A 251,671-nucleotide genomic window follows, 5' to 3' on the forward strand; every position below is an offset into this window, starting at 1 on the left:
TTTAGCTGTGTAGGTATTTGCATTAACGTCACTACACACCAACATTAGACCAGACTAGCTCTTTTTAGGTTAAATAACTAAGAGGTGCTTTGCTTGTTCCTCAGACCAGCCAGGACCTGTGTCATGACAAAAAGAGTGTGAGAAGAAACTCATGTCAGTTTGGAAGCAGAAGAGGTAACTAGAGCTCCAAATGAATGCAGCAACACTGATACACTGCAACATTTTACAGATGCAGATAGGAATACTGTTGCAAAAACCCAGCTTTTACAGCAAGGATCACTGCTCCCCTCTCCCCATTACAGTGGTACCTTGGTTCTCAAACTTAATCCATTCCAGGAGTCTGTTCGACTCCTGAAACTGTTCAAAAACCAAGGCGGAGCTTCCGATTGGCTGCAGGAGCTTCCTGCACTCAAGTGGAAGCCGCATTGGACGTTCGGCTTCTGGAAAACGTTTGCAAACCGGAACACTTACTTCTGGGTTTGTGGCATTTGGGAGCCGATTTGTTCAACAACTAAGCCGTTCAGGAACCAAGGTACCACTGTATATTACACCAGCTTTCACCAACCTGGGGCTCTCTCCAGATGTTTTCAACTGCATGGAAACTGTGGTCCAAAACATCTGGCAGGTGCCAGGTTAGCAAAGTTGCATTACACATTCCAGAACACTCTGCTTTGTCCACAGCAGATTCTTCTGCACAGATTGAAATGCAAATAAGGACCTGTTTCTCTGAGTTAAAGATACACTAGAAAAGCATGGTTGTCCTGCACTCTATTATCAACCCTGCTATGAAATGTCAGCTCTGCACTACACGCAGCCTTGCTCTTTATGTGCATGCATCGAGATTTGTGTGCATTAGAGTCTTGGAGTCAGTAGCGTCTGGTGTAGGGAGGCAAAGCCACAGAGCTGTGCCCACCCAACACTGGCATTGCTGTTGCAGCAGTGAGGTGGGCCAGGGAGGCAACATTGTCAAGGCTGCATCCACACAAACTTGACTTCACCACTGCCCCACTCCTATGCATCAAGGTAAGCTGTCAGGGGAGCTCTGCCCCAGCATATGAGCCAATACCACTCTGAGTTGTATCCAATGGTTGCATGGGTTGATATTTCTTGGTTAATATTCCTGAGGATTTTTTTAAAACAAAATTTCACATAGTAATGTGGAAATGTGGGGGACAGAACTTAAGACTAGAAAAACAGAGAAAGACCAAAATTAATTGAATCATCTATCCCAACTCCTGAAGAATGATTTCTGCAGCAACCCACATTAACAACATTTGAAGAAGCCACTTCCCCAATGTAAAAACAGATCCAAAATGAAGACAGTGATTTACCCCAAGACAAGGACTGGAAAATATGGGCTATTTACCTGATCCAAGTGAGCAGCTTGCGTAAATGTACATATTTGCCAATAAAGGAAGACTGATTATTTGAATTAACAACTCTGATCATGCAGGGGCTTTGTAAAGGCACAAGAGATGAGCTTAGTGGAAGAAGAAAGCATCTGGCAGCAATGCTCAGGAAGAAGGAGGAGGAGGAGGAGGAGGAGGAGGAGGAGGAGGAGGAGGAGGAGGAGGAGGAGGAGGAGGAGAACTGGAAGTAATAGTTGCTGTTGGACTAGTAGCTAATAAAAAGCCAAGAGGCCCAAAAGCTACACAAACTCTCTTCTAGAGCTTGTAGTAAAATCCATTAGAATAAATCTCTGCACTTTTAATGCTAGTGTTCCAGGAAGGTTTTTTCTCTCCCCCCCCCCCCGCCTGCTTTTAACCGTTGGCTTGGTAACAGCAGCTGTTACTGTCAGGGGTGGCATGAGGGCAACAGCAACACTTATCACTTCAGTTCTTCAGGAGAGCCTCACAGTGTCTCTGGCTGGCTGGCAAGATTTAATAACAGCAGGACCCTCCCTAGAGCAATGCCACCGCGCTTCTCTCAGGTTACGATCTCGTATGCAATTTGGCGAGGCTTCCTTTGCCCACGTTTAACAGGCAGGCGAGAGGGCAGAGCCCTGGGATGTGCTGCCACTGCACTGGGACAGCCAACAGGGGCTGTTTTGACACAAGATGGTGGGGAAGCCAAATGTTGGCTTAGCAGAGAGCCGAGGGCAAGGGCCGCAGCTCAGCGGGAGAGTGTGTGCTTTGCATGTCAGAAAGGCCCCCAGGTCCAATCTCTGGCATTTCCAGTTAAAAGGATCAGAGTGCAGGCAATGGGGAGGCTCACTTTGCCCGAACCCCATAGGAAGCCCCTACCTATAGCTCCTGAATGTGGCCTGCGTTCCTGAATAATAACAATAAATGTGCAGTGTTTGAATACAGCTACACAGAGGGATGAAGCAAGAGAAATAATACAATAACAGCTAGCGGCTGTGAGATGTTTTCAGGAGCACTGAATGGTAAATTAAACGAAGGACCAGCCCTGCGAGCAAGCTTACAATCTGATGGGGAAAGGGAATCTAGAAGGAACACAAAGGGAAGTGAAGGATGGGGAAGAAGAAGCTAATTGATGGCGGCCAGGGCGGGGGAACAAATGTGTCTTCTTCCGCCGCTGTTTTAAAAAACCAAACCTGATGGAGATGTTCTAATCAAGAGGCAGGGCGTCCCGGAGAGAAGGAATGAGAGGAGGGGAAAGGGCGCCAACCCAAATAACAGAAGAGATGCCGGTTTTGACAAGAAGCTCTGTATGTGGAGAGCTCTGTGTGGATAGAGCAAGAGGGAGGATAAAGAAATAAGAAAGTAGAAAGATAAGAAGGACTCGGAGTATGAAGACATTTATAAGTTAACAAAAGAAGTTTAAATTGAATCCTAGAGAAATGGAATTCAATGCAGGGCAGCGAGAAGAAAAACTTGGATAAAATGAGGAATTGGGAGGGCTGAAGAGCGGGGGACGGGGGCGGGTGTGGAGGAACAAAAACAAATGAGCTGCAGAAATTAAAATAGAGGAAAACAGCTGAAAGTAAGAAAAAGGGAAGGCCAGATAGAAAGATCATTATGATAATCGTTACCAGTCTAGACACTGTAGGAGAATTAAGCAGAATCTTTCTAGTATCAATTGAAAGCAAAGAACAAAGTGGATGAGAGATATCGAAAAAGTTGAAAATTGTGAGATTTAGCTGTAGCAGAAAGGGGAAAAAGAGATAGAAGACCAAAAAAAGAAATAATAATAATTGTTGTTTTTTGTATTATTATTATTTTAGGGTGGTGGTTTTAGTTGTGATGATGATGATGATGACTAGATTTCTTACTGGCCCTTCACCATAAGGTCCCTGGGTGGATTGCAATTATATAAGAATAGAGTGTTAGACTTAGAGCAATTGTGAACTGATAAGGAAAGAAAAGTGCATTTAGATCTAAAAGAAAGAAAGGAAAAACATTGAAGGAAGAGAAGCAGAACTAGGAAGACAAATGAAAACTTTACTCATAAATAGCAATAGTCCCAAAGGAAACATTTCCCTAGAATATGAATAATGCTGAGTTGCATTACAAAATCAAGCAGCCTTTCTCCAAAACACATGGAAGAACCCGCACTCAGGTCCTGCTTGTTGGCTTCCCATAGGCATCTTGTTGGCCACTGCCTTTGGCCTGATCCAGCACAACTCTTCTTATGTTCTTAAGGCAAAACCAAGTTCCTCAGTGGTGATGTCACCAAAGTTTGTCATTATCTGGTAGTGAATACAAATCTGACCAACTCACGATGCTCTGGTGAATAATGGAGCATAATTCATCTGCCCCCCTCCCACAAGGTAAACTAAGAATTTGCAGGTGCATTTGCTAAGTAACATTCAGACTGTTTTGTAGGCTCATATGCAAAATTATGGTCCATGAGGGACAACCTTTCATTGACCAGCTAAGCAAATCACAGTAAAGTGTTGCTTTCCCTTTCAGCTTGAGTCTATTTTTTGTTCAAGTCATAGACAGTAATCACAGCTCAGACAGAGCTGTGAAAACACCCCCAGAGGGTGATTTTTAAGGCTCCAGGAATTGTGGGAAATCCCAGGGAAGCTCCAGAGCCTGTGATTAGCCTCCACAACTACAACAAAAATAGATGAAATTGTGAGGAGCAGTCAATAATAATAATAATGATAGGAGTATGTTAAAGTACAGTCATTTTTATGAGTCAGTTTAGACTCTAACCACTCCCACACACACAATGTCACTATTTCTGAGCATGCACAGTTCCTCACAGAGCTTTGTGACATGTAGTTTTCCAGGCACCTAGGGATGCAGCAAGGATTTCAGGTGCCCTGAAAAGTAAATGTCTCAGGGCGTATAGACATCACACTTCTGGTGCTGCTTAGTAAATGAAGGGCTGTAGCTTAATGGTAGGGCATCTGCTTTGCATGCAGAATGTCCCCGGTTCAATTCCCGGCATCTCCAGGAAAACATCACCCAGCTGAAACTCTGGAGAGCCACTGCCATCCAGCATAGACCAGAGGCAGCCAACATTGCGCCATCCAGATGTCATTGGATGACAACTCTCATTATTCCTGGCCATTGGCTGGGGCTGATGGGAGTTGGAGTCCAATAACCTCTGAAGGGCACAACACTGACTGACCCTGGTGTGGACAATAATAAGGCTGCTTGTTATGGTGCAGCAAAGCTGATGTGCTTGTGAGTAGAGGAAGGCTCAGGTGAGAGACTGCAAGGTCCACAGCACGGGGTCAGGAGGAGATCAAGCCCTGTTGTACATCTTCTAAATCTTATCCAGAATGCAATGAAGTCTCTGAATTTTGGAACTGGGCTTGGAAAAATGACAAGACTCTTACTGATTTCCAGACTGAGCCAAGGGCAGTTTGCCCTGTCATTTGTTTTCTTAGATAAATATGTGTGGTTTTTTCAGTAATAACAACAACAACAACAACAACAACAACAACAGATGAATATCTTTGATGAGTCAACTGTCAGACAGGCAGATATAAGAAGAAGAGTGTATCAGGAGTGGAAAGATGACAGCTGTAGATCATAAACACAGAAATGATAAAGGAACAGGCAAGGGAGCCCAAATGAAGTAAATAACTAGAAATGGACCCAGAACAAAACTCTGCAAAACATAATGAAAGGGTTAGAGGGCCTGTCAGTTAGGAAGTTAGATGAGAAAGGTACAATATTGCCTTCTTACACAAGCATAATGGGTGTAGACAATTCTGAACTCAATGAGCCAATGGTCTGGCTCACTACAAGTCCGTTCTTATATTCCAAACATCAAGAAGCAAATTACGTCTAAAGTCTAAAGCCACCTAGTGACTAAGGTATGTAATGAAACTATCCAGAGAGAGAGGAGCATTTTTCACAGAATCCTTCTTCCCCTCCAGCCACTTCTGTCCCCAGAAAGCGTGCTCAGTTAGGTTCTGGAGACCCCGGCATAGGGTAGGAGTGAGTGTTGGGAGTGGGGAAGGGAAATCACCTCTCCCCTCTATAGGATCCTCTGCTGGATCCCAGCACCTTTCCATGAATAGAAAGAGCCCTTTCTGTTCGCAGAAGGGAGACTCTATATTTGCAAAGGATTGCATGTCCCCGAAACTTTGGGAAGCACGGCTGTAGCCCTCGTTCCTCTCTCACTCACACAATCCTTCTGACGGTCCCAACATGATCTTATAGAGAAGAAAAGATAGGGACCCTGGGGGCCTCTCTGCTGCACCGCCCCCAGTGCTTTGTGAAGAAACAGAAACTGTCTCTGCACTGGCATCAGGCAATTGGCCACCACTCAAGGGAAGCACAATTTTCTGCATGCTGACACTTTAACAGGATGGTGACATGACAAGGAACCATCAGTCGCAGCATTAGCCAGAGAAGAGGACAGAGAGGTACAAGAGTAAAAGGAGAGCATTTAGCTTTTCAGAAGCTGGCCCCATAATTTAAGTGTCAGTACTCAAATGTTAGGTCAGCTGTTTTGATCAAATGTCAGGAGGAATGGTGTGCCAGGGAGTTGTGCTTCGCACTTATCTGACACCGCCGAATAATGGGAAAATATTCCAAAGTGACATATTTTTGTCCCCAACCTTTTTCAAAAGATAGAGGTGGGAGGAGGAATGAGAGAGAGAGAGAGAGAGAGAGAGAGAGAGAGAGAGAGAGAGAGAGATATGAATCAAGCATGAATAGGCAATGGCCCTACGTTGTTTCAATAAATGTGAAGCTTTTCCTTGCAGAGCACATTTCAAAAATGAAAACAGTGGTAGGCCAACCTAACCAGAAAAGAAGCATGATTTGTATATCCCCGCTGATGTTTTCTCTTGATCTTTCTTAGGCAGCCAGCTTTTCCTCTTAAGAAAGACACTGCTAATTTGCCAGCTCACGTGACTTGAACAGAGCACAATTCTGTAACCTTTTAGCATTTCACGCAGAGTACCTGTGTGTGACTTACTTTTGGCTCATCAAATTATGCAATGATGACACAAGACCCTGATGAGATGCTTTAAATAGTATATGCCAGAAATCCATTCTTATTATTTATTTATTTTTATTAAATATTTTCTGGTTTTACAGAAGTATATGTAATGTCTCTCGTATTTTTTCCATGTAACATTTTTACAAATCAGTTTCGTTTGTTGAGACATTAGGAAGAAAAGGGGTGGGGGGATATGGGGGGGTTGGGTGGCGATGTTTCTATTTTGCTTAATATATGTAGGGTTTGGTGTCAGCGTTACTCATGCCGATTCTCTGCTGTTCATTTGTGTTCCTTTGGTGGTGAGAGAGGTTGGGGGTTGGCCTAGGGTGTGGTTGTTTGTTTGTGATTGGCTGTGGTGATCATTGTTTTTGTGTGTGAGTGGGGTGGGTGGGTGTTTTGAATCATTCTTATGAGGTCCAAACTGTTATGTACTGAAGCTCTCACCCTGGGCCAGCAGGGGGATACTGTAGATAGTTATGCAAATAAGGGATCAAAAGTGACGTTCAGTGATTGGATAATTTTAGAAAATTGTTACAGTTACGTTGTATTGAAGCTCTATATAAGCATGCTGACTGAACCCTTCAGTTCTGTTCTGTTCTGGCCTGTGAATAAACAAGAGCTGTTTGAAGATTCGCTGTGTCGTCTGATATGTTCACCCACAACCTAACACAAACTAGACACAACAAGGAATTGGAATGTCTTTCTCCCAGTGGTTTGTGGTTGTCGCTTACTGGGGGTGGGATTGCCTTGGAGGCTGTAGTCAGAAGTGGAAGAGGACTGGGGAGCAGAAAAGCATTGGGCAGAGAGCTGTTTAACCCTTTCTCTTACTGCCAGATTCATGCGCAATCTACTTCCCTGTAAAGAAACACAGGAACCCTTTTGTCTAGGAGTGCCTTCTGCAATCTAGTCCCCTCCAGATGTTGTTGGACTATGGCTGACCTGGCGGTGGCTGATGGCAGTCATGGTCCAAAATATCGGGAAGGCTGGATTGGTGAGGGCTATGCTAGAGCATAAGAAATTGAACTGAGCATCTCGGATCACTGTCTATTATGCTCAAATTACGTGGTTTCTGGACTTCCATTACTTTTTCTCTGCTTTTTTTCCTAGGCATGCAGCATCAGTGGAAGAACACCCTCCTTCCATTGTTTCTTCCAGCTGTTTCTCACGTCATTTTTTAATTATTTATATTTTTTATAGATATATAAAATATGCCCTTCAATATTGCTACATCCAAGTGCAGAAAGTCACTAAAACAATTTTAAACAATACAATAAAAAGGCAGGATTGAAAACAGCCATGTCAAACACATCCGGGTAGAGAATAGCAGGAAATCATGGCAGTGAAATAAAGCACAAATTTGGAAAGCCTGAAAAAGAAAAGGGATTTCACTCAAAGCCAAAAAGACATAGGAGTAGGCATGAGGCAAATCTCTATGGAGAAGCCATTTCAAAAACAAAATGCCACTGCTAACAAGTCATCAACCACCTAACTTTTGACAACAAGGGTCCCCAGTATGGGTCTCTGAATATGATCTTTGGTGTACTGACTGATTTATGTGAAGAACATGCTTCTTGCCACCTCCAAACTGATTGTTCATCTGCTGGGAGGAAATAGAGAGAAACTGAGATAACTTAGTCACATAGATGAAAAAGCATCTTGGGGAAAGTGAGAAGCCCTCTTTATGATCTGTTTATAGTTAACACACCTGGATAGGGATGTGGCTGAGTTCTCTGGAATGACAAGCACTTTGGGCCTCTGATGCAGTTGGGTCTTTTCTTTTTCCCAACCAAGTCCCACCTTGAAATCCTAGACACATTGACTCATTGTAGGGAATCGTATAAGGAGCCCAAAGACACCTGAAAACCTTGTCAGGTCACCACTTCTGTTGTTCCTAGCATTCAGATTGGCTCTCCCTCTCTGAGCCTGTCCCCAGGTCACTCTTTAACCATGTACAAATTTGTGTATAAGACTGGACTTTGCCTCTAACCTACTGGTTTGACCCTGGACCCAACCCTGACCTATGTTCCTGCTTGGTGGTTGTATTACTTTTGTGAATGACCTTGCGATTTGACCCACTGACCATTTCAACTTGCTCTGTCCTACTTTCCTCACTGCTTCTGCCCCAGAAACTGCTCTCCATTGGAGGTGGCTGGTTAATATATTGCAGTTTTGTGCACAGTCTGGTAAGACTGCTGGGTGAAGGGGAAGTTAAAACTTAAGGTTTATTGTTGTTGTTTAGTCGTTTAGTTGTGTCTGACTCTTCGTGACCCCACAGACCAGAGCACGCCAGGCACGCCTGTCTTCCACTGCCTCCCCCAGTTTGGTCAAACTCATGTTGGTAGCTTTGAGAACACTGTCCAACCATCTCGTCCTCTGTCGTCCCCTTCTCCTTGTGCCCTCAATCTTTCCCAACATCAGGGTCTTTTCCAGGGAGTCTTCTCTTCTCATGATGTGGCCAAAGTATTGGAGCCTCAGCTTCAGGATCTGTCCTTCTAGTGAGCACTCAGGGCTGATTTCCTTCAGAATGGATAGGTTTGATCTTCTTGCAGTCCATGGGACTCTCAAGAGTCTCCTCCAGCACCATAATTCAAAAGCATCAATTCTTTGGCGATCAGCCTTCTTTATGGTCCAGCTCTCACTTCCATACATCACTACTGGGAAAACCATATGGGAAAACCATATTTGACTATACAGACCTTTGTTGGCAAGGTGATGTCGCTGCTTTTGTCATTGCTTTTCTCCCAAGAAGCAGGCGTCTTTTAATTTTTTAAATTTTAACTGCTCTCACCATCTGCAGTGATCATGGAACCCAAGAAAGTAAAATCTCTCACTGCCTCCATTTCTTCCCCTTCTATTTGCCAGGAGGTGATGGGACCAGTGGCCATGATCTTAGTTTTTTTGATGCTGAGGTTCAGACCATATTTATTACACATGGCAAACAAAGTCATTATAAGTACTGTGCAGGCTGACATGTGGCCAGGATGGAGCCAAGAAGTTAGCACCAGCACATGCTGTGTCATACTCACACTGGCTTGACCAACTAACTTGGGGAAGAAGCAGGAAGTAAAGTCTAAACGGAAGTGATCTGAATCATAGAATCATAGAGTTGGAAGAGACCACAAGGGCCATCGAGTCCAACCGCCTGCCAAGCAGGAAACACCATCAGAGCACTCCTGACATATGGTTGTCAAGCCTCTGCTTAAAGACCTCCAAAGAAGGAGACTCCACCACACTCCTTGGCAGCAAATTCCACTGTCGAACAGCTCTTACTGTCAGGAAGTTCTTCCTAATGTTTAGGTGGAATCTTTTTTCTTGTAGTTTGGAACCATTGCTCCGTGTCCGCTTCTCTGGAGCAGCAGAAAACAACCTTTCTCCCTCCTCTATGTGACATCCTTTTATATATTTGAACATGGCTATCATATCACCCCTTAACCTCCTCTTCTCCAGGCTAAACATGCCCAGCTCCCTTAGCCGTTCTTCATAAGGCATCGTTTCCAGGCCTTTGACCATTTTGGTTGCCCTCCTCTGGACACGTTCCAGTTTGTCAGTGTCCTTCTTGAACTGTGGTGCCCAGAACTGGACACAGTACTCCAGGTGAGGTCTGACCAGAGCAGAATACAGTGGCACTATTACTTCCCTTGATCTAGATGCTATACTCCTATTGATGCAGCCCAGAATTGCATTGGCTTTTTTAGCTGCCGCGTCACACTGTTGGCTCATGTCAAGTTTGTGGTCAACCAAGACTCCTAGATCCTTTTCACATGTACTGCTCTCAAGCCAGGTGTCACCCATCTTGTATTTGTGCCTCTCATTTTTTTTGCCCAAGTGCAATACTTTACATTTCTCCCTATTAAAATTCATCTTGTTTGTTTTGGCCCAGTTCTCTAATCTGTCAAGGTCGTTTTGAAGTGTGATCCTGTCCTCTGGGGTGTTAGCCACCTCTCCCAGTTTGGTGTCATCTGCAAATTTGATCAGGATGCCCTTGAGTCCATCATCCAAGTCGTTGATAAAGATGTTGAATAAGACCGGCCCAAGACAGAACCCTGTGGCACCCCACTAGTCACTCTTCTCCAGGATGAAGAGGAACCATTGATGAGCACCCTTTGGGTTCGGTCAGTCAGCCAGTTACAAATCCACTGAGTGGTAGCATAGTCAAGACCGCATTTTACCAGCTTCTTTACAAGAATACCATGGGGCACCTTGTCAAATGCCTTGCTGAAATCAAGGTAGGCTACATCCACTGCGTGCTCCACCAGCAAGTGGTTAATTAAAGAGGAATCAGTGAGGGGAGAATGGGTTGCCTTTCTATCGCCCCCAACTGGTTCAGGTAATGTATTGCAAGCATGGTTGCTTTCCTCCCAACATCCATCCCATACACACTGCCCATGGCTCTGCATGATGCAGTAAAAGGAAACAAAATGTAGAGGAAAGGATCACAGAACTCTGCATAAGACATAGATTAAGCCTTTGATTCATGTAATATGTGCAGAACATAAACGCTGTTATGTTTTTACTTCAGTTGCCTGTGGAGCATTTGTACTCACTGAGAAGCAGGATGGTCCAGGAAGCAAACAAACTGGCTTAGATCAAAGGGGTTGTCGTCTTTCTCAACTGTAGTCTCAAAGAATAATTGTGCATGAAACATAACATTGCATCATTTTCCAGCATGTAAAACAGAAATTGCAATGCTTGATCTTGCACCATGGTTATTCTGAAGACGCATGGGTAAAAGTCATAATTTTTAAATTGCCATATAAATTATCGGCTGTAATAAGTGTCTTGCAATGATGCTACAAGTGTAGTTTCCTATACAGAGAAAAAAGAAATAGTGTTAAATATTCCTACAGAAGAAGAGGAGCCAGAGAAACAAACTGATTTATTTATTCCCCGCCAAGTCTATTAACTAGATGCCTTTCCCATAAAAATGCTGGAGGCAATGAACAGCCAAATGTTTAAAGACAAAAATCACACAACATCAGTATGAAAAATCACATTAAAGTCATGTAACACCCTCCCCATCCCAACACTCAAACAACCCAAGAGCAGTGATAACAATATCCCAAAGCTGAAACACGTTATGAGGTCAGTTGAAATCTAAACTAAATAGCAAGTGATTTTTTTTTTTAAAAAAATTGCTTTTACTTCCCAGATATAACACTGAGCATAGTGATTATTTATTGTTGTTGCTTTCATTTGTTTGGGGACAGGGGTGCCAACTTGAATAAAATATTGATGGGGGGCAGGTAAGCCCTGCCCTGCATAATCGACCAGAAGATGGGGTGCACATACACCATTTGAATGGCAATGCCCATCAACTTGGGGGGCAGCCCCCCCAAATATTTTATTGTGGGGGCCAAGGAGTTGGCTCCTATGTCTGTTGGACAGACACAAAATCTGTGCCACTCCAGATGTTGTCAGACTCCAACTCCCATCAACCCCACCCATTGGTCAGGGAAGATGGGCACTGGTGTCCAATGACATCTGGAGAGCTACAAGTTCCTCATCCCAGCACCGTGGAGATCTCTCAGTGCCAGCATATTATATTAAGGATGGGTCATGTCCATAATATCTGTTTTAACCTAGTATTGCTCTGTGTCTGGAAAACCACCACAGGACCATGCCTAACGTTTGCAGTTTGGGAGCATTTATATACTTTTCTATATATGAGCGTATGCATATTTTGTATTTTTTATATTTAGTTGTATAGTTTCTGTACTTATTTTTGCATATTTCCCTTTTGTTCAAAATAAGAGGATGCAGCAAATTCTTTTTTTTCCATTTTCAGAGCAGCACAGGATAGCAACTGCATCTGGAAACAGTGTATGTGTGTTGAAAATCAGTCAATTTGTAATTATCTTACACATGCTTCCTGCTTTACGTGATCTGATCTCATGACCAACAACATCTGAACCATTCTTGTCTCCATAATATGTGCCTGGCTTCACCACAGTTATCTGTTGCTAGAGAGATCAGCAATGAAGCACAGTTGATAAAGGAAAGCTGGCATTTATGAACTAGGGAGACAGTAAATAAATGTAAAATGGTTTGTTGAATTGAGCAGTAGGGTGCCATAAGAGGCTTCACAAAGCAGACTGTGGCTTTTGCATCGTCTTTCTCCAGTTTTCCCAATCGTCATTTTTTGTGTGTTGGTTTATATGCGACAATGGCTGCAAGAATTTTAATAGCGTCAAATTGGAAAGGAGAAAAGGTACCAACAAAATTGGAGTGGCAACAAAAACTAATGGAGTATGCAGAACTGGCCAAAATATCAGGAAGAATAAGAGACCATGCAGATCAAGCATTTTTTAATAAATGGGGTTTATTTTAAAATTATATAAAATATGACAACAACATAAAATCTGTGGCAGCTTTTGAATAACTTCTGTTATACATTGAACAGGACTAAGAAAGTACAATATCTTAGCTAGGCAATTATTTAAAATAGATACAAATAGTGTGCTAGATAAATAAACATTCAAAGCTAGATGGAATTGGCAGGAAGTCAACGGAACTAGAAGAAGACTGTGATAAAGTGTAATGGATATTGACAATTTTTTAATGTTTATTTGTTATGGATAACTTTGATTGTATGTTAGTTTTTTTTTCTTTTTAAAGTTCAATAAAGCAATAAAAAAATTTGTGTGAGTGTTGAACTTACAGCAGTACTAAGAAGGCTGACTCTGGGCTTCTGGGGGAAAGCAGAGACTTCCCCCAAATGCCTTCTGGTGGCCCCAGTGCCAGAAGGCTGAGTCACTGCTGTTGGAAGGAGAGGGGGAGGCAGCAACAGGATCATCCGTGTGACCAGGAATGCTTTTTACCAGCTCTGGCCAGGATACCAGCTACAGTCATTCATAGACCACGGCAGCCTGACCACATTGGACCATGTATTGGTCTGATTACTGTCATGCACTTTATGTGGGGCTGTCCTAGTATCTGGTCCTGAAGCTTCAACTGGTCCAGAATGCAGCAGCCAGACTGCATTAATTTGCAAAGCCCTAAACAACCTGAGCCCAAGAGGGCTACCTTATTCCTTATACTCCACCTTGATCACTGAGATTCTCTGATGGAGTGCTTCCAGTGGTTCCCCACACCCCTGAAGTTTGGCCATCACTAGGGGCAGAACCTTAAGCATGGCAGCCCCTGTTCTGTGGAACTCCCTACCTGGAGAAGAAGCAAGGTGAGATACCAATGCTGTAAGCAAATTTGGGTTGAGATGCTTTGGACATCCCACAATTTGTACAAAAACAAACAGTATAACCCGAATGGATTGCCTGCCTAATCACTATTTTGATATATTACATATACCAGAACATAATTTTGATTTCCCCCCCCCCTCCATTTTGCAGATGGTAAACCAAATCTGTGCGACATTACCATGAGAGCCAGTGGTAAGAAACCAGAACTGCAAAGTCCAAATCCAGTTCTGTTCTCTTGAGCACACCAGCTTCCTATGAATCCAGGTGTAGACTGTTTCAGCTCCTCTTCGTAGCCTCATTTTATAAAAGGTGCCTTCCCAGTATCCTTTTGATGCATCTAAGTTCATCTCATCTTGCTGAAATTAACTATAGCTTTTCCCAATTTAGATTATTCAATCCTGGCATATAAACACTCTCTCTCTCTCTCTCTCTCTCTCTCTCTCTCTTTCTCTCTTACAGATATATTTGACTATTTGTTATGAATGGGGATCCAGAAGTTGCAGTACTTAATTCTTTACCATTCTGGTCACTGGTGATTAAAATTCTTTAGTTCTCTTACAGTGTTAAGTGGCTCTGATGTCGAGCAAAAATGCTTCCCATCCAACCCTGTTAGGCTTTGATGCACGGCACTGAAAGAATCTGCTGAGAATGCCTTTGAAACGCAGCCATATATACATGGGCATACATATATCATACCCAGGCGCATACAGATGCAGGGATTACTATATAAATAACATTTACAAACAAACAAACAAAACCTGTTACACGCTACACTGGCTTCATGAATTTATAGCATATGGCACCGAAGCAGTCGGAAAAACTGTAAACTATAAAGAGGGTTTACACAATTCCTTCATTTATCAAGTTGCAGTGAGTAATTTGTTCACCAGGCAGGAAGGAGGAAATATGCACAGCCAGAATGTGTATGCATCTCCAAGGTTCACACTAGAGATTGTCTTAGAAAACACACGCATGATTTGAATTCCAACTTGAAAAAACTCAGCAGCAGTCCCAGAGCTAATGTTATTACAGCAGCAACAGAAGTACTTTAAAACCTAAAATCTGGATCCGGCTCAGCAAAAGTAGTCCATGGAACCTGGAGGGGCATCCCCATGCTAGTTAAGGGATATTCAGGGGAAGACGAAGACGAAGACGAAGACGAAGACGAAGAAGAAGAAGAAGAAGAAGAAGAAGAAGAAGAAGAGTTTGTTTGTTTTTTAAAAATTATATTTATTCAAAATTTCAAAAATACATAGGTATATAAAAAAAGATGAAAAAGGAAAGAAAACCAAGAAAATACAACAGCAAAACAGAAAAAAGAATAGAAAACATAAATAACAAAGAAAAATACAAATCCAAATTACATCCTTTCAGCAAATTCTTCCCATACTTCTCAATTTTTATTTAAATAATTTATCTTAACAATCTGTCTCTTTTTTTTTGTTAACTCAACATATCCTTTCCAACTTTTACTATATTCTGTTATTCAATTTACCGTTAATTTCTTTAACCTTATCTTACCTTAAAAACCATAAAATTTCAAAGTTTAAACCATATTTATACATAACTCCTTCAAACCTTTCTACTAAAGCCAATTAATTCCTTTCCAGAATATTCCCTGATATTTCATTAGTATCACACTAATTCCAAAAATAAAAGAAGTATATATATATATATATATATATATATATATATAATTCTCTTCTAATTTTATCCAACGTCGCTTCTTCCTGGTTTCGGGTTATGTCAGTCCTTTCTAGCCATTACATCCAGTCCATCAATCTGGTGTTCTAATGTCCGAGGCTCTTAGGAATTTGGAGTTGATATCCCTCCTTTCACTCCCCTTAAGGAGTCTCAAAGCGGCTAACAATCTCCTTTCCCTTCCTCTCCCACAACAAACACTCTGTGAGGTGAGTGAGGCTGAGAGACTTCAGAGAAGTGTGACTAGCCCAAGGTCACCCAGCAGCTACATGTGGAGGAGCGGAGATGCGAACCCGGTTCACCAGATTACGAGCCCATCACTCTTAACCACTACACTATGCTGGGAGTTCTAAGCTGCATACCAGGAAACTACAAGATGTTACAGTCACATATTTGGGTAGTGAAGATTGTGCTTACTACCGGAGAAGGTGAAGCAAGTTTGGGGAAGTGAGTTGGTTTCACAAGAGCTCCACCTCAGCTTTAATTGTGCAGCCAGAATTTCCTGGCATGTGGCTGAATCCCATCCCTAAAGAGTGATTGTCTGGAAGCACCCTCTGATACAAGTTGCATCTTGTGGTTGGTGCATTCACATCAAGCTCCAGGGCTTGGAACGATACTGAGTCTTAATTTAATTCCAGAGATATGAATTTGAGTCAACTTGCCCCAGCAGGTTTAGCATTGTGAGCCCTGTTTTGAAATGGAAGAAAATGACTATTTTGGTGGTTGAAATACATCACAGAGGTTCAGAAGACGTGGAGTGTGCTTTGAGCTCTGCAACTAATTTGCTGCCTGACTTTGGGAATTTCATCTCAAGCTTCCTATCTGAGAGGGAACCTTATCAACTTCGATCTCACAAAGGTAACTTGGACTGACAGCTCTAAAGCATGTGTCTTGAGATTATTCTTTGCTGTTTCTCCTGTTTTCATCTATTCCAAAACCCAGAAAACAATAGTAGATAAAATGGGAACTTAACAGGTATGTTTAGGGGAACTCTAACCTTGCTGTAACAAAAGCAACCCTTCAGCCTTAGATCTGCAGGTTGGCGTGATCAGAGTTAATGAAGATTATTGATTCAGTCATATTATCCTGAATCAACAATTCTTGCTTACCCAGGCAAGTAATCTCAGGGATGTAAACCACACATCTTTCTTTACTATCTCAGATCATGGCTTGTTTGCTATGAATTATGAACTCTAACCATATCAGAATGCATGCTATTATTTACACAGTGGTTAGCAACTGGCAGGCCCCGGATTCAACTCTTCCAAGAAGAATTGCCAGCTGGCTCACAAAGAAACCCCTATCCCAGGTTATCTTCAGTCTCTTCAGACAAGAATAGCAGCAGTCGTTGTCACGGGAGCTTTACACCTGCCTTGGTGCTTCCAGGAAGCTTAATAATTGAGAGTTGGCAGGGGGCAAGATGAGGATTTGAAGCATCGCACAGGTAGCTGCTAGCTAATCCATTTCCTGTTTATTTCTTCCAGGTTATTACAGAATGGGGAAATGCTTGCACAGTTTCCAGGCAACCACTCATAATTCCTTTTATTTTCCTCAACCACTTTGATGATGAAGGGCTTATCTCCACATTAAAGAAAAATGTATGTTGTCCTCTGCTCCTAAGATTGCATTACTTCAGCAAGCAAGGCTGTGAGTGTATGAAAAAATGTGTGTGTACCATGTGTACAAGAAAACCAAGTTATCTCTGGCCCATAGGAGCTAACTCCTACGGGATGAGGTCCCTTCACTCCCCCAATGAAATATTTGAGGGGGCCAGTCCCCCGCAAGTTGATGGGCATTGCAGGGCAGGGCTTATCTGCTCTCTCCCCAATAAATTATTCAATTTGGCACCCCTGCTCTGGCCTCAGTTTCTACATCAGAAGCCCAATTTCATTTAGAAGATAATCTGGATGTCTTCAATTGTGAATAGCTCCTGCTGGTTTTTTGTTTTGCTTTTTGTTTGCTTGTTTTCTTGCTAGGATGTGGCCCTCCAGATACAGTGGTACCTCTGGTTACAAACTTAATTCGTTCCGGAGGTCCGTTCTTAAGTTGAAACTGTTCTTATCTTGAGGTGCCATTTAGCGAAAGCACGCCTCTGGTGTGAGACTTTTACTCACATCCCGGGGCAAAGTTCACAACTGGGACCAACTACTTCTGGGTTAGTGGAGCTTGTAACTTAAAGCATGCATAACCATAAGCATTCATAACCAGAGGTACCACTGTATTGCTGGACTATAACTCCCATCGTTCCTGATTACTGGCGGGAGCTGTAGTCCAACTTCATCTGCAGGGCCACCAGTCCCCTGTCCCTATTTAGATTTTTGCATTGGTTTTATTGCTTAATTTTAGCATGAACAGCTCTGAGAGCCGTAGCCTGCAGGATAATGTGTAAAACCAACCGAGTTCTGACTACTTTTGTTTCTCTTGTGGCTGATGATAAAAGTCTCTGGGTACCCATGGATAGAAATATGTTCCCACAGCCCCCTCTTTCAGACCACATGGGTCTGTAGGTCTGTGCATATTTGCAAGGCATTTTTAAAAGTGCATAATACATGTCACATGCTCTATCTGGGAAATGGATTTCTATTCCCAGTGGAGAGTATGAATTGTGTAATTTTCATCCTTGCCATCCTGTCCCAGTGCAAGCTGTTCAGATCTTCCTTTTGTTTCAGCCAAGGCCCCATGGAACACTTGAGCTGGGTTTGGGCTCTGGGGTCATTGCTAAGCAGTTTCCCCTTTTATCTCTTTCAGCGATGGCAGATGCATCTTGAAACAAACCTACAAGGTGCGGCTTTACAGCATCCCTTATTCGCCGGCACCTTTGAGACTCCAGTTCATTGAAAGTAATAAAACCACATCATCAAAAATAATACAAAATAATAAAAACCTTTTGAACAGGCTTTGGGCTCTGCTGCGCTACTTGGTAACGGATATTCATCTTCCTGGAAATTGTGTTGCTTGATTCAGTGCTGCAGTATGAAAGCACCAGCTGCCTCCCTAGCCTTGTTAACCCACTGAGTGCCAATGCTGCACTCTTTGAACAAATATGACATTTTCTAATTGATGCAAAGTGGAGTGTGTGTGTGTTGTTCAGGCTGCAAGCAAATCATGCATATGGTCAGAGGAATCTTCTGCTCCAGCAGGAGTGAGGTAGCACAGTATGTTTACACATATGTAGGATGTGTCACAGATGGCAAAATTAGTTTTGCCAGTGACACTGGTGGCCCTCACAGGGGCCTCCAAAAGCTGCACTTGGGTCTAAGTTTCCTTCTTGTGGTTAGGGTGGATAGTGCACTAATTGCATTTGATGTGATTCAAAGGAGCTCCTGTTTTACCTTTTAGTAGTTTTGGTAATTATGGTGGGTTTGCTCCAGCAGATAGAAAGCTTTGCTCATCTAACACAATAAAAAGTGGCTCGCCTCCAAAAATGGGCAGGACTTATTCCATATTGACAATATACTGGTACTCACCAATCAGCATGGACATGGAGAAGAAGCAAAAAAACAAAACAAAGGTGCAATGAAGTGACAAGAAAAGTATAAGCAAAGCTAATTTCATGCATCTGCAAGGGATGCAGTTTACTGTCATTGCTGTCCTGCTAATAAACTTTGAACTCTCTGTAGCCAAATGAGCAAATACTCCTCCCCTACCCTCAAAATCAGAGGGAGATATTCACTGGGACCATTGTATGAGTGAGGGATTTTAAAATACTCCCTCCCTCCCTTGCTGCAATCCTGATCATGATCCTTCAGCCCACTCCACTACAATTTGGAGATGGGGGGAAAGGGGTGGAAAGACGAAACTATTTAGAAATGGAAGGGTTAAAGTGATAGAGTCATCTACCCACACTGGAAGAGTGGCAGATGCAGCTGATGGACTATATGCAACTGGCTGAGATGACTGGCAGAATCCGTGATCTGGGAGAAGAGAAGATGGAGGAAGACTGGGAGAAATTCAAGATGTATCTACAAAAACATTGTAATTTGGTTGAATGTTAAGAAGGATGCTAGATTATAAAAAATTGGCCACCACTAAATTAGATTTAAATTTGATGATAAGTGAGACTAAAAGAAAATATAAAAAAAAATTTAGAAGAAGTGCTAGATTATATTTGAATGAGTGGACATGAGATTGTAAACAAGTTGATAATTTGTTTGGAAAAAACTTTTAACGATGTAAATGGGAGCGGGAGACGCGAGGGAGTCCAAAGAAGTGATGAAATTATGTTTGTGACAGAAGTAAGATTGTTTATTGTTTGTGCATTTATATTTAAAAACTTTAATAAATATTTATAAAAAAATAAAATAAAATAAAGTGATAGAGTCAGTCCCTAAAGAGGAAAGAGAGAATACAGGAAAAGGAAATGTGCGGAGCAATCTATACATGCCAGAACAACAGTTTGATAGGCTATCTATACCTAGGGAAATTGCACAGCTATTTAATTCAATTTTTAAAAAATCTGAGTTGGGGTAAGAAGGATGCTGAACAAGAAAAACATGAGAGGAGATCTTTGTTCATGGTGGCATGCGGATGCCCTGTAAAGAGTAACTGAATACGGTCTGGTTACTGCATAGTAACTCTCTCCATAGTAACTTATCTTTGCATTAGCAACCATTCAAGGTACAAAAGCTCTTAGTCCAGACAATGTGAATTTGGGTCACCTGTGTAACAACTCTACAGCAACTAACCATTTTTCTCTTCTGCAGCTTTGCAACTGGCACTTCAAACCTTAGAGCCATTTTGCCCATTGTCTGCCATTTTGTGTAAACATTTTGTCTGTATGTAGCTCAATATTTGCTGGTTCTTACTACTTCCCCCAGTTAAGCAAGCATGTATTGGCTTCACTAAACTAGCACTGACATGGTCCAAGAACCACTGTAACGCTGTATCCATATGAAAGATTTCCAAAGTTACAAATCTGTGGATTCGCATGTAACATTTGTGTTTATATGCACATGTAAATGGAAAACCAGCAAGTTTTAAATGATCCATTAACAGATCATTAAAAAATACAAAAAAATGGCAAATACGAACAGAATAATATAAGAAGGAAAATAGGCATATGCCTTTAAATACCACTGAAACTTAATGAATTGGAGTCTGGAATGCCACATTCTCAATGGCTGGTTATTTCATTGATGCCTCTTTAACATATGCCAAAGACAAGGCGCAACTAGATTAACCTTTGTGCTAATGGTTTTAGAAATAGGGGCAATAACAGATTCTGTGTCAAATCCTGCAAATTCATTGCAGGCTGAATGAATAATGCAAATGTTGTTTCATCTAATAAATGAATCACATTTGATGGATTAGACACCAACTCCAATCAGCATCAGCAGAAGCAGTAACTGATTATGTGAGAAAGAGAGCCCTGTGTTTACTAAGGCATCCCCAGATGGCTGTAGCAGAACAGGGAAAGGGGGAAAAGGCAGTGGAATTGGGGAAGGGGTTTGTGGGGAATTAAAAAGAGCCATGAGGTTTGGGGGAAAGTCAACCAGTCTAGTTCTGCCTCTTCACAAATGAGTGTGCCCTCTACAACTAAGTAAATGGGGCTTGATCCATTATTATGCAAGGCAGAAAAACTAGAAAAGCCATTTGTTAAAATGGCTCTCTACTGAGTTCCAGCATTTTTGCACTTCGGCAACACAAACATTGCTGAGAAAGGGCAGCATTTACCCGGGCTCAATTCATTAGAAGTTGAGATCACCAAAGACTTGCAGCATCTTTTAAAAATTTGATTAGAGTGTGTGAAAAATGGAAGGATGCTTCTCACCTGTGTGCGTGTAACAGACCACCTCTCTGTAAGTGTGGTTATATCTTTATTACAGGCATTGGTTTTGTGCCAGTTCAACTCAAAACTGCAAATTGTAATTTGTAAAAATTACATGTTAAAGATCTCTGCACCCCTTCACAGAACTACAATTCCAAGCAGAAGAAATAACTCTCTAAACCAGTTTGTATCTATAGTGTATAAACACCCTTACATCGCTTATGTGTCTGAAGATTGACAAGTCACTGGGCAAGAATTTTCTGGACCCCCTTAAGCAGGTGTGTCTGTAATTCTACATGAGTTCAATTCACGTCATTCACACATGACATTCTGTGCCCTGAATCAGGCAAGACAGTGCCCATTGTCACTGCACACTCTTCACTGGAGGAAGCAGCAGCAGCACTGCAGACCAGTACATGTTTGCTTGCATCGAGGCATTAAAGCATAAGAGTTTTCTGTAGAAACAGCTCATAAGCTACTGGAGCATTCATTGAGAAGGCAGCATCTCTTTATAAGCTCTACATCAAAAGCAGTACAAAACAACTCTAAACCTCCAGGCTACTGTGGGATTATACAGTCATGAAATACTTTATCCTGCCTTAAAAGCTGTCTTTGACTTTCCGCCTTGGGCGGTTTTTAGAAAAAGGCCCCTGCTCCCAGCTGCACAGCGGCAAAAGCTGAGCTTGCAAGATGTATTTGTGAAGGAGAAATGCAGACGCCCCAAATTTTATCCAGCCCAGAGATCCAGGGCAGATAAACTAACATTAAAATATCTCTTCCCGCTCCCACAAGTTGCCTGATAAGTCATAGGCTATTGCTGGAACACCTACTGCTTAGTGACTGGAGGAGAAAGCTAGCTCAGAGCAGGAGAACATTTACTGGGAAGCTGTGATTGTGCCAAGAGCCGCAATATGCTTTTATCACATTAGAGAACCGGTAAGCTATGCTGTGATTTGGATGCACTGCCTTGACATGGAGATGCAGGGACAGTGTTGGCTGGGACATCGCATTGCTCCCTGCAACAGGCCAAATTGATATTGTCAGAATTGGCTGGAAGAAATGGTGCTATGAAGAAAAGAGAAAAGGCTATGCAGAAAGCAATAGGCTTGCTTTTCAAACAGCTGGGGTCAACGGGGACAGGGAACAAATTTAGGTTCCACTCCAGTGGTGTCATCACAAGTACATAGGATTTCCTTTCTACCATATAAGGTAATGGTTGCCACTCACTCCTAAGGAGGAAAATTAAGTACTGCATTTGCAGAAAGGGCAAATTCTGCTCTAGCCCAATCAGAATTGCCCTCTTGTGTGGAGGAGCTCTACAGACAAACATTGGTACTCACAGAGATCTTCCTGTGATGTGCTTCAAACATGCCAAAGGCCAGGGGCATGGTCTCCAGAGGTCATTGATGACTGGGGTTTGGGTCCATGTGGCCCTGTGATCTACACTCACATATTCTTTCAGTGTGTGGTGTGAGAGGCCCTTATTTGCTTCTGAACCTAGGGCAATTCAATGCAGATGAAGAGATGGGCTGGTGCAGAATAGGAGCAAGCTGGGTTCTGATGGGCTCAGCAAAGACAAAGAACAAGTTCAGCCCCTATATCTTTAGCCAGGGGTTCAGCCCCAATATCTTTAGCCACAGGCCAAATCAGGTCTGCCAGGCCAGCCAATCCAGCCTGCATCCCCCAACTTTCTGGTTGCATCACCCCTGGTGTCACTGACTTGACACCAGGTGTGGGACATCTGCAGTTGCCAAGGAGCAAATGGCAGTGCACAGCTTAGGGTGTGATGCTAATTATTCCTTTGCAATGGGTCTTTGATTGGATATTGTTCCAATCCAGCAATGAATGCAAGCCCTGCTGCTTTCTAGCAGGCTCAGATCCACCTGATGTTATATGGTATCAGGCAATTGACAGGTAGATGGACCTGCAGAAGGATGGCTAAATTTTGATCTGGCCATGCCAAACAAAAGTGGTTCCCAGCTCCTGCTCTATGGTGTCCACAAGCATCCTATAAAGTCCGCGAGCACACTCATTTACTTTTCCCCATATAAAAATTGTGGTTGCCATTCATTCCTTTTCCCATAGAGGGGGGGAAAGAGCACTGGGGCTGTTTGTCCATCTAGTTTAGTACTGTCTACTCTGATTGGCCACAACCCTCCGAGGTCTCAGTCAGAGGTCTTTCACATCACCTGAGAGGCCTTTTTGACTCTTCTGCTGCCATTTTAACTGGATTGAACCTATGAGTACTCTGTCATTGAACTATGCTCCCACTGCAATCAGAGACACTGTAACAGAGAGAAAAACCTGCTTCTAATACAGTGGTACCTCGGGTTACATACACTTCAGGTTACATATGCTTCAGGTTACACACTCCGCTAACCCATAAATAGTGCTTCAGGTTAAGAACTTTGCTTCAGGTTAAGAACAGAAATCGGGCTCCGGCGGTGCAGCGGGTGCAGGAGGTCCCATTAGCTAAAGTGGTGCTTCAGGTTAAGAACAGTTTCAGGTTAAGAACGGACCTCCGGAACGAATTAAGTATTTAACCTGAGGTACCACTGTACTGGCTGGCCTGAGCTCCACGGGCTGCGATTCTGCAGGGCAATGCAACACACCACAGCCCTTTCTCCAAACACACCCTCCCCACTTTAACAACGAACGTTTTTGCTACTTTCCAAACCCTGGTTTGCTTTTTGCTATCCAGTTCCAGGTATGTCACTGTCAGCCCCTCATAATTGTTTCTGGTTAGCCAACCATGTTCAGAATTGGCTTTCCCAGGGGACATTATCTCTGAAACACATTTGGGGCTGACAGAAAAGGGCAGGCTGTTGCCACGTTCAGGCTAGCCAAAGTGTCAGTCACCTTTCCTGCTGTGTTGATCCAGACAGAGACATCTAAATGCAGAAACTCATCCAAATGGCGGTGTATTCATCTGCTACCAATAAGCCTTCTGTTCCAGGGAGGTAAGGAACGCCCGTAAGTAAGTAGCCAATATTCTATGAATCAACTTTAGCAGCTGTTCTTACACATAGGTTCTTTTACCTAGTCTACAATCCAGGGAGCTCAGGGAAAACTCAGACTTTCTGGGAAAGATGCAGAAACTTCAGCTCCCTCACAAGTAGCTTAGTTTGTCAAATAATCACATGCATGTCAGTTGAAATGAATCATAAACCTCTTCCTTTTCCTTGCAAACCCCACCTCCCTCCAAGTGCCTCTCAAGGGGGGGAAAGGCTTCCCAAAAGCCTCCACATGCTACAATATTCCAAAATACACATAGCAGTGATTTCCAACAGAGGGGAATAGCCTAGGGCAGGCATAGGGAACCTTTTTGACCCTATGGACCAAACCCTTTACTCCCCACCCCCATCCCTATGGGCCAACACACCTGTCAATCATCTGGTGTCCCAACCAACCACATCAGGTGACTGACACCTGTCAAAGCTCCTTGCGCAGTGCTTCCCAAACAACCAGCTTCAGAAGTGTTGCAAAAGAGTTTCATGTGCATACATGAGGTGGGGGGAATCTTTGGCCCTACCGATGTTGCCGAACTACAACTCCCAGAAGCTCTAGCAAGCATGGCCAATGGCCAGCGATTATGGAAGTTGTTGTTCTCCACACCTGATACATGATGTCAATTGTAGGTCAGGTGTTTGTAAGCTGCCTGAGGTGACTTTGTAGGCCAAATGTGAAGGCCTGGAGCAGGCTTCCTCAAACTCGGCACTCCAGATGTTTTTGGCCTACAACTCCCATGATCCCTAGCCAGCAGGTCCAGTGGTCAGGGATGATGGGAAATGTAGTTTCAAAACATCTGGAGGGCTGAATTTGAGGGTGCCTGGCCTGGAGAACCAAGGGAACCCCAGCTCTGCCCTGGGGGCTCAGGAGAAAGGCTTGCTACCATTGCCTCCTAACATCTGCTTTCTAAGGCAATCGACTCACTCTTGCTCATAGTAGGCTGGCAGGCCCCTGTGCCAATTATGTGAAATGAGGCTGTGGCTGGAGAGGGGGTGTGACCTGAAGAGTGGCCAAAGGGCCAGATAGGGAAACCTGGAGGGCTGCACTCAGTCCTTGAACCTAAGGTTTTCTGTGCATGCCTCACAGTTTATATTATACTGGGGGAGAGCGGAGGGCACCTGAACAAAAAGCTCTCCTGTTAGGATACACTGAATTACTTTCCATCCCACCTGAAAGCAGTGCCGATTATGTTCTATTTTTGCTGTGCCTTTCCAAAGGACAACAAGGTAATAGCTCCTTGCTTTTTGAAGCTACAGGGTATGTGCTTTCCCTATCTTGGCAGTAAAAAGGTCTTTTCCTCTGAACTGCTTCTAGCTGCTTATGTTCTTCTACTGTGCTGTCTTGAATTGCTTCAGTGTGGCTACCTCTGCTCATTACAAATGGAGATGAGGATTTCTGTTGAAAAAGTGCCGCAATTACCAGCCGTATTTTCAGAAGGTGGCATTGATTTGGCAAAGGTTAGGAATGTAAATAATTAAATAATAATAATAATAACAACACTTAGGATTTATAGGGTGCACTTCAAGTGTTCCAAAGTGCCTCACATATATTACCTCAGTAGTTCTTAGAAATGTTCCGCAACATTATCCATATTGCAGGAGTGGGTGTTGAGACTGAGAAGAGCTGTTTGCATGGCCAGGTGGAGACCCCCCCCCCACCCCAGGTGACCCCCTAGGAGGAATAATGACTCATGACAAGCGTTTATCCCTCCCAGTCCCCAACTGGGGATCTGGGCAACATCAGGGTTATCCAAACTGTGTGGGGATTGAGCTGGCTCTGGAAAACGTATGTTTAAGCAGAGAGCCCCCCCCCCTTCACCACAAAGGGGAGAGCACTGACAACCTAACGGCGTATGGCCAGTGACTCCCCTCAACACAACCCCTTTAAAGGGGAACCCTGGGATCGCCACCGCGGGGGGGGCGTGGATCACTACTTCATGCCCCCCCCCATTTAGGAAAGATAGACTAAAGGATTCCACCCAAGGCCTGAAACCGCCAAAGTTGTGACGTTTTGCTACGGGGAAGGCAAAAACTGCCAATGCAGGGAAATTCCTTCCCGGTCCTTGAACAGCAACCATCAGTGACTGTAGCACTGCCCGCATACCTATAAAGAAGAGGTTAACCTGCAAAAGGAAGGCATAAACTGAGGGAGGGCAGGGTGGGAGAAGCTCTGGAGCCAACTGAGGACTCCCAGGTCAACTCCCCTGGCAACACCTCCCCAGCTGGGATTGGTTAACTGTCTGAGGTAAGGCGGGAACCTCCAGGTATCCAGCTTGGGGAGGCGAAGCCAGTCGGATAAGCCAGGGATCATGTAGGGTCGGGGGGCTGCGCGCGACCATGCAAAAAGCGCCCCCCATTTGAGCGGTCATTTCCTAAGGACACTTAGTGGGTTTACGTGGCTGAGGTAAAACTGAAAATGGGCTTTGCAGTTTGATTAGTATAGATGAGGCATATGACAGGGATGGAAAATTGTTTTCGGTCTGAGGGCTGCATTTCCTTCCGAAAAAAAATCTCAGGGGTCTCATGCCAGTGATGGGCGGGGCCAGACACAAAAGTGGTCAGAACAACAAATATAAATTTTACTTTTCTACAGTAGGCTAGTTTCTGCACATACTCGCACACCCCTCTCTAGCCTCCATCCTTGAATTAGAATTCAAGTACACATTCCAGCCCAGCAAAAACACTTAAGGAAGATATGAAACAAAGCCTATGAGGGGTGTGGCCTGGGAAGAGAGGGTGTGGCTTGGGAGGGGGTGTGGCCTAGAGAGAGTCACAAGGGCCAGGTAGAAAGGCATGGAAGGCCACATTTGGCCCTTGGCCTGAGGTTCTCCGGCCCCAACATATGACATCAGGGAAAACGATATTGGACTGGTTAAGGTGGTGCTCACAGGTTCGATCCATCCTTATTTCTGAAGTTGCTATGCCAGCTTTTCAAAAGGAAAATCAGAAAATGAATGGATTCACCTTCAACCCTTTTATGTGCTTCATTTGAGATGCCACTGAGTGAAATCAGGGAAAATGTGGTGAAGTGCTATGGGGCATTGGGAGGGAATGCAAGCACTGAATCTTTCCTGCATAATGGTTGTGATAGATATAGCCGATAACTTTTTAGGTCAGGAAAAATTATTATCATTAAATTATTATTATCATTAGATTCTTGTAACTGGTCCTAGAAATCAGTGCCCCCCTCCAAAAAAAATAATAAATTATTAATCTAGTCAACCTCCTATTTAGCACAGGAAATCAAATGCTAGGGTATCCCTTCTGTCTGAAGCTGCCTCTTGAAGACTTCCAGCAAGGAAGAGCCTTCCACCCAAGTAATTGGTTATACAGTCATTATTCTTACCCTCAATAACCTTCCCCTAATGATCAGCCAAAATCTGCCCTCCTTTAATTTGAGTCCATCTCATGAGGTCCTCCTGCCTGCTGAGGGAACAGAAAACAAGGCCATGTCCACACCATACATTCACAAGCACTGTTATACCACTTTAAACAGCCATGGCTTCCCCTAAAGAATTTGGGAGCTGCAATTTGCTAAGGGTGCTAAAGTTGTTAGGAAATCCCTAATCCCCTTACAGAGTTCCCTGTGATGAGGAATTGATTGTTAAACCACTCTGAGAATTGTAGCTCTGTGAGGGAAATAGGGGTCTCCTAACTACTCTCTTAAATGACACCTCCCATAATTCTTTGGGGGAAGCCATAACTGCTTAAAATAGTATCACAGTGCTTTAAATGTATGGTGTCAATGTGGCCCAAGCCGTTGCCCTCTTCTCTGTGCAGATAGGATTAACCAAAGTTGTAGTATATTCAAAAGTAACAGACACCATTCACGTGGCTTAAGTCTGCACTTGTTCGCTGTTGAATCTTCACACCTTTGCCTACAGATTCCTTTTCATTAGATTAATAATTTTAAATTAACATAAGCAGCAGGGCTGTCAGTCATCACAAAAGTCATGAGTTTGAATATCAAACCAGGGAGAGCTAGAGAGGAAGGAAATCATTAATTACTTTTCTGTAACTGACACATGCTTTTTTCTACTTGCTTTTTTTAAATGACATTTTCTCTGCCATTAGTTTACTGTGAGCATCTTCAGCGCTCCCCCTGCTCCCCCTTGCAGCCATCTCCCTCAAGAGCAAAATTAAATTTAAACTGCTAAAGTCAGACCTTTTCTGAAGTCAAGATAATCTTTAGAATAGATTTTTTTAAAGGTCGTTTTGAACTTTGTCGGAGCATACAGGCATGGAACAGAGACCCAAACCATTCAGCTAAATAATGCCATCCAACTAGCTCTGTCACCATTACTAGGACAAATTCATCACTTACTTGAAATTGTCTTCTCCCCTCTTTTCCCTCTACATACCATTTTCTGAGAACCACTCAAACTAAACATCTCGCACAAAAGCCAGGATCTTTGCAGAGCACCTAGTTTTGGCTAGAAATAAAACCCAGAACTGAAAATTTAATTCAGGAGTCAGCAAGGTTTACCTCGCCTTGGCTGGTTCACTCCAGTGGAGATCCCTCTGTGGGCCAGATCACACGCGTGTGCACGTGCGATTTCCGGTGTCTGCGTCCACGCAGACTTGATTTCCGGCGTCTGCACAGGTGTGATTTCCAGCACTGTGGAAGAGAGTCCCCATGCCACGCTGCACTGGTTTAGCACAGTGTGCGGTGACTTGGCGGGTGGGCGGCTTGGTTCGGGGACAGCTCGTGGGCTGGTTAAACTTGTGGCCCATGGGCCTTAGGTTGCCAACCCATGATTTAATTCAACTTTTCAAGCAGCCTATTCAGTGTGTTATCTCCTCAACCTAGCACTGCCCAACAAACATGTAAGGTGGCTCACCAAGGGTTGGATAATCTTCATTACTATGCTTGTCCAAGTTTCCAAAACGACGGCTTTTCAAGTGCTTACCAGGCCTCAATTCACAGCTGGTGGAGTGCAATGAACTTGTTGAAATGAGAACTGTGCTTTAACATGTCTTCCAGTTTCTTATAATTTTTATTCCCCATTGAAAGAGGCTTCCATTTCTCTCCCTCTTTCTCGGAGTACTTTAGAGTTTGGGTGGGTGTAGGGCTGGGCTTATCATATCATTGTGAAATGGCCTTTTCTGACCATTAACTATTTCTCCAGTGCTCTGTGGCCTTCCAAGGTTGCCTGTGTTTCTGGATCTAAGAAATATGACAACTCCCCCTGAGCTTTAGTTGAAGCTGGGGAGATTGGCTACTGAGCAACTGACCTTGGATGGATAATTCAGTATGTAAGAAGGCATTGTTTTCCATTCTGACCCATGTTTGTCACATGCAGCGCCATTCCAGTTCCGCTGCAGTTCGACTTCTTACAACAACTATGCTATTTGTCTTGCTGTCTGCTGTGGTGAAATTTTACGTAAATTACATGATGATTGTGTTATTCCACACCGTTCATTTCAATGCAAAAGAAACACAATGCAAATGAAGGGCGGGGGGGGGGAGTCATCAATCACATATTGTTTGAGAACAACAACATTGAATACCAATCACTTTCACTGGATTGATTTCCATTCCAGACATGGGGCAAATAAGTAAACGTCTGGCAATTTCCACTTCTGCTTCTGGTGGAGTTCTTTGGCGTCCCTAGAGAGCACTGATATTGTTTTTAAGTGAAGTTCTTTATTTTATCTTTAAAACTGAATAAATAATCATGTCACACCTACTTCTTTAAAAGTCTTTTTAAAAGCACCATTCACTTTAACAAACAACAACAACAAACAGGTGCCAGATGCGCAATAAACAGCCTTCCTGCATTCACATGCCTGCTGATTAACATCCTATGCCTTTTGGGATGTGTTTGTGGGAACAGATGTGGGGAGTGGGATTATTGGTTTGTTTTGGTTTTCATTGTGTGTTTCGTGTTTTTATCTTGTATTTTTAATGCTGTGAACCACTCTGGGATCTATGGATGAAGGGCGGTATACAAATTTAATAAATAATATTAAAAGATAATGCTGGAAAGTCCAGGTGAGGGTGTCATGAAGTTTTCAGAAAATGTGGGCTCCCAGGTAGGCTGCAGAATGCAGAGCACCAGAGAGATGATTTACAGAGTGAAATAAAGGATACTCTCAAAGTCCACTTGGCCATTAAGTGCAACAAAACCCCAGCACATGAGAATTTCTTACAAACTTTCTCCTTTGAAAATTTTTGAATGTACAGTAGTTTCTTTTCTCATAAATTTGTTGGAGAGTGGGGGTGGGGTGAAGAAGCAGGAATTTTTTTCAGCCCAGCACTAACTGAGACACAATATGAACAGAACTAGTTTAGAATCAGTATTTTTTAAATATAGTCAGTTCATCAAACCAAGTAACAGGGTTCCAGTTTGCCAGAACCAGAAGGAACAAAATGGTCATCTAGTCCCAATTATTTCCCCAATGGCAGAAGTATGTTCCACCCACTATAGCCTTGCACTATAGTCAGCTGCTAGATTTTATTTATTTATCATATTTATATACCACCGTTCATCAAAATCTACTTCAGGGCAAGTTACAATAATCTTTTTTTTAAAGAGCAATACAATATAGTTGGAATTGTGTGATACAGTACAATGCTTTATGTTCTGCAGCCCCACCTCAGAGCCCTATAAAAAGGCAGCTCCTTACATAGCACTGTGTCATACACACTTAAAATCCCAAATCTCTATCTCCCAGTTGTTCCTTATCTGCCCAATGGGATTAAGAGTGGCCCACCTCACAAAGATTTTGTGAAAATAATGAACTGGAGGAATGTGAACACTGATGATAGCTCAGTCCTCACCATGTTACATGGCTGCTCTGTCTCATTTATTTCAGTGGGATCTATTTCCACGGAAGCATGTTCAGAATTGGACACCAAGATCTGATTTCAGGACGGCCAAAAATCTAGGGCAAGGCAGCATTTGTGGGGAAAGCAGGTGATATTTTTAAAGCATCAGAGTTCCCATAGTTGAGCCAAAGCTCCGGCGTGAAGCTGAGAGCCAGAGAAAGGCAGAAACTTCCTGTTGGGTTGTCTCTCTCTTTTACAGGCTCCTTCTGCACAAAAACTTTACTCCTGTTTCAAACAATGTAATTAACCACTGGGATTGCCCCTGCCCCTGCAGCGCTCACACTTCCTCAGTAGCAATTATGCTCCAGTTGAAATGTAGCTAATGAAGGAACGCTGAGCACCAATTATACTCGCTCCTAAATGAAAACAACATACCTTGCAGTGTAGAAGGCAGCAGGATAACCATCTTCCTTCTCCCCACCTCCAGCCCTTTTCTGCCTATGGAGAGTGCCCCCCCCCCGCGCAATTGCTTCCTTACAAGGTATAAAGCAAGATGGGAACATTCCAAGCAAAGGATTATGAGGTGGTCTAAATTAACTCTCCAGTCAGATGAGAAGCGGGGAAACATCAGAGCAAAACCCAGGAGTAGCTAGCTACATTAGTAAAATTATAAAGGAACGCTGAGGTGTGAATGGAACAGAAGTCTCTTCACTGCTGGTATGAATCAACAAAATTGTTTCTGTTGTACTTGTTTTCCTGTTGCAAAAGGTATGCATGAGGAAGCCAGTCACAGCTGAATGTGTGCAGCTATAATCGCCTAAAATGGGAATATAAACACTTCAATGTGCCTAGGTTTGAAGCCTTAACTTGACAGCCCCGCTGAATTCAGTAGGACTTATTTCTGAGTAAATGTGCGTAGGGTTGGGTTGTATGTCTGCTTAAGTGCTTTTCTACGTTGGGGTCCAAAGAAACAACTAACCAATCTTTGCTATTATATTCCATCAAGTATACATCTTCTTCCTCCAAAGAATCCTGCTAACTGTAGTTTAAGGATGCTAGGAATTGTAGCTCTGTGACAGGTAAACTACACTTCTCAGGATTCTTTGGGGGAAGTCATGTGCTTTAAATGTACGGTGTGGATGTGACCATCAAGTTTGCCATGTGGTGGGAAAAAAAATGCTATGATAACCAGGCTTGAGTCTAGCTAGACTAGGGCTGTGTAGACACTATACCTCTAAAACATATTCTAAGTGCATTCTTTCCCTCAAAGAATTATGGGCACTGCAGTCTGTTAAGAATAGCCAGGAACTGCAATTCAGTGAGAAGAGTTTGGATTTGATATCCCGCTTTATCACTACCCGAAGGAGTCTCAAAGCGGCTGACATTCTCCTTTCCCTTCCTTCCCCACAACAAACACTCTGTGAGATGAGTGGGGCTGAGAGACTTCAGAGAAGTGTGACTAGCCCAAGGTCACCCAGCAGCCGCATGTGGAGGAGCGGGAAAGCGAACGCGGTTCACCAGATTACGAGTCTACCATTCTCAACCACAACACTACACTGGCTCTCAAGGGCTAAACTGCTGAGGGCTAAACTGCTGAAAGTAGGTCTATTTCTAGCGGGGGGGGGGGGTTGGAGAGGAAGAAAGGGAAGCCTATGAGCCTGGAAGCAGTAAGAGCTTCTTTTGACACCCCCCACTTTCTTCCATCTTCCTTAAACCTATGAATACAAGAATGTTTGTAGATTCTGCCTGCAGATAGGGTGCACATGCATTTTCTACTTCTCCCTGAACAACCCAAGGATTAGCAAAGAACAAAGACATGCTGCACTGTAGGCTAATGATAATCGCAGGAGACACGTTTTTTCCAGGAACTCCCATAAAGGTTTGTCATCACTGCAATTAAGCTCAGTGATGAACCTGGGGGAAATGGAATCAATATGTACCTTCACCACTGTGCAGACTCTCCTCATTCCAACTCAGTTATCTGTGTGCTGGAAGAAAATGGCATGGTTGCTGACAATAAGCTTCAGAAGGGTGGCAAAATCATTCATACCTTTGTCTTAAAACATAATGGTGGCCATGTTGCTCCAGTCTCCCTGTTGCTGATGATATGAGGGGAGACGTAAGGGGGAAGCTGTCTACCTCTGGGAAGGGTAATCTTTTTCACCTCAACGGTAATTATTATTATTATTATTATTATTATTATTATTATTATTATACCCCGCCCATCTGGCTGGGTTTCCTCAACCACTCTGGGCAGTTCCCAACAGAATATTAAAAACACGATAAAACATCAGTCATTAAAAACTTCCCTAAACAGGGCTGCCTTCAGATGTCTTCTAAAAGTCAGATAGATGTTTATTTCCTTGACATCTGCTGGGAGGGTGTTCCACAGGGTGGGCACCACTACTGAGAAGGCCCTATGCCTGGTTCCCTGTAACTTGGCCTCTCGCAGTAAGGGAACCGCCAGAAGGCCCTCAGAGCAGGACCTCAGTGTCTGGGTAGAACGATGGGGGTAGAGACGCTCCTTTGGGTATACTGGACGGAGGTCGTTTAGGGCTTGAAATGTCAGCACCAACCCTTTGAATTGTGCTCAGAAATGTACACCTTGCAGCCATCCTTCTGGGGATTTTGTGCCATGGTGGATGTGACCAGACAAAAAAGTAGGTGCAACCACTTCTCTCTGTCTGTGTCCTATACACACGCATGCATTTATACAAACACATCTATAAATGCACACACCCTTTCTCACACATCCACCCTACCCAAAGACTTCCAGAATGCCACAATAAAGCCTGTGAGTCCTTAAGATAGCCCAAGACTCTTTGTTGTTTTGACTGCCTTTGACCGCCTTATACATCCTTAGATGTATAGACAGACACAAGAAATAAATACAGGATGCTGGCTTCTATTAGGTCAGAACACTGGCCCTTCTCATTGTCTGCACTGACTGGCAGCAGCTCTCCATGCATTCAGACCAAGGTCTCTCTCTGCCCTACCTGGAAATGCTAGGGATTGAACCATAGACCTTCTACACACAGCAGGTGCTCAACAACTGAGCTATGGCCCTTCTCCAACAAGTTAAGGGCAGATATAATAATTCAAGGGTGAGTAAGGATTTGTCTCAGCACCCTTGCCCCACTTCCACCCTGCTCTTCTCTCCCATCTATTGGCTATCCATTTCTTCCCCAGCTGCCTCCTTCCTGTCTTGCTGCAGGCAGAGCGTTGCAAGGTGCTGAGGGCAGCTGCTTTATGAAGGGCTCCGGGATCCTTCCAGTTCCAAAACCCCACATTCAGTCAGTGATAAAATGTTACATTATGATGGGTAGCCAGCCTGCATTATTGCCATCTGTAGTTCATGATTCCCCCCTTAATGAGGCTGCTGTTGAGAACCATACATAATCGGAAAAGATACTGATGCTAGCAGTTTCCTATTACTATAAAAATTAAAGCAGTCAAATCATTACCGCATAAAAAAGATTGTCTTTTTTTTTTAAGAAAACCTCAGAAACCTTCACATTTGTTGGAAGTACTTTTAATTTTCCGTTATTTAGTTCTTCAGGCACTAGAATGGCCCAGTTCCCATCCAGGCAACATAATTCTGTGGATTTTACACTGAAACCTGACAACACACTGCCCTCTACTGTATTTTTCCCCCAACTGGCATGTTAAAATATAAAACGAAGATTGCCTGTCTGCTTGACTGCACCCATCCTTTGGCATAAATGGATATCAGCAGATGGGTTGTTTGGATTTATCAAAGACTAAAACCCAAAACGTCTGTGCGAGAGTATCAGGATTACAGAATCCAAGACAGGAGAGGACGTCCATGCTGCTGGCAGCTCACAAGTTTTCTCTAAAACCCATTGTATCTGTTGAGAAACTGACAAGATATTAAAGGAGACTTTCTCTCATTTTTCCATTTCACACCCTATTCTCAAACTCCAGATTCCACACTGATCCAGCATTTTCCTAGGAGACCAAAAGTGATAACTAAGAAGGATAAAACTGAGTAGATTTCAATAACCACGACTAATGTTTGGGAAATGTAAGAGCATATCTGGGCAATCAATAAACAAATGTAGCAGCTGCAATTTAGCCATTTGGTTTTATAAAGAGACACATGAATCCCCCTCCAATTTTGTTTCATGTCCTGCTTGAATACAAAAAGATTTATGAAATGCCAGGGCATGCCTCCATACAAGAAGGGGGAGTAGTCTAGGTGAGTGTTCCTGGGCTCATTTGATATACTCAGGCAGTCAGGTCATGTGCCCACAGCAGTGACCAGAGGAGAAATGAATGCTGGGAGAAGCACAGAGAGAAGAAATGCCATGCATGCATCTGCAGCAGCACAACCAGATGACTTCACCTGCCCTAACTGCAACAAAACATGTCTGTCCTCAGCTTGACCTCACCCCCAAAGATACACTCCTCCATTCTCTCCCAAGACAGACAGCAGCCAATTTTGCTTTGATTTAGAGCTGGATATTTGACCTTTTTGGTACAGAACGTACATTCCTTTCAACATTATATGGATGGATTGAATGCATTAAATTTAACTAGACACAATATTAACAGTCCCATATCAAGTTCTTTACTGCAGAAGGAGTTACCAGATGCAAAAGGCAAGGCAATGGCTGATCTCGTAACTGGGAACAGGAAGGTATTATAAGATTTCTAAACTTTTAGTTTAATTCAAGATGGGATTGGATGTTTTAGGGTACCATCTTTCCTGCGTTTTGGAGCGTGCATTTCCCCAAGCCTTCTGGTCTGGGCAGAGGCAGCTCAAGACATTTTGGTGTCTGAGGCCAAAAAACAGGTGGCCAAGCACAGCGGGGTGGCAAACTCCACAAGGGCATCTCCTCAAGAAGCCCTCGCCAAGCGTCACCAGCCTGCTGGGTGGGTGGAGCTTCTGAAAAGGAGATTGGCAGCAAAACTGGACAGCAGAACCACTCTGCTGCCACCAAAGCCTCCTTTACTTGGGTTACTTCTGTGGTGGCACTGGAGCAGGCAGGGCACTTGCGGGGGGCGCCACCTCTTCTATTTCCACTGCCTGAGGCAGCTGTCTCAGCCCTCGTCATGGGTGGGCCAGCTCTGGGTCTGGGGGAATGTTGGGAGACACATTAAACAAAGATGAAACACTGTCTATGCTGGTGAATGCATGGTATTAACAGTATTTGAAACCAGTTTTGTCTTCATGTAAGCTCATGTAATGACACCTTGGGGGTAATTTCCCTTTTTACATTTCTGTAATGGTGAAATGACCGTTTGCATTTCATCCTTTCATTGATAAATTCACTAAATCTATTTTCAGTCTAGTGAAACTTAAGCATTTTTAGGTCTCACTGTCTCTCCAGTTGGAAAGATTTACATCCCAAAACTGTTTGTGGTAACTCAGAGGAAGTTAAGTCCCACAGAGTTCTGTATGAATAGGATGATGTTCTTAAGTATGTGCTTAACTCTCCCATTGAAATCAATGAGATTTAACCATGCATAATTTTGGTTGTATTGCCCCACTGCAGTTTGCATTTGCACATTAGTCCTCCAGTCGTGGAATTATATCTGCTTCGATTTTGCTTCACCAAAACTGCAAATGCTGATTAGGAAAACTGAGTGATTATGGTAGTTTCTGAGATCACTCGTCAAAGAACAAATGAAAGGACAAAATGTTTGCTGGGGCACTGCATACTATGGGAAGAGCACTCCGGTAGCAAAGAGAAAAACCATGTAAATAGAATTTAAGAGACCAACTGCTAATACATCTGTGACAAAAGACAATGTAAAAATCTGTGCTTTTGAATTATTATCTGACCTCCCTGCTGTGCATACTTGAGCTGCTGCAGGATAAAATAAATTGGCTGTGCGAATAGAACGGCAGGAAATGTTTGAATATTCCTTACCCAGAAATGTTAACCTTTTGTTGTAGCTGGCCTTCCTGTCAAATCTAAGCGTATGCCTATAGCAAGGAAAGAATCTGGAACTAAAACAAAAATGGACCTAAATCTGGTAGGGATGTGCCTTGGTTCTATGTGTACCCCAAAATAATGAGGCGAATCTGGGTGATCCAGGGTAGTAATTTATGTTACCAAGTTGAGTCATGCCATTGACAAGGCTTGTTGAGGAGGATCAGTAAGGTGCTTAGCTTTCTGATTAACCATGTTGCCTCAGTTTCCCCCTTTTTTTCAGGACTGTCCCCCAGAAACTAGAAGAGGAAAGTGGATTTCTATTTTGCCACACCAAAATGGTAAAGTCTGCACTTGCAAGAGAATCACTACACCTATCTTTCTGAAATTTAATAGGCTTCAACCTCTCAGAATGGAGGACCAAGGCTGAAATTTGTATCCAATTCTGGCAGAAAATAAAAAAGTTAGAGTGTGATTTTTAAAAATGAACAAATATTAAAGGTTGCCTGCACACACACACACACACACACACACACACACACACCCTTGATAGGTCTGTCTTATAGTTGGCAGGCTCAATCCACTCTAGAAGGGTTCTTCTGCCTGCAAATTCCTTCCACTTATGTGAAAAGGGAGGAAAAGTTACAGCCATTTTTACATTCTCCATTAAAGTCAATATGGGTAAAACAGAGCTCCTGACTATTGTGTTGTTTCTTACAATATGTGTGTTCGGTAACTTGCCAAATGCACATAAACCTTTAAAAACAGAATTGCTAATAAAACAGAAAGAAACTATATCATCAATCAACTCTAAGCAGAACAAAAACCAAAACAAAGAAAAGAAAAACTTAGAAGGCAAGATATTCACAAATCTCAGTACAGTGGTGCCCTGCAAGACAAATGCCTCGCAAGACAAAAAACCCGCTAGACGAAAGGGTTTTCCATTTTTCGAGGCACTTCGCAAGACGAATTTCCCTATGGGCTTGCTTCGCAAGACGAAAACGTCTTGCGAGTCTTGCGAGTCTTGCGAGTTTTTCCCTTCCCCCCCTTTTTCTAAGCCGCTAAGCCAAAAAGCCGCTAATAGCGCTAATCCACTAAGCCGCTAATAGGGATGCTTCGCAAGACGAAAAAACCGCTAGACGAAGAGACTCGCGGAACGGATTATTTTCGTCTTGCGAGGCACCACTGTACATTGGGAATACAAGGCTTCTACTTGCTAATAAATAATAATTGGTACTGTAATCAATAGGTAGAATTCAATATCGTGCTCTTCCAAGCATTCTGTCTGTGCAAGCATTGCAGCTTGCGAGATGGAATCACCCTCCTCTCCTCACCTCACACACTGTTCTTGGGGTTCTCCTGCCCTGCAAGACAATTTCAGGGTGGCAGGGTGGAAGGAGAAGGGGCAAAGGCCCATTGTGCAAACAGAAGTCTGTGTACAGGGCTTCTGCCAGCTGTTAACTGTTTAGGTGAATCCTACCCAATAAATTTTTGTCGCTTTGGCTTCTTAGCAGATCAAATTCTGACTAGAATAAAGAACTGGATTGGAATGACACAATCTGAAACAGTTCAGGTTGTTTCCATATGATACAGATACGTGGTGAATTGCTGCACATCCCTTAAATCTAGAACCAGAATCTCAGACCTGCTTAGCTGGAGCTAAGTTCCCAGTCTAGATCTTCTTCCAGATGTTGGTGCAATGTGAACAATGGGTTAAATCACACAACACTTGGTCTCTTGTCTCGAGTTAGCATATCCCCCCACATCTGGATGTTCAGAGATAAGAGAGCAGATGCACTGGGTTACCATAGCAACACCAGCAAGGTTGAGGCTATGACTTGCTGAGTCATTCACCTGCCTGTTGGTTCATGAGTGGGTATAACAGTCTCTAGGACATTGCTTTCATTTTGTCCTGTTGCATGTTTGTGTCCTGTCTGGTTTGCTGTCAGGGTCTGACTCTGAATCTCCAAGAGTAGGGGGAAGAGGCTGTGGGTTTTACACAACAGCATTAGCAAGTATGGTGATAGTGTTAGTAAATCTCTCTGTACATATGTATCTGTATTTCAAAGTCCAGAAGAACTGTATATATTAGATAGCAGTGTTTAGCTTTGGAGACAATAAACACTTTGTTACTTTGAACTGTGTGGGAGAGGAGCTTTTCTAAACCAGAGACTCTGGAAGAAGCTGTTCTGCTGGAAGCGGGAAATCTCTGAAGACACCGCTTGGGCTCTGCATATTCTGTTGATACAACACACTGTCTGAGGTGTGGTGAACTGCCAGCTGACTTCCACAAGTCACCAACACCAAATAGGTGTTCCTGGTGGGATCGCTGTTCCTAATGCATGCAAGATTCTCTTAAGAGTCCACGTGATGTCCTCTACACCAAAATGCTGGGCTGAATTCCTTCTCATTATAGTGGTACCTCGGGTTAAGTACTTAATTCATTTTGGAGGTCCGTTCTTAACCCGAAACTGTTCTTAACCTAAAGCACCACTTTAGCTAATGGGGCCTCCTGCTGCCACCGTGCCACCAGAGCACAATTTCTGTTCTCATCCTGAAGCAAAGTTCTTAACCCGAGGTACTATTTCTGGGTTAGCAGAGTCTGTAACTTGAACCGTATGTAACCTGAGGTACCACTGTAAGTGTGTGTGTGTGTGTTTCACATAATAAAAAACACTTCAGAATACTTTGCAAAGTAGTACTATTATCACCATGGGGGGGGGGGCAAAGGAATTAACACTGAGAAATAGGCTCAGAGTCAATTAACCTGATATGCTTGCAGAAGCCGGTACAAGAGCTCCTGCTAGCAACATAGGGCTTTCCCCCTTCCTCCCATGTGTCCCCCATATCTTCCCCAAATCCACTCTTGATGGTTGGGAAATCCTACAGAACACTGGGGGAAGAGGGGGCTTGTTCCATCTGCTAAGCCATGGGTAGGCAAACTAAGGCCTGGGGGCCAGATCTGGCCCAATCGCCTTCTAAATCCGGCCCACAGATGGTCCGGGAATCAGTGTGTTTTTACATGAGTAGATTGTGTTCTTTTATTTAAAATGCATCTCTGGGTTATTTGTGGGGCATAGGAATTTGTTCATATTTCTCTCCAAAATATAGTCCAGCCCCCACAAGGTCTGAGGGACAGTGGACTGGCTCCCTGCTGAAAAAGTTTGCTGACCCCTGTGCTAAGCAGAAACACTTGGCGCTGACAGAACAATCATAGTATACCGTCGAATTCTTCCCATACTGTTTACAATTCCCTCTAGCCATGTGTACATATACCTGTAACTCAGGATAGGACATCATGCATCTGATGAAGTGGGCTGTCATCCACAAAAGCTTCCACTATAATAAATTGGCTAGTTTTTCAGGTGCCACAAGACTCCTGGTTGTTTTTACTGTATTTTCCTGCTCTTCAGTGGAGAAGCTTATCTCTTTTCAATTTGTACAGCAAAGGGAGCTTCTAACCGTGCCCAAGCTGTTTGTGGGTACCCTGATCTCATACCCCTCCCAGTTTGGGTGGCAAATTTGCTGTGTGAATCACACACAGTTGCAAGTTATAATTTACTTAATGGTGCCAACATATGCGAAACTGCTTCAAATATCTCTTAGCATAATTTGCTACCGACGTTAGTCAGTAAATCCGAGATGACAGCTGTTTCCATGTCACCCAAATGACCGGATACCAATGAAGCTTGCGACAGTCTTCTCTGGAAAGACTGCCTCATTTCATCATTACGCCTGCAAAGTAGATCAAAAGTCCTAAGGATAAATATCTAGGGCTGTCTTCCAGCATATGATTGATTCATGTGGTTATCTATGTAAGGTCAACCCATTACCATCTATTTCAGCAGAGGTACCATTTCCTGGATTTCTCCAATGGATGCCTTCAGCACCTCAGATGCATTTTTGCATTTATTTCCAAAATACCTACACTGACTTTCTAATGCAATTTGCTCGGGGTATGTAAAAATGTACAAAGCTGCTTGATCCATTTTGGCACTGACTTTGCTTACACGGATTGGCGGCTCCAAGGTTTCAGGAATCTTTCCCAGCCTTACAAGAAGAGGCCAGAGATTGGACCTGGAACCTTCTGCATGCAAAACCTGTGCTATATCACTGAGCTATGGAAGTAAGTAAAGGTAAAGGGATCCCTGACCAATAGGTCCAGTCGTGACCAACTCGAGGGTTGTGGTGCTCATCTCGCTTTATTGGCCGAGGGAGCCAGCGTACAGCTTCCGGGTCATGTGGCCAGCATGACTAAGCCGCTTCTGGCGAACCAGAGCTGCACATGGAAATGCCGTTTACCTTCCCACCGGAGCAGTACCTATTTATCTACTTGCACTGGCGTGCTTTCGAACTGCTAGGTGGGCAGGAGCAGGGACCGAACAAAGGAAGCTCACCTCATTGCGGTGATTCGAACCGTCAACCTTCTGATCGGCAAGCCCTAGGCTCTGTGGTTTAACCCACAGCGCCACCCGCGTCCCTATGGAAGTACATAACAATAAAAAACATGAAACCACAAAGTATGTAAAAGCTCATAAAATAATTAGGAAAACATCACTTTAAAGAGCAACAGAAAAAACTTATTCCGGAGTGGTCTGCACCTGGCTTTCTTACTTTTGTTTGTTTCAGCATAGGAAATCTGTACTGTTTGAAGTGATCCTAACCGCTTAACCGCTAACTTTCCCCTTTCCCCTTTTTTGCATTTTCTCTTATTTGATCAAAAGATTATGGCTACAACTGGACAGAAGTTTACACATGCAATATGTCATCCATGCTATTTTTATGTGTGTATATAAACTCCCAAATACCTTCCCACAAGCATTCATCTGCATTCTACATTCTTTTTTTATATATTACCCAGAAGAGAAATTTAGCTTAAAAAAGAAAAGGCATTTCTCAACACAGTCCTCCAGGTGGCAGATTTTGCCAGGTTTTTGCAGTCCTGAGCTCCAAAAGCACAATATAAAAAGCACATGCATGTAAAAGTTTGCAGGCAGATGTTTTAAAGTATCACATATACCTAGGAGATTTCAAACCATAGTCTTGTGGTATGTTAAAGGCCAATGCATGTACTGTAACACAAGTTCCCATGGCTTAGATTCTGCTTCATCAGATATCTGTGACAGCTCCATGTGAAGCTTTAAGATAAACAAAGTTACTATTTGCAATAGCACTACATGGTGGTAACATAAGCACACCAGTTTTGCTATGTTAATTAAGACCTGCAGCAGGACAGGAAACCATTATATGGGTTCAGTCCCAAAAGGATACAATCAAACTTCTTCGTAAGTTCAGCAATTTCGTTTTTATTTTTTGCTTCGAGAATGGCAATTAGGGACTTAATCAGGTATACTCCTTCAGCTTTACAATTTGTGGGAATAAGAACAGCCTGCTGGATCAGTTCAGTTGCCCAACTTGTCCAGCATCACTGTTCTCACAGTGGCCAACCAGATGTCTGTGGGAAACCTTTAAGCAGAATTCAAGCACAAGAACAAGCTTCCCTCCTGTGGTTTCCAGCAAATGGTATTCAGGAGTATTGCTGCCTCCAGCTGTGGAGGGAAAGCATAGCCATCATAGCGAATAGCCATTGAAAGCCAGTGTGGTGTAGTGGTTAAGAGCGGTAGACTCGTAATCTGGTGAACTGGGTTCGCTTCCCTGCACCTCCACATGCAGCTGCTGGGTGACCTTGGGCCAGTCACACTTCTCTGAAGTCTCTCAGCCCCACTCACCTCACAGAGTGTTTGTTGTGGGGGGGGGGAGGGAAAGGAGAATGTTAGCCACTTTGAGACTCCTTAGGGTAGTGATAAAGCAGGATATGAAATCCAAACTCCTCTCCCCTCCTCCTCCTCCTCCTCCTCCTCCTTGAATTTGTCCAATCCTCCTTTGCAGCCATCTTGATGGGGGGCCATCACTCTTGTGGGAGCAATTTCCATAGGTTATGTGTGAAAAGGTACTTTATCTGTCCTGAATTTTCCTACATTCAGCTTTCTTGGATGTCCAACAACAGTTCTAGTACTACGAGATGGTGAGAAAAATGTCCCCCTAGCCACTTGCTTCATGCCATGCATAATTTTATTAGCTTTTGTCATGTCACCTCTCACTCACCTTTTCTGTAAGCTTAAAAGTCCCAAACGCTTCAAGCTTCCTTCTTAAGGGAGTTGCTCCACCCCCCTTGATCCCATATTTGCTTCAAACATGCAAAGCTTATTTTGAAATTGAAAATATTGTTGCGGAGGTTGCTCACCGCCCAAAATCTCTGCTGAGCAGTAGCAAGATTACAGGGGGTTCCAGGCGCTCGCCCAAGGTAGTGTTTCTGTTGGGAAAATCGAGGCACAGTGCAGGCTGGTGTCTTTAAGAAAGATGGTTTGTTTTACACATACAGTGGTACCTCGGGTTACATACGCTACAGGTTACAGATGCTTCAGGTTACAGACTCCGCTAACCCGGAAATAGTGCTTCAGGTTAAGAACTTTGCTTCAGGATGAGAACAGAAATCGTGCTCCGGCGGCGCGGCAGCAGCAGGAGGCCCCATTAGCTAAAGTGCTGTTTCAGGTTACGAACAGTTTCAGGTTAAGAACGGACCTCCGGAACGAATTAAGTATTTAACCTGAGGTACCACTGTACTGGCTGGCCTGAGCTCCACAGGCTGCGATTCTGCAGGGCAATGCAACACACCACAGCCCTTTCTCCAAACACACCCTCCCCAACGAATTAAGTACTTAACCCGAGGTACCACTGTATTTACACCTAAATACAGTGCAGAACGTTATACCCCAAGAGCGTCTCTCATTGTCCCTTTCATGGCTTCAGCAAGCTTGGGTCCAGGACCCAAGTGCAACTTCTTCCAGCCAGCACTGCATGGAGTTCTGCTTACTTCCTCCTTCTTTTGCCCAGAACACCTTTAGATTTCAAAAAGGACACATTTTTCTGTGACATCATGCCCTCTGTCTCCTTGGCAACCTCCCAAATCTCCTGTCTCCATCCGTGCTTCGGAGCAGGTGAGGAAGGATAGCTTTTTGCATTGCCAATGGCCTCAATGACACAGTACCTGGCTTCCCGTTGTTTCTCAATAGCTCTGCACTTAGCTAACCCGGCTAGGATGGTTTGCATAAGCTAACCAAGGAATTTCTTGTCTGGCAGTTCTGCAGCTTGTATTTTCCCTTCATATCTCAAATATTATCTAAATAATACCTTCTATTAGTTTCTACCGTTCACTAACAGACTCAGCTACCCAGATCTACAATATGCAGTCGTTATTTTGAAAATAGGTAATGGAAGCCCAGCCAAGCAGCCAATGTATTTTTCTCCATACAAAGCAACACTATATAGCGTAACACGAGGCAAGTGGGCATAGCAAAGGCATTTCAAGGCAAATAACACCGGCTGTATACAGATTATAGCATTGTGGTTGTTTATTCATCATTTCTTCCAGTTGATTTGTTTCCACAAAGTTCATGCAGAAGTTATGCAACATCCACTGTATGCTGAGCATTTATTCTGAGTTGCATCTAACTAAATGATTGTGTGTGTGTGTGTGTGTGTGTAACTTGTACAAAAGCAACATAACTTCCCCTCCCTCTCTGCTCCCCTGAGATTCATAGAGTTCCAAGAGCAGATTTGGGGGGCAGGTGGGGAAGGAGAGGGAGAAGTTCCATTGTGTTTATACTGCATGCTCTGAGAACAGGATGCTGGACTAGATGTGCCATTGGCCTGATCCAGCAGGCTCTCCTTATGTTCTTATGAAAGTACTTTGAATAAGCACAGCTCCTGCCTCCTTCCTCTGATCGCTAGATATGACACTATTTCCTTTCCAGGCTTTCACATAATCATCAATTCTACATGTGGTCCTATGAAAGGAACCCAGTGCAAGGTCACATGAAAAAATAGGAGGCAATATCCATTGGGCATTTGCACAGACCTTCTACAATACAGATTTGCAGCTTTCTAATATGGTGAGTCTGTAGCTAGACACATTCACATAGAATGCCTCTTTGTGATGGACAGGAAAGATGCAGATCTTTTGCAGATCTTACTGCAAAAAAAATTGTGTGCTATATTACGAAAACTATTCATCTGAAGCCATGCTGTTGCAATGGCATCTCTGATATTGGTCAGACTGGCTGCACACTTGAACTTGAAGTTTAAAGTGAACTTCTGGACTTTTATTAGGTTGTTACTCACTGTACATGAGCAGCACCTGTCCTGATTTCACTGCTATTAGCTATGTCCATGATTCATCTGACATATTTGAGTGTGTTTCTAAAGCAGTAACAAGTCAAATGATTGACAACCTGGTCCTGAGCTTACATCGTTGATAGTGTTTGTTCATAAGTAAGATCCAATGGTGTCACTGAAACTTGTGTTTAGTAATACATGACATTGCATTATGTAGAACTTCCTCTTCCATAAATATTTCTGGGTTAGAGTTGCATGTACAGTAGCTTCCTGGGCAGATCCAGAGCAGGCTATAAATCTCAAGATGATGTAAGCTATCTTTGTGTCTTAAATCTACTTGCCCAAGAAATGTGTTATGCATGCTCCCAGGTTAATTAATCACCAATTACTCTTAATACAGAAATTATATCCAAAGTCTTCACTAAATCTGCTGTTTTCTAGCAAGATCAAGCAGGCTTTGCTAACTATATTCATGGAGCAGAAAAAGTAAGAATATTACTGAATATAATTACAGCAAATAAACAAAGAATACTCATGCATTAGGAATCTTGTCGTCAGATGCTGAAAAATATTTTGTCTGTGTTAGTTTTTTGCTAACTCCCTATTTATTCACTATTGAAAAACAGCCATATCATCCTTATTTTCCCCCATGCTAACTCCTTGATGATACCTGATGGGTTCTTATTTTTATATGTTTTGTTGCAAATATTGTGTATGTGTGTTTTAAATTCTATATTCCCTCTCTGATTGTTTGCGGGGAGTTATTGGGTTGTTCCTGTTTTTACGTTATGTATTTTGTGTTTTCATATTGTGATTTTATCCTGTGAACCCCTCTGAGACCTGTGGGTATAGGTTGGTATATAAATTTAATCTAACAACTACAACAACAACAACAGTCCAGCATCTACTACAATAATCATCAATGGCTGCTGCTTAACATTATTTGCTTTGCGCAGAGATACGAAACAGCATTTGCCTTCATCTCTGTTTTAGTTAACCTTGCACTACAGTAACTTGTGCAGTTTGGTAGGATAAGAGCCTGCTGGATCTGGGCAATGGGGCAATGGCCCTTCCAGTCCAACATCCTCTTCTCACTGTGTCCAACCAGAAGCTCATGGGAAGCCTGCAAGCAGCACATGAGCACAACAACACTCTGCCCACTTGTGATTCCCATCAACTGGTATTCAGAGAAATACTGCCTCTGGCAGTGTAACTAGAGATTAAGATACAATGGAGGCAGTCTAAAATATTTTTATATGTAGATGGCAAGCCTTTCACACTTTCACATATTGAATGGTTTTGGAACTTACTAACAGCTTCAGTGAAATGTCAAGATCGCAAAATTAACCGGAGGAAAGTAGTACAGCAGGTCCCAATCTGCTGGCTAAGTAGCTATAGGATTTGGCAGAAGCAGCTGGAGACTGGCTTTGGATGCAGAAGGCCCCTGCTGCCTTTCCTGGTAGAGCTGGGAATGTCCCTCACCTAAAACCCTGGAGACCTGCCTCCTATTAATGTAGACAACACTGAACTAGATGGACTCGTGGTCTAACTCAATATGCAGCAGTTTCTTATGTTCCTAGAATACCAGACACATGGCCACCATGACAGATGTACCAGAAGAACAGCCTTGATACACCCATTGAACAACCCAGCAAAGGCGTGTCAGGGGACAGTTAACTGGGGGAGTCATTGCATGGACGCATAGCATGGACTCTGTATCCTACACTCCTTTAATGGGAGCATGGGCTTCTGCCAGCAGAGTAAGGCTTCTACAGATTCCTAAAGCTCTGCAGCTGGCAGACTGTGAATAAAGGATTGTGTACTTTGGGTCCTTAGGTTCAGTATGGCACAATCCAATTTGGAACATGGGAAGGAAAGTCTCTACTGGGGGGAGGGAAGAGACTTACAAACCTTTGAGGATGTTACCAGTAACAATGGTGCTCTGCCAAGTTTTGTAGCATGGCAAAACAGGTGCTCTTTACCATCCCACATAGATGGCATTACTTCATTTGCAGCTTATACATCTATTTGACAACAAAACCTAGTGTGAAATGCTTGTGCAATTTCAGAGACTCCATCAGCAATAGAACTATTACAAAATACACCAGAACCACCTCACCCAGTGGTGGCAGTTTATGATGCGTAATATTTCAGAAGCACGTGGAAGCTTCGAGTAAGGAGTTCAAAAAGGCCATTCAGCCTAATCAATGGAAGGCAGTGTTGCAGCCCATTACGCAAACAAGACTGATGATAAGATTATAATTAATAGAACTCCAAATTATTTGCAGTGTTTCCTGGATGCCTCAGTAACATGCAGAGTGTGATCAATTTGTGCATATGATATGATCACGTAAACTTGTTTTATCAGTTATGCAGTGAGGTGACTGGTGTTGAATGATTTTGAAGATAGTAGATTTTAAATATAACTATCATATGTACTTAGATAGTTAGTTTGTGTAGTCCCTATTCAAGCATTACTGTCGTAGAATGGTAGGAAACAGAAGAATAATGGAGGAACTAGATGGGGAACCCGCAAGGGAAGAAGACTTAGAACCTGGGGATTTGTGGTGGGGCAACGATGGGTGGTCAGAGCGAGAAGACTGGGAGGAGGAGGTGTCAGAAGCTGAAGAGATAACAGGGCTTGGTGAGCTAGGAGAATCTATGTCAGAGAGAAGTCCAGAATCAGAGTTAGAAGCTGAAGCAGGAGAATGGGATACAGGATAGCAGAAGGCAGAGATGATCCTGCTGTGATGAGCTCACCTCCCACCTTGTTTCCCAGAACCAGAAGAGGCGTGAAAAGGGCAGAGAAGAGGTTGTCTGCACACAGGAGCAGTCTCCACTCGCTTGGAAAAAGCCCTGGAGAGGTGGGGGAAGGTGGGGGACTTTCAGTCTCGGCAACTAATCCATCAGGCATGACCTACCGGGGATGAGCTGCTGTGCTTATTAGGCCTGACACTCCGCTAAATCTGTGCAGATTGTGTTCTTAATAAAGAGTTAACTCCAACTTGCATGGTGTGAGAGCCAGTGTGGTGTAGTGGTTAAGAGCAGTGGACTCGTAATCTGGTGAACCGGGTTCGGGTCTCCGCTCCTTCACATGCAGCTGCTGGGTGACCTTGGGCTAGTCACACTTCTCTGAAGTCTCTCAGCCCCACTCACCTCACAGAGTGTTTGTTGTGGGGGAGGAAGGGAAAGGAGATTGTTAGCCGCTTTGAGACTCCTTAGGGTAGTGATAAAGCGGGATATCAAATCCAAACTCTTCTTCTTCTTCTTCTTAACTCCTGACAATTACATGCCAACTTCTGGTTCAACTGGACTGACCTCTTCATGACCACAGCAGTTGTGGAAGACCAACTGTGGGAAAGCCCACAGAGGAAGGGGGAGAGAGAATATACCCATTACATGCCTGATTTCCTGGAACAGCTAAAATTTGACTCTTTTCCTGCACTCCTCCCACATGATCAGAGGAACTAAACATTTTCTATGTACGGGAGGTTTTTTTGTTTGCTCAGCTTTTCGTTCTGGAACTCACTGCTTGAAAATTCTGGCCTGTTTTTCCCTTATACACATTGCATTGCTCCTTACATACTGAAAAGGGACTGACATATCTGTCAATTTCTGTTTCTTTTCTTCTTCTTAAGTTCAGTTCTCCATATTTCCATATAAGTTTGCATTTTTAAAAAAGTCTTCATGAGAATTCACCAGCATTTTAGTGTGATTTTTGCCTAGTATCCATTTTCCTATGCAATTTTCTGCAATATACACATTTTCACAAAGCAATCTTCCCTTATGCAATTTTGTATGTTATTTTCACTAATCTGTGCATTCTTATGCACACTTTACCCAAGTGTGTTTTTTTTCCTTTTGGTAAACATTATTGGCTGGAGAGCTGCATTGCAAAATTTGGAGTAGTGCCAATTTCAAAAGCTATTTTTTGGTTTGTGTATTGATTCAGAAACTGCAAATTTGGTAGGTAAACTTTTAAGCATGGGCTGAATCAAATTTATTCCCCATTGCTAAGTATTGTATTCTAGTGTGTATGTATGTATTATATATATAAACATTTTTATGGTTTTAATTGAATGTTTTTGGGACTTGGGTGGTGCTGTGGGTTAAACCACAGAGCCTAGGACTTGCCAATCAGAAGGTCAGCGGTTCGAATCCCTGCGACGGGGTGAGCTCCTGTTGCTCAGTCCCTGCTCCTGCCAACCTAGCAGTTTGAAAGCACGTCAAAGTGCAAGTAGGCGGGAAGGTAAACGGCATTTCCGTGTGCAGCTCTGGTTTGCCAGAAGCGGCTTAGTCATGCTGGCCACATGACCCGGAAGCTGTACGCCGGCTCCCTTGGCCAATAAAGCGAGATGAGCGCCACAACCCCAGAGTCGGTCACGACTGGACCTAATGGTCAGGGGTCCCTTTACCCTTTATCTAATTGAATGTTTTAATGTTTTGAAAGCCACTTTGAGGGCTCATGTGCAAAAAAAAAGAAACTCTATTGAATAAATACAAATAAATGCTGTGGTTTGCAGCATCTGCTGATTTTTTCTCTCCAGGTTTTAGGCATGCCCAGTAATTAGCCAGTTTTGTGTGTGGGGGGGAAATGTCTAAGTTAGCAAAATGAAATTACAGGTTATTATTTCTCAATGGAGTCTCATGTGGTCCTACTACATGAATAATGAGTTGATGGCTGCAAGATATGCCTTGCAAGTTACTGGAAGAGATATTGCTCCTATTTCAGACTGTTTTGGAAAACATGGCATATTTTAAGAAATATGAGGAAATGAAAGCAAATTCTGACTTTTTTCATAAGAAAGTGGTACAGTATTTATTTATTAAAGAGTTTTGGAACAATGAATGTCAGGGTGCTGTACACAACAGTATTCTTTATATTATGAATCATTGTGTTTGATTAGTGGATAGTGAAATTTGTATATGAATGTTGTCTTCATTGCAAATATACAATAAAGAAAAAATAAAAATTAACACAGAGCACAGGGATTCATCACTGTTGGCAGCAACAGAACACCCAAGTACTGAGTTCATGAGAAAAGACAGATGTACCTGCAATTTGGAACAGGCAATGAGACAAAAGGGTTCCTTCATTTTGTAAAAAAAAATACTCTGGATTTACTTTTTGGAGTCCATCAACAGCTATTGCATACGCTCCAACATTTCTCCACTGAAAACAGGGACGTCCTATTCCATAATAATAATAATAATAATAATAATAATAATAATAATAATAATAAATTTATTATTTATACTCTACCCATCTGACTGGGTTGCCCCAGCCACTCTGGGTGGCTTCCCAACATAATAAAACATTTAAAATTAAAAAACTTCCCTATACAGGTCTGCCTTCAGATGTCTTCTGAAGGTTGTATGATTACTTATCTCTTTGGTTCAGGGGGGGTCACATAACTCCATATCCTCCAACATTTCTCTGATGAAAATAGGAACGTCCTAAGGAAAAGTGGGACATTCTGGTATCAAATCAGAAACTGGGACGCCTCTTGTAAATCTGGGACTGTCCCTGGAAAACAGGGACACTTGGGGGGGGGGGGTCTGCAATTGTTATTGACTGCTATATGCAACCTCCTGCATCAGAGGAGCCATGCTTCTCAATGTCAGTTGCTGGGATACAACAGCAAGACGATTGCTGGATCAGGCCAATGACCCATCTAGTCCAGCATCCTGTTCTCACCCAGCAGCCAACCAAAGCGGGAAGCACACAAACAGGACCTGAGCGCAACAGCACTCTGTCAGCTTGTGATTCCCAAAAACTGATATTCACAGGCAGAATGCCTCTGACAGTGGAGGCAGAGCACGGCCCTTGTGGCTAGCAGCTGCTGACATAGCCCTCCAAGTTGGTGGCTGTCACCGCCGCTTGTGGGAGGGAGTTCCACAGCTCATGCACTGTGCGAAAAAGAGATTCAAAGAATCTTAAGAGTTAGAAGGGACCCATGGGTCTTCTAGACCAGGGATGCCCAACTCCCAATAGACTGCGATCTACTCATAAAAAGATTGGCAATGATCTATCCAAAGTTGTGGAGCTTTTTTTAGTAAGCCAAAGTTGTTGGGGTTTCTTGCTTTTTTGTAAGGAGATCGCTGAGGGGCCAGAGATCAACCAGGATCTCCCAGGAACACCCCATGATCTACCAGTAGATGTACCTGTTGGACATGCCTGTTCTAGACCAATGAAGGAATCTCAACTAAAGCATCCATGACAGATGGCCATCCAACCTCTGCTTAGAAACCCACCACCTCCAGAGGGAGTCCCTTCCACTGTCGAGCAGCTGTCAGAAAGTTTTTCCTGATGTTGAGTCGGAATCTCCTTTCTTGTAACTTGAAGCCAGGGTGCTTTTTACACAACTGTATTCTTTTTATATGCATCCTGAAACTTCCAGCATTCAGCTTCGTAGAGTCTGAAAGGCGCTATGACAAAGCAAATAAAACTTTTGTCTACTTTCCCCATGCCTTTTTTCTTGACACGAAAAAGTCCTATATAATGCAACCTTTCATCACAGGGAAACTTGCCACATCCCCTTGGTCACTTGGGTTGCCCTTTTCTGAATCTTTATTATTATCATTAAGAGAGAGAGAGATTCCACAATTGGGTTGACGGAGGGAAGAGAGTGCGAGCCGGGGAAGGTCCTTTGCGGTCTCCTCGAGAGTAACCCTTCGTTTTACAGCTGCGCAACACGGGGCAGGGAGAGGCAGGGAATTCTCTGCGCCAGAATCCTGACCTCCCTTCCTCTCCGGTTTTGCTCAAGGGCCCATCCCTGGCGGGGGCTTATCCTGCCCGTCCGCCCCGAGAAAGACCGAAGGGTACCTCTCCCGCCTCCTCTCCAGTCCCCTTCTCGGGCCCGCCCGCTCCCCTGAGGGCGAAAGCGGAGAGGGGCGGAGTCGAGGGCCGCCCCCACTGCCCATGCGCAAGCAGGGCGAGTGAGTTTACCGCCTCAGCAGCGCTGCTGCATTTAGCCATAGCGGCTCCTCGCCGCAGACACCGCCGCCGTCTCTTCTGCTCCTCCTCAGGCCGGAGAAGCCAGCCAGCCATGCCGCCTCCGGGTCAGGTCCGGATGCCGGACTGGGACGCCCTGAAGCTCCGCGTGCGGAGCCTGATCAGCTCCCACCGGGTCATGATCTTCAGCAAGAGCTACTGCCCCTTCTGCAGGAAGGTGAGGCGCGGAGGGAGGAAGCGGGCGTCGCCTTGGCAACGACCCCGGCAAGGGCAGCGGGGGCGTCGGAGGCCCGAGGAGGCCGCGCTGCCCGCCGCCGGGAGAGAGGGGGAGCTGGGGCCCCCACCTCTCGAGGGGGCGCGTCTTCGCAGCGCCGCGCTGGGAGTGAGGGGCAGGGGGCGCGCAGACGGGGCCCTGCTGCCTTCGGTATCCGCGGAGACGCCCGCGCATCCTCCTCTCCGGGCAGCCCGCTCCCTTGAGGCTTGGCTGCGGTTGCGGGGTGAGTGTCCCGGAGCGGCTCCACCAGGGTCGGCTCTGTGAGCGTCGAGTGACAAGAGCCTAGCAGGAATGGCGAGGGGCCTCGACCGCCCTCTGCCTAGGTGGATTTTATTGGTTTATCTAATGGCATTCCTATTGCATTCACCTTTTACTCGCCCTTCTCGTTGTTCTTGCAAGGCTACCCAGATGCTTGGAAAGGCTGGTGCGAATTCGAGTCCGATCCAGTGTTTTAACTTATTGTATGCGTTAAGGAGACCTCGGTGTACAGGGCAGTACTGTTCAGTGGTACCTCAGGTTACATACGCTTCAGGTTACATAGGCTTCAAGTTACATACGCCTCAGGTTACAGACTCCGCTAACCCAGAAATAGTACCTCAGCTTAAGAACTTTGCTTCAGGATGAGAACAAAAATCGCGTGGCGGCAGCAGGAGGCCCCATTAGCCAAAGTGGTGCTTCAGGTTAAGAACAGACCTCCGGAACGAATTAAGTACCAGAGGTACCACTGTATATAAATTCTGTTAATAATAATAGTAATAATAATGTGTAGCAATTTCCGCCCCCCCCCCCCAGTTTTATGGTTTTAGCTTTTTGTAAACATTCTGAGGTTTGCTTGCAAGCAGGCTGTGTATGAAATAAACAAATAGGTTTAATCGCCCTTGCCAACCCTGTGAGGTAAGTTAGGCTGAAAAGCGGTGTCTGGGCCAAAGGTCACTCAGTGAGCTGCATGGCTGAGTAGGGATTCATTCATGCTCTTGCCTCTGACACACTAACCACTACGCTATACTGTCTCTCGATGTTGACCTGGTATTGCTTTATTGGGGGAAAGGACACAATTCAAGGTGGGCCTGAACTAGAAGTCTGAGTCTTCATAACCCACTGCCCTCCTGCTTCTTTTTTTAAAAAAATAATCAACTTTAATGCCAGGGTTTCCTAATTAATTACCAAATGGACTAAAATTTTAAAGATGCTGTTTTGGAACGAAACCTCATTGAAATAACAGACAACTGTGTCCAGGATCAGACTTCAGATCTGTTTGTAGGTCATATGTCTTTGATCAATTTGTGGAATCCGGTTGTGATTCCTGACTTAACTTTATGTGTTAGAGGTGTGGGGCATAAGATTGGAAATAGAAAAGGCAGTAAAAACAGTATCTGTTAAATAGGGATTAAATGTGGTGTTTTTTTTATATTTGGGACCTGTAGTTCAAAATAAGTTCACTTCAGCTGACTTGAAGATAGCTCAGCTGTGTTAGACATTTAACTGGCTAAATCTGTCATTTGGGGAAATATGTTTTGATCATCAGAAGCCTGTTAAATCTTTTCAGTAGGAAAAGGGATGAAGAGCCTGAAGTAATCATAGAGTGGTAAATAAATAATAATAATAACAATAGTAAGATTAATTAAGGTGTGTATTTTTCTCTCCCTGTGATGTGTCACTCTCAGGCGCCCACATCAGAGCTTTTGAAATAAAGGCTTCCCTGATGGAACTAGGGATGGGCAACAAGTCGAACCGCAAGAGACAGTCTCTAACTTTATCTTATGTTTGTGGCTGCAGCTAATATGTATGCTTTAAGCAGATAAGCTGATGATTAAAGCTTCTTCTATAATATGATCATGAAGAACAACAGATCAGTTAGATGACATGTTCATCTCTGATTACTTGTGCACTTTCTGACATGTCACTGGAAATGGAAGTTTTGTATTAAGAGATTTGTATGATTTAATTGGTTTACTTGTCAAAATATTGCTTATGGACCACCATAATGTTTTTAAGTGTGGTTAGTTTTTGCATGTAACATTGACATGTAAAGGAAAGGCTGGGGAAAAGAGGAAACAGAACTCTGTGTTGAGCAAGTGCTTTTTCCTGGCCCTGTACAGCTCTTACCCTCTGTATGGAAAGTCATAACTGGTCCAAATCAGGATGCAATCTAATACCAAAAATGAGTCATAGCAGAGCTAAAAAATTATATGGGTAAAAGATCATATGTTCTTCTTGAACTAGTTGTCAAGACTGAGTATGAGTATAGGCTACTGTGTGTTGAAATCCCCTTCCACTACCAGAAAACAATCAAATAACATAGTAGTAAGCAATTAGGGAGCTAAAGTGAAATGTTGATAGTGAATTAACACAAGTAAAACCAGGTAATAGTTATCTAAATAATAGTAAAGGCGCAAACCAACAATAGAGTGAGAAGGTAAATGAAGATTTCTGGGTCAAAAAGTGGACTTGTCGAGATTAGGAGACTATGTGGCTCTAGATACGTAGTACTTTTTTTAAAAGCTGGTCATTGTTTCTTCGTGTAGCATTATTTGGCTAACCATATAATAAAATCAAATATTCTGTTTTCCCCCACTGTCAGTTATTAGTTACAGTAAGCTGATTTTCAATGTATAAGGAAAAGGCACAAAAATATAAAGTATTGAACCCAACAGACAATTATTTGGTTGGTTAGTTCAAAGGAGAGAATTTCAATCCCTCCCTTGTTAGGGTTTAACAATGTAAAATGTGTCATTTATAATTAGTGTATAATACATTGTACTGCTTGGTATATTTATGAAAGGTTGTATTTAACATCACGAGAAGAAGGCATCATGAACAACAGTTCTTTCCCATCCCCTCCTATTCCTGAGCATTCATGAAAAGCTTCTCTGTGGGGTTTAGGAGAACCTACGCAACATTATGGGCTGTGTCTTATGATGCTGTAATCACAGGCATGTCCAAAGTCCGTTTGGGGGGCCTAATCTGGCCCACAGGTCTGTTTAATCCTGCCCCTGTGGCAGTTTATTTCCTGGGGTAAATTCCTAAAAAAAGCTGAACAACTTCAACCCTAAATAAAGCTGAACAACTTCAACCCTAAAAAAGGTCAACAACTTTGGACTTTGTTCGGCCCCCATGGCCCTTCATTTCATCAAATCTGGCCCTCTTTGAAAAAAGTTTGGACACCACCAGGGGGAAATAGCCTATTCCTGATATCTTTGGGTGAGTGTTGCAGTATTCCTTTGCCTAATTTGGGATGATTCCACCTCCCATTGTAACCTTGTTAAGACACAGCCCACAATGTTGGGCAATTTTTCTCCCCTAATCCTGTTGGGGATGGGGTATGGGTGGGGAGGGAAAGATTGGTTGCATAAGGTCCCTTCCACTCATGTGATGTTGAATGCAACTTGAAAGTCACAGAGCAATTATTTCAAATTTTTCTCTGATGTATCTTTTTAGTGGAGCTTACACTCAGATGAGCGTGCATTAGATCACAGTCTCAGAAGTAGAAATGCCTTAGTTCTTTACATTTGTGAATATATGTACAGTTGTACCTTAGTTTTCAAACACCTTGGAACGTTTTGGCATGCCGAGTGATCGAAAACTGGAAGTGATTGTTCCAGTTTTTGAACGTTCTTTGGAACCTGAATGTCCGACGCGGCTTCCAATTGGCTGCAAGAGCTTCCTGCAGCCAATCGGAAACCGTGCCTTGGTTCCCGAATGTTTTAGAAGTCAAACGGACTTCCAGAATGGATTCCATTTGACTTCCAAGGTACTTCTGTAATGCTAGAGATAACTGCTACATGCGGTATGCTTGGTTCTGGTGTCTCCAGGTAGCACATAGATCACCTGAAAAAAGCAAGGAGCCATTCAGAAGCCACCAAGATCCTGTTTTCCTGCTTGCATATAGACAGCAGCAGCAAGGTGCAGAAGTGCATCTTGGATTTGAATGTTGAATGTTGTATTCACAGGAATTATCATTCTCTAATGATATAGATTGTCATACACAAAAATATTCACATGTAAAACGTTTTGAGTAAAGCCTTGTCCTTAAACCACTTCACTCATCCCAAATGATAATAAATATTCTACACTCTAACCAACTGAGCTATCCAGAGGAGTTGTTTTCAATGTTCCTCAAAGCATTTTTCCATTTGGAAAAAAACTGAAGAGAAGTCTTCAGGGGACGGTTCCCAATGTTTTTCTAAGGTTTTCCCCAGGCTTCCACAGCTCTGAGGTATGCTTTTCCTTCAGCTCTTCTTATATCAATGCAGTGATACAAGTTTTCTGGAAAACATTAAATTAGAAACTTTCCCCATTACCCTAAATTGATTGGCTTATGATAAGCAAAACAAAATGCCACTTAAGCATGTTGTTGTTTTTATATGCTGTTTAAAAACTGTCAGAATTTTTAGTGGTCAAAAGTATTGCCCTTACAGTGTAATCCTATGCATCTCTGCTCAAAAGTTACTGCCATCTAAAAGTGTATAGGATTGCGGGCTAATATCATTTGGAGTTTATGCATTCATTTTGAAACATGTTTTGTTGAAATACTTATGTTTTAAAACATAATTCAATAGCATGCACTTGTTACCATTTTAGCAGGAACAAAGAGCTCTAGAGACAGATATTTCCTTGGTATAGAGGCCACAGCTTTGCATACACAGGGGCATGGGTTCAAATGTCAGCATCGCCAGCTACTGCTATCCTTGGAGACGTGCTGCCAGTTGGTGTAGACAATACTGAGCTAGATGGACTCAGTGGTCTGATTCATTATAAGGTGGTTTCCTCTAGTGTGTGGCTGGCTGCTTTGAATCCAGGGAGTTGGCCTTTCTATCCTTTTTTTTACTTTCTCAGTAGTAGTATAGCGCAGGCCTGCAGAGCTTCATGTTGTAACCATTTGGCGTATTCACTGATAGGCCAGTCATCTTGGATGATAAGTATTGGAGAATTGGATGTGGCTTAGACGTTATTGCTGGCTGCTGGTTTTACTTCTGTTCTAATTATGGATGTTTGTTAGTTTTAACATCTGCTGTTGGTAATGGCTTCCGCCACTTTGTAAGTTCTGTTATAGGTAAAGATATAAAATACCTTTGAATGTTGGGGGTGGGACATTCCCTCCGCCCCAAAACTGATGTCGTAGTGAGACAGGTAGATACATGGCTGGATTGGCTGCTTACACGGCATATTCCTGCAGAAAGCAGGTTTGAACTTCCATCAGCTGATGGGTGTGGAGTTCAAATCTGCTTAGTTTTGCTGTGCAGCAAGTTCCCCACAAGGAAGTCATTGGCACAGCTGATCTCTGCAGAAAATGATGAGCAGAGAGTTCAGTCCTGCTTTCTTTGGGTGCACAAGTGAACTTGTTCACTTGTGCAACCTATCCCTGCAGAAAGCAGGATTGAACTCCTTGCCCACCTGTCCCACCCACCCTGCAGAAAGCAGGATTGAACTCCATGCCCACCTGTCCCACCCACCTGTCAAAGTTGGGCCATGGGAGGTGGGGAGTTAAAGATCTAGCCTTCTAGGCCAGAAAGCTTCTCCACTCCTGGTGTAGACAATATTGACCTAATCAGTTAAGACAGCTTCCTCTGCTACACCTGTGAAGCCAAAAGGTCAGATAGAATTATTGTAATAAATGTATATGAATTATGACAGACTTTCTCTACAGAAAACATACACATATACTGGGTGATGCCCAGTGTGGGTCATGCTTGAAGTAGACACATTGAAATCAGTGGACTAGAGCTCGAATTTTATCTTTGGTAAGTCATAATGCACAAACCGCTTATTCTAATCACTGTAGCACATTCTTGTTTTCTGGGGTTGTGATAAACAGGCAAATACACAATCACAAACAGCCTGGAAACTTGAGATTTGTGAAAGGATTATCGCATATGCCCATCATATTCAACACCACTTTTTTAGCATGCCTGTAGGATGCCTGCCTGGCACCTTCGTTGCATATCTTTAGGCGCCAGGCAAAAATGTATCTCCATAACCAGGTCTTTGGCTGATTTAACATTCTGTGGCCTTTTAAACGTATTAGTGAGAGGGGTTTTTTTGGTTTCTTTATGTTATTTTTTGTTTTCATTTTGTATTTTTATGTTGTAAACTGCCCTGTGATATTTGGATAAAGAGTTGTATAGAAATTTAATAAATAAAAAATAAAAATAATAGTGCCTATATGAATATAAATATGTGTGCATGCATGCATATAATTAGTATCCAAATCAGCATAATTTATGTTACAAAATCCTAATTGGCTCATAAAGTAGCAGTCATGGGAGCCAGCTAATTAGCTACGCAGCAGTTTTTAATGTAGGTGAACTGGTTTAGAAAAACAAAAAGCAGATCAGATGCCAAGAATTGTTCTGGAAAGTAGAGTATCACACCAGACTCTCTTAAATAGTACTGTTCATTTAAACTACCTCAGTAGCTTAATATTGTTAAATATTACACTAGCAATATTTACATTAAATTATCATTTTATGAGAGAGGAAATAATTCAAGGGTAAAATAAGCACTTGGCAAATCTTCCTATGCAGTTTTTCCTTAATATTGGGCCTGCAGCTTGTGGCCTAGAAATTATGGATTTGTTGAAGGGAGGACTTGTTCCCATCCGCTTGGTGCCTTATTGCACCCTTGTTAACATCCTTAAAATGATTAAGAAGAAATAAGAAGCAGGGATTGCTTATTACTAAGGCTAAGCCTTGATGATATCTTCACCATCACTCCAGCATTTGCAGTTGCCTCATAATGTAGCACTAGTCATTTGGGCACCTAACCAGTTCCATTTTACATTGCACAGTTTCATCCTAGTGGGCGGATGAGAATAAAGTAGGGTGGGTTTTTTGTTTCTGAAAAAATAATAATTTAAAACCATGATTGGACAGCTTGCAGAAGACCAAAAAAACTAATGAAAAGCCTGATAGGTCATCCAATACAAGCAATGGAAATATGCAAATTCATAATTATATTTTATTTACCATTCAATACTTCCTTCACAAAAAAGTTTTGTTCTGTTTTGTACCTAACAAATGGGTTCAATTCTCCCAAGAGCTTTCTGTTTTTAGTCCATTTCACAATATTAGTTTTTACATTAGTGTGCCTCCATTACTCTGTCGAGGAAAGAGCTTGTGACAAATACCTTTGCAGTAGGCTTCAATTATAAGAAGAAGTTTCTTTCCATCATTGCATATTTGACTTTGCTAATCAATAGCAGCAAACAGCCATACATTACTGCATTCTGTTATCTTTTTAATAAATCATAACTAACTGCAAACACTTCAGCTGTTTGCATGACAGCTCATTCAAATGTAGCAATATGCTTTGCCTCTCCCTGGTACAAGTGGGAATGAGAAGCCTAGAAACCATGGCTTATTGCATTTGAACCTAGGGTCATGTGTTTGCTCAAGAACAAACCAGTATCAGCAAGCTAAAATCAAGCCACAACTTCATGGTCGTGGTTGGTTTGGGAGAAACAAACCATGTTTGTGGGTTAATGACAAGCCCGTATGGCTTGTTGCTTTCAGTTAAACCATGGCTTGTTATTAATCCACATAAACTGGGTCATTGTGAGCTATTTTTTATTATATCTCCATTAAGTTAACCAGAAAATTTCAGACATTATATTCATTTGTACTGGTGTGTAATACCAATGAAACAACTAATTAGTAAAAACAAAACAAACAAAAAACTTGAAAAGCTACATCCAGTGAGTAATGGACCCTTATACTAGGGCTGCAATACATCTGGATTTCCCCGGACATTAATGGGATTTCAATTGACACCCAGAGGGAATTTCTGAAAGGTGGCGCTTTGTCCTGGATCTTAGACAAGTCAGTCAAAAAATCATGTTTTTTGGTGTGTTTGTTAAAAAAAAAAAGTTCAATAACTTTGGGTTTTGTCTAAAAAAAGTTCAACAACTTACAGAGTGTCCTGGTTTTTACTTTTTGAAATATGGCAACCCTACCTTATACACACACTGTTCCTTTGGTTGTCAGAAATACTAGGTAGAAAGGGTATTATCTGGTTTAAGAGAGTATTTTAGACATTAACTTACTTTTCACAAGTAAGGTACAAACAATCTAGGACCTGGATGCTGAGATGTCTTACATGAGCAAAAAGGGACTTGTACTTGCACAAAACAGTCCTGCTGAACTCTGATTTCCCTGTTCTTCTGCAGCCTCTTTCTGCAGAGGAGGAGGGTGGAATGCACAGTGAGGGTGGGGGCGGAGAGCCACAAACTCTGTGTTGCATGAGTGGAGTTTTGTTCTGCTTTCTCTAGATCTAGCCCTAGAAGTTCAAATTTGATGTGGTCGAATCTGAAGTGTTGCACAATTTTGAACATGGTTTATTTGAAAATAATAAAACAGTGGGTTAAAATCCACTATGATACATCACTTGGTATAACAGATGTACAGTGGTACTTTGGGTTACAAACGCTTTGGGTTACAAACTCCGCTAACCCGGAAGTAATACCTCGGGTTGTGAACTTTGCCCCAGGATGAGAACAGAAATTGCACGCCAGCGGCACAGTGGCAGCGGGAGGCCCCATTAGCGAAAGCACGCCTCAGGTTAAGAACAGTTTCAGGTTAAGAACAGACCTCTGGAACGAATTAAGTTCATAACCCAAGGTACCACTGTATTCTTAATAAAAGATCTTATAAAGAGATAACTAGTAGATTGAAATTATCTAGCTTTCTGCCTCTGTAAATTGCTTTCACTTGATAAGTGTCATTAATGGAACAAATATCTGCTACAAAATAGTATTTTTTCTCTTGGAGAATATGTATTTTTTTAATATTAATATATTAAAAATATTCCCATAAAAGGTCTGTCTTACAACCAGCTTTGTAAGTGGTTTGTGATGTTAAGTTCCCTATCCTATAAAGGCCTACACATAAGGAAGTCCCATTCAGTTCAGTGGTGCTTTCTGTGAAGCAGGTGGGTATGGGATTGCAATGCTATCCAGCCCCACAGAGGTGATGGGAAAGGGGTTAGGATAGCACATAGTGATCCCTCTGCTAGTGGAGAGGAGCACTTCTGGGTGAGGAGGCTATGTCCTGACCAAAGGAAAACTGCTCTTGGCGCGGTTCTTCCTCTGCCATTAGCCAGTAGAAATGCTGAAATGGGACATTTCAGGATAGGATGCCAATGGCTTTGTGTGCTTCTAAATTATATAAAAGAAAACTAGCAATCTTCCATATAATGTATCATAAACAGTTATAGCCAACATTTGCTGGTTACCTACAGATGCACTGTATAATTTCATAAGAATTTTTTTTGTCCTATTCAAAGAGAAATAAAGGTTCCATTTTTATGCCTTTTCCTGGTCTCACTTAAAAACAAAATATTATTTTTGTAGGTGAAAGATCTCTTCCAATCTTTGGCGGTAGAATACAGTGTTCTGGAACTTGACAAGATTGGTAAGTAAAATTGACTTGCTATTTCATTGTTGATAACCATAGATACATTACACAAATGCACACCATTTTACTGAATAAAGGCATCCTTTCAGTCTGCATGAAATAAAACAACTCCCAAAATGTATTTTTTAGCCAGTTACTTAATTTTGGATTTTAAGTAAATGAGTTTTCTGTTGGGAAGTAAAATTTTGTCGTTTTTTGGAATTTTGAAGGACTGTGTCTGCTCTGTTCTTACGAAGCTGTTTCTGTTGCAAATGTAAATGTACACTCCTTTATTTCAAATATTGTCTGTTGTATTGGTTGCCAACTTATTAATGATTGACATATCTAAACTTCAGAAAGAAAGTTGATGAATCATTGGCAGGAATTCTAGCACCAACTATAATCTGAGTTTATTGTTGAGCCCAGGCATTCTGAGATTGATAGTGCTGATTCTGATCCACCCTGGGGAAATGTTTCAGAAGTTCTTGCTTTTTCTTAATTCTTTCATCTATTTTGTACTGCATTGGCTTAGTTTGGAGTGAATGTTTTGGCTTTTTAAAGCATGGTTGTATGCTTACTCAGTAAAATCCACCATTCATTGGGGTTTTTACCTAGATAATGTTATCTTTGTAAGATTGATTGCACAGAGCCCTCAAGCAGAATGAAAGGTAACCCACAGGTAAGATGAGAACTTGCTTAATTCTTTTTACCAATATAAGATGACCAAATTAAATGTTTCCCCCTCACCTCTTTTGTGTGTTGCATGATCTGGACCAATATAGCAACATGATGCTAATTTTGGATTCTTTTAGCTTTAATCAATGTGTCAGGTACCAAAACATTAAATGAATAATTTGGTTTGATGCACGTTCTGCCACATTTTGCTTGCCAGCAAGTTAAAAGAAAGCTATAGTAATAGTAAAATACAAAACTTTTTTTTTTAGATACAACCAATTAACAAAGTAACTGCTGCCTTCATAGGCTATATTCTTTGTTCTGTAGATCGAGGTTTGTTTTTGTTTTGAACAATCATTTGTTTTGTTGATATCCCATTTGTGAGCTTCCTTGGAGCCTCAATCTAGGTCAAAAGGCAGACTAGAACATTAAAAACAGGGGTACATTTGGAAGAAAGGGCTGGTGTTGTTTTGAATATGTATTGACTTTTAATATGCATCAAAGTTGAAAAGCCAGGCTGAGGAAACAAGTGAGTTCTTGTCTCTTACATGAAACCCTCATGCAATAATTGAACACGAGGTTTCGTAAAATCTTTTTGAACTGTATCACTATATCCTAAGGCTTACAATTCTACAGAGACATAATTTTTATGAGTTTATAATTGAGACTGATCTTGTGTTTGAATTATGACTTGAAGTGCAAAAAGGATTTTACTGACTTAGGCTTAAGCCCAGTTTGCTCTAAAATTGCATCATAGCTAAAAATAAGCCATGGGCTAACATGAATGAGCAACATGCTTATGCCCCTGCCACCAACCCAACTGAGTGCTGTTTTGCATGTGTCATTAAGCCAGTCTGCAGTATATTTCTTCCTAGCTTTGGAAAGGGAGAAGCAAGGGGGTGTCATTTCAGCAGTGTGCATCAACACACTACTCCTTTGTGATAAATCCCAGTTTATATTAAATGTGGTGTTGCGTTACATGTGAACCAGGCCTAAATGATGCAACGTTGAAGCTCTGAGGTTGTGAGGATCTAAAGGTGGTTCTAAAGGTGGTTTCACCACCCATCTAGCACACTGCTGGGCTTGTGCTGGCAGGTTGGAGGAGTGCTCTTGTGCATCTCCATCTACTTTACGGGGATTAAAAAACAACTTTCCCCTCCATTGGAAACAGTGTGGGTGGAAGAACAGGAAGAGATTTAGACCAGTTCGTGAGCTGGTCTAAATCTCTCTGCATTTGGGGGACATACTGGAGCACTTGGATAGTTTTGGATCCAAGTCACTCTGTCTTTGGTTGAGCCACAGCCACAAAAAAGTTGCTGCTGGGAAGGGGGAAATTTGACATCGGAGCTCACAATCTGATGTCAGGGAGGGAGATCTGTTGACAGATCCCCTTCACTACCACTGCAGCATCTTCCGTGGCCATGGTGCAGCCAATGTTGGGACTCTGGTTTGGCTAAGGCCAAAAGGTGGGCATCCTCCCAGGGGCCATTGTAGATTGATCAGTTTATTTATTTGTCAGCAAGGTACTTTGCATTTCATACTGTACTGGAATGTTAGATTTTGGATTTAGAGAATTTCCAGGTTCTTGTTAGATTCATGATGTTAAGTCACTTCTTTCATGTAAACTGCCCAGAATGAATGAATGAATAATTGTATCTGCAATCTGCTGCATTGCTGGAGCTGAGGCACACAGATCAATCTTAAATATAGTTAGTAAAGACCAGTCAACTGCAAAGCATAATTTATGAAGCTGCCTTCCTTCAAATAATCATAGTTAAGATTAACTACCTTTTTGGACTATAAACTAAACAGCAGTTAATCTAAAACAGATGCAGATAAATTTATAATCTGCTTGTGACCATGTTGCTGAAGAAGATGGAGCATTGAATCATAGAATCATAGAATCATAGAGTTGGAAGAGACCACAAGGGCCATCGAGTCCAACCCCCTGCCAAGCAGGAAACACCATCAGAGCACTCCTGACATATGGTTGTCAATCCTCTGCTTAAAGACCTCCAAAGAACGAGACTCCACCACACTCCTTGGCAGCAAATTCCACTGTCAAACAGCTCTTACTGTCAGGAAGTTCTTCCTAATGTTTAGGTGGAATCATTGCTGAAGCTCATTCTCCATAATGCTAAACCATGATGAGTTTCATCCAGATGTGGTCAGTCTGAATGAGATGTTTTCCTGATTCTTACCTGCCATATTTATGGAACGGCTTTATATAAATTATCTTCTGTTTTAAGTGCCACTTTTATTATAGCTGGTGGAATAGTGTCTTGCGATGCATAGATCTTAGCAGAGTTGTAGGTTTTAATTCTACCCTCCCTCTTCTCTCTTAGATGAGGGGCCCAGCATTCAGGAGGTGTTGCTAGAACTGACAGGTCAGAGGACTGTTCCTAATGTATTTGTAAATGGAACTCATGTGGGTGGATGTGATCAAACTTTCCAGGTAATCTCGCTCTTCCTCCTCTTGGCATGAAAATGAATTGTTATGAGATAATGATCATGCTTTTGTAGCTAGCGTCTCCAAACAGTGTCACTTGTGCTATCTTGTTATGCAGTACATAAAGTTTGGAATTCATAAAGTTGCAACTATCCTTTGTATCAGGCTTGGGAAATGTATGCACCAGTAAGAAGCAAACAACCACCCTGTTTTATATGGGTTATTTTTATCAGGAGGACTTCAGGTTACATTATTGATATCTACATTTCCTAGTATTGCTCTTTCATTGTTGTTGTTGTTTTTAGATGTGCAGTCAGAAACGATATATGTTTACTTTTGCCTTCTGTGTTCTTTCCCAATAAAGAGTGTATAGAATTGTGGTACTAGCTTTAAGTTTTCTTAAAGGTCAGGCAAGTGCTAGGATGCAGAAGGGCTTCCTTATCAGGACAGCTGCATCTTCAATGAGTAAAACAGACCCTGATCTTAAAACATCTGTACTCAATGAGTTTGTATCCAACAGTTCTACTACTCACAGAAGGCTCTTGAATTTAGTGGAGGATTCAGTGTATGGAATGGGGAGGGAGGTGTTTTTGGCTGAATTCTCCTTACTTCTGAGGCACCCTGTATCGTCAAAAAACTATGCTTCAGAGGGAAGGTAATCCTCTGGAGCAGAATGGAAGGTGGTGCAGGGCACTACAGGAAAAGGTCCTGCTGCTGCTGCTGCTAGATTAAAGAGCTGTCCATTTCTAGGAGGAGAGCATTGGATATAACCTAGCTTTGTAATACTAACAAAGTATTCTGCATTCTGATTTCTGTGTCTTGTGTCCTTTTTACAGGCTTACCATAGTGGCTTATTGCAGAAGCTTTTAGGGGATGGGAAAGGCGAAGAGATGGAAGCCTACGATTATGACCTAATTGTTATTGGTGGTGGTTCCGGTGGGCTTTCATGTTCTAAGGTATGAACTCTACAAACAGGTTCGAAGCATATAGTGAATTGTATGTGGTTTCATATTTTCCAACCTACTCCTTACATTTTTAAAAATCTCATTCACAGTATAGTTAACCTCAGCAGCATTCCATATCTGAGTGGAACCGCAGTTCAGACAGCTTGACTAAATCTTTTGACCCTGCAGCAAAAGGGCTAAAGAAACCTGGCCGGGTGTGTGGATGATGATGTTTCTCTGAGAGATTCAAGTTGCATTTTTCAAAACAAAACTGGGATTAAGTTTCATTGAATTAAGTGGACTTTACTTCCGAGCAAGCATGCATAGGATTGTGCTGTCAAGACTATTACGTTATCTCTGAGCAGCCAAGAAAAAGGGGGTGTTTGTATATAACAGCAATAGAAAACCTGTGACCTTCCAGATGTTCTTAGAATCCCAACTTTCATCAGCCGCCACCAGTGTAGTCAGTGGGTCAAGGATGATGGAAGTGGCAGGGCAACAGCATCTGGAGGGCCACAGGATCCACATCCCTGAAGTATGCCATCCAAGTTAGCTTTACATAATAAAAAACCCTGCAGTCTAATTACTAGGAAATAGCTCTTGAGGATCTAGTCATCTGCTTATTAAGAGAGGAGCTAATGGATTGCTAGGTTTTGCGTTGTGTTCGAGAACAGTTGTTCCCAAACATTTCTCCCTGTGAATGACTTGAAAATGGCTGATACTCTTGGCATACCACTTAATGATTTTCTGCCTTGGGGAGAGATATTGCTATTGTGATAATTTAATAAATAAAGTAAAATAAATAATGCACTGGACAAGATACTGTGTGAGTTTTAATTGTGTTTTATTGTTTTTATTTCTTACATTGTAATTTATTGTATTATAATTTGAATTCCATAGAATTCCTGCGGCAGCAGCAGGAGGCCCCATTAGCTAAAGTGGTGCTTCAGGTTTAGAACAGTTTCAGGTTAAGAACGGTAAAACGAATTAAGTACTTAACCTGAGGTACCACTGTACTAAATTTGATTGAGAATAAACCATTCATAACGCATGCCATAAATTTAAGTTTAATGCCCCTTCTTCTCTTGAAGAAGGAAAAGGATATTAAGTGACAGAAGTCTCTTTCACCTGTATATCATGATACTACAACACACCTATTGTATATATTTAGCCAGTGGCAACTTCTTATTCACATTTTGCATTATCCTCAGTTTGGACATGGGGGGAGGGAGTATTTGAATGTATGGGAAATCTTTGCATTCTACAGAGAGTGCTGGGGAGCATAGGTGAGAGTCCTAGGAATGAAACTGCTTAGAAAATAACCCTAATGTGGTAGAACAAACCAAGATTTAAATCAACTGTGAGAGGTGAAAAAAGAAATGTTTCATGTAGGGTGTGTCTATGCGTGGGAGAAGTAAGGACATATAGCTAAGAATGCTAGTGTGAATTATGTGCTAAATTGCTGTGTTGAAGAAACATGAATAACTGCATTTCAGCCAGTGGCTGTTCTCTTCCTTGCCACAAATGGTAACTTTGGGCTGTTCCTTAGGGCATAACTGTTTTCATGAATGTGAACTGTTAAACTGCACCTAAAAAGGGACAGTCTTCTACATCTGCATAGGTCTGATGTTCACTTGTTTGTTATTTACAGGAAGCTGCTTCCTTAGGAAAGAAGGTCATGGTGCTAGACTACGTTGTGCCAACACCACTGGGTACAACATGGGGTAAGTAGTGATTTGAACAGATTTCAGTGTTGCTACTTAGTCAGCCAACTAGCATGCTGGGGGTTGTTCATTCATTAGTGTCTGTTTTGCTGTGTGGTCTTGAGCATAACATATAGTCAATGTGATGGCTTTCTAATTTCAGCTTTCTTCAAATCCTCAGCAAACCTCTCTTTAGATCTGTGTCCTACAAAAAGTATTATTTGGCTAACGTTTTTGTTTGTATGGAAGGACTTGAATATTTCTCATCAAAAGAACTCTTAAACCTATGCAGCACAAAATTGGAACCATGGCCATTATGTTCCTGTTACATAAGCACATACTGATCTTGTTACTGTGGCATTGGCTTCCTCGTTTAAGGTTACGGCAGCAGAATAATGACTTTAACAGAGTCGTGTTCAGAGTGCAGTGTAGTATAGAACAAAATGTCTGGCCTATGAACCCATTTATCCAACTTTGATTCTCCTTCAGTGTATTCTAATGACATGATGTGTTTAAAAGACTGGATATGATGAACTCCATGAGTATATTGCCAGTCAGTCGGTTGGTTCCAGACATGCAAGCGGGAGGGCCTCTAATCCAGTGGAGGTTGCTGCTGGAGGGAAGCAACTTTTGCAAATCCCTCTTTCCTTACCTGCAGTCCACAGTCTTCCACACTGTTCCAAAGGATCCCCCAATCCTTCAGAGCAGGGGGGAGAAGGAATGGGGGGCTGATTTCTGCTCCATTCGTGGTTGTTCTGATCCAGCCCAACAACTAGTAGCAGAGATGTTGAAGGTTTGTTGTAGAAATGTTGACTAGTTCTTATTCTGTAAAGTTATATGAAACATGTGGTCTTCACTGTAAGCCCTGGAAGTTCACTACTGGCAGCTTTACAAATAGCTCAGAGGGCTTATGCAATCCCCTGGTGGCATGACAGGATTCCTTGCCAAAGTTGATTGTATCTGAGATATGCTTAATGTACACTCTTTGTTTCTGATATGATTGGGATAGAATTAAACCTTTCAACAGCCATTCAACCACTGGATTTTATGGACCCCTAGTGATGAGTGTGCATGTAAGGTCTCAATTCACATTTAAATTTTCCTGATGTATAATCTGCATGGTTATGTGAGTTGCACCGTCTAAGATCTTTGGATATGTATTTCTTAGCTTCTTCCTTTCCCACAGGCATGTGTTGCTCCCCACCATGTACACATACTGTATATGGAATTGGAAAATTAGTCATTTTTAGTTTGGTAATTATTATTATTATTAATAATAATAATAATAATACCCCGCCCATCTGGCTGGGTCCCCCCAGCCACTCTGGGCGGCTTCCAACAAAACACTAAAATACAATAACTTATTAAACATTAAAAGCTTCCCTAAACGGGAAAGCCATTTCTGCTAGTAAATGGTAAAGCCATTTCTGCTAGTGTGAGGCTTGTTAGTAAAAATATTGCATTGCATTTCACTTTCAGTTTGTATACTGCTTTTCTATGTTACTATACACAAGACGGTTTGCAGCAACAAAACATACAACAAAGAATTCACACTTTATAGTAATCTGATCCAATACAGAAATTCACAATAAAACATAACTTTAAAATGTAACTACTTATATCAAATAAATTAATATTCAATAATATCAAGTGCCTCTTGTTTCACTTCTGTCTGTAAAAGGATACATAGAACAGGGCAAAGGCAGGAAGCCTAAATATGTGAAGCTGTGTCAGTTGTCAAGTCTTAACCACCTTTAATACTGCAGCTGGAACTTTGGTGAGGCTGGGGAAGAGGGCTCACCAATATTGCACTTTCATTGCTGCCAGCCTCCTATGCAGGAGATAAGAGGAAGCTGGCTGTGAATAATCAAGCCTGGTGAGAAGTGTCACTCCCTCTGAACTTAATGTAAGCCAGACTGCTGAGGTTTGGAGTGCAGTCAAAGGCAGCAGCTACAGCTTTATTTATTGCGTGTTACCTTTCTTTTTTCCCTTTGTTCTTATGTATTTAAGCCTATATTATTAGTTTTGCAGTAATGAATTGAATCAATGTTTGACGGGTTGTTGATTTTGTCCTATTTGATATGTTTTGTAAACTGGAAGACATTTGTTGCAAGCAGCTTTGGGCATATGTAAAGTAGGCATATAAATAAATAAACTTGATCAATAATAAATGTTGCTCGGCACGCAGTAAGGGTTTGTGTTGTTGACCGTGTATGTAAGGTATCTAAGATACGCCAGCAGTTCTGTGCATCCTAATAGTAGGTCTTACTACAGTATTGTTAATGAGAAGTTTCTTAATTAAATGTACACTTTGCATTTCAGGACTTGGCGGCACTTGTGTAAATGTTGGCTGCATTCCTAAGAAGCTGATGCATCAGGCAGCCCTGTTGGGTCAGGCACTGCGAGATTCAAGGAAGTATGGCTGGGAGTTTGATCAGCAAGGTTTGTAAGAAAGCAAATAATGTATTTATGGGAGGAAAGACCAATTGGTGCATTTTTATCTTTGGGACCAAAGCCCTGAAACTGGTGTAAAGTTAACTAGGCTACTAGCATGTGCTAGTGAAGGAATGTAAGGGATTTGGGGTGCTGCTTTCTCTCCCTTTCAGTAGGCTATTTAATGGCACCAAGTGATTGTTCTACATAAACTTGCGCTTGTCTTCTTTATACATCAGTTTTTGGAATCTTAGAGAGTCACTTGTCACTATCTTTTCAAAAGTTGTTGGTGTAGGTTGCAAATTTTATTGCAACTACTGTCTGTGTATTTATCTGCAAATATTGAAACATGAGACCTATGAGATCATTCTGAGTACCTGCATTTGTTACAGTGGGGTAATGCAGCCCAATCCTGCTATCTGCTTGCTCGCTATATGAAAATTCACTTATCTGCATTTAAAGACTTCTGCCCAAGCCTCACTATACGCTCCACAGAGTCACATATATGAACATCCGGCTTCCTTATTTCCTTGGTTTTTTGTGATGTGCTGCTTGGTGGCAGCCATTTTCGGGCAGAAACCATGGGAAGGAGGAGCAAGATCAGACTAATCAGAGTAGGAAAAGTCAGACAAATTTGTTTGTTTATTTACTTTGTCTGTCTCCTGTTGATTGGCTGCAGCGATTTCAGGAAGAAACCAGGGAGGAAAGTGAGCAAATCTCACATTGGAAGTGTTCTCATAGGAAATAATGGAAATTGTAGACTCATTATGCAAATGTACGACTAATGATTTCATGGGAAGGCATTGTGTTCGTTAAGCAGCACATGCATGTATTGGTTTCATTGGTGGGATCTGATAAATAAATTTTTGTATGAACATTTCTTTTAGTTAAACACAACTGGGAGACCATGGTAGAAGCAATTCAAAATTATATAGGATCATTGAACTGGGGGTATCGGGTCGCCTTGCGTGATAAGTCTGTGACATACCTCAATGCCTATGGAGAATTTGTTGGACCACACAAGATTAAGGTACCTGCAGAACCTTGTCATTGTTGACATTTGATCTATTCAGAAGTATTGCTTCTATAATCATTACCGTGTATGAACAAGTTAAAGTGATAGATTAGGAAAAGCAATACTGTTTAACCTATTTTCTTTCAATTGCAACTGTATGGTCTTGTACAACATCAAACACCTGAAAAAGTATTACACAATCGACATAATGGATATATGATTAGCCACAAATGAAGTTGCTCGGCTGAATAAGTTTTTTCCTAAATACGGAATTAATTAAACTAGGGTAGATATTTTGCTGTGTGAAAAGAGGCAGTTGAGAAACAAGAACTTCAGTTTGTACTAAGTTGTAATTGCAAATTTAATTCAATACTGTAACTACATGAAGATTATTTTAATTTTTAGTGTTAACTATTCACAAGTAAAACAACATAAAAATCTGCATGATGTAATACGGTTGATAGATTATTCAGATCAGTGTGTCTTACTGCCTTGTAAGTAATTCTTGGTAAAGTAATTTGCTGGCAGTATCTTGGGGAAAATGCATTGCTGTGTGGAAGAATACCAGTTATAAAACTTTCTTTCCGTTGACTAGGCAACCAACAGAAAAGGACAAGAAACTTACTGTACAGCTCAGACATATGTTATAGCCACAGGAGAAAGACCTCGATATCTAGGTATCCCAGGAGACAGAGAGTACTGTATTACAAGGTGAGCTTGAATTAAATGACTGCTTTTTGGTAGATTAAAAGGGCTTCTCAGTATTTAAACATCAGTGATAATACTGTTTCATTTTCAGCGATGATCTCTTCTCTCTGCCCTACTGCCCTGGAAAGACTTTGGTTGTGGGAGCTTCTTACGTAGCCTTGGAATGTGCCGGATTTCTTGCTGGACTTGGTTTGGATGTCACAGTTATGGTACGCTCTATCCTTCTTCGTGGTTTTGATCAAGAAATGGCGGAGAGAGCAGGAGCCTATATGGAAACCCATGGTGTAAAATTCATCAAGAAGTTTGTTCCTGTTGAGGCAAGTATCTCCCCTGGTTACGTCAGATAGGAAAACGCTGATGTTTGAAATCTTTTTGTGCAACTTTGAGCAATATGGCATATGTGTAAACACAGTTGGGGGGCGGGTTTTGCCTGCAAAGGCTAATAAATGAACATTGTAATAAAACAGTATTATGTGGTTTGAGATAAAATTCCTAAGTTTATGGCTGTTCCATGCAGGTTGTAAAGTTGGAGGAAGGCATGCCTGGAAAACTGAAAGTGATTGCAAAATCCACTGAAGGAATACAAATGATTGAAGGAGAATACAACACTGTAAGTGCTCTGCACTTGTGATTTTTGTTTTGTTTTGTTTAAATTTATTATCGTGGTGGGCAGGTTGGTAAGTTAGTTATTCTTAACTTGGCAGTGCTGACGCACTTAGGCCAGAATCTAGCAGTAACTGCTGCTGCACAGCCTGGTGCAGCACTCTAACCCTAACACTTTTGCAACAAAGTTCATTACTGGATCGCTCCCTTTTGCTGTCTGTCTAGGTTCAATCATAGAGTTGGCCAGATGGTAGCTTGTCATGAGCATGTTGGAATCTTTTTTTAGACGTTGAATAGTTTTTGAACTCCTTTTTAAACCACATATGGGGAATCTTGGGCCTAGGAGTCAAATGTGCCCCTCAAGGCCTTATCTGTGTGGCCGTTGGGTACTGTTTTCATGCCACACCCCTCACCACCCTTGTGTCACCCCCTCCTTGTGTGTGTTTATGCCTGGTTAGAATATGTCCTTGAACTCTGATAACGGCTCATTTGCCCCAGTGAAGGATGGAGAGGAGTGTCAGTTTGTAAAGTAGCTCTGTCCAATTGCTCTGTCCACTTCTGTCTCTGGCCTCACCTTCCACTGGCATGTAGCCACCTGTACAGTGGTGCCCCGCAAGACGAACGCCTCGCAAGACGGAAAACCCGCTAGACGGAAGGGTTTTCCGTTTTGGAGGCTCTTTGCAAAACAAATTTCCCTATGGGCTTGCTTCGCAAGACGAAAATGTCTTGCGAGTTCCTGCGGGGTTTTTCCCCTTTTTCCCCCCTTTTCCTAAGCCCTAAGCCGCTTATCAGCTGATCCGTTGATAAGCCGCTTATCAGCTGATCTGCTAAAAGCCGCTAAACCGCTAATAGCGCTAATCCGCTAAGCTGTCAATGGGCTTGCTTCGCAAGACGAAAAAACCGCTATACGAAGAGCCTCACGGAACGGATTAATTTCGTCTTGCGAGGCACCACTGTAATTGCCTAGAAGGCAGTGCAACCCTTGAACTGGAAAAACAACAACCCTCCACCCCTGGTTTAAACCAAATAGCGCTGCTTGGATTACATGATAGACTTTTCAATACAGGACCACCAAAACAAGATACATGATTCCTTTTTGTGCAGGTTTTGATAGCTGTTGGCCGTGATGCTTGTACTAGAAATATTGGCTTGGACAAAATTGGTGTGGCAGTTAATGCAAAGTAAGTATTCCAACTCTTTAATTCATCTTGGTACATACTGAAATTTGTTTAGAAATCAGCTTTGGTCTTTTAACAGACTTCCTAGAACATCTACTTTCAGAAGTCTGTTCTAAATTATCACCTAGAACCCGTGAGCTCTTAAGGGTGAAACTGGGTATCTTAAGCATGCTGGCAAAATTAGTTTAAAACTTTATGCCTATAAATTCCTGCATTTCACTATTACCAGTTGTTAAAGTTGCAAATCCATCTGTAGAGCATGAGAATCTTAATCTCAGGGTCATGGGTTCAAGCCCCACATTGGGCAAAAAGATTCCTGCATTGCAGAGGATTGAACTATATGCTCCTCCTGGTCCCGTCCAACTCTACAATTCTATGAAAACCTGCGTAATTTTTCAGTTTTGAAACTTAACTACAGCAGGCTTTATTTATTTTAAATTAGTATGAAGCCAAGCAAGAGAGGCCACTTCCCATTAAATTAGTTTAATTTGTTTTATAGCTTAACACTTAGAGAAGCATCTGATATTATTATATCAAGGATTAAACCTCGTATAGCCTAATGAGTGTGGCTGTTGGAATCTGCTCATTGTAGAAATTGGTCTGACCTGACAAGTATGAAAAGTTGTGTGGTACTCATTAGACGTTAATTTTCTTCAATATAGTGCGACCAACTGGTATTCTGATGTCTGTCTTCACATATAGTAATGTCCAAGGCTACATGAGCAGATTTCCCTTTGCTCTCTTTCCCATGTCATCCTAAATCTGCTCCAGAGGGTCCCCAAGCGCTCTGGAGCGGGGGGGGGGGGGGGATTGCTGCAGGAGAGAGAAGTTGTTGTTCCCTGAGTAGATTGACTTAATTGGATGTCTCTCATTATTAAGTGTAATCGTAGCACTATGTCAGTGTTAACTTTCCCCCCCCCTTCCATGTAACAAGGAATGGGAAAATACCTACAAACGACGAAGAACAAACCAGTGTGCCTTACGTCTATGCTATTGGAGATGTTTTGGAAGGAAAGCCAGAACTTACACCAGTTGCCATACAGGCAGGCAAGCTGTTAGCTCGTAGACTTTTTGGAGGGAGTAATATAAAGGTAAACGTTCAATTTTTACGGTTATTACTGGTTGCGTGCTCAAATAGGTTTTTTGAAATGGTCTTTTGATATGGTTAAGACGCCTGGAATTGGCTCATCCATGTTAGTGTCACCACTTTAAGTAACTTCTAGTCCAGCTTATGCACCATATCAGTTGCTAATAGTATTGGACTTATGAATCTCGGTGGAAGGCACTGATCCCTGTCCAACTCCTGGTATAGCCACAGCCATTTTTTGTATTTATTTATATGCCACTTAGTCTCTAAGTTGAGTTGTGATTGCATGGTGACTATCTTATGCTCTAACAAAATTTGGAAGTACTACACAGACTTTTACATGAATTGAACTTTGGAAGAGTTTCCAAGGAACTCTTCTCATTGTGAAACTTTTGTGGGTGAGCTGAGAGCTTGTTGGACCCTGTGTGAGAATCCGGAGACTGAGATGGAGGGTGTGTCAGAAGGAAAATGAATTGATACTGATTTTTATATATTGGTAACTTTGTATTACTGTAACATTTGTATATGTAACACTGTATTTTTCTAATATTTTGTTTAAGTTGTCTGTTGGTGCTTCAGTTTTCTGTATACCGCTTAAAGATATTTTAAATATATTAAGTGGTATAGAAGTCAAATAATCAAAGCAAATAATCAAAAGGACAGGGCTAGTGTCTGCATCATATTGAAGCATCCTGAAGGTTGATGGGGTGGGGTGACCTTGGAAACATATACAGTCGTACCTTGGTTTTTGAACAGAATGCATTCTGGAAGTCTGCTCGACTTCTGAAATGTTCAGAAACCAAGGCGTGGCTTCCGATTGGCTGCAGGAGCATCCTGCAGCCAATCGGAAGACGTGGAAGCCACACTGGATGTTCAACTTCCAAGGCATAGTTCGCAAACTGGAACACCTACTGCCTGGTTTGTGACGTTCAAGTTCCGAGTTGTTCATGAACTAAGCTGTTCGAAAACCAAGGTACGACTGTACAGACCAGTATCTATGCCCTGCTTTAAGTGTTAAGCTTGGGCTGCTGCTTTTGCTGCAAGAGTATAAGCTACTGTTTGTACTGTGGCCAGTGCAAGTTTTATAGGATGGTTGTTGCATTTTCATCTCAATTGCTTTTATGTGTGAGTCATAGTGTATGCTTTCAATTTTAGTGTGACTACATCAACGTACCAACTACTGTGTTTACACCTCTGGAATATGGCTGTTGTGGATTATCGGAAGAACGAGCCATTGAACAACTGGGACAAGACAATTTAGATGTGAGACTGAAATCTTAAAACTTTGCAATTAAATATGGGTTCTCTTCAGGTTATTAATATATGTGCAATCATATTGTGCCTCATAATCTAGTTTATTTTTGTAGGAACAGTAGCTGACCTGATATATTCTTCCCGAAGAAATCTCCACAGAATTTGAGGAACTGTGTCCTCACAGCCCTGTTTCCCTAGCCCAGTGTTTTTACTGGTGGAAAGGTAGTCCCTAGCCCTCTGTTGAAGTTCACTCATACACACAGGCATTTTCCTTGACAGCATAAATGTGGGGGTGGGGACATTCTCCCACATGCTTTTGTCCTTTTCCTTTTTGCAAGGATAGGGATAGCAGCTTCCTTTTCTTTTTCATCCCAAGGGTGTAGGTTCCTGAGACGCTTGCACACACCACTTTAGAGATATTGTAAAAGTGCAAGGGATATTATTAAAAGTGCAATACAAAGTCATTAAAGGGAAAACAAACTTTAAAAGCCTAATTTTCTTTTCCAGGTGTATCACGCGCTGTTCTGGCCACTTGAATGGACAATACCCAATAGAGACAACAACACTTGCTATGGAAAAGTAATCTGCAATAAGCTTGACAATGTACGTATTCTGCTCTAAAAACATTTGTTTTCTTGCATGTTCATATTATCCAAAATATAAAGAAAGCCAGGGGACATCCACTTCAAAGTTGTGTGGATTGTTCTGCCCAGGGTGCTAAAATGTGGGAACAGAGAGTTGCCCTATAGTGAGTCAGACCTTAAATCCATCCAGTTCAGTATTATCTACACTGACTGGCAGTGGCCGTCCAGATTTTCAAGCAAGAGACTGCCCTAGCCGTACCCGAAAATGCAAGAAATTGAATTTGGGACCTGCTGTAAGCAAATGCTGTACCACACTGACCTACAGCCCTCCTCCAAGTGTACTGTAGCTTAATTTATCTGTTCTATTTTAAAACTGTACTAAAAGCAACTTGCGGCTTCTAATTCCCTGGCTTTATTTAGCTGCTGCTTATTGAAGCCACAAAGCAGCTCAGCTTCTTGGAAATGCCCAGCTGAAAATACTCTAGTGGTGCACAACTTGGGACTATAATGAAGTTGTCTCACCCTAACTGGCTTGTAACCACAACCCTGTTGTCTAGACTAGAGTAGCCAGTGTAGTGCTCTCCAGATGTTGTGGGCTACAACTCCACAACATTCCCTAAACATTCAATCCCTGAATGGATGGGGTTGATGGGACTTACAGGTAGTCCAGAGTATATGGTGGGCAGCCCACTGGCTGTCACTGGTGTAGTGACACACTTTCAATTAACATAAACTCATAGTGTATTTTAAAGGTAAGCTTACATAGTTCTATGTGTATTTAAGTTTGGGTCTGTAAAGCAAAACTGCATTCATGCATGAGGTCAAAACTCACTGTATCACACTGGAAGCAGGAATCTGGTCAAAGCTTTATGAAAGATGCTACTGCTCTTTTGAAATGGTTTTCGTAAAGTAGTGTGAGAAAATGTATTCTTGTCTTCTGTTTTTACCATGCGTAACCTTCATTAGTGGAGCTAAGTCATCAAACTAATTATAGGAAGGATGAAAACCTTTTTCCTGTTCTCAATTGGTGTAACATACTACGGTAGTGCCTGGTATGGTAAAATTGATTGCCATCTCTATTCATGTTGGAATATTGGAAACTTATTCAATATTCAGATTGCAGGGTTGTTGTTTTTTTGCAAATGATATACCAGAAGTAGGCAGAACAACTAGCAAATAAGCAGCTGCCTACAATTTAAGGGAAAATACTAACTGGGGCAACTTACCTCTCTCTTCTCCCTCCTCCCCCCTTTTAATTGAAGAACCGTGTGATAGGATTTCATGTTCTTGGACCTAACGCAGGGGAAATTACACAAGGCTTCGGAGCAGCAATGAAATGTGGTCTCACAAAGGAATTACTTAATGATACAATTGGTATACATCCAACTTGTGCAGAGGTAAGAGTTTCAGTACCACTCTCATCTTATAAGATACGTTTGTGGCATTTTGAACTGATTTTCCTCTCTACAATAACTTATCTCTTAAGGATCGCCTATCTTTAAACAAACAACCACTCCTTGTCCTGTTACATCTCTTTGTTGCAACACGTTTTCTTTTTCCTCCCCACTCCCTTGTGATTCTTCTCTAGAGACCTACAGTATTTACCTTTTTCTCTCTCTTGGGGGTCCTGAGATAAACACTCCCTAGGAGGCATGACATTACTCTTTAAAACAAGTCTTTGAAAGCATTTTTATAAATTTTTGTGGTTAAAGAATCACTGCTACCCTTTTTTTCTGACACATTGGGGGTTGACGCTCACAGTAAGAGAATTCTGTGTTGGGCTTTTAGTCCAATTACAGTGGTACCTCAGGTTACATACGCTTCAGATTACAGACTCCGCTAACCCAGAAACAGTGCTTCAGGTTAAGAACTTTGCTTCAGGATAAGAACAGAAATTGGGCTCCAGCGGCGCAGCAGGAGGCCCCATTAGCTAAAGTGGTGCTTCAGGTGAAGAACAGTTTCAGGTTAAGTACAGACCTCCGGAACAAATTAAGTACTTAACCTGAGGTACCACTGTACACAGTTGCAGCAAGAATGGTGTTGAATGGAATGTGGATTTCTGAATAGTATTAATAAAAATAATTTGTGGATTTCCCCCCTCTCTTTCAGGTGTTTACTACAATGGATATTACAAAGGCTTCGGGGCAAGATATCACTCAGAGTGGCTGCTGAGGTTAAACCCTGCTGTTTTAAACTGTTTCCTGTTGGTCCCACTTACCTATGTTGAAGATTTTAGGAAGCATTCACATATACACAAATAAATGGATATCTGAATGCTGTAATTTTCTACCACAGACATTGATTTTCTAAAACTTCAATGGCAGGTGGTGGTGTCTGCAGGAAATGGCAAAACAGCAGGGGGTAAACTTAATCCTGACTTGCTTAGAAATGGCACTTTTGTGTATTTTTGAAGCTTTGGCTCTGAACCCCATCTGGAGGCGAGTCATGGCTGATGACTTCTATGCAAAGTTGGGAAAACCTATTTGTCCAGTCAGTAGAGATTCCTTCCAGAGGAACTTCTGAATCATCCAAGTGAAGTTTAATTCTGTTAATTTCAGGGCTTTTGTACAAATGCAATGGGCAGAGTGAATGTATAGTTAATAACGTTGGCTAGCAACAGCCATTGACCTTGATGGGTCAGTAGTGCATTTTGTTAATTGTTAACCTGAATGGTGAGATATGTTTGCAATGTCTATAAATATCCCCGTTTACACGGTCGTAAGTTGGAGAGCAAGTTTACGAAGTTAATGTGTTATGTCCCCATATGCATCATAGCTCACAGGACACATAATGGGATGACTTGATTATTTTATCAATAGGTACTTGGTCACTAGAGAAAGCAGTCATCCGAAGTCACAAAATTATCGCTTACATATATATATATATATATATATATATATATATATATATATATTTGAGTTTCTCTAGTTTTTCCTTAATAACTTTACCCCCGATTTTAACTCCGTATTTGACTACTCAGAAAAAATATTCCCAAGTAGAGTCAAAATTGTTTCATGGTAATATTAATATGTTCCCTTTTTATGCAATAAGTACATTGTTTCAGCCATAAAATGGAATGCATTTGGTCTAGATTACTTGTATGCAGGCGATTAGCTTGAACTGTGTCATAGCAATAAACACTGGTTTATTGCACTTTATAAAAGTTCCAGTACAGTGAAAACCTGAAGCCCCATTGGCATTCCCTACTTACTTTGAGGAATGTATGCTTGAGTTTAGTTTATTCTGTGATTAAAAAGTATCTTCTGAAATGCATTATTTCATTATCTGTTCATTATCATATGAACAGGTTTTTTTTATCTATTTATGATGTATCATGAATTTAAAGTTCAGTAAATGAGCAATGTAATGTGTTGTGCACTGTCTCATTCCTGAGGAAAAACTTACCTCTTCTCAAAGAGAAATATCTCTTACGACTCAACATTTGGAGACCCAGAAAAGCTTATGGGATGGGCATGTTACTTCCCCATGCCCCACCAATCATAAAAAAGCATCGTCCAACAGTATGAGCAGTCTAGCCTTAATGGTAATCATCATCTTTTCTCTTACTGGGGCACTGAGTATGGTGGGTGGGGAAAATGGCACAAAACCTAATGTTTTAAAAGGGTGCTTTAATAGTGGTGTTGGAAATATTTTAAATACAGAAACTTGAAGCCCTAGGTTTTTCAAATGCACAGAAATTCTAAGTGTAAAATTTGCTATTGCTCTCCCTCTTAACTTAAGGATGCTCCAGCTGCCTGCTAATGTAAAAGGAGGAGGAAGTGCCTACTGAGTCAGTGAGCTACAGCTGTTTTACCAAGATGTAAAAAATATTTTAAAACAAAAGTCTTTTGCTCACAAAAGGAATATTAATAGCAACATCAGACATCAGAAGTTTTATATGCCTTACTGGAGGCAACTGCTAGATAGCAGATGTGATTCAAAACAGATTAGCAGGAAGAAGACGATGTCATTACACTGAAAATATTAGCAGCATGTGAATAATTCCAAATTAAAATCAAAGTATCAATGCAATTTAAATTTCTGCCTTTCTCCCTGCTTATGCACCACCCTTTTACTTATCAGTGATTTTAAACCTTTTTTTTTTTTGTCATAAGCAGGGATAAACATGGGCAAACTTTTTCTGTAAGTTGACTGAATGCTAATACGCTCTTCTGATTCCATAACCTTCCATGTTATTCATTAGGCTAGTTCTCCTTGGGGCTTCTTCACAAGTGTATACGCACAAAGGAAAAGACTGCACACTAAGGCAAAGCAAATTTTGTAGTGTGGTACACATTTTATGCATACGTGTGTGTGCACACACACACAAATTTGCCCTGTGGGAAGGATTGCAACAGAGGGATGCCGGCCAAGACCCACTCTGAGCCTGTGCCAGCTGGACTGTCCCGTGCTGCTGAGTCTTTCTAGTACCAACTGCCCTGTGACCTTCTTGTATGTTCATATTTTGTGTGTGTTTATAAAATTGTAATGTTAATTTGTATGCCACCTTGGAAGGATTTGTATCCTGAAACGTATAATATTACAAATTGTAAAAAATAAAGAAAATTGAAGGGTACAGTAGCCATGCTCTCCACATGACAGCAGTCACATATGAACTTGTAGGAAACCTGTCAGTCACTGCTTTCCAAACACAATACTCAGTTCATCAGTATAAACACTTGTGTAATATGTGACCTGACAGGTGAACGTTGCATTGGGTGTGCGTTTCCTTCATATTCCTTGTGCCAGTTCTTTGGTTGAGCAATGATCCTCTCTTCACACGGGTTAAAAAGAAACACAATGACTACTGGGGGGGGGGGGACAGAAGTCACAGCTACTTCAAAACACTAAAGAAGCCTTTATAGAGCCTGCCTCTACTTTTATGTATTCTACAGTAATTCAGATCAATAACAAGAAGCAGAGTACAGGACCGTGTTGATAATTACATTTAGCTAGGTTTTTTCCAGTTTCCATCTCTGAGAACATCTGTAAAAGAAAGGCTGAGACCTTACATGATTTTGGTTTATGTTTTAGCCAAGTTTTGTTAGCTGAAAAGTGCTCTACATTTTCAGCTGTAGTTTAAATGCTGCAGGAAAAATGCTGATTTCCTGAAGGTGTGCAGCATTACAGATCTTTGGCCAAGGCTCTTGTCTATTTTTATTGGACCAGCTCTGTCGACAGGTGTTGGCCAATTAGTTCTATCTTGGAAAGTGTTGTGAAACTCCCAAGGATTTTGTTCCTGATAACACAGTTACGGGAAGGCATGATCAAATTTTAGATTAAATACATAAGCTCACACCAATAGTAGTTGTCAAAGTATTCCAAGCTTCTCGTAACATGTAATTTCAGGACAGCTCAGTTGGTAAACTGTGAGACTTAATCTCAGGATGTGGGTTTGAACTCCATTTTAGGCAAAAGTTTCCTGCATTGCAGGGGTGTTGGTCCCTTCCAACTTTATGATTTTATGCCAGCTAAATTTAGTGTATCAACTAATCATTCACATGCAGAATAACTAAATCATTTCACTACCACAAAAGAACTTACCCTTCTACCCTATATGCCCCCCTCATCTGTTCTGGGCCCTCCCCCCCACTCTGGAGCAGAATTGGGGCAGTGTTAGGGTGGGGGAGAAAGGGAAAGTTCCATTGGACTCTTGGAAGTTCCCCTGCATGCACAATGATTTGGTTGCATAACCATAACTCTGCAAATGATGTTAGTCCCTTACCATAACAGGCCAAGTTTGGGTAAGCATATGATTCTATTGCCATGTTAACATAACATTGTAAATGAAGCTGTGTTGGCCCATGGGAAATTCAGAAGTCCGTATTAAGGCAACTGCTTTCTTCAGCCAACCAAAATGACAAAATAGTGCACACATCTTCTTGTCGCCTAAAACTCATCAGACTATCGGGCACCCCCAAACTCGGCCCTCCAGCTGTTTGAGGACTACAATTTCCATCAGCCCTGACCACAGGTCCTGTTAGCTAGGGATGATGGGAGTTGTAGTCCCAAAACAGCTGGAGGGCCAAGTTTGGGGATGCCTGAACTAGATGGTAAGCTGAGCAATGTGGGCAAGAGAATGGTCCAGTGTAGAAAACCATGTCTGCGTTGGCTCAACTTCCAGAGGAATAGGTGAAGAGGCCAACCTGATGCTCTCTAGACGTTTGGGATAACTCCCATCAGCCCAGACCAGCACAGCTGACACACAGGGTTGATGGGAGTTGTCGTCCAAAACAAGGGTACCAGGTTGCTCTCTGGGAACATGAAGCATTAGCATTAGTGAAGTGGGAAGCACTGTATCAATAGCAGATCAGGGGTTGCACTAGACTAGATGTCCCTTACAATTCTAGGCCACTGTGAAAACAGGATGGCCCATTGGGCTGATCCAGCAGGCTAGTCTCATGTTCTGGTCAAGTCTCCCCGGCGATCAGGCTTCGCCCTGGAGAGGAGATAGATTTCCTTGCTGTGCTTCCTTCCTCGCCTCTGAACAGGCCTTTCACGGGAGGACCAGGTTGCGCTACACGGTTCCCGCTGGGAACTGGCACACCTGCCCGCCCTTCGCGTGCCTGCAGCAGGAGAGGCGCGCGCGCGCGCGCCTGAGGAGAGCCTCGGCCTCCAGGCAGCTTTCAGAGAGGCGAAGCCCCGCTGCCCTTTCCCGCGGCTTCACCTCGGCCTTGGGTGGGAAGGGCAGAGCATAAGCATCCAGGCGCGGGCTGCCTTGGGCGCCGTCTTAGGCCCTGGCTGCTTCTAGGCGGCGCGCAGCAAGAAAGCCGCCGGTGGGGGAAGTGGGCGCGCGCTCCTTGGCCGCCCACGCTCCTGGAAGGTTCGGGCGGGTTCCGGAGGTGGCGGGGGCGCGCGGGCGGTTGCCATTCCCTCCTTGCCATCCCCAGGGCCGCGGTGTGAGAGGGTTTCCCTCGGGAAGGGCGGCGCCAGGCGGCTAGGGGCTCGGCACACCGAAGTGGGAGCAGGAGAGGAAGCCTTTCGGCCAGCAGGAGGCAAGGCAAGCCCGCCCCCCCCCATCCCATTCCCTCAGCATCCTCGGACCCTTCTCTTCCACCTAGCCCTCCCTTCTTCTCATTCCGCAATTCCACCACCCCTCGAAGCAGGGCAGGATTAAAACCTTGAGAGAACCCAAGCACTTGAAAGGTTTGGGTGTTTATATATGCATCTAGTTCAAAGTATAAACAGCAGTAAACCATAAAATGAAGTGAAACCTACAGTAAAATGGAAAATAATCCTTATTTTTGTGTACTTCCATTTTACTTGTATTTGGGGGGAGGGATCCTCCCCACTTTTCTAATTGCAAAGTCCTTGATAAGATCTTCAAAACTAATGTTACAGTCCATTCTATACTTAATAGAGATAAGGCATACAGCCTTATCTTGAATAAAATAGGGGGCACAAATAAGCCCTTCCCTGCATAATCAACCACATAATGCAGTGCACATTATGGCATTTAAATGGCAATACCCATCAGCTTTGGTGGGACCCAGTGCCCTCAAATATTTTATGGGGGGGGGGGGCTGAAGACCCCTTGGCCCCTAGGAATTGGCTGCTGTGCCGCCTGCCTTGCTGTGTTGTTGTTCTGTTGAGATTTTTAATGTACTTCAACTGAGAAAATGAATGCTCAGCAATTTGTGACCATTAATGTTAAAAATCTAGCAATGGAAAATTGCTGTGGTGCCCCCTTTCCTTTGATGCCCTAAACACATGCTTATTTTGCTTAATGGTTAATCCTGCTCTGCCCTGGATTCCAGGATGGAGGAATGGTGAGCGAGGCACCTGGTGCCTGGCACTGCCCCTACCCACCTTCTGCCCCAAATTTACTAATAGTAGGTAGAAGTACAGCTGCTGTACTGGGAACCGTGGCATCACCTAACATATCTTATTGTGCTGCCTTTGGTCCAGCAAGGGCCACTGGCTTCTTCTTGTTCTTTCTGTAGTGTCATCTGTGCACATGGTGCTTTGCAAAGGGTGTGTGTGAGAGGTTCTCTGTCCCACAGGGCTAAGAAGAAGGAAGGCAACAGCAGCAGAAGTAGAGAAATGGTGGAGGAAGCGGGGGGGGGGGGACGGACCCAGGCAGGGTTAAATAGAGGATTATTTCCATTGCACATACTTTGTATTTGTTACAGTAAAGGTAGCATTGGCTATAAATATAAACACACACACACACACACACACACTACTGGTCTAAAATGTAGCCAGGTTTGTTTATTTATTTTTAAATAATTTTTATTAATTTTACAACATAAATAAAATACAAACAAACATAACAAGACTTCCCCATACCTCCCCTTCACTGCATCCTTGTTTTAAAATTTTTTAGCAATCCTTCATCCATTTTTATATTTAATTCTCTTTAAAATTTTCTTAAGCTTAAATTTTTACAGCTGTAATTCTTTATATCAAATCCCTTGACATCTTAACATTCCGAAATTTTACAACAATTTTTAAGATAAATTTTAAATTTTTTCCAGTCCTCTTCCACTGTGCCAGGTTTGTTTATTTATTTCTCAATTCAGATCAGAACTGGTTTGGGGAAGAACACATCGGAACACAGTATTTCCTAAGAAATGGCAGGATAGATATTACTGTGACTAACGTTGTGGGTACACCGCTTCCCAAACCAGTGGTGAGGACACTGTGGATGCAGAGTAAATGGGAGTGTGTACATGACCACTGTTTCTGGAAGAAGTTGCCTTTTGTTCATCTGAAGAGCTGTTCTGGATCTGACCAAAGACTCCTCTAGTCCAGTATCTTGAGACCACAACAGAGCCAGCCAAGTGCATCTAGGAATTCTTCAAGCAGGGAATGAAGGCATGCACCCTTCCCGCATCAATTGAGACCCAGCAATTGTTACTCAAGTAGTGCGCTGCCTTTGAACATGGAGTTTCCATTTAGCAAAGATAGCTAATAGCAGTTGGTACCCCTATCTTTTCAGGACCTGGCTACATAAAGCCTTTTAAATATAATCAGAGACCTAGTAGCCATCAACACATATTGTAGCAGCAAAGCCTATTAGTTAACTATGTATTGTGGGAAGACGGACTACCTTTCTTTTTTGTCTTGAATGTACCTCCAGTCTGTGCTACCAAATGATCCATAGTTCTAGAATGGGGGGGGGGCCTTTCTTCTTCTCGACACAATTAATAACGTAGTACATTCCAGCTCTTCTCTATCTCCATCATTTGATGAAAAATGCAGATTCTGTGGTAAGTGGATATCAGCAACAAAAAGAAACTAGGCAGTTATTATATTAGGATAAATATGGGTTTTAGAAAGTCAGTATAAGCCAAACTGGGGGGTAAAGTGTCCCTGGAGAATAAAGCCGCATCTTCAGGTGCCATAAGTTCAGATCCTGCTGTTTGTTTGTTTTTTAATATTACTTATATTGACTACCTGCCTTCAAAAAAAAGTTTATTTTCTTGTTACGTTTTATTGCTTTGATCCTTGTGTTCCACATTAACAGTCTTTACATTAACAGTTAGCAGTTACCATATTGGAAGGAGTGAGGGCTGGGTACTACTGCAAAAATAAAAGGGCAGGGATACCAGTGGGGTGGGGGGTGGGGGGAAGGCAGCTGATAGAAGACCATGGGTGAGTAAGGAACAGGAACAGGAGATCAGAAACAAAGGGAAGAGTAATGACCACTCCCCACATTAAATGGGGGGGTGCCCTTTGCATGGTCGTGCGCAGCCCCTGGGACCCTATGCAGCACCATTAGCACAGGCTTGGCTTCGCCTTCCCCAGGTGGGATTCCTGGAGGTCTCTGCCTACCTCAGCCAGTTGCCCAATCCTGCCTGGGGAGGCATTGCCAAGGTGATCAGGCCAGGTAGGGGGAGGGCCCACCCTGCCCACACAATAGGGGGAGGATCTTACCTGGGAATCGTCAGTTGGCTCCAGAGCTTCTCCTGCCCTACCCAGCCTCAGTTAAGACTTCTTTTGCAGGTTAACCTTTTCTCCACAGGTACGAGGGCGCTGCTACGTCAAGCTTACTGTTGAAGGGCCGGAAAGGAATTCTCCTGCATTGGCAGGTTTGCCTTTCCCGTAGCAAAATTCCACAACTTTGGCGGTATCAGGCCTTGGGCGGAATCCTTTAGTCTGTCTTCCCTAAATGGGGATGGGCGTGCAGCGGTGACCCAAGCCCCCCTTCTCTTTGCAGCGGCGATACCAGGGCTCCCCGTTAAAGGGGTTGTTTTGAGGGGAAGCTTTGGCCATACGCCTAGAGGTTGTCATTGCTTTCCCCTGCGATGGCGGCATAATGGGGGCGGGCTCTCTCTGCTTGAACATATGTTCTCCAGAGCCACTCTGGATAACCCTGATGTTCCCCAGATCTCCAGCGGGGGACTGGGAGGGATAAACACCCAATGCCTGAGCCAAGGTCTACCCACATCTGAAACATAATAAAGTTGTGGCCAATTTTAATCCCATAGCACATTGTCTTGAGTCGTTAGTCCACATGGGGGCCGCCCATGGTTTGGGGGACTCCGCCTGTCCACGCAATAGGTCCAGCTGGTGAGCCAAGCAGTGAGATAGCAAAACTTGGGATGGGGATGAAGAGTTCAATGTAAGTTATCAAATGTGACACAAAGCAAGCAGCATGGGGAAGAAAGAAACAATTTAAAACTTTAAATTTCTAACAGTAAGGGCTGGAGCCGACTTCCTTGGAAGGTGGTGGACTCTCCTTCATTGGAGATATTTAAGCAGAGGTTGGATAGATGTTATGGATGCTTTAGTTGAGATTCCTGCATTGCAGGGGGTTGGACTAGATGACCCTCAGGGTTCCTTCCAACTTTCTATGATTCTATGAAAACCGGCACCTTGAACCAGACCCAGAATCAAGATGGCAACTATTAGGTAATACACTTTTAAAGTCGCATCCGTGTCATGTCCTTCATCTGCAGCAAACTTGGAACTATTCCATTTTATCTTAACAACAGCCAGTGATAATTGCTAACAATTTATGACTTCCACCAGGAACCATTCTTATAAAATGTTGATTATCTATAGACTACAGTGCAACCTCCATAAACAAGGAGGTAAGTTGTGCATTCTTCAAAACCCTGCTGTTTTTTTTTAGTATTGAACTAGGTTCATGGAAAAACTTGATGCGCACACAAAATCCAAGCTATTTTTACAAATGGGATTTTCCACTTCATTATGTTAATTCATGTTTTTGGTTTTTGAATTTCAGGTAAATGTTTTATTGGTTACTAGTATGGTGAAACTTCTGTAACAGCCAGAAATCAGCATAGGGTCTTATTTGTTCTGCACCTACTAGCCAATAGCCTTTGGTAATGGATATAGGCCAAGGGATTACCAGTGCTATAAAAAAGCAAAAACGAAGAGGTTCCAAGAAAAAAAGGTGAATATGGTACTATATTAAGATTCAACATGTTAACTTTTAAATTATCCTTTTGGGTTTATCTGCATGTAACTCTGAAAACATTTTTTGAGTTATGCACCCTTATATGCCTCATTGTCACATTTCTAAAAAGAAATAGGTTGAGTGCAAGTCTAACTTGATCATTTTCTAAGTCTTTAAGCCCTTTCTGCTATTTGTAGATTTGTGAAAGCTGATGGTGGGTATTCAGCAATAAGTTTCACTCTTCTCAGCATGTTATAAAAGGCACCCCTTTCTCATTATTTCATATGTCTATATATTGAGCCCTTAAACAATTGCAAAAATCACAATAAATATACCCCCCACTCCAGAGCTAAAAGACCAATGCTGAAAGTATCACATAATGTCTAATGTAGGCTCCTTCAAACAAAAAATACCGTATTTTTCGCTCTATAACACGCACCTGACCATAACACGCACATTGTTTTTAGAGGAGGAAAACAAGGGAAAAAACATTCTGAATGAAACAGTGGATGTATCATTTTTGGGCTTCATGCTGTGGCCACAGACATGTGATCTGATGGTGAATTTGGGGTGACCCAATGCCAAAATCCTGAGAATTCCTGTGGATCCATGCTTTGTAACCACGTTTTTGCACCATTGCAGCCCCAGGCAACAGTGGGTGCGTGATTTTTTTGGTGCAGGCTGTAGCCATGGACATGCTATGTGATCTGATGGTGAATTTGGGGTGACCCAATGCAAGGATCCTGAGAATCCCTGTGGATCCATGCTTTTTAACCACGTTTTTGCGCCATTGCAGCCCCAGGCAACAGTGGGTGCGTGATTTTTTTGGTGCAGGCTGTAGCCATGGACATGCTATGTGATCTGATGGTGAATTTGGGGTGACCCAATGCAAAAATCCTGAGGATCCATGTGGATCCATGCTTTTTAACCACGTTTTTGCACCATTGCAGCCCCAGGCAACAGTGGGTGCGTGATTTTGGGGGGGCAGCCTGTAGCCATGGACATGCTATGTGATCTGATGGTGAATTTGGGATGACCCAATGCAAAGATCCTGAGGATCCATGTGGATCTATGCTTTGTAACCACATTTTAAGTGGGGAGCGAAGGAAAAACAAAGAAGGGACATTAGAGGGGTGTGCAGAGAAGCAGCTGGCTAAGAATGCAGGAGAGGGATTTAACCAGTTGGAGGAAAGAAAGGCAAAAGTTTTCCCCCACCCAAGCCAGCCAGCCATCTCTCTCTCTCTCTCTCTCTCTCTCTCTCTCTCTCTCCCTCCCTCCCTCCCTCCCTCCCCCTCTCTCTCTCCCTCCCCCCCTCTCCCTCCCCCTCCCCCTCTCTCTCCCTTCCCCCCTCTCTCTCCCTCTCCCCCAGCAGCACCGGAGCTTGCCTGGAGGGGAGGGGCTTTCCCTGCTCTTTGTTCCGTTTCAGCAAACACAGCAACGAAACAGAGGAGGGTGGGCAGTAAGACCCTGAGGCAGAATGCAGGAAAGCAGCCGCTTCCTCTTTTCAGTTTAACCTTCTCCGTGAAGCGCCGCGATTTGATTTTTGCCTGGCGATTTGATTTTTGCCTGATTTTTCGGCTCCAGGGACCACACATTCGCTCTATAACACACACAGACATTTCCCCTTCCTTTTTAGGAGAAAAAATCTGCGTGTTATAGAGGGAAAAATACGGTAGTTAAAATGTTAAGTCCTGGTAAAATCAGATTAAGGCTTTCTTTTTGAAAAACCTCTTAATTAGGAAAATGCATTTTTTCTAGGCACTTTAGAAGTTTGTTTTGTAGAAGTTGTGGACGGGGGGCGGTACTTTCTGGCATGCTAGACTCACTGGGATTAGTGCGCCCTAATGTTTAAGGCAGGAATGTACTTCGCTTTCAGGAACTTTTAACTAGCCTGTATCCAGAAGAGACCTCAGTTACAGTTCCTGCCTTCTGCTCAAGGCAATAGCTTGGCAGTCTTTCCAGCATTCCTGCAGTCAGGCACGTGTTTCTTGTGTGTTTGGGATCCTGCAGACTGTTTGCTGTGTTTTGTTGGTATGCCTGCTTGTCTTTTGTTTCAAGTTGTGCATTTTAGTTCCCCTCAGGAGAGAACATATTTGTTCTTGCGATTGTTAGAGCTGGCTACTGGAAGCCAAAGCTACGTTGCTGATTTTGCAGTTATATTATGGTTGATGTGTTAACCTTTAACTTCTATTTTCCGATTGCTAACTGCCAGCAAAGTAAACCCAGTATTCGTTTTGAGATTCCATCTGGGGTCCCCCCCCCCATTAGTTGTATATGTGTATATACATATAAGATGTGTTGCATGCCACCTCAATCTCTGAGCAATGTGAGATTCCTGGAGTTCCAGGTGCTCATCTTGGTTCATGTTTCCTTTTAGAAATAGGGCACAGTGGAGACTTTGGTGTCTCTATGATATCTGGTTTATTTACACACATATACAACCTGAGCTTATGGTGGAGGGGTTCCCAGTGTCAACACCCAATAGGAACTTGTGTCTCCCATAGCCACAACCTTGGATTCAAACAAAAATCAAACATTGCTTTCTGACCCTCTGCTTGCTGCTTCCCACCTCCCCACCCAAACTCTGACCTAAAAAAACTCAGGCTTTTTCCCATTTAACCATCTATGGACCATTATTTTCCTCTATCCCCTTAATGGCCCATCCCCCAGGCAATAACATCATGAGGAATCTAGCCTGGTTTATATTGCTAGGATAATATGGATTAGAAGTCTGACTCCCACAAACTCATAACAGATGCAAGATAACGATGACCTAGTTTCTGAGGAACCATAATGTAGCCCATAACTCATAATAAAACATGACAATCATGTTATTTGTGATTAGCTGCATTGACCTTCAGCTGTGAAACCATTTTGAATTAAATGTATAGTTAAACTGGTACTATATTAATTTTATTTGGGATATTTTGCCCAGTGGTAGAATTGCTGCTATATCTTTCTGTTGGTCTTTACTGTGAAAAAAGAAGTAATTATCCTACCAACTTTTCTAAATTTCATGTATATTTTAGTATGTCAGACTAAATACGTGATAGAGGGGGGAAAATATTCCATGATCTAGCAAGGAGCAAAAGCTGTCAAAACCAGGCATTTGTATGGTTTGCCCTTCTAGATTAAGTGTGTGCATACAAAATAATATACAGGGGAGAAATTCCTGCATTTATTACCCAAAATATTACTTCTTTTTCAGAACATTTTAATTAAAAAATAATAATTTTAATTAAATTTTCAAATTTTACATCTCAAAATGAACATCTTGCATTACAGTCAACAACTTCCCCTCCCTCCCCTTCCAAGGTTCTTTTAATTTGCCCACCATTTCTGCATATTTTTGTATATTCATCTCATTCAGTTCTCCCATCTTACATCCCTTTTAAATATATTATACTGTTGAATTTACCTTAATACTGCCAGCGTTTTCAACTGGACACAATTATTTTCTACATACTCAGGAAAATTTTTCCATTCCTCTTTAAATACCTGTTCTTCTTGCTCTCTTATTCTACTTGTTAGACCTACTAACTCTGCATATTCCATCATCTTAAGTTGCCAATCCTCCTTGATAGGGACCTCCCTCACCATCCATTTTTGGGCTAACAAGACCCAAGCCACTGTTGTTACATACATAAATAAGTTTTTTCTGATAACTGGGTATCTCTGTCTGAACCATTCCTAACAGGAATGCCTCTTGGGGTTTTTTTTTGGGGGGGGGGTTAAAACATTTTTTCCATCTCATGATATATCATTTCCCAATATTCTTTAACTTTTTTCCATGCCCACCACATTTGAAAAAAAGTTCCTTCCATTTCGTTACATTTCCAACACAAATCCGATTTTGCTCTTAGATAGTCTACTTGGGTTAGATACCATCTATTAATCATTTTCATGTAGTTTCTCTTTCTTTTCCAGAACATTTTTAGGCATGCTTTGCCCTATAAGCAATCATGGCTGAAAGCTGTATTAAAATTTAGAGTCATGGGAAAACAAAAGTACACCCTCTTTCAATTCTGTGGTTTTACATATGAGGACATAATAAAAATCTTCTGTTCCTTAGTAAGTCTTAAAATTAGGTGAATGCAACCTCAGATGAGCAACAACACATGACATATTACACTGTGTCATGATTTATTTAACAGAAATAAAGCCAACGTGGAGATGCTATTGTTTCATCATGTTAAATGTGGTTTCTCTTCCGTTTTCATAAACTGCATTGTAGTATATTTCTTACCTAATCCAAATTTCTATTTCATTATTGCGAAGATTAACTTTTGAAGATGAGGTGCCTAGAATTGAAGAGCATCTAAAACCAAAGGATATATCACCTCAAGTGTAAGTATATACATACATACATACATACATACATACATATATTGTCTCTGGAGATCTGTCTCAAATAGAATCTAAAATTTGTGGCATATGAGCACCCGTGTCACTTTAATGAGTCTTGTATACCAAATATGTTTTAATTCTGTTTTGCTAGCATTTTTGTGCCTGAAAACAACTTTTCCACTCCCCCCCCCAAAAAAGGGGGTGCTTTGGTTATTTATTTGTTTGGGTTCACATACTATATAAAAACTTGCTTTATTTCATTTTTTGTTTTTGTTTTTCCACTTGAATTTTAGAACTTTGAGTGGCCAGTGGAGATAGGGTATGCTTCAGTTAGTACCATTTTCCCAGTGCCGTTTATGTACGTCTCTAAAAAGTTAAATTATTCTTCCTGTTGCAGATTTATAGGAAAAGGCACTGCCTTTCTTTCTTTTGGCTTCAGATTAATTAAGAGCTACACACAGCAAGGTTTAGATATCATTGGAGGTAAGAAGATGTAAATTCTACCCAGTTAAAGATAGAACACCTGTAGAAACATTAGGATCCACCTCCCCTTTCTTTTGCGTGTCTCAGTATCCTTCCAGTCATATAAATCTAGAAATGTTGTTTAAAGTCATGGCCTAAAACCATCTTCTTCACAATTCCTTTTAGCAACCTATTCTAACAGGAGCAAACGACTGGTGTTGTTAGATGGGAAAGGATTTTTCAGTATGGATTTGCTTCCTACCAATCTTTCTGGTAAGATAAATCTATAGTCCGCTTTCAATTTCATTTCACATTTGTGTGTACTTTCAGAAGGAAGAATTAAACAAAGTATCAAATAGTGTGCCCACTAAGAGCTTTATACCAGCCTCTGCCACTTCACATTCGACTAGTGCCTCTAATGATCTGTCTTTTTTTGTTTGTTTTAAACTATTTTTCTGATGTCATTCGGCAATATTCAACAAGTAATTGTGCAATGAGTCTCCCTTGTGTGTGTCGTACTGCAGGGGGTTGGGTTGAGAGAAACCCAACAACAGATTTAGGAGGGGTGGGGTGGGGTGGGGAAACCCCATTGTGCGATGAGAAATCCTTGAGTTGACAGAACGCCCGCCTTAGTGCTACATTGAATTCCACCTTTAATGGTTTTGTTTTCAAGTGTATTTTCATTTTGTGTCAGTCCTTTTGATCAAGTAGCCCAGATTTCTCTCTTTTAAAAAAAAAGAACATTAAAAAAAGAACATTAATTTCAGCATTAGCGTTATTTTTTGATCAAAGTAAGTATTAGATGTTTTGTTTATTTTCTCTTCCCGTATAGTGTGTGCGTATACATGTCAGTAGTACTTCATGTGAGGGATGTCAGTTTGCATTTCTTAGTGCAGAAAGTATTGATCTGATGTCTAGAGATCTTTCCTATTCTATTTATGGTAATTCAAGAGGGTTCTGGAAGCTTCTCTGTGTGAAAGAAGCAAGCAGAAGGTTCATGGTGTTTGGGTTATTTCTTCAGAGAAGCTGAGGACAGATGGTTTAATCTGGTTCTCTTATCTCTTCTGTCAGAGGTCATGCTGACTATATAAGTAAGGCCTGGGTTTTACTTTCTCTGTCTATCTTTTTGTTCTGGTGTGATATTCTGCTCTGTATATGGTGTTAAGGTTTAGTCTTGTTATAAGTTCTTGTTAGTTTAAGATTAATCTGCTGCAACTGACAGTGCCACTCCTGAATGTATTGGATTTGTGACCTTTATGCTCATTTGCCTTCAGTAACAATAAAGCTCTGCTGGATGAAGTACAATTGCCTCTGGTCTATTTTTGGGAACCCTGCAACATGTTTTAAGTTTTTCCTCCACACGCACAGCCCTGGAACCACCCTCCTGACACCTACGCCACTGCTCCTTATCTTTACCAAGCTGGGGTGCTGCCAAGGAAGGTCAGGGCTGCGCAGCTGAACCAATGGGAACACTGGAGTGTACAGCCACATGGCTCTGACCTTGCCCCAGCCTGGTCCAGGTAAGCAGCAGTGACAATGGTGCCAGGAATGTGGTTATCCAGCTCTTCCTCACACACCTCTCTCTCTCTCTCTCTCTCTCTCTCTCTCGTGGTTGTATTCTGTAACATGTCATTGACACAATAATAGCACATGAGTGGTGGATTTATACTAGACTGCACAGACATCATTCCATATTATTACTTGTTCTGCGATGTTTCCCTAATATCACATTACTTCCGTCTGGAAGGGCAGCACAACAAAAGTGGAGCTAAATAAATAAATAATTGGAACATTTTGCAGTACGAAAAGTTACAGGATTTCAGCAGGAAGTCACAGCCATGTGTATGTACATGCAGGTCCCACAATCTGTCCACTCACAATATGGAAATTCACCTATCCAAATATAAAGAATTGTGCCCAAACCTCACTATACACTCTGCAGATTTAGCCCCCTTCCTTCCTTCCTTCCTTCCTTCCTTCCTTCCTTGTGGTTGCTAGGCAGTGGCAGCCATTTTTGGGAAGAAACCATGCAGGGAGGGAGCAAGATCAGATACAAGTATAGAATCATAGAATTGTAGGTTTGAAGGGACCCTGAGGGTCATCTAGTCCAATGCCCTGCAATGCAGGAATCTAAGCTAAAGCAAGGGAAAGCAGGAGAGATCTGACAGATCAATTTTTCCTTTGTCTCTCTTTTGATGTTTGGCTGCAGCCAAACCAGGAACAAACCATAGAGAGAGATTGGGCAACTCCCAGTTTAGAAATGTTCCCATAGGAAACAATGGTAATTATGGACTCATTATGCTAATGCTTGTCTAATGAACGATTTCCAGGGAACACATTGTGTTCAGTAAACTGGACTAGCATTTATCTTAATCTGTTCTTTGAGGTCTTCTAGCTGAGGAGTCATTTATATTGATAAATCTGCTCTATTCAGTGCCCAAAACCCTTTTCCATTTCTGTTCTGCTAGATACAAAGCATGAAATTGTTCATAATCCTATACCAACTCAAATTAGTCATGTTAAATATAATTTTAAATATTTCTTCTATTGAATTGTAGAATATGAATTTTCTACTGGTTTTAATGACTATCTTCTGAGTGGTTCCATTGAAGATGGAGCCAATAGTATAAAACAGTTGGATTAGCTGAGCTTGTATTCAACTACTTGCCATGGAGACATAGGAAGCCATAAATTCTATGCAGATGATTGAATGGACTGGTGGAAGAAGACAGATCTCGCCACCTCTCCTCTGCAGATCTACTTGGTGGAAGGCTAGTTAGAAAAACCTGCCTGCTAAGTGGTAACACCTTTGCTGGCTGCTGAGGAGAACACTTCCCTTTCTATGTAGCCAGCATGAAAACACATGCTAGTACTGTAGTGCATTTGCAGCTTGGTTTCCCTCACCCCCTCCCTATCCCTATCTAGTAATGTTTGTGGATTGATTTACAAGGCTAGATTAGATTACCAAATTATTATTATTATTATTATTATTATTATTATTATTATTAAAAAAATGTTGTTTGTGTTCAACTTTTCAGTTAGAAGAGAGTTGGAGTTTCCAAAGTCTCAGCTCAGCTCGGCAAGAATCATCACTTACTCTGAGAAGTATAATGTCTACTTTGTTTTGCAAAAAGATTTCTCAATTAAGGTAAAATTGTGTTTTATCATTCTTGATACAAGTGGGGGGTTTTTCTCATGAGAAGAGAAACAATTTGCAGATTCTGGCAGCAAAGTAATAGGACATTTCCCTGTTAGGGAAGATTTGCGCAGCATGTGAGCATATGGAACTAGCTATATGTCACTTTCAGAGAAGTGTAACAGAGCCCAAGTGTAACTGCCCCCACCACTTAATGGATCCAAATGGTTTCCAGAGAGTGGTAGGGGATGTTTTATCCCATGTTGATGGCCTTTCAGCTGATTCCCTGGTGGCCCGCTGGAATGTGGAGTTAACCAGGACTATTGACTGTTTGGCTCCAAAGCGCCCTCTCTGATTGCATGGAGTTCAGACAGCCCCGTGGTTTTCCACGGATCTAAGGGCAATGAAACTGATAACTCATTCTGAATCTGACCGGACACGGGTTAGAGCTCAATGTTGAGCCTACCAAGTGACAATAGCGACGGCAAAGAAGACCTTCTTCACCGCCTCTGTTGCATCTGCAGAAAACAGCAGCAGGAGACTCTTTCAGGTGGTTCGCAGTTTAGCAGAACCACCTGCTCCATCAGGGCCCAGTACGGTCCACATGATCTCCTGCAATGATTTTGCAAAGTTTTTTGCAGATGAAGTCGCTCATTTGGGAAGAGGTAGACTCCACCATGGGAGCAGGGCCGGGGCAGGAGAGTGCTAGAGTCCTGTCTAGTCAAGTTAATCTGTTACCTCTGAGGATGTGGACAGGCTGCTTGGACGAGTGAAGCCAACCACCCATCTCCTTGATCGTTGCCCATCCTGGCTTATAAAAGCTAGCTGGGAAGGGTTGGGCAATGGGCTTCGTGGGGAGGTGAATGTTTATCTCTGTGAGGGAGCCTTCCCAGACCCACTGATATAGGCGGTTATCAAACTGCTTCTTAAAAAACCATCTTTAGAAGCGGCCAATATGGCCAACTATTGCCCAGTCTCAAATCTTCCATTCTTGGGAAAGATGATTGAGCAAGTGGTTGCTGAACAACTCCAGGACTGGATCCCTTCCAGTCAGGATTCAGACCTCATCATGGGACTGAAACTGCCTTGGTCTCACTGGTTGATGATCTCCGGCGGGCTAGGGACAAAGGTGAGAGCTGTTTCCTAGTTCTGCTGGATCTCTCTGTGGCTTTTGACACCATCAACCATAACATCCTTCTGGACCATCTAGAGTGACTGGGAGTGGCCGCCAAGACCATGTAACACCGGTCTTGAAAGACCTACATTGGCTCCCAGTACGTTTCCAAGCACAATTCAAAGTGTTGGTGCTGACCTTTAAAGCCCTAAACAGCCTCGGTCCAGTATACCTGAAGGAGCGTCTCCACCCCCATCATTCTACCTGGACACTGAGGTCCAGCGCAGAGGGCCCTCTGGTGGTTCCATCACTGCGAGAAGCCAAGTTACAGGGAACCAGGCAGAGGACCTTCTCGGTGGTGGCACCCACCCTGTGGAATGCCCTCCCACCAGATGTCAAAGAGAACAACAACTACCAGGTTTTAGAAGACATCTGAAAGCAGTCCTGTTTAGGGAAGCTTTTAATGTTTGAAATGCTTTTAATGTTTGATGGATTACTGTATTTTCATAATTTGTTGGAAGCGGCCCAGAGTGGCTGGGGAAGCTCAGCCAGATGAGTGGGGTATAAATAAATTGTTGTTGTTGTTGTTGTTGTTAAGTTCAAAGCAGCTTGGGGAGAAGGGAGTTCTGAGTGGAGAAACTGGGTGTGGAAAGGGTTCAGTGCTCCACTTCCATGTGTAACATCTCAGCTTTAAATTATTCACTTTCAAAGCCACATTTCACTTTTAAAAGCAGTGCTGAAGCTCAGTTGCATGCCTTTGCGTGTGACATATGAAAACTGTTGTCTGCTTGAGCTGCCCCTATTTACCTGAAACTCCAGGTTTTTAGTAGCTGTACCTGGTAATCTACTGTCTCTGCTTGTGCATCCACCCCCCCCTTTCCCCCACTTTGCCTGTTTGGGGAGATTTTGTGGGTGCCTTCTAAACATTTACAGAGCAATCCTAATTATAGGAAGCCAGTGTAATTTAGGCTAGCATAACTCACATAAACTATCCCATTCCAAACTCCATTCGGCGCCTCCGACAATGGCGGATTCCCTCTGATCCAGAGGGAGACAGCTCCACAGAAACCGGGTCTTACCGCTGCAGCGAAGCGGGGACCCTCTCAAAAATCGCAGGCGGAAGAAGCCTGCGACCGTGGGACTCGGCGGGCACCATTTGCGCCCCCCCATTTAGCAAAGGGACGCTATTAAGGGCTCCGGAGTGAGACGGGGGTTGACGTGGTGCTGAGAGTCAATCGCTACTTCTGCGGAGCGAAGCTGCATAGCCGATGTCGGAGAGCGCTGTCCTTTTTCCTGTGACAATTCGGACTTTAAACAACAACCCGTGAGTAGGATAATTGAAACTTTTGGACTTAAAAAACATCTTTGAATTTGAACCGAGACGGGAAGGCGTAAACAGGAAGTCCGCCTCCCGTTCCTTGTATGAAGAATAAAGCAAAGATCTTATAAGCTAAAAGCCGGGTAAATTGACAGCTGGGAATTTCCTGCATTTTTAATCATCAAACCCCCCCCCCAGCCAGCAGGAGGAAAGGGGGAGAAATTTGACTTTTAAATCCTGCTGAGAGTGTGTTAAGAAAGTAAGCTTCCACTGTCCCTAATCTGGGGACGGAATGACAGGAAAGAAACCGTCGGTGATGCCTACAATTTGATTATAGAAAAATTGACAGATAGAACTGGAAAAGGGGAAAAAATAATTCTAACGCTCCCTTCTGCCTGTTTGTTTTACGTTGAAAGGAAACAAAATATCTGAGAATTGAAAGTAACTTTTTCCTTGTTGGTTACATTTTAAAAATGGATGCCAAAAAGTAACTACACCCCCTAGAGGAAGCCAGTGTACAAAGAGAACACTGTAACTGGGAAAAATAGACCGTGGGACTAGCTCCCTGACCTTGACAAAATGACTAGAAAGGAAGTTTTATCTACCCTGGACAAAATATATGATGTACTGCTCCAGCTGGATGAGAAAGTATCTCGGATGAATCAACAGATGGTCTATATAACAGCTGCAGTCAGCAAGGAGGTGCCAAGGGGAAATGCAGTCACAGAAACCGCACAACAACTTACTCAGGAAGCTGGGTTAACAGAGCAAGTGCAAGGGCAGAGAAAGATGGAAGAGGCTGTGAATGCACCTCAAAAGATAAAGAGATTTCAAGTCCTACATGACCAAAAGTTGCAACATTGGGAAATGGAATTTGGAGGACACTGGCTAAATTTTGGATTTAAGAAAAGTGTTATCTCTGGTGGGACTGTGAAACAGGTGGAAGATCATTTCTGGAATAACTGCTTTCTGGATTACAAACTAAATGATGGGGAGTGCATCACCGGGGAATGGGACAACTGGATGAAAGGAAATGAAGAATATTACTGCACGGAACTCCCCGGAGATTGGCTCCCCAAAGAGAAAGAGAAGAAATTGCAAAAGAACCCAACGGGGAACAAGGATGTATGCAACTACAAACAGAAACAAGAAAACCCGCAGAGGGGGCTTAGAAGTGACCTGAGGGCCTCAGACATTAGAACACCGGACTGAGGATGATATAATGATATAAGGACTGACATTCTCCGGAACCAGAAAAAGGGACAAATTTAGAATGAGAAATGCTTTTTGTAATAAACCTATATTTATGGAATTAGTGTAATACTAATGAAATACTAAGAGATGCTGGAAAGGAATAATTGGCTTTAGCAGAAAAGTCAAAATGGTGTATGTTTAATAATTTTCAAGATCAAGAGGATGAGATAAGGATTAATGAGATTAATATAAAAAATGAAGAGGTTTGAGTAATAAGGCTGAATTTGCTGAACAATTTTCTAAATGGAATACAAAGAGGGAGGTGGGAGGAAGTCAGGAGAACAAGTGAAAGAATGTCGAAAAATCTGAAAGGAGGGATTTTTTTTGTCTTGTTTTTGAGTTAAACTCTTGGTTTTTGTAATTTTTTTTTGTAATCTTTTTGTGTTTAATCTTTGTTGTTGTCTTTGTAATCTTTTCTTTTTTTCTTAAAATCTAATAAAATATCATTAAAAAACAAACAAACAAACAAACTCCATTCAGGAGCTTTTGGCAAGGGCTAATGCCAAGTGTAGGGCACCAAGCTTTGAGGTGTGGGCCCTGAGTCACATGACCAAGCTGAACAGGGTTTGGAATAGGTATAAGTCTCTCTTTGCCCCAACCTCCACCTGCTCCTCCTCTGGAATGTCCCTTTTAGTTCAGCAACGTCTGGCAGACCAAAGGTTTCCCACACCTGCCTTAGCACATTACTAGCAGGTAAGGCTTAGTCATACTAGCCACATGACCCAGAAGCTGTCTGCAGACAAATGGCAGCTCCCTCGGCTTATATAGATGAGTGCACAACCCCCAGAGTCATCCACAACTGGACCTAACGGTCAGGGGTACCTTTACCTTTTACCTTTAAGCTTTACTGAATCAGTGGGCACTACTCTTGAGTAAGCATGCTTAGGATTGCAGTGGCAGTTTTGCTCTGTAACGGAAAACACGGGCATCCCATTTGCTTTTTCATTCAGTTCAGAGACACTGTTGCAAAGGTAATGAATACAAGCATACAGCAGTCACAAAATAGCCTTTAAAGAGGATGCTTCTGTGAGGATAGGAATGAGACAGGTACACAAGAGGGTCCCTATTTCCACTTGCAAGATGCTAGAATCTTCAACACTGCTTATTACTTTGGTAATCCAAATAGCATTTTTTGTCGACTCTCCCATATCTGAGCTCATCAATTTGGTTTGCTTGTCACAGCAAGCCAAACTATAGTGGAGGAGGATGTTCAAAATTCAGAGTTTGAAAATATTGTATTTTTCCGTGTATAAGACTAGGTTTTTTCCCCCTAAAAATAATGTCCAAAATTTGGGGGCGTCTTCTACATGGATAGATCTTCCCCCATTTTCTTAAATTGGAGTCCCCAAAAATACATGAGGACGTCTTATAGACGGAAAAATACAGTATATATGTATCAGGAGACATATTGTCTCAAAACTATGCAGAACGTTGCTTTCTTTTGGGTTGCAAGAAGAAACAGGTTAAAAGTATATACGTATTATAAACTGAGGGAAAGATTTAGGATTCTTGATAATGTTTGATATTTTGGAGTATATCTGGACAGGGAGTCATAATTTTTTCATTGTACACTAGTATAGAAGAAAATTCTTTTATAGTAATAACCAGATGATACATGACAACAAAAAAGTTCCATAAAGCGTGAATCTAATACTGAAAGGGGTTCCCCCCCTCATTTATGGTGAAAGCATGAGAACGCAAATAAATTTTGGATACAAATTAAACAGGCCATGGAAATAATAATGCAGACATTGTAATAATACTAAATTATAATGCAGTAATAGTAATAATATTAAATTATAATGCAGAAATAATAATAATAATAATAATAATAATAATAATAATAATAATAATTTAGAACCCACTTTATTTTTACTGACAAGGAAAGAAAGTATGTGCACATTAAAAAGAGTTAACGTTAGATGTAATTTGAAATCTTGTAAAATACAAGATCTTTGACATCAGTATTTGTTTTTTAAGGTTTACAACAAGGATTATAATGAGACTTGTTCAGTAGAAAATCCAGGTTTTGGACGGTTAACCTTTCTATCATTCAACCCAGTGAGAGATGAACTCATCGGTGGAGGAATCATGGGAGTAAAGGTATTGCCATTGCCATTTTATTTATAAGCCACATTTCCCCACAATAAATCTGTGCTCACAGTGAGTTCACAGAAACAAATCAAAATACAACAACAATACATAGTAAGCCATATAATAACAATGCAACATAACACACACAAACAAATCGCCAGAAATTAACAGTTCATTTGACCTAAACATTTAAATTAACATACACATTACTAATAGATGAAGTAAAAAAATTCTATCATTCAACCCTTCTGTTTCAGTGTATCTTCTGTTTCAGTGTAGACTTCTGTTTCAGTGTATCTGAAGAAGTGTGCATGCACACGAAAGCTCATACCTAGAACTAACTCAGTTGGTCTTTAAGGTGCTACTGGAAGGAATTTTTTTATTTTGTTTTGACCATGGCAGACCAACACGGCTACCTATCTGTAGATGAAGTAAAAATTAAGCAACAGTTGGTCTTCTGGCAGCTGTTCCCTTCTGAAGGCTTTTAGGGCTGGATGGAGGGGCAAGACAAGTAGAGATAGCCATCCTCTGATGTCCAACACAGAGTCTTTCACCCCTCACAGTTATTCCTCTGGAAACAGCTCCCTTCTGAAGGGATGTAAAAACAATACAGAGGCCTGGGCAAAGCGAGTAGTAAAATTCAAAAATGACCAGGGCAAAAGAGGAGAGAGAGGCTAGCCTACTCCCCGCATGGCACCTGTTATAGAAATGCCGTTTTGTGGTGGGTGCCCATGGTGTTTTCAAAATTTGCCCACAGGCCCAATAAGTTTGGCAAACCCTGCTTTTTTGTTTGTTGGTTTGTTTATTATTTGAATAGTCATGTTCATGATTCCATGGCAGCTTACAACACTGGATACTTTCAGGCATAAACAAAACAATCCTTGTAACATTTTAGACAGAAGGCATCTTGGAAGCTGGTTAATCGCATCAATTCCATAAAGAGGTGTGCTGAAAGCATTGTTGCCAGTCAGTCTTCAGCAGAGTGGACATAGGTGCGTGAACACTAGAATTATGTTTTCCTGCATTAAGTTTGAAGGCATGACACCAAATTAATGTAACATGAAAGTTGCATGTTTAGGGGTGCTGATCAGGAAAATCAGGATATATGAGGTCTCTTATTTTGTGAATCACTCGCTGGAATCCAGATTTTATCAGTTATGTGTATATGCATTATTATTCCATGGACACTTCTATTATGTCACTTGGTGGATGGCAGATCATGCAAAAACTACTGAACTATTGAACAATTAATATTGATTTCTGATCCACATAAATATTTATTATTCTTTTTCTACTGAATTACTGAATTAGGTGGATTCAGTTGAAGAAGAAGAAAAATCTTTTAATGCTTGTTTGGTACAGAAACCTGTAAAACTATCATTGCAGCTCTCTGATGAATACTTTGCCTGCTAATAAAAGATTTTTGAGAATAGATTTTTGGGGGGGTTTCCCCCATTAATTATATAATACATATTGCTATTTCAAAAGAACTTCCGGTCGGCGCCAGCGCTTAATGGCGGTCCTCCCTTTGAGCTCCGGAGGAGGACTACTTCACGAGTTCGGGTCTGACCGCTACGGCGAAGCGGGGACCCCTAAAATCACAGGCGCGGAAGCCTGTGAACAAGGAGACTCGGCGGGCACCATTTGCGCCCCCCTTTACTGTAAAGGAGCCTTTTTAAAGGCTCTGGAGTGGCATCGGGGGTGCGCGCGGTGCTGAGAGTCGCTACCCAGCCCGTGGAGTGAAGCCGCGTCGCCATAGGCGGAGAGCGCCGATTCCTTCCTGAAATCTGGAACCGAAATTGAATACCCGTAAGTAGGATTGGAAAGCTTACTGGGACTTTCAAAATTTTGCTTGAAATTTGGCTGAAAACGGGAAAGGCAAAAATAAAGGAAGTCTGCCTTCTCCGGACTGCATGACAACTAAAGCAACGAAATTACAAAGCTGCAATTGGAAGAAAAGTAAATTTGAACTGCCTAACTTTGACATTGAACTTAAATTTTCCCCTAGCAAGCAGGAGCAAGGGGGAAGAGAGGTGGATTTGGTTTAACCTGCATGAAAAAAAGTAAAGGAGAAAAGTTTTCTGCCGTCTTAGACTCTGGGAACGGACTGCCTGACTAAAGCACTGAGAAGGTGAACTGTCAGATAAAATTTGTTACAAAGCCGGGACATTATTTGATACAAGTTTGGGACTTTATTGAAACTACAAATTGATAGTTTGTATATATTGGAAGATTGTTGCTAAAAACTTTCTCTCTTTGGGGATTTCTTGTTTCTTTGTCTTTTTTGCCTATTGGATACATTGAATTACTCCCTCTAGAGGGTTGAAGGGTAACAGTTGCAATACAGACTGTTAAAAAACAAGTCAGTGGATTTTTCCATTCAAAAGCTGCTCCTGTGGGAACGACCTTGGGACATGAGCGGCCCAGCAGAAGAGATAGCAACAAGATCTAAAGCTAAAGCTGCACAAAAGAAAAGGGGCTCAATATCAAGTACACTGCCAACAGGTGCAGTTGGGCAGGAAAAAGTGACAAATATACCTATGGATCCAGTGACACAAGCATTACTTAAAATAAATGAATCTTTAGAAGTTTTGACAAAGCAGAGTACAGAAAATACTAAACAGCTGACAGAACTTTCAAAAAAATTAGATTTGAACACTAAAAGTATTACATCTAATACAGAAACCATAAACAAATTGATTGAAGAAAACGCTGCAACTCGAAAAATTGCTGAGGAAGCTAAAACTACTGCAGAAACTGCACAGGAGAAGTTAGTACCAGTCTGTAAAAAGTTGGATGAACATGAGGCGGCCTTGTCTTTGTGGGAGATGCAGAGGAAGGAGAGGAATTTAAGATTAAGATTGGTTCCTGAAAGTGAAAAAGACAACTTAGTGGACTTTCTCACAAAAGAATTTTCAGAATTTTGGCAGGTAAACTCGGAGGAAGAAGAATTTAAGATAACAGCTGCCTTCAGATTGGGCAGGAGGCAAAATAGAAAGAGCCCAAGGGATTGTCTGATAACTTTAAGATCTAAAGAGGAAAGAGATAAAATATTAAACCTACATTATCAGAGATCTTTAGAGATTGAAGACGCCTTTGTGCAGATTTACAAGGACATCCTTAAATATATTCTGGAGGCAAGAACTCATTACAAGAACCTGGTTTACTTGCTGAAAAAGAACAATCTACCTTTCAGGTGGGAATTCCCACAAGGTTTGTCTTTCAGCTACAAAGGAAAGAAAGTCAAAATAAGAACAGTACAAGATAAAGAACAATTCCTGGAAAGGAACGAGGAGGACCTTATAAAAGGAGTTGTGGAACTGACTCCAAAAGCAGACATTGGGAATCTAACATTTGGACTTAAATCACCGACGGAAGAAGAACAGCTGCAGGGAGCAGCTGGAGAGTAACCAACTAAATAACAATGGCTCTGCAATTTCTAAGCTGGAACTGTAACGGATTGAACCTTCCCAGAAAAAGGCGTGAGGTCTTTCATATTCTGAAAAAAGAACAATTGGACTTGATTTCCTTACAAGAGACTCATGTGACTAGGGCACATAGAAAATTGCTTATAAACAAAAGATTAGGACAGGAATTTATTTCATCAGACAAAGTTAAGAAAAGAGGAGTGGTGATCTATGCAAAGGAAAAGTTGGCCCCAAAATTAATCTTTAAAGATGAACAAGGAAGATTTTTGGCAATTGAAATACAAGTTCAAGGAGAAAAATTTTTGACAGTTGGAATTTATGCACCAAATGAAGGGAAGGCAGAATTTTTTAAGAAGTTGCATGAGACTTTAATGGACTATTTGGATTACAATGTAATTATGTTGGGAGATATGAACGGCGTGGTTTCCACAAACATGGACAAAGCACAAAGACAGGTGGTCTCTAAGGATGGGAGATTACCAAAGACCTTCTTTAAAATGACTGATAATATGGACCTGATTGATATTTGGAGAACAAGGAACCCTCTCGAGAGAGAGGGAACCTTTTTCTCTGAAGCAAAAATGACCTGGACAAGAATTGACCAAATATGGGTTACTAGTGGGATGGCTCCAAAGATAAAAAAAAGTAGAAATCTGCCCAAAGACATGCTCCGACCATAATGCCGTAAAGATGGAGATGAAATTAACAACAGCTGGCTCCTTCAGATGGAGAATGAATGACACCCTATTTAGAGATGATGAGATTTGTAAAAAGGCCCCAAAAACCTTGAAAGATTATTTTGAGATAAATCTGAAGACAGATGTTGAGAAAAGAGTAATTTGGGACGCAAGTAAAGCCGTGATGCGAGGTTTCCTAATACAACAGAATTCTTTGAAGAGGAAGAAACAAAATGAGAAGAAAGATAAGATTTTGGAAAAAATAAAAGAAGGAGAAAAGAAATTGAGGTCTAAACCAAAGTCTCATGAGATTTTGAGAGAAATTTAGTTTTACCAGATGCAGTATATGGAACTGATGAATCAAGAGATAGAATGGAAAATTAAGCGAATGAGACAAAGGACATTTGAATCAGCAGATAAATGTGGGAAACTTCTTGCATGGCAATTGAGGAAGAGACAAAAATTGAACACAGTTACAAGCTTGGAGGTGGAAGGAAAGAACATTTATAAACCAAATGAGATTAGTAATTGTTTTCAGAGTTATTTCAGAAGACTATATGCATGAGGGCCGGAGAATGAAGGAGAAATAGATGAGTTTCTTAAGAAATATGGATTACAAAAAATTTCACAACAAAGTATGATGGTTTTGAATGAGAAAATAACAGAACAAGAAATTGAGGGTGCCATTCAAAACATGCAATTAGGGAAATCTCCAGGACCAGATGGACTAACCTCCAGATATTATAAAGCCTTGAAGGAATGGTTAGTACAACCGTTGAAGGAGGTTTGTAATGAAATTTTAGAGGGGAAAAAGGCACCCGAATCGTGGAAAGAAGCATTTATTACACTTATACCAAAAACTGAGACTGAAAAGAATCAGATTAAGAACTACCGCCCTATATATAATCCACTTAATGTGGATTACAAAATATTTGCTGACATTTTAGCAAAAAGGTTGAAGAAGGTGTTGGTGGAGGAGATTCATAAGGACCAGGCCGGCTTTCTCCCTGGGAGACACATGTCAGATAACGAAAGAAATATAATTGACATTATAGAACTGCTAGAAGTTAATATTAATACGAAGGCTGTATTAATATTTGTGGATGCGGAGAAAGCTTTTGACAATATTTCTTGGAGTTTTATGAAGAAGAATCTCCATGGGATGGGGGTAGGCCAAAGGTTTGAAAATGGTATAGGTGCAATATATTCTGAACAAAAAGCAAAGTTAATTGTAAATAATGTGGTTACTGAAGATCTTTCTATAGAAAAAGGGACACGACAGGGGTGCCCAATATCCCCATTACTTTTTATATCTGTCTTGGAGGTTTTGTTAAATATGATTAGGGGGGACCAGTTGGTTAAAGGAATCCAGGTCGGAGCCAAACAATATAAATTGAGGGCCTTTGCAGATGATTTAGTATTGACTTTACAACAGCCAGACACTAGTATGAAAAGAGTTTTAGAATTAATTCAAGTTTTTGGTCAGGTAACAGGATTTAAGTTGAATAAGCAAAAAACCAAAGTCTTGGAGAAAAACTTAACGAATGTTGAAAGAGAGAGGTTTCAAAGTGAAACTGGACTAATGGTGGCAAATAAAGTAAAATATTTGGGGATTAATATGACATCTAAAAATGTGAACTTATTTAAAGATAACTATGACAAATGTTGGACAGAGGTAAAGAAAGATTTAGAAATATGGTCAAATCTGAGGCTCTCCTTGTTAGGCCGAATTGCTGTAATTAAGATGAATGTATTGTCTAGAATGTTATTTTTGTTTCAGACATTACAGATCGTGGACAGATTGGACTGTTTCAAGAAGTGGCAGAAAGATATATCTAAATTTGTCTGGCAGGGCAAAAAGCCCAGAATAAAATTTAAGATATTAACTGATGCAAAAGACAGAGGGGGGTTTGCCCTGCCGGACTTAAGGCTGTACTATGAATCGGCAGCTTTCTGCTGGTTGAAAGATTGGCTACTTCTTGAGAATACAGACATTTTGGATTTAGAAGGGTTTGATAATACATTTGGTTGGCATGCATATATATGGTATGACAAGGTAAAAGTTCATAAAGGATTCAAAAACCATATTGTTAGGAAAGCATTATACAATGTTTGGATTCGGTATAAGGATTTGCTGGAAAATAAAACTCCTAGGTGGTTATCACCAATGGAGGCTAAGGAGGTGAAAAAGCTCAATATGGAATCTAAATGGCCAAAATATTGTGAAATTTTAGAGCAAGAGAGTGGAAAAATTAAATTACAGAGTTTTGAGAAAATAAAGACTAAGGTACGGAACTGGCTTCATTATTACCAAATAATGGAGGTGTTTAAACAAGACAGGAAATTTGGCTTCCAGGTGGAGAGATCAAAATTAGAAACAGAACTGTTAGAACCCAATACTAAGAATTTATCAAGAATGTATAACCTGCTGTTGAAGTGGAATACACTAGATGAGACAGTTAAACCAGCTATGATTAAGTGGGCACAAGACATTGGTCATGACATCATGTTTGCTGACTGGGAACAGTTATGGACCACCGGTATAAAATTTACAGCATGTAATGCCTTAAGAGAGAACATTATGAAAATGATTTATAGATGGTACATGACCCCAGTCAAGCTTGCAAAAATCTACCATTTGCCCAATAACAAATGTTGGAAATGTAACGTGACTGAAGGTACCTTCTTTCACCTTTGGTGGACTTGCCCAAGGATTAAGGCCTTTTGGGAAATGATTTATAATGAAATTAAGAAGGTACTTAAATGTACTTTTCATAAGAAACCAGAGGCATTTCTCCTGGGCATGGTCGGCCAATTGGTGTCAAGGAAGGATAGGACATTCTTTATGTATGCCACTACAGCAGCAAGGATTCTTTTAGCAAAGTATTGGAAGACACAAGAACTACCCACACTGGAAGAATGGCAGACGAAGGTGATCGACTTTATGGGATTGGCGGAGATGACTGGCAGAATCCGGGACCAAGAGAAAGAGACGGTGGAAGAAGACTGGAAGAAATTTAAAGTATATCTTAAGAACTGTAACAAAATAGATGAGTGCTAAAATGGCAAGGGAAAGGAAAATCTAGAATTACAGCTGTACCTGACTGATTAATTATGAGAAGAAATTTAAAAAGAAAATAAGTAATTATTTAACTGATGTGGAGGGTTGTTGAAAAAATTTAAAAATAGGGATGCAGAGATGGGGAGGTAAGGGGAAGTCCGAGAAATAATGTTTATGAAAAAAAAGGATTTGAAACTATACATGTTTATATGTTTTCGTTTGTTTATGTGTGTATATTGCTTTGTTTGTTTTTATTTTGTATTGGAAAATTAATTAAAAAAAATTTAAAAAAAGAAAAGAACATGAGAATTTCTTCCGTCTGGTTCTAGCAGTGTCCTTTCTAATAAAAAACAAAATAGCACACTTTCTGAAATGTAAATCCCTTGCCAAAAAGATTTCAGCACAGCTCAATCATACACATATTTACTTGGAGATAAATCTCACAGCGCTCCAAGTAAGTGTCCATAGGACTGCCGTCTGAAACTTCTAAATTTCCAACTGTTGCTATTTAAGCTTTTCAAATAAGTTTATAATATTTTCTATTTTAGATTTGGAAGTTTAAAGAAAAGAGGATCTCAGAAGAATCTAACATCTATCCAATGTGCAATTATGGCCTCTTCCCCAGGTACATGAGTTTGTTTGAATTTTGGAATGAGCATTTAGACTAAACAGCGCAGACCCAGATGCCTGTATCTGTGCACCTTATTTCTTTGATGCAACCCATCACAATTCATGTATGTGAGTTGGAATATACAAATATATGGAAGTATAACTATGAGAAAAGTATCACCCTTTCCATTTGTGATTCAAGCTTTCTGGTGCTCGTGGAGCTGCAGCCAAAATATCACTCACACACAAGCAAAGAGGTGTCAGCAGACTCAGAGTAACCTGAGGTTTGCATATATGCAAACATTGTTTAGAATATACATGAGGGAGCAACACCCCTTTCCCAATAGCCTCCTCATAACCATAATAATGTTGAGGGCAACAGCTTAAGAGACGAAATGGAACTAAGTGACTGAGGAGAGGAAGAGACACATAGATAATATATATATAATGAAATATCACACACAAACACATATATAATTATACACACACATACACACACACACACTGGTACCTCGGGTTACAGACGCTTCAGGTTACATTCACTTCAGGTTACAGACTCTGCTAACCCAGAAATAGTACCTCGGGTTAAGAACTTTGCTTCAGGATGAGAACAGAAATCGTGCTCTGATGGCACGGCCGCAGCGGGAGGCCCCATTAGCTAAAGTGGTGTCTCAGGTTCAGAACAGTTTCCCGCCCCCCCAAAAAAGGCTTACACAAATTCTATTTTAGCTCACAGCTTTGCAAATGGAATGAAAATGTTTACTTAGGCTGAAATCCTATACGCTTGCCAAGGATAAGCTCCATTGAGCAGATCTTTTGGCAGGCTTTGGGCAGAGATGTGGAGTGAAATGTTAGGTGATATTTTGCTGCCAGACTTTTATAGAATGACGAACAATTTAATGCTTTTTTATTGTTTTGTTGCAGATATTGTTTGTATTATATTTGATTTCAATTATAGAATATTGTTTTATATTTTTATTGATGTGAACCTTTCTGGGCCTATTGATAAATAAATAATAGTATGCAATATGTTTAGCAGTGTGTGGTTGCATCCATGTCTTGGGTCCAGAGTTTTCATGAGGCGATCTTGGTTCATGTGATGCTCCAGCTGGCTGGAGGAAGGGAGGAGGTGGTTTTTGCTGATTCCTTCTTACCTCTGTAGCCCCTGGTGATGCTTGAAAAACTGTGCTGAGGAAGTGACCCTGGCTCCTGCAGCTAAAAAGGAGAATTTGTGTGAATTGCTTCTTTCCTTCCACCATTGGATCTCGGTGTCCTTTCCACAGACAGAAGCAGCCCTTCCATTTGTAGAAGCCACACATTGGATCCAGCCATATATGTCTTGCTCAGTAGTGACAGTTCATATAAAACATCTGGTTCTAGCAGATTTTCTCTTTTTATCAGATTCAAATAATTCCCACAGTATTTTCACATTGCTATGTTTTATTTATGTGTATATATATTTAATGCAGTAGAGAATATCCACACATGGGGAAAAGGTGGTGCACAAATATGGATTTTGATGTCCTTATGCAAAGATACTACTGCTTTTCTGAATGCCATTTCACCTGCTACAACATCAATGGGAAAATGCTATTCGAGATACCAAATGCACATACAAGCGAAATTACCTCTTGTGTCTACTCATCTGACGTTAATGTTTTGGTTACTTCCTGCAAAGGCAATGAAAGTAAGTTGTCCCAGAGAAGCTGCAAATATTCCAATGTTATCTTCATACTTATCTCCTTATTTTATGGCACATTTTATTGCTGTTAAGAAAAAAAATACAAGGGTTTAAATCTCCAGTTACTGTTAATTTAAATGTGAAATTGTACTTATTTACAATATTTTTATCTTGCCCTTTATCATCACTGATTTCTGGAGGGGTACATGCAGTAAATTCATAAAATTAAACCTCAGCAGTGAAATACAATGCAGTACTTAAATGACAGCAACTAAAATACCATGGTTAAAAAATATTCTTTATAACAGCAGGGCAGACTTCATCCTTCCAGTCTGAAGCTATGAAACTTATAACCAGCAGAACCCTGGGCAAATCCATAAGTTTTCAGTTGGCACTAACCTTGGCAGATGGGCTGCCACCACAGAGCAGGCTGCTTACCACATCGCTGCATAATGAACTTTTTGTCAGAGGAGACCCCAAAAGGGCCTCTGACAATCACACAATGCCAGTTTTAAATAGTACAGGAGGTAGTTCTTCAACCAAATTAATACATTTCATGTATTATTTTATACATCATTTAAACCATCCACATCCTGCCTTTCCTTCAAAGTGCTCAGGATGGCTGCCAATAAATATAAAACCACAAGTTACCAATGAAAAGTTTGTTAAGTGCTAAAGCAGCAGCAAGAAATAAGGAAGAGTTTAACGAAATACAAGCTTCCACACAAGAAAGCCAGAAACTTAATGGGGACAGTGGATGATAGATCACAAGGTGCAATGTAGCCTGCACTATCTCCACATGGAAATACCAATGGTAGATCGTACAAAAATAACTAGATGCACTATTAGAAAGGTAAATAGGCCCTGAATTGGCTCTGATTCTATTGCTCATGGAGCCAGAAGACACTATGGCCACACTTGCCAGTTCAGGAAAACTGCTTTCTTGCTGCTGTGACTACTCTGCTAACAGTGAAATTTATAATACGGTGGGATAAAACATTTCTCTTTAGTCCAAGTTCTCAGTTTTGACACAGTCACAAAGAGATCAGTTATGGAAGTATAGATTCCCACCCCATCCCCCCCAAAAAAAATTAAGACAAGAATTTTGGAATTCATGAGTCACAAGCCAACTGTTAACTCTTTAGAGGAATACTTAGTACCAAATCAGTACAGTGGTGCCTCGCAAGACGAAATTAATCCGTTCCGTGAGGCTCTTCGTATAGCGGTTTTTTCGTCTTGCGAAGCAAGCCCATTGACAGCTTAGCGGATTAGCGCTATTAGCGGTTTAGCGGCTTTTAGCGGATCAGCTGATAAGCGGCTTAGGGCTTAGGAAAAGGGGGGGAAAGGGGGAAAAACCCCGCAGGAACTCACAAGACATTTTCGTCTTGCGAAGCAAGCCCATAGGGAAATTCGTTTTGCAAAGCGCCTCCAAAACGGAAAACCCTTTCGTCTAGCGGGTTTTCCATCTTGCGAGGCGTTCGTCTTGCGGGGCACCACTGTAATGGATTTATAAGCAGGCCAGATTTGTCTGTTGGATTTTAGAACTATCTACTACTTATATGAGATATAGACCTCCTGCAGCATTCACTAATTGGGACTTTAGATTTGGAGATTGTTATCAGTAGAATTTAAAACTGGATGTGTGCAGATAGAATTATTTGGGGCTATGGCTTAGATCCAAGAAAGATATTGCAACGATAAAGCCAGGCTAGATGTCACTCTGGTGTCTTTCAGCTTTTGAATTTTATGACCTTACATTGTGTTTGTTAAAACTACTGGAGAGTAATTTGCAGATATAGAGTTGGATCCAAGTCTTTGTACAATGTACAGAAGGAGTTTCTACCAAATCTCTTTCTCTGCACTTCTCAAAACCCAAGCTACTTAAATCCCCAAATCCCACTCCTAACTCCTCACACTTTCAGCCAAACCATCCACAGCCTTCTAAAAAAGTAGTTTATGGAACTGTCATAAAAAGTAAGGAAGCAAGTCAGATCCCCTCTTTCCCCTTGTAATTCAAGCACTAAACATAGGATAGATCTTGACAGAACAGCGCAAAGCTGGAGACTGGAGTGTCCTCCTTAGCCAAGCAAATAGTGACATGATAGAGCGATCCAGGTGAGTTTCCTTGCACAGAAGTGGAAAGCATATCACACCCTCTCTAACATCCTAAAACTGCAACTAAAGAAGCCATCATAAAAGGAAGGGGTTGACATACCCAATTTCAAACACTGATTTCAATAACAAAACCAGTGGATCCAACTCTGTAATCATAACTGAATTGTTACAGCTTTACTAATTTCGTGTTTTCCTGTTATTCTTTTTACCCAGTAAAATCTTGGAGTGACCAAGGCTCCTTGCTGCACACATTTCAAGGTCATTTGAAAACTGTCACAAAGCTGCTGCTGCACCCAAACTCTTCCTCTTTATTTATCTCTGGATCTCTAGATGGATCAGTCAAACTCTGGTCATTTGATACAATGGACATTTTTTACAGGTAGTTTAAACAAGGTAGTACTCCCTAATTTATAAATATATGGGTTTATATCTGGAGGTGGAAGGGTACCTTTGCATCCAGTTCATACATTTTACACACCAGGAGGTTGACTAGCATTTCATATAGCTTCTAAAATACTAATGTTGTAATCCTATGCACACTTACTTGGGAATAAGCTCCATTGAACTCACTGGAATTGATGTCTGAGTAAACATGTATAGGATTATGCTATGAATTTGTTTTAAAATTCTCCCCCCTGAATATATTGATTGTTAAAGATATTGCATCACTTACTTTGTACAATTCACTATAAATCGTTCAACAAATTATATACGGTAATTATAATGACTTTTAAATGGCTTTTGTAGGAGCTGGTGTTATATATTGCTTATAGTAGCATTTTTCTGTTATATTTGCATATGATACAAACAGTAATTACCTATTGTTACAAAGTTCCTTCTTTTTGCTGGCTGTTTGACAAATGTGCCAAACTGACTAATGATGTTGTCCTCATCGACTTAGCATCAGTATTTGCACATAATGTGGATGATGAGGACAATTTTAATGAATATGATGTGCTTCCAAGAGTGTCATGTCATGATTTTCAACCATGGACTGGCTGAGTGCAGAGAAGTGGTGGGAGGCACTAGCTGGGGAACCCCCAAGGGAAGAAGGCTCAGAGACAGGGGATTGGTGGTGGAAAGACAATGAGTGGTCAGAGGGAGCAGACAGGGAGGAAGAGATATTGGAAGCTAAAGAGGCAACAGGGTTTAGTGAGCAGGAAGAGGCTGTGTCAGAGAGCAGTCCAGAATTAGAGACAGAAGCAGAGGCAGAGTGGAGGCAGGCTGCTGAAGAAGCCAGAGAATCTCCCCCCCACCTCCTGCTGCGACCAGCTTCCCTCCCCATGGTCCCCCAGAACATGCAGAGAAATGAAGAGGGTGGAGCAAAGAGAGACAAGACAACAGAGCCTTAGGCTACTGGGGAAGGATCCTGGGGAGGATCCTTAGAGAGCAGTGGGAAGGCGGGTACCTTCAGTCCTCAAAACTGCCTCACTGGAGCAAGACCTAGTGGGAAGAGTTGCTGTGGTCACTAGGCCTGCACTGTTTTGGTTTCTTTGAATGAAAAGTTAACTTCACTGACACCAGGTGTTTTATGGCTGATCTACTCCTAACTCCAGCTCCCAGCACTTTTCTTCAGCTCACATCTGGCCTATAATACCATTCTTTTATATCCAGCATATCACCATTCAAAGAAGGAATACGTTGGATTGGCACAGTGGATGATAATTTTCTGTACTGCTGTTCTCCCCGCAATCTTCATATATATGACCTGAATTCATTTACTACATTTTGGACTCGTTTCAACAGTCCAATAACTAAACTCTACGTCTGTAGTGCACATGAGAAGTCCAGCAGGGTGGTTGCTATGGGTGCTGACAACAGGTATGTTGAAATGTTGGGATTTCTGTAAAACAGATTTCTTAAAAAGCAAATTCTTACTGTTTCCAGTGTGAACACATTGTGATCCTTCCAAAATAAATATATTACTATCTGGATGATATAACTCTGAAGCAAATGGTTCAGAGTCATTCCATACATATCTACTCAGAAGTAAGCCCCACTGAGTTCAGGAGGACTTATTTCCTGGTAAGTGTGTATTGGACTGTAGCCATAATATCCTTATGCTAGTATCTAAAACTGAAAGCAGTTTCATAAATAAAGATGACTGCATATATGGGGCCCTTTTATGGCAATGTAAAAGAGTTCTTTTTAAAGTGTATACCAGTGTTTCCCAAACTTGGGTCTCTAGCTATTTTTGGGCTACAAGTCCCATCATCCTTAGCTAGCAAGACCAGTGGTAGGGATGATAGGAATTATAGTCCCAAAACAGCTGAAGACCCAAGTTTGGGAAACACTGATGTATATAATAGTTGACCTATAGTTTTTGGTTTTTAAAAAAATTCTGTTTGCTCTCTGTTTTCTTTCCAAAGTTTAAGAATATTCTCACTTCAAGATGGGGAAACATTATGCACAGTTCTGCCACCTCCTTATCCTCCTCTGATCCAGCCAGTTCTAAGTTTTACTTACAACCGAGCCAGTGGAACTGTTTTCTTCCTCCTGACACCTTCAGAAATATGGGTCTACACAGTAAGGTAATCATGCTAACCGTTTTGCTTGCCATTCCAGTTACTGCATCAATCCAACTCTTACACAAGTGTGGTTCACATTTTGTTCAGCGGGTGAGGAAGCCCTGATGAATAGGAAGAGAAAATAACATCTTTTATCGCTTCTGCAGCAACTGCATCAGCTGCCTGTGATCATCTGCACCCAGTTCTAGGTGCTAGTGCTTACAGCCCATCATAGCATCAAATCCATATATCTTACCTGGTCACTTCTTTCCACATTAACTCCTTTCTGATTAAGATACTATTACTAAGAGCTACACTGTTTACGTTCTTTGCATTAGATGAAATCAGCAGCAGCAAGAAGCAGGACTTTACAGCCATTAAGAACACAGGAAGAGCCTGCTGGATCTGGTCAGTGGCCCATCCAGGCCAGCATCCTGTTCTTACAGAGGTCAACCAGGTGCCTGTAGGAAACCAAGAAGCAGCACCTGAGCACCAGAACACTCTCTCCTCTGGCAGTTTCTAGCTACTGGTATTCAGAAGCTAATAACTACTGATGGTCTTATCTTCCATGAATTTGTCTAATCCTCTTTTAAAGCCATCTAAGTTGGTGACTGTCACTGCCTCCGGTTTGAGTGAGTTCCATAGTTTAACAGTGTGCTGTGTGAAGAAGTGCTTCCTTTAATCTGCCCTGAATTGCCCAGCATTCAGCTTCCTTGGATATTCATAAGAACATGGGAGAAAAACTGTTCTCTGTCTACTTTCTCCATGCCATGCATCGTATTATAAGCTTCTATCCTGTAGCCTTCACTCGCCTTTTTTCTAAATGAACAAGTCCCAATTGCTGCAATCTTACCTCATTGGGCAGTTGCTATATCCCCTTGATCATCTTGGTTGCCCTTGTCTGAGCTTTTCCCAACCCTACAGCATCCTTTTTGAGGTGTGGCAGCTAGAACTGTGCACAGTGTTTCAAATGCGGTCTCACCATAGATTTGTATGGCATTATGCTATTGTCCCTAAGGCTGTCAAATTATCTCCCTTGGAAGTCAAGACCTGTGAGGCAGGCTACAATCCTAATCCCTCATTGGCTGGCGTGGGGATTGATGGGGTAACACAGCTAGCCCTGTATGCTCCTCAGCCCTACCAGTTTGACTGGCCAGGGCAGAAAGGGGTGGGTAGGTAAGGAAAATGCCCCTTCACTGTCCTAACTTCTAGGCAGGCGTTATAGAGAGGCTTAGATTGAGTCTAATTGCTGTCATGTGATAGCAGGACCCAGCAGAGCCTATAGCAGCCCAGCAGCCAAGTCCCCCTCCCCAAATGCTCCATTTCAAGACTTTTCATTGACAGAGATATCACCAGTGGTAGCTTCTGCTTTCCATTTGGGTGGCTGCATTGGTGTGTTCCTCGCTGGTGGGGGCTTCTCTTCTGATAGAGCCAGGCAGGACTGGACACCTCCTCCAGCATGGCAGATCTGGGGTGTAGATTGCTCTTCCTCTCAGTTTGCTAGCTGGAACTGTCTATCTGTCACTGGGTGAAAATTGGGGTCACGGGATAGGGGAAGCTTCCACTTGCATGTTATTATTGAGGTACAGTAGCAGAGGGCAATTCAGTCAGCACCATACAACCATGTGGTTGCAGACAGGGTATCAGTGGCATAGCTTCAGTGCCACTTCTTACTTGTTACAAGATAGGACCAGCTTTCATCTTCCTCTTTGATCGACTCACATCCGTCATGGGTAGCTTTCCACAGAGAATCATTTCACTAGTCACTGCTCTTTATGAACTTTCAAAGCAGCTGTGAATCCCTTTTTCCACGTGGTTACTTATTTATTTATTTAGCATATTTGTTATGCACCCTTCACCCAATGGTCGCAGGGTGAGCTACGTATAGCAATAAAGCAGTAACTTAACAATATCCTATGTACAATATTAACATGTACACAGAACATTCTTAACAGCCTAAAAAAAACAGCTGCTCTGTTGTTCTGCTGGCTGCTGAATTATTTTAAATTTCTTGTTTGCTTTTAAAAGTATGCTAGTCTCATTTTATTGTGGTTTTATGTTGTGTTGTGGTACTTTTACATAAACTGCTTTGAGCCAAGGAAATGCAATATTTAAATATTTTAAATAAACAAGTAGAGTAGGTAAAAGAACAGGCCATTTATAATTTGAGGCCAAGAATATGTGTATTGGGGTGTTCCTCGCTGGTGGGGGGCTTCTCTTCTGTACTTCAACTGCAGAAACAGAACCAACCTGGCAAAGCCTAATGCAAAAGGTGTAGGCTGAATTTACTGTTCCAGTTTACAAGACACCTCTAGCTTGTGCTTCTCAACCACACTCATCCAGCCATTGAAGTTGACTCTAGTTCCCTCTGTAAAACCTTTTGTTGTGCCCTTTCAGCTCTTGCCAAAATGGCATTGTCTCACACAATGTGCTCAGTGAATTGTAGCATTTTTGGCTTAAACATGAGCCCTGGTGATTGATAGTAATCATCCACCCTTAATTCCAAAGAATTAGTTTGGATTAACTCTCGAGAGAATTTCCCCCCTCTATTGGCTGATGTTAGCAAGTGACATTGGGGATTTTTGAAGCACCTGAAGATTTTACTGTTACTAGGTGCTGAAGGTTTTTAATAGAAGCCAAAAATAAATTTGCTGATGAGTAAGATAAACTTGCATTCTCACCGTAATATTGAAAACTGTTGATTGGTCAGTTGGTATGTGTTGCTGCAAGTTAAAAGGTATAGAAAAATGAAATTATATTTTTAATGTTGTTCATTCTAAGGCAAAGAGGCAGTGAAGTGAACATTACATTAAAATACTACATTACTTGTCCATATTGACCTATTTGAGGCACATTTTTAATGGTATTTGATTTGTAGACATCAAAGTCAGGACCTTTTTAAAGATGGTACACAATTTAAGGAATCTGTCCCCTGGGTGAAGTTTCCTCTGTCCCCATCTTAGTTACATGTCAATAGCTTTTAAATATTTGATTTGTACTGCTTTAACATATTGTTTTATGCTGGTTGCTGTGTAGGATGTGTGTGTATTCTTGGTTTCTATATTTTTACTTCTGGATATGAAAGCCACTCTGATTACTTGTTTAAACAATATAACAATAACCTGAAATTAATTAAATACATACCATGTTAACAAAAAAAAAAAACACACAATACAACTCCCACCTGCTGCCCACAGGACACCATAAAGAAGTACCTGGTCCTTTTCCACCACTCCTCCTTCAGGGTCTTCTGTGCTGTTCTCCATGTGCCCCTGAAACTGCTCTTTTAAATAAAGGAAGTACAATGTACAAAATAATAAATATGCACCTGTTGTTTTAATGATAGAGGTGTGCATTTTTAAAACATGGCTATCTGTATTATGGCTCTAAAATGGATTAGTAAGAATTGGAAATGAAACTTTGGAACAGTAGGTCACACACACCACAACCACTGTAATGTATTTGTGGCAAGTGAACAGTAAACAAAACAATTTCCTTAATTATTATTGCATTTGAGTCTATGTTGTTTAATTGTTGCCAAATCCTTCCTTTGCCCTAAATTCCCAACGTCTCAGTATCATTGTGCCTCCATTATACTCCTCTGTCCTTATATCAGGGCAAAAAGGTCTTAGTTTCACATATTCGCTCATAGGACCTCAACTGGTTGTGACTGACCAGGAATGAGACCTTGGGGTCGTCGTAGATAGCTCAAGAATGATGTCAACCCAGCAGCTGTGAAAAGGGCAAATTTCCATGCAAAGAAACCTTAGAAAAGGAATGAAAAATAAACCTGTGCCAATATAACAACGTTGTTATACAAATCTACATTTTGGAATACTGTGTACGGTTCTGGTCACATAACATTAAAAAGGGATTTTGTAGCGTTGGAAGAAGGTTCAGAAAAGGGCAACCAAAATGATCAAGGGAATGAAGCAACGCCCCTGTGAGGAAAGCTTTGAGACGTTTCAGTTTAGAGAAAAGACAAGTAAGAGGCAACATGTTGTTGTTTAGTCGTTTAGTTGTTTAGTCGTGTCCGACTCTTCGTGACCCCATGGACCAGAGCACGCCAGGCACTCCTATCTTCCACTGCCTCCCGCAGTTTGGTCAGACTCATGTTTGTAGCTTCGAGAACACTGTCCAATCATCTCGTCCCCTGCCGTCCCCTTCTCCTTGTGCAATCCATCTTTCCCAACATCAGGGTCTTTTCCAGGGAGTCTTCTCTTCTCATGAGGTGGCCAAAGTACTGGAGCCTCAGCTTCACGATCTGTCCTTCCAGTGAGCACTCAGGGCTGATTTCCTGAAGAATGGATACGTCCGATCTTCTTGCAGTCCATGGGACTCTCAAGAGTCTCCTCCAGCACCATAATTCAAAAGCATCAATTCTTCGGTGATCAGCCTTCTTTATGGTCCAGCTCTCACTTCCATACATCACTAATGGGAAAACCAGACTTTAACTATACACCTTTGTTGGCAAGGTGATGTCTCTGCTTTTTAAGATGCTGTCTAGGTTTGTCATCGACTTTCTCCCAAGGAGCAGGCGTCTTTTAATTTCGTGACTGCTGTCACCATCTGCAGTGATCATGGAGCCCAAGAAAGTAAAATCTCTCACTGCCTCCATTTCTTCCCCTTCTATTTGCCAGGAGGTGATGGGCCCAGTGGCCATGATCTTCGTTTTTTTGATGTTGAGCTTCAGACCATATTTTGTGCTCTCCTCTTTCACCCTCATTAAGAGATTCTTTAATTCCTCCTCACTTTCTGCCATCAAGGTTGTGTCATCTGCATATCTGAGGTAAGAGGCAACATGGTACCAGTCTATATAACATCATGCATGGAATGGAGAACATGGATAGAGAAAAGTTTTTCTCGTCGTGACACTAGAATTCACAGACATCCAGTGAAGCTGAAGATTCAGGAAAGCGGTATAGTTAAATTATGGAACTTGCTCACACAAAAGGCTACCAACTTCGATGACTTTAAAACATGATTAGACGCACTCATGGAGGACAGAGCTATCAGTGGCTTATGCTATGTTCTTCCTCCACGGTTTGAGGCATTATTCTTCTGAATACCAAATTCTGGAAACCACAGGTGAGGAGAGTCCTGTTGTCCTCAGGTCCTGCCTGTGGGTTTCCTACAGGCACCTGGCTGGCCGCTGTGAGGAGAGGATGTGGGACTGGATGGCCCACTGGCCAGATATAGAGGGCTCTCCTTATGCTCTTAGGTGCTGCTGCTTGTCCTTGCACATGTTGCTCTTTAAAGTATTGCCGAGCAGATGCACACCTGTCATATTAGTTCAAATATGTTAAAAAATGCAGTGGAAATATATCTGGACTTTGCAGAATTTGGTAAATGTATGTTTTGCCATTGAATCTTCAGTGAAAGACAATGGTAGAACACTGAAGCTGTTCAGGGAATCTCAGCTGTGGTCAAAATGGAGCTTATTACTGGAAAATGTTGGGTATCACCTCCTGCTCAGATTTTCCTGGCCAAAGGTTTGGGGACCGTTCCTGAAGTGGCTTATAGGAAAAGAATGGCTGAGCAATCCCCCAAATGGAACATGATGCGGGGAGAAAACCCCAGAATGATAAGAAAATTAAAGCCTGATATATGATGAATGCATTTCCTCTGCAGTAGCCTGTCTGGTGTTAACTTTTGAAGCAGGATTAGTTAGAATCTAACCATGGTGGTTTTCAATATTTTTATTACTGTTTTTTTACATCCATACCCCACTTTCCAGACTTTTGTGGTTTCAGTTTTTAAGAAACTTTAGAATGTTCAAACTCACAGTTCTATTCATAGAATAGTTGCATTTCACATTCAGCAATGTTTGTTGTGGGTGTGAAATGGAAACCAGTGCACCACTGTGCACACTAATATTTTTTGTATATAGGCTGCCCCAAAAGGCAAAATACGCTAAGGCAGGGCAAGAGTTATTTAACAGAGATAAAATCATGATTGATCCTGGGACACTTAGAGCATATAAATATGTTCCCTAACCAGCCATAATGGGGTGTGTTCAATTCTATTCCAAGAATGATGAACCTGCCAGCTTACCCCCTTTGAGCAGAAGACAGAGAGGCTTGTCTTTTGCATTAATCACCCCTCTTCCTTGAAGCCTTGAAAAGCGATATCTCGTTTTTGCCTTTGTTTCAGCTTCTCCGCAGCTTCATAAGTAAAGTTATCCATTAAAGTAAACTGGATAAAGCTATCAAGTACTGAGCTGAACTTGCTAGGTTAGTGGTTTTGAAACATGGAAACTCATAAGGGATTCCTCAATGAACAGACTGATAACAGCAGACAAACATGTACAAGCTTGCACGCTAGTATTCATGTTCTGTAATGAGCAGCTGGAGGAGAAAGTTGTTTGCCTTCTGTGAAACAGTTTAAATGGGTCACTGGAAATGCTCAATGGACCACGCACCTTAGAAGATGATACCCAAACCCTCCACCAATGTGCAAGGATTCCTCATGTGACTCAATGTGGAAAGGGCTGGGTGAAGCCAGGAAGTTTTATAACGCGTCTCCTTGGGAGTTGTGAACCTTTTCAGCTTGTTTTAATTAAGAGAATTAATCTTGATTACATCAGAACTATCTAGCAGATGAAAAATCTTTCAAGCAGCTATCTAGCTGCTGAGGCTTGGCAGCGTTTTTTTTTAAAAAAACATCATCCTTTCTACAAATCAGTCTCAGCAAGGCTGTATACATGAGAACATACAAACAGAAGAATAATGTTTTTCAGTGCTGCTTGGCAGGATGAAGGCCTGTGCATACTTTTTCCTTTCAGCGTATTTAGGAATAAGATCTGAATGAAGGGACATACTAAAATAGCTACACTGGTTTCATTGTCTTGATTATGGTTGATCGCATACGGTAATCACAGAGGACCCACAGAATCTAGAGAGTATCTAAATTTTCATCTTCTGTTTTTCCAGCATACCTGATTTCTTTCCTTTAAAAAATCAATTTTATTAAAGGTTTTCAACCTAATGTACCATAAAATTCAAGCTAAATAAAACAACCTAAATAAAACTAAATAAAACAACAATAAAACAAACTAAAGAAAACAACTAAAGAAAACAACCCCAATATATCAAACAGAAAAAACTAAAGAAAAAGTAAAATATATTAATATATTAATTACAATATTAATATAATAATAATACTCAAGTGATCCTCATAAAACACAAAATTATAAATATATGTAGCACTCAGTACACCTGATTTATGAATTGCTTCTCTTCTGCAACATTTTGTAAACTCCTGTGCGAATGATAACAATCAAGGACTCACAATAGTTTGGATGGGAAGGTGAATTTTGCCAATTCTGTCTTACCATGATGCCCCAGCACCACCATCCACTGACTCTGGTCCTGGGAGTTGGGGAACCCTCCAGAATATTGTGGGAGATGGTGATGGGTGCTACTGGGGAAAACAGGAGAAACCACCTTCTCATCTCCTCTGCCAGCAAGCTCCTTCTGCTGAATGAGAAGGACCTTTTCCATCCAAGGCACAAGTCAGCTCCATGGCAAAGAGTGCCTTTTACCAACACCAGCTGCATTCCTGGGCCAGGGATAGTAGTAGTAATGGTGGTGGTAGTAGTAGTAGTATTTATTTATTTATTTATTTATTTATTTATTTATTTATTTAATCATTCATTCATTCCCTGCCCATCTGGCTGGGTTTCCCCAGCCACTCTGGGCGGATCCCAACAGAATATTAAAAACATGATAAAACATCAAACATTAAAAACTTCCCTAAACAGGACTGCCTTCAGATGTCTTCTAAAAGTCAAATAGTTGTTTATTTCCTTGACATCTGATGGGAGGGTATTCCACAGGGTGGGTGCCACTACTGAGAAGGCCCTATGCCTGGTTCCCTGTAACCTCACTTACTGCAGTGAGGGAACCGCCAGAAGGCCCTCAGCACTGGACCTCAGTTTCTGGGCTGAACGATGGGGGTGGAGACGCTCCTTTGGGTATACTGAGCCAAGGCCGTTTAGGGCTTTGGAGGTCAGCACCAACACTTTGAATTGTGCTCGGAAATGTACTGAGAACCAATATGGGTCTTTCAGGACTGGTATTATATGGTCTTGGCAGCCACTCCCAGTTACCAGTCTAGCTGTCAGTCTAGCTTAGTCACAGTGGTCCATGCCCTGGTAGCTTCACAGCTGGATCTCTGCAATGTGCTTTATATAAGTCTGCCTGTGGGCTTGGATTGTGAGTTGCAGCAGGTACAGAAAGCAACAGTAAAGTTGGTGGCTACCCACAAACATAACACGAGTTCTGGAGGAACTGCACTGTCAGTTAGCTACCAAGTTCAGTGTGTTACATTGACATGTAAAGTCCTATATGACATAGGACCTACAGTAGGTGTTTGCTCGGCTTCCTAGCCCAGTATTTGAGATTGGGTGGACATTAAAAACCCTCTTAGAAATATTTTCCTCTACTCAGGCATTTGGTTAGTTGAGTGGAGATGTTTTATCACTCTCATGGTGCTGTAAAGTAAGTTTGATTTATTGCTGTTGCAGCTTGATTTATTTATTTATTGTTGTTTTATTTCATTATGTTTTTATGTTGTGCCTTGCTGTGGGAATTTAATGAGCAGTGGGTTCTAAATTACCTAAACGCAGCACAGCTCTAAATTACCTAAACACAGCAAAGTGTTTAGGTACTTTGAATTTGGTTTTAGGTACTTAGGTAAGTGTTTAGGTACTTTGAATTTGGTTTTAAAAATACTGAAAAAAACACTCAGAAGATTTTTGTATAAAAGTAGATGATATGACTTCTGTATTATGAAAGTGAGTTACTACCATTTGTTTTAAATGTAGCAAGAATGACAGACTTATTATGTCCCAGTTTGTTCCTATTGTTTGGTAATGAATCCGTGTTTCATTTTACACATTCAGTGGGATAATGCGTAATTGCAAATTAACATGTGACAAACATAATGCTTGAACTCATGATGAGCCATTCTAATAGTCACATCCCTTAACGCCTTGAGAAAATGGGGTTATTGCTTAATTAAGTTACACCCATTGTTATTGATGCGTTGAAGATTACTATCGAGGACTTTGTACGTACTAAGGAACAAATCTGCTGAAAGCATTAACACTGAATACATTTTTTTTTAAGTGGGTAATTTGGCTCAAAGGGAGAGGCTGCATGGTGAAATTAAGCAGATGAAAATTTAATTTGTATTTGATGTAGCGCTATGGCAAAGGTTCCGTTGGTGCAAGGATTTTCCTTGCAAAACAGAACCTTCTCTCTCCTCCCTCCTTAAATCTGCTGTGGGGATCCCCAAACCCTCCTGAGCAGATCTGGGAATCATGTGGGCCGAGGAGAAGAGGATGTTCTCATTGCACTATCAAGAATCTTTGTGCTGCCTTCCACTAATGCAACAATCTCATTGAATTTGGCCCTCATTGCCTTAGGCTGTGTACAAAGCACTAAGCAAAATACTGAGCTGCTTGTAGTACAGAATACCAGACACGCCAAGTGTCCATATTTTCCAGGGGCAATCCCGGATTTAAAGAAGTCATCCCAATTTCTTATTTGATCCCAGAATGGCCCACTTTTCCTTAGGATGTCCCTTTTTTCATGAGAGAAATGTTGGAGGGTATGGAGTTATGCAACCCCTGAACCACTATACAGCCTTTAGAAAACATTTGACAAGGCAGCACTGTATAGGGAAGTTTTTTTTAATGTTTTATGGTGTTTTTATGTATGTTGGAAGCAGCCTGGGACAGCCCAGTCAGATGGGTGGGTATAGATAGTAAAATTATTATGGTTTGTTGAGACAGAGGCACTCTTCCCTTTTGTAGCTAATGTTCAAATGTTTCTTCCTTAATAATTAGCAATGAGCTAAATCTAATGGCTCCTTGCTTATATAAACTACCATAAAAGTTGTCCAAACTGCCCTAAAAGTGAATTTTTAGCCTCTTATGCCACTGGGAATTTAATAATGAAATCCTGTTCTATTAACCCTATTGATTTTCAGTTACCTTATGTAACTGTGATTTGTGGTGTAATATGCAAGGATTTGAGAGGTTATATTGCTTTGAGGTTTGACTAACTAGATCCTAAACTGTTTCTAATCTAATATTGTAAATGTCTCTGTCATTTTTAATAGAGGATGTGCTGTTTATTCTGGGAGAGTGTGAAACCATAAAAAAAAATTACTTGCTGAGCCAGCAATCCTAGGACGTGCCCATTTGAACAGCAATAAATAAATTTTGGTAGTTTCCAGTGGAAGTTGAGTGGAACTTTGGCTTGGCTTCCTTCTCAGAGGTTTGGCCAACCTCTTCTGAGATGCAGTGGTCATGTGCCTGTGCTGCCGCTGCATCTAAGAAGCATTCATCTTGCTGCTTGCAAAAGTACCTCCAATAGGGAAGTTGACCGTGAGTTTTCACCCTGTAGGCATGAGGGCAGCATGGAAGTCTTGGTTCTGCCCCCCCTGCCCTCCAAAAAGGAAGAAAGTAAGCTTTCAGGCAACGAAGAGGTGCAGGAGGGGTCCAGCTCTTCTCACCCGTTCTCTGCAATGGACCTCAAGTTAAAGAAGGCCTTATCTTTGTGGATCACTTCTGTAGGGAGGGGATAGCGTTCCCCAAATGCTAGTCCCTCATGATGAGGTTTCATTTTCCAGAGAACTTTAAATTTTTGTTAGTGTGGGGGACGCCTGGAGCCCCCAAAGCTTCCCACTCCTTGCTCAGGTGCCTTTATCTCTATGATAAAACTGAGGAAGATTTCTTGAAGGTCAGAAAAACTCTTGCATGATCTCACTTTAACATTACAATAGTGATTTATGTAAGTTCAGAATGTTGTGGGAGGTTTTAACACCTGAAATGTGCTTTGATTCTAGGACTAATCCGGCATGTAGAGCAGCAGTGTGGACTATAGGAGAGTTACAACAACACTTGTATAGGAAACATCCCTTTGCTTCGTAAGTTTCCTTAATCTGTTCGGTAGTCTTTCTAATTGTTGTTGAACTGCTTTTTCATCTGGCGTAGGCTTCAGTTCATTAAATATTTTTGTCTGTTCAAACCCTCTTTGGCTGCATTGGTAGAGTGTATTAATCCAGTTAATTTCTTCAGGAATAGTTTTGAAGTAATTTCATTCCATATGTCTAGAGCACCATATGTGATCCCTAGTCAACAGGGAGCGATGAATGTGAACAGAATTATAAAAAGGGTTTACAGATAAGATGATGCTTGTATTCAAGAGATTTTACATGCTGAATATTTCTTACATGACAACAGAATCCCCCTGTCCTGACAGCCTGGGGTGTCAGAATGAATTATTCACTACATTAGTGGGCATGGACTTCAAGCAGACCTATGACTGAGTCATAAACTCTGCCTATGGAAGAAATGACATTTGCATTTTGATGAAATTTCAGATGAGCAACAGGGAAAAAATTGTTTTGAACAAGTCACCATTTTAGATTGTTGTGTTGATAAGGCTATAATGCATGTATCACACACACACCCGAAAGGAGAAAGAAAAAACACATAACAATATTATTATTGTTTTAACATGTTGATGTTTACTGTCCTGGGCTTTTTTGGGAGGAAGGGTGGGATGCAAATGTAATTAATTAATAAATATTTAAATTATTAAAAAGCGAAAATTATATGAAAAAGGGTTCTTTCTGCAGATATAGTTTTCTGTGACATTCCATTTACTGAACAGGGGACCCCAGCTTTTTGAGACCCATGGGCACACATGGGGTTTTTTAAAGGAGAGGGAAAGGGAGAGATGTGGGCAACACCACAAAATTAATGTTTCGTGAGGCTTTGCCAATAGCAAATTGTTGGCAGTAACCCCACTTGCTCACACTATGTGTTCATCTTGGGTGCTGGAAGGGATGCAGACAGGCTGGGAGGGAAAGAAAGAAAGAAAGAAAGAAAGAAAGAAAGAAAGAAAGAAAGAAAGAAAGAAAGAAAGAAAGAAACTACAAAGATCCTGCCCCAAAAGAAGATGGAGAAGGGAGCCGCCCCCCTAAAAAAGACCCCAGAGAGGGAGGAAGCAAGCGTATTGAGTGGCGAGTTCCCGCCTCCCCCAAGTGGAAATAAAGACACATGACACAGATATTTAAGGTTAATGGGCTAAATATGGCAACAAATTTATTGGTTACAGGTGATGAGCGGTATTGGCTTAGGCATTGGTCCTAACCGACTTTCCGGCTTCAGCCTGTTCGCTTGAAGTCCGGGAAGGGTTAACCAGCAGTAGGGGGAGTCCTGCTGATGCACATCAACTAGGAACTCACCCAGGGTCACCGCTCGGGGGCGTGCCTTAGGCCCTCACCTCCACAGGGCCACGCCCGCCAGAATCCTTTATCGGACTACCCTTCAATATGCGGGGGAGGTGATGGCGCTTCCTCCCCCCTTCCATCTACATAACAATAACAATACCAATGCCTAACAGCCAATACCAAGGAAGTTGTGATGATTTGCTACGAGGTAGGTGAAAAACCAAGTGACTGGTGCCAATTTGCCAAGTGGAAAAATTCCTACCAGGCCCCTTAACGGCGACCAACCGAGGTCCATAGCAAGGTCAAAGATGAAAAAAACCTTAAAGGGCGGGAGGGTGGGAAACTGGAGCAGCTGGAAGCGGCAAAGAGGGAGATCCCAGGCCACCCCTGCGTTAAATGGAGCAGGCCACGCCCCCAGGCCAGCTGATTGGCTGACCAGAAGATGACGCAATCTGGGATTCCCTCAATCACGCTGAGGCTGAGAGCGAGCTCTCGCGCGCATGTTGGGAGGGTGAAGTCCACAACCCCACCTCCTTTCTACGTCGGAAGCGGCTTTATCAGACATCCAGAGAGGAGGTGGCAGCAAACAAGCCAACAGACCTCTCAGAGACGAGGAGGAGGACCAACTTCCTCCAGCAAATTGCCAGAGTGGAAGGAAAAACAAATACTGATTCTCTCCACCTGCCCCCTCCCACAACTGGCAAAATGAGATTCAGGAAGGAATACAGAGGCTTTCAGGGTGCTGAGGGGCAGGGGCTTCACAGGTAACATTGTACCCCTGGGTGCTCTGCACCCACTGGTATTATGTTTGGTGCAGCAACTTTACTGGCCAAAATTCATGTAATACTGGTCTCTTGTGCCCATGTCACTCGTATTGCATCCAGTATGTGCTCCCACCTTTGAAGTTGCTTCAATATGTCTTCCTAGCTGTATTCAGAAGAATGAACATTTTCAACATACTCGAAAAAGAAATTTCAGGACTTCAGTGAAATGCGAATGCCTCTGCAGCCTGTCTTCACCATTGTGCTACTTGATAGATGAAGGAGTGGTGTTTGCAGATAACCAGGAATTTCTGGTTCTTGGCATGCAGGTAAAAAGCCAGATGATATATGCATAAAATTAATTTAATAAACTAGATTTGTACTTGCCAGTAAAGGTTAGTATGTATACATTTGCATGCTTCACAGGGGTTGGAAAGGCAAATGCTGAATTGACAAATATTTACAAATTTGGTGCTTAAGGTATGTCCATAGGCTAAGTCAGCTTCTTATGGACTAGTGTTAAAGAAACTAGCACCCTCCAGAATATGTTAACCAATTTAATCTGCTTTATGCAGTGTTCTGCTATGGGGGATTTTCCATCTTCTTCCTTGAGGAACTGCCTGAGGACAGAGGTGTGCGTGGGCAGGGGAAATAGGGCAGGCTTTAAGAAATGCAAAGTGGTTACAAAGACACCCAGAAAAGCTTATTAAGATAACATCCAAATGTAGTCATATGAAACTTAAAACCCTCAAATTAACAGTTTATGCATTTGATACAAAACATCCTTACATTATTGTTGGTCATTCGTCCCACTCTTTTTCCTACTCTGGCAGGCAATGTATTTCCAGTGTCAGAGCCAGAGGTCTTTTCCTGATCGGTCTGCAGAGGTCCTTTTCAGGATCCCTTACAATTTAGATGCTAGGGTCTGATGTGTGTGTTCTGCTCCCTGAACTATATAGTCCCTCCCTTCATAATAGATCGGCAAAGATGTCTGCTTGAGACTTGGCTAACTGCTGCCAATTAGAATAGATAATACAGTGGTATCTTGGCTCCCGAACGGCTTGGCTCCCGAACGAATCGGCTCCCGAACACCACAAACCTGGAAGTAAGTGTTCTAGTTTGCAAAAAAAATTTGGAAGCCAAACGTCCATTTCGGCTGTCGGCATTGTTTCCGGGGCCAATCAGCCAGTCAGAAGCTGTGCCATGCTTTGCAAATGTTTTGGAAGTCAAATGGACTTCCAGAATGGATTGCGTTCGGGAACCAATGTACCCTTGTATTGGGTTAGCTGATGAGTGTTTGACACAATCATATAATCTTAGAGTTGGAAGGGACCCAAGGGCCATCTAGTCCAACCCCCTGTAATGCAGGAATCTCAGCAAAAGCATCCATGACAGATGACCATCCAACTTCTGCTTGAAAACCTCCAAGGAAGGCGAGTTCACAACCTCCCAAGAGAGACTGTTGCACTGTTGAACAGCTTCTACTCTCAGAGTTTTTCCCACATGTTTAGTGGGAATCAGTGTACTGAAATAGCCCTTTCCAGTGTAAAGAGGTGGGCTAAGGTTTCTAAGTAAAGAAGACAAAACAAGGACACCAGGAAGCTGAACAAGGCCAGAATTTAATGTGATTGGCCCCTGCGAGGAACAGGATATTGGGCTACATAGTCCTTTGGTCTGATCCAGCAGGATAGGAAGAGAGATTAGGGGATTAGGGAACCTCAGCAGAAGTTTGCAGGGTCAAGAAGAGGAATGAGCATGAAGGATGAGCAAAAGTCTGTAAACTACATGCCCGTACATGACTTGGTGTGCTTTGAATGGGAAGTGGATGTAGTGGCAAGGGGGTGGGGGTGGGAGAGAACCAGTCACGGTGAGGGGGAATGAAGAGAGAAAAGCAGCCAATAAAGTTATCTGGGCCCTGGACATTCACTAAGCTCAGCAGAGGAGCAACAATTCCGGGAACAGGGTACCAGGTTAGCTTTTAAGAAGTCCAGGATTTGAGTCCACCCTTCACTGCTGGTTCTGACACTAGGATATAGCTAGGATATAGCTAAGGTAAGCTTTTCATTTAGTTACTCAAGTCTGTGTTTCTAACGGATGGCAATGAGATTGTATTCATTTTATTTACCGTATTTTTCACACCATAGGACGCACCGGACAATAGGACGCACCTTGTTTTAGAGGGGGGAGAACAAGAAAAAAAAATCTCCCCCTCTCTGCCCAGCGCCCCTTCAGCGAAGCGGCAGGAGGCGCTGCGCAGAGAGGGGGAGAATTTTCCCCCTCTTGTTTTCCCGCTCTAAAACAAGGTGTCGTTCAGGCGGCTACCTTGGAAGCCTGGAGAGCGAGAGGGGTCGGTGTGCACCGACCCCTCTCACTCTCCAGGCGTCAGGTTCCTTTTGACCTGCTCTTTGGGGCTGGCGGGGGAAGCCTACCACCAGCACCAAAGAGCAGGTCAGGGAGCAGCGGAAAGGCGCAGCGGAGAGGCTGCTGCCATAGTTGCGCGTCACCTCTCCAGCTGGGAGAGGGTCACAGGGCTATGGCTTCTTTAGCCCCTCACGCGCTCTCCCAGCTGGAGAGGTGGCGCGTGGCTAAAGAGGATCCTGCCATAGCCACACGTCACCTCTCCAGCTGGGAGAGGGTCACGGGGCTATGGCTTCTTTTGCCCCACGCGCGCTCTCCCGGCTGGAGAGGTGACGCGCGGCTATGGAGGCTCCTGCCATAGGCTCCTGCGTCACCTCTCCAGCCGGGAGAGGGTCGTGGGGGGCTTTTTTTCCCCCGCGCGCACTCTCCCGGCTGGAGAGGTGACGCGCGGCTATGGAGGCTCCTGCCATAGCCGCGTGTCACCTCTCCAGCCCGGAGAGGGTCGCTGGGCTATGGCGTCTTCGCTCCACAGGACGCACACACATTTCCCCTTCATTTTTGAAGGGGAAAAAGTGCGTCCTATAGAGCGAAAAATATGGTATATATATTCATTAGGGTGTATTTCACAGCTTGTGGGTCGATCCTTTCAAGACAAATAAGCATTAATAATGATATTTGTGGTTTTGGTATTCTTTTATCAGCAATAATAGTAATAATTTGGCATGGTAAATTAAGAAAACATTAAAAAAATAACCACAGCCACAGAAAACAGTCAAGAGATGTTGTGTAAAACCCAGTAAGGAACAGTCAGTTATAGTCAGAATTTTGAAAAGTAAGATTACTTGTATGCTTCTGTTATACAATATTCTCACATGAAAACCAGACTTCCACACAAAATGCATCTCTAGCTGTTTGGCTACATAACACATGTGTTCAAGAACAATTTCACAGATTGCTGACCCTGAAATCTGAAACATAAATGCTACAGCAGTTTGCAACAAAGCATTAAAAAACCTTGTATAACTTGTTTCATTATGGAGTGATTTAGCACCTGAAACTTTGTTAGTTTGTAGATCTAATAGTTAAAATGAAACAGGTTGAGTACAGAAAGTACAGTAATTGCAATTATCTTACTGGCAACCTGTCACTGTACTCTAAAAATCTGCCTGATAGTTAAGAAATTTAGAAATTTGATAGTGGACAGATTATGGGGAAAAAAACATCTTAGAGCATAATTCACACAGTGCCCTCCGCACCCCCTGCATGTGAAGCTGCACCTGGGGGAGGGGATCAGCATAGGTCTCAATGGGATTATTTTTCATCTTTCTTTTACTTTACAAGCTTAAGTGTAAATAGATTTCCATACCTCGGTCATCAATGAGAATAGGAGGCCAGTAATTCACCCATCCTCCTCCTTCCCATTGCACCACCCTGCAAAATATTCAAGTCTCATGGAAGCTGTCTAGTCTTTATTTATTAGAACAGAACAAAAAGTAATATCCTGGGATCTCCATGTCTTTGACTTTATAGGCGCACTCTAATATTATGGCATTCTGGGGGAAAGCTGTGAGTGTTGGTAGGTGTGGGTGTTGATGGATAGTGTATGTATGTATGTCAGATTTTTCATCTCATTGAGCATAATGAGCTATCATTCAGCCTGGACACTGAGATCCAGCACCGAGAGTCTTCTGGTGGTTCCCTCACCGCAAGAAGTGAAGCTACAGGGAACCAGGCACAGGGCCTTCTCGGTACTGGTGCCCATCTTGTGTAAGACCTTCCCATAAGATGTCAAGGAGATGAGTAACTATATAACCTTTTGAAGCATAGCTGTCAATGTTTTCCTTTTTTAAGGGAAATTCCCTTATTCCAAATAGGATTCCTTGTAAGAAAAGGGAAAAGTTGACAGCTATGTTTAGAAGACATCTGAAAGCAGCCCTGTATAGGAAAACTCTGTATAAGGTTTAATGTTTTGTTACGTTTTATATATGTTAGAAGCTGCCCAGAGTGGTTAGGGCAACCCAGTCAGATAGGCTGGGTACAAATAATAAATTACTATTGTTATTATTAAAGGATGGACGAATTCTATTTCTCCATACATCAGTACAGAATTTGGTTTATTATGAAATGACTGCTTATACAGATCCAGTAAGTACGTTTTTTCTAATCTTACTTTTCTCAACAATATGTAAAAATTGTTTTTTTTAGTTTAAATATAACCTTTTTTTATATATACTGCTTATTTTTGAGAACTGTCGGGATTGTGATAAGATCATCACGTTACATTAATTGGTCCAAAAAGGCTGCTACAAGAAGTGTCCTACATGTATTATCTTGAACTGCTAATTGTCCTCCGCATAGCATATATTTTAAAGGGTGAGGCACATCACATGCACTTAATTACCATAATCTAGTTGTTCCGTGTTTGCACAAAATTTCCTCTAGGCAGGGCAAAGCTGGGAGTAGAAAGGCATGCCCCTTTCCACACAAATTATCCAACTAATTCCTTAGTTATGCAAAGACCAGCCACTGAGGCCCATCAGTGCTAGCCCTTTCAGCAAAAGGGAATTCTGGCAGGCTAAGCTTGTCCAACCAGTTTGAATCATTATAGAACCACAGTCTTAGGAAGCAGGGTTCTTGAGAGATCATCCAGAGCAACATATCTCATTAAAATGTTAAAGGTTAATATGAAACATTATTGTGAAACCTAAACATACCAGCACCTTTCCAAAGAGTATATGAAAATGTGCTCTAAGTGGCCTGCTGATTTGGTTTTTTTTTTTAATTTTTAATTTTATCCATTCAGGAACTACCATTTTAAAATATAAACATCAATTGGTTTAGGTGGTCCATTTAAGACACGATGTGGCCCATCAGCAGCTAATAATTATGTGCCAGAGCCCAAGATGCAAACTGATACACTTCAGAAGCTTACCTGGTCTGGAGCTCATGTCGCAAGTGAACACAGCAAACGATACCATTGTTTTTACAAGGCTTGTGAGTAACAAGAACAATTGAGTGCTAGTGTGAGAATATGTCTGTGTGACACATTAATGGAAATGCTAGAGTTATTGTGCTGTGTCAAGCTGCAGTTGCTGCAAAAACACTGCTGCATGGTTGCTCTCTGGGGCAACCTATCAACAAATGTGAAACCTTTGTTGAATGGATTGCAGTAGCTGCCAATGTGCTACCAACCTAGATTCAATGTTTTACTACTAGTCTCTATAGCCCCATACCTCTCCTCCTACAGCCTACCCCAGTCACTTAGGTCTGTGGCTGAAAATCTGTTGCTGATGTGCGCCCCACACAAGGTAAGAACGGTTGTAACTTGAGCACTTGCTTTACGCATTGTGGCATCAGTTGCGTGAAATCCTCTTCCCTTAGAAATGAAACAAGCCCCAACTTGATTGAGTTTTTGACTTCTGTTGAAAAATTCTTTTCTCCCTTCCCTTCCCAAGGTAGCCTATTTTATCTCTCCGGTTTTTAATCCTTGTTGATTTTTATGTTTTAATACTGTTTTGTGACTTGTTTTGTTTTATTCTACTTCTGTTGTCATACTATATTCTGTATTCTTACATCTTCTTATCAGGTGGAGTTGGCTGGGAGCCTCAATGATGCCCCTCTGGAGGCTTCACCCAGGGCAAAAAACATGGCTAGCCCCCCCCCCCCCCCAGCTATGGTTCTGCTTTGTAGAGCAAGTTCCTCAAAAAACAAAGTATAAAATTTTAACTAAATAAAAACAAATAAACCCTTTTCTTATGGTCATTGCAGAAGCTGTGTAAAAGGAAGAATTGGGTTGAAGGAAGATGAATGGCTTTATAAGATAGTCATGGAGGAATGTTCTCCATAAAGGGGTGGCAATCTGAAGGCCATTCTTTTCTTGACTATAAGTTACTAGACCTATAGACAGAGAGAACAGTGAGTTTGTATATACCAAACTGAAATTATATACCTATTTCAGAGCAATTCACTCTTCATTGGTCTGACATCTGGAAGTGTGGATGTTTTAAATATAAAAGAAGACAACAAAACAACTTTGTATGGAAATGATGTGAGATATCATGGTGAGATCCTTTTGAAATAATTTAGTATGCATACAAATAGGAAGAGTGAAACCTTAGCCTTTTTATAGTAAAATTGTTAATGTCTTTTATGGAGATTTGAACACATTGATGCTGCAATCCCACACATATGTCTGAGAAGTGATGACAGGATTCCATAGTAAATCAGCATCAAAAATAAAAGTTAAAACATTGTTCCTGAGTTTTACTCAGAAAATTATGCTGGTATAAAGGGCATGACTTAGCCAAGCACTTTTAAGTGAAGAAAGAGTTCAACACACATTTAAATCTTTCCCACTGAAGACAGTGGGATTACATAGAGGCTAGTTTGGGCAAAGTAGCTAAATGTTGGTGACATTATTTCAGGTCAGGCAGCCCCTGTCCTTGTTGAATATCCAACAGGCATTTTAACTGAATTCTAATCTTATCATTTTAACTGATCTTTTTGTCCTAAGTAACTTGTATACTGCTTAGAGCAGACATCCCCAACCTGCGGCCCTCCAGATGTTTTGGCCTACAACTCCCATGATCTCTAGCTAACAGGACCAGTGGTCAGGGATGATGGGAATTGTAGTCCAAAACATCTGGAGGGCCAAAGGTTGTGGATGCCTGGCTTAGAGACTGTTGTATTTAAGCAGTATATAAATGGTCAAAATAAATAATCAGACATTTCTCCCGCCACCCCCAAAAACCCCTCAAATAGTGCAGCCTGCTTCTACTTTTGCTTGAATTAAGTTCCTTTGATTTCCATGGGATTTACAAGCCTGTGTGCATAGGATTCCAAACTAATTCTTTTGGCAGATGGAGAAATCCTTAAATTAAACTGTGTTGGCCTCATAATGTTTTGGTGGCCTGGTTTGTACACCCTGGTAAGCCATAGCCTGAAATAAGCTATGGCTTACAGAAAATAAGCAGCATGCTCAAACCATTCCCACCTTGCTCTTCCCACTGCTGCAACAAAACAAATCACAGTGTTGGCTTCATATTACATGTGAACCAGTGCCCATGGTTTGTTTCTCTCTAAGCAAACAATGAGCACCAAGCCAGGAACAACAGAGAAAACATAGTTGTATCAAAAATCTCTGACAAATCCAAGAGAATAAACAGGGTCACACTCTTCTTGTGCCAGTTATCCACCAGTGTGAGCAACGGAATTTCAGTCTCACATCCAAGCTGGAAATCAGATTGGAATAGTTGCAAATAATCACTTTCATCCAAGAAAATGTGGAGTTGGCCAACCATTACACATTCAAGAACCTTTTTGCCTGGAAAAAAAAATGACACCACATGATAGTTATTTAGATCCAGTGGGACAAGCAATGGCTCCTTGATAAGGAGTTTCACAATTGCTCCCTTAAAAGGAGTCAGGGCATCATCTTTTCTCATGGCATTTTAAATCACAATGATCCAGATCCTTTGTCCTGGTCCGGTAGATCTAAGTAGTCGTGATGGACATGACTGCAGCAAATGTGGCGGCAATCCTCACTGCCCCAAGTATCTTGAATAAACATCTTGAAGTTGCCCAAACTGGACACAGTGACTGAATATCTGCAGAAGGTGTGGGGAAGCTTCCTCTCTCAGGTCAAGTTTCCGAGAGCCAACATGACCACAGTGGGGCCAAAACACACATTATTCTCACACGGGCATCAAATTATCATGCAAACACCTGCCATTCTATCTGGTTTCTCTTGCTCACTCACTCACCCCATTTCACTTGCATTTCACCTCTGTGCGCTAAGAAAAGGCCTGCTGCACAACCATATCACTTCAGATCACACTAGGCATGGACACTGGGCAATGTGCTCCTCTCAGCAGATGGCTGAGTTTTAGCATCCTCCAGCCTGTCCTCTCACATGCAGCAGAAGGCATAGCGGGCCAGTGAAGCAGATGAGGGAACAGACAGTGGGCATGACATTTGGAAATAAACAAAGCGAAGCCAGAATATTTTAGTAATAAAGTTGTTGTTAGGTTACAGAAAGAAATGGAACCAGAATCCTCTAGCACAATATATTCTGCTCAGGTGTTGGTGTTGTGCTAACATAATTGAGTGGACATCATTCTGTGAGAACACTATAAGTAAAGGAATGTGTGTAGTTCTAATCCATTAAGTTATCTTAATAGATCTTTTCATGACATAATTGTTTCTTCAAAGGCACTGCGTCCTGTGAACAAGCCTGCACTCCTTACCTGAGAGTCAGCCACACTAAATACCTGAATAAACATGCATAAGATTGCATGGTCATCCTCATTCTATATTTGGATATGCATAATATCCAATGAGAATATTGATTATTTCAGAAAATTATTAATGCAGTTTCACATTCAGCTGTTGATACAGCCTTCTAGCCATGAATGGATGACCTGAGCAGCTATTTCATGACCAACAGTAGCACTGACTTTTCCCATGCCGAACCTTGTGTACAGAATTAGCTTGCCATTTAATTCAACCCACATATTTTAGTCCGTAGTAGAACTTTCGAGTTCTACTGAAGTTTTGTAATACATTTCAAAAATGATTCACACTTTCATTCTGTAGATGCTGACTTGCTACTAACCTATTTTTGACTAGTTGTTATTAGTAATGGCTTCTCTCAATTTCACCTGTGGGGGGGTTGTTTTTTTTGCACTCTTTTATATTGATAGAACTTATAAAAACAATGAAGCGTTTAGAAAGTTACAAAGAAGTAATATATCTTATCCATAAGCTTCTGGTTTTTTTTGAGATGAATGAAGGTTGGAACATTCTGTATTTCGGTTTCAATGGCCTGGGGGTATCTGGTTAGAACACAATTCTTTTCCTTTGGCTAAACATGGGCCTATTTTATAGTTTAGATAGGATCAAACCAATTGTGTGTTTTATATATATAAACAGGGGCAAGAGTCAAATAACTTGCTCACTTGATCAACTGATAAGTGCCCATTTAGGGCCACGATAGAGACAAACCTAACTCTGCCACAGTTGTGGAGAAAGTAAAAGTAGATTGGTAGAGTTCCAATTTTAAGAGTAAAAGAAGCACCAAATGAGGAGTGCAGAATTCCCACCCATCCCAAGCAGCTTATCCTCCAGTGTTACTTTACCCACTGGAGAGAGAAGTGGGGTAAGGGAAGACCAAAGGGGGGATGGGGGGCCCAGGGCTGATACATCGTCATTATAACCTTTTCCTGACGGTGCCCACATTGTTTGGGAGAGGGTAAGGTGAATGAATAACCCCCCACCAAGGCTGCTCACAGAGCCCAGCAGACCTACCACTGTTCTGGCACATGATATTATCATTTCCTGACAAGGGTGCATTCAGAATCGGAAATCAGATCCTCAAATTCACAGATTACTGTATTTTTCGCTCTATAAGACGCACCAGACCATAAGACGCAACTAGTTTTTGGAGGAGGAAAACAAGAGAAAAAAAATCTGAATCCCAGAAGCCAGAACAGCAAGAGGGAACACTGTGTAGCGAAATCAGCGATCCCTCTTGCTGTTCTGGTTCCTGGGACAGCTGCACAGCCTGCATTCGCTCCATAAGACACACACACATTTCCCCTTACTTTTTAGGAGGGAAAAAGTGAGCCTTATAGAGCAAAAAATACGGTATATCAGAGTATTCCTTTTCTTTAAGGGAAGAATGAAGAAGAAGAAAAAGATGCTTTTTCGGACAAGTACCACAATGGCCCTGTACTGGCAGTGGATTCCTGCAAGAATTATTCTCTCTTTTTAAGTTGCGGGTAGGTGAATAGTTTAATGTTACCTTTTGTAACATGGGAAAAGGAAGGCAGGATGGTACATGTGCTATAAAATCCATAAATCTATATTATGGCTTCATGCCCCAGACCAGCACCCAGCATAGTGGGGGAAATGTCAGCACCCACCACTGCTGACACCAGCATTATTTTAACCTTTTATTTTTAATACTGTAATTTTTTTAAGAAAATTGAATCTCCACCCTAAGAAGAGAAGTACTAGGTAGGAGGGAGATGGCTTCAGGCAAAGCTGGCATGCTTTATCATAATTTCAGTATTTTGTTGCTGCTGCGGTTTTTGTTGCTGCTTTCTTGTTGTTGTTTTTCAGGTGGGGTATCACTCTTGTTAAAGACCTTAGTATTTGGTGGGGGGGGGGGACTAAGTGGAAATAAGTATTATCCCCTGCTTCAAAAAGAGTACAAGTCTCCATTTTGCCCATTGTGAAATATGATAACTTGCAGACATCCAGTGAATTTTTATTTATTTATTAAGTGTGCACCTGGAGATAGAGAGATGCCTGTGTGCATGGAAGAAGGTTGCAGAGGGTGGGTAGGGGGAATGATTTAGGGGAGCGACAAAATAATACAGCCCAGACACATTCCATTAAGCCCTACCCACTGGTGTGGGCAGTAGCTGCAGAATAGCAATACAGTCAATATCTATTTCGGTTTTAAACTGAGTGTGTAGAATCCAATCTCCCATGCAGAAAACCAAATCTGAATGACCTGCTTGTGTTTCTTGAAGCATCTCATACTAGAGGCATGGGGAATTAGATTTAGCTGGCAGGCCAGATCTTCATTTACCCCAGCCCCTGTGGGTCAACTTTGTCAGGCGGTTGTTAATGTTCACCAGCCAATCACCTGCTGCCATAACAAGAACAGGTATTTTCCTCACCCACCCACCCCTGCCCTGCCTCTGCAGAGAAGGATATTTGGATTCAAAGCACCTCCTTCAGCAATTCAAATTGCAACCTCTAGGAAAAAAGAAAATGGAGCATTTTCTCTCTCCAGGGGGAACGGAATGGATTCAAAGCACTGGCGGAAGATCTTTGAATCTAAACCACTTCTACCTGACCCCTTGGCTATACAAGGGAGTTCCCAACACCAGTTAATTTTGGGGACTGCACTTTGAAGCACTGGCAATCAGCTGATTGACACCTGTGGAAGGCTCTTTTCAAGCACCTAGAATTAGCTGATGTCTAGCTGATCGTAGGAGCTTCAAAGTGCCTCTTCGGCAACAAGCTAAGAGGGAGGATATTATATCTAGAAATAGAGAGGATATGGTGCTAACAGGTAGAATTAGGTGTGTGTGTGGGGGGGTGCTTTTAGCCCATTGAAATCAAAGAAAACATTTTTAATAGGAATTTAAGCAGGAAATGAATAACGTGGGGAGGACAACAATTTCCCTTCAGCCTCCCATGTCCCTTCTAAATCTGTTCTCCAGAGTCTCTTATCCCCTCTGGAGAAGATTTAAGGAGACATGGGGGGCTGCAGGGTAGAGTGGGGATGACTTAAAATTACTTCCCTCCCCATTCTGCTCATGGAATTCTTACCATCAGCTGAGCAACACTGTTGGATACAAGCTGGTGTGTGAGTGTGGTGTAGTGGTTAAGAACGATAGATTCGTAATCTAGGGAACTGGGTTCACTTCCCCGCTCCTCCACATGCAGCTGCTGGGTGACCTTGGGCTAGTTACACTTCTCTGGAGTCTCTCAGCCCCACTCACCTCACAGAGTGTTTGTGGGGGAGGAAGGGAAAAGAGAATGTTAGCCGCTTTGAGACTCCTTCGGGTAGTGATAAAGCGGGATATCAAATCCAAGCTCCTCCTCCTCCTCCTCCTCCTCCTCCTCCTCCTCCTCCTCCTCTTCTTCTTTTATAATTTTGTTTCTCAAACGTAGGATTTCATTCATTTAATACAAACAAGAAAAACACATGATTTTAGAAAAACCTTCATCCTGTAATCAGGAACCTGGTATACTTAGTCATAAACTGAAGTTCCCATGAAATGTGTATGATTTAATTCCAGTTTGCTTTAGTACTGCGTGGGTCTTGAAAGTAAGCTTCTGCATAAAAGTGATTTTATTTTCTGTCTTAAGACTATTTCCCATGATGTTACCTTTATTTTCTAGTTCAGATTTCACGATAAAGCTATGGGATACACAGAAGAATCTGGTGGCAGACATCACTCTTGATAACACTTTAAGCACAGCCTGTTTCCTGAATAGTTCGGGTGATATTTTACTGGCTTTCAAAAATGATATTTACGTCTTGTCTCACAGTAAGACACTGGGCTTATTGAATGCAAATATTGATGCCTCTAGCATCTCAGCAACAGGTAACCTCTATAATTATACTAACAGAATTTCTTCATTTTTAAATAATATTACGTACTCAGGCAGTCTGATCCCATCCATTTTTACTCAGAAACAAGTCCTACTGTATTCACTGTGGCCTATTCCTGTGTAAGTGTGTATAGGATTGCAGCCTTTTCTGCTAGTTGGTGTATAGGATAATTTGGCATGATGCCATTAGCAAACTTACTGCTAACCAGCACTTAGTATTCATATGTACACCAACACTAACCAGTATTAACAGAAACCAAGGTTTCTGTCATAACCATGTTTTGAAATGGGGTTTGAACTCTTGGTCTGTGTCAATCATGGTAAGTACAGATGTAACAGTAACCTAAGGCTGACATATGTCATGGAATTTCTGAAAGGCGGCACTTTGTCCTGAATTGTCTTGGGCAAGTTAATCGAGAAATCGTGTTTTGTAACGTGGGGGTTTGCTCAACAATTTTGGGCTTGAACCTATTGTTAAAGAGAAAAAGGATCCATTCTGGAAGAGGAAGTGTACTTGGCAAATTGGGAACCAGACTCAGGAAACCATGGTTTTCAGGGAAATTGTGTTATGCCTGCCCAGGCTCAAAGTGGTATCTTATTTGGCAGTGTTTTCAGTGTTTTCCTGTTCATTTGAGTGAAGAACAGAAAATTAGTTATTGATTACCAATATGCATGTAAAAAACAACTCACATTTCTTTTTATTGTTTTCAGGGGTATAATGCTAAGTAGAAATTGTAAATAAAATAAGAGTGGTTTACCATTACGGTTTCATGTTACAATGTGAATGCTGCAATATAAATGCTGCTATCATGATCTCTTCTCCAGAATCCTATATTTTTGAAAGTCAACCTCCGGAAGAGCTAGAAAGAGGGAAAACTTACGTCTCGAAGCCAGTTGAGATGGCATCATATCTGGTATGTTGTAACTGACAGCATTTTTAGCAACATGAAGAAACGGAGGTTGCCTAAATACTACACTCTTGGAGACATGATTCACTAACTGAATTGCATCTAAAATCAGGTGCAAAGTCTGCCACCCGCTGTTAGATGCAGTTCATTGCAATAACTGCAAAACTAATATCTGTTTTAAAACTTAGATTTGGAATCTGTCATTAACAAAATAATATTTTTTTCTGTATGTTATGTTGAAAACTAGATTGCCACAGTTTATTTAAGTAAATTCAACATTATGTAATGTTTCTAGATTTAATTTATAGTAGATTTTTTTAAGGAGCTGCTTTACTTCAGTTCAGATCTATTTCTGTATGGGATTGGATTTCACAAACTTAATAATAATAATAATAATAATAATAATAATAATAATTTATTATTTATACCCCGCCCTCCCCAGCCAAGGCCGGGCTCAGAGCGGCTTACAAGCAATAATAAAAACAAGATGAATGATTACAAACTTAAAAACAAAAATAAAATACAACATTAAAATAATGGAACTTTAAAATATTAAAATGTAGCCTCATCACAGGAGGAGAAGGAAAAGAAGGGGGGAAAGGAAAGAAAAAGAAAAAGAGAGAGAGAGAGAGAAAAGAGAGAGAGGGAGGGAGGGAATCAAATTGGCTCCAAGCCAAAGGCCAGGCGGAACAACTCTGTCTTACAGGCCCTGCAGAAAGAAATCAGATCCTGCAGGGCCCTGGTCTCATGAGGCAGAGCGTTCCACCAGGCCGGAGCCAGAATTGAAAAGGCCCTGGCTCTGGTCGAAGCCAATCTAACTTCCTTAGGGCCCGGGACCACTAGGGTGTTGTTATTTATGGACCTTGAGGCTCTCCGTGGGGCATACCAGGAGAGGCGGTCCCGTAGGTACGAGGGTCCTAGGCCGTGAAGGGCTTTAAAGGTCAAAAGCAGCACCTTAAATCTGACCCTGTACTCCACCGGGAGCCAGTGCAGCTTGAAAAGCACTGGGTGAATATGCTCCCATGGCAGAGACCCTGTGAGGAGCCTCGCTGCAGCATTCTGTACCCGCTGGAGTTTCTGGGACAGCTTCAAGGGCAGCCCCGCTTTTCATAGTATCACCCTCTTAAGTCTTTAAGGCTAAAATATGATACCCACATACTTGGTAGTAAACCTAGGAAGAACCTACACACATAAAAACCACTGTGAAAATGCTTTTTAAAAAATGTTTAGAAAAATACATTGAATTTTGCATAGCTCACTGTTTCCATCTAGTATCACATTTGTATATTGCATTTTACAACACATTTAAAGCGTTTTATTTTCAGCTGTGTAGCTGAGTCCATAATTTAACTCAATGGGACCTACTTCTGAATGTATATATATAGGATTGAACTATGACTTGAACACACCGAACATCTGTAACACATATTCCTGTTCACTAATAGCAATATTATAAAAAATAGACTTTTATCATACCATGAATATCTTTACTATTTCTCTAGGTACCTTACAAGGGATATACCTTCACTGAAGACTTCACATCAGACTTGTTGGTTTTACCAAAGAAGAAAGGAAAGGTTGGGTTATAGTGTAATGAAGCATATTTTGCACAGTTATGACACAGATCCTTCAGTATCACAAAAAGACACCTATATCAAGTTTTAAGTTACCGGTATATCAACAGCTACTTAAATTTAATTGGCAAATAATGAATTAATCCATTAAAAGGCATATAATTAGGTGTAAACAGGTGAAGTAATTTTAGATGTTCAATTATAAACAATTTTATTTAAAAAAATAGTAAGCAGATTACATGCATTTGTACTTTTTTCTTCCCTATTAGCCCGTCTGGAGATTACCAGTGGCTCCCTCAGCAATCTACTGCTCTCCCTGTTCCTCAGATGTTTCTCTGAATATATTTGATTTCCTGCTCCAACCTGGAACTCCCGACTTAGAAGAACGTGATAAAGCTGAAAGTAATGGTTTAAATATAAATATAATCAAGGGGAGGTGTTCTTTTAATGATGTTTGGGTTTGCTCTCCCCTCCATCCTAGAAACCTATCCCAAAGCAGTGCAACAGTGTTTTTCCCTGGCATGGCAGAGCCTGTTCCTTATCAGCTTGCTTCAGCACACAACACTAGAAGTCCTTTGTGACTGAGAGAAGCTGGGAACTGGTTTCGCCCTTTTCTACCTTGCATCTTGATTGCTCCTGTCCATTCCGTGGCCCCATTTCCATTTTGCTTCCATTCCCCTTTTGTTCCCTTGGTTGCATCTGCAGTGCTTCTAACCATAGCTGAGTAACGGTGTGAGCTGATGAATTGATAGGCTGTCTGTTTTTTAAAAAAAGGTAAAGGACCCCTGACAGTTAAGTCCAGTCACAGACAACTCTGGGGTGGCGGTGCTCATCTTGCTTTACTGGCTGAGGGAGCCGGCGTTTGTCCACAGTTTTTCCGGGTCATGTGGCCAGCATGACTAAGCTACTTCTGGCGCAACAGAACACCAAAACCAGAGCAGCGCACGGAAACGCCGTTTACCTTCCCTCTGGAGCAGTACCTATTTATCTAATTTTTGGCATGCTTTTGAACTGCTAGGTTGGCAGGAGCTGGGGCCGAGCAACGGGAGCTCGCCCCATTGCTGGGATTCAAGCTGCCAACCTTCCAATCGGCAAGCCCTAGGCTCTGTGGTTTAGACCACAGCACCACCCTGTTAGGGCATGTTATTCTGTTCACAGTCAAAAGCACAGCTGAGCGAAACACGGGTTCTATCACACTGGTCTTCAACTGGTAGGTCTGGACCCAAAGTGGGTCACAGCCTGATTTGAGGTGGGTCATAGCAGGAGCACTGCTACCATGCAAATATGTGGTATAAGATTAAGAAATGGGTCTCCACATGCATGTTTGGATTTTAAAAGGGTCCTGGACCTGGAAAGGTTTAAAATACCTACTCTATCACATTTCTTTTGGTGCTGAACAGTGAAAAACTGCTATGCAATCTCTAGCAAATTACTCCTTTTAATAGCAAGGTGGGGGGCTCCCCTGTTGTTTGACTTGGAAGCAAAGCAGGGCCACCCACAAATTCAAAAGAGGCATCTGCAAGTTGGGGGCAACGCTGATGTTTTGCAGAAATAAATTTTTCAAAGTTAGATACCCAAAAGGAGGGAGCCCCTGTACAGCATGTCACGGTCTCATTATGCTTCATTGCAAGTCCACAGCAGGGCAGGCTACAACAAATAGCAAGTACCATTTTAAAACAGATAAAAATCACTACAGTTTTAAAACGCACAAGACCATTCCAAAATGGAACAGAGAAATAAAAATTCAGCATGGGAGGTGAGTCACAGAAAACAAAATCCCTGAACTATCAAAGGTCAAGGTAAAGAGGTGTGACTTCAGCATGTAGTGAAAATTATATAATGAAGGTGGTTGATGCAATTCTGTGGGGAGGGAGTCCGCAGCTTAAGGGCTGCCACAAAGAAAGTCCACTCCTAGCTACAATTCCCCACATTTCTGAGGGAGGCAGAACTATTGAGCAAGACTTCAAAGCATATCGTAACTCTAGAGAAGGTTGGTAGGGATGGATATAGTTTTTCAGATATTTGGGGCCTAAGTCAAGCACAAAAGGTAAAAGCACATCTCCACCAGACCAGCATACTTGGAGGTTACTCTCATTGTAATAAATTTTCAGTTAATTGCATTTAGGAACAGAGTGTCAATTCTATCACTCAATTCTATTTTCAGTGTTTTAATGACATAGATTTCCCCTTGTAAATGTGAGAGAAATGTTCTGGGCTGCACTTCATCTCCAAGAATGAGTATTGGCTAAGAAATGGGCTAGTAATTAAAAATAGGTCAAAGTGGGGAGTATGAAAGAAGGACCAAATGAATGTAAAACTGTTGGCTGAATATTTACTTTGCTTAAGGAGCGTGCTATCTCACTTTGGTCTAGTAAAGTCTATCTCCCTAGTCAAAAGTTTCATTGACTCTTTGTGTAAGATTACAAGGAGCAGAAGCAAAGGATCTGATTGAAGTTCTCACTGTTTTCTTTCCTCAGTGTCCGAAAGAATGGTTGTGACAGATGATAAGAAGTATGTGCCTGGGCCAAAATTTCCAGCACAAACTCATTTAGAAATACCTTTCTTTGGAGTTTCTCCATGTTCATCTGTAATCTGTGAAGAGCCCAAGACAGAAACACAACCTAAGGAGCAGGTTTGTATTACCTCCTTTGTGGCTAACTTAACTATACTGCTAGAGTAGCAGGCTTCATTCAGAGAGTAGAAAAACAGAAGCTATAGGTTTCTTTGTCTTACTATCCTGGGCATGCATCCCCTTTTAAAATTGGAGCCAAGTTTATTATATCATTGGCTTACTATACAATTTTGAACTGAAGCGTACAGCAATACTCCATATCTCATGTGATACATGACTCAGATAGACTAAGACCCCTTTAAGAGACACAGGGTCAAGGGACACCACAACCTCTCATCTGTGACTAAGAAAGCACTATTCCCCAGTACTCCTAGAGTTGCTAAAAGAGCAGATGTCTCTTCGAAACATCAGAAGACTGCTTTCATTATGGGCTGAGTTTACAGCCCGACTTCCTTGGCTCAAAGGACCTCAGTGGGAACTTCTGCCTGATATGACACCAGCGAAGATCAAGGGCAAGAAATTTCTGCCTTAATAATCCCGATTCCATATGTGCACCATGTAATTTATGATCCTGTGCTAGATTTTGAGTGTGGCTTTATTTTGTAAGCTGCTATGGCAACCTAGTTTGGGCTATAAAGCAGGATAGAAGAATTCTAAGTAAATAAATAAATAAACATACAAACAAACACTTCAGAACATTTGCTCTACCACTTAATTTTAATAGCGGTGACCTCGTATGTATTGATTCCCTGAATTTGTAGACAGATGGCCAAAACAGAGATGTTACGACTACTTTATACCATATGTGGACAAGCTTTTCCCATCAAGGGCAAAAAGCCACAGGGAAAATTATTTATAAGGCCAGATAGCCAAGAACACTCTTGCAGAGCACACTATGCTCACAGGAGGGGCTTAAGGATTGCCTTCTTTGGCGCATGTCTATTAAATGGCAGCTTCCTATGACTTTGACTGCAAAGTGATCAACTTCACCAGGTCCCATAAGTCCAGATTCAGCAATTAGCTATTCTGCTTCACTTGTAAGCTAATATTATTGAGAGGAAAACATCTCCTTTTGCTCTCTCACCCTTTCCTTCTTAGCTGTCTGGACTTATAAAACATGGAACATTTCCACAATTTTCCATTTAGCTGGGGTCTACATTACAGTTATAGGATTTCCAGATTTTCTGTTGCTAGACCTTTGGAGATCTCAGAAATTGTGTGTGTGTTTTAAGGGTGTTGGAACTGAATCTCCTCCTCCTCCTCCTCCTCCTCCTCCTCCTCCTTCCTCCTCCTCCTCCTCCTCCTCCTCCTCCTGAAAACTAATGCTACTTTATTGCTTGTTAAGGTTGCTTCAGCAGAGGGTGAGTTACCCATTGTGGAGCCAGTACAGGAGATTATAAGTAAAGAGCTGTATTTGATAAAAGAAGAAACAGTCCCAGAAGCTGCAAAAGATTCAGGAGCTGCAGAAGATTCAGGAGCTGCAGAAGCTCTAGAAGATTCAGGAGCTGCAGAAGCTCTAGAAGATTCAGGAGCTGCAGAAGCTCTAGAAGATTCAGGAGCTGCAGAAGCTCTAGAAGATTCAGGAGCTGCAGAAGCTCCAGAAGATTCAGGAGCTGCAGAAGCTCCAGAAGATTCAGGAGCTCCAGAATCAAAGCAAGAAACTATCCAAAATTTGAAGGAAAAAAGGACCCTAGAGTGCTTAGATTCAATTCCACACATAGGTATTCCAAGATTATCTACTTCCACTATTTGCTTTCAACAGAGTTTCCCTTCCCTGTTCTTGACCACGCCCCCCCCCCTCCCAATGCCTCAGTGTCACAATTAGGCTTGAAAGATGCCTTGCCTTGGTTAGAAAAGGAGGCTTTGTTCAAACCTAGTTTCAACAGAGGGGCAATTTCAGGCCAGTTGCAGCTGGTGGGGGGGGGGGAGATTAGCCTTATCTCTCCAGCAGAGATACATACTCCTGTACATTGAAATCCTCCCCTACCAGCCCCACTGCAATTGGACTTGAAAGAAGCCTTCTATTATAGCCATAGGGGGGAAATGCAAGCCTATTTACTGGCACAAGAGTTTAAGCACATCTTTTGTTTTAGTTTCATTCTTTTCTATGAGAAGAGGGCATTGGAGGGCATTCCTTCAACTGAGGATAATATGTCCCCTCTGATACATATACAGTGGCACCTCAGGTTACAGATGCTTCGGGTTACAGACGCTTCGGGTTACAAACTTCGCTAACCAGGAAGTAGTTGCTCCAGGTTAAGAACTTTGCCCCAGATTAAGAACGGAAATTGCGCGCCAGTGGTGCAGTGGCAGCAGGATGCCCATTAGCGAAAGCACGCCTTAGGTTCAAAACTGTTTCAGGTTAAGAACGGACCTCTGGAACAAATTAAGTTCTTAACCCGAGGTACCACTGTAGACAGCGTCCAGTTCTTCAGGTGCCTCTCCAGAGGTCGGGCTAGCCTTTTGTTCCAGATCAACCCTGCCTCGCACACAGAATGCTTGGTTCCTGCTGGAACTTTCAAGAGACTGACTGTTTTCCTTCTTCAGGCCTAAACTTTAAAAAAATCTTACAGCCTTGCAGCCTTATAGCCTTATAGCCTTACAGCCTATTTTCCCCCACCCCCACCTCCCAGTGTGGTGTAGTGGTTAAGAGCGGTAGTCTCGTAATCTGGGGAACCGGTTTCGGGTCTCCGCTCCTCCACATGCAGCTGCTGGGTGACCTTGGGTCAGTCACACTTCTCTGAAGTCTCTCAGCCCCACTCACCTCACAGAGTGTTTGTTGTGGGGGAGGAAGGGAAAGGAGAATGTTAGCTGCTTTGAGACTCCTGAAGGGGAGTGAAAGGCGGGATATCAAATCCAAACTACTCCTCCTCCTCCTCCTCTTCTTCTTCTTCTTCTTCTTCTTCTTCATCTTCTTCCCATTCTCAACCTATCTCCCAATGCATTGAGCACAGACTTGAAATAAGGGACCACAAACCAGCAAATGGGTTTAGGAACCTTCCCTCACTTCACCTGCATCAAGAAGAGCCCTTTACCAGGTAGCGCAATGGCACTGCATCCTCTTCCCCAGCACCAACAACTACCCCAGAAAGCACCCATGATAGACAGTTCTGGATCAGTGGCACCATCTGCAGCTCACCCAGAAGCATCCCAACTCCCTCCCCTTCATATAGGGCAGGTAGAGGACAGTAGCATGACCAGCCTTTTGAAGAGGCCCAGCAGAAGTTGGAGCACTGCAAGTCCAGTGAACTGGAACAAGGCCAGGTGCCGGAGGAAGCCAGGGAATAAGTACTCAATTTAGCACAAGCCCAAGCTCACTTTGAACTTCTCTGGTGAGAGACCTCCCAGAGTTCATACAATGAGCCAAAGACTTAGTGGCTCCATGAGCCCTTCCATCAGAGGCAGCCAGTTCCTTATGGATCTGCTCCATGCCTCATTCACCCCCTTAGAAACACAAGAAGAAGAGAACAAAGAAAAATTGCTGTATTGATAGACCAAGACATAAACTTGAGAAAATCCACAGTTCCCATCCAAGGATCTCAGACTGCCCTTTGTCCATGTGGCTTCCTTCCTCTGCCTCAATGAGTGTGTGTCCTCCATGCAAAAAGACCAAACATCTCCAGGGAATCAATGCAAGTAGAAGACAGTTCTCTAAACTTGTCATAGCATAAAATAGTGTCATATGTTCCCCCTCTGGCATCCTCTACCTTGACTTGGATGCGCAAAAAGGAGAAAGAAAGCATCTGAAGAATTGGACCCTGCCTATCTCTGCCAGGTGTTAATCCAAGGTTGAAGGAATGCTTCTCATTTCAGAGCTCTGCTGTGAGGTATAGAAACAGCAGTTCCACAAGAAAATGCCTTCTGTATTCAGAAGGGCACCTTTAGATCCAACCCTTTATTTTCATGTAACTGGTGTGAAGACTCATAAAACTGAGAGGCTTTTTCATCATTTTTTGTAGATTCTTTAATTTATGGAACAACCAAAGAAAGATATTTGGGCAAAGACAGACTATTCAAGCATGTAAAGGTATTAATCATCCTGTTTAATATTTTATTTCATGTTAATGATGTTTAAATTCTATTGATTTAAACAGAAGCATTGATCATAACTAACTCCAGCTGAAAACAGTAAACATAAAGATACTTAATATTGGCCAAACTATATCACTAATTTACAGGGATGATTTTGGGTGTGTGCTTTCTAAAGGCTATCTTACTAACTTACTACATTAATATCCCAGTACTGATGTGAAGGATAGGTTTCACACCAAATGTAGCATGAGTTCTCAGCTATCTTTCTCTGGAGATAGCTCTGGAAAAGTATAAAACAAGAACAAGACAAACACCTAAAACAGGCATAGGCAAACTCAGCCCTCCAGTTGTTTTGGGACTACAACTCCCATCATCCCTGACCACTGGTCCTGTTAGCTAGGTAGGGATGATGGGAGTTGTAGTCCTAAAACATCTGGAGGGCTGAGTTTGCCTATGCCTGACTTAAAACAAAAGCAGGCCTACAGCTCTCTGCTAGCTTCAGACTCTCCTTTCACGTTCTCTCCTAGACAGAACAACCAGGAGGTGATTCTTAAAAGATACAGCAACACAAATTTATTGAGATTTTGGTACTTCACAGCAGAGGTTGATTGAAAATTACATTTGTCTTAATTTTTCACTTGACCACTTTACTGTAATCTCCAAAATGTTTTTTAAAAAAATTCTTTCTTTCTCTGCTGTATCATTCTTAAGCTCGGTAACAAAACCACAGCATGGGGCAAAACTTAAATTAGAGCTTACTATGCACGGGACATGGGTGGCACTGTGGGTTAAACCACAGAGCCTAGGGCTTGCCGATCAGAAGGTCGGCGGTTCAAATCCCTGCAACAGGGTGAGCTCCTGTTGCTCAGTCCCTGCTCCTACCAACCTAGCAGTTCGAAAGCACATCAAAGTGCAAGTAGATAAATAGGTACCACTCTGGTAGGAAGGTAAATGGTGTTTCCGTGCGCTGCTCTGGTTCACCAAAAGTGGCTTAGTCATGCTGGCCACATGACCCAGAAGCTGTACGCCTGCTCCCTAGGCCAATAAAGCGAGATGAGCGCCGCAACCCCAGAGCCATCCGCGACTGGACCTAATGGTCAGGGGTCCCTTTACCTTTACCTTTATGCAATGAAATGGTAGTTTCAGTGATATGGAAGGATGGGTCACTGTGCAATGCACAATGAGAGGAGAGATTTTCCCCTCCCAACTCACTTCATTGTGCACTGAACAGTGATCTAATGAACATTGTATCCACCACATGATTGTAACATGCAATCAGTATGATTTTGGTTTTTCATGTCCGTTCTTAGTTTGACACATGGAAGTTGCCTTTGGAGACGACTGAAGTTAAGGAAACAGTAAAGGTCTCTGAGGTATATTTTGAGCTATCCAGCTCAATCCTGGGTAGAGAGAGATGTGGCCCGATTGTTCAGGCATGCCAGCTGAACATTGCATCCACTTCCAGCATTAGCATCCCTTCTATGCCTGTATCAGATGACTTCTAAAGCATTGGTCTTGGCCCTAAAGTTGGCATTGGTGCAAGACTCATGAATGCTGCCATCTACAGTGGCACACTGTGGCCATAGCCACATCTCTGTGGCAGGGCTGCATTCCTGTCCTGAGGATACAAGGTGTGTCCCATCAATGTTTACCTCAAAGTGGGACTGTGCTGCTTTCTGCTGGTGGGGCTCATTTCCCAGGTGCTGGTTGTGCCTGTGATAGTGTTGCTGTTGCCATGGAAGAGCTTCACTAGATTGGGGTAAGGTGAGATGCTTAACAGAAAGAAGCAGCACACTACATTTGCAGTGTTTGAATATAAGGCAGTGGTGACCAGACTCGGCCCTCCAGCTTTTTTGGGACTACAGTTCCCATCATCCCTGACCACTGGTCCTGTCAGCTAGGGGTGATGGGAGTTGTAGTCCAAAAACAGCTGGAGGGCCAAGTTTGGCCACCACCGATATATGGGGTTTCTAACTGGGACAACTAGTTATATCATGTCTCTTATAAGATTAGGTATTCAAATTATGTGAAGTTATGAAATATGCTGCTTAATTTTTCAAAATCTGTGTGCTTAGGAACCCAAGAAGCTCATGCCCAAGAAGCTCCTGAAAATAGAAAGGTTGAGTCTCAAAATGATGCGGACACCCAAACATGCAAAAAATAGTTTGCTTGCAAAGGTACTTTTTGTTATTCTAACAAACGAAAACATTATCTGGATATTTATAATTTTAACTCAATTGCTGGTTGTTGGGGTGGAGGTGAAAGAAAGTTTGTTGTCATTTACATAGTAACTTTGCATGAGAGACACTTTTTTCCCCCTCCCAAAGAGAACACTTCTAATAATATGGCTTGGGTATACTAAGATACCTTTTACATATTAATTTTTTTCTTGGATAGTGGCAGCCGTTCTACCTGGCTGCAGAAGACACACAGGTGAGGCAGCGTATCCACTCCATTGAGTCGATTGGGATAAGCTGCTATTTGATCTTCCTCCTCTGGAGTTGTCTCCTTGGCAACTGTTCCAACTGGTCATTGCGCAAGGAGAAAGCTTTGGAACCCAAATTGGCTTCTTTTTATTTCTCTTTCCATACCTCCCCACTTTTTTTTCATCCTGTCTTTTAAATTGTACATTTGAACACAGGCCATTATAATTATTTTTAAAAGAAATAATAAGGTCCATATTATTGGGGAATGAAGGAAGCTTCAGCAAAAATGAGAGCTAGCTAATTTTCTTCAAGAAACAAGTATACATAGAGTCCGCCCCCAAATGCAGCACTTCTGCATCAGACAGCTTGCTGCTAGAGTGTGGGGCATGGTTGGTTCAGCACTGGGTGAAGCGAGGAAGGGAAAATGCAAGCCAATAACTTAATTTCAGTGGTGTTGGTACTTCTCACTGTGCACCTGGGATAGTTATGGGCATGCTTGCGAACTGCAAATGACCCTTCACATTGCATCCAAGCCTCTGGCCACAGGAGTAACAACACCAATTCTTGATAAAGGTGGACTGTAAGTGACCATTCCCATGCTTTTGTTCAAACTACTGGAGTTACAAGTGCAGTGGAACCACAATTCTCTTTCTTAGCAAAGTGGATTTGCAAGTCCTGGTTATAAGTTAATGTGTTGTTGTTGTTGTTTAGTCATTTAGTCGTGTCCGACTCTTCGTGACCCCATGGACCAGAGCACACCAGGCACTCCTGTCTTACACTGCCTCCCGCAGTTTGGTCAAACTTATGCTGGTAGCTTCGAGAACACTATCCAACCATCTCGTCCTCTGTCGTCCCCTTCTCCTTGTGCCCTCCATCTTTCCCAACATCAGGGTCTTTTCCAGGGAGTCTTCTCTTCTCATGAGGTGGCCAGAGTATTGGAGCCTCAGCTTCACGATCTGTCCTTTCAGTGATCACTCAGGGCTGATTTCCTTAAGATTGGATAGGTTTGATCTTCTTGCAGTCCATGGGACTCTCAAGAGTCTCCTCCAGCACCATAATTCAAAAGCATCAATTCTTCGGCGACCAGTCTTCTTTATAGTCCAGCTCTCACTTCCATACATCACTACTGGGAAAACCATAGCTTTAACTATACAGACCTTTGTTGGCAAGGTGATGTCTCTGCTTTTTAAGATGCTGTCTAGGTTTGGCATTGCTTTCCTCCCAAGAAGTAAGTGTCTTTTAATTTCGTGACTGCTGTCACCATCTGCAATGATCATGGAGCCCAAGAAAGTAAAATCTCTCACTGCCTCCATTTCTTCCCCTTCTATTTGCCAGGAGGTGATGGGACCAGTGACCATGATCTTTGTTTTTTTGATGTTGAGCTGTAGTTGGTGTCGAAATGAAAGCAAACCATGGATAGATGGGAGGGAGGGAGGGAGTGCCCAAGAATAAGCTTCTTCCAGCATCTCAACCATGGTGCACCTATGATTGTCTGTATGGCTTGTCCTGCAAAATGCTTGATGCAGAAAAATGATTTTCCCTTTCTTTTGCCCTCTAGAGTGCTATGAGATCTAGAGACCACACATATGCCTCATGCGCCCAATCAGCTATTTCTGTTGGTAAGATCGTATGTAGGGAAGGCAGGAATAAAAATGAAGAAGTAATATTTCACAGTACATCTGGGGAAGATATTGTTTTAAAAACATAATTTGGAATTCACCATTATACTAATTCAATTGTTCTGTCAGCACAAGCATTTTTGCTTACACCCCTTCTCCCCACCCTGTGTGCTTTTTCTGGGCATTGTCTCAACCCCCAGAGTGAACTTGGGGGAGATATGGGGCATGCAGAAGAAGGAGAGGAGGGGAAAGCCCCATTGCACTAACTGGAGTCCTCTCCTGACTTCTGCTAGTACAAAGGGTTAGTTGAATCCATTTCAAAGTACTGCTTTTTGTTTTGTTTTGTTCCATGGTACTTTTAATCCTTAGAGATGAATGAAGACTGTATTTAATTGATATTTTTATTATTATTTATTGAATTTATATACCACCCTATACCCGGAGGTCTGTTTCTGAACTTTTTAATGCCTTTTGTTTTTTAAAAATTGCAATTATCTGTTGAGTTTATGGGAATACTCTATTCTGTTGGGAATCTTGTGTAAACTAGTTCTCATACATTTCCATTTCAGATTCAGTGGGTAGGATCCAGGCTAACTGAGCAGTCCTAACATGTCAATAGTGGGGGAGATACCACCATCTTATTAAAATTACAATTGCCTTCCTTTTGTTGGTTATTCTACCAGTTCAATTGGTTATTCTAGCAACAATTGGTGATCACCTAAGTCCCTAACAAAAAGCCTTACGCTGTACAGTTACCATAAATAACCAGAAGATGGAGCATAGGCTACACTGTTTGGGAAATGTGAAAGTTGTGGATGCAGTTACTTGTTGAACACTGTAGAGCAGTGGTTCCCAACCCATTTCCCCCATGGACCGCTTGAAAATTGTTGAGGGTCTTAGCAGACCACTTAATGACTTTTCTGATTTGTCACACCAACTGCATTGCATTGTGCTAGATACTGTATGATTTTAAACTATAGTCTTATTGCTTCTTTCATTTCTTATATTGTATTTTATTGTATTGCAATTTGCATTTCGTAAAATTCAAACTGTAATGCAATATAAGAAAGAAAAGAAGCAATAAAAATACAACTAAAAACAATATGCCTATTTAATGCAAGACACTCTGTGGTCCACCTGGATGAAGCTCACAGACCATGGATGGTCCAGGGACCACAGTTTGGTTACTCCTGCTGTAGAATGTCATGGTCATCCTCTTGCCAAAGAGAAGCATAGTGATATGCCTGGTGAATTGTGGCTAAAAGCCACACAAAGAAATACTCTGTATTTTCTTTAATAGTAAGCACCATGACCCTAAATTTACTGAAGGCCAAGTTTAGCACTTACATAGCTGTATGAATTCATGAGTAATTTTATTCATAAAACCTCAACACTATACTTAAATTCACAGTGGTATGTAATCTAATGTTTCAAAATGCTAAGAAGGAGATATATGAAGGATATATAGTATTTAAAAAAATGGCAGGTAGCCATGTTGTTCCATTAAAAAATAATAATCAAAAGTAACAATAGAACCTCCAACTACCATTAGAACCAACTAAAAAGTTAATGATGAATTGAAGTGGGTGGGCTGCAATTTCATCAGTATCTTTCATCAGTCTACACCAGGCATAGGCAAACTCAGCCCTTCAGATGTTTTGGGACTACAGCTCTCATCATCACTGACCACTGGTCCTGTTAGCTAGGGATGATGGGAGTTGTAATCCCAAAACATCTGGAGGGCCGAGTTTGCCTATGCCTGGTCTGGATATTAGAAACAGTTGGCGTGGGGTCAGAAAAGACTCTTCTTATTTTATCTGTAAGACATCAATAGAAAAGGTGGGGTATATAGATTGCTATACAGTATTTTTTGTAATATTTTTAAAAATGGAATGGAGGAGACATTCTGTTTTTCCAAACAGAGTGTGTGTGTGTGTGTGTGTGTGTGTGTGTGTGTGTGTGTGTACACCATTATTGGTACCTAGTGGTGGCATGAAAGCCTTTGTCAGCAGTTAATTTGGTTCTGTTCCAAGTAGTGCTAAAGGCAGACCCAGATAACTGCTCACATTTATATTTTCAGAGAGAGCAGTTGCATGTGCTTGTAGACATTGATGCAACCTGAACTGTTTTTGGGTTTGTTGCTCTTTGGCTCACAGAACCATTTCCCCAGAACTACGTTTTCATCAATTTTTAGAAGCTTATAGTGATACATTGACCATGATAGTAAGAATGTGGAACTTCACGGACGTGAATATCACCTCGGCTCTAATCAAGGCTGCTGGCAGTCATGCAGTGAAATCCTAAGCATGTCTAATCAGAAATAAGATATATTGAGTTCAGTAGAACTAACTCCCAGATATGTGTGTATAGCAGATTTGGGTATTTGGGACTACAGCCCCATCATCCATGACCATTAGCCATGCTGCCTGGGGCTGATGGGAGTTGGAATCCAAAATATCTGGAGGGCACCAAGTTAGGGAAGACAGCTAGTGTATAGGATTCCTGCCTTGAAAAGGATTCTGTGGAATTTTCAGCAGCACTTGCTACAGATTTACAAATCTCTGCCACTTATGACAACTTGGGTAGGAGTTTTACTCTGGAGCAGGGTAAATTAAATTAAAGAGTATATTTATTCAATTTGTGCAGAGGGCCAATACCCCAAAATGTTCAGGGGTATATAATCATGTACATATGGATTAAATACAAAAGCAGGTAAGAGATGACTATAGTTAATCCCTTTTGTAGTTAGTGCTGTCTCTTGAGTGCTGCCCCTAAGACCTTGAAGTTTTAGCCATATAAAGGCTTTCTAATTAAATAAGCAAATACCTATCAATATTTATTATTCATAGTTTCAGGCACAGCTTCTCTATATTAATCCAGTCAAAGGCAGCAGAAAGAATGAGAGAAAGAACAGGCAAGGGTAAAAATTTTCTCCTGGTTCCTCCAGGGAGAAGAACTGTGGCTCTTGACTAGGAATTCTTGGATCCACTGGACAATGCCTTTGAGTCATCATGTTTTAATTGGGTTGGATCCTCAATGAGTCTTTCTCCACCACCTCAGTGAGGGAATCAGAATGAGAAAAACAGAAAAAGCATAGACTCTAGCTTCCATGGTTATTAGTATCAGCAGGCTGGCCCAACATTCTTAAGCAGCCACTAAGCTGAAATCCAAAATATTAAAATGGTTAACTGTTTATCCTGGATGGAATAGCTCTGATACTTCCTTAAGCAGAAAAAAATGTCTCTTTTGAAAAGGGGCAGCAGGGAGGGCAGGAGTTTCTCTTTGGATCACTGACCAATCAGCACCCATCAGGGCCAAGTTCAACACTGCAAGCCTGTCTATGATTTTACCAAAATCCCCACCACTGTATGGGTACTGACTGTTGTTTCTTTTGAAATTAGAATTCACTCCATATGTTAAGAGTGGGTCCAAAATTCACCATCTTAGATTCCTTATAGGATTAAAAGTCTGGCCAGAAGAGTTTAATACTTCAAAGGCACAGGTGCACCATTAAACAGGGAGTGATTGTTTGGTGAGAACAGTTTGTTGACAAATGGCAAACACCTCCCCTGCTCTCATTGAAGATAACAAGGATAACTTTAGCAAAAAGAAAAGATTAGTCATTGGCTTGAAATTCACATCCCATGCCCTCTAAGGTTAAAAACAACTAAAACTGTTTACATGGGATGGTTGCTTCCCCTGAAAGCAATCTTGGGGTCCAGGTTACAGGTGGCTGTTGGTCCAAATTTTGTCTCTATGGACTTTTCCATCACAGTACACTCCCCTCCACCCAGTGACGCTGCTACTGCTATTGTGATGTAACGTAAAGCTCATTATAAAAAATGGGTTTCCCTCCACCAGTTTGACAACATCATACTCAGGCAAAGCAAATGAAGGGCAAAAGAAACTAAGCTAAGGTTTTTAATTCCTATACTATTTTAAAAATTATAATTGCTATCTCAAACATTTTCTGAAGGTTGAAAATTTGTGTAGAATTCTGACAGGCTAATGTTCTCACAGTTTCAAATATTCTGAAACTCTGTAATTGAAGGAAGCACCGCGGAGAATGTTTTGTTCTTTGTGCTTGATATGATATGAAAGTAGAATGGCTGTATAATAATATAATATAATATAATATAATTAATACAATACAATACAATACAATACAATACAATACAATACAATACAATACAATACAATATAATAATATGTAATAATATAAGCAATAATATTTACAATACTATACAAGATGAACTATTGATCTCATCTGTTGAATAAAGGCAATGGCTTTATTCAAACTCATTAAATGTTTTTTCTTTCCGGAATGAGCTTATACATAGTGCTGTCAGCATGTGAATCATAGGTGAACCTCTTTTACCAGTTAAGGTTGCTTCCTCTCCTTTGCCAGTAGAGTGTCTTTTGAGTTAAATTCCGCTCAGCTGATCCTCTGGCTGTTGGGGGGGAAAGTTCCAATCCATTAGACTATTAATGCAACATAAAGTATTCATGAGTGCATTCGTAATGAGGTGAACTGAAGTGATTTGGGACAGACTCACATTTCCAAACCACATCATTAACAAGGCTTGGTTCATACACAATGCTAAGCCATGGTTGTTTAAAGTATGGTTTATATAGGAATGTCTGAACCCAGCCTAGCAGACTTGTCCTTGTTTGTTTTCTGACCTTCAGCAGCAGTGAAAAGCCCTACTTTCATATGGAAAGAGGGTTTCATTTGTGTATAACAGGCAAGAAAAATTAGACTGCAGAGCAGGATATTTAGGTAATATTAATTAATGGCTAAAGATGAACCACATATGCTTGATTTGGTTCCTGATTTTCTCTCTCTCTTTGTACCAGGACAAAAACAATTCCCTGCCCTTGGGACTGAGGTATGGCATACTGTATTTGTATTCAGAATACTGGGATTGATTGTATGTTTTAAAATTTATTACCAGGATGTTATGCTTTGAAAGATTGCTGTTATGCTTTGGAATTTTGAAAACTACTTGAAACAGCAAAACTGAAAAGGTCTCTCCTCCACTTATACCATACACTTGTTCTCGTTTTGGTAGTTTCGTCATTGGTAGTCTTGCCTCCTGTCAAGAACCAAATTGTCCTCACCCAGGGAAATGTGTATACATTCTTTATACACAAAGCATCATACATCAGTTTAGTCAGAACCTCCCATCAACCCACCTGGCCCATAAGGGGATAGGTGGCAACTATCCAAGGCTTATAGCTAGCGCCCTTCACTGAGCCAAGATCCCAGGGCCCACAGATAAGCATAACATCAAAGCAAGCCAATTACCATGTATCACAGCAAGTGCATAAACACAGGGGAACTACCAATTAGTTTCAGGCTTATCCTGACTACCAAGATAGGGTTTGCAGAGCTTCTGGAACAGGCCCACCTTTGCTTCAACACATACTGCCAATGTTTGGATTCCACAAGCCTCTCAGTTGTGCATGGATGGTGCCATGTGGTTATGTAAAGATTCACAGAGCGAGTTTACTTTTAGTTATATTAGAAATAGTTGGGGATTTTTAGTGGTGGTGTGCATCTAAATGGGGCAGTGGGAGAATTTCCATAATCTTTCCTAAGGAGCGCACCAACTTAGCCTGGATCTTGAAGGGCTTCAGTAGAAGTAATGAACATCTACATTCTCTGCTTAAGTAAACAGCTGTTAGGATCGTTATTTTAAAATTTACAACCTCTGTTTTATCTCTTGTTTTTGTCTGTTTTAGGGTTTGGTACTTGCTGACAAAAGGTATTTGTGATGAAAATATGATTAAAACATGTATTTTTTTTCACATGTAAGGAACAAGATTTTGTTTCTCATTTCATTATCATTTGTATACTTCCTTTCTACATCGCTGTGCTCAAGGTGGGTTGCTCATGCCTTGTGGCAGGCAGCAACACTTTATTTCATCAGCTACAGCAATCAACCAGTAGTGTAGCTCACTAGCAACAGGTAACCCATCCTGTTTCTCCCTTTACACTTGCCACCACCCACTGGCCACGTCCACCCAAGGCAAGGGGTGAATAATTACAACTGCACTGTGATGGTCTTCTTGGGAGCAGCCGTCTCCCAAGAAATTCCAAGATTTCTGTTTGGCAACCTCAGCTAGTCTCCCCTCTAGGTCTTACTCTCTCTTTTTAAAAAAATCCTTCCAGCTCTTTGAGGCATTTTAACCACTGGTTACATACCCCATGGTCCAAGTAACATTGGTGTGAGGACCACCACCCCTAGAGTGTGCCCGTAAACCAGGCACAGAGAAACAGAGAGTGGGCATGATCAGGATGAACATTAAACACTTAATCAGAATATTTATCCTATACTAAGCACACTATCACAGCAGAAATTACTCTCAGTGGTCTCCTCTAGTGCTGGTGGCTTCTGGAGTTGGTTGCAGGATGAGGGATCAAGACTGGAATGTAGAGACCATTTTTGTGGCCTTTTGTGCCCAGGTAGCTTTGAGTTACAGGTCACTAAGCCCAGCTCAGGACGGGCATGCACTAAGGAAAGAGAGCTTAAAGTTGAGAGATAAGGCTGTCAAGGCATTAACTACCAATGGAGCTCCCCATCTCCCTCTGAAACAACAAATCTTTCCTTGGGGGGTTGGTTGATGGAGAAACATGGACTGTCCACCACCAGGTAATGGACATTGAGACAGGTGAGCCAACACATATGTGGTCCTTATTTCTTTGGGTGATGTGTAGCCAGAGTAAAATATTTATTTAGGATTTAAAATATTTATAAATGTTGGAGGGGAAAAATGTAATTAGAGCAGCTTATGTTATAGAGCATAATCTGAGCCAGATGTTAGAAATATTCCTCTCTTCTCATTATAACCAGATATACTGTATATATCATATATTATACATAGATAGATAGATAGATAGATAGAGTGTTTTACAGAGAATTGTATATGCTGAAAAAGTATTGTAAAAACAATCAGAAGCCAGTGCTGCTATTTAAATATTTGTTTGATGAATCAACAAGTGTTATGGAGGAAAGCTGGATATATTTTTCATCATTTGCTTGAAGCTGTTCTCTTCTTTTTTGATCCTTCAGTGAATTTCAAACTAGTTTGCTTGCACAATGAATGATAAGGGCCTGGGGGGTTTGCATTTCTGCTACAAACATCCAGAGAATTCTTTTAATCATGCATGCAGTGGTGCTTTCTGTGGTCATTTCTCAGCTGCCGTAGCCATTGCTTTCATCCTGTGAGCTTTTGAAACTGCTTCTAAAGTTCAGGGTAGGATGAGGATGTGAATAATGATTCTGTTTGAATCCCACCATTTACTATATAGAACCACATCCTCAGTCCTTGTGGTTCAGCTCAGGTGAACAGGGTGCTCCAAGACCCATCTAAATAGAGTTCAGTAAAGTAGAAAAATCTATCACATAATGTATCCAAAATATCCACATAATGTATCCAAAAGCCGTTTAAACTTTACTAAATATTCCAAGGTACAAAAAATAAATGTGACGGAGATGTTTTTTTGTTTTTGTTTTTAATTTGAAGCCTGTCCAGTGACAAAGCTGTGGTTAAAAGTTTATAGGGGGAAAATGGATTTGGGACTCTCAAGTGCAGGCATGCATGTGACAATATGTATCTTAGAACACAGGTTCAAAATGCAAAGTGTATTTCGCAGCTTCTCCTGATCTACATTTTCTAGATAAAATATTATAAAGAAAAGAAAGTCTTTGGGGTTTGTGGGGGTGGGATCAGAATCAATTCTTTCCATGAGGGAGAGGGAGTAACACACACACACACACACACACACACACACACACACACACACACATATTTGCAGAGTTAAAGCTATCATTCCTTTTTCGTCTACTTAAAAATGTATAATGGAGTGCTGTGAACTCTAATACACAGATTTCTAGAAGTCTACTGTATTTTTCGCCCTATAGGACGCACTCTTTCCCCTCCAAAAATGAAGGGGAAATGTGTGTGCATCCTATGGGGTGAATGCAGGCTTCAGGAAGCTATCCGCAAGCCTCCAGAGCCCACCAGGAGTTCCTGCTGGGCGCCGCAGGCTTGTGGATAGCTGCCCTAAGCCCGGGGTGCACAGCGGGCTACAGTGCCGCGCTCCCCGGGCTTCGGATAGCAGCAAGTTCCGGGAGCGATGGCGAGGTTGAGCACAACCTCACCATCACTTCCGGACCTGTTCTGGGGGCTGGAGTTGGGGGAAGCTCGGGCTTCCCCAGCCCCGCAAGCTCCAGGAGCAATGGCGAGGTTCAGCGCAACCTCACTATCACTTCCGGACCTGTTCTGGGGGCTGGGGTCAGGGGAAGCTCGGGCTTCCCCAGCCCCGCAAGCTCCGGGAGCGATGGCGAGGTTCAGCGCAACCTCGCCTTCACTCCCGGACCCCCAGCCCCGAGGCTAAAAACAAAGCCAAGACAGCGAGCGGGATCCATCCCGCTCACTGTCATGGCTTCTTTGCTCTTTGGGGCTCGGGGGGGGGGGGAAATAATATTTCTTTTCTTTATTTCCCCCCCCCCCCAAAAAAAATAATAAGTACGCCCTATGGGCCGGTGCGCCCTATAGGGTGAAAAATACGGTAATTCATTGCCAGCTGTGAATATCAGTATGATGTGGGAATTTATGCCTCTTCTATTTTTATTTTCCTATGCAACAGAGTGATCATTGCATGGGCACCAACTATTATTTATGACAGACATTTACAATCTTTGCTTTTACAATTTTTTAATTGAGATTCATAGATTCAGTTAGGATTTCATGCCTGTAAGTAGTAAACTGTGTGACTCAGAAAGAACTCATGAAGACTGACTGTAAAGAATGAATTTAGCTTGTAGCTATGAAAAGCAAAATGACTTTGTATATAGACACGTATCTATATTATAACACTTACTTTAGGTCACGGTTCAGGGCTTAAATAAAACAGATTGCATAATCTGCAAAAGTTTAAATGTTCCTCCCTTAAATGGAAAAACCTGCCATGGCTCTATGCCAAGGAGAATGGGCACTGGAATTTGTTGCTGCTAGGATTATAGCCATGGCCACAGGGTGAGAAGGTAGAGCTGTCGAGACATTGCTGCCTCTGGGGTTTCTCCATATCTCTTCCCCAAATTTTCAGCTTCCTTATTTATTTATTTCATGAAATGTATACACCACTTGATTCTAAAAAAAGAAAGAAAATTAAAGCTGTTTACAACAAGATTTTTTTTAAAAAAATCAAGAAAAAATTACAACCATAGTTTAAAACATACAAAGGCAAAATACTAAAACAGATTAAAATTACCTCAACGTTCCATGCATCTGGGTAGGCTTGTCGAAACAAGAATGTTTTAGCAGACGCACAAAATTTTTGCAGTGAAGGTGCCCTGCTGGATATCAATAGGCAGGAACTTCCAAAGTGTAGGTACTGCCACACTTAACGTTCAAGTTCTTACAAATGTGATACAGGTATTATGTAGCGCTGGTGAGTAGTGTAGATTCTGCTGATTGAAGTAGTCGAGTGGGCACCTGTAGGGTAAAGTGAGCTGGTAGATAAACTGGTCCCAAACCGGTCATTAAAGAAATCTCCAGCCATTGTATTTGTAAAAAGGAAGCTTTACAACCAGTTCTTTAGCCAGTGTAACTGACAAGCACCAAGGCACTTATTTTTAAATTTTGTAAAAAATGTTTTATTATTACTTCTGAATACAATTACACAAATCCAAACCTATTCAGTACTCTACATTTTGGTTATTGATGTTCTGCATGGATCCTGTCCCCTGCTTTCTATCCTGTTTTTCAAGACTGCAAGACTTATTTCAGGGGAAGCTTAGCAGTTAGCATCATGTTAGTGGTTATCACAGTAGGCTCAGTCATAGGCCCTTGCCACATCTGGTAGAGTCTCAGCAGAAATAGTCAGGTGGGGGTAACGACAGAACTTTCAAGTTCAGGTTAAACAGGTTAGGACCTTGGATAGCTCCCAGAGACTGGACCATGTTTGTCAGCCTAGAGCCAACTGTGAGGCAGACAACACCTCTTCTGCTGTAGGCCCCACCTTCTAGAGCAGGCTTCCTCAACCTCGGCCCTCCAGATGTTTTGAGACTACACTTCCCATCATCCCTGACTACTGGTCCTGCTAGCTAGGGATTATGGGAGTTGTAGGCCAAAAACATATGGAGGGCCGAGGTTGAAGAAGCCTGCTCTAGAGGGAAAATGCTGCCTGTACTCATTGTCTGATTTTGCATTCTTCGGCTTCTGCAAAGCTGAGAAGAGGGTGATGTGGCTCAGAGCTTTTCCTCAGAGCCTGAAGATGGTGGTTGCATCATCCGGTCAGTAGGGCACAAATTTACAACTGAGAAAATGATGCTTTAGAAAATAAAAAATTTAAAATAGGATCAAGAAGATGTGTAGTATACTTGGTATCGATGATGGCTATTGTCAGCATTTTAATTTCTCTCCTGTTGCTGGATGTGGTCTGAGGTCTTGAGATATACGCTGATGGAGGTTTTGGAAGTGATCCCACAGATGGGGAAAGCACTTCAGGAGTCTGTTATATACATAACGACTGTACGTTTGATTGTGTACGGCTGTGTTAGGTAATTCAGCAATGGTTACCATTAAAAGGGGGAGGATGTCAGCATTTTCATTCTTTCCCATTGCTGGATGTGTGATTATTACATCACATGCCTGTGTTTACATTCCATGCTTGGAAAGTGTGAGAACAAAATACTTTTGTATTTTCTCTCTCTCTCTCCTGGAGAAGATGTGAGAGGATGCCATGATTGCTTTGTCCTGTATATATTGCTTAATAAATATAACTTAGATGTCACACCTCATCGCCTCAGCTTCCAGTTTTACTCTGCTGTATGAGTGTGCACATATTTTCAGATATGTGTCGCTGCTGCACACTGGGACGGAAGAGTTATGAACGTCCCGGGCTGCGCTCCACAAGTAAGACGCCTGGAGAGGTTTGTCTCAGTTCAGGGGCTGTGCAGTGCCCACCCCCGGAGCTTCTGACAGCTATAAGGGTTTAGACAGTCTGTAAACTAGATCCAAGTTTTTCAAGGACCTTGAACCTGGCTTGGCTGTAAATGGGCAGCCAGCCAGTGCAGATGTGACACCATTGCTAAGACATGTTTCCAGCCCTGTCGGACCCCACTCTTTAGCAGCTGCATTCTGCACCGGTTGAATCTTCTGAACCAGGCCCAAGGGCAGCCCCACATAAAGCAAATTGCAGTAATCCAGCCTCAAGGTTACAAACACACAGACTACAATGGTCAGGCTACCTCTGTCCAGGCATGGCCATAGCTGGTGAACCAGATGGAACTAAGAAAAGGTACTCCTACATATTATATTCAATCAATTTTGCTTAATAAACAATTGCTTCATAAATCAATTTCCGCATGATGTTAGTTAGTTTGTTCTTACATAAAGCATCAATGCATTAAAACGTGACTTAAATTTGATTTATAAATCTTTTTATTTCATAGGCCCCATCCAAGAAAGAAGACTGTCCCGCAGGAAAATCAAAGTTATGAGACCTCTTATGAAAGAGATATTATAAGGTACAGAGTTTTAAAAATTAATTCGTATTTAAATGTTAATAATCTGCCTGTCTGTCGCTAGGGATGCTCTGTGTGACTCATGCTAAACCATAAAATACTATGGGATGTATTCAGCTGGCTTTTACTCAGAGTAAATCAATTGAAATTAAAGGGTCTACTCTTAGGAAAAGTAAATTGAATACAACACAGTATTAATAAAATACTAATTAGGGACTAACCCTAAGCCTTCAAGGAGCTATTGGGTGCTGCCAACCTCCCTCTCTGACAGCAGAGTGAACACAAAAAGGGGACATCCCAGAAATGTGTCAGGGGTGTCTTTGATCCAGTGGACTCAACATCCCTTCTTCCCAGTGGCCCTCATGAAAGGTCAAAACTCTGTGTAAGCCCTAGAGCTGGCTTAGTTATTAAACTTCCCATTAGTGCCAGTCAAAGTGAGGGAAATGGAGTAGCTTAGAAAGTTCTGGTTCCTCTGTTGTGGAATCTCATATACCAACACCACCTTAAGATCGCTCTGTTAAAACAACAACAAAATCAAATTCAATGGAAACTAATGCAGCAGCATATAAATACCCACAGCCAAATGCCTGATAAAATGGTTCAAAACTTTAATTACTTAGTTAGCACTGATTGTATATAGCATAGCTCCTTGGGAAGGAATTCAAATGTTACTGTCTTAGTTTGGTCCGCTGTGCTCTCCTTAATCGTTTCCATCACACACCATCTGCCCAACAAAAGTAATTTCAGCCATCCAGGAACAGCTTGACTGGCATGCAGGGTTCTTGCTGCCTTGCATGCAGAAATCAAGGTAACAAGTCGAGCTGAGGGTGATGGTTTTTGGCATGCCTCCAAGTCTCAGATTTTTATGTATGTTTTGCATCATTTGCATTCAATTTCCCCTTAGTCTTAGGGAGCCTTTTATGTGCATTTTACATATTTTATTTAGAATTCCCCTTAAGCATGCGTGAAGTTTAAATAAAATCCCCCCTGAGTGGAAATTGAAAGAGAGAGAGTGAGAGAGAATAGAATACCCACTGAAAGTGACGGCACATCATCAAGTCTTATGATTCCCAGTGGGACTTGCGGCATTGATTTCAGGATGTGTGGCAGCAGGAGCTCAGTGCAATAGTGAACCGCTCTTAGGCAGTTGAAATTACTTCTTTGACCAGCAGTCCTCAAATCACCTGGTATGGAAAACTGGAGAGAACTCCTGCCCTGATCTCACATTGGTGCAGGCAGATAAGATCATGTGTGTCCACTTGGGAACCATAACTCACTGGATTCCTCCCCCAGCCCTAATTCAAACAAAACTCACAGCAGCATATAACTTTGCACTTTGTTTAGGGTGGTGGCCTGGAGGAGGAAGCAAAATGAACGAATTCGCCAAGCAGAGGAGCGGCGTCTGATGCAAGAACATGCGAGAAGGTCATGTTCCCGGAACCACTGTTTCACACCTAGCAACTCCCTGCAGTGTAAGGCGGTTGATTTCATTAACGGAGGCATTAGGAATGACCTGTGTCTAAGGCTTTGCACAGTCGGTAGATCACACGGCTCTTAATCTCAGGGTTTGGGGTTTGAGCCCCATGTTGAGCAAAAATGAGTCCTTCACTTCAGGGGGTTGGACTAGATGATCCTCAGGATCATTTTCCAATGCCATGAATCTATTATTCACAGCATTGTAAGGGGTCCCACCCAACTTTACAATTCTATGGTTCTTCCGTGAAATAGGTGTCAGACTAAAGCAGAAACCATGACTAAACAGATCTGTTTTCTTAAATGCGCTCTTTACATTGGGCAGGCATTTGAGGCCATTGATTGAGGTCTTAACCATCTTTGACAGAGATCCCTTGCAATTGCACAGTCATGTAATGAGATCTGCAATTTACTATGTTTGAGATAGGATTTGGACCAGAGAAACTGAAGAGATAGAAAGGCTTAAGTATCCCGCTTTCCCTATGCTCCTTCACTTTGAGTTCCCTCTTTCCAAAGAATCTTTTGTTCTGTTTTTTTTTTTTGAAAAAAAAACCAATAACATTGTGGCTTGTTACACATATATTTGCATAGAATGTGGAATTAGCCTCTCATTGCTCTAAGGAATTTCAACATGCATGCTAAAATTTGTTCCTCAGGTTGGCTCTGCACATCTTTGCCTGAGGGAAAACTGTAGATCTGCTTTAAGTCGCCATTGGCTCAGCATACGTATACTATGACACACATTTGAGTTCATGATCTCTCTAAACTTCCTTTAAAGCTCCAATAATGTGGCGTTTAGAATAGGCATCACTGTTGCCAGAGGCGTACCCAGGGGTTGAGTAGATTGGCTGCCGCCAAGGGCACAGGCCTGAGGAGGGGCACACAAATTGTGCCGCTGCTTGGCACCCCTTGGGCAGCAATGAGTTTTCCTGGGGCAGTGGAGGGCACCAAGCTATCACTGCCTTTGTCTCCACAGCAATATATTTCTCCCCTGCCCCTGCCCCTGGTTTACCCTCTCTTTCCTCCCAAGGATCCATCAGTGCCACCTCTTAACAGAACATATTTCCTTATGCCTAACACTTGTCCTTCCATAGCGACCTCCCACTCAGAAGAAACACACTGCTTCCTGTAGAAATATGCTGAATTTTAAAAGTCACTGAGCTCCTGGAACTAAGAATCACCATACTGGTTTTCAAAACAACCCATCAGAGCAGGCTTGTGTGTGTGCATGCGTGGTTCTTTTTTGGTGGAGCCACATATTTGCACAAGCAAATTAAACAATCGTGGCTGCAATCTTGTTTTTGTTTCTTGACATGCATGTATGTACAACAACTCCACATTTGTTGAAACAAAATGAAATGTTTCTGATCTTGTTGGACATTCCAAAAGATTTTTCAAAAATCTGCTGAGAAGAGTCACTCAAAAACTGCTTGTTGTTTATTTTGTCCATATTTCCAGTACAAAGGAGGATAAACTTACTTTTGAGGGCCATCCTGCTGATACCATGCATGCACTGTGGAACATGTGTAGCCCCTCACAAGAGTCAGCAGAACTCTCAGCCCCCACCCCTGGTGAAAGCCCCCTCCACACCTCCCGGACCCTATGCTGCCATCTGCCTTGCACTGCATTCAGGCCATTCCTCCCTCCCTACATGCCCATTCTCCTCAAGGACTCCTCATCCAGCTCTACTCCTGCTTTTTCTTGGAATAGCCTGCATTCTGGGGACTCCTCCCTTGGACAGAAAGACCCGACCACAATGCTGAGGCACCCAGCAGCACCATGGGGACCTGGTGGGAGAATGGGAGTTCTGCTGGCGCCCTGTGGAACAGCTTCACATACGTCACATTTTTGCAACAACAAAGAAATTGAGCAGAGCTGCCCTATGAGTGGAGAACAAAGAAAAGGACAAGAAAAAGTTTATTTCTACTCTCTACTTCTCTTTGGTGCTTAAATCTAGACAACATAAAAAGCAAATCGGTTTTAGAAGTTATGATTCATTCATTGCCAGCATGTTTCCAGCTTTGGTTTACTTGATGATGGCTTCTGTTCTAAGTGACAAGGAAGGCTGAGCATGTGGTTTACATCTGAGGCATCCATTTGAGAGGGAACAAATCCTGCCATGTCCGAGGGCCTTCCTTCAATTCTATATAATTATGGCACCAGCAATTTTAAGTCAAGTGCACACCCTTTCCATGCCACCGCAGACAGATGACATCAACTGAACAGATCTGATAATTAAAACAAAAGCTTCCCTTTAGTATTTTTCTAGTTATACAATATTCTACCACAAAACAGATGTGTGAGCTATTTTGCTAGTGAACTATAGCAGTTTTACTTGCATCCTTGCACATATGAGCAGGCTCAGTAACGTGAACAAGGCATCACAGGTTAGCTGAGTGAAAACTTGATGTATTTTAAACACAGATTGGTGTATTTTAAAATAGGCAAAGTGGTAGATTACTCACCTTTATTACATGCCTTCATAACATATCTCAAAATTCCAGAACAATTCATAATTTTTATAAAAACACACATTTCATTCCCTTAGGCCATAATATTTATCACAGGTATGATTTTTTTACTTGAAGACAAACTCATTATTTTTTTTGCTTGAGGACATATTCATTCTTATCCAGAATCTCATATTCTGCAACAACAAAGCCATTTTAAATGTATGCAGTAAGGATTTAACCATGCAAGCATTGCATGCATGTACACTGTTAACACACCAACCTGCTTGGCTACATATTCATAGCATGCTAACATTTCACACTGGCAATAAGATCCAACTTAAATGAGATTCTAGGTACATGTAATGTTTCACAGGTAAGTTTTTCTTGTGTACCCATCATCCTGTTTAAATTAGGCCCACAAACAAGGGAAATACCGTGTTGTATTCCATACAGTGTGCCCCATGACTGGCAGCTGCTTTTGTGAAAAAATACCAGTACAGCAATGCCTCACAAACAAAAAGGGCTTCAGTGTGAAAAGAAATGCAGATAATACATGAAAGGGTATGTTTATAAGGCTTGGTATCAGCAGTTTGGTATTTTTCTCCATGGGTATACACAAATGTACATAAAATAGCAGTCTTGAACTCAGTGACTACAACCCAGAGAAAGTTTACTGAGCTTAGGTCCGGTTGAAAATCACTGGAGCAAATTTAACAAATGATATGGAGCATGTTCATCCTTTTAGAGTTTCTTCTCCTCGTCTTAATTACCTAGATCAAAATCTACAATCTCCTGAAAACTTTGCTGAAAATATATTTGCCTGGATGAAGCCTTACAGACAACACCAGGGCCGTCCATACACAGTGATGGAAGAAACAACAATCAATCTCCCTAGAGAATTCCCTTACAGGTAGAGGAAACATTAAAACATTTCTGTGTTTTTTTGTTAGCTTAATTCGTCATAAAATGTATTGCAAACGTCTTGCAGTGTTTCATACAAATCAAAGTTCTATTGCCCTGAAGTTAAAGTGATTGAGCACTGGCTGCTCTACTGAAATGTTAGTAAAGAGCATCAAATCTAGCAGAGCTAGACATCCCCCTTCAATTTGCTTTTTTCCAGATTTCTCTTCAGGGCTCTGTATTTAAATAAACATATGGGGACAACAGGATGGCTATCTTGTCCCAGTCATCCATTATATGCAGAGAGGATATTGTGCTGGTATCATGGCACTGAGACCTAAGGGAGTATTAGACAAAGGATTAAATGCAGTTGGGTGCACATTTCACTCTTATGTGAAAAAGCTCAGAGGCTGATCCTGTTGATGTTTTCCTGGAGATATGTCCCATTGTCCATTGGGGCTTGTTCCCAGGTTAAGTAAGCATAGGATTGCAGTCTCAGATCAAAACACCTAGAGTTGTTGTTGTTTTTTTAATTAACATTTATATTCACAAACTATGCTGCTGTGTCTTTTAAGAATTCTGGCTTGCATTATTTTAGAGATCAGTGTAACCTATTATATTCATAGGTTGGCCTGGGGAACTCCAGCCACTCAAGATGTAGACATAAAATTGTATCGTCCCAAGGTGAAGTTCGATAAGGAACACAAAATAAGCAGCCTGCATGTAGAGAAGAATTTGCAGCCAACTCAATCAATCCCAGCCAGAGGGTATGTTTGGAAGATAATATTTGTTCCTGTGCCAACTAGGTCTTGCCTTACTGTTCACCCCTCAGTTCCTTGTGCCCTTCTTCTCAGTCTGACTGATAACAGAAGACAGCATCACATCTTCATTTCATGGAAGAAAGAACTTTGATTTTCACCATGGTTTTTGTTTCTAATCAACAAAGGTTTGATTACTTTTTAAGCAAAAAAAAATAAAAAATGGATTGTGTGATTATGGAAGAAGCTTCACAATTCTGCTTCCTTTAGCGAAATGCTGTCACAGAAAATGCATTGGTTTATAGATGCTGGTTTACTAGATTATATTATATACAGGGATTACACTATTTTTCATTGTCACTAAAATGTGCAGATCTGGAATCTGAACTGGGCAGACAGGCAGAATTCACCAGAACATTTTATGGACACTTATTAAAAAAATCTGGTGACAGAGTTCTGAGAGATCTCTTGGACAAAATTAGTGCAAGGCCAGCATGTTCCAGTGATGTCACTAGGGCTGTGTACACATTGTACTTTTGAGGAGGCACATTCTTTCCTTTAAAGAATTCTGATCACAGTAGCTTACCCCTTGCAGAGATACCAACAACCCATTAAAAAACCTATAATGCCTAGGATTCTTTGCAAGGAAAATTTGCTTCAAATGTGCTTTAAAGGTATACTGTATACTCAGCCTAGAGCGTTCCTGAATCCAGATGGGAGTCTTTGTGAATTGCAGAGATAGTGCTGGTACAATAATAACCTTATCTCTCCAGTAGAGTTATTTAAGAGAGACAGTGGGGATCTTATCCTCACATTTGTTATACATTCATGCACTTATACCGTATTTTTCTGTCTATAAGACACCCGCATGTATAAGATGCCCCCTATTTGGGGGGACTCCAATTTAAGAAAATGGGGGAAAAATACTATCCATGTATAAGACGAGCCCAGACTTCGAACATTATTTTAGAATAAAAAACCCATAGTCTTATACACAGAAAAGTATGGTATATACATATATATACAATACATAATATATATACTGTACATCAGGGTGGGCCAAGTGGACTGCAATTGTACTTCAACACAGACCCCATGGGCCACACACTGCCTTGTCGTGAGGGGCGGGGAGCAAGGCCCAAATTCTGACGCCTCCCAACTATCCCCAAGCTCCCTTCTCAAAGCTGGCTAAGCAAGGCACTGGGCTATGGGAAGAAGACACAAGGCTCTGGCAGGGTCCTAGAGCCTTCCCACCTAATTCCCAAAGCCCAGGGCCTCGCTTACCCAGCTTTGGGAAGGTAGCATGAGGGCTGTGGGGTGGGGCATCAAATGTTGCCGAGGGCCACCCAAAAAGGCCTCAAGGGCTGCGTGTTGGACTGCCCTGCTATATAATTTAAACATTGCTATATAATTAACAGTTACAATCACCATCATCCCTGGTGCAAAAAGCCTCTGGAAACAGCTGATAATCCAGCATTCCACAGTAAATATTTAGGAGCCCTGAAAAACCACATTTCCCATAATTCCTGGTGCCTAGGTTGATGCCGTGTCAATGTTTCTGATTCCAGGGAGCGAGAGGCCTTGCAAAGAGGCCTCTCTGTTACCATGGGCATCACAAGGTAAGGGGTGGACGGAGGAAACAGCTTCAGTTCTGGGATGCGTTGGCACCAGGCAAACACATTACGAGCCAGACTTGAACTTTAGTGGAGTTTTGTCTCAGCTTGTAATGAACTGGAAGTGTTGATTCTTCCGTTTACCGTTATGAGCCCCATAATTCTGCACTTACATGTCATCGCTATTGCTAACAACGGTTCTCAGTGTTAAGAGACACAACCTTTGGATATAGTACAGTATGAAAACCATGTATTTTTCCCCTCCCTGCTTTTGATTGCTAGTTGTTTTTAAGTCCCATTGTCAGCATTCCTTAGCGTTAACTGTTTATCACTTGGTGATCTGTCTTCTTTCTTTCCTTCTCTCTCTCCAGGAGATTCATCTTAGTGAATGACCCAGTTGGAGTACCTTCTACTCCTCCTTTGAGCCCACTGGAGAGCAGGTTACTCAGTGCTCGTTTCCCTAAACAGAAAGAAAAGATTCTGAATTCTCTCTTCACAAATGTGCAGGAACCATTCTAGGCTTTGCTTTTATTTTCAGCAGCTTTGTCTTAGTAAATGAGATGCCTTCATCATCTACTCCTTCTGTGGGTGCATTGCACACAGCTTTCTTCATTCTTTTCTCCCAAACTTGTGGGCACAGTGCTGTGTTGTTTCATATTATTTGAACTGGTCTCCAATATTGGTTAGCCAAGTAATAACACCATATTCCAACCCTCAGTTAATTTTGCAGTATGAGTTATTTTTATGATGGGCTGTTTGTTGCTCTTAATTGATTCTTACTTGGATAGTTCATAAATTATTTTCCTCCGCACCAAGCACTAATTAGTAAATAAGTACTAATGGCCAAATGGAAAACATATGAATTACTACTTATATGAATTACTAATGGAGTTAAAAGTCAGAGATCTGATTTGTGCAAATGTCCATAGCCTACGGTTGTGAGAAATTTTGTTTTCCTGATAGACTGAAGTACTACGCTTTCGTTGATGTCAACCTCATTTGGGCTTTGGGTAAAACTTCCAGTCCTTCCTTACAAACTACACACAATCTTGTTCTCTTTCTTCCACTCATCTTCATGCAAGAAATAGAATTAGCTCCTTGCAAGGGGCATTACAGGAAGCACTGTAAGTCTCACCCAAAGCTCAAATGAATTGTTGTTTTTAATTTGCAAGTAGACTTTGAGCAACTATTGGCATGTCTATGACTGTCACCACCACATCTTTTTGGGCTGTCCATTTGGCAACCTGGTGGTCCATTCAAGTGGATGCTATTTCTCCTTCTTGAAGACAAATTGGTAACTACATGAAGGATTCTTGTTGCTCCTGATAAATTCTGATGTGTAACATCACTCAGAATTTATTCATCCATGTCAATACTAATGGAGATAGTTACCTTATGAAGATTCTTCTGACTTAAAAATAGTTTGGAACATCAGCTGTTACACTACTCAAGTCTACCTAATTGGGTTTCCTTCCCTCTGGAATCCTGATTTTGAGGGAGTATTAAGGACCACTGGGTACTGACTCTTAAGACACCTTAATATATGCTAATTGAAGTGGTACAAAGATGGTGTAGCTTGCAAGTTTCAGAAAGACCACAGAACTCATATAGTTAACCCAAATATTAGCTATTGAAGCTACTATATCTAAAAACTGAGGCAGGAGTAAAAGTATAGGTAGCAGTAACAGGACTTAGAAACTATGGTTTGCCCTAAGCAAGCTTCTTTACTATTTCCACTAGAGAAAGTCAGTATAATTTTGCTAAATAAAAAAAAGAGATGCATGTTTAAAAAGCTTTGATCAGTATTTGTCTTTTCTGTGTGCAAGATCATGTTGTACGCTAAGCATTTGGCCAGTCTTTGAGCTCCCTTCCAGATACAGTTCAATATGTCTGGTTGCTATATATCCTAGATACTTAAAACACACACACACAGAGAGAGAGAGAGAGAGAGAGAGAAACATTAGGGCTGGCTTTACCCTAAAGCAGCATAAAGTGATTACTTCAGGCCACAGGGTCCAGAAGGGGCACCACTTTTCTGCCCCTATGTATCCTCAATAAAATGAACTTTGTGTTGTTTTTATCTCTCACTTCAAGTGTGCACTGAAAAGCATTTTCCTTGGTTTCTCTTCAGCAACAAACACTCTTCTTATTTCTTCCTAAGCTGGAACATCTTCCAGAAGCCTGGAATCTCTAAGCAAGATTCAGCAGTATGGACCCTGTGGCCTGAAGTAATCACTTTCAATTATTTTGTGCTTATATATATATATATAATGGTTTTAATATATTTTCCCCTCCTAACATTTAGTTTTTATGGGATCATCACTTACTCTAAAGGCCAAACTAGACATGGCTGAAAATGTATCGTTGTACTTAACATGTGGCAACATAAGGTGCCCTCCCACTGCAAAAAGTAACCTCAAATGAGCACTTTTCATGATGGTCCATTGCAGTCCCTCCCTATCTGATGTGATCCCCTCCCATCTGCTGTTTGCATTTTTTGAAAGTGAATGTTAAGTGCAACTTCCCAGCTGGCCTTTGGTTTAGGGGAGCAGCATATCTTAAATTTAAATAAATTTTAAAAATTGCTACCAATTTATATTTATTGTGAATCTCCCTATCTACTTGAATGTAATAACTTGGTTAAGGGGCCAATCTTTTCCCCAGCTGCTGAACCCTATTCTCCCTTTACTATTGGCATTCTCCCTATGCACTGAGAGCTCTCCATGATCTATGGAGCACATAAAGAAGGTGCTGGATTCAGGGCTGGATTTAGGTTTGATGAGGCCCTAAGCTACTGAAGGTAACGGGGCCCTTTATATGTTCAGCTGTCCTTTGTCAACAACAAATTGTTGCTGTTTTTTGTGTTGAATATATGCTATATGGTAATTTAACGACCTAATAGGTATCTAAAGCCATTTGCACATAACAAAATATGTATTTTATCAAAGTAATTGTTGAACTGAAATACAATTAAGAAGAAGTATATTAATAGTGAAATACATTTAAACTTTTTTGGGGGGCCCAAGAGAGTGGGGCCCTAAGCTATAGTTTGTTTAGCTTATACATAAATCCAGCACTTGCTGAATTAGACCTAACATTATATTCCCCTATCCTGCAGAGCTGCGTTTTCTTCTCGGGTCATTTTTCAAAACCTTGCATCAGTTCTCAAAACATAAGCACATTCAGACTTTAAATGCTGTGCTATTTCAAGCACAACTTGAGGCACAGAGGTTATAATTTGCTTTACACACACACACACACACACACACACACACACACACAACCCTCTACTCTGTCATGACACTGGTTGCATTTAGTTAAAGCTCTGAAGAAAGCACATATGCATTCCTTGTTTTTTAAAAAGCAGCTGGGCAGTGTCCAATATTGCTAGGGAGAACTTTGGCAGTGCTGAATCCGCCTAGACAGTATTGAATCCTCTTTTTTATTTCACTCTAAATGGCAAGACCTTTGCACAGCCAAAATGTCTTCATAGGTGAAGGCAAGTGCAAAGCAACCTGGAGCAAGAGACTGCGACAGCCACCCCCAGCCTGGTACCCTCTAGATGTTCCTGAACTACAGCTCCCATCATTCGTGACCATTGGCTGTGCTGGCTTTGGCTGGTGGGAGTTGTAAGGCATTCCAGGCAGGGGGATATTTGCAGAAGAGATGCTGGAAGAAAGCTGAGTGGTTCCTCAAGTCATGTACTGAGCCATTCCTTGCCTTAAAGCAGGGACGGGACAAGCGGGGGACCCCTAAAATCACAGGCGCTGAAGCCTGTGAGCAAGGAGATTCGGTGGGCACCTTTGCGCCCCCCGGTATCGTGAAAGAGCCTTTTTAAAGGCTCCGGAGCGGCATCGGGGCGAGCGCGGTGCTGAGGATCGCTACCCAGCTTGCGGAGTGAAGCCGCGTCGCCATTGACGGAGAGCGCCGATTCCTTTCTGAAACTAACGATTGGCAACAACAATACCCGTGAGTAAGAACGGAAAATTAAGGAAACGGGACTTTAAAAATTTAGAAGATTTGGCTGAAAACGGGAAAGGCAAAATTAAGGAAGTCAGCCTCCCGGATCTGCATGAGTAACGGAGCAATGAAAAGACTGAGCTGTACTTAAAAGGAAAGTTATTTTAAACTTTACCAGACCAGACATCGAAAGGATCTCCCCCCTGTAGAGCAGGGGAAGGGGGGGGGAAACAGAATTAATCTAACCTGTAAAAGAAAGAAAGAGTTATGAACGGGGAAGCTTCCGCTGCCGACACTTCTGGCCAGACTGCCGGAGCAGCGATCGCCTAGAAAAGGAACTGTCAAATGAGCTGTCAAAAGATAGCGGCTACAAAATAAGACTTATTTGAAACATAATAACGGGACTTTGGTGGATTACAGTTTTAATACCATAAAGTGCTACAAAGTAGGGACTTTTGGTTGGACTTGTGCTTTTGGAACTTTCCGTTTCTTTGTAGCTGTTACCTCTGTTTGGATACAATTTCTCCCTCTAGAGGGCTTCAGTTGCATTACGGTGGATTCAGCGGGATTTTCCACTTGCAACTTTCCTGTGTGAACGACCTTGAGTTATGAGCAACCCGCTGGAAGAAATTTCAACAAGAAGTAAAACAAAGCAGGCTCAAAAACAAGTTCAAAAAAGAGGTTCTATATCAGGAGCAGCAGCTGCACAAGAGAAAACAACAGCAGCATCAATGGATTCTATGACACAGGCTCTGCTCAGAATAAATCAATCTTTAGAAGTACTTACTAAGCAGTCTGCAGAGCTCACTAAACAGTCTACAGAGAACTCTAAGAAACTGACGGAGCTGACAACAAGACTAGACCTGAACACAACGACAATATCATCTAATACAGACTCTATCAATCGTTTGATCCAAGAGAGTACGGAAACAAGGAAAATAGCTGAGAGTGCCAGAACCACTGCTGAAGAAACCAAGGGAAAATTTGCGCCTATTGCAAAGAAAGTACATGAACATGATGCAGCTTTAGCCCTATTGGAATTGGAGAGGAAAAGCAAGAACCTGAAACTGAGATTGGTACCAGAAGAGGAAGAGGACAAGCTTGGGGAATTCCTTACAGATAAATTTCAAGATTTCTGGAATGATGAGCTAGATGGAGAGGAAGATGAATTTGTAATAACTACAGCCTTTCGGATTGGCAGGAAGCAAGGCAAGAAACCAAGAGATTGCTTAATCACCCTGAGATCAAAGGAACAAAGAGATAAAATATTGAATTTACATTTCCAGAAGGCCTTGGTCATTAAAAACTCCCAGATACAGATCTTCAAGGATATTCCTAAACACTTTTTGGAGGTTAGAATTCAATTTAAAGATTTAGTTGACTTACTCAAACAGAACAATATTCCATTCAGGTGGGAATTCCCACAAGGGCTGTCCTTCAACTTTAAAGGGAAGAAAATTAAAATAAAAACAAATCAGGATAAAGAACTTTTTCTGGAAAGAAACTTAGAGGATCTTCAGAAAGGAACTGTTAGTGAGAGGGAAATACCGGACATTTCAAACCTATCATTTGGATTGAACCAAGCACCGACCGAGGAGGAACAACAACTTGGTGCAGTCGGTGGAAGAGGTACCCAGTAATAAAAATGTCTCTGCAACTCTTGAGTTGGAATTGTAATGGTCTAAACCATCCCCGAAAAAGGGGCCAAGTGTTTCATATATTAAAGAAAGAACACTTAGATGTAATTTGCTTACAAGAAACCCACATTACCAGGTCACACAGAAAACTTCTAACAAATAAGAGACTAGGATTAGAATTTATCTCATCAGATAGAGTCAAGAAAAGAGGAGTAGTGATTTATGTTAAGGAAAAATTCGAGCCAAAAATGATCTTTAAGGATGAGCAAGGAAGATACCTGGCAGTGGAAATTCAAATTCAAGGAGAAAAGATTTTGATTGTTGGAGTTTACGCACCAAATGAGGGGAAGGCTGAATTCTTCAAGAAGTTGCATGAGACTTTAATGGACTTTTTGGACCTTAAAATTATAATGATGGGCGATATGAATGGAGTTGTCTCCACAAACATGGACAAGGCCCAAAGACAAGTAATATCCAATGATGGAAGACTACCAAAGACTTTTTTTGAACTGACTGACACTATGGACCTGATTGACATTTGGAGAACTAGGAACCCTCTGGAAAAGGAGGGGACTTTTTTTCTCTGAAGCAAAAATGACATGGACTAGAATCGACCAAATATGGATTTCTAGTAATCTGGCATCAAGGGTTAAAAAAACAGAAATTTGCCCAAAAACCTGCTCCGACCATAATGCTGTGAAGATGGAAATGAGACTGACAACAGCTGGAACCTTTAGATGGAGAATGAATGACACTCTTTTTGGAGATGAAGAAATTTCTAAAAAGGCCCAAAAGACACTTAAAGACTACTTCGAGATAAACCTGAGATCAGATGTCGAAAAAAGAGTAATTTGGGACGCAAGCAAAGCCGTGATGCGTGGCTTCCTAATACAACAGAATTCAATAAAGAGGAAAAAACAGAATGAAAGGAAAGAGAAAATTTGGAACCTAATAAAAGAAGGAGAGAAGAAACTGAGATCTAAACCTAAGTCTCATGAGATTTTAAGAGAAATAAAGTTTTATCAAACACAATATATGGAACTGATGAATCAGGAAATAGAATCTAACGATGGGGGAAAAAGATAGTTTCCAAAGAGAAACCGGTTTGGAAATTGCAAAAAGAGTAAAATATCTGGGGGTGAATTTAACATCTAAGAATGTGAACTTATTTAAAGATAATTATGAGAAATGTTGGTTGGAAGTGAAGAAAGATTTCGATATATGGTCTAGGCTGAGACTTTCCTTGTTAGGCCGAATTGCTGTTATCAAGATGAATGTATTGCCGAGATTGTTATTTTTGTTCCAGACATTGCAAATTTTAGACAAGATGGACTGTTTCAAGAAGTGGCAGAAAGATATATCTAAATTTGTCTGGCAGTGCAAAAAACCCAGAATAAAATTTAAGATTTTGACTGATGCAAAGGATAGAGGGGGCTTTGCCCTGCCGGACTTAAAACTTTACTATGAAGCAGCAGCTTTTTGCTGGCTGAAACCATGGCTACTTCTTGAGAATACAGATATTCTGGATCTGGAAGGTTATGATAACAACTTTGGTTGGCATGCATATTTATGGTATGACAAGGTAAAGGTACATAGAAACTTTAAAAACCATATTGTCAGGAAAGCACTGTATAATGTATGGAACCGATATAAAGATTTGTTAGAGAGTAAAACCCCCAGGTGGTTGTCACCAATGGAAGCCAAGGCGGTAAAAAGACTGAACATGGATTCAGACTGGCCAAAATATTGTGAAATTATAGAATATGATGGTGAAAAGTTGAAACTACAGAGTTTTGAGAAATTGAAACCTAAAGTCCGAGACTGGTTACATTATTACCAGATTAATGAGACCTTTAAGCAGGACAGGAAACTAGGATTCCAGAAGGAGAGGTCAAAGTTAGAAACAGAATTGCTAGAACCCAATACTAAGAATTTGTCTAGAATGTATAATTTGCTGCTAAAATGGAACACACAGGATGAAACGGTTAAATCAGCCATGATTAAGTGGGCACAAGATATTGGTCATGATATTATGTTTGCTGACTGGGAGCAGTTATGGACCACAGGTATTAAATTCACGGCATGTAGTGCCTTAAAAGAGAATTATACATGACAAAGCCATTTTTCACCTTCTCACCCCTTGCTTTTTCCTGTTAGACCTATTGCAGTCGTTAAGAGTCGTCAACAGGCTCATCGCAGCTATCTGCCAATCACCCATTCCCACCACCCTTCTGAGTAATACCCCTCCCCACCTTCTCACTATATAGAAAGGTCCGGTGACTTCTGTTTCAGTGTATCTGAAGAAGTGTGCATGCACACGAAAGCTCATACCTAGAACTAACTCAGTTGGTCTTTAAGGTGCTACTGGAAGGAATTTTTTTATTTTGTTTTGACCATGGCAGACCAACACGGCTACCTATCTGTAATTAAAAGAGAATATAATGAAAATGATCTATAGGTGGTACATGACCCCAGTCAAGCTTGCAAAGATATATCACTTGCCCAATAACAGCTGACTGGGGCTGATGGAAACTGGAGTCCAACAAGATCTGGAGGGCTGGAAGTTTCCCCTCCCCGCATTAAAGGAAATTGGAAAACAAGATGCAGAGGGCAGGTTTATGTCATGGAAAGCCTTGATTATTTGGGACAGAAAGTTATGCAGATGGTGTTGGAAATGAGCAATAAAAAGCCTCGCCTCCCCCTTTAAATGTTCTTAAATGTCTATATGCTGGGCGCTTTCCCTGCGTGACTAAAGCAGGAGAATGATATACCACTCCCAAAGCATGGAATACCAGCAAGATTATTCTCTCCACTTACCTCCAGTTTTGGAAGCCCTCCTAGGGGTTCTTTTCTTCCATCTATAACCTATTTACTTTTCTTCTCTCACTGCCGCCACACACATGCACTCGGTAGCAGCACTTGTGGTGGAGCTGAGCTCCCGCTTAAAAACTGCCATCCTTTGCTGCATCCCTAGATGGGCCAGACTGCAACTTGGTCAGTTTCACTGGTGTATTTGTGGGCCCTGGCCTTGCAGCAGCAGCTCCGTCATCCCATCCAGGAAAGCAGCAGTAAAATTGGTATCAGGGAAGATGGCTCTGCCCCAGGACACAGGCCTCTACTGCACGCACTTCTGCTGCATTGCTGTCACAGGCTACTGTCCAACAAAGCCTAAAACACATTTGTCATGCTGGTCTTGTCAGTAAGTGCCGAAGTCATTGCTACAGATTTTTTCCCTTTCTTTGCATGCTTGGTCAGTAGTTTAGGAGACAGAAATAGAGAAAAGAGCACTTGGAATTGCTATGTCTGCTCATATCACTAATTCTGTGTGCCCCAAGTTACGTTGACCTAGCCTTGAAACTGCTGGTAATCACAGAGGACTGGGATATAGTAGTTATGAATAAGAAGACTACTCTTCTGTGGGTTGGTGCCTCGTTTTGAGTCAAAACAGAAGTCATTTAAAACCTTTTTAAAGAGCTACAGTTGGGCAGATTTCCCACAGAGGTTTATTTTTCTTCTTCTGTTAACAGTCTCCTAATCAAAACCACTGGCTGGAGCCTAAGGGGGAGGGTTATTTGATCTAATACACTAACCTTCCAAAAATTATGCTACCTGTATCAAGTCTGGCAAAGCACCTGGATGGATGGGTGGGGATGAAATGGTCAGATATATTGAAAGAGAGTACCATTTCATTTTTCTGATATATACCGTATATATCACTCCTTTCATCAGTAAAGTTCTTTTATTTATGAGATTTCTCTCCTACCCTTCATCACAAAAGTTTGAAGGGCTAGTCACAACAATGTAACATGCAGCCTAACCATAACTTACAATTAAAGACATCACTGTACACCTATCAGCTATATACCCCCAATACATTCTAAAGGAAGGCCTATGTAAAGGAGTGTGAGTCTGACACACTCTGTCCCAAGAGCCAGCTGGGCCAAAGAGCTGCATATTGATATTTATGCTGCTCTTGGTCATAGCCAAGAACAGCACACAGATGCTGATCGGGTTGAAAGTTGGAGAAAAGGGATGCAGGAAGCGTCTGGAGTCTAAAGGGGAGGGACGAATTGGGAAATGTGCCTCTTCAAATGCATGTCCTCCAAATGGCTTCTAAGTAAAGTGTGTGTGAGGCTCCCTTCAGCAGATAAAGGTTCTAGCATGGGCACTCTCAGATTGACATTCTCAAAGCAGTGTTAGAAATAGAGATATGAAAGCTAGGAGCTAAATGTCACCTTAAACTTAGGTTACTGGTGCAACAATGGAACGTCTAGGAGTGCTTTTTTAATAGCAAGAATACAAAGCTGAAAAAGAATGAACTGCAGCTAAAATATTATGTTCAGTTTTCACATGGTCTAGTCCTTCACCTTCCCACCCCCCTAATATTCTTAAGAGGGTCTCTTCTCCAGTCTTCAGAGAGTAGCTGGAAGTAAGGTAAAGGTAAAGGGACCTCTGACCGTTAGGTCCAGTCATGGCCAACTCCGGGGTTGCGGCGCTCATCTCGCTTTATTGGCTGAGGGAGCCGGCGTACAGTTTTCGGGTCATTTGGCCAGCATGACTAAGCTGCTTCTGGTGAACCAGTAAACGGAAATGCCGTTTACCTTCCCGCCGGAGCGGTACCTATTTATCACTTGCACTTTGACGTGCTTTCAAACTGCCAGGTGGGCACCCTATCGCGGGGAATCGAACCACCGACCTTCTGATTGGCAAGTCCTAGGCTCTGTGGTTTAACCCACAGCGCCACCTGCGTCCCTGTAGCTGGAAGTAGGGAGGCAGAAAAAGGTCCTCCTCTCCTTCCACTCTGCAGTTTTAATCTGAAATCTTAGGTGCAGTACTGCGCCCGGAGCTCAGAAACTGCTCACGCTAATGAAATTCCCTTTCACAAAATGCAGCTAAAACAATGGGAATTTCGAACACTGTCTCAAAAGGACAGCACTGCTCTTGCCCCTTGTCCACTGGATTATGAGCAGATAGCTTCATTATAAACCAAACTTCTCCTATGTATTATAAACTAAACTATCTCATGTATATATTTTTTCCCTAAGAATGATGCACACTCACACACTGGGTCCTTTGAATTGTGATGGGGCCTGTCTCTTCTCTATTCAAAGAGCTGAGAAGACAGAAATTTGCATTGGAGGGAACATTTCTTCTGAGATGATTCCTATCTCTCACACAATATAAACACCAATGATTCCCCCCCCCCCCAGGCCCGGTTTCACTTGCTAAATCTAGAATCCAAGGACTGATTTTTACCTCCCATGGACTGCAACTTCCTGGTGGCAGGGCAGTATTGCAATTTGATTATTTGATCACTCCAGAAAGTTGCCGAGTACATATTGCCGCAAACTCAAACAGATGTGCAACTTCCAATACAAGTCACTGGTTTTCTTATTAAAAGACAGCTTAAAGTTGGGGGGTTTCAGCAAAACTGGCAGTGTTTGAATTGGAAGAAAGTACATCTGTTTTACTCAGTTGCAAATCTGGGGAAAGCACAGCCAGCACTCATACCCTAACACTGTTTATTGGTATAATAAAAGACAGCTCGGTCTCAATTTCCATTACTCTAAAAACATATTCTTGCTATTAAGTCAAGATACTAATAAGTTATAAGCACCATTGTAGAAATTTAAACATTTTGTCATGCTTTCATTTAATTTAGCTGAAGTTTGGGGTGATTTCCTACAAACTTTGAACTCTCTCAGGCTTCATAGAAATCGTAGGCATTTTTATATTGCTGTGAGGTTTTCTGTGGGGGTCGGGCAGCCTGTATGCTGCTTGCCTGTGTTCCATGTAATTCCTGGCTCCAACAAGGATTCAATTGCTGGAATAGCCAGACCATTTCCTGGTGAGGTAATGGCTGAAGTATGGGTCATTAAGGTAACAAAGGAAGTGGCTCTGTGCCAGAAGTAAAATGGATGGGGGCGGGGCTTCCCTCAACTGTCCGTTAATGAGAAAGACAAAGACCAGAGGTGTGTGAGCTAGCAGCTAGAAGCATGCTGGGCAGCTAAGAGACAGAGCCATTGCTAATTTCTGCTGGGATCCAAGGCTATGGGGGAAGCAAGACCTTCTTGGGGTGTTAATGCTGTGAGCCCCTTTATTGCTGTGAGCACCACCTTCTCTGCTGACCCTAATTCTGATGAAGCCGAACCCTGAATAAGTGCCTGGAAGCCCGGTAATCTCACACCGCTCAGAGAATTGGGATGGCATGCAACAATATAATTGTCTGATGCTATCCAGAAACTAATAAAAAATTCTTGAGCAGGAGTGGCTTTTTAACATGATTAAATTCTCCATGATGTGGACATCTTGATTTTTAAAATCTGCAGTGTTACATTTTAAAATGTAAATGGCACTTGCCAGCAGCTCTATTAAGATGGTTTCTGTGCTATAAAATAGAATATGTTTCAAGCAGATGTGAGCACCTCATGCAGGGAGGAATTCAACAGCCTGTAATTTGGCTTCATCCCACCCTAGCCTTGCTTTGAAAAATAAAGCATATGGTTTTTATTTTTAATTGCACTACCAAAAAAGCTAAAAGAGGTAGAAATGATTGATTTCCCAAAATCTATTTTGGAAATGACCAACCTGTCATTGAATAACCCTAAGCATCCAGCCTGTGTCAAACACTTTCCAGGGATATTTTCTGAAGCATGATTCAGAAGGCTTTTTGCTAAACAGCGTATAGCTTTAAATTTCTATTCCTAAACAGATGTGTCAGCAGTTCTACAATATCGCTGGCCTTGAATCAGCATGCTGAATCTAAACTTACTGTTCCTTCCCCCTTCAAAAAAAAAAAAAAAAGGTTTAAAGTTTGCAAGTTATTGGTTGCCAGTTTCATCCTCCTCCTGGTCATTTACCAAAAGAGAAACATATACAACCAAAACAACTTTATAGGTATACATTATTTCTGTTATACCCCTAGAATAAGGTATGTTTTGTCAAGGTAGTTTCCTGCCCATTCACAGGGCTTATCCACATTGACCTTTTGCCCAGATCTTTCCAGGCAGAGGTCTGTGCTTTAACGCTCTGTGTCCAAGTGGTGATTTGTGTGTGTGGGTTTTTGCCCTGAGATTTTTGCCCTGCTCTTTACAGCTGAATCAGAGCAAACGTCAATTCAGGTTTTCTGCAGACTGCCATTTGCTTCGACTGAGCTTTAAAGAATGGGTTTTTGGAGGGAGGGGGGAAAACCACTCTTGGACATGGAGCTTTCAAGCTTCGATTGTGCCTGGAAAGTGCAGAGGAAAGCTATGTGTAGATAAGCCCTTAGTGGCAATCTTTGCTTACATTACAGATATCAAGTGCACCACACATGTACTCAGAAGCATTGTGACCTCAGACTCACTTCACACAGAACAGAACGTGCTTCATCTTGCAAGTGAAAGGCATTCTGCAGATGTTCAAAGATTGCTCGCCTTTAGGTTTCTCCCCTGCTCACTTTTAAAAATGTACAATCTCCATTATCCAAGCAGGAAAGGATACTTAAAAGGCACTAGCATTGCCTCAAAAAAACATTCAGCCAAGAGCAATGATTTCAGTAGGTCTCACTTGAACGTGCTTAGGATCTTTTTCTTAAAAAAGAAAATCCATAACAGCAAATAGAATTATTTCTCTGTATGAAACAAATCATATGGTTCTGAAAAAATCTGAAACTGGCAGAACAAGACGAAAGTTGGCAACACTGAACATACTGCAGAAACCAATATTGCTTGCATTTATGGCAAATCCCACTGTATTCCTAAAGCTGCTGGGATTTATGCTCATGGCTACCTGGGATTGTTTGGATTCTGAATCTTTTTATGGTAGATACTGTTGTCTCCATCTCATGACCCTTTATGGACTCAATAATGCACATGTGTAGTCCTGTTTTATAGGTTTCTAAGCTTTGAACACCCAAGAGGATTGTAAGGTGATGCTCCTGTAAACACAAGACACGTAGACTTGCTCTCCCCATTGAACTGGATGTGAAAGCACATGTATTTTCCACTTGAAAGTACTGTATAACAGACCCCTTCAAATGGGCAGGGGGGGAATTATGCCCAGGCCTATTGTGATAGGGCTCAATCAATCCAGTTCAAATTACTGATTGAAATGCCAAGCATTGCTTTGAAAGATGAGGTGTCATTCCTTCATTCCCATAAGCACTTACCGGGCATTGCACAGATAATAAAACTTTTAACTGTATCAATACGATTCTCCCGGGGGTAACCGCAGACAACATTCCTGTAAACTGCATTGTTGCTTGGATTTCAGCAGATGGCACTCTTATAAAAATGCAAAATTTTTGAAAGGCAATTTGTTTAGTCAGGCGAAAAGGTTTGACATCTAGGTGTGAAATCAAAATACTGTCAGAAAAAAAGTTCTTTCTGGCAGCACTAAAAAGGGGGGAAATAAATGCATGCAGCCTGCTCACCTCTGAAACAGCTCTGGTATTCTACTGCATTCACACATCGCTAAGCCAGCCTCTGGGTTGCTAAGACATGAATGTGTGGGCTCTAAGAGAGGAGCTTACTGCTCTCTCTCTCTCGCTCTCTCTCTCTTCCCCCCCCCCCCAATGCTAAGCTAAGCTAGGGAGAAGCAAAGTAGCTTCAAGGTCCTCAGAGCAGTCCACACATTCACGTGGTCTGCATAAGCCATAGTTTGGCTGACTGTGATGTGTGAACCAGGCCACTGTGATCATGAGCAGGAAAAGCAAAATATTTTGTTAGAATGAGTACTAGAGGAAGTTAAAAGGGACGCGGGTGGCGCTGTGGTCTAAACCACTGAGCCTCTTGGGCTTGCCGATCAGAAGGTCGGCGGTTCGAATCCTGTGACGGGGTGAGCTCCCGTTGCTTGGTCCCAGCTCCTGCCAACCTAGCAGTTCGAAAGTACGTCCAAAAGTGCAAGTAGATAAATAGGTACCGCTGTGGCGGGAAGGTAAACAGTGTTTCCGTACACTGCTCTGGTTTCGGTGCTCCGTTGCGCCAGAAGTGGCTTAGTCATGCTGACCACATGACCCAGAAATACTGTCTGTGGACAAACGTCGGCTCCCTTGGCCTGTAAAGTGAGATGAGCACTGCAACCCCAGCAGTGGCGTAGCGTGGGGGGTGCAGGGGGGGCCGGCCGCACCAGGCGCAACATCTGGGGGTTAGGGTTAGGGGGCGCAAATCCACGGGTTAGGGGGCGCAAATCCATGGGTTAGGGGGCGCAAATTACTTGCCTTGCCCCGGGTGCCGACAACCCACGCTACGCCACTGAACCCCAGAGTTGTCTCTGACTGGACTTAACTGTCAGCAGTCCTTTACCTTTACCTTTTTAGAGGAAGCTACTGATGGACCTTCTTAATTAGCAGCGTGCCAGATGTCATGTAAGAACATGTTGAATTTCAAGCAAGTGCTGTTACTGCTGTAGGGGTACAGCATAGCACAAAATGGCAGTGGGGCGGGGGGAGAGAGGGCCACAACATGGTCTGGGCATGCCCTCCCCCCTTCATGCAAATAAAGCACGTAAATCAGCCATGGCCACATCTGATCACAGATAGAAGCTCTTTCCAGCTCTCTGTTCACAGGGGATGGAATGATGGGATCCGTCCCTGGCATCTAATGAAGTGCGGTTATGTTTAAGAAGTGTGTGTTCAGTGTTGGAGAGGCTCAGCCACAGTAAACAGGATCTGAGCAGGGAGAGCAATCAGTCTCATATGCAATGTGGATTTTAAAGGAATGCTTACAGCACTTACACCTGCTCTTGATGGACTGAAAAGAGCTAGCTTCAGTTTCTAATACAGATATAAGGCTCATTTGAGAGTCTTCAGAAGTCATCATTTAGCCTACTCCACTGGATGGCAATGAGGATGAAACGAAATTATATACTGGACAAATATATAACATTATGCTTTCTGTGACAGGAGTACTCCATGCTTTAAGATCTTCAGAAAAGCAGCTCTGGGGAGTGAGGCAGTAGTGCTACGCAGGGCCTTTTTAACAGTGGGCACAAAACTTTGGAACTTCCTCCTGAGGAAAACACAATTCTACCCACTCTGCTCATTTTTTAATGCTGCAGGAAGGAATGAGGTTCTTTGAATAAGAAGGTAGCACCTTCCCTGTCTGTTGTACTGGTTTCTGTCTTTCTTCTGTTTTGTTGTCATGGGCGTAGCCCCCCTAAATCAAGTAAATCAATAAAAATACTTAACTGAGGTTCTGCCTCCCCATCCCCCACCATAAATCCTGGCTACGCTCATATTTGTTGGTTGTTCTTTTTACTGCAAGTAAAAAAAGTTTTTATCATCTGCTTGTTTGTTTTGATAGGTTGCTTTTTTAAAATTTATCCATATTTTTTTTTTTTTAGTGAATTTGATTTTAATGACATCAGGCTATGTGTACATCCTTTTGGCTAGAAAGATGGGGAATCAGGGTATGAATATTCAAATCCACAAATGAACACAAGTGATTAAACAACTACTATACAATCTACTGAGGTCATTGAAAGAAAAGTGGGGTGTAAATATAATATACACAATACCAATGAAGCCCTTACACACAGACCCCACGAAAGCCACCTTTACCCAAAAATAGAGAGATCTGTGTTTGCAGCATTATGGAGAGGGCATTTCATGGCTTTCACATTCATTTATTTTAGAAATGTTTTTTGGGGGGGGGACTTTCCTGAGGCTACCAAGGTCATAGTACAAAGATTGAAGGCAAACAGTCTGGTTCTTCTGTCAGGTTTACATAACCTGCTTTGATTTTTCTCATCACAAACAGCCAGCTGAATCATTGTTTTTGCTCTTGCAGAATTCCTCTGTCCCCATACAATGCCACAGATGCTTTAGACCTGGCCAAGGATATCAGAAAGGATATTGCTTCACCCACTCTCTTCCACAAGCGGTGGAAAAATTGGGGCAGACTTTATTTCAGAGGAGAAAACACACTGGAGGCTTATGGCTCTGTTGAAATCTCTTTTCTCACTGTTATAAAGATACTGTGGGTTGAACACAGAAGCGAGAGCACATAGGCAGGCAGTGCCAGATTCACAGTAATGAAGTCATATTCAAACAAGCACTTTGAAATCAGTGGGTTTAAGTTTGTCGTCATGATGAACAAGCCCATTCTTTCAGTGAGTCTGCTTGGGAGTATGACTTAGATAGAGCCACAAAGGAAGAGCAGCAACTCTAAGGCTTCAGTGCACACTTACATGTAAGAAAGTCCCATTAGACTCAGTGGGAGTTACATCTGGGTAAACAGCAAAGGATTGGAAAGCGCAAAGCAAAACATTTTCCTCCAAAAAACTCTTAAGCTCTTCGTGTACCTAAGCAGCATGAATTTCCCCTTTTACCCTACAGGTGGAGGTAAGTTGGTTACCATGGTGATCTGCCTGCCAATAAATAGCGTGGTGAAAAGTGGGATAGATGAATGATCAATGTGTAAACACCACACAAGCAAAAGAGGATGAGACGAGGATGAATTTAATTGTCATATAACAAGCAAATCAGAGAAAATGCTCAGTAACAAGGTTATTCTTCTTATTTATTAAATTTTTATACTGCCCTTCATCTGAAGATCACAGGGTGGTTTACAATATAAAAACACAAAATTACACACCATACCCTCACAGTTTAAAATGCCATAGATCAGTGTTTCCCAAACTTAGATACAGTGGTGCCTCGCAAGACGAAAAGAATCCGTTCCGCGATTCTCTTCGTCTAGCAGTTTTTTCGTCTTGCGAAGCAAGCCCATTGACGGCTTAGTGGATTAGCGCTATTAGCGGCTTAGTGGCTTTTAGTGGCTTTTAGCGGCTTATCGGCTTAGCGGATCAGCTGATAAGCGGCTTAGCGGCTTAGAAAAAGGGGGGGGGGAGGAAAAAAACCCGCAGGAACTCGCAAGACATTTTCGTCTTGTGAAGCAAGCCCATAGGGAAATTCATTTTGCGAAGCGCCTCCAAAACGGAAAACCCTTTCGTCTGGCGGGTTTTCCGTCTTGCGAGGCGTTCGTCTTGCGGGACACCACTGTATACAGCTGTTTGGGGCCTAAGATCCCCATCATTCCTGACCACTGGTCCTGCTAGCTAGGGATGGTGGGAGTTGTAGTCCAAAAAAGTTTGGGAAACCCTGCATAGATGGTTTAGTCAAAGGCCTGCCATATTGTCTGGAGGAGCTGCAATGCCAAGTCTGAAAATAGGCCTATAGAATTAAGCAGGAATCACCTCTCAGATGAAGCAACGGCAAAGGTTTAAGAGACTAAGGGACAAAAGGTTTGACCAAGTATTTGACCAAGGGACAAAGGGTTTAAGGGCAAAGGCTTTGAGACTAGTCGGATTCCACTTCCCAGCAAGTTGTTGCTCTGCAGACCATGTGTGGGGAACCTGTGGCCCTCCAAGGGCTCTTGAACTCCAACTCCCATCAGCCCCAGGCAACACAGACCAGGGTCATGGAGGGTGGGAGCTGTAGTCCAGCAATGTCTGGAGGGTCACAGGTTCCCCATCTCACTGAATAGCAGTACAGTGGAACCTCAGTTTTTTACTTCCAAGGTGTGTTTGAAAATGGAAGCATTCACTTCTGGGTTTTCAGCGTTCGGCTTCCAAAACATTTGGCAGCCAAGACGTTCAAAAACCAAGGTTTGACTGCACAATCAAAAGCCATAGATTTGGAGGTAGAATTGTAGAGTTGGACGGGAGCCTGGGGTTCATCTAGTCCAGTGGTGTCCAAACTTTTTTCAAAGAGGGCCAGATTTGATGAAGTGAAGGGCCATGAGGGATGACCAAAGGGCCGACCAAAGTTGTTAAAGTTGTTGAGCTTTTTTAGGGTTCAAGTTGTTGAGGGTTTTGGTTTTTTTAGGATTTTACCCCAGGAAATAAACTGCCACAGGGGCCGGATTAAACTGACCGGTGGGTCAGATTAGGCCCCCAAAACAGACTTTGTATATGCCGGATCTAGTCCAACTCCCTGCAATGCAGGAATCTCAGCTAAAGCATCCATGACAGGTGGCCATCCAAGCTCTGCTTAAAACCTCCAAGAAAGTCCACCACCTCCTGAGGAACTGTTCTAGATCAATTCCCTGTGGGAAGTCCAAATGGAGCATCTTCACCAGACGTCCTCAAGCAGAATCTGAAGAGCCATCCACCAAGAAGCTACTTTATACCATGCTGGACCAAAGACCCATCTACGTCATCATTGTCTGTGGGTCTCCAGGGTTTCAGCCACGAATGCAGGTGCATTCTCCACGGCCACGCTCTGCGCTGCCTGGGGCTGATGGGAGTCGTAGTTCAGCAACATCCGGAGGTCCGAAAGTTCCCCACACCCTCCCCTAATTCACCCCCCACGTCCTACTCTTCTTGCAACTTGCCCTGAAGGCTAAACCTCGACGCGGAGGGACGAACGGCTGTGCCTACTAAATCGCGCCAAGAAGAACTCTTCCCATGCTCAGAGGCGGCCCCGCCTTTCTTGACGAGTATATAAAAGACCCGCCCCCAACTCAAGCGGGACCCGACACAGGTACGCGGCTTGGGAAAGGAAAGCCGCAGCTGGGCGCGCGCCTGGCGACTCCCCTTTCAGCCGGACGCATCCACGGGGCAGGAAAGGGGGGGGGGAGCCGCCTTCCGCACGTCCCGAACAAGCCGCGCAACGAGCTTCCGCTCGCTTTACTCCGCCCGCCTGATCCCCTCGGCGAGAAGCGTCAGGAGCCGGGCGGGGAGGGAAAGGAAAGGTGTGGGAGGGCGGCGCGCCTCCCTTCGACGCCCTCTCCCGCTGTCTCTCTCTCTCTCTCCCCCCCCCCGCCCCGCGCCGCCTTAGTCTGGCCCTGCCCCGCGCCGAGGTTTCCCTTTGCCCTGAGGGACTGCGCTGTGCTGCTCTCGCTTGGCGCCGGAGAGGCAGAGCCGGCGGCCGGAGGAGCTGGGCGTCGCGAGGCGCCCGCAGTGACGCCGCCAGCGACAGCAGCAGCAGCAGCTGCGCGAAGCCCGGGCCATGAGGAGCCGCCGTGACTCTCTGGCGACCCCGCGCGACTCCCTCGCCGCCGCGGCCCCGGGGGATGCCCTCTAGGCGCCAGGATGAGGCAGAGCAGGGGGCAGCGGATGGTCCTGGCCACTTGCCTGGGCTCTCTGCTCCTCGTCGTCTTCTACTTCCAGAGCAGCTCCAACCCAGGTGAGTTAAACATTCACCCCGCAGGCAAAGGTCCTCGCCCCGGCCCCGCTCGCTCGCTCGCCCGCCCTCCGCCGCCGCGCCTCGTCGCTTCCCTTCTCAAAGCGGCGTCTTTTCTTCTCCCCTCTCTCTCTATCAAGTTGGGGCTTTGCTGGGTGTTTGGTCTGCTGCTCCTCTTTTAAGGTGACTTTCTAAAAGTCATCTTGGCAGCAGCAAACCCAAGTGTGCAAACCTGGCAGCGCCGCTGTAACGGGGTCTACTCGGAAGTAAGTCTCAGTGAAGGCAATGGGGCTTACTCCCGAGCATATGTGGAAGTAGGGTAGTAGCCGTGCTTATTTTGTTTAACTTTCGAGACCACTTTCTCGACCGCTTCTCCAAGCGGTTGACAGAAGGAAACCCAACTCCCGAATGAAATCATTAACATTCAAAATCCATTTCCATCCAAGGTGCTCACACCAGCATGCCATGAAATAAAAGAAAAATAACCCAGCTAGCTTGAAAACAAAATCCAAGTTGTAATTTAATATTAATTGGCTTCCAAAGGCCATGATAAACAATTAACATTTTAAGGGCTTTATTTAGGTTAAATGTGTAGGGTTGTCTCCTAACACAGCTTCTGGAAATTGTTGTCCTATAGTTGTCTGAGAGAAGCAAGCTGCCCATTAAAAAGAGAGATGACTGAATGTAATGTCAGGTGTTTTTTTTATTAATGAGTCTGTCAATCAGCTGCTGGTTTGTTTTTAAAACAATACTCTTAAAGGTAGGTTTAAAACAGCCTCAGGTCAATAAAAAATGGTGCAATTCAAACTTTATTCCTATGCATGCCTAGTTGGGTGTTAAGTCCCATTGAACTCAATGAAAAAACATAGGATTGGCTTTACACAGTAGCTTTGAAAAATAGAGTAGCTGAACAATGCCCCAAACATTTCCAGTAACTTTAGTACATTTAAGCCCATTGATTTTAGTGGAAAATACTTAAGTGTGGGATTCACTTTCATCCTGAGTCAATGGTCAACAGGAAGTCAATACCCGAAGAAGGCCTTTTTATGGTGTGAAGATAGAAACTTCCTTACACTGAGTTAGTCAATTGGTCTATCTAGTTCAGTATTGTCTACACTGACTGGCAGCAGCTCTCAAGGGTTTCAGACAGGAATTTCTCTGAGCCCTACCTGGAGATGCTGAGGATTGAATCTGTGACCTTCTGCTTACAAGGTAAATGCTCTACCCCTGAGCCATAGCCTTTCCTCAAGTGGTTTCTAGGTAGGCCTTCCTGGGCAGTGAGTTTGAGAGCGTAGAGGTTGCTGTGGGGAAAGTCTTCATTCCAGGTCCTACTTAACTTCCCTGGATAAACAGAGGGTCACAGAGGAATGCAAATGTGCTGACTCCTCTTAATTTAAGTAGGCCTTCAACATATTTCTTTAAGCAAGTCGCAATGTTTTTTGTTGGAACATACTTCCAAGTAAAGTGGTACCTCAGGTTACATACGCTTCAGATTACATACGCTTCAGGTTACAGACTCCACTAACCCAGAAATAGTGCTTCAGGTTAAGAACTTTGCTTCAGGATGAGAACAGAAATCGTGCTCCGGTGGCGGCGCAGCACAGCAGCAGGCCCCATTAGCTAAAGTGGTGCTTCAGGTTAAGAACAGACCTCCGGAACGAATTAAGTACTTAACCCGAGATACCACTGTAAATTTATGAGGATCATAGCCTTGGAGGATCAGAGTCCTAAGTCCAGATTTCACTGAAAAAATACGAATACGAAGCAACTCTAGATCTGTGAGATTAGCCGTGCCTTCTGTTTGTGGAAACATTCAGTCAGATATGTGCTGAATTTTCTGAACCGCAGAATGGGTGCATCTTAATGCCAGGTACGTAAAAAAACTTTAGTAAGCAAATACCAACTTGCTGGAAAATCCTTCTTAAGTGGAATCAAAGAAACAGCCCAGGGCAACTCACTCTGAGATATTACATATTTTCTAGCTAAGATCATGTTCTTCATCAATGCACATTTTTGCAGTGGGTTGTGACACACAAACTATGCTTACTGCAAACAAAACTGCGTTTTGAAGCTGGTCTTGGCATAGGTTCCAGTGTGATGCAGTGCATCTGTAGCAGAGATGGAACTGACTGTGTGTTTCCTCAGGTATCCCGCAGAATTCAGTGGTGCTTACTCACAGGTAGCAGGTAAAGGATATCAGAGTGGCTTTGTGCCTGCTGCTTTTGAGCTTCTATCCTAGCAGTATGTTGCTCCTCATCACAAGGAGTAGTATGTACTGTATAGCTATTTTAGCCAACTTGCTTCCCTTTATTACTGAACTACTTCTGGTGGTGGGGATCAGCACACAGTAACAAAATGGTGTAAGTGAGAAAGCACACATATGTATTCAAGTTGAATGGTTCTAAAATAGAGGTAGTTTCTGAACTCTGTGCATATATACATCAGTGGGCTAAAACATGTTTTTATAGAACGGTTACCAGATGTCCCCATTTCCCGGGGACAGTCCCTGGATTTACAAATCAGTCCCCTGACAAAATCCATCCATTTAGTAGGAAGTTGAAAAGTGCCCCTGGATTCACTGGAAAAAAATCTGGTAACCTTATTTTATAGTGACCTGATAATGCTATATCTAGCAGATTATTAGCCATAGCATCAGCCACCTCTGGGCAGTGTGGGTAGATTGAATCCTGAAGCTTCCAGCAGGGCTAAAGGGAGAGAAAATGCATGGGAAGTCCTTTCAATGTGGAGAGCAGTAGCCATTCCTTTCCCCACTGAGAATGAATCTTCTCCATCCCACAACAGCTCATTGGCCATTGACTGCAATCCATCCTATTGGATGAGGTTTTACCCCTTCACAGCACACTTCTGAAGCTGGGAGTCTGCACACAGAAATGTATTTCACACATGTTTGCCCTTAGCTGCATCTGACTTCAGCAGAACAATTTGGAACCAGTGTAAATTCACACCTTGTATTTATGTTCTGAGGCCTGGGGCAGAAGTCGTCCTTGAGATGGGTGCAGTCCAGGTAACTTTAAGCACACATTCAGAAGCACTAGCCTACTCTACTCTGTCCGTTACATTGCTTTCAATGAGGCTGAAGCACAGCGTAGGGGTAAGTAAGTCCCATTGAGTTCAGTGGAGCTTGTTCCCAGATAAGTGTGTATATGATAGCAGCCCTATTTGACTAGAAGCAGGTGTTTCAGTGAATTAGGGTTTAACTTCTTTGACTCCTGCTATATTTAATGAGCTATTTCAAGATGTTCTCTGGCTGTTTTATGAAGGCAGCAATTTCTCTTGTGTAATGAAAGCATAGATCTTTTCTTTTCTGGAAAGTCATGGCCCAAGAATTCAGATGACGGATGATGAGGCTGTCTGCAGCGAATAAACTCTGACAGAGGGCCCACTCAAATTAAAAACTGAGTCAAATTCTGTGGCCAGTGAATTGATTGATTAATCTCCAAATTAATGTTTTCAGTTGAACAGCCAAACAATGCGAAGCCAAGAAGAGTTATAATTTTCTTGCATGTTTCCTGCACCTTTACTAGAAAGTATGTTGCTTATTATTTTCAGAGAAACATGCGTGCATAATGCTTATGAATCAACAATATGCCAGGGTCCCGCAGGGCACTCTCAGCCAACGTTAAGTTGACCTAAATGTTCACAGATTTGTTTTTTACCATGATGGATTGAAAGGTGGCATTTCCATTTTATTGTGTTAGTTGAAAATATAGAAATTAGTTGGATGAGTATCCTAGAATTTGAATAGGTCACTCTGTGCTTTAAACTTACTATGGAAGCATCATATAAGGCCTACTGGATAAGGGCTACAGTTTTGAGAAAACTGTACTGGGATATCTGTTGAGATAGGACAGCTGCCCACTCTCTGTACTTTACAAAAACAAAAGCCATGTGTATTTCAACAAACTTCCTCAGCTGGCTGAATGCATGTTTGCCAAGGGCGTAGCTACCTGGTGTTGTTTTTTAAATTTATTTGTTTGCATTTATCTTTAACAGTTACTTAAGAAGTTTGTGGAAGGTGATAAATAATGTTGTTGAAGGAAAGCGAGCTCCAATTCATGACACGACTTTGTTTTTTAATGAAAAGATAAAGAATTCTGCAAGCCACTTCCCAGTAGGTTTAAAGATAAACAGAAGTACCCATTTGAGGGAAGGGAAAGCTACTATGATGAAATAAAATGGTGTAGTTGAGGTGCAGAGTGTATGGAGGAAGGTGAATGAATAGTAGGGGTGAGTGATATATCAATATATTATCCCAAACTGGTTTGAAGTCCATATTGTGATACTGGTTTTATAATTTTTGACCCAGCAATATATCGTGAATCATGATGTGTGTCTGTGTATGCTGTGCAAAAATCACAATGCGGGGAAAAACTATGAAGCCAGCCAATGCTTCTCTTGATTGCTGCAGCCTCTATTAACTCTGCCAGCTCAGCTGTCCCCTGTCTCATGCAGAGGGCAGCGAATCACAAGAGCAGGTGCCGGCAAAATTCACGATGCAGGAAAAACCGTGAAGCCTCTACATAGCTTCATCCTTATTTGAGACATCATGATATATTGGTATATCACAATGTTGAAAACCAGATATCACTCAGCCGTAATGGATAGTGGTGAATGACTAAGTTGGTTCATGTTTGCTTCTGAGTCTTTTGGAGGACAGAAGACGTGTCCCGATCCCAGACACAGGTCTAGATCAGCTGTGTTATATTAGTGCCATCAAGGCCCTTGCTTGCTCCAAAACCAGGCTGCAGGAATGTGACAACACTGGGGGAACTACACTTTGGATCCTGACAGTGTGGCAGTGTAGGCCAACTGATCTGTATAAGAGCTTTCTTGGAGAGGCGTCTTGCCAGCTAGGCTAACCTTCACCTGCTCCTGATTTTCATGTTCATGTCTTGCAGAACTTTTGTGTGCATTTCTAACCTGAAACTGAGCCTTGCAGCATTTCTGGGGAGGCAGACTCTGGAGCCCCCTAAGCTTTCCCCCTATGTATGTTCTCTTGCCTCTGGCCTTGCTTTCTCTGATCCATGCTGTTGTTGTTGTACCTTACTAGTTATCTGAAATGTTCACACATTTTGAAAGTCGGTGGTTTGCCATTTGACATATTTTCAGTTAAAATATCAGGAAGTCTTCACCTGGGGGGGGGAAGTTTGGTGCTTTTATTTCAGCTAGTTTTTAAAACGACACACTCTTTGTCATTTCAGATAGCAGAAGTGGCTTACTTTCGAGCTGAGGAAATTCTTGTCTGCTTTTGGTTTCTTTAATACCACAAAAGGGGGGGGGAGGAATTAAAGAACAAAGTGAACCTGTCACACATTTCCTGTCAAGCTTCTTGCTTTCACTTCCTTTTAAAGTTGTCTCATTTGTTTTAAAAAATATTGTTAAGTTTATTCGGGTAAATCTGATTTGGATAGAAAGGCTGAATGTAGAATTTCCCATTAAGCGTGAACATAATTCATGGGGCATTGCTATTTGGGACAGCGGGTAGGGCGGCAGGCCTGCAACTATTTAGGTTTTTAGTAGGCCAGTAACTATTATTTACAAGCTTTAAAAAAACTCACTCAGCTGTGTGCAGCATAGAATTGTCCACTGAGTAAGCCAAGTGTGTGTATATGTGTGTGTGTGTGTGTGTGTGTGTGTGTGTGTGTGTGTGTGACGTTTACTATATATTACTGTATATTAAGAACCTAAGAAGAGCTTGTAGCCCATCCAGGCCAGCATCCTGTTATTATAGTGGCACACCTTCCTGCTATTTCTAGAAGCTGATATTCAAAAGCGCACTGCTTGTGGCAGTGAAGGTAGAACATAGCCATCATGGCTAGCAGCCATTGGTAGCCTCTACCTTCACGGATTTGTCTAAGCCCCTGTTAAGGCCATGCAGGTTGGTGGCTGCCATTATCTCCTGTGGAAGCAAATTTCATAATTTAACAGTGTGAAGTACTTTATTTTGCCTGTCCTGAATCTACCAATGCTCAGCTTCATTAGGTGTCCCCCACCAGTCCTAGTGTCATGAGAGAGCGAGAAAAACTATTCTATATCCATTTTCCCAACGCCACGCATACACTTTTTGTGCTTCTATCATGTCACACCGTACTCACCTCTCCTCTAAATTAAAATGCCCCAAATGCTGTAACATTTCCTCATGGGGGAGTTGCCCCATTCCCTTGATCAGTTAATAAAAGGTAAAAAAAGGTAAAAGACCCCTGACAGTTAAGTCCAGTCGCAGACAACTCTGGGATTGTGGCGCTCATCTCGCTTTACAGGCCGCGGGTGTTTGTCCACAGACAGTTTTTCTGGGTCATATGGCCAGCATGACTAAGCCGTTTCTGGTGCAACGGAACACCGAAACCAGAGCAGTGCACGGAAACACCGTTTACCTTCCTGCTGGAGCTGTACCTATTTATCTACTTGTACTTTTTTGGGCGTGCAGGAGCTGGGACCGAGCAGCGGGAGCACACCCTGTCACGGGGATTTTAACTGCAGACCTTCTGATCGGCAAGACCAAGAGGCTCAGTGGTTTAGACCACAGCGCCATCCGCATCCCTTTGATCAGTTAATAAACAATACACCAATTCCAAGTTGTAGACAAACCATTAGCCACCAGCCAGGGCTATTAATGTGTAGAGAAGACGCTAAGTAGCAATTTCTGTGCATTGGACAGATGCAGCTTTTCTGGGAATGTTGCAGGAAACTGCTCCACCCACTGATCTGTTTAGGGCTCTGCCCTGCCTTGATGCAGATGGCTTTAAGCCCAGAATCTCCTGACTAGCAACCTGACTCTTTGATCTGAAGAGTGCGCAATCCTATGGAGTGAGTCTGCTAATGAAATTCTGCAGTCCTGGCTTTTGTTATTTTGCAGTGGGGCAACAATTGAGGCATGTGAGGGTCACAACCAAGAGGTAGGGAAGCCCTTCTGGTGTGAGATGCTCAGAGGAAACAGTGCACTTGAGTCTCCTCTCTCTCTGAGCTCAATCCCAGCTGTGCCTGTTTTAAAATGCAAAACGTGAAAACTGAACTGAGAGGCAGGGCTCTCTCCCTCTCTTTATCAGTTAATTATGTCTACAGCAGTTTTTCCACACAGTTTCACCCTTCTGATAATTTGTAGGAAGGATGTGGCTCTCTCCTGCAGTATCACTACAGAGGCTGAAAGCATCAGTGAGGTGCCATTGAGTGATTGGGGGCAGTTTACACTGTTGCCTTTCAATTCTGATACAAAATGGATAAGATTAAAAAGTGGTTAAAATGTTTGCAAAGCTAGATAAATTCAATAGGCTGAAGAACGATATCCCACCAGCCCCAGAGGTTGGGCACCATTTCTAAATGTGTCATTTGTGCATCTGCCTCATGGTGTGCATGGCTGACAATGCTAGCAGATGTTGAGAGCACAGATTCCTGTCAGTTGCAGCAAGTGTGACCACTGAAGTCCAGCAACCTCCAGAGGTCAGCCCCTGAACTTCTTCAAAATCAGGATATTTGTATATAGGATTCTGTTGCACATGGGCTACTTAGGTCATGAGTGCATGGATTTCAAGCTTGCAAGATCTACTTTGTTTTTGTTTGCTAGTTTTGTTAGAGAGGCATACCCACTGGAGCAAGTTCACAGTAGGAGAATAGTAGTTTGGGAAAGAAACCAGATACAAAATGGTGGCTCATGGGGTGGAGCCAGTTACCTATAACAGCACATGAACCAGACATGGGGATAAACTAAATATAAAATTCTAATCACACAACTTGAGCCCTTTTTCTGTTGCTGTTCATAAACGATTGGATGTCAGCAACACTTTCTGATCTGCAATTCATCCAGCATTCTGCCTGCACGTGCCAATGTACCTTGTGCCCTGGCTTAAGGGTTTTGCCAGTCAAACCCATTCACCCTAGTCACTTGCTCTTCACCTAGAACAACTGTGTGGAGAAGGAGGGAGCAAGACCATGCCACATTGGCTCTGGCCCTGATTCTGCAGGTGTTTCTGTACCTCTGGACATCTGTGTATCTGCTCAGCTGACCTCTGTTTTCCTCAAGAATATGATTGGAAGTACAGCCCCATGGTGAAAGAATGACCTCTGTCAAAATTCATTGTTGTTTGCACTCAGCTGTGCATTTTTATTATCGTGCCCATCTTTTAAATATATAATTTCCTATTAAGATAAGGAGTAAGAGGCTAAACAAAGAGAGGTTATTGTGGGATAATTACTTATCCACCAGTAGCAACTAACCCTTTGCTACAGTATGAGGGGTTTTTTTATACACACACACACATATGTTAAAGTTTTCATTGATCAAGGCCATTGCAAGAGTGTAGAAAATATTCTATGTAAATTAGCCATATTAGTTCTCTGCTTATGATATCCTCAACTTCTGATTGTTGAGAGTCAAATGAGCAGTCTAACTTCTTATGACATGTGCATGTGCAAACACACACACACACACACACACACACAGAGAGAGAGAGAGAGAGAGAGAGAGAGAGAGATTAGGGGGTGGGGAGCTTCCCAGGAAGCCATTGCACTGACTGTCGCATACCTGATTCTGAGATGCAGTGGTGGGCAAAGGCTTAGTTAACCCTTCTCCAGCAGCTGCACACATTCCAATGTTTCTTGCTGGAAGGTAAGCCCACCACTAACCTTTCCTCCTGCAGATGTTCTATACAAATATTCAAACTAACAAGATCTCCTTGCAGAAATGCAACCCACATATTAATTTTGGTTATTATTCTGGTCTTAGTTTCTGCATGGCAGGGAATTCTCAGTGGGTCGCTCCCCACAAGTTATAAAACTGCCTCCCATATGAGTTTTGGCTGTTTTCATTTAGGTACCAGGTGAAAAGTTTTTTTCTGTTTACTTAGGTCTTTGGAATGTAACCCACCTTTTTGCCAATGCTGCTGTTTTGTATACGGGCACATTTGGACGACCTGTTTGTTGAGCATTTATCCTGACTTGTTTGCAGGGAGATTAGATGAAGTTGACTCTTTAATAAGCGTTAATTCCGATTTGCTTTGCGTGGAGGTTAGATGACGGTGAGTCAAAGCAAGGGCCATCCCACATGTTCCGCTGTCTTTTCCTTTCACTTCCCCTATTGCAAGAAGTCTGATCTTTGGGGGAAGTGGGTTTCTTGGACAAGACCTCTTAATCAACTAGAATTGGGCGAGCCAAGTTTGCCGTTAAGAGATTATAGATTGTGATAGTCTTTAATGTTGCTGTCAATGTTGTTGTTTTGTGGTTTTTTTGAAAAAAATATTGTTGTGTTACATACAGTGGCAAAACTGCATGCTCTGGCACCGGGGGTGGGGAGCAGGTGGGGGTGTGGCTGGCATGCATCCCATGGTGGCATGGCGTGCATCCTGGGGGCGTGGCACGTCGCCCACAGGGGCGGGGTGTGTATCCCCGGGGGTGTGACATGCTGCCTGTGGGGGTGTGGCGTGTGTCCTGGAGGCGTGGCATGTGTCCTGGGGCGTGGCGTGCCACCCACGGGGGCGTGGCACCCGGTGCTGTGGGGTGTGTGCGCAGTGCGTGTCTGGGGGGGCAGCCACAGTGGTACCCCCCCTCCCCGATGGTGCCAGGGGCGGTGTGCTCCCTCCACCCTCCGTTCCTCCACCAGTGGTTATATAGCTTGCTGCTCTGTGCTCTCATTGGGAGGAAGGATGGGGTAGAAACACAAGGAGAGAATGAAGGAATGAATGATTGCAGGCAGCTGGGAGGACTTGGGTCTTTGGGCAACTGGCAGATATATAAGCATATCTGGTTCAATAACAGTGATGGAACAGATTACACTTCGCCTGTGACTAGTAGGCAGAAGTGCAAAACTCTTATAAGAGGCCCTCTTTTTCTTTACTTATTCAAATTCAATTGTTTCAGCTGCAGACCTTTTGTCAGCTTAGCTTCCCATATGCGTGTAATGTGAGAGGCTGTTGCTAGAGAGAGGGGGAAGAGAGAAGGGCTGTGCTGAATGAAGGTCCTCGTGTCAGCAGAAACTGCAACGCTGGATAACACATGTTGGAATTTCATTTCTGCAGAGACCACAGCTTCCTTCAGCGTTGAACAATAGGGGTGCAGTAGAGGCTTAGCGATCGATCCCATTCCTGTATGCATATGGCCTGGTCCATGGCTAATTTGCTTGCAGCATGAGGAAAGGGCCATAGCTTAGTGCATGGGTAGGCAAACTAAGGCCCAGGGGCCGGATCTGGCCCAATCGCCTTCTAAATCAGGCCCGCAGATGGTCAGGGAATCAGTGTGTTTTTACATGAGTAGAATGTGTCCTTTTATTTAAAATACATCTCTGGGTTATTTGTGGGGCATAGGAATTTGTTTTTGTTTTTTTTCTTCAAAATATAGTCCAGCCCCTCACAAGGTCTGATGGACAGTGGACTGGCCCCCTGCTGAAAAAGTTTGCTGACCCCCGGCTTAGTGGCAGAGCACATCCGTTGCATGTGCAAGATCCCAGATTCAGTCATTCACAAGGGCATTCTCCTGCCCACCCCCCAAATTACCTTCCATGTCTGTAGAAGGGGTTATGAATAAGAAATGCAGGTAGGGATCCAATTTTTTTTTAAAATTAAAATCCCATGCGTATCTTTCTTTTTTTAATCATTAGTTTTTGTTTGATTCCGAATTTTCAGCTCTGGCAGATTAGAACAGCTTGATGCTGGTGCTTCCTGTCCAGTCTACAGCACCTCCCTTTCCCACCTCCAAGTTCCAAACGTGCCCATACATAGCCTGCAATCCAAAGAGCTTCTCTCTTCCATTTTTTGCTTCCAGTGTTTCCTTAGGTACAACTTGAGCAACGGGTTTCTTTAGATGTCCTTCTCTCCCAGCAGTGACAGAACTTTTCTCCCTTTATTCATCTCAGCTGGTTGCTTCCCATTGGTTCTTGTCTTGGTTTCTGTAAGAGAGAGAGTAGCTGAGGGGAAAGGTTCTGCTAAAGCCTCTGCTCACATTGGGGAGGAGAGGATTACATCTTTCTTAGTGTCTTGGCTTAACTGGGGTGAAGCTGGTCAGTGGACAGTGCTAAAAGTGCTGGCCTTCCAACTTTTGCTCAGTCCCAAATATGGCCCCTTGTATTTTATTACATTTTTAAAAAAATCGTTGCTGATCAGCAGCCTTTATTGGAAATGACTTTGTATTTGGAGCTGTTATAGCTGGAGGATTGCTTGGCATGGACGTCCTAGCTGTCTGTCGGCCTTTCTATTTTAGCATTGCAAATATTGAAGCAAGCAAGCGGGTTTGTTTTTCCATGTGCATTTCTCTCTCCACATGTTCCGTTTGCAGCGGCAGCTAGAACTGTGCTGTCTTGTTGCAGTGTTTGGGGTGGGATTGAAGCTTCTCTAAACCTCACATCCGTCCCTCTTGCAAGACTTCTTTGCACCTCGCAAAGCCTGGAAAGCTGCTCAGCCAGCCGGACTTCGGAAAACACTTGGAGAGGTCCATGAATTAGCTTTGCACATTCACTAGACCCTTGTTTTGACTCTCTGGCCCATGCTATTTGACTCTGAAAAAAGGAGCAGTTGTAAGGAATCTACATTTTACGATTGCACTTATACTCAGGGACTCCCTGACAGGAGCCAGTTTTAGGCACCTGCTAAAAACACACTCTCTCTCTCTCTCTCTCTCTCTGTGTGTGTGTGTGTGTGTGTGTGTGTGTGTGTGTTTAGGCAAGCCCTCAAAGACATGTAAAGCTGTAGTTTCATTTTATAATGTGTATTTTAAATTGCTGGTTTTACTTATATTTTGATTTTTTTTTAAAAAATTAAACTTGTTGCGACTTCTGCTAATAATTTGAACGTATATTTTAAATTTTAGGTATACAGATTAAAGGTTTTTAATAACAAAGTAAAAGAATAAGATGTTCCTTAACTCCTGCAACAGCTGACCTAACCTAGCTAGATAAACAGGGCTGGCCCTTAGAATGGCCACTGGCTGACTACAAGATGGTGTGAGGTTGTAGCATCTCTTCCCTCCCCTCCCTCCAAGATGCCACTGGATTCTTCTGTTTTGAGATTGCAGGGATCAGGTGATAAGCATCCTCTTGCAGTTGATTGTTCTAAGTCAGGGTAGCTAATGTGCCACCCTGCAGATGTTGTTGTCTTTCAACTCCCATCATCCTTGACCATTAACCCTTCTGGTAAGGGCTGATGGGAGCTGTAGTTCAATGGCATCTGGAGGGTGTCACAGTGGCCACCCCTGCTCTAAGGCAAAGATGGAGACCCAGGTGTTGTTGGGCAACTTCAAGGCCCCTCCTGCTCTCTCTTCTTAGGGTTATTTAACCCAGTTTGGACTGAACAGCCATTCAAGAAAGAGCATATCTCCAAACAAAGGACTCTCCTCTGCATAGTAGGGCACATGGCCACCCTGTCTGCATGCTGAAGCTCAAGGAGAATATTCTACATTTTTCCAGCTGAGTACCCCCCTCCTGTTATTTTTCCCTTATTTAATTTTTAATTATTGGTATTATTCACAGAAACCTACAAAGAACATAAATAAAATTCTGTTCTAGAGACTAGCAAGCACAGCAAACAGCAATGCAGTTTGTTAGCAATCCCTCTCATACTCCTTCTCCAAACAATTCAAATTCCCGGGATTCCCTGTGCTGAAGAAGGAACCATGACACTACTTAGTCATTTTAACAAGCAGTCTCATCTCCGCTTCAAATGCAGCAAAGTCTTTGTGATTCACTCAACCCAAAGGGAATGAAGATATGCTGGGAAGATGTGGAAAAGATAGGCCTCTATCTTCATTCTCCCATAATCTGGTTGCTGTACCGTGGGCTGGAATTTATCAGTTCCAGATGTGGAACTGGCAGCCTCTCTAGAAACAAGCCAACCAGGCTTGCTCAGCCCTCTGAGGAACGCCAGGCTGTGAGCAATACATCATCAGGGGAAATGTGTTTCTCCCACTTGTGCGTGTGACCTTGGGAGTTCCTTGAATTAATTTGGTGATGTATGAAAGCAGCAACATGAATGAATTGTGCAGTTGTTAGAGGAGAGGCAGGTGGGTCACATTTTACTCTGGAGGAATCAAAGGATTGAATGCCTGAACACAACCTGCATTTGAGGCTGGGATAAGAGAGTAAACGAACATGGAACAGAATTTGAATTATTGTGGAAAACTCTCAGATCCAAGATAGTCCAAGACTAGATCCTCTGGACAGAGGCCAGCTTTTTGTGCTGAGTCTGTGGAAAAACAGCTTGCTGCACAATTGCATGTGGGTCTCTGGCATTGCCTTTGTGGAAAACCTTCTGCTCTGTTGTATCCAGACCAAAGTTTGTTGCTTTCTCTCCATACCTCCACCTTGCCTCCACTGGCAGCCTTGGTATTTTTGGCACCAACACATCCAAAAGCCATGTCACAAAGGAAGCATACTTACTTAAGCATTTGTGGGTTGAGCACGCTGTGCCGCTCTCTTCCATATGCTGCTGATTCCATCCATGGCCAAGAGCTCTTCAGGGATTTAATGCAGAAGGCCAGTTTTTGGAGGTCACCCTGTAGCTTGGTAAGCAGGAGGGACTCTTTCAATATCACAGATGTTGATACAACCATTAAAAAAACCCCAGAGATGCAAAATAGCTTCTTATTGTGGGCTGGTTCAATGCACCAAGTCCTCTGTCAAGTGCTGGATGAGGAAAGCAAAATATAAACAATAAGTCCTTCTGCATCCACATCTGGTGATAGGGCACCTTGCTGCTCTGGGGACAAAGGTGGACTTTGTCTTGATTTGGTTGAGTGGATTCCAGGTGGTCTGCTCTTGCATCTTCTGTTCTGGAATTCTGGCAGGCTTTTGTGACAGGTCTCTGGATTTTTCAGTTCAAGATTTATAGCAGGTTTAAACCTTCTACTCTGATATATCTCCCCTTACTTTCAGGCCATTTGGCTAGAACGATATGTTTGTATCCCATAATGAGAAACAGTGAAAGTGGTTTGCAGGCGCACTGGCAAAAGTGCTGACTTGGCTCTGTACACGTCTTTGGGACTTCCTTTTGGAGGCCAGGTGTGCATGCATCCAGGTAACTAGTACTGATGGCTTGGAAACTGGAGTCTCCTTTAACCAACAGCAACATGTGCTTCGTTCTCAGTGAGGTAGTAAACCTGTTTTCAGGCTGAATCACTTCATACTGCAGGTGGGGACTTGTATGCATTTGAGTGCTCTCCATAAAGTAATAATAATAATAATATCCTGCATGTACTATTATTCGGTGATCTATGATTAGACTTAAGGCTATCTCATGTTGGTTCAAGCTCTATAGAGCCAGGAAATGGGAAGCTAAGGTCAATGCTTTAACAGACATGATCAATGATGTTGCGCAATGTCATAGGTTGTGCTTGCTTACAACTTGGCTCTCCATAAGCCAACACTTTCCCTTTGTCTTTTAAGTCCAAATCCAGGCATGGAGGGAGAAAACACCTCAAAATGTCTTGTATTGCCTTATGAAATGTTTGAGTGTTGCTTGAGGGATCCTCCCGTGAGTTTGACCCATGCTGCTTCGTTGCTTATGTTAGTAGCCATCAGAATGGGTTAAAGAGTGGAGATGGAGGACTCCCTGAATGCAGCAGGGGCAAGACTCTGGCTCAAACAGAAGTTGAATCAGCTAGTTAGACAAAATGGATGGGAAAACACCATAATTTGAGGGGCAACCCTGCATATTCCCGATCTTGGCACTTTTGCCATCACTACTTCTGACTGACCTCAATGCCCATGAAGTCTAGAACCTTTACTTTTGAATGTGGGGATGCATTCCTTAGTTTACTATCTAACTCAGCCTTAGCTGCACTTAAGCTCATTAAGGGAGCCTGATTCTGTTGGGTCGTCACCAGTATATATGGAGCCAGCCACAGCAAGCCTTTATTCAAAGCCAGCAGAATTGGTGAAAAGGCATTTCACAGCTGCAGTTCTCCTCCTTCTCCTCACTTCCCCCCCTCTACATTAAAACAGGGAAAGCTCCCCTACTGAGATGTCTACCTCCACTGAATTTCCAAGCCATTAGAAAATACATTCTGGCAGCTGGGTTTCCTCAGGTCACAGACACTTTTTGTAGTGAATAATACCAGCTGATTTTAATGTCATTGTTCCTTAACCCAATTGAATCGGATTAAGGTAAGGAAACTGTCTGGCTTAATTAGGATTTACCAGAGGTCAAGTTCAGAGCAAGTGATCAAAGCCCAACTAATCCTGATATATACACATTTTTTTCACTCTTCACAGTGACAATCATCGCCAGTCATTTTATGCTTCCAACCCTTAATTCCATCTTTCAGGTATCCTTTTCCAGCAAAACCACACTACAGGAGTGCAAATGGAAGCCATGTTTTCCTTAGTATTGATAATAGGATGTTCCAGAATCCATATTTGGACAATGTCAGTATTAGGCCAACCAAGGGTCTTTGCATGTTGCTGGTGCCATTTAAGGGTCAAATCATAGAGCTAGATGGAAGAGGGTCTTGTAGACTATCTAGTCCAACACCCAACTTCAAACAGAATATCCCCAGAGCTGGAGCAGTCCCAGCAGGTGGCTGCCTAACCTCTACTGCAGTGTTTCCCAACCTTGGGCCTCCAGCTGTTTTTGGACTACAATTCCCATCATCCCTTGCCACTGGTCTTGCTAGTCAGGGATGATGGGAGTTGTAGTTCAAAAACAGCTGGAGGCCCAAGGTTGGGAAACACTGCTCTACTGAACTACTACCCCAATCAGCACTGACCATTAGCCAAGACTGTGTGGGGCTGATGGGAGTTGGAGTCCAATGGCATCTGGACGGCCACAGGTTCCCCAGCTGTGCTCTACTAGTAGGTCTCTGGTAAGGATTAGCCCATCAACCACCAGCCAGCAATAGCTCAATTAAGCTTTTGGTTTTGCATTCTGCCTAGAACTGCAAAATAAAATAGGTCCAGTCCAGAGCAGGTCACAATATATGGCATATGTTGGCCTGCCATGGTTGGAACGGGATGCAAAACAGTGACAACAGTATTCAGTGGAAAAGCCAGGCGTCCCACCCCCAAACTAATTCTCTTAACTGAAAAGAGACTGTCTGATCTGAGGCATGCAAACCAATCACAGTGAACTCTTATTTTTGCCCTTTTCCTGTGTGCTTGTTTTCCTGAACTCTGAAATAGTTCTGAAATTAGATATTGCAAATGTTCAAAACTTCAAAGAATCTCTCGGGTGTGCTGTGATCAAGTTGGTGTATAAATGAATAGCTGTGAACACTGCATAATTTCTGGGCAGAAAGCTCACCCATTTTGTGTGCTTGCACACCAAAACTTTTAAAATACAGGATGGATTTATCATTTAATTACTGCAAAGCTTTTTGTGATATGGTTTACATTTTCAAGTCCGGGCTCAAATTTTCTGTTTTCCATGGTTGCTCCAGCTTATTTCTATAAAAGATAAGATGATGTGTTCTGTCAGACCAGCCTTCCTGAGACAAGCGATGGCAGTTCATCTGCTGAGGGTCCCACTCAGTCTCTGAGGGGTCTTTTATTCTCCCAGCCAACATTAAGCACCCCATATTCGTGATCAGTTTTGATACAGCTGGGAGAACATTTAAGTGACTCCCACTTAGGAGTGTGGCATAATTGTGTGGATCCCACGAACAGGACTCCTAAAAGGGGCAAGGTGGCGATTTCATGGGAAAGAGATGCACACACCAGGTTTTGCTCACCTAGCTGGGCATTGAACTCTTTTCTCAGTTGCACAGAAACCACTCATGGATAATCAGCTGCCTGAAGTTGAGGGAATATCAGAAGATCATAGTAGAAGGGCTGGAGCAAAGAGAAGTGACACCACCACCATTGTCGTCGTCAATAAATAAATGCATGTTGTAACAAATCTAAATGCCATCAGTGAATCCAGATGTACAACAGGTTACTTTTATTCATTGGGTTTTCTAAGGTAAGGAGAAATCCGAATAATTTTTTTTTTTTAAAGTATGGGCTATCAGGTTGATGACAACATTGTGTGGATGCTGCAAAAGAAGAAGAAGAAGAAGAAGTGTGTGTATAAGCAGCTCAAATTGCACAATAAATGTCTGTCTGTGAACAGCCTGAATTTCTAACACAACTCCCCAAACAAATGCATTTATGATTCTCAAAATGTGGAGGATTTCCTTACTGGATCTGGACACTGGAAAAAAAAAGAAAAAGCTGGATGTTTTCTTGCTGTTTCAGCTGTAGTCAAGCTCAGGTGCAAAGTTGCTAATGGCCACAGGGTCTCACAATTTGCTCCCCCCCCAAAAAAAAATCTATTTGAACCTTTGCACAGGTGCAGATACCACAAAGAGCAAAAAGTGGGCAGTGTTGAGTTTTTGCCAGGCACAAGCTAAGCTGGCACTCCAGGTATTTAGAATTTTTTTCTGCAAAATTTTCATTTACCTTTTGCTTAGCAGGAAACGGACTCTCTATTTGAGGAAAAGGTGAAATGGCATATGCATTGATTACTGTCAAAAGTATAAAAGAAAAGCACTAAGTTCATTGCACATAATGGGAGTTTTATCTGATGACATGGGCTATTGCGTCTTGCCCAAAGCAAACAAATTTGGAAATGGCAGACTTGAAGTTTTTATTTCCTTCTAAATGTTACTTTTAACACATCTGGAATTGGTTTAATTGCTTTTCTTCAATCACAAATATTTGCATATAGCTGTATGTTATTTTAAAATAGAATAAAATGTGAGTTTCAGAAAGTGGCCAAGACTGAAATTTAGAGGCAAGGAAATTAAAAGCTAAGGATAGTTATTTGATGCTCTAATGAGTTTCATCCAGACTGTTTCCTGTCCCTGAGAGCAGTGGAAAAGAAGAGTTTTCAACTTAGCAGTCACATAAAAAAAATAAAAATTGGAACCCAGCTCTTTGGGATGAGTTAGCTGTGGTTGTTGGCATTTATTTTTCTTCTGTCTCGATGCCTGTTAAATTTGTTAACAGTGAATGCATCTCCTGGTAGGAGCACATCATATAGCTGACTACAGTCTCCAAAAATTATGCTGCCAGGAATAAGTAACAGTACGTCAGAATTGGCCCTGGGACAGAAAACGTTTTTTGCTTTATGAAAGGAGTTCTCTGGAGGGATCCATATGAAAAAAAAAATGAAATAGGAGTGCAGAATTCATTTTCAGGAACCCAGTCTCCTGCTTCTGGATCTTTCATACAAAAACCATATGGATTTTGAATTCTGACAGTGTTCTCCACCCCCGCTTTAAATGGCATTTTCTTAAATACTTATATTATTCTTTGGAGTAGGGAGGGTGCCTATATTGACCATAGGCATGGCTCCACAGAGTAGAGAGAGATGTATGATTATTGTGCCCTACATCTCCATGAGATGCGGGTGGCGCTGTGTGTAAAACCTCAGTGCCTAGGACTTGCTGATCGTATGGTTGGCGGTTCGAATCCCCGCAGTGGGGTGAGCTCCCATCGTTCGGTCCCAGCTCCTGCCCACCTAGCAGTTCGAAAGCACCCCTAAGTGCAAGTAGATAAATAGGTTAGGAAAGTGACGAGGGGATGTGCTAAAAAATGTGGGACAGCAGTCAGTTGATGTGAAATCTTATAACCTCTGTGCAATCAAATTGGGACAAATGCTTGATAAAGAGCAAGCACAGTATAGCCTCCACACAAGCTTTGGGCTAGCAAATCAGGATTGAATGCTCAGAGGATGGGATGTCTGGAGGAACTCCCAGTTGACCCCAAATGCAGTTTTGCTGTTTCTTCAGTTAAGGGAGTGCATGTGTGAAAGAGGGAGGAGGGAGAGAAAAAAAAACCTGTTTACATGGATTTTGAGAAAGAACTTATATACACTAAATTTTATTGCAGTTCAAAATTCCATGTTGTTTGTTCAGAAGACTTCCACAGCCCCTTTATCAGTCTGTCTACGCTTTCAGTAGTGAATCCTGAATTGGAAGTGAATTTTGTTTATCACATGCCAACAAAAACAACGAAACAAAAAATCCTCTGTCTACAGACACAAAGGAATATTTCATTATATTTTGTTATCTTTTGTCTTCATACAGTTCATTGTGTGTGTGTGTGTAGAGGGAGGGATTGTGCTCTGTTTTGTCTTCCAAAAAGTAGGCAGTTCTGTCTTCCTGCTGTACAGTGGTACCTCGGTTTATGTACTTAATTCGTTCCGGAGGTCCGTTCTTAACCAGAAACTGTTCTTAAACTGAAGCACCAGTTTAGCTAATAGGGCTTCCTGCCGCCGCACCGCCAGAGCACGATTTCTGTTCTCATCCTGAAGCAAAGTTCTTAACCTGAGGTATTATTTCTGGGTTAGTGGAGTCTGTAACCTGAAGCGTCTGCAACCCAAGGTGCCACTGTACTGAGTCTGTAGAGTTGGCACAAACCAATATGGACGGCTTGTGCCATGGACAGCCAAACTACAGAACTGTTTGGAACCTAGTATCCAGTGGGCTTGAGATTAATCTTTACAGTGGACAAAGGCATGATTGGGGGAGGCTGTTCGAATTAGGTGTAGGTGGCACTGCTTTGCAGTGGTCTGGTCTGACATGGATGGTTATTTACAGAGGGACCTCCTTCATGTGCCTCCTCTATGAGAAGTCTGGAGGGTGTCCTTTTCCTTTTTGGCTAATAAAACAATCAATGGCCTCTTAAACTGTAGGGGGTATTGTTTTTGTTTGTTGCTATAGCATGTGTTTTTATGTTGTAAATCACCCTGTGATCCTTTGATGAAGGGTGGTATAGAAATTAGATTTTTTAAAAAATAATGGTAGATAGGACCATTGGTCTGTTTAGCTCAACACGGTTTCTACACAGACTGGCAGCAGTTCTGCAGAATCTCTTTCCTGGAACTCTACTACAAACCCTTTGCACCATTTCCCCCCTCATTTCACATCTGGCAGTGCCGTTGCTGAGAGCTGGAACCACCTAGAGTGTGCTAAAGCTGAAAAATGTAAATGCCAGGCTGAAAGGGAAGGGTGTGGAATGGCATTACCCACAAAGGGCATGATGCAGGATTCCATTCGCCTACCTTTTTTTATAGAGGGCTCAGCTGGAGCTGGGGAATTTTGCCCCTCTTCAAGCTAGCACCACACACAAAAGGATCCCGAGAGGTTTATTGTGCAGCTGATGCAAGACAGGCATTAGTTACAGGTACCCCAAATAAGCAAGAGAAAGTGATCCCCCCCGAACAGCAACCAATTTGCAAGGGGGACAATTCGTCATGATTCTGGGTTTTTTGTTTTACAAAAAGCCATTTGTCTCAAAAGCGGGAGAAGAGTGTCGATGTGATTTCCAAGCCAGGCCTGGCAGGAGTTTTGTCTGAAGCTGCGCTGGAGGTCACCTTGTCGTTTTTGCATGAAAAGGCAGTTGTGCAAAGGTGGGAAGATCTTGGAAGATTTCAGGTCAAGAAGCTCTTCTGGTGGAAGAAGACTCGAGAACAGTTTGAATGCTGGGAGTTTGCTGGCACAGCCTAGTTTACAGTTGGCAGATGAAACCAGGATCTGATATAGCGGCATCTTTCACTTCAGAAACCCTGGTTGGCACTTGAGTCTCTTCCCTCAGCTGCTTTGCGCTTCTTAATATGGGGTAATAGTCAATTAAGTTTTACACAGAGTAGACCTATTGAAGTTAAAAGCTAGGTTTTTCAATTTCAGTGAGTCTGTTCTGAGTAAAATTTAGCTGAATCCCCCCTGTGATTTCTCATCGCTTGCACATATAGGGGGTATTGCTTGATTACTGAGGGCTGGATGACTGACAGCTGAATGTGTAAATGGGCTCTGTGGTGAATTAATTCTGCCTGTTTGTTTTATTATTAGCAATCTGCATCTTCAGGGGAGAAACACTCCCATTAAAGCCCACTCAGATAAATTAAAATAATAAAGGAATAAATTCATCGTATGACAACACTGGTAGAAAGAGCAGAGGAATGAGACACCACATTGTTACAATGTGCTAATTAAAACCGCTTAGCTGGGGTTAAAAATCTGCTGGAAAGATGAAAGGGTAGATGCCCTGTGGGTGTCCATTGGAAGATCATTCCATAAATGGGCCACCCTCTCCACAGTTGCTACTCACCTGCCACCAGAAGCTGAAGACACTCAAGGAAAGGTCTCTTGTCTGGCAGAGGTTACCAGCACATGGATAACTATGGCCAAGCTACACCCTTGGGCTGGCGCACCAACCTCAAATGGTGGAGGCTGCTCTGTAACCTGGAGGCCTGACACCTCCTGTAACAACACTGGGTCCGTCAGCATCCTCACCAAACAAAATGTGACGCTGGTTCTTGAGGTGTAGTGCAACCCCTCCTCCACTCTCACCAGCGGCACCTCCATCTTGTCAGGATACAGCCTTAGTTTATCAACCTTCCTCAAGTCCATTATGGACACCAGACACTAACTCAACACTTTTCCTCCTAGGAAGTACAGTGGCACCTCGGGGGTTAAGTACCTAATTCGTTCCGGAGGTCCATTCTTATCCTGAAACTGTTCTTAACCTGAAGCACCACTTTAGCTAATGGGGCCTCCCACTGCCACCGCGTTGCCGAAGCACGATTTCTGTTCTCATCCTGAAGCAAAGTTCTTAACCCAAGGTACTATTTCTGGGTTAGCAGAGTCTGTAACCTGAAGCATATATAACCTGAATTGTATGTAACCCGAGGTAGCACTGTATAACCGGAGGTTCTGAGGTGCCATTGGTGGCCATGCATGAGAGAGGGCTTTCTCTGTGGTGGCGCCCTGTCCCTGGAACCCCCACTCCAAGAGGTTAGGCTGCAAGGGTATCTTCCTCTTCAGTGGTTGAAGGCATTTCTTTTTTAAAATATAAATAATAAGAAGAAACATTGTTGATGGCAGACCAGCTCTCTAGGTACTTCATCCAGCAGTTTCCATGCAGATATGAAATAGAATGGGGACTAGATAGGATCCTGTGATGAGGGGTTGAACACCAGTTCCCCATAGCCATCTTCTGGAATTTGCCCTTAGAGCAGGAGCAGAGTCATGGCAACTCAGTGTGCCATCAGTCCCAGCTGCCTGTCCAGAAGGATTTCATGCTCAGTGATGATGAATAGCATTGAGTGGTCCTTCACTTGGCTTTTGAGGCACTTACAGTGTCAAAATCAGGCCTTAGCTCAGACTGCAATTAACCCAGGTATGAGACGATATGGTATAATATTGTGCTGATCTCTGGTGGCCCATTCAGACGACCGATTTTCACTTGACATTCTAGATAGTGGACAGTTTTATTTGTGAACTATTCACCCACAACTTACTGAATTGTTTCTGAGACAGGAAAACTGGCTGGCTGCTGCATAATTTCATTCAACCTGTGCTGGGCTTATTTGTGAAGGACCTGGTTGAAACAGCCACTCTGAGACGAGGACTGGGCAGTATTGTGTGGGTGAGCCTGGGGAGACAGGAATGGAAGGGTGCTTATAATTTATATTACATCATGGAAGTATCTATCTTGTGTTTTAAAAAAGTAATAAAGGGAAGTTTGCAGCTGTTGGGAGAAAGAGAACCACAGTTGTTTCACTTCATTATTTCCTGGAGATATCTGGTTTCTCTGGTAAGTGAAACTTAACAGCAGCACATCCCCCTGCAATATTTTTTTTCTGAGTCAGGAGAGCAGTCCTTTAACATGCCTGTCCCTGTTCCAAATTGCAACACAGTCAGTCAGTGTTCTCCCCATTTTTACTCCTGAGCCAATATGCAGACTGCCATAATCTCCATAGTTCACTCAGCTGAAACCTGGCTGCTCTGCCCATTTCGGGCTCTTATCGAGGGATGCTGGAGAGCTGTGAGGGGAGCATAAATTGCCAGTGTTCGCTTACTCATTGTGTTTCAGTAACAGAAATCAACCCAGGAAATAAAATTGGCGTTTGCTGCCACTGTGGTTTTCAGTCCACAAAACAACATGTACTGGATTACATTGTGTGCTCTCCCCCCCCCCAAAAAAAAATTGCACGATGTTTTCCTTGCTCTGAAATGAACAGGCTGGAATAATGTAAGGACAACATAATGACATCATTTACGAAATTTTGCCACATTGAACAGTGAGATACATAATGTAGTTTGGGGTGGAAGATGAACTGCAGTGGAATGGAAACAGTGCTGCATGAGAAAAATACAATAAAATATACTTCTTTCACAACGAGGGATTTTGCTGGATCCCTGGCACTGAGAGAAACTGCCAGGGGGAAATTGGGAACCTGTGGCCCATCATAGAATTGTAGAGTTGGAAGGGAGACCAAGGCCCAACTCTCTGGTATGAAGCAATTTCAGCTAAAGCATCCATGACAGATGGCCATCCAACTTCAGCTTAAAAACCTCCATGGAAGGTCCATTCCACTGTCAAATGGCTCTTTCCATCAGAAAGTACTTCATGAGATTTCGTTGGAATCTCCTTTTTTTGTAACTTGAAGCCATTGCTTTGTGTCCTACCCTCGAGCAGGAGAAAACAAGCTTACTCCATCTTCCATGTGACAGCCCTTTAGATATTGGAAGATGGCTGGAAGACACAAGATCTACCCACTCTGGAAGAATGGCAGATGCAAGTAATAGAATACACGGAGATGGCGGAAATGACTGGCAGAATCCGAGACCAGGGAGAGGAGTCGGTGGAAGAAGATTGGAAGAAATTTAAAATTTATTTACAGAAATATTGTAAAATTTTTGAATGTTAATGGCATTGAAATGAACTGAAGGGGTTCTAGCAATGAGGTTAAAAATAAGATGGGATGGATAACTAGACAAATAAATTGGATATGAATTTGCTGAATTAATTTTTTAACAGGGATACAAAAAAGGGAGATGTGAGGAAGTCAAGAAAATAAGTGAATCAAAGATGAGAAGTAAAAAGAGGGATTTTTGTGTTTTTTCTTCTTTTTTCTTAAAATGTGTTTTTTCCTTTTCTTTTTTGAAATTATGTTTTCTTTTTTTTCTTATGTATTTTATAATTTTGTATTTTTGTGTATTTGTTTTTCTTTCTCATGCTTGTTGTCTTTTCTAAAACTTAATAAAAATCTTTATTTAAAAAAAATAGATATTGGAAGATGGCTATCCTATCTCCTCTCAGTCTCCTCTTTTCCTGGCTAAACATACCTAACTCCCTCAACCATTCCTCATAAGGCTTGGTTTCCAGACCCTTGATCATCCACAGGTTCTCCCTCCTTGTCATAAGGCAAATAAGAGCCCAGCTTTTCATATAGTTTATACATGTCCCCTTTTTAGTGTTAATATAATGGTTTCCCAACAATTTGAGCTAGGAATACTGGAAAATAGAGTCTTTGCCATCCCAGCTACTTTGAAGAACCAGCTGAAGGGCTTGCCACATTTCCGCTAATCACATTTTCCAGTTGCATTACTAAAATAAGAATGCCGTTTGTGGCTTTTGAGCTTGTCCACGATAAGTCTCCGGTGCACTCTTCAGTTTCTCCCAGCTCCTGTTAAAAGTCTGTCCTCATTTCACTTTCCTGTACAGCTTTAAAGATCATATTCTGTTTCTTGATTGGGCTGTTTCCCATTTAAGATGGTACATTAGTTCGTTAAAATTAACATTATATTTACTCACTTAGAATCATTGGCTCATTCCTACCTTATATGAACTTCCAATAGAACTCTGGTTGTGGCAGTCACTTCACAGGTGGAGGGAGGGTGGGGGGGCAGATGGAGGGTGGGGAGGAACTTTCGGTAAAAACCCTCCTTTATAGTGGGTAGATAGATAAGGGTTTGAGGGAAGGTAAGGGGAATTGATTTGAAAGTGCTGAGTGCATGGAAAACATACTTAAGGAAACATATTTGAGGGAGAAGAAAGAATAGAGGAGTGGAAGAGAGAAGGGAGTGATTCTTCCTAGGGTTTCTTTTTCTTCTGATGCTGAGAACAAACAGTGGAATGACTGATGGAGCTGCTCTACTTTGAACGCCAAGCTCAGCTTCACAAACATTGGCATTCCTCAAGGCCAAACATTAAATCTTGACAGAATGGCGAGACAGCCTCAGGTTGACGTGGAGCGGCAGCTGTTCCGACATTTTTATTTTTATTTTTTATTTATGCATGTATTTATTTGAGCATTTATTTCTCGCCCTTCAGTGTAAATTCAGGTTTGGGGGCAGCTCACAGCATATAAACTTTCAATTTCATAACAATAGGACTCTCTCTCTCTCTCTCTCTCTCTGTGTGTATGTGTGTGTGTGTGTGTGTGTGTGTGAGAGAGAGAGAGAGAGAGAGAGAGAGAGAGAGAGAGAGAGAGACGCAGTACCGGATTTAGGGCAATGTGAACAATTCCCCTGCACAGGGTACTGGGCTGAGGGGGCATGATGAAGAAGAAGAAGCTGTACCAAAAGGAATTATTGTGGAAATAATAAATGTTTAGGAGCGGGTGCCAAATTTAGTCATCGCTCAGGGCACCATATTAGCAAAGTCCGTCCCTTATATATATATGCAAATTTAGAAATGATTTCTATAATTCAAGTAGAAATACAACACATCTCATTATGGTGGGGCAGTCACCAGGGAACCTGTGTGCTTGCTCAGTCTGCAGACCAGGTGCTGCTAACAGTTGACAGGCAGCTTTGGAGCTCCTGCTCTCACTTTTTATGGTTCTTTAGCTTTAACCAGACTTGGACTGGACAGCCAATCAAACACAGGACTGTCACATGTAGTGTAGGTCACATGACTGCCCTGATCACAAACATGTCACAGCCTAGAGATTTCCCTGCCGCAGTTCCTCATCTAGCTAGGGGACATTACTAGATCTTGGGTCTTTCCTTTCTTCTACCCCCTCATCGCCACTCCTACTTGCCCACTTTCATTTCTTCCCAAACTTCCCTGGCAGCAAGAAGGTCTGATTAGGCCCTATAACACTTCAGGAGCAGTATCCCAGATTCCCAGTTCTGTGGGAAATGGTTTCCTGGGGGCTTGAGCCACACAGTGCTGCTTCCAGTCCCAATGAACACCAGCTTGGGGGTGTGTGAGAGAGCTGGTTCCATGTCCATTTAGCCAGAAACCTGAAATCCCCAAATCTCCTGGGGATGTTTCAGGTGGTTGTGTTTTCTTTACCCTAGTTTTAAGACTCTGCTTTCCCCCTCAGTGACACTAGAAAATGTCATTCTGGCCTATTACTCCTCTGCAACCCTTTGCCAGCTCCCCTCAAGATACCTCCGGAGGCAGCTGTGCCAGACACAGGACTTTGCCAGTCAACAGCCTCCTGTTATGTTGCACAGGCAACATGTTATGTCTGTATGCGTGCTTGGTGGGTTGTCCAAGCCGCTCGGAACAGACTCCTGCCTGTTGTGTGCTGCTTTGTCAGACCACAAGCATGCAGGTCTCACTTGGCAAAGGAAACCACCTTAGTCAGGAGACGGAGATGCATCTAGAGGAAGGGAACCCTAGTGCTTAGGAATAAAGGTGCTATTCAAGGGCAATGTAGGTCAGGGCCTGGCTGGCACAGGAGTGGCTGGATTGCCTCCATTCAGAAAAATATTTATTGGAACAGCTTGGTTTGGGGAAGGGGGTCGAAGCATGGAGAACAGAACTGACCCAGTCATCAGTTTTACAGGGGTGCATCAATTGTAGATTTGGGAGTAAAAAGCTTGTCACGTTGCATTCCACATCTGGGCAGTGTAGCACACAACCAAAGGCACGAAGAGCGTGTTGGCCAAAGTTGGTGGAGAGACTTCGCCTGTACAGACCCAGCTGGTCTTTATGATCATTGGAGGAGGCCCTCCATGGTTAGTGGATTGCCACCTAGGGACAATACTGAAGTGGGCCTTTTCTGCATATATGTGACATCAGGCATGGGGGCCGTAGCTTGTGTAAAATCAGCCTTGTGGGCTAAATTCTAACCCTTGCTGGGTCTATTTAGGCCCTTGGCTGAAGTTCCCCACTACTGCTTTTAGGAAAGGGATAGGTAACTTGAGTGTGACAGTTTTACAGAATTGTTTCATGAATTTTGCATGCACCCACCTTCATTTTCTGTCTAACAGCACAATCTAACCATGTCTACTCAGAAGTAAGTCCTGTTGAATTCAGTAGTAAACAACATTAGGATTGTAGCCTAAATTGCTTCCTTCCACCAAACAATATTTATTTTTGGAGAAGTTTTATCTTTAAATGAGAAAACCATAAAGTCAGTTTATGGCATAATATGTGGACTAAGGAATGGTGACAGTGAGAAAGTGTCGTGAAGGCTGGCTCCTCCTTCCTTGCATCTCCTAAGAGAGCCTTTAAGACAAAGAGAGATGTTCAAGCTAATACTCTATTTTTTTTTAAGCTTTGTCTTTCTACTTCATTTCCCATACTCTCTGTGGCGTGCATCCCATAAGGCATGTTGGTCTAGTATAGCTCCTACAGAGGCAATAGTTGGGTGAGGGGAGGGCAAGGAGATGGGTCTGTTGACCAGAATATTGGTTTTCTGAGCTTCCTTTTATTGTGAGAAAAAAGATGATGTTTGGGAGCACCATAGTTCGGGGAAGCAACTGTTCAACCAATGTGACAAGAAAATGCCCCATGTGGAAAAGAAGTCTAGATCTTAGGTCCTTCTCTGCTCTTTGTTAACAGTATTACATATGGCCCTATTACTGAGAGCAGAATAAAAGTTGTATGCATGTTAGCATTACAGATGAAAATACTCTTAATTTTGGACTGCCCCGGAGAGCAGTGGGCGATATATGTTTATTATGGCCTGGAAAAAGGACAACAACAACCAGTTTCAGTTTTGACAGATGTCTCTTAGATCTGCAGGAATCCAGTAGAGAAAGGCATGCTGCTCTTGTGCGTTTCCCATTTTCCCCATTTGTGGTCATTGCCAAACATTTAAAATGTTAGCTTTAACCAAGGAGGAAAGGTAAACAGGATCTAAATGCAATTACCCACTTCAAATCAATACTCTTCCATAAAGCAACAAGAACTGACTTTAAAAAAAAAAAAAAGAAGAAGATATTCTGGATCACTTTTTAGAATTTCTACTTCCAGGAAGGCCAGTGGCTGTAATTGTTGCCCAAAGCTATAATTTCTGGCTTTAAGACAGCTCTTTAATTTCCCCCTCTTTTTATATCTTGGGCAGATGCAACAGGAAGTGAAGGGGGTGGCTGAATTTAGTAACTGACGGGGCAGTAGCATACTCTACAGCCTACAGATGCAAGTACACTCCCCTTCTGTGTCTTTTCCAAGGACATGATCCAGTCGTGGCTAAGGACCTTTAAATCTCACAATTGATTTCAATGGGAGAGCAAACGTTCCTGCCGTCTTGCGTTGTGCCCTGGATTCCCAGTTTGTCATACAACCCAGCCAGTGGTTTGCGTCCAAAGTTGTGAGCTTTGCATTTTGGGATCTGTTCTTAATCATTGCTGTACAGGGAAACCCTGTTGGCTGCAGCCTGCATGATGTCACCGTCGGCTGCCTTGAAATCTGGAGCGCTGTCCCTTCGGTTCCCAGCCAGTTGGATTCGTCATTTGGTGCGTGTCTGATCAGTACGCAGATCCAACGCCAAGAGGGAACTACAGCAAACACATAACGTGTTTCTGAATCCTCTTCTGGAGGATATCATTCTAATTTTCCCCCAGTCAATTAATGGTACCCTTCAGGAGCGCAGCCTCATTCTGATTAATAGTAAGGTTGTAGGTAGTGAATATTTCTCTCATTACAGAGACTGTGTTTAAATAGGTCTTTGTGGTGCCCACAGCAATGGACGGTTCTCAGGATTACTCAGCACTCATGATTAGATGCTTAAATGAGCATTTCCCTCTTTGAGTGTTTGTGGCTGTGTTCCAGACAGTAGTTCTTTATGGCATGTTCACATCCTTTTGCCAAACCACAGGTTCAGGCACGTTAGAGCCACATTGTTCAGTGCCCTTGGCCCTTTCCCCTTTGTCTCCTCCTACATGCCTACTATAGAAGGAAGATGAACGGCAGCAGTTTCCACCTCACAAATTGGGGGTTAGTGGGCAGAAATGGGAGTCCAGCCAATGCCCTACTCTGAAGCTGTGAGGAAACCTGACACATTTGCGCATCAGGTTCCAGATGTGCAAGGCTGTGTGTGTGCTTTTCCAGTTCTTGACATGCTAAATTGGTTTTGGGGCAAAATGCAGCGTTCTGGGAAATGTGGTGTTTGTTGTTGTTGTTTTTAAGTAAATTAGGTTTTTGCTCTTGAGGCTGTGAATACAGATTTGGGTGATGCCTGGCAAAATCTCAGGAGTGTAGGAAGAGGTCAGGGGTTTGAATAGGAATTCCAGATGTTGGGAGCCTCAGTGCCGTACATAACTTGTCATCCTTTCTGACCACAAGTAGGAAAAGGTTAAGTAAAGCAATTTGCAATTAAATCGATGAATAGAGGCCTTGGTATACAGTCTCTCCCCCCCACCCCTTGAATCTTGGGTTGCCTTAGTAAAAAAATTTAAATTGCTTGTTTTAGCAAAGATCACAAGTAGCCCAATGGACAGGGGTACTTTTTTGTATAAAGAGCTGAGGCTCATCCAGCTGATAGCTTCTATCTGTTAGGTGCTTGTGTAGTAAACTGGAAGTAGGACAGAATGGAAGCCTTTGTATGGAAAAAGTACTTTATACACAACAAGTTAAAAATACAGCTCATGTCTCATACTGTTCCTGTAATTGCTTCTTCCTTCTCTGGGAAGACACTGTTAGAAACTGACTCTTGCCTTTGTACAGTGGAAATTAGGTATGTTCCAGACAGACAGACACTCATTTCCCTTCAATTCAGTTTAAAATCCAGTAAATATTAAGTGGACTAGAGACACCTTTGTGGGACTCTCTCACACACATGTGGCCTGCCCAGCTCAGTCAGTTCAAAGCTTCCAGAGAGGAACAGGAACACTTCAATTCCTAGAAGGTTGTGAACCAGGGCTATGTGTACCGGTAATTTCCATGTGCTAATTTTGTTGATGTCTTAGGGATTGTTAATGGTTTTTATTATGATTGTATTGGGGGGGGGTATACACACGTGTGTGTCATAAATATATAAATGCATTGCCTCACTGTGGGTTGTGCATAAAACACACACACGTGCGCGCGCGCGCGCACACACACACACACACACACTGTACAGTCAATCCATGGTGAAGGAATATATTTCTTAGGACCAAGTAAAATGTCACAAAATGGGGGGTAGTCTTTTCAGTTCTCCATAGCTGGTTGTTAAAGTAGGGTGTGGGGTAGAAAACAACTGGCTGGCACTGAAGCTATGGTGCCTGCATATAGTCACAGTTTTATGATGGAATATGGGAGGGAGCAGTAGGCTTGCATAGATTGGGCTGTACTAGATTCTAGGAAGGTTTCAGGTTGTATCTAGGGCTGCCTCAAGGGTTGCTGGCTCCAAGCAGCTTACAATGGTTCACACAGACCCCAATTTTTGAAATTAAAAAAATCCCCATCCTTCTCCATCCATGGGTGAAACACACAGGTTCCTTAGTAAGTAGCATCCAAAATCCAGCTGGAATTGGGAAGTTTTAACAAAGTTGGAGACTAATTTTAAGAGATATACATGGAGGGAAAGTCAATACAAACTAAATTGGGTACTAAATACTAAAATACTAAATACTAAATAGTGTGGCCCTCCAAAAAGGTCCATTCTTTGATTTGTAAACACTTTCCTTCTTCATGGGGCTATTAGATTTAGAAAAAAGACAAGGTAAACAATGAACAAATACATGAGTGTCAAAATCTTGCCCTTTTGGTACCAAATTTCAAAAATGATTTTAGGTTCTAGGGGGTACAGATTGATCCAGGAAAATCAAAGAGTTTGAAAGCCAACTTTTGAAACTGCAGGGATGCACTTGCCATAATTTCCAATGGAAAAGCCAAAGGGCACCATTGGGATCGTTTCCAGGTCAGCATTGGGTAAATATCTGATTTCTGATCATCAAAAGCAGCAGGGCTGTTCTGTAAGCTGTATGTTCTCAAAAAGTTCGGAGGAACATTCACTCTTTATCCTCTGCCCACTCAATTAGTATAATAAACCAAACAGGCTTAGCTTCAGATTGATTTCCTTTCTGTTTCTGAAAAAGAGTGATGGGAACCAGCTGGCAAGTCATTACAGGGCCCTGACTTTAAAGCTATTATTGCCATCAAACTGCTGGAGAATAATAGCATCACTGTTTAGTAGAATATTACTTCCAATTTGGAGTGGTATTTTCCTTTTCCTCAGCCCTACAGGCAAGATTGATGGCAGTGGTGGTGAACTCAACGAAGTCATTCTTCATACATGGAAAGGCCTTAATGCAGTTGGATCAATCAGCGTTATTAAGTATCAGTTAATTATGTTGGTGCACTTCCTAATGCATGTTGGGTATTTGGAACAGAGGAGATTCTGTCCATGGCCACTTTGCAGATTGCAGAGATGATGGCGGGGGCATTTCACACATTAGATTCATTTTGTAATGCTCATGTTAGCACACTCCTAGAAATTTAAAGAATTAATCAGGGATATTGTAGAGGTGGATTTCCTGCTCTGACAGAACTATAGATGACCTTTGTGGTTCCTTATAACCTGGGAATTAGGACCTGAACAACACCTGGAGGTCCACCTCTGCTCTAAGAGTTTGAATTTTGAAGTGGTTTGGAGACTCTTCCAAAAATACACACCAGTATATTCTGTTACATAGAGCTCCTTTATTAGATCAGAGTTTGACATCTGGAAGAAGATGACTTAAACAGAACAGGATTGAGGGGCTTTCAGGGGCTGGCTATGTTTGGCTGTATCACACTCACTCCTGGAGCTACTCAACTATGTCTCTGCTAAACCTTTCAAGGGCCTTTGCATACGAAGGATGTCACATACAGCACCTGATGCATCGTAAAGTCAGGTGGTTTCGTTCTAAGACATTGCAATATCGGAAAGGCTTTTGTGATGGGGAATCCTGCTGTGCTGATGGCTGTAATCCCGATTTCTAGTGGTGACTAAGAATCAGATCTTGCCCTTCAGGAGCAACTATAGGTCAGTGGTAGATCACATGCTATGCATGCAGAAGTTCCCACGTTAAGAGTGAAATGAAATTGTGTTGAATTTCCCAGCCTTGAAACTGTTTGCCATTTCTCCTATTTGTGTGTGTGTGGTGGTGTGCATCAGAATCGGCCACCATTCGGAGGTGGTGGCTTATCTTTAGAAGCAGGGCTGTAGTAGATCTTCTCTTCACTTCCTCCTTTTGCTGCTACTTGCAGTGGCATTGGCAAAGGGAGAATTCTTCCTTCACAGTTGGACTGCTGCCCTGATGTAGCTGAGCCATTTGTGGCTCCCTTGGGGGCATTTTTATAAGTGATGCTTAAATCATGTTTTTAGGTTTTTCCACATTCTGCAAATTGAAAAGGCTACACTGAGCAGAGTGGACATTCAGTTTTTACAACAGCTGCCTCCTGTTTTTTCTACCACACTAACATTCAGAAAATAATATTTCTGACTGTAAGGTGTTCTTCAGTTCCAGCTAAAACTGTTCCCTGTTATGAATAGAAAATATGATTCAGTTCACATTTAAAGGTGAACCTACCTATTTGGCAGTTTCTGAAACAATGCACGAACTGAAGCAGCCATTCTTCAAATTTTGCGCTCCCTTGAATTTTGCATTTCAGTTCTCCAGCCAAGAAACATGCACCAGAATGCAGGCACCGGGGTAAAGTGTGCATAAGATGCATATATTAGTGAAAATAACATAAAAATGCATTTTACTAGGGAAAAAACACTTTGCAGAAAGGTGTCTATTAAAATAAATTAGCACTCAAATGCTGATGAATTTTCATGAGGGCTTTTTAAAATAATACTAATCACAAGCTGATGTGGAAATGCATAAGGTTGGAAAACTGAAAAACCAAAATTAACAGGTTCCCCCATCCCTAGTTCTGAGATAAGCTGCAGTAGTTTAATATTGGAAATCAGTAAGGCACTTACTGATGTACAAGTGTTTGTGAAGTCTGCCATCACTTCTGACCCAAGCCATGAAATTTGAAAAGCATACAGACAAAAGAGATGGCGTAATCTTTTATTTTAACACCACAACCGCGAGGTCCTGTGAAATGAAGATGCTTGGCTGCTGCCCATTTCCAGGCAAGAGCTTCAACATTCTTTCACCAATAAGTTAGCTACTTTTTTTCTAAAAGAATAAAGATTACATAGCCTTCTCTTCCCCTTTTGCCAAGCAGACCAAATGTTCTGCTAAGTATTGCAGATGTGTATGAATGGGTCCTGCATATATATGGCTGCTGTCTCCTGAAAGGCAATGTTTTGGTCCTTGGTTGAAGCCCAGCCTAGTGGTGCCAAGAGGGGTCTGGAACATAATGCACTCCTTTTTATTCTCCACCCACACAAGCAAAAGCCATGATCAGAGTTCAGGGACATATTGCAGCCAGCCAAAAGCACTCTAGGTGGGTGCAAAGCAGGGGTGGTAAGGAGCATGGTTGGGTTATGTGGCCTGGGTAGGGTCCCAAGAGCCGGACAGAGAGGCTTGGAGAGCTGCATTTGACCCCCAACCTGAGGTGCCCTGCCCCCGGAGCACAGCTATTCCATTACTCAACAAATCCCGTCCCTTTTTTTTGATATCCCAGGTAAACTGACCTGATCCACACCTCCTAGACTGATGTGAAGATTAGGATGTAGTTATTCATTAGATTTCACACTTCTCAGAATTCTGCAGTAGATCTCTTGGCATTAAAACCCACACCAAACAGCCTTTTAAATACATCTAGAGAAGCTTACATTGAGACAGAATAAGCATCTCAGGATAAACAAAATAAAAAAATTCCTTCCAGTAGCACCTTAGAGACCAACTAAGTTGGTTATTGGTATGAGCTTTCGTGTGCATGCACTTCAGGTGTATCTGAAGAAGTGTGCATGCACATGAAAGCTCATACCAATAACCAACTTAGTTGGTCTCTAAGGTGCAACTGGAAGGAATTTTTTTATTTTGTTTTGACTACAGCAGACCATCACGGCTACCTACCTGTAACTACATCTCAGTATAGATTTTGTGATAAGATAAGGTCCGGATTCACCTAGTGAGCCTGTCAGCCAAAGCCCTCCACAAGGACTTCTGCTTGTATGAGGGAGCTCTCCTCTCTCTCCCCCTCCCTGTGTCCCTCCTTGAAATTAGCTTGGGAATCTGAGAAGCCCCAGAACAGTGTGCAGAGGGAAGAGAGCGGCATCATAGCTATCGGCTATTCAGCTGGAGGTGGTGGTGAGGAACAGCAAATGAGCCTCATGTACTGCTCACTGTGCTGCTTCCATTTCTCTTATCTGCCATATATATGGGTGCATTCTGCACTTACGTGAAGGTAGATACAGTGGTGCCCCGCAAGACGAACGCCTCGCAAGACGGAAAACCCGCTAGACGAAAGGGTTTTCCGTTTTGGAGGCGCTTCACTAAACGAATTTCTCTATGGGGTTGCTTCGCAAGACGAAAAAATCTTGCGAGTTTCCGTGGGTTTTTTTCGCTCCCCCCCTTTCCTAAGCCGCTAAGCTGTTTATCAGCTGTTCCGCTGATAAGCCGCTTAACAGCTGATCGCTAAAAGCCGCTAGACTGCTAATAGCGCTAATCCGCTAAGATGTCAATGGGCTTGCTTCGCAAGACGAAAAAACCGCTAGACGAAGAGAATCGCGGAACTGATTCTTTTCGTCTTGCGAGGCACCACTGTAGATGACAGAGTGGCTTGATAACTGGGTCACAGAGCCAAGCAATTCTCTATTCAGGTCACTGTATTGTCCATAACTACAGTGCATGAGTGGGGCCTGCCATGGCTGCTAGCACAATCAGTAAATATCCTACGCTGATGGTTCCCTTGATAGCTTATATGCACACTCTCTGAAGCAAGATATCTCACATCCCAACTTTGCCTGTACTTGGTGGGCTACGAACATTTATCCCATCCCCACTCTTCATGTTTCGTTTCCCCAAAACTGGCTGTTGAAATTCTCTTTATAGTGGAAGCCCTGCGCCACATACCACCCTGCTGCACTCTGCATGAAGAATTATGTAACTGCCCTCAGGCTACTTGCCCCTTTCTTTAAGTGTACTCTTTAAGTGTGTTTTCATAAGGCAAGCTTTCATCTCTGCTTTATGATCAGCGCAGAGCAGGCACAGCTAACCTGTGGCCCTATGGATGCTGCTGAGTGACAGTTTCCATGCCCTCAGCATTGCATATGCTGGTTTTGGCTGATGGGAGCTGGTCTCCCAACAACCTCTGCAGGGCCAAAGGTTAGCCACCTGGCGGAGAGATTTAGAGACTTCTGACAACTAGATAAATAACTGCGCCAAAGGGTCATTTATACATCCATGTGCAATGTGTATCTGACAACCGAGGATCACACTCCTTGCATCTGACAAAATGACCCCCAGTCCACAAAAGCTTATGCTGTAATGAAAAACTGTTAGTGTTTAAGGAATCGCAAGACTCTCTGTTGTTTTAGGAAGGAAAAAAGTCTTAACTGCACCCAGTTGCTTTTTAGTTTTCAGGTGTTGCAAAGATGCCAAAATGAGGTTCCAAAAACCATATTAGAACCATGTCTTCAATTAGGCCAGCTGAAATAGTGTGCAAACTCTTGAGTTCTCAAGAACTCCTCATCAAGCCACGTGGGGAACAAATTAAGCAGTGAGCCTCCTGGGCTGGTTTTATAATATAGTTCCATGGATCTGTTGTGTCTGCTCCAGTGCTCCCCGCCTCTCTTCCCAACACAAATGCTCTTGTACACGTTGTAAATATCATCTTGGCTTGAGGAGATCAGCACTGCTAGCCTCCTGTTGCCTTCTATTGAGAAATCCCTTGATCAAGGCCACACAGCAGGAAGGGGGCATATTCCCTTGACCGCACAGAACAGATTTCTACCAGTACGTAGTGAAGGAAAGCCTAAAACACAAAGTTGTCTTAACACCACAGGAGGTGTATAGGCAGTTTTAAAACTAGTTTTTGAGTTACACATATCTACAGTTCTCATTTGCTATGAGGTATCTGCATGAAAGCTGGTTAGTTAGCAAGTTTCTAACATGTTAGGTCTTGTCAAGCCAGGGCTGAGTCCAATTCAATGCCACTTCTTCCTTTTTTCTTTTTTTCTTTTGTATGTGGTTTGGTGCACGTTTTGTGGCTGGGTGTCTTCCATGCATTGTCTTGCAGCAAAGGCTGCACTCGCTGAGACCGACATTGGAAATTCCCTTTGTGCTTTGAGTTCTGTCTCTTCCCAGGCAAGAGAACTTGGTCTAACAGTACCAAAATCCTGTCCGTTTGGATTAGGTTTGAACATTTCCAATCTAGGACAGGGCAGAGAGAAGACTGAAATGCAGATTAACACTTGGTTCCCCATATCTAGCAAAGCTTACGTGACAAGCTCTTTCTGTCACCCCCGTAACGGTACCTTCGTGGGCATGGGTTGTGGTTACTTGCAACATCGCACTTCTTCAGTAACCTGCCACTTTCTCCTGACTTTTTGCATCAGCTCACAGAGTGCATGCCCTTTAGCAACCGCCAACCTTGCATATAGGCACTGCATTTGCCCAAACTGAGTAACTTATCCTTCTGTCACATGACAAGCATGTGGTAGGGCTGGGGATATTTTTCTGGATGATTAAATTCTCCCCCTCCCCTGCTGATTTCCACAACCACTGCAAGCTATCAGGTTATTCACTGTGTAAGAATGTGACCAGCCTTACTTTTTCTCCCCCACCCCCAACTTCCCTTAGCATGGTGAGTTGATTTCCAAAGTACAAAGCGGTATAGGAACATGCATTTACTTGCTTCCTCAAGCCAGGGACAGTGGCATTTAGATTAGTGGTCTGTTACTTATGACTTACAGCCTGGAGTTCAGAAGCTTGCTGCCCTTCCCCTAGCATGCTCATCCTGATTCTTCATATTCATGCTTCTAGCACAAAAGATCTAGATTTGCTCTTTCGAACATGGCGCCTTGAAACCCAGCTACTGTGCGTCTACAGCAGGAGCAGCAGCGCTACAAAGAGATGTTTGGGCCAGTCAGTTCTGTTCTGTGCTGATTTGTTGTTATCCCAGCAGTAATGAGAATACAAAGCATAGTCCTAGGGTTGGGCATCGTCCTATAAGCCGTGGATGGCTTTAGGGCAAATTCATGAAAGATAAGGCTATCATTGGCTGCTACTGTTATGTACTGAAGCTCTCACCCTGGGCCAGCAGGGGGGTACTGTAGATAGTTTTCACTCAGGTCCACATATGCGAATAAGGGATTGAAAGTGACGTTCAGTGATTGGATAGTTACAGAAAGTTGTTACATTTGCGTGGTACTGGAGCTCTATATAAGCAGGCTGGCTGAACCCTTCAGTTCAGTTCTGTTCTGGCCTGTGAATAAACAAGAGCTGTTTGAAGAATCGCTGTGTTGTCTGATATGTTCACTCACAACTTAACAGCTGCCAATAATGAATGGCATGCTTTGCTTCCACAGAGGCAGTAACGCTTCTGAATACCAGTTGCTGAAAATCACAAGTGGGGAGATTGCTATTGCACTCAGGTGCTGCTTGCAAACTTCCAGCAGGTTGACCACTGTGAGAACAGGACACTGGATTAGATGGGCCACTGGGCTGATCTGGCAAGTTCTTCCTGTGTTCTTGCACTGAGCCTACTACAATAACAAATATCTTCAAGTTCTTATTATGGGGAGCAAAACTAATGAGCATGCCCTTACTTTTTTTTCCAGAATCCTGGCCCCCTGCCTCAATAGGGTTCTTAGTCATTGCCATGAATGAATGTTTAAAATCTGCCTTGACAGGTTTCTCCTTTTTAATTGGTAAACCACTGGCAGTGACGCAGGCTCAGAACCTCACACATGAGCAGCTCAGCAGAGTGTGGCAGCTTGGCATGCGTTTGATCAGGCCTCATCCCAGCGCCACAATGGCTTCCCCTTGCTGCAGGCCGAGGGTTCACTGGGTTGAGCAAGCCAGCGACTGTTACTGACAGCCACCGCTTCTTGGGTAATTGCCTGGAGAGTCTGGCCCAGCGGGAAGTGGTCTATCCTTGTGCCCACAGGGGTCTAATTATTTTGCAAGTGACGAGTGAAGGGTTTAGGTACTGTAAATGGGAAGTACTAAATAAGGCAAACCACAGAATTTTGGTTTCCCTGTCTTACGCCCTGTCTCAGACAATGAAAAGCAAAAAGCAAAAAGCAATGCAGTAGAATTAAACAACAAACCGGGATAAAAAGCGCAACACAGAAAGATAGGGTCGTATGTGGTATGTGGTGTGCTCTGGTCCATGGGGTCACGAAGAGTCAGACCCAACTAAACGACTAAACAACAACAACAACAACAACAACAACAACAACAACAACAACAACTATGGTATAGCAGCACTATGTGAACATTCAGTCATCAGTGCAAGGATTTCTGCTTGCAAAATGGAACATTCTCTTCCCCACTCCCCTGGACTGTTCTTGGGGTTCTCCCAACCCTCTGGAGCAGGTTTGTGGAGGGGGCAAGGGAGGTGGGGAGGGGACAGAGGGGGCAAAGTCCTGTTGCACAAGTGGATATCTTTGTGCTGATGGAATAACACCCAAAATGTAAAATACAAGTCATAGAAGCGGAATTAAGGCATAAAAGCCAACAAGAATTAAAAACAGCAGAGATAAAAATAGGCTAATTTCAGAAGGACTGGGAGAAAAGAAAAGTTTGTAATAAAGGCTGAGAACCTCACAATGTTGGGGCTTCCTTCGCTTCTAAGGGAAGAGAATTTCAGAGAACTGGTGCCACAACACAAACAGCATGGGCCCATTTGTCATGTTTTATTTTGCTTTCTACTGCTAGTATTTTTGCTACTACTGCTTTCTTGTTTTAGTTACCATTTAAAGTTTCAGTGTGTTGATAGCTTCAATCCTTGTTAATAATAATAATAATAATAATAATAATAATAATAATAATAATTTTATTGTTTATATCCCGCCCATCTGGCTGGGTTTCCCCCGCCACTCTGGGTGGTTTCCAGCAAAATATAAAAAATAATAAAATGTCAGACATTAAAAACTTCCCTGAACAGGGCTGCCTTCAGATGTTTTCTAAAAGTTGTGTAATTCTTTATCTCCCTGACATCTGATGGGAGGGCATTCCACAGGGATACTTTGAAGGTGCTCTAACAGAAAAGTGGGATTAAACTAGTAAGTGAGAGCCTAATCTTATTTTCTCTAATAATTTTTAGTGGGTAGAAAAAGTGAGAAGTGGAGCAAACGAGATGACCTGTTTATCAGACCTATTTTGCTTTCCAACTCCATTGGGGAGTTTTTTTTTGTCAGGCTTAGGTGTTCATCTTGACCCAGGCATAACAGAGCACATGTGAAAACCATTTCCCAGGCAGAATCTTCTCTTAGATGCCTATCACCCAAGCATCTCAGTCACATACTACAACCAATCTTGTGCCTTCCAGCTGTTTGGACTACAGCCCCTGCCAGACATGCTGGAGGTCACCAGGTTGGCAAAGGCTGACTCTCGTGTGTGTATGTGTGTGTGTGTGTGTGTGTGTGTGTGTGTGTTTGTATTCATTCATTCATGAAACAGAGCTGCTAGTGGCACTTTTTAAAACTTCCCCCTTTGCTTTCCAGCTGCAGAGGACAGGATTCTGAAGTCCAGTTGGCATGGAAAGTCTGGTCGAAGTCCACTTCAGGCTCTTTACCACGGTGATCAGGTGAGTGAACGTGAAAAAGGAAGGTGGAAGGGTGTGGAGGGAACCGGCAAGAGTTGGGGAGTGCTCATTGTGTGTCAAAGTCCAGGCAACACACAACGCCTGCTATGATCCAACTTCGATGTTACTGTCTGCAGAGGGAGATGTACATTTTTTCTTCTTTTTTTGTTAGGACAACTTGGCACCCAGGCCACAATTTTTTTGACCCATTCTATTCTGCCTCATTGATAATCACAGAAAGGTGGTGGGCAGAGGAGGTAAATTACCACTTGGGTGGTTTTGTGTATCTGGAAAGGGGATTGAGTTGCTCTCATGCCCTGGCCACCCTGCTTTCAAAGCACCCAGCAAGCAAATCAGGAGCAAGTCTTACCAAAGGCTAGCTCCACTGTGAGCATGTTGGCTTTTTCTCTCTCCAAATAGTTTGCAGAAGTTAGAATCAGTGGCATCAGATGCTTCTGCCGCATAGCTCAGGCTCTTGGGCTGCAAGTATTCTGGGAGGCTTCTGGCAAATATATCTAGATCTAGAAAATTGGGTGGAGTTATTTCTCTCTTAGAGGTTAGGCTCAATTGTCACTCCTGGGGGTCTAACCTGCCATCTTTTGCATGTTAAAAGCATGTGCTCTACTGCTGCACAATGGCTTTCCCCAAAGGTCCGCAGCTGTCCCTGCTGTTGCTCAGAGATTTGGTCTAGCAAGAGATTTATCCCCATAGGTTTATACCCTACAAACAGTGGGAGACTTAAGCAATCCTATTTCTGGATTGTACCACTTTAGGTTGCAGGGAGAGGCATGCATGATTTAACAATTCCCTACACTTTTTTTTTTTTAAGACCTAATTGCTGGTAACCTTTCCCACTGATGAGGCAGTTACCTATTTGTGGTGATTTTTTTTTGTATGTTTGGAGGATCATTCATGGACATTGACCCCCACCAGCAGTTTGAAATGGTGCAGTCCAGGTAAAGGTTTTGCCACCTTATCCGATGCCCCTGACTGCTTGGCCACAGACTCCATTTAGCAGTGTGATTTATGCTAGGGGACTGATGCCTGGCAAGGGCAACCTAGGAACAAGGAAGGTAGGAAACTCTCCGCAGTTCAGATACCACAGGATACTCCCTGTGTGTGGCTGTTGGAGCTTGCCAGAATACATTTTATTTTCTCCTTGTAACCACCTACTCTTGCCTTCCTTTTGACAATTAATTTAATGGAAACAGGAGAAAATGAAAGCCAGATAACTGCTCCCAAGGCAGCGACGATGACTCCCCAGTGAACCCATATAGGAAACGGAATGGCTGCTTTTCAGTGTTATAACGTTTCTGCCTTAATGTCTCAACTGTGTTTTTAAAGAGGAGCCATTGCAAGCGCACAGCATTCTATAACTTTTAACCCTTGTGTTACACAAAAGCCGACTGGCCCTTGTGAAACGGGGTGAGTAAATGGCCCCTGATGTAGTCAATAACTATAGCTTCCTATCTAAGATGTGCCCCAGCTCTGGGAGATGTGAGTTCAAATCCTGGGTCAGCTTATGAACATAAGAGCCCTGCTGAACCAGGCCAAAGGCTTCTCTCTAGTTCAGCATCCTGATTCCTGCAGAGGCTAGTCAGGGGGGTTTCTTGGGAAGCCCTCTAGCAGGACCAGGAGCAGCACTAGAAATAGTCCTCTCCCAGAAACTGGTATTGGGAATAATGCTGCCTTTGTTCCTGGAGTAGCCATTGGTAGTCTTATTCCCTGTGAGTCTGCTGTCTTTCTTTTCAAGTCACTGTGTCTGAGCATTGGTCTTACTCCCCACCTTGGAAGTGACCACAATCAGATCCAATTTTGCTGGATGGCCAAAACAATAAGGTGTGATGTGCCTGCTCCACCCATCTCTCTGTCTGGCATTAAGAGAGTGGGTTGGCTCTTTTTTAATGTTATCCCTCTTCCTTTTGAAGAGAGTGAACAAGTCTTATTTGGCCTGGCAGATGCCAACGGGTGAGTGAGAAATTGAGGCAGGCATGGTAGGTTGAGTAAGCAGGCTCCTGGGCTGTGATCTAACAGTGCCTGACAGCTGTCAGGAACCCTCAGAAGACAAATGTGAAGGAAGCAAAAGGTCTACCTACACGTTGCACAGCCCCTCCTAGGAAGAAAATGCTGTTGCTACGTAGTGGGAGTCTTACTTGAAAAGGTTTTGTGTTGTGTAGGCCAGATTGTGGTTTCAGAGCCGTATGTTTTTTAGCAGAAGCTCCGTGCTTAAAGCTAGGAATGCTTTTCTGGGCGCAAGACAAAGAATCTGCTTAATTGTGTAACAAAATGCAGAATGCGCCCTGTGCAAATGTCCATGATTTACCGCACGAACAGAGCTTTAAGCCCTCTGTGGGATGGCGTCGCTGATTCCCCCCTCCCCCCAGAGAATATTTTGCGTACGGGGATCTTCAAAAGCAGGCCCTTGGCACGACATCAGAACTTGTGTGACGGTGGAAGGAGCAACCGAAGGAATAAATGCAACGGAACCCACAGCTGCAGTTCACGTGTCGAAACGAGAGCTTTCTGTCTTTAATGAATTAGGAGGGAGAGAAGCAGGGCAGACTCCTTCCATAAATTGGTGTTGCCTTGTGTTTCCTTAAAAAAAAGGGGGGTGGAGAGACACTGGTGGGCATAAGTGTAGAAGAAAGCAAGAGGAGCACACATGCATACCTTCCAAGTCATGAATCCAGTTCTTGAACTTGTTCAGAGTAGCAAGCCCTGGGGCAGCACCATGACCTTGGAGTGGCCTGACCTGACCCCTTCCTAACAGATGGCTTGCACAGGAAAGAACCGCAATAAGGAGCAGGGAGGCTGGGATGTTTGAATAGCCCAAGGCAGTCTCTGCTCACGTCATCCTGTCCCAGAGTTAACTTTGCCCTTCCAAGAGCACTTGGCCAGGCCTTTCATGAAGGAAGCTTTGATGCTCCCTTTTCTTTTGCCTTCAGTCTGGGCACGTAACAGTGATGACGTGACACACTCTAACAGCACCTTCCTCCTCCTTCTGCGACTCTCTTGTACACACAGCCAGGTTAGATCCCCCCTTTCCAAACGCGCCAGCTGGCATTTTAAATCTTGTGGCATTTAGTTATCACCCAAACAAATTAGCAGATGTACAGGGAGAGAATACAAACAAATGACCCCCCCCCCTTGTGATTCAGGTTGCTAAAAGCTCTGAAGGGGTCGTAAGGAGCCTTGTATCATGTGGGCACATCTACATTACAAAGCTATATCAGGGTTGTTGTTTTTTTAAAAAAATGGATGTATGCCCCACCTGTTAAAAAGCATGTGTGTGTGTTTCTATAAACGTATTTAGACGCACACACAGTAAAAATATCTATAACAATAAAAACATTACAGTGCATCTAGATAAAACAGTACAACTGTGAGGATTTATAAAAATGAGTTAGAATATGCAGACTTTTAAAAATATAGGCTATACCAGTTGACCTCCCAAATAATTCTGGGAATTGCAGTTAGGTGAGGGTGCAGCACATTCTTGGTGGCTACAGACTTCTCTAGGGTATAAATATTCTTTGTGTGAATGCCTTTTTTCATTGCAGCAACATAGTTGAGGTAAAGATAAAGGACCCCCGGACGGTTAAGTCCAGTCAAAGGTGACTATGGGGTTGCGGTGCTCATCTCGCTTTCAGGCTGAAGGAGCCGGCATTTGTCCACAGACAGCTTTCCAGGTCATGTGGCCAGCATGACTAAACTGCTTCTGGTGCAGCGGAACACTGTGACAGAAGCCAGAGCACATGGAAATGCCGTTTACCTTCCCACCGCAGCTTCACCTATTTATCTACTTGCACTGGTGTGCTTTCAAACTGCTAGGTGGGTAGAAGCTGGGACAGAGCAACGGGAGCTCACCCTGTCACAAGGATTTGAACCACTGACCTTCCAATCAGCAAGCCCAAGAGGCTCAGTGGTATAGACCACAGCGCCACCATAGTTGAACCCCACCCCTAGAATTGTAGAGTTGGCAGAAACCCTGAGGATCATCTAGTCCAATGCCCTGCAGTGCAGGAATAAACTGTCCCTCCTTCCTCCTCTTACTCTTTTGCCAACTCTATTGCCAGCCAGAGAAGAGGTAGGTGCAGGGGGTTTTTTTTGAAGGGAAGTTGTCCCAGTAGCAGGTGATCTCCTGACAACTGCCTTAGAAAGGCCTCCAGATTCTTTATCTTCTTGACACGCAGGTGTTTGTGGCCCTGAGCAGAGAAAAGGCTGGGATCTGACCAAATGCACTTTACCAGCCAAGTGTACAGTGACTCTTTCCACCTCCCCCCTTCTGTCTCCTCAGTTTGAGCAGTCCTCCCTGCAGGCGATGCACCAGCGCAGGCGGGACCTGCTGAACAAGGTGTGCAACCGTTACACGCGCAAGCGGCGCCTCCTCACTCCTGACGACTTGCGCCACCTGGTGGTTGACGATGTTCACGGGCTGCTGTACTGCTACGTCCCCAAGGTGGCTTGCACTAACTGGAAACGGGTCATGATGGTCTTGACCGGGCAGGGCAAGTACCAGGACCCGTTGGAAATCCCAGCCAACGAGGCGCACGTGGCTTCCAACCTGCACACTCTCTCCGAGTACAGCATCCCCGAAATCAACTACCGCCTGCGCAACTACCTCAAGTTCATCTTTGTGCGGGAGCCTCTGGAGCGGCTGGTCTCTGCCTACCGCAACAAGTTCACCCGCAGCTACAACACGGCATTCCACAAGCGCTACGGGACCAAGATAATCCGGCGGCATCGCCAGGACCCCAGCGACGAGGCCCTGGAGCACGGCCATGACGTGCGCTTCGAGGAGTTTGTGTACTACTTGCTGGATCCGCAGACTCAGCGCGAAGAGCCTTTCAATGAGCACTGGGAGCGAGTGCACTCCCTCTGCCACCCCTGTATCATCCACTACGACGTGGTGGGCAAGTACGAGACATTGGCCAAGGACTCCAATTACATCCTGCGACTGATTGGGGCTGACGCAGGCGTCAAATTCCCCTCCTCCTCCAAGACCACCAGGACCAACGACGACATGACGGCTAAGTTCTTCCAGAACATCAGCCCCTTTTACCAAAGGAGGTTATTTAATTTATACAAAATGGATTACTTGCTCTTCAACTACTCCATCCCGACTTACTTGCGCACCCGATGAGGTGGTGACCAAGCAGCCGGGCCTCCCTTTGCCTTTTCTGGTTTCTGCTGTCAGCCGGTGAACATAAGATAGGAGATAACCCTTCCCCTCTTGTTGCGATGGTCAATCCATTGGGATTCCAGTTTGTCAAAACTGCAGCCACTGTTCCTGTCTCTTTCTTTCCCTTATTTCAGTTAAAGAAATCTACTGTTGTTTGATTATCCTTCCTCAGCCAAAGAGAATTGTTTCCAGGAAAACACAGGAATTGTGGCCTTTTTCTTTTTGGTAAGGAGATTGGAGAATCAACCTGGAACAATCAGAGAAGCAATAAAACATGATATGCATTTTATGTGTTGTTTAATATTCCCCCAAAGCCCCTCTCTCTCTCTCTTCGTAGATTGAAGAAGCAGGGGGGGGTGAGCCAAAAGTGTTTTATTGTGAACAATGTCTTAGTGTGAACTAGAATTTTTCTGTGAGACAAAGCCTTATTTCATGTCCCCTCCTCGCTCTTTCTCTCTCAACCAGTGTTGGATATGACCGAGCACTTTCTGCACACAAAAGCCCACCAAGTTATACTCCCAAGCAAATTCCATTTATATGACTAGACATTGCAGTGGGGCAGTGCTGCATAGTAGATTGTCCATTGGAGTAGGGTGGGGTATGCACATATATTTACGCATATGAATGGCCTGAACCAAAGCAGAAACGAATGCCTTTCTTCAATCCTTTAAAAAAACCAAAAAAGTCTAACATGCAGTCATTGCATGAAGGAATTGCTGTGGCTTTCTCTCTTTATGTGCATAACTCAGGAGTAGCCAATGTGATACCTTCTATATATTGTGGACAACAACTCCCATCAGCCCCAACCAGCATGGCCAACAGCCAAGGATGATGGGAGTTGCAGTCCAAAACATCTGACAGGCACCAGATAGGCTACCCTTGGCCTAGCTCACCATGGGCCTAACCAATTTAAGCTCCAGAAACAGGTTCTTTAATCTGTGAAAAATGAGTGGAGATGTAGACAGAGTTGGGAACACCCTTGGGATTAGAAGGCTAGCAATTTTTTGTTTTACCAGTCTGAGGGGAAATGTACCTTGAATTAGAATTGAGCTTTTTGATCTGGTTCGCACAACCCAGTAAGTCAAACTATGACTTATGGGGGACCACATGGGCATCTGGGTTCCCAGAGAAGAGCTTGCCACTGCTTTGTTCTCCCACCTTCGGTCATTTTTGCTCCTGTATTGTGCTAAGCCAAGGTGCCGTCTGGACCAGAGCTTGTAGCTCAGTGATGTCTCACTCACTATGAGTTGTAACCAAGAGCAAGATTTTGTTTTCTCATGTTGCGTGAACCAGGCCTTTGTGCCCCACACACCATTTACTGTCCCACCAGGTCTGGCTCCATAGAAGGGATCCTGCCCACCCCACAGACCTCTCCTGGCAAGCGAAGCATGTAGAACATGCCTTGTAGGACTAGTCAGTTTCCTGCCCTTGCAGGTATCCATCTTTCTCTCATGCGATTTCCAGAGGAGGGAGATAATGTCCCTGGGAAGATGGTTGCCATCTTCTCTCTAGGAAAGCCTGCATCCTCTTCACCAATCATTCTTAGGAGGGAAAGAAGTGTATATTTTTAGCAGTGGCCTTCACCTCAGAGCTAGCCACTCTCTAGGCCTGAAACAAAGGAGAGGATGTAGGGCTGTAACTCTGAGGTGGGGCAGGCAGCATTCTGTATTTAGCTGCTGAGCTGTGGGCTGCTAATTGCAGCTCCAGAATAAATGCAATCCCTGTGCCCTGTAAATTAGAGGTGTCTGGAAAGTTCAGAGCAAAAGCTGGACTGGAAGTGGGAAATAAAAATGCCCCTTCCCTTCCACACCCCCAACCATGCTTTTAAAAATGTTGATTATAGTTCTTCACAACCCTTTTGTTCCACCCTCTCTTGCTCCTTCAGTGCCATTGTTTTCCTGCTTTCCCAGCCCCAATATGGGGATCACATATTGACCCCTATGAGGTCACAATGCCATATAGCCAATTGGATTTTACTAAACAGTGACATCATGTAACATACTTGGAGTGGGAGCTGTGGCTTCTTTTGCTGACCCTGAGAGAGGGCAACTGCTTTCTCCTTTGTTTCCAGTCCTCCCGGGAAATTCAAACAGAAGAGGAGTACTTTCCCTAAGGGAAACACTTTTACAAAAGGCACTTCATGCCAACCTCACTACATATATTTATTTATTGCCTTATTAGGGTAATGTCTTGACTGTTTTCCCCCATAGAATAGGCATGGGCAACCTGTGTCCCTCCAGATGTTGGACTCCCATCAGCCCAAACCAGCATAGTCAGTAGTCACGAATAATGGGAACTGTAGTCCAATGATATCTGGAGGATCACAGGTTTTCATGCATGGCCTAGGACAAGAGTGTAACAGTGTGTGTGTGTGTGTGTGTGTGTGTGTGTGTGTGTGTGTCCGTCCCCTCATGTCTGTATCCTTTAACTGGAAGATGGGATTTCTCCTCCCAAGTGGTCCATCTCTGCTTGGCACTTTTCCTCAGCTCCTTCCTTTATTCTCCTACCTCTGATTCATACTCCACACATTCAAAAGCATTTTTAAACCTCCTAACTCTTGTACAGAGAAAATGAAAGGGCTGAATGCTGAAACTTGGAGCCTCCCCTGCCTTGGGGGATATGAGGCGCCCTCATTTGTGTTTTTGCAAGTTGTGCCTCAGCTGGGCCAAGGTGCCGTTCTGAGTGAAGGGATGGTGGATTTGGAAAGAGTTGGCACCCTTAAAATTCTCCTTATCAGCTGGATTTGGTTCAAGAAGAGTTTGGAACAGAGAGCGGTGTTCATTGTTTAGGGGTGCCCTGCTCTCTACAAATCCTACACCCAGGAAGACTTGCCTTACATTAAGATTGGATTATATTAAGACTGAATGCACCGCTTGCCATAGACTGGTTTGCATATTGATCATTGCTTCCCATCCCTCCCCCCCCCCCAAAAAAGCTGCCTTCGTTTCATGGGCCGAGTCAATCCTCCAGCATAACCATTTTTATTTTGCTGCAAAGCACTTTGAAATCCCAAAGAACTTGAATGCACTCTAGAAGTGGGAAGGTAGGAAACCTTATTCAGTGATGACATGGGTTTTGGAGGGGAGGAACATGTTTGGAGTGGTAGACATATTGCCTAGATATGGACATATGAGAGAGAGAGAGAGAGAGAGAGAGAGAGAGAGAGAGAGAGAGAGAAATTTCACTTGTAAGCCATGGTCAGTCTGCCTAGCTTTGGAGAATTTGTACTTGAAGAGACAATCAGTTCAGTCCAAATGGACAGTTTTGCTTCAATAAAGCAGCATTTTTGTCTCTAGCATGTTACCCTTGTCTTTGTCTTTGTACATAATGCATAATCTCTGTTAACTAACTGTGCTGATAAAGAGGATGACTGTGCTGCAGGCAGGGGCGCCGACTTATAAAAAATATTGGGGGGGCCCAAGACCTCCAAACCGCTGCTGCTGGGGGAACGAAAGGGGCGAGCCCCGGGCTGCCCCGACCTTAAGTGAACCTGTGAGGGCCCGCCCTTTGCGGCAGCCGATTGGCTGCCGCCGTGGGCGGTGAATATTAATGAGCTAGGGGGAATCCCCGCTTCTCGCGGGGCTGACGCCAGCCCCGTGAGATTGTTGATGGGTCGAGAGCCCGCAACCCCACCCCCTCTCTAGATCGGGAGTGCCTTTGTTTTAACTCATTACTGAATGTATTTTAAAAGGTAACTATCGTCAAACAAGGAAAATAAAAAATACCAACATAATTTTGTGATTTTACAAAGCATAATATAACTAATAATTTTCTTAAATTATTGGGGGGGGGCAGAGCCCCCCCAAACGAATTTTTGAGGGGGCTCGGGCCCCCTCAGGCCCCATGGAGTTGGCGCCTATGGCTGCAGGCCTGGATCAGGTGACTTAGGCAAAGAGATGGTCCATCTGGGGCTCTTGAGATGACGTGGACAGCTTCAGCCTGCCACAGCCAGCATAGCCAAATGGTCAGGAGAGCTGGGAGCTGCCATTTGCCAACATCTGGGCTATCCTTACTGTTCTGAGTGGGCTTGGGGTAAAGAGACTTGAGTAGCCATTTGGAATTGCTCCCCACTGAATCAGGTTTTGCAACAGCCTGAATTGCTCCCCACTGAATCAGGTTTTGCAACAGCCTAAAAGCGTGTTTCATATTATTAAAACCTGGTCATATACGCCCCTGTGACTTCTCTGTTTGTATGCAAACTTTCCATACAAGAGTGCAAGCCTCTTGAGACTGGTTGCACCTAGAATGAACAGAGCTGTGGGGACACCTTGAGACTGATTGGGTGAACTACAACCATTTAAACTGAACACGATACTCTTCTTGCACCTTGACATGCATGCTGCTGTTTCTGTGGAGCAATTGCAGGTCTCTTATCTTCCGCATTCTCCTGCTTTTTTAAATGGGTAATTCTGGTGCCATTTCAAGTTAAGAAGCCCCAAAACAGCAGGAGGGGAGAGTGCTGTTGTGCTCACGTCCTGCTTGCATGATTCTGTAGGAGAATAGGATACTAGACTAGATTGGTCTCTGACCTCATCCAGCAGGCCTTTTTGTGTTCTTTCTGCTTAGGAAACTGACTCAGAGGTGGTTATTGAGAGATTGCATAGTAACCAACTTCGGGAGGGGAACTTTATAGGGTGCTTGCTATATTTTCTTTTAAAAAAGAAGAATTTAGAAAGATACTGGCTCAGCACCATTGGACCTTATGGCATAGACAATGGATAGGGAATCTGCTATTGGACTTCCAACTCTCACGAGCTTCCAGCAGGCTGGCTGATGGCCAGGTGATGGGATGGTTGTACTCAAAACAACATTTTGGGGGAGGAGGTACCAGTTTCCCCTACATGACACAGTTTTACTTTCAAAACAGCAGGTCTAGGCACCATTAAATAACAGGGCAAGCCAATTAGAGTTCACGCCCTAAAACCTTCATTGTTCTGCTACCCCCTGAATTCTGGAATAGCAGGCAGAAATTGCATTTCCTTTTAGGAGCTTTTGTGTTCACAGAGCAAAACAAATTTTCAGTCGAAGCAATTTACTGTAGGATGTCCCTCCCCACTTAAATATTCCACAGTATGTTTTTTGGTAACAGAATGGGCAGGAGAGAACTGGCTAGCAAATACAAAATAAAAAAATTCCTTCCAGTAGCACCTTAAAGACCAACTAAGTTAGTTCTAGGTATGAGCTTTCATGTGCGTGCACACGAAAGCTCATACCTAGAACTAACTCAGTTGGTCTTTAAGGTGCTACTGGAAGGAATTTTTTTATTTTGTCTTGACTATGGCAGACCAACACGGCTACCTATCTGTAACTGGCTAGCAAATATTTCAGTATGAACTTTGGACCAATGTTTCAGTATGAACAATGAGTTGACTCTGTCACTGGCTCTTCCTACCATTGATCTCCCATCCCATCCCTGATCCAATGGGCACCAGCCACCACTGCTGGAAGGATCCGTGTGCCTTTAACAGGCGAGCAGCAGGCAGCAATCCAACAGATGCAGCTTTCCTTCCCAGCATGAAGATGTGGTGACAGGAGCTGATGGATGAGCCTTGCAGCTGTGGTTCTAAAGAGAAGCATGTCTGGATCTGTGGGATGAAAAAATAAATGATTTGTTTCAGGTGGGGGGCGGGGGAGTCAGCTGGCTGTCCTACGAAAGCCTGCAATCTACCAAGAAGAAAAACTTGGTCTTGTCAGAAGTTCCACAGCTGCTGTGACCTGAAGCCTCATGTGGGCCTTTGAAGTTAATTAAGGGATCTGCTTCTACATATTGGCTCTTCCTGGGTATGGCTGCCCTCCTGGTGCATCAGAGCAGATTGCAGAATTCATCCCCCACCCTCTTCGCCCACCCACCTTGCTGTGCGTCATGGGCTGAATGATGGCACCCGTCCTCTTTGTCTCTCGCATTTGGTTCAGAACCAGCGAGGCCATTTATCACCCCTCTTCTGCTGAAAAGTCTGAATAATCTTATGTGGATTCAATCTTTGTCAATTAGATTAGAGAACATTGCATAAAACGGATTTAAATCTGCTCTCTTCCCCAGCTGCATTAATCAATAAGCTGCCACCAAACGGCCACACTTTTCTCTCGCTCGCTCTGCGGCAGGATGTGTGCCTGCCCTCCAAAGAGCTCTTGGAAAGGGGCCTTAATCATTTCTTTGCAACATAACGCCAAAGGTTTTGACTTGGTAATAAATCTTCGTTATCCCCCACAAAGATTTTTGTTTAAAAAACAACAACAACCCGACCCTGACCCAATTGCTGCAAGATGGAGAAAAGTCTGCAGGTCCAAGCTAACCCCCATTGGAACAGTCAATGTAGAAAGAAAATGTCTGGCTGTCATTTCCAAGGAGAGCAGGCCGGCTCCAGTTAGCACTACTTCCCATGCAAACCACAACTCTTCCCTGCAAAGACCCATAGCTCAGTGTTAGAGCATCTGCTTCAAGTGCAGAAGGTCCCAGGTTCAATCCCCAGGTGGGGCTAGTAGGGTTCCTTGCCTCAGCCCATAGAAAACCACTGGCAGTCAGTGTAGACAGTACTGAGATAGATGGACCAATGATCTGACTCAGTCTTAGGCAGCTCCCTATGTTCACACTTTGACGAGAATCGCAGAAGGCACCATTGGCCAGTGTCTGCACAGCAGCCCTTAAAGACATGGGCCCAACCCACACCCCCTGCCCAGCCAACTGATCAATGCTTGTGTGGGGAGGAATCTCCAATTAAAAAGAGCAAAGTGTGAGCCAACTGATAGTCAACTTAGTGGAACGTTGACTAGGAGGAAGCTTTAACCCTATTTAAACATGTCTGCTACAGTGCTCGTGCCATTGTGGAATTGCTGCTTCGTCATCAGAGTCCACACTGCAATGAATAATAATAATAATAATAATAATAATAATAATAATAATAATAAATAATTTATAGTGGTACCCGGAAGTAGTACCTCGGGTTAAGAAATCGCATGCCGAAGGCATGGCGGCAGCAGGAGGCCCCATTAGCTAAAGTGGTACCTCAGGTTAAGAACAGTTTCAGGTTAAGAATGAACCTCTGGAATGAATTAAATTCGTAACCCGAGGTACCACTGTATTACTTATACCCCGCCCATCTGGCAAGACCTCCCCAGCCACTCTGGGCGGCTCCCAACAGAATATTAAAAACACGATAAAACATCAAACTTTAAAAACTTTCCTAAACAGGGCTGCCTTCAGATGTTTTCTAAAAGTCTGATAGTTCTTTATTTCCTTGACATCCGATGGGCGCCCCCACTGAGAAGGCTCTCTGCCTGGTTCCCTGTAACTGGGCTTCTCGTATTTTGGGAACTGCCAGAAGGCCCTCAGGGCTGGACCTCAGTGTCCAGGCTGAACGATGCAAGGCCACATTCCTTGGGTCACCTCCAAGGCTGTCGCCTATGACGACAGTCACTGGATGTTGCCCTTTAAATCTTAAACCTTCCCCATTCCCTCCCTGGTTCTGTTGTCTTCTTCCTTCTCTCACCTGCTGTGGGATGCAGCTGAGTTCCACCTGCTGCCGCCACAGGTGAGTGTGGGCTGGGTGGTAGGAATGCAGCAGGAACAGATTAAAGGAGCCTCTGCTGCCCTTTCTCCGCCTGCATTTGGAAAGGAAAGGCTGGTGTTCAGGATACAAGATGGCAGCCCTAGTGGCAAAAGGTAGTGCAATTATTTCCCATCCTAGCAGCAGAGACCCTGACTGAGTCAAGGTACCACACGGCTGGGGTTTCCCATCACACTTTCGAGTGGTAGAAGCCACTTGGGAATTTGTGGGTAGGCATAAACTGCTGACAGAACCGTTAACTGGATTTAGCTTGGTGCTTCTGAGCTGTGTGGAAAGAAGACCTATAGCAGGGTATCCAGTGAATAGCCACTGTTGTGAGTTTGTTGGGCATAATTTGCTAAAAAGGTGCATCTACTGTACGTGTGTGTGTGTGTTGACTCCGGACAGGTTTCAATGTGCTATTGTGATCCATGGGCTGAAATAGGTTACCTAATGCTGGATTCGTGCATATGAGGTAATTTTTTTAAAAAAATGCACCCTCATCAACAAGAATGCAACTCTGTTGGCTCTATCTGATTGGCTCCTAGTGTTACATAGGGGGGAAATGGAGCTTCCTTTCATGCAAAATAAGCAAGAGCTGAATTCTTTCTCTTGACTGTTGAATGCATTTCTGAAATCACTTAGAATTTTCATAAACAGCACCTCTGCCTGCTTGCTTAAAAAACATTGTGTTTTGTGCCAGACCAGGAGTATGTTTGTTTGAGTGTGTGTGTGTGTGTGTGTGTGTGTGTGTGTGTGTGTGTGTGAAATGCCCAAATACCGAAGTCTCCTTTCAGAGTATGGTGTTAAATAACACAGCTTTGACTGTTTACCAGGTAGAGGGATGAGGCAAATACTGTGCTGGGGCACCCGGGGGATTTTTAAAGGAGGTTATTCAAATCTTACAGTGTTGACCTGTTGGCATTTTGCTTGCTTCGCGTTAGAGAATGTTTGCATCTCTGTCAAATTGTTGCTGCTGGAAAACTACTGGCTGATGCCTGCAGAGTGGCTCTCTGTGCTGGGGAATAAGAAGTGCATCTTTTGTCATTTGGGTAGCCCAGATTTTTGCAGTTAGGGGTGGCCACCACTCCAAGCTTTATCAGGAGAAACATTTCTGGCTACTTCCAGTTGTGGCTCCTATTAATGGTTCCATCCAGTGCTTTTTTCTGGAGGGACGCAGAGGTACACATACCCCTGAACATTTTGTGAATCTAACAGGAGAAGAAAGTATTTTTTTAAAAAAATAAAATAAAAAATAGTTTCTTCTCTAGCACGGTGAATCGTCAGTTCTGCTGGATACCCCTGATGGCAGCCTCATTTCCTATCATGGTGTTTCCTGAGTTTCAGACAGAAGCGAGCGTTTAATGTGTGAAGTAGGAGTTGGAATCTAGCACAGTGAATGGTCAGTTTTGTTGTTACCACCTCCGATGGCAGCTTCATTTCCCGGTGTAATGCATGTTCTTTGTACTTTTGTCCATTTACTGTATTTATTTTTCCTAATTTGAACTATAAAATGGTGATTTTCTTGAGTCAAAATGAAAGTGCTCCTAAACATTTTATAAATATATATAGAAAAAAAGCACTGGTTCCATCAGGCATATTGGTGAGAATCCAGGGAGAGGGAGAAAGAGTTCCCTGGCTGAACTATGCGCTGGTACCTTTTTTTGTCCGCCCTGACTCCTCCAACATTCAGCTTCATTAGAGCTCCACAAGTTCTAGCATTAATGTGAGAGGAAACAGTCTAACCACCTGTGACCCCTGTGCCATGAATAATAAGAAGACTTTGGTAAACTTCTACCAAGTCAACTTCACTTGCTTTTTCTCTAGAAACTAATAAGCCTCAAGTGCTGCAACTGCTCCTCACAGGGCAGCTGCTCCATCCAGGAAACTAAGTGGCTACTTAGGGCAGTAAAAAAAAATCAGGGCTGGCAAAATTAGAAGAGCAGGAAAATTGGAAAGCGGACAGGCGATGATGATGGAAGAGCCAGTAGCCACCAGTCCCAGTGATCTTGGTGTACAGAAAGGCTGCTGCCATTTTATCTTGAAGATAAAAACCTCCTGAGTGGGTCTAGGGGAGTGGCCAAAGGCACCAGTGGCTGCTTCAGAGCTCCCTCAGAGCTGCGGTCATAATGAGGAGGATGTGGCTGGCCAGCAGAGTTTGGAGTAGAGGCTGTATCCCTCATGCTGGCTCTCTGTCTCCCTTGTCCTGGGGTGGGAGCAGATTCAGCCCCCCTGTCTCTGTGCCCAATATGGACTCGGTACAAAATACAGTGTCGCCACCTACCTACCACCTTGTACTGACTCCACTCCAAATTCCAGGAAGCGAGGCAGAACAGAGTCTGAGTTAGCAGCTTGGGGGGGGGGCGACTTTCAATTCTATCCCCCCCCACTTTAAAAAGTGACAGTCTTTACTCACTTCATTTCTTTTCCATGTTTGAAGGGTAGTTAATGGGAGGCAGAGCCTACTTGTTCTGAGATGGACAGAAAGATTGTTCATGGGTGATATAAGGCAGAGTTAACACATTTTTTAAGTGCTGCATGTTGTTATTTATGCTGTATGATTTTGGTGTTCCAGCTATTGATTTCCCTGTTATTTTTCTTTACACCCTACTGTCATTGTGGAAAGAATTGCTTTCTTAAACTGGGTGTTTGATACTTACAGGCAAAGAGCCTGTTGTGTTGCTTGGTTGAGAGGGAAATTGTTCCTTTCTTGCCAGAGGTAGTGAGAGGTTTTGTGCTGTTCTTTGTATATAAGACATTGCAAATGAAGAATAATGGGACTCCTGCCGTCCTTTGTTTCTCAAGATGGATGTGAGACAACAGTGATAATATCATGGACTGAAGACAGATAGTGATTTTTAAGAAAGGATTCCCCTCTGTGCCCTATCATGCTTTGATCACAGTCCTGCTAGCTGTATGCTGCTGTGCAGCTTATCAGTGAAGCATGAACATGTGAGATCATCTGAGATCCACAAGAACATGAAAGCTAGTAAAATCCTGGAAATAGGTTACAAGTGGGCCAGGTGGATTTTATCTGCAGAAACCTGCCGTGTACAGAAAAGGCACTGAGATTTGGCCCTGAAATTCTCTGTGGGACTTTTGTGTATCTGCCTCGTGATGAGACGGTTCCCATCTCTCTACTAGAGAACGCAAAGATTGGGATGTGTGGGCCTCCTGGCAATATTTTTTTTTTAAAAAAAGGTTTACTAGACAAACAACCTTAAATATGTGCCTTTGAAATCCCCTTTTATTGAAACTTATTTCCTCCTGTTGCATCATATCTCTTGAGGATGCGATGAGGGGGTGGGCATGAGTGTATGCCCTAGATGTTTGTCCTTGTTGCACAGAAGTGAAGATGGCGTACAGCTTAGCACTACAGCAGGTGTTTCAGACGTGTTTCACAGAGAATGCCGCCTAAGGCTAGCACCATTTCTTTCCTTTCAGAAATGGGTATTCAGAGGCATATTTTGGTGTGGCTCTCTCCCTGCAAAACAGCCACATAATTCAAAAGGAAAAACGTTAGCTGAAACAGATGGGTCTTGTTTACTTTTCACAAATAGGTGCACAGCAGGTATTGATGAGGCCCTGCCCACAGCTAATTGTTGTTGTTTAGTCGTTTAGTCGTGTCTGACTCTTTGTGACCCCATGGACCAGAGCACGCCAGGCACCCTAATACCATCTACCAAAGTGAGTTGGGTAACACCATTAACCTTTGCCCTAAAATATCGTGTTTTGCAAACTGAGGGCTTGTCCACCCATGCCTAGAAAGCATAGGTCTGAGAGGTTTTCTGCTTGCCCCATGCTTTTTAGCCATGGGTCTGAGAGGTTTTGCATTTGCCCTGGGCAAATAGAGGTGTAGGCAAGCCCTAAATAATTAGAGCAGTATGTGTTTGTTTGTTTGTTTGTTTGTTTGTTTGTTTGTCAATGAGTGATTTTGTATCATTTTACAAAATATTGTGCCAGGCTTGGCTTACCGGCATGAGGCACTATTTTTTAATTTTAAAAATTTGCCTACTTTTCAGAAGAAATTCAAGGCCTACAGCTTTCCCTGAGAAAACACACTCTTTGCTGCTGAATTGGACCAAACAGCAATCCGCGGAAAACAATCATTTGGTCTGATTCAGTGGTGAATAGTGTTTCCCCCAGGGAAAATAGCTGGGCAAATAGAGGTGTAGGCAAGCCCTAAATAATTAGAGCAGTATGTGTTTGTTTGTTTGTTTGTTTGTTTGTTTGTTTGTTTGTCAGTGAGTGATTTTGTATCATTTACAAAATATTGTGCCATGCTTGGCTTCCCGGCATGAGGCACTATTTTTTAATTTTTAAAATTTGCCTACTTTTCAGAAGAAATTCAAGGCAGCTAATGCTACAGTGTTGGGGGAGACACTGATCTGCATTTCTACTGAGTTGCAGCCTAGCTATCATGTGCTCTGCAGTTTTTCTGTTCCTCTTGGATGCCATAAAGTACTCAAAAAAAGGAAGGAAAAAATAGCTACTATGACAGAGTATAAAGGTAAAGGTAAAGGGACCCCTGACCATTAGGTCCAGTTGCGGACGACTCTGGGGTTGCGGCGCTCATCTCGCTTTACTGGCCGAGGGAGAAGGCGTACAGCTTCCAGGTCATGTGGCCAGCATGACTAAGCCGCTTCTGGCGAACCAGAGCAATGCACAAAAACGCTGTTTACCTCCCTGCCGGAGCGGTACCTATTTATCTACTTGCACTTTGATGTGCTTTCGAACTGCTAGGTTGGCAGGAGCAGGGACCAAGCAACGGGCGCTCACCCCATTGCGGGGATTTGTACCGCCGACCTTCTGATCAGCAAGTCCTAGGCTCTGTGGTTTAACCCACAGTGCCACCCGTGTCCCTTATGACAGAGTATAGTGAGTGCTTTAAAATATTAAAGCGTAGATATTTTTTTCCGATCTCTTTGTTTCATCTTGTAGCAATAAGCACCCAGTCATGCTCTATTCATCACCAGAACCACAGAATAAACAAACTCTTACTTCTTGCAGCAGGCAGAGAAACAGGCTTCTTTATGGCTAGTTAGAAAACACAACTGAAACTGAAAAGCAGGGCAAAGGAAAGTCCAAGGTGTGAAGTTTAACTCCAGCCCATAATGCAAAGTTCTAATATTGAACTCTTCAAGGATCGTGCTACTATACAGCCTGGTTCCCCCCACCCCACTAGATCATTTAAGTAATTATAGGGTGACTCTGATAATGAAAAATCCACCCACAGCCAGGGAAAGTCCTGGATAAGAAGTCCGGGGATGTGGAGCAGGGACAGATGAGGCTCTTGTTGTGCATTCGCCCTGCTTTATTCACTGAATTTTTCAGAGGGTCCAATTCTTTAAAAAGCTGTCATTATTTTAATGGAGACTGTTATCATCTACCATATCAAAAATTACAAACCACTCCCTGCCCAAAAAATATCTGGGTGGAGGAAGCACGATAATAGGAGTTGGTGGGTCATAGCATCAGGTGCAATGCCAACCAGGACTGGAGAAAAGGGGTTTAAGGTCCTTTTTCTCAGTGGAAAATAGGATCCACCGCTTAAAAGCCTATGCTCTAGATCGGGCATAGGCAAACTCGGCCCTCCAGATGTTTTGGGACTACAACTCCCATCATCCCTACCTAACAGGTCAGGGACGATGGGAATTGTAGTCCCAAAACATCTGGAGGGCAAAGTTTGCATATGCCTGCTCTAGATGGGCCTACATTAGGGATGGAAAACCTGTGACCCTCCAGTTGTGCAACCACAACTCATACCATTCCTTACCACTGACTGGGCTGATGGGATTTGCAGTTTAACAGCATCTTGAGGGCCACAGATTCCCCATGCTTGGCCTAGATCATCCACTGGGTTGTTCTCTATGTCACATGAGTTGCGTCTTTTTATTTGTTATTCACCTCTCCTGTCCAAGAGCCCCATTCAAGTGAATATGAATTGTACAAGAGCCCAGCTGAGCTGAGAATTGGATGGATATTCTCCCTGAGCCGGGTCCAAGGCGGAAACAAGCCCTGCAGTAGGTCTGGATGAGAAAACTCTTTTTCCCCCCTCCACTAAAAAGGGGACAATTTCTTGTTATGACTCCAGGGGAATGAACAGTTCGAGTCCTAGTTTGAGGGACAAAGTGGGATCGGTGAAATTAAAAGCAGATCCTGTAGTAGGAGCAGCAGCAGCGATACACAGCACTGTCAAAAACACAGAAGTCCTAAAGTAGCGAAACTGTTGGGTCACACTGGCTAACCAAGCAGGCAGAGGGCTTGAACTGCCACCACACACCCCCTACGGGGGGGGGGGGGTCTTTTCCCTCCAGGCCTGCTTTAGGAATGCCTTTTTTTCTTCGCACCATGCCTCGATTCTTTCCAAAAGGAATAAGCCAGTTTTAAGATTATATAAAGCATTGTGCAACTTATTATGCCTTCTCACCACCTTCTTTCAATTACTGGGAGCTTTACTCCAGCTTTAGAGCAAGGAACCATTCTTCCTCAGCGGACCACAAGAGTTGCGGCACATCTGGGTTTGTGGTTGAATACAGCTGGAACCAAGTAATTCTGCCTTTGTCCACAAAGGGATGCAGATGTTTTGTTCACATGCTGAAAGAGCTCATTCATTATATTTTGTTATGAAGATGACTTGCAAGAGGGGAGATCCAAGTAGTTTGGGGTCAGGATACCTGAAGGATATCCCATATATACTTTCCCAGTCCTGCCAAGTCAGGTGCGGCATGTGAATACTAGGGAGAGGGCTTTTTTGCTGGTGGAATGCTTTCCCATAGACTCTTGTCATAAAGATATTTTTGGTACCTGGATATATTTTTTTAAACCTCTTCCAGGCTAATAATTGAAATTTACTGTTTCCTTTGAACACTTTGGTCGCCACCCCAACCCCTCCACTGAGTTTTAGCTTTTCATTATTGTTTTCACTAATTTTATGTTTTGTGCTACCATTATTGTTGAGATATTAGCTTTTTCTGTTTATTGCTTTTGCTT

At 42.6% G+C, this 251,671-nt stretch overlaps 3 protein-coding genes and 4 long non-coding RNA genes across 8 annotated transcripts; 5 read left to right on the plus strand and 2 right to left on the minus strand.

Annotated features, from left to right (window-relative positions):
- The first annotated feature begins 15,390 nt into the window (after nt 1-15,390).
- On the plus strand, nt 15,391-18,168 carry LOC309334768. Its single transcript, XR_014153261.1, has 2 exons — nt 15,391-16,130; nt 16,757-18,168. It is a non-coding gene; the product is annotated as an uncharacterized lncRNA (long non-coding RNA).
- A 33,674-nt stretch (nt 18,169-51,842) lies between these two features.
- Nucleotides 51,843-78,873, plus strand: TXNRD3 (thioredoxin reductase 3). Of its 2 annotated transcripts, none has more exons than XM_081853035.1 (16): nt 51,843-52,066; nt 61,470-61,530; nt 64,533-64,642; nt 65,473-65,592; nt 67,232-67,304; nt 69,606-69,725; nt 70,604-70,746; nt 71,327-71,442; nt 71,531-71,756; nt 71,957-72,049; nt 73,147-73,223; nt 74,155-74,311; nt 75,463-75,570; nt 76,069-76,164; nt 77,408-77,542; nt 78,255-78,873. In XM_081853035.1, the coding sequence occupies exons 1-16, from the start codon at nt 51,944-51,946 to the stop codon at nt 78,315-78,317; spliced, it is 1,821 nt and encodes a 606-aa protein (XP_081709161.1). In that variant the 5' UTR covers nt 51,843-51,943; the 3' UTR covers nt 78,318-78,873. The 2 variants fall into 2 exon arrangements, with proteins under 2 accessions (XP_081709161.1, XP_081709162.1); XM_081853036.1 differs by lacking the exon at nt 51,843-52,066 and adding an exon at nt 52,265-52,346.
- LOC309337502 lies at nt 55,175-56,703 on the plus strand. Its single transcript, XR_014154367.1, has 2 exons — nt 55,175-55,925; nt 55,966-56,703. It is a non-coding gene; the product is annotated as an uncharacterized lncRNA (long non-coding RNA).
- Nucleotides 78,874-80,265: 1,392 nt separating the features above from the next.
- LOC309337530 lies at nt 80,266-82,428 on the minus strand. Its single transcript, XR_014154395.1, has 2 exons — nt 81,877-82,428; nt 80,266-81,846 (listed from the first exon to the last, which is right to left on the minus strand). It is a non-coding gene; the product is annotated as an uncharacterized lncRNA (long non-coding RNA).
- Nucleotides 82,429-86,877: 4,449 nt separating this feature from the next.
- On the plus strand, nt 86,878-173,400 carry LOC309336500 (uncharacterized protein). The gene is made up of 34 exons (XM_081852331.1): nt 86,878-87,184; nt 87,340-87,510; nt 91,792-91,860; nt 92,258-92,343; nt 92,509-92,595; nt 95,361-95,470; nt 101,125-101,247; nt 108,953-109,029; nt 110,483-110,700; nt 113,023-113,188; nt 114,424-114,630; nt 115,179-115,340; nt 126,174-126,254; nt 128,493-128,655; nt 132,755-132,829; nt 133,526-133,678; nt 134,643-134,745; nt 138,357-138,462; nt 140,606-140,811; nt 141,644-141,732; nt 143,229-143,303; nt 143,570-143,702; nt 145,778-145,932; nt 147,218-147,593; nt 149,832-149,899; nt 151,980-152,081; nt 153,889-153,949; nt 158,807-158,838; nt 159,695-159,717; nt 165,415-165,489; nt 166,831-166,958; nt 170,187-170,322; nt 170,939-171,079; nt 173,055-173,400. The coding sequence occupies exons 2-34, from the start codon at nt 87,443-87,445 to the stop codon at nt 173,200-173,202; spliced, it is 4,002 nt and encodes a 1,333-aa protein (XP_081708457.1). The 5' UTR covers nt 86,878-87,184; nt 87,340-87,442; the 3' UTR covers nt 173,203-173,400.
- LOC309337453 lies at nt 160,926-164,641 on the minus strand. The gene is made up of 3 exons (XR_014154317.1): nt 163,230-164,641; nt 162,840-163,108; nt 160,926-161,322 (listed from the first exon to the last, which is right to left on the minus strand). It is a non-coding gene; the product is annotated as an uncharacterized lncRNA (long non-coding RNA).
- An 18,651-nt stretch (nt 173,401-192,051) lies between the features above and the next one.
- Nucleotides 192,052-240,429, plus strand: CHST13 (carbohydrate sulfotransferase 13). The gene is made up of 3 exons (XM_081853783.1): nt 192,052-192,390; nt 231,873-231,955; nt 236,250-240,429. The coding sequence occupies exons 1-3, from the start codon at nt 192,297-192,299 to the stop codon at nt 237,093-237,095; spliced, it is 1,023 nt and encodes a 340-aa protein (XP_081709909.1). The 5' UTR covers nt 192,052-192,296; the 3' UTR covers nt 237,096-240,429.
- The last annotated feature ends 11,242 nt before the right edge of the window (nt 240,430-251,671 follow it).

This window comes from Podarcis erhardii (genome assembly GCF_964252035.2).
Source record: "Podarcis erhardii genome assembly, chromosome: 2".
Classification (NCBI taxonomy): Eukaryota; Metazoa; Chordata; class Lepidosauria; order Squamata; family Lacertidae; genus Podarcis; species Podarcis erhardii.

What these genes read in the sequence shown, in the direction of transcription:
- TXNRD3 (XM_081853035.1), top strand. Translation starts at nt 51,944, where the DNA reads ATGCCGCCTCCGGGTCAGGTCCGGATGCCGGACTGGGACGCCCTGAAG. An exon ending in ACCACTGGGTACAACATGGG is followed by an intron (nt 67,305 to 69,605) that starts GTAAGTAGTGAT and finishes TTTGCATTTCAG; the next exon opens with GACTTGGCGGCACTTGTGTA. An exon ending in TGGGACAAGACAATTTAGAT is followed by an intron (nt 75,571 to 76,068) that starts GTGAGACTGAAA and finishes TTTCTTTTCCAG; the next exon opens with GTGTATCACGCGCTGTTCTG.
- LOC309336500 (XM_081852331.1), top strand. Translation starts at nt 87,443, where the DNA reads ATGGATATAGGCCAAGGGATTACCAGTGCTATAAAAAAGCAAAAACGA. An exon ending in AAATGATGTGAGATATCATG is followed by an intron (nt 134,746 to 138,356) that starts GTGAGATCCTTT and finishes CTTTTCTTTAAG; the next exon opens with GGAAGAATGAAGAAGAAGAA. An exon ending in TTGAGATGGCATCATATCTG is followed by an intron (nt 141,733 to 143,228) that starts GTATGTTGTAAC and finishes CTATTTCTCTAG; the next exon opens with GTACCTTACAAGGGATATAC.
- CHST13 (XM_081853783.1), top strand. Translation starts at nt 192,297, where the DNA reads ATGAGGCAGAGCAGGGGGCAGCGGATGGTCCTGGCCACTTGCCTGGGC. An exon ending in CCAGAGCAGCTCCAACCCAG is followed by an intron (nt 192,391 to 231,872) that starts GTGAGTTAAACA and finishes TTTGCTTTCCAG; the next exon opens with CTGCAGAGGACAGGATTCTG. An exon ending in CTCTTTACCACGGTGATCAG is followed by an intron (nt 231,956 to 236,249) that starts GTGAGTGAACGT and finishes CTGTCTCCTCAG; the next exon opens with TTTGAGCAGTCCTCCCTGCA.